The 267,224-nt window shown below is 34.8% G+C and overlaps 2 protein-coding genes across 2 annotated transcripts; both read right to left on the bottom strand.

Moving 5' to 3' along the window:
• Window positions 1–42,581: 42,581 nt before the first annotated feature.
• Window positions 42,582–258,175, bottom strand: LOC129253191 (irregular chiasm C-roughest protein-like). Its single transcript, XM_054891468.1, has 15 exons — window positions 258,046–258,175; window positions 245,646–245,773; window positions 214,397–214,634; window positions 208,874–209,017; window positions 204,135–204,329; window positions 196,276–196,424; window positions 192,585–192,696; window positions 192,319–192,439; window positions 167,480–167,643; window positions 159,317–159,475; window positions 148,605–148,766; window positions 139,360–139,473; window positions 128,068–128,101; window positions 116,419–116,635; window positions 42,582–43,150 (listed from the first exon to the last, which is right to left on the bottom strand). Exons 1-15 carry the CDS (start codon window positions 258,173–258,175, stop codon window positions 42,851–42,853), a joined length of 2,367 nt encoding a protein of 788 aa, XP_054747443.1. The 3' UTR covers window positions 42,582–42,850.
• Window positions 108,668–116,402, bottom strand: LOC129240909 (pneumococcal serine-rich repeat protein-like). The gene is made up of 2 exons (XM_054876985.1): window positions 110,065–116,402; window positions 108,668–109,929 (listed from the first exon to the last, which is right to left on the bottom strand). Exon 1 carries the CDS (start codon window positions 116,347–116,349, stop codon window positions 110,908–110,910), a length of 5,442 nt encoding a protein of 1,813 aa, XP_054732960.1. The 5' UTR covers window positions 116,350–116,402; the 3' UTR covers window positions 108,668–109,929; window positions 110,065–110,907.
• Window positions 258,176–267,224: the final 9,049 nt, after the last annotated feature.

Below are 267,224 nucleotides of genomic sequence, written 5' to 3'. Positions count from 1 at the left end.
TGTTTATTTCCTTGAAAAATTGTTATAAATAATTTTATTACACAACTAAGACAACTTGCAGCTATCGACCCTCGGCCAGCTTTAATTTTATAACTTCGGCCACTAAGAGCAAATGCGACATTCAGCTTGCCGAGATTTTTTTCACACACAATTTTATATCCCAATTTTTTTTACTACTGTTTACAAAAATGTTTTTACTGCACTTTGAACTCAACTATTTTGAAAACTTTGATTTGCTGAAAAAAAACAAAAAAAAAATATATATAATACATCAAAAATCAACACAGTTGTTGAGCCACTTCAAACTTGTATTTTGTTATACCAAATTTCAATGGGAAATGGGACCATGTATACTCCAAACTTCTCTACAAATAAAAATTCGAAACTTATAAATTTTTTTTGAGAAATTGTTAACTTTTTTGTTTTTAATTTGCACAAAGCTTGAAAACTAGATTCATATGTTTTTTATAGAAGAGTGAACTACACTTTCATAGAATAATTATTACAATTAAATTATAAGCAAAAAAATTGTTAGTCCCTGTCTATAGTAAATTACGTCAGTGTATATTTGCAAGGATATAAATATCATCCGAAATTCGCATTTTTCGAATTTTTTAAATAAAGGAATCGAGAATAAAAATTAAAGTAGAGCTTAAGTAGATTAATTTGAAGAAATAAATAACTTTTTACTAAATAAAAAAAATATTTTGGGCGTGCAAACCTTTATTTTGAGCTTTACGCGCTCCATTGCTTATCTGTTGCTGCAGCTGTTAAGGTCACAAATGTCAAATATAATTAACGTAAAACGCCATTTGCAAAATTATTAATCTTCCCATTTGTTGTTGAAATGGTTGAGTAAGTAATATATTTTTACTGAAATAATCTGAATTAGCGACTAGCGCCGTTTTATTACCACTGTTCTCATGTGATGTCTTGGTTTTTTTGTATGAGTCAGATCCATTTCGGGAGATCCAAATATAATAGTAAATTTTGTATCTCTATGTCTGCGATTTCATTAGTTTGCTTTAGAAAAGGTTTACCGAAAGAGCGAAGTCTTGTTCAAAAGATTTTCTTTCACCCCCTCCGCCTGACAGCTTCTGCAGATGGAGTTGAAAGGTAGATTGAGTCTGGCTGCATGATCCCTATCTTCCAGTGACCTGTAAGCGTTGCAGTAATACGTGAAATGTTTGAGCGAGAGCATTCTAACAGGTAATTCGTCCTCTGGATGCTGTACGATAGCCATGTTTTTCTTGTTGTAGTGCATGCCGTTAATTGCACCCACATACTTTCGGCTAAAGCACAGTATGTAGTGTAACGCAATGGATGCTTTTATTGCATTGAATGGGGTAGTAACAGCCACCGCCTCTGCTATGTTTAGTGCCGAACATTTTCTTGCTAGCTCGTCTGCTATCTCATAACCCTCTATATTCCTGTGTCAAGGAATCAGAATAATTTGAAGCCAATGACCAAGCAATTCTAGTTTCTCTGTACACTGTAAAACTAGTTTGGATGAAATGAAATTGGAATCTAACTCCTTGAAAACTGCTTGACTGTCTGAAAATATGACTACCTTTGCACCAATTTCATTGTTGTTTAGTTTTAGTGATTTGCATGCTTCTCTGATGACTAATAGTTCTGCCTGGAACACGTTGACATAGTCAGGAAGGCGAATGATTTGTATAATTTGAGCGACTCCGAATAGAGGCCAGCGCCCACATTACAGTTCATCTTAGAACCGTGAGTGTAGATTTCGATGCCGAATCTACCAATCACCCTTTCCTCCATTCGGCTCCCGGTGGAAAACTGTACTATACTATAAAGCTTTTCTTGAAGCTACGGTCGAGAATTGAGAAGTCTAATTTGTTTTTGAGTAGTGAGCGTCCCGGTAGGAGAATCTTGCTGTGGCCGTACGATTTTGTTGTCCAGCTTCCAATGTCTCTGAGTCTCACCGCGCTGCATATAGCGATTGTTTTTAAGTATAAGTCCAATGGTGCTAGGTGTGCTAATATGTTAAGCGCTTCAGTAGCTTTGGTTGAAGACCCCATCTTTACCTAATATTCTCTTAGACGTGTAAAGTGCAATATTAGATTCCGTCACCCTGTATTCTACATTGGACCTCCAGCTAAGTTTGCGATCTACGATAACATATAAGTATTTTGCTTGTGGGGCTAGCGTTAGACTAACGCCGTTTAATTTTGGGAGATTAAAGTTTCGTATCTTGGTCTTCTTAGTGAGTAGCAAAAATTCAGGTTAATTCGGCTTATACTCAAATCACTGGCAGTGACTCAATTGCTGAGATTTGTAATTTAGTTTGTATGATTTATTTATCATGGACTGAAATAAAGTTCGTGTGGAGCTGACTACAATTTCCTAATGATTTTGAAGGTCGATTTTTACGAGGAGGTTGCTCATGGCAGAACTACACTCCGAGGTTTGCCAATGCCTGCCGAGAGGAGATTGCTATTGGACACATTTTTTTCTACAATTTTATATTTTATATTCACAGTGAACTCAAATTCGGACCGGCGGAATGGTAGTCACACAAAAACCCATACGGCTGCACTTATCACCAAAAATATCTCTATATTCTATTTATTTTTCTAACCATTTTGATTGCTGACAATTCGATTACCTACTACAGTGGAAATATTAAAAAAAATATATTTTTTTTTCATTGAAATATATCATTGTTCTGGCAAAAATCTTTATATATATTAAAAAAATGAATGTTTGTCTGTATGTCCTGGATGAACTCAAAAACTACTGGACCGATGATTATAAAAATTGGTATGTATGGTATATGTATTTTTCTACGGAGAAGGTTTGTAGAATATGCTCATTGCTGCCACTCACCACCAGGTGCCGCTGCAGAGTAGCAACTTCTGCCCCGTTCAACCGATTTTTTCGAAATAAACAAAATGAATAAAATGGTTTAGAATGAATTGAATATTTGTGTACTGATGAAGTTACTTTTCTTAAATTTATTTTAGTTGTTGGCGTAGCAACGCGCGCCTGGTACAGCTAGTTCTTTATAAAACTTCTTGTAAAATAACAGCACCAAAAAAAAAAAATTAAGTAAAAGTCTATGCAGATATTCCTGGCCCTTCCATATAAATATTTGCAAAGCGCTGAATCGCAAACTCACCAACGAACAATGAGCAACATAAGTGAGCCAAAATGGGAGTGGAGAGTGTTGTGCGGAAAAAGCAAACAATACAAAAATTATTAAGCGACCGCAAACTTGACTTCCGTTTCCTTTTTAACGGCGGGTCAGAGCGCGACAGTAAAAGCGGAGAAACAACAAATGTACATAAGGGAGTCGCGGTGTCGTTGCTTCGTCGGTGTGAAAAATCGTGCGAAAGTGTTCGTTAAAATGTGAAAATTATGAAGGTAATCATAACATCGTGGCAAAAGAAGGAGCGGAAGGAAGCGCGTAATGTTGAAATGAATGGTCGCTGTGGTGTGCCTTGTAAAATGATTATACGCATCACTGCGGAAGCTGCTTTCAATGCCGTTCGCTTCTTTACCGTTGCATTGCGGTTATTTCCTTTTTACTGGCTTTATTGTTACTGTTTTGTTCGTTGTGTTGAGCGCGCGTAAATAGCTGGTATAAATGCCTGTTAATAATTTTATTTACGCCAAACTGACCTTTCGCAGCCGCTCGCCGGCGTTCACATTTATTTTCGTCATTTGCATATATGCAGGTTTGTGTGTGTATGCAGAAACGCTCCTTTATATGTTTGTGTATGAATATTTCATATTCCATATTTCGGTTAGACTTAAATTTATTTTATGTAATTTTCCATTTAAGTGCATGGCTAATAGGATCTGTGTACGGTGGGGGCACTCAATTTATGAGACATCAGTTGCACCGCAAAAAAAGGAAAAAAAAATATATTTTTTTAATACTAATTTCGAAGAGTTTTCGAGTTGGGGACTATTTTGCTTGAGTCAGTGATGGGCAATTTTAAATAATTGCATTTGTAAAATACTCATTTGGTTACTGAATACTCATGTACTTCGTGTTACATAAGAAAAAGTCAAGATACTAAACTCGTTACATATTGAGTGCTTTAGGTATACTAAAATCAGTGTCTCTAAGTACAAGTGCAAGCAGATACCTTCTGTTCAAAAAGTATTAAAAATTGCATACTTAGGGTTAGGCGCAAAAAAAATGAAATATTTGGGAATTTTTTCCAGCGCAGAATTAAAATAAAAGCAATTTCCGAAAAATTTTCTTTGGTCGACTGTAAATTAGTAACACCAGTACAAAAGAAAATGGCGAATGCAGAGCTTTCCCTCGAGAAAAGCTTTTCTATGAAGGGCGCGTGACCGAATTACCTCTCACAGCAATTTTTTATTTCCAGTGAATTTTGAAGAACTATAAAAGTACAGAAGAAGTTCTTGATTATCGATTTTTGCAAAATGGCGTGTTAAAAAAATTTTTGAAAATCAACAAAAAAAATTATGTTTTCTTAAACCAAAACAAAAAAACTTTACGTAAATTAACTTTACGTATATTAAACCAAAAAAAAAAACACTATCCAACCGAATTTCCATGCAAAACGTACATGCATCTATATATCTATATATATAAAAATGAAATGATGTTCGTTCGTCCGCATTTTTTTGGGCCGATACGAGGCCAATTTTATTCGTTCTTTTTTCATATTATAGGGATCCACTAGGGGAAGGTTTTTAGCAAAAAAAAATTTCTTTTAAATATTTTCTTCATATAAAAAAAAGAAAAAATCAAAATATTGTCCAAAACAAAACTTGCTCGATTGTTAGATTAAAGTAAGTTTCGAATCGACATTCATTTTATGTGTACAACTTTTTTTGAATTTTTTGTATTTGTATTGTGATACAGAAATGTATTGTATACAGAAATTTCAAATGATTCGAATGAAAATTTTTTTTTTTTTTTTTTATTTCTTCCATAAAATATTACACCTGTCGTTAGACAATAAGTAATTTGATTTACAAAAAGATGGAATGAGAGTGATATTGAAGGGCCAATGCCCCCAAGCTCATTTAGAAGAAATATATACATATTATTTAAAAACAAGTGGTTAACAAACAATGATATATACGATTAGTTGACAATTGATTACAAGGATTTTGCAAGATCTGTTGGTGTTTGACGGTTAAGCCGACTTTGGGTAGATTTTTCTTTATTTGGTAGTCTTCTCATCATAGGATTTGTATGCCTTAATAGTCTATTTATGTGTCTTCTGCTAGCGCTTTGTATTGTTTCATCAATAGTATCGATGTCAAGGTCGCGATGAATATCTGCGTTAGGTATGTACCAAGGTGCATTAGTTAAGGTCCTAAGTATTTATGAAAATAATGTTTCAATTCAATTGAGCAATGCTTTCTTTGACCAATTCTATATGGAAATGAATGCGTTTGCAAACGATGTTTTCGGCTATGAACAAATGTTGGAATCGAATGAAAAAGGAAAGAAACGCGAAATGATAAAAAAAATTCTTGGAAAATTTAAAATGAATGGTGCTTCATTGGAAAAATTCAAAGGTAATAAGAACATACACAAGATAAAGTTAGAATTCGAATTTTTAGATTTATTTTGTTTATTTCTCATTTTTTTCAGAAGTACACCACACAACAACTCATTCCAACTCTGATTTTGAAATCCTGTTGGAATTGGTGATCGATAATTTTGTCACTATAATGGTCAATGGAAATTTGCGTGTATCAGACCCTGCATATTATTTACCATATCAACTTTTTATGGAACATATGGACCAAATGAACACAAAAAAATAATTTAGTTTTGTTTTGATTTTTTGCAACATTTTGGTTTTCAGTTAATACAATAAAAACAATACTGTTTTTTCGTGAACACAAAATTCTAAATTTATTACGTTGTTTGTTTAGAATTTTTTTAGAAAAAAAGTAAATTTTTTGGTTTTGAGGAAATTTGTTTATTGTTGCTATTTGTGAAAGCGTAGATATTTGTAAGTATTTGACTATAGTCCTAGAAGTTAATGGAATACCACTATGACACATAGAAAACATTTTTTCAAAGGGGTGTTTTTCGAAAATTATAAAAAAAATTTTTTCAAAAATTTTGAAGAAATAAAGTAAAATAAAAAAATTTCGAAAGCATGAAATTTTTTCAAAACCAAATTTTCCTCAAAAAGATAAAAGAAATTTCTTCGAAGAGGTGTTTTTCTAAAATTACAAAAAAAAAAAAAATTTAAACAAATAAAATAAAACTTTTTCAAGGGTATGAAATTTTTTCAAAACAAAATTTTCTGAAAACCAAACAAAATTTAAAAAAAATGGTGTTTTCAAAGCATTTCATATTCCACTATTAATAGAGAATACATTTTTTCGAGGGGGTGTTTTTCAAAGCGGAAAAAATTTTTTTTAACAAATCAATTTAAACTTTTACAAAAGTATGAAATTTTTTCAAGCACAAAATTTTCTCAAAAACGTTAAATTAAAAAAAATAGTTTTTTCAAAATATTTAATTTTCAGCAATTAACTGAGAAGAAATTTGTTAGAGCGAAGTGTTTTTCAAAACTTCAAAAAACACTTTTTAACCAAAAAAAATAAACCTTTTTTCAAAAACAACAGGAATGATAACATTGCCTAACAATTTCTGCACTTTTGCACAGTCTAAAGAGGCATTGATACAGAGTGTATTTCCAAACATAGTTCAACATTACAAAAACCATGATTGACTCAGCGAAAGAGCAATTTTAGCTGGGAAAAATAAGGACGTCAATGATATAAATTCAGCTATTTTAGATCAAATACCTATTGACATAGTTGCGTATAAGTCAATAGACACTATTACTGATCAAGATGAGGTCGTAAATTATCCAACTGAATTCTTAAACTCACTCGATTTGCCAGGCTTACCACCTCATAATTTACGATTAAAAATTGGAGCACCGATTATTATGCTGCGCAATAGTAATGTGCCCCGACTTTGCAACGGTACCAGACTCGCTGTGAAGAAGCTAATGGGTAACGTTATCGAAGCAACAATTTTGAAAGGGAAGTACAAAGGAGAAGACATTTTGATACCCTGAATTCCACTGATTCCGGCGGATTTACCATTCGATTTCAAACGTTTGCAGTTCCCTATTCGCCTTGCCTTCGCTATGAGAATTAATAAGGCGCAAGGACAGTATCTACAAATGTGCGGTATTAATTTAGAATACCCAATTTTTTCTCATGGACAATTGTATGTAGCTTGCTCACGAGTTGGCAAACCATCGTCATTATTCACGCGAAAGATGAAAAAACCAAAAACGTTGTCTACCAAAAAGTGTTACAATAAAGTTCGAATGAAATTGTATCAAAGAATTTGCTTTGTTTCGTATTAATTTTATTCTCTTTCAGCAAATCATTGAATTTATCGTCTAGCGAAGTGGGCGAGGGTACGCTAGTATATGTATATATATAATTGGCGCGTACACCCTTTTCGGGTGTTTGGCCTAGCTCCTCCTCCTATTTGTGGTGTGCGTCTTGATGTTGTTTCACAAATGGAGGGACCTACAGTTTCAAGCCGACTCCGAACGGCAGATATTTTTATGGAGGTTTGCAATTGCTTGCCGAGGGGCGACCGCTATCAGAAAAATGTTTTTTTTAAATTTAGTTGCATCTATGAAGTTAAAATGTCGAGTCAGTCGGTTAAGATTTGTTCCAGTTATGAGTTTGGCTTATGTAGCTTCGTGAAAAAAAAGTTTCGATACGGTACGTATCGAATAAATCATTTCAATACGGTTCGTATCGATTTAAGAGAGGCTGCATCAACATTCAATGTTTTCTAGCTTAATTCTTCAAATTTTGATTTTTTTTAAGTATTAAGTAATCTTTCAGAAAAAAATTGATATTTTCATACTTCAAGAGAGATTCGTAGCTTGAGATATAGAAAAACCAAGGTACAAAAATATGACAGAGGGTGCTTTCAAAATTCACATTTCCCCACCTTAATTCTTTAGATATGTCAGTTTTAAGGAATAAAGAAATATTTCAGTCGAAAAAATTTGACCTTTTGAAATTTATACGAATCTCACTCGAGGTACTCTAAAAATATTTTGTTTCCTAGATGCTACGAAATTGACTGAATTTTATTTATCAAAATTTAAAATTTCCCACTTAAATTTTGTTTTCGGAAAAAATCGACTTTTTTAAACTTTTACGAACCTCGGTTGAGATGCTGTAAAAAAATTTTTTTCCAAGGTTGGTACAAAAAATTTGATTGCATTTTATATATAAAAATTCAAATTTTCGCTCCTTAATGCCTTGAGTACATAATTTTTAGGAATTTAAGCTTTTACGAACGTCGCCTGAAATGCTGCAAAATTATTATTTTTTTGTTTTTTAGGTTTGACGGAGAGGGTCAGTCAGATCAAAATTTCCTACCTTAGCTCTTTTAGTTTGTAATTTTTAAGGATTTAAGAAATCTTTTAGCCGAAAAAAATCGACATTCTGAATCTTTTACGAGCTTCGCTGCATAAAGAATTTTTTTCAACATTGAAGGAAAAATTCGAGTGAATTTTACTTTTCAAAATTCAGCTTAATTTTTGAGTATATAATTTTTAAAGAATTAAAAAAATCTTTTAGTCAAAAAAATCTACATATTAGAACTTTTACGAACCGCGCTTGAGTTGCTGTAAAATATTTTTTTTCTAGGTTTGATTGAGAGGGTCACCACTTTAATTTTTTGAATAATTTTTAAGGAGTTGAGTTGGTTTTTTTGAAACTTTTACGTACCTCGCTTGAGATTCTGTAAAACTATTTTTTTTAAGGAAAAAAACTTGACTGACTTTGATTTGATATAACTCGAAATTTCCCATCTTAATTCTTTAGATATTTCATTTTTTGAAATTTCTACGAACTTCAATTCAGGTACAATAAAAATAATTTTCTCCCTAGGTTGGTATAAGAAATTTGACTGCGAGGGGTTGCGTCATAATTTCCAAATTTCTCACTTCAGCCTTTGAATGTTGAATTTGTTAAGTATTATCTTTTGGGGAAAAATAAAAAAAAATTTTATTTTTATTTTTCCATTTCATCGATTCTTGAAATATTGTAAAAATAACTTTTTTTCTAGGGTAGTACAAAAAATATGTTTTTAACAAAATATCATATACGGAGCGGTGAAAATATTTACGATACTACAGTATTTAGAAGAGGCCAGTGTAGCCGCTACTGTGATGATTTGCTTTGTGCCTGTCCATCCATCACTGATAACATCAGTAGAATTATTATCATGTGAGTTTGAGAGATATAGCAGTCCATGTTGGTGTCCCTATAAGTTGCACTATTACTCGTTACAATGATCCTGGAAGTGTCGCGAATGGAGGTGGTCGTAAAAATATTGCAACGTCACGTGAAATGGTTCAAAAAGTGAAGAGCGAATTGAGCGAAATCTCCGACGAAGAGTCCATCAAATGGCGAATAAACTGAAAATATCTGATGGTAGCATCCGTTGCATACTGAAAACTGGTCTCAAAGATCTTACAAGATCGAAAAGGCACATGATCATGAACAAGTCAGATTTGAGAGACCGAAGGAGTTTTTTCGCTTGGCCGAAAGTGGTCAATTACCGAACATTGTGTTTTCTGACGAGAAACATTTTCAAATTGAGCAATTCGTAAACTCTCAAAACGATATGGTTTCTTTAATCGACTGTTCATACGAGAATTTGAGTCATCGTTTGGCCACTAGGAGGCAGCACCCGCCCCAGGTAATGGTTTGGGTCTCTATAACCGCAGACGGGCGGTCTCCTATTGATTTTATCGAGCCTGGCGTCAAGGTAAATGCGAAATATTATCGGGGAAGTATTCTGGAGGTTGCATTTCGGTGGCAGACCATGGACGTTTCAACAGGCCTCGGCATCGCCTTACAAAGCTCGAGTGAACCAAGAATGGCTAAAAAACAAGGTTCCGAACTACATAACGTCACTTAATGGCTCTCAAATTCACCAGACACGAATTCGATAGATTTTTCTCTTTGAGCTATTTTGGAGAGCAAGGTCCGAACTAAAAGATTCACCAGTCTCGAGGCGCTAAAAAAGCCATTGCCCGCGAGGGGGCCAAAATACCTGCAAGTTACATTCGGGCAGTTTGCGATTCGTTTCTGGGCCGTCTCAAGGCTATAGCCCATGTATTATTCACACAATTTTTACTTTGAAAAATATTAAGTTTGTAGCATCGATGGAGTGTTAAAATGTTCATCAAAAATATTTCCCGGAAAATTTCAGTAGGGGTCTTCTCAGACGAAAGTAGTGTTCGGTAATGGATAAACGTGCACGATTAATTTGTTTCTTAACAAACAACGCGTACCAATTATTTTCGTATTTATACAATATGAAAAATATTTTCTAAATAAATTTTTACTCGCCATTGGTTTAAGGAACGCTTTTGGGCGGTATTGACCCCTTTAACCTTAGCATTAGATGGGCTTTTAAGTGATAATTTGTAATAACGACCGACAAAGTGTTTAAAAGGTATGAGAGTGCGTTTTGTATGAAAGATGCTTTTTATGTAGCGTGAGTTGTAAAAACACTTGCACACCTTTAATCAAATATCCTCTAAAATGTGCGAACACAAAAATAGGCACGATTTTGTAGTGCTCAATTACACTTCTGGGTGTAGAAAACAGGACAATAACTAAGCTGATGTTTCATAAAGTAGAAACTGGAAGCGTGCTAAAATACCTTATGACGCTCTCTATCCGCATCAGCAAATGTTAGGTTTAAAAAAAGGTTTGCCTACAAAATATCTGGCCTGGTTATCTATCCGACTAATTTTCAAGATTCATTTATTAGGTGGAAAATCTTGTTGCACTGTATCTTTGCAATACTGAGCTAGCTGGAACGATAAATTTAGTATCAGATAAGGTCTGAGAAAGACTTTAAAGCAACTGTTTCTTAGAGTGCATTAAGGCTGTGACAACTGGAAGTTTTAACCTTTCGGTAATTGGTGCGAAATGGGATTATATCGAAAATTTTAAGAAGTTGGGCATTACAATTTTTCTTATTTAACTTGAACAAGAAAAGCGTAAATAAAATATGGGTTACGTAGGCTCCACGGAAGCATGCCCGTAACCCAAGTATTTGTTACGAGGGACGGAAGGTGGTTATTGAAACAAATGTTATAAAAAATTTAATTTTCAATATTTTCAAAAATTCAATAATCAATTTTTTTCCCTACGTTTATGTACTAAACTTCTGTTAGATTTAGCTTTTTAGTAGACACTTGCAAAGAAATGCAAATGAAAAAAAAAATTGTTTCTTAAATTTTTTTGCAATATGACAATATATCGCTAGCAATTGAACGGTTTACTTCGTACAAATGGTGGGCGCGTCAAAGGTTCGATTTGAATGAATTTAAAATTTTTTTGTAATTATGCTAAAAAAAACGTTTTACTAATATACAATTGTATAACTTTTATTATTTTTGATAGCAGTGGTTATTGAAATGTCACACTGTGTGTGAAATAAAAGCAAAACTTCCGCATATATCTTTGTGAACCTCAAAGAGTCAATTTATTTTAATTGAAAAACGTTTATTATTTTTTATATCAGTTATTATGGATATGACACACTGTGCTTGTAATTGGAACCATAAAATCTGTATATCTATTTAAGAGTCTAAACGGAGCTCTTGCGTTCAACTGAAAAACGTTTATTATTTTTTAGTTTATATAAACATTTTTTTAGTTTATATATAAATTTAATATAAAAATGATACACTGTTCGTTCAATTAAAACCACAAAATCGACATACCTCTTTGTGAGCCTCAATGGCTCTCTTGCTTTTAATTAAACAATGTTTACTATTTTTCATAACGGTTCACAAGAATATTGGTGAAATATTAGCTCTGTTAGGAATTAACACTTTACGAAAACAAAAATAGTTTTTGCCCACTGTATTCAAATACCAAATTTCTAAATAAGGGGACAATAATTGATATTAAAACTATGCGCAATTTCCTTCTAATATAAACTGTAAGCGGCGGCTATAAAATGTTGTTAATTACTTTTCAGTAGTACATGGCGTATACGTAACATACAACTTTGTTTGCTGCAAAAGTTCTGCTAATGCAACAATACTTACCCCTGAAAGCATGCTTTTCTTTTTCAAGTGCTAGAAGATATGTGCATGCATTTTTAACAGTTACATACACATTTTAAACAATCATAATAAATATTCAATATTTTTGAGTAATTTAAATATTTTTTGCGTTGATTGCTAGCATTTGGCGGTCGCTCGTTAACTATGCACTGCGCTTTGCTGCTGCAAAAAATAGCAATAAAAAATAAGCGTTAATACTTTATTATAAACTAACATTTAAAATCATGGCAATAATGATCTCAATAAAATCGAATGACCAAGCGTCATATAAAAATCGTAAAACATTTACACATCTCTTGCATTTTGAGAATGGCGTACACTGAAAGAGAAAATCGTAGGTTGCAGCACTAAATATGCATTGAAAAGTTGATCACACAAAAATCAAAAAAAAAAAAAAAATGGTTGTGGCAAATGCACCGAAGAAATGCACATTGAGATAAGACGAGATAATACGAATATGAAAATAAAGAAAATGCAAACTTGAAACTAATGCGAAGTGCTAAAAGAAACTTAAATTATTGTCGGTGACTTTTGCAAGTAAAATCAGTTTGTGCTTTTTAATTTTTAAACATTTTGTGTAAATAAATGTTCGAGTGCATTCAATTTGTGCAAATTTGTTGCAAGCTTCATATGTGGTTTAGGCTTGAGGTAGAAGAAGAATTTATGCGCACAAATAATTTTCAATGTGGTATTTAGTTACGCATTTTAATTTTTTGATATATCAGTAAAACATATTTTTTGCTGCTTAAACTATGCACTAAGTGAACTAAAAATATTAATGCTTCGTGTCTTTTTTGTGTATAAGTTAATCTAACATTTATAAATTACTAAAATTGGTTGCAGATTGCAGTGGTTACGTTTTAAGTGACATTAAAAATAAGTTTGCTAAAATATAAATAGATCAATTAGCGCATTTATATATGAATTTTTTTCATATTTTCAATAATTTGAGAATTCTAATGAAAATATGTGCATAAATAATTCATATTATTCTATTAACCTATTTTTTGTTGTTGGTGCGCAAAAATGCATACGATAATGAGGCAAAAAATAATCTAACAAAAGCATAATTGGTGAGTGTTTTTCTTTGGTGCATTTTCTCTTACTTATTTGAAAAAAAATTTCACTAAAAATTATTTTAAAAAAGGCATTCATTTATGCATTGTTTGTAAATAATTTCAATTTAATGGGAATAATTTTTAAATTGGTTACATATAGTATATACGCTTCTATTGACATATTTCTTGTTGGGTGTGAACGGAAAACAAAAAGTGAATGAGAGAGCGTGAGAGGAGTAAGGTGTTCAGTGGTGCAGGGTGCAGCGTGCTTGTGAGTAAACTGGATTTTTGATGCGTACGAATGTGCTTAGGCTTCAAGAATTTATGTTAGGTAAAATTGATAAAAATGTTAATACAAAAAGCTATACTTAAAAAACTTACATTTGTGTGGACTTTTAACAAAACCAACCTATTTTGCTATGGCAAACTATTTATTTTTTTAAAAATATGCAAGTTTCTTAAAATGGCGGAATGGTATTTTATAGTACATCAGCATAATTTTAATAAGTAAAATATAAAATAGAATAAATAAGGGAAATATATAATATATAAATGAAAAAAGTTTTTTTATACCTTATAGACTCTTAATTGTTCATACGTTTGCGATATTAGTGGTAAGTTATTTTGAGCACATTTTTGAAATTTTTGAAATTTTTACGAGTTTGCTTAGACTAGACGCTAGACGCTAGAAGGAGCAGGCGTAAAGATATTTATGCAAGGTGGCGGAAAATTAATCATACAACTTCGTCTTTGAATAACTGTTTTACTATGTAAGGGAAAAAATATTTTGAGCGATGGAAATCTTTATTTTGATGGAAACCCTTAATAGGCCTGCTAGGTGTTGCTGTGCTGGATGTAATCTGAAAAATTGTAGTTATGTTGCGAATAGCTTTATACTCGAATATATATCAACTGTCCAAAAGTAAATATTCTATGAAAAAATAGCGCCACTGTTGTCAATATGTTCCGAAAACTATTTTGTATGACCACATTTGGATATATCCTAACTATTTACTTAAAAATAAATATTTCCGGAAAAACTGTTCCCACTAGGAGGAGCTGTAGTCGAAAAATCTTGTTTGTGGTTCGATTTGAGTCATATTCGCAATATGTATTAATTACCAGAGAAAGTAATGTATTTGACAAAAAAATGTATGTGAGTTTGTTTGAACACACAAGACACTGAGGCAGTAGATATATAATATTTGTAGAAACCATATTAATCATCTGAATCACTAAACCTCAAGCTTTTTTGCTTTAAATAAGAAATGCGCCTCGAATGGCTTGAGAATGGCTGGACAAGTAATTCACATGCGATTGAAGCTCAGCAGGCCTTAACTGATGCGCTGTTTGCAAAATGCACTAAGAATTCTATAATCTGGTCATGTCAAATTGCAAGGTCCATCGTTCGGTTGATGATTCTCCTTTCCCAGGAACATCGGCAGCCACAGCCATAGAATTGTCAGCCGAATGATCAGTTCGCTGGGGGTCACACCGTAAATGGTCTCGTATGGTTGCAGTCAGTTCTTCTATACTAGGGCATAAAAACTTCATAATGTGGTACGACTTTTGGTACAGCTTGAAACATAATGCGCAGAAGTACTCGTACAATATTACAAATTCCATTTCGATTTCGATCAAAGTGCCCACTTCAGCTCAAGCGTAAGTGCAATTAATTTTCTTACAAGGCCAAGTTTGATAATTTGGGCTCATAATATATGGAGTTCTTCTTTGTGGGTGTAGCATACATAATATTCTAGAACTTTCATGAGCCTTTAAAACAAATGAGATATCATTTGTGTCAGCAGTCAAGGATAATTCTAATTCTTATTCTGTTCGTAAGTTTTATTCAAAGAGTAATTAAAATTTATTTACTTGTAAAGGAATTGCATTTAAAATTTTTATTTAATAGTTGAATCCTCAAACTGAAACGAAATTTTATTGTAACTGTTTGACTTAAGGGGCTTAGCCAGAAAAAGGTTACATAGAATAGGGAGGATCAACGCGGAAGTTCATTTTGTTTAGTCATAAAGAAAAAAACTTGCATTTGTAATTAGGTTGTAGTTATTTTTTTCAATTAAAAAATTAAAAATGAAATATTTTAAGATCTATATTTATTGAAAATGTATTTTCACACTTTAAACGCATATAAAAATTATGGTTCAAATCAAAACTCAAAATTTTTATGTTTGCATTTATTCATAGATTCTTGTAGTGAAAAGAAAAATAATGGTCATGAAGAGCATTTTTCTATTGTGGTAATACTTAATATACGTAGGAAAGAAATCGAAGCTTTACTGTGCCTACCTATATGTATTTCGAACGGCCTGTGCCCGTTAAAGACTCCCATAATTAATGAGAGTGGTGACTTTGATAGCTCTCTTTTGAAGTGCTCTCGTTGAATCTTGGTGAACCTATTCCAGAACAGATCAGGGGCAGACAAAGGATAGTACCAAAAAGTATTGAAAATACCAACTGCGGAAAAACTTAGTTTCATAAGATATTTCAAATTGGCGCTGGTAGCGTCCGCTGCTGGAAGAAGGTGGTTTTGGTGATGCCGCTTACGATACTTTACGCATCTGAGCTGTAAAGTTTGGCGTAGCTGCTAAGTTTGTCCATGGAATTTGTTAAATGTTTGAAGTTGCAAGTTAAAGCGACTCAATATGCCACGTACAAGGTAAAAGGGTATTTTTTGTTTTCCTCTTTGCCTCTGGTGTGTAGAGTTGAGTGGGGTACGTATTTTTGTGTGTATTTCGTACTGATATGAAATGCTTAGGCTTCACTTTTAGGTTCCACTTTTTACTTCACAAATTGGTTTTCACTTTTCTCATGGATCAAATCCCCTACTGCACCGAGATGAGCTTCACGCAACCCTTGTGGCCATTGTGAAGAGTAGATGGTAGAATAGATACAGCTCTTTAGGCATCAAAATGTTTGAAAATTGCTAATAGCATCTTAACTATTTTTGGATAAACATAAAGCTTTATTTCTTATTCGTAAGAAAACTTTGTAATATTCTTCATTTAAGTAAGCAATGAGGGGCTTCGTGGTCAGCAGTTGCATGAGAACAATAAAAAATGGCATAATATCTAATGATCAGGTTTTTGAAAGTAAAAATGTGTGTAGCGGCGCAGAAAGTCTCATGAAATATCTGAAAAAGGCGTTTTGGAAATTATTAAAATTTTTACAAAGGAATATGAATGCTAAGGCAGAAGAATAAATGCTCCTTTTAGGAGGAAGCTAGCTCAATTTCATGCTTATTCTTCTTCCTTACACTTTGATTATTCTTATGCCAAGTCTACTTTTAAGGGGGTATTTTAGTCTAAAAATTTGAAAAAAATGGAAAATTTTTTTTTTTCAAAATTTGATAGTTTAACTATTCAAAAATATCTCCCTAAAAGGATTTTTCAAAATTCGAATTATTTTCGAAGCTACAACTATTTTAGTGACGCGACAGCTTGACTGGTTTGAGCGGACGCCGAACTTCAAAAGTGTTTTTCTCGAAACTACTTCGTTCGATACGGTCGGCACGATATCTCAAGTTCTAATCAAACGATTTGCTTGAAATTTGTCATGAATATTCCTTAAATATATCTATATCGTATGAAGCTCGAAAAACTGGAAATTTCAATTTTTTAATATGTGTAAACAATTCGAGAAAGCTTAAAAATAAGAGAAAAATCGAGCTCAATTTTTTGAGTAGCCGCCATTTTATGGAACATTTTTTTTCCGTTTTTTCTGGTTCATACGATAATGACATTCATATTAATTAAGAATTTGTATTTTTTTTTTTTCAGATGACCACAGGGGTAGAAATCGTGACGGCGGGGACACTGCCTTTTTCCCCCCCCTTCCACTTCAAGGACGCATAACTCCATGAAAATTCATATTTTTTTTTCAAATTTATTTTGTGTGCTCCTAATATATGAATAAATAAATGATAAAAAAATGTATCATAAAAATATCAATAGCTTTTTTTTTTATTCATCGTCAAAAAATGCTCGAAATTCGGGCCTCTAGACTAGAATACCTCCTTAAGAAGCTACTATAAGACTCTCTCATAAGGTCTCCGTTTGTATCTATTTATTTTATAGTCTGGAAGCATTTTGTTTGTTAATTAATGGATACATAAATAAATCAGGAAATATTGCAGCAGAAGCATCAACAGAATATCTCCTTGGATTTTTTTTCAATTCATGTATTTGCTCTATGAATTGTCAAAGTTCGGCCACATTCAAGGTGACGGAAGATTTATAATTTTTGTAAATGGCGTCAATCTACGTCAATCATATTTGACATTTGTGACCTAAATGACTGCAGTATACAAACGGACAAGCAATAGGACGCCTAAAGGCCAAAATAAAGATTTCCATCTCTCAAAATAATTTATTTAAATTTATTTATTAAAAAAGTTATTTAAAAACAAAATTGGATGATTAATTTTGCGCCACCCGTTTCATATGTGTCATACAACGCCTATACCTCTATATAATGAGCACCAATATACAGTAAAGTTTTTCTTGTTGATTTTTGCAACAACACAATATATGCAGTTGGCGCTACTGCCAGCTCAATGTACTTTAAATAAAGCATAAAAGCTAATGCGAAATGCAATTTTGGACGAGTTTTCAATTTCTGTATAATTTTTTTGACTGCCCCCTTCTTAGAACTCACTCCAACAAAAGGTAAATGAAAATATTTACTAATAACTATTACAAAACTTCTATGAAAAATCATGATTATTTGCCTTGTTACCGGAAATTGCCTCAGGTAAAGCAGGTGATTTTGCCAAAAGCCTACTAGTGTATATATGTGAAAACGTGTAAGGTAATGAAAATTTATTTTTGTGATTTGCAATAAAAGAGACAAAATAATAACAATAAATTCATACTCTCAAAAATACGTTTTATCCTAAAAATATTCACAAATTTGTATTTAGGACATATTCCTCTAAGAATTTATATAATATATGTATATATAGGTACGTATATTTGCATATGATTGTATATTCTTTTGATTGCTCACATATCTGAGGTTTTTAGAATTTGTATTTTTCTATGAATTTTCAATATTTTTTATTACCAATGTGAATGTGTATTTTATTTGTGGCTTTGTATTTCTTTTATTTATTTCTAAAACGAGGGCAAAAAAGCTGTATGTGCAGTATGCTAATGAATTATGAAAATATGTGTATGTATGTATGTACATTTTTTGCTTTGTGTTTTTTCTTTCTAATTTAATTGCTAGTAACTAATGAGTGAATATAAATTATAGATAACATTGGAAAAAATTGGGACTAATATGTGCTGTAGTTCGTTAAGAGCGATGGCTGAATAATTTGTTAAACAGGCAAGTAAGAAATTATGAAAATATGTTAGTAAATAGTTTGCTAATTACGTGTAAGCTTTTCAAATATGCTTTAAAGTAAATAAAAAAATTTAAGAACATACTTTGATAAGTAATCAGTATCAATTCGGGTGCACAACTTTTTCAAATGTTTTTCAGAAACCGTGAAATGTATTTCGCAGAACCCTAAATCTTTTTCAGAATAGTAAACCATATTTCAGAAAAGATCAAATTTATTTCAGAAAGCATTAAATTTGCTTTAGAATGGTAATGTTTGTGAGAAAACGTTGAATTTGAAAATAGTCAATAGTGCTTTGCAATTTCTTAGATCCATCCTACAAAGGGTGCAACGTACTTCAGATTATTTTTAAATGTATTTTAAAGCGTATATATTGGATAGTTTCTGAGGTACATTTAACTCTCTCTAAAGTACAGTCACGGACGCTGTTGGGTTGGTGCGTGCTTACGATTCGCAAGCGCGTTGGTCCGAATCTTCATGCATTAAACACCAAATTATAGAAACAATTTGTTCCAATAGCGGTCGCCTCTCGGCAGGCAAGGCAAACCTCCGAGTGTATTTCTGCCATGGAAAAGCTCCTCATAAAAAATATTTGCCGTGCGGAGTCGTTTTTAAACGGTAGGCACCGCCACTTATGGAACAACATCAAGACGAATGCCACAAATAGGAGGAGGAGCTCGGTCAAACACCCAAAAAGGATGTACACGCCAATTATATTAGTTTGGGGAAAAAGAAATCCATTAGAAGAAGTGCACTAAATAATTTTTTGAAAAAATTTCATCAGCGCGTAAGGATTCTGCACCTTCACATGCAATGGTAAAATAATTACCTAGGCCCGACCAGGTCGACCAGTGCTGGTAGTGAAAAAAGAAGTCGGCCAGAACTTCGAAATATTAGTGCTGGTCCATCGAAGTCTAAAACTATGGAAGTTAGCAAGTGAGCTACAGATTAGTAAAGATTGAATTGGAACGATTTTACATGTAAATTTGTCAAGGAAAAAAAGAGTAGCTATAGCAAATCCTCACACCGCTCAACAAGGAGAGGGAAAAATGTGAAGAATTTTTGTAGTTTTGTTAGAGTGGTTTGGATGAAATTTCCAATCGCATTGTGGCCGCTGATGAGGCCTGTGCTCATCAGTAAGACTTGGAGCCGAAGTACGAGTCGATGCAGGTGCAGAAGAGGGTAAGAAAGTCTGGCCATCAAAGAAACTCAAGTAAAAAAGTTGGCGTCGACGAAAATTATGACCACCGTTTAGTGGGATAAGGAAGGAAGTAAGGAAATTTCATTAACTAAAATTATGGGTCAGTACTACGATAATTGCCGATTAATCGGCCAATTGTGGATCAGCGATGGCCCAATTTACAACACTGGAAAACTGCAAAGTGTTTTGTGACAAGTCCGAATAGAAACCTGTCGAACTTTCTTATAAAAATTCTTAGAAAAGACGTTCGGTATTATTACAGGACATAACCCAAAGGGTTTTCATTGGCATCATTGAGGACGCGATATGCCTGTGTCGCTTAGAGGTTACGGATACCATTGAGTGTTTTCTCTGTGAGTGTCCTGTCCTAGCTAGAGTAAGGTTACAAATTTTGGGTTCCGATGCCATGAGAATGTGTAATATTCGGTATCTCAAACTGGAGTACATTTTCAAGTTTGCCAAAAGATCTGGAAAATTATTACAGTACGTAATTACATAATTAACTGACTATCTCTATTTCTCTATTCCATACTATCATTTTTCTTCTGTTACTTCTCCCTTTCCCCCTCGAACACCCAGCGTTTTACTTTCCCGAGCTTTGAATACAATGGCTTTGTAGCCTGAGTGTTTTAGGAGTTACTAAATTTTTCGGTACTTCTGGGCTCGATTTTTTCCAAATTCAAATTTCACTAGCATAATTTACTATGTCGAATGTATGAGGAAGTTATGAAGTCAAGGAAGTCGTACAGAACAGACGTTGCTGACGAAGTGCTGCTTATGCAAAACAGCGCGCTCATTCACAACGCGAGGAATGCTTTAAGAGCTACGGGACTCAGAGAAGCTGAGCACTCACCTCACATAATCAATTATTATTTCAATTGTGACAGTTAGCAGTAAAAATACAGATAAGCGGAGAATAATCGCTCGATAAGCAGCGGCGATTTACGAGTTGTAAATACCGAGTTGCGTGGGATGCCGTGAAAGCTTCAGGATTCAAAGAAATCAACCTGACTAGACGAGAAGTGACTTCTTCTTGGTATTCAAAATTGAAAAAAGGATAGTTACGAGAATAAAAATTTTCGGATTACAGTGAAATGAAGGTGGCTATAGAAAGTAATTTCGAAGGGAAATCTATAGAATATTTTTTCAGTGGCATAAAGGAATTTCATTCGCGTTGGGAAAGGTGCATTTTAGTTTAAAGAGGTACTACCATGAAAAATGTAAAAAAATACCTTTACTTCACTAGGTGGCGAATTTATCAACCGCATACGTTAATAACTATATATCAATAAGAAACGACCACCTTGGCTCCTGGGCACCACAAGATTTACTCAGATTTCTTTGGAGGTCGGGTAGATTGAAAGAAAATTTAAAAGGGAACCCGTGTGCAGTGCAAAGGACTTAATGTTGCTTGAGTGCTGTACCAGCTAGTTGTACCGACAAGAAAAATCAATAAATTTCAATAAAAGAATTCAATGAAATATTAGAAATCTGCCTCAATATAAGTTTTCGTTATTGCGCGCTGCTTATCTGCAAGTTAATCAATATCCTGAAATATATATTTATAAATTACAATATATATTTATACTACTATATATTTATATATTTAAGGCATATTTATATATTTATACATATTTCTTCTTGAATAAAAACAACAAAAACACTGCAAACAAGAATTTTAAATCTTCATAAAAATAAAAACTAGGGTATTTGTTAACATAAAAAGGGAGTGCGTATTCCGGGTGAGTGCCTTAGAAATCTATAAAAAAATGTATGTATGTGCGTATATGTACTTATGCTCATCAGCGAGTGCAATGTGCGGTGGTTATCTTGCAGCTAGCGATAGTTGGAGAAAATTCTTGTGTATTTTACAAATACATATGCAAAATGCTGTACAAAAAGTGCGTTTTGCAGTAAAATAAAGACAATTTCTTATAATTATTATAATTTTCGTTGTGAATACAAATCATAAATATAAGAAATGTGGCACGTTCTACACGCTTGCGGATGCAAAGGCGATACAGTTTCACATACCAAATTTCAAAAGGAAGTCACTATATTGCAATGTGCGAGTGGAAGTCGTGTTGGTGAGTAACAAAATGTGGACAATATGCAAAATTCAAACGCGCTATTTATTCAGTAAAAAATGAAAATTCCAAGGTAATAGAAATCGGGATTTTTTAAGGTTTTTTTTTTCTATAGAAAAAAAAAACAAAAACATAAATATTATATTATAGTTAGTTCGCAGCACAAAATTAATGAAAGAATTTACAAAACAAGAAAATGTGCAATGAAAAATAGAACTAATTTGATTTTTTTGTACTTTGGTGATTTTGTGAAAGGAAAATATACAATGTCAAAGGTAAATATAGAAGAGATAATAATATATATATGTATATATAATTGGACAGTTATGTAAATAGTTAGAATGCGAGTATGTTAAGGAAAAAAACTCCAAACTTTTAGGATTCCATTTGCCACAAAACAAATTCATTTCATATCATCAATATATCATTGCGTACGTAAATCACACGATCATCATCAGCAGAACGGCAGCATCATCATCAACTTCCGGCGCAAAGACAATATACAATATATATGTATGTATGTATGCATGTATGTACGTATGCATGTATGTATGCATATACATATGTATGCTTGTAACTATATATATATATGTATACTATATGTATATGTGTGGAAAAAGTTTTAATAGTAGGAGTAATAGTAGTGGCTAAAAGTACTAAATTCAGTACAAATACCAAATACAAACATATCTATATATAAATGTGTAGGCATGTAAATGAATATAAATATGTATATTCTTATAGAGGATTGCAATAAATTCATATTCATCTCATATTCAGTATTTTATTGGTATTTTTTTCTCTTCCATTTTTTTTCTTTTGTTTTGTTCCAAGGAAATGACAATAAATGCCAGCCAAATAAATGCAATTTACACAAATGATGAATAAGAAATAAAAATATGTATATAGGTAAAAAAATTGAAAATAAAGTAGAAAGTAAGGTGGAGAGAGAAAAAAAAAATTAATTGAAAATGTGAGTGAAGAACGCAGAATTGAAAGAAAAATACTTCCTGTGGCATGCATCGCTGAGTGCATGGTGATTTGTTTAACATTCAGAATCTTTTTTGAGTAAGAAATTTTTTGTAAATTAAAAAAAAAATTTTAATTTACAAAAAATTTTTATACATTTAAAAATTTGAAATTTTTTCAATTTTTGTTTTGTAAATACAATAAATAAAAAGAAAATATTTGTTTTTACAAAAATTACAATGTTTTTTTGTAATATTGTTCGTGAAATTTCAAAAAAAAAAATCGTGTAAATTAAAAAATTCTGTTTTGTAAATTTATGAAATTTTGTAAATTTAAAAACTTGTTTTTTAATATTGTTCATGATCAAAACCATTAATATAAAACTTTATGCAAAATTTACAAAAATTCAATAAATTGTTTAAACTGAATTTGGTACTTTTTCGTGTGAATCAAAAAAAAAAAAAATTGGATTTACAGTAACATTAGTAAATCAAAAAAAAATTGTGAAAGTTAAAAAAAAATGTCTGTTTTTTAATATTGTTCATGAGCAAAACCATATATATGAAACTTTTAAGCTTTATACAAAAGTTAAAAAAACTCAATAAATTTTTATCCTGAATTCTGTACTGTTTAGTTTGAATTAAAAAAAGGGGTATACACAGGCTCGACGAGAGGGGAGGTAGGGGAATTTTTACCCCAGGTCCGAAGTTCTCAGAGGCTAATTCGAATTATATGAATTAGACATAATTGGAAAGGGCCCGCATTTGCAATCTCCCCCCGGGGCCCGGATATGCTCTCTACGGCCCTGGGTATACAGTAACACGGCTGAAATTTAAGTAAAATAAGTGCAAGTTTTAAACGAAAATTATTTTTTTTTAAGTTTTTTACTCCTCCATTTTCTTTGTTTTTTTGTTCCTAGGAAAAGACAATAAATTTTAAAGAAATGTTTTGTAAATAAAAAAATTTTTTTCTTAATTTAAAAATTTTTGTAAATTAAAAAAAAAATCATGCCATAATCAAAACCATATAAATAAATGAAACCTTCAAACTTTATAGAAAATTTAGTAAAACTCAATAAATTTTTTAATTAAAATTTTGAACTTTTCAATCTGAATGTTTAAAAACATTTTTGATATGCAGTAACATGACGCATGAAAGTTTAGTAATAAGAGCACATTTTAAGCAAGAAATAATATATTTTTTAGTTTGCTTAAATAAAACAATATTTTTTTAAAAAAGGAGCAAACAAAAATCTTAGCTCGATAATCATTGAAAATATAATAAAAAAAAAAAAAATCACCATAGTCTCAGTTACGCTTGCCTGTGTATGTGTTTGTGTATATTGTAGTGTTTTTTGGTATGTGTGTAGAACAATAATTTTTTACACATCGGTTCCATGGGTTAATCGACTCACTTTATTTATCAAAAATCACAGTTGACGAATTTTTGGTTTTCTTTTCATGACAACTAAAATGCTCTCCTTTGTACATACACATATATGTATGCATGTATGTTTGTATGTATATATGCGAATTTTTAGTGTTGTTTGCTCCGATGTTATATTTACTTGCAGAAGCTTTGTTTTTGTAATTCAGCAAAGCGTGAGGAACACATTTTACCATAAATAATAAATTTAAAGCTTTTGTTTAGAAAGTTGAATAAATTTTTTTTAAATTGCTATGAAAACTGATTTTAAAAAATGTTAGATTTTAAGAAATTCAATTTAGCAATATTGTGCAAATATTGTAAAATACGTGATATTGTGTAATTTGATTTTTGGTAATTGAAAATAAAATATTAATAAAGAAAAGGCAAACAAAGTGTCAAAAAAGGTATAACAGTTTGCTCAGATAGCCCAGATAAATTCACATATGTACATACATACTAAGTATATTAAGGCGGTTCAATTTATGTGGAATCTGGAATGAAATCGGGATTCTACATGAAATTCTAAGAAAAATCCATTTAAGTATAGAACTCAATTTCGAGCCCTCCAAAATTGACAAGAGCCTAAGTGCTTTGACATTCTCCTATTAGTTATCTTACACATCAACATTTACGTTTCTACAAAGTTACCATAATTTTTCCACTTTAATCTACTTCCCTATAGGTTTAACATCGCATTTAAGTGTACGAATTCCCTTGAAGTTTTTGTTGTCTCAAAGCACTTCACCTCACTTTCAAAACGCAGTTATCTTACATTTTCTAGACTAAGAGAAAGTGAGAGCTTAGCAGAAAATGTTGTATTAACAGTGATGACCGTTTAATGAATGTAAGAATTTTAAAAATTATATTTTATATTAATATTTCAAAAATCATCGTGTGGAAGAGGCTGTTGTTATATGGCAGCGATTAGATAATAGTTCGGGCTCTTTACTGCTTCGAACCAAAAGGTGAAATTTTCAATAGAACAGACATGCTGAAACGGAAGGCTGATGAGGCGCATTGCTGATGGCATTCGACCCATTGAAGTTCTTGTTCCTATTACATTTTTTCTTAATTACATCTTTTGACCAGTTGGTTTAATCAGATTAGAACTCCATGGGTAAAAAATACTATGACATTTCATTGAGTTAACTGGAATATACTCGTATAACTTTAGCGTTAGCAGTACTGAAAGTTTAAGGAATTGGTGCTCTTATTTGCTTTGACCTCTACTCATGTAATCGAATAAAGTGTAAGGAAAGTCCACAAATGCTATTGTGAGATGCCCGATTGGTAGGCAGTTCCCTTAATACTTCATTTATGACCGTGTCTGGGAAAATGAGGTTAACTATCAAAAAGTCAATTTTGAGTTTTTGACGATTTTTTTCGAGTTTAAGACCCTAAAAATGCAATGCTATCAGTCCCAAGTGAATGTGGCTTTTTGGATGAGGTGGATGAATGAAATGGTCACACATTTCACATCAAAAGGGCCAAGAAATTGGCAATATTTAGTATTTGCAAGAAAGTTAATGGGCTCAGAGAAAGTGATGCTAGAGGAATTTTTTGACGACTTTATCGAACAGAATAGTCCCAGCAAACATCGAAAATCGTATGAATGATTCAGCCTTTTTTTATCAATTCACTACTCGTTTGGCTATGGAATAATTTTTCAACAAACCAATTACTAGCCCGGGGAATATTGTAGTCAACCAACCAACCGTAGTCGATACACTCACAGCAAAGAGAAATTGTCGCCTTTGTCTACAAGGAGGCAAAAAGCTTCGTCGAAAAACTCGTTTCTTTGTATTGTATGTAACTACTTTTTTAAATTTTTTTCTTCAACCTTCTTCGAAAAGAGTTGAAATAAAAATCAAAATAAGAAAAATCGTTTTTCACATACCAAAATATTTTCAGCTATTATTTTTGCTTCTGCAGGTAGCTCAATGAATGCCAATGCCAATGGAAAAGGTAAGAAATTAAAAATATAAAAATGAATTATAAATCTGGCGCATTTGCCACATATTCCCATACAAATGCATGTACATACAAAGGGGTCCAGCCAGACGCGAGGTGCCCAACCGAAAATTTAACTTTTTAAATCCTCTTTTTTTCCTGTTCGATGATCCTTTTTAAAAGGTTATATCCATAAATCGATGTAAAATTAAATTTTAGGATACCACCTGGAAGCTAAAAACCACCAAAGTCGAAAAAGGTCTGACCAGAGAGTTAATCTGCATGGAGTTAAAGTGGCTGTAAGAAAGAAGTCGAAAGACCTGAAGAAAGGATTTCCATGACTGACTGTTCTACGCGACCGGAACGACCCCGATTTGTATCCGGTCAAGAACTGCCACTCCAGCAGCATTCATCGTAAATCTATGGAGAATGAAGCTATTAAAGTGGGCTCATTTTTATGGTAGTATTGAAACGTTGCAACAGAGATCTACAGATAAGCAAATAAATGAAAAGACACTTGAGATATATATATCGTCCTAGAGATTGGTAAAGCTATGGGATTAAAATATGTTGCTTAACTGGGAATATTAAATTTACAGACTGAATTTACAGACAGATATTACTCATATATTTTACTACAACTTGGTACAAATGAAAGTAATAGTCAAATGAGTCATACGAGTTAGTTGAATGAGTTGACTTCTTAAATTGAGTTGGAGTTGAATGAAATTGAAAATTTAGTTGAATTAGCTAACTTCTCAAAGTCAGTTGAAGTTACTGAGTCGACTCCTGTAAATGTACTGAGCTATTTCTGGCTACCGGGCACTTTTCGTACAGGATTCGGATGAGTTGCTGATGAGTTAACTAAGAAAAAGTTGTTCAACTGTTGTTCTCAATAAAAAAATATAAAAAAAAAAATAAATATATTTTTCTCGGTCTAATATAAACTCACCGATTACAGTGATACAGATTAAAAAATCTAAATTTCTCTATCGGGTTCTGGGTTGGAAAGGAGCTCATTTGAAATTAATACTCGGACATTGGCAAATTAGAATCACAGGAAGTGTATAGGGCATACAGTATACAGAAATTAACAGCCTGAATCCAAAACAAAAAAATGAGAGTGGAAGAGTTGTTGAGGTAAGGGTTTCTTATTATACTTAAAATGACTTTTTAATCTCTAATTTCAATATTCCCAATTCATGCATAATTCATATGGCTTATATACATATTTTTTATATTATATTCATATGAAGTGGTACATCTACTAAGGCGTGCAGTAAAAAAAAAGGAGCAAAAATATCTTAAGAAACATGGGTTCGCAAAGTAATGGGTTCAGAGATATGACAAATAAATTAACTGTTTAAAGTAGTAATTAAGTTTAAAGTACAAATGATGCTTTGATCCGAGAGAGAAATCAATGGTTATGTCCAGAGAACCTATTAACGGGATTTGAGCAAACTTGCAAAACCAGTGCTGGTAGCGGATCTGGACTAAGTACTCCTACGCTACAGGATGGATGGCTACGGCATTCTTAACGGAAGTCTATGCTATCTTATCTGCTAATTGAGAATTTGTAGTGACACTCAAGCTGCACTAAAAGCGCTTACTAACTGAACACTGTGGCAAAGCACAACAAACTTTGTCTTAGAGAACGAGCTGGCTATTTGGTGAATAAAAAGCTATCTTTGGTGAATAAAAAACTTGAAGAAGGCTTAAAACTCTTAATGATGATTGGTACAATAGTAATAATTGTTGTTGTGGTAACAGCATAAAACATTCCTTGTACATTTTAAGAGAATGCTGCTGAAGTGACAGTGACGGATTTAAATTCATTTTGTTCCGGTAACGTAGAATCGACCGTCAACGGAACGACGTCTTTTACTCTCGCTGGCTCCTAAGATTTTCTCTGACACGAATTAGCAAACAAACACTTTGCTCTACATTCAAATTTTTATCCAACTATGGTAAGAATATCCAAGCAAGAAAGAAGTAATAAAAACATGTAAACTAATGTTTATTAAGGGAATAGATACCTGTAAAATTTGGAAAAAAATATGTTTTTTTTTTTTTTTTGTAAATGTTAATATAATCCTTTAAGAATATGTCAAACATTTTTAGAACGTAAATTTAAGTATTTCTGATATTTTAGATCGTCAACCGTGACGACCCTATTCTTTGCGTTCGAACGCTGGGAGAGGCATAGTTACGTTGTATTCAAGCTTTAGACGCGTTTTTCTCAAAACTATATTTTTCGAATTGGCATACACGATAACTCGAAAAGTTATTGACCGATCTCCCTTAAATTTTGTACACGTCTTTTTTATAATATTACTTTCTATGTGAGCTTACAAAATTTTTCGAAAAAATAATTTTTTCGAAGCAAAAATAGTAGAAAAATTCGCCCCAAAATTCATTTTCTTAAGCATTTTATTCCGCGAATATTTTTTTCCATTTGTATTTAATTCATAAAATTCATTATTAAACAAAGAAATGTTTGGTTTTTTATATTCAGGTCACTGACGCCGATGCTACAATTTCCGCCGATTGAGAAGCCCCGCTGCGACCTCCCTGGAAGAATTGAGGGTACATCCGCCATTTTAAATGATTAAAATAAAAAAATATATATATATTTTATTTTAATGTATAAATAAACTGTATGCCAATTTTGAAAAAAAATATGTTAACTTCTTCATTTTAAATAATTTTAATAAAAATCAGGGAAAATATGGCCGTTTACAGGTATCTATCCCCTTAAAACTTGTTTGCTTTCTTTGATCCATAGTATTATCTCCTCTTAGAGGATACGCATAGCCGTGAATATTTTCTCTATGAGTGTCTTGCATTTGCAAGATAAAGGCTGCAAATTTTGGACTCCAATGTCATGAGATCATGTAAAATTTGATTTCTCAAATTGGAGGATATTTTCAGATTTACCAGAGTATCTGAGAAATTTTCACAGGTCTGATTACATTTATTTCTCTATCCTATCCTATCTTTCTTCTTCTGTCACTTCTCGCCTTTCCTCTTTGACTATCTACTTTTTGACTTTCTACAGCTTTAAATACAATGGGCTTTTTGGGTGTTACTGACTCTTTCGGTGTTTCTTAGCTCGACTTTTCAAATTTCAATTTTATTATCTTCTTTATAATTTGACCTAATTTTTTTAGCATATATATTTTTATTATATTTTATATATTTTTTTTAATTTCAGTTTTGTTGTTGATTTGTTACATAGCTCCTCGTACTTGTCACCTCCACATATATCACATTTTGCATAACTTGTTTCGAAATTTATGCATAAATGCAACATAAAGTCGCTTGGCACTTGTTATTTATTAAAACGAGAAATAAATATGACCACATACCAAATAAAGGAGTGATATATGCATAGCCTAATAGTAATAAAACATAAAATGAAATAATAAAATTATATTGCAAAAATAAATTGCGAATATACTCAAATATTTGTTGTTGTGGTGTGTATGCACGCACAACCTTACACAAAGAGATATACTGCATACAAATTAAAACACAAATAATTTATATGTTTTTACTTCAAATACTGCTGTAACTCATCTGCGTGTACATACATACATAACTAACAGACAGTACCATGAAACCAATTCGCACTTGTAATAATTTTCATTTGAAACGACAATTCGAGTTAGGTTGAGCTGAAGATTGCTCGGAGGAATAGGGAAGAGAGTAAAACTCAGCTTCCAAATTATACTTGAGAGTATATCGTATTTCAGGCTCTATAGTCTACAATATCTTACAGCTCTTATACGGGGCGTCTATAATTTCGGGGGCTTGTCAAGGTAGCTGAAAAACGAGCCGCTTTAGTTAAGAAGCGTTTTACTTCATTCCTTCTCTTCATTTTCTGTTTAATTAAAAAAATTTTTTTTATGAAAATATAGTTCATTATACTATGTTAAAGGCACAGCGTATGCAGTGGCTAGGTCACGTGCTCCGTATGCCTGCTGAATCCGCTGTAAGGAAAGCCATGACTGGAAAGATAATTGGTGCGAAGGCGAAGGGATCGAAGCGATCTCACAGCAGTGGGAATTCGCAACTACGAAGGAAAAGCAAGCGAAAGAACACTTGGAGGAGTTTTGTGAAGGAAGCTTTTACGCACCCCGCGTTGTAATGCTGTGAATGATGATACTACTATGTTAACTTAGCACTTAGAGATTTTAAATATTTTAGTGAAGATTTTTCTGCCTATGCTTAGCTTAATTTTTCGTGCAAGAGGAAGTCTTTATAACCTAAATGTGAGATCTTTTGAGAACGTGCTTTTTACCGCCTGCACAGTTCGTAATCTGAGTGTCCCTGAAAACATCCACCACGTCATAGGCATCTGCCCAATTTATAAAAATTTTCGCTTAGAGCATTTTGGTGAAAAGATGTTAGATTTGTTTAATCTTATGGCTCTGATCTGATGTCTCAAACATGAATTTTCGTAAGCACTTTTTAGCGAAGTTTTATTTAGTTTTGCATTTTATAGTAAACATTTTGAACCTGTGGCTTTTACCAGATTGCAGTTCGGAACTAAGCTGCTCATGAAGAAATTTCGCCAACCAGAGAATCACCAAGATCACAATATCAAGATCTACAGTTTACGCCTTCATACCTTGCCTTCTGGCAACACAGAGAAACAGTACGGGTTTTGTGAGGTCAGTGTTGATTAGACACCTTAACATAATCTAATAACAGCAAAACATTAATCTGTATTGGAACCAACAGCATTATATTGTGAAAAAGGAGAGAGTAGATGAATGCAGGAGCAAAAATTTAAAACCTAACTTGGGAGTTTCTGAAGTTTATGTGGGCTTTTGTATTAGCCAATGAGGGACCATGGCTAAAATTGCTTTTAAACCTTATCAGAGCCGTGTCCGACGAAAAAAAGAGCAGAAGTTTATGTGGGCTTTTGTATTAGCAAATGAGGGACCATGGCTAAAAGTAGTAGTAGTAGTAGTTGAGTAGTAAAGTCCTCTCTCGACGAACAAAACTAACACTCTACAAGACTCTCATCATGCCCGTCCTAACGTATGGCGCAGAAGCTTGGACGATGACAACATCCGATGAAGCGACGCTTGGAGTGTTCGAGAGAAAGATTCTGCGTAAGATTTTTGGACCTTTGCACGTTGGCGACAGCGAATATCGCAGACGATGGAACGATGAGCTGTATGTGCTTTACGACGACATAGGCATAGCGCAGCGAATAAAGATCCAGCGGCTACGTTGGCTGGGTCATGTCGTCCGAATGGATACAAACGCTCCGGCTTTGAAAGTATTCAATGCGGTACCAGCTGGTGGTAGCAGAGGAAGAGGGCGGCCTCCACTGCTTTGGAAAGATCAGGTGGAGAAGGACTTGCCTTCACTTGGTGTGTCCAACTGGCGCCGGTTAGCACGAGAAAGAAACGACTGGCGCGCTTTGTTAAACTCGGCCAAAATCGCGTAAGCGGTTATAGCGCCAATTAAGAAGAAGAAGGACCATGGCTAAAATTGCTTTTAAACCTTACCAGAGCCGTGTCCGACGAAAAAAAGAGCAGAGAACCTATTGAGCCTTAAATAATATACAACTTCCTTCGATAATACCAGAAAAATGCTAACTATATGATCATATTGTTTGTATAGGCGGCCTACGTCGAGTAGTTCGAGCACCTTTGGGTGGATTACTGAAATTATTTCCCTACGTTGTTAAAGTAAGTATCATCGTTCCGAGGAGTTATTTTGAGAGGGAATATTTTGAGCCGCAAAACTGGTCAAGTTCAGTTTTAAGATAAGGTTTTATTCAAAATAATAATTATATTTAAACCACCCTGTATGCAGAGGGTACTGCCACATGATTATCGATGATTGATCCCAAATTCATGTGGAAGAATGTGGTCTGCGACGATGTGGTCTGATGTGGTCTATAAGGCTTGACCGAAAGCATATAATGAAAGCTTCTAAGCTTGAGAGCTTTGAGCACTTCCCCTGGACTTTGTTCTAATGCATTTAGGGTCACACCGTTTAGGTGAGTGAGACTTTGTCTTGCAAGAGCTGCGCATTTGTTAAGAATGTACCCTGGTGTCTCATCTCCGAACGACAGACGCTTGTCTCTACTAATCCTCGTTTCCTGTAGTGATAACGAAGACTCCAATAAGGGACCACAGCTATCCTTGACGCTCCTCTAGAAGGAAGGATCCCTGGAATTCCGTGGTTTCACGCTCACTGACAATTTCCTTTATCTGGGCTTTAGTGTGCCAGAAGAGGGGTTCTGGTCCATCAAATTTTGATTTAGCGCTCAATTTCGCTAAGAAGTACGCCTGCTCGTTGACGTCATGACTTTTATGTTTTGGTACCCAGCTCAGCAAGAAGGAGTTTCTTACTCCGAGGGACAGTGAAGCATTCCTAAACCAGTGTAGCTGGGCACATAGGGCTGTTTGTTTGTCTAAGGAAATAGAGATTCGCTTAGAAGTAGGAGCTCTTCGTAGGCATTTTCTGCTTCAAATGTCTCAACCATAGCTTGACTGTGGGATAATTACTTATTGGTATCGATTTTAAAACACCAACTTGATGACAAAGATGATATCAAGACTGATGGCAGACATAGGCGGCCCAATCCAAAGGAAACGTTAAATAATGATGGCTATCACGCTCTTCGTTCTGTTATATGGAGCTGAACTTTTATCAAATGCGCTCAAGGTAAAGCACCCATGCAAGCTCTTAACATCGGTACAGCTTTTAACAATGACAGCCCTGAGATTTTCAAGTAATAAGCGGCTCAATACCGATAGACTTACTAACTTTTGAGAGAAAAAAGTTAGGTGCACTAAAGAGAGAGGGAATGGAAGAAAGAGTTAGTAAACCTGAATCGCGCGAAATAAGGGATGAAACGCTAAGGCTATGGCAAGACCGCAGGATTAATGATATACGCGTCAGATGGACGGCTAGGCTAGTAAAAGACGTCGCAACATGGAACAGCAGGGACTTCGGCGAAGCCAATTTTTATACAACACAAAGGCTTTCGGGGCACTGGTATTTCCAGAAATACCAGTTCAAAAGCGAACCGCCGAAGATGACGCTGAACACATATTCTTCCAATGCATACGTTGGGAACAAGAACGTCGACCGCTGGAGAATGCAGTCGGTCACGTAACTACTGAAAATGTAATCGACAAGATGCTAAGCAGCGACGAAACGTGGGAGATGATCAAGGGTTTCGCGGAAAGAATTCTCCGTATGAAAAAGCGGGGCCTGGACGTAGACACATAGGTATAGGATCTTTGTAATGAGGAAGATGGAACGCCGGGCGGCAGTTCCTAACGAGGGAGAATTTTTTAGTTCCCGGGCATACCAATGCTCCGACGGCAGATTTGATGATGAATTAGGCATTTTAAGTCCCCAAATTTTCGGCACCAGTCCTGCTGCAGTCACCCTCACTATTACTACTGTTCATCCAAGTAAGGTTGAGTGTATGGATTATCTGCCTCCCAGAGCGCCCGATCTAAAGTAGATATATCAACATTTCTAGAAATATTTAGCTTAAAAGTCATTACATCTCACCAGCACAACTGTGTGGATTTATTTAGGAATTTCTTTAATGATTTTCGTAAAAGAAGTACTAATACTTGTGTAATGAAGTACTAAGGCACTAATTAGTTTCCTAAATATCTGCCAATGTGCTCGGCAAGATGCTTGAACGCGACGATAACTGAAATGCGGTTAAAAGAAACGTTGAAGACATCTCCGTAACATACAAAAAAAAAAAAAAAAACAAAAAAAGATAGACCTCGACGCAGTACAACAAATCGATGTCGCACAGACAGAGACATAAGAAGACGCCTATAGCATGAAGCTAGTTACAAGCATGGTGGACTCACACGTGGATGAATAAAATTGGTGGACGTCATCACGTAAGTCAATGTGGACCCTCCCGATGTAATATGGAAAGTAGTTCTGATAAGTAAGTCTCCCCAGAAGAGGAGGAGAATTGTTTTAGTGGCCACACCACTCGACGCAGTAGACGACGGCCGCTGTAAGTGCGAAGACATTTTGAAATATACCTCACCCACCAAAAAAAAAGCATTTATAAAAAATAATTGTTTTTGAATAACTGAGGCACACATTTTCACTTCAAAGGATTATGCCGTAAATGTCAAAAAAAATTTTCAAGGTATAAATTTTATATTTAAATTTGGGCATACATTTAGATATTAGGGGAATATAATATTAAAAGTCTATAAAAATCAAGCTATCAAAAATAAAATAATAAAATATATAAAATTTTGGATAGAGTAAAAATTAAATCAAAGTATGCACATACACATAAAATGTAAACAAATAAAATATCGCTTCGCGTGTCGTGTTGTTGACTGACCGAATCATGTATTTGGTTTTCTCGGTATTTACGTGTAGTCCCAGAGCTTTTGCATCTTTATCAATACATTTAAAGACGCGTATAAGAGTGTTTCTATCTTTAGCCATAATAAGAATATCATCTGCGTAGGCACATATCTGAAAATCATTATTAAATAATGTTCCATTCGTGTTTATTTCTTTAACAGTCGTGTGTAGCATTAAATTGAATACTAAACATGACAATGCGTCTCCTTGTTTTACTCCGGATATGATTTCGAATGGGTCTGACAGGCTTCCTTGCACCAGTACTTTACTTGTTGTGTTCGACAATGTACAGAGAATCAAATTAATTAACTTCAGAGGTATTCCAATTTTCTGAAAGCAGTATTTTATCCGTTTTCTATTTATACTGTCAAATGCCTGTTTGAAGTCAACAAAGAGGCAAAATATATCAATTTTATATTCGTAAAACTTTTCGAATATCTGGTGGACAGTAAAACCTTGATCAATCGTTGAGCGGTTGTTTCTAAAACCACATTGGTAATCGTCTAGGATGTTCTCAGCATAAATATTCAGCCTTTCAAATAGAATGTTTGTAAATACTTTATAACCTGTATTAAGTAAGGATATGCCTCTGTAATTTTGGCATTCAGTTTTATGTCCTTTTTTGTGTATAGGTACTATTATGCTTGATACCCATCCAGTGGGTATTTCATTTGAATGCCATATTTGGCTTACTAAGGTAAATATTTGTTTATGTAGTTCATGTCCGCCATATTTCAGAAGTTCTGCGGGTATTCCATCTTCACCACAGCTTTTATGGTTTTTAAGTTTTCTTATAGCCAATAGTACTTCGTCAAAGCTAGGTTCTTCAACATAGATTTCGGCCGTATGTACTACTTGTTCCTCCTTACTTGTATTATCGTAGTTTTCTTTGTTAAGTAGTTCGTTGAAATATTCTTTCCATCTATCTATTACTTGTTGTTTTTCGCTGATTATGGAACCATCCTTTGCTTTGCATATATTTGTTCGAGGTTGAAATGTTTTAGTCTGTTTTTTGATGTTCTGATACATAGCTCTGACATTTTTGTTTCTAAAATCGCTTTCAATTTGTTCAATTTGTCGCTTCATGTAGGTTTTTTTCTTTTTTCGCATTATTTTCTTAGCTTCTTTTCTTTTGTTTACATAATATAATCTATTTGTACGTGTGTTTCTTTCCATATATTTTATTCTAGCTTCCTTTTTCGCATAATTAGCTGCTCTGCATTCCTCATCATACCATTCGTTCATTACTGATCTCTTCTCTCCTATAGTATTCTTTGCGGATTTTATGATTGTAGCTTTCAGTTTATTCCATTGATCTTCAATATCTAATTCAGTTGAGTCATTATTTGTGCTATTTTCATTAAATAAAATGTTTTCAATCGCATATTTGTACTTTGCTTTCATATCTTCATTATTTATAAGTTCATCTGTATTCCACTTTAATTTTTTATAGCCTTTGTTGTCATTTACTATTGAAATTCGTTGTCGTAACTTAGCTACCACGAGATAGTGATCTGTGTCGCAGCAAGCGCCTCTATATGATCTCACATCTATGACTGATGTAGCATGTCTTTTGTCAGCAAGTATATGATCGATCTGATTAGCCATATTGCGGCCCGGCATTTTCCAAGTTTGAAGATGAATTCGTTTGTGCTTGAAGGCTGTACTACTGACAACTAACCCGTGGGCACTCGCAAAGCTACACATTCGCATACCATTGTCATTTGTGTGGTTGTGTATAGAGAATTTTCCCGCAACTTTATCGATGATGCCTTCTTCCTTTCCTACTTTTGCATTATAATCGCCTACAATCAATAAAATGTCGTGTTTGCAAATATTGTTAGTTACGTCACTAAGGTCGTCATAGAATTTATCTTTTATAGCATCAGTGCTATCGTTTGTAGGTGCATATATACTTATAATAGTTATATTTTGAAATTTACCTTGTAGTCTTAAATCTCGTGATTGGCTTGCTTTATTCTGGCCGATTGTTTTGGCATGTAAATAAATAATACAATAGTTAATTTTTATTTATATGTGATAGCCAGTTAATATGTGAGCGTATGTGTGAGTGATTTCGGTGTCACTTTAATGCCGGTGTTTATTTAAACTCGTTTAAAGATTTCTTGCAGTCCTTTCATATTCCGTTTCAGGCTTAAAAGACCAAATGACTGTAAAGGATTCACTAAGTAGCAGTTCCGAAAATGTAAAAAAAAAATTTTTTTCGGAGATTACACAGTAAACTAAGATTTGAAATATTTGTTTTGCATATATTTACAACCAAATTCTGCAAGTGGTCGATGTTGTCGCGCAGTTTTCGATTTTTTTAAGATTAATAAATTAATGCATTATTATTGTATATGTATTGCACTTTTATTTACTTAGTTTTATAAATTTTTTTGGCATATTCGAATTTGCATAAAGCTTTGAAAAAACCCTTTCATCAAAATCCAAATTAGTTTTAAAAGAAGAATCTGCAGTACTAAACACATAATAGAATCTGAAAATTTTGCATTTTTAACACATTTTAAGTACAGTTCAATTATGTTGTTGTTGTTGTACCATGCTTTAACTCACTACGCAGTTATCTCATTTAATATTTTCTAGGCTAACAGAAAATGCTAAGGTAAAAGTGGTAGCCTAACAGACTTGTATTTGCATTAAAGTCTTCTCTGGATTTCCTACTCGAGTATTATAGAGTCAAAATTCATGTATACTAATCAATCTTAATATATATATACTAATAAACTTCGAATGAAAGGATATTGGACACTGAAAACAAATTTTAAATAATACAAACAAATTCTTGTGAAGGGAGTTTATAACTCCTCTCGCTGCGCTTAGATATTTTTGAAATAATTATGAAGCCGGTATTTAACATCGAGATTTTGATACTTCATTAATTAATATTTCTAAGTGTTTTTTTTACACCACCTAAAGGGAAAGTAGCGATTAGAGCAACTATAATTTAAGGTCTGCTTACAGTAGACTGTTAATGCAATTTTTATTATTATTATTATTATTATTAAATTTGTATAATAACAAGTTATACAAATATAAGAAGGCAGCAGCACTAGCAGCATAGGCCATCGGCAATTTTAAGTCCCTATATATCCTATATATACAAATTCTAAGCTATTGTTCGGACATTTTTCATATACTAACTAATAGTTTCCAATGTTAATAAATTCAAGAAAATAATCTAAAATATTGCTTATTGCATTTTGCGTGCGCAACATTTTAAAAACTGCGCACAGAAACTCAGCATCACTTACGACACAACTATTCATTCTAGATTAAATATACAATGACAATGTGTTCAACTGCTAGTCATTTTGAAACGAAAATTGCTGAATATTTGTATACAAAGCTAATTTTAATACATACAAAAAATCAAATATTCGCAACAATATTGCCAATGTCACACAAAATTGTTGCCAATATTATAGAAGATACAGATTTTAATCAAAATTTATATTATATCAGTTTCGTGCATCAGTGATTTGGAAAAACCATTTCCCAATTTTGGAATTGTATACAAATGTAAATCAAACAAAGCTTCTGCGTCTCGGTGTCAGATTCATATCAGACATACCAGCAGCAGTTTTATTGAAATACTATACATGAGTATATGGCTGAGTACGTATTTCTAAGCTCAAATGTATGAAATTCACATTTTTAAATGTATGCGGTTGGGGTATTGGATCAGGTTGAGAGGCAAGTGGTGATTTTTTAAGTGAATTTGTATTGTATTGTTTATTTATTTATATTTTATATTTTATATTTTATATTTTATATTTTATATTTTATATTTTATATTTTATATTTTATATTTTATATTTTATATTTTATATTTTATATTTTATATTTTATATTTTATATTTTATATTTTATATTTTATATTTTATATTTTATATTTTATATTTTATATTTTATATTTTATATTTTATATTTTATATTTTATATTTTATATTTTATATTTTATGTTTACTTCAAACTGATCTTTTCTTATCTTAAAATGTGTGCAAATCGGTGCTTTGTAAAAGAAACTTTAGGCATGCAAACTGTATGTTAGTTTTGTGTCCAGGTGAGTGTAGTGTAAGTCGATGCGCCAAGCAGACGTTTTGTGTTAGCAAAAGTTTAAATTAAAGGAAAAGAAAAAATGAAAATAAATTAACAAAAAATTATACTCTTCGAATAAAATATTAATTTATACGCAAGACTGTATTTTCCTATCGATTTACATATGCTCATCATTCGTCTTCGATTATGGAATTTTATTTTTCGCTTAATTTTGGTTGCTAAACTGAAAATAATTCAGCGACATTTCAGCATAATTACGAAAAAAAGTTCATAAGCAAACATCAAAACGACAAACAATCGAACAAATCCGATCGGCAAACGAACATTTCCACGAACAAACAAACGAACAGACGAACCGACTAATTATCATCAGCGTCATTTTCAGCACCATTATCTTCTTTATTTGCATGAAACCAATGAACAAATGAATTATGGAATGAATTAATGCACGAATGAAAGAAACCCACACACATTCACAATTAAATCGATTTATTCGATATAAATTTTTGTGGCTTTGAAATATTTATAAATTTTTTATTTTAATTATTTCTTATTGTAATATTATTTTTATTTCTGGATTTTTGTATATTTTATCTATTTATAACTTGCATTTGCGCAATAAGTAATTATAATTATTTTTTAACTATTTTTTTAGTTTTAATTCCTCTTCCTCAAACAATTCATAAAAATCTTATATCAATTCAAATATGTATGTGTTTCTATGTGGTATATACATATAAGTATGTAAGTAGGTATACTTATGGCTTGTATATTTATGTATGCATATATGTATATATTTATGTATTGGAACTATTTATATGCAGGAGAAATTTCGAATTTCAAAATACATGTATACATATAAATATAAATTTAAAGTAAAATGTATATGAAGTTAGCGAGAGAGCGAAAGAGAGATAGGTGTAGCAAAATTTAGACTTAGAGCGCAAAATAAATAAATTTAATGATTGGAAAATGTCTCTATAGCAATCTTTTCACTTGCATGACTCAAAACGAAACTCAAAATGCTTAAATGCTTCAAGGACGGGACGGATTTTGGGTGCAATAGTATTGCAGGCCATGGAGGAGTTTGGGTTATGGGAGAGGCGTTACTGGAATTGTGTGCTGCTAGGTACATATATGTATGTAAATATATATATAAATACAATATATAAGTACAAGTAAAAGTTCAAAATTCCACTAAATGCTTATATTTTTTTGATTCAAGGTGTCTGTCTAAAGGAGATACAGTATGACATAAAAGTATTATACAAGTATGTATATAAAAGTGTCTGAATTTATGGCAAAAGTTTGTTTGAAATTTTTAATTTTTTTGTTTTAATAAAATTTTTTTTGAAAATTAATATTTGAAATCTGTTAACTAACTTAGTGAAAAAATTATAAATCAAAATGAATAGTTTTTTAATTAATGTTTTTTTAATAAATATATTTTTAAAAATTTTTGTTTGAAATTTGTTTGATCAATCAAGTGATAAAATTATAAATCTAAATAAAAGTTTTTAATTAATGTTTTTATAATTAGAATTTTTTTTTTCAATATTAACAATATACCTTATAGGTTAATAACTGACAAGAAACAAAGGAATATTTCAGCATACAATTTTTGTTTTAGTAAAAGAGAGAGCAAATTAAAACTATTTATGCATGTAAAGTAAAATTAAATTGAATTAGAATGAACAAATGGGTGTGAATATAAAAAAACAAAATAATAACAAAAAAGTGGTTTTGAATAAAATATTAAATAATATTAATTAAATAATAAAATAAAATATTAAAAAATAAATATACTAATTTAACTAACTTTTTAACAGTTTATGTCAAAATATCCTTTTTTCAATTCTTCTGAGCAATTTCAATACGGCTGCTAACAAATTTGCTAATTCCCTGTGTTAGATTTTGGACTTCACTTACAAGGTTTTTAAAGCTCAATTTTGCATTTTCTAAGGATAATCAAGTCTTCTAACCTTTAAATTGGACCTAATCCTAAAAGTATGTAGCAATAAATGTGGTGTAATTTCTATATGGCCCTCTGGTCCTTCCAGGAAGTTAAATATTATATATATAAATATGAATTTTTTATGGCCCGCAAAAATGTGTCTACAGCTTGCAAAGTTAGGTTGCTCCTTGTAACGAGTACATCGGATTTTTTTACACACAGAAATAACAGGTCAACTGAAAGCGGCCCATGGGGCAATGAGTGCATTAATTGACTGATTTTAGTTGGGAGCAGAAAGGGGGATTGCATAATGGACTGCTCAATTTAGCAAACTTCCAAAAAATTCAGGGTACTCTAAATAAGGCACTAAAGAGCAAAAAAAAACAGGTCTGCCCGGCATAACTTACCGCGCAATATGTTAGAAGCAAATTAGATTATTTATTCTATTAATTATTAGGTTTATTATATTAATTAAAATATTTGAAAAATGCTTAAAGTGAGACTGATAACATGAAGGATTCTTTCAGGCTTTGAAATGTGCGAAAGTCTGATGGATACTTCGATACAAGCGACTTGCAATATTTACTGAAAATACATTCGCGACTAGCGGACTAACATCTAATGCAGATAGAGGAATAGTTGGTGCGACGTCCAGAACCACTTCATTGGGCATCACCGAACGTAATCGAAGAACTAAAGTGCGTTTACTTTAATTTAAGTCATGTGACTCGGGTAATTCCATTGGGAAGATCCTAAAGTGTGAGCGGATAAATTTGTTAGGGTCCTTAATAGAGGGATTCATTTTTATAAATTATATATTAAAATTAAATATTTTTATACTTTCCAGAATAAGTTAAATTTTATAATATAAGACAAAAATTAGAAAATAAAATATGTGGAATTTTAATAAACACTTTGCTGCAAAATACTAGAATCGGTGGGTTGTAAGGTGATATCTTACGCCGATGATGTTGTTATTGCGGTGTCTGGTAAATTTGTATATACTTATACCTTAAGAGACTTAGTACAAAATGCTCTAGCTATACTTTCTAGGGGGCAGAAAAGTGTGGTCTAGGAGTCAACGCAGGCAAAACACAACACAGTTGTTCACTAAGAAACATAGAATCCCTAAGTTAAGTCCAATTATGCTTAAGGGGTGATTTCGGAAGAAAACCAAGTACTTGGGACTAACCATAGATAGGAAGACTAAAATCTTATGGGGAGTTAGGAAAGCTAGCCTAGCTTTTTATGCCTGTAAGCGAGCCTTAGGCAAGACCTGGGGAATTAAATCTAAGGTTGTTCATTGGCTTTATACTGCACTTGTCAGGCCCATTCTTCTATATGGAAATGCTGTCTGGTGACGTGCAGAATAATGACGCAAATGGTAGAAAAAAATAAAATATTTTAAAATATACTTTGATGAAAAAAATTGTTTTAATTTTAATAAAAATATGTAGGCAAAAAATGGCAGAAAAATCAAAAAATTATTTAAATATATTTTGATGCAAAAAAACATATTTTAAGTTTAGTATGAAATTAACAGATAAATACAAAATTTATATGCAAGATTAAAAACGAGTACCTTTTAAATAAATAAATTAAATAAAACAGACTTCGAATTTTTTTAGAGCTACAACATAAAAAAATATTAAAACTTAATAAAAGCGCTCAAAATGACGGAAGAAAAAAAATATTTTAAAATATATTTTGATGCAAAAACAAAAAAACAAAAATATGTAGGTAATATTGATATAATTAAAACAATGAATAATTAAAAATATAATTCGTAAAATATTTTAAGGGTATTAGCAACAATAATTTTCCTTGTTAATCAATTCAAAAACCATGTGAAATATACCAGAGTATGCAACATATGCTTAATGAAAAAACAAAAAATTATCCAAAATATTTTTGGTAGTAAAAACTCCATTTGCATTTATTGAGCTATTCAGCATATTCAACATTCATACAAACTTATATACAAAAACCTTGAATTAAAATTAAATTGTAAAATCTAGTTGCATTAATATAGGTAAACTAATAACATAGTGTGTGATATAATTTCATACGCAAAATGCAAACATTTTTTTGTGTTTCGTTACATTTTTCTATCAATCATACAACTTCAATTAAAACAACTAATGGGTGGAATTTCAAACACTACCAGTAGTAGAATACAAAAAAATTTCAAGTAAAAATCATTGCTGTTAAATTTATAAAATTTAAATTGAATACATTCTCAAACAAAACTCTCATTCAGTGTCTGACAAGACTTAACATTACAGTTGGACGTGGTGAGCGTCACGGTCGACTTCGCTGCGGTGGGAAGTGCATAGACAACAGCTGTAGCGGCAATGCAATTCTCACTGCTACTTCTGTACATGCTGTTAATTGCAGCAGTGGCTGTAGTCATGCTTGTGAGAGAGTGACTACTGCTAATTGTTTCAAGAGCACTTGTTGTGGTTAGGGTGGTGGCAGTAGCGCTAGCACTCAACGCTTCAGGCTCATTTTTGTCATTTGCATTTGGTAAATTCGTTAACTAAATTTATTTACATACATACACAAATAAGTTCAATTAAGTTAAATTAATTTAAATTAACGGTTCATTATGTACTAGATAATTGCATGTGTAAGTTTGTATGCATGTAAGAAGTTTAATCACATAAAATATTGCTCAATTTGGGTTTATTATTTATATGTAGGTAATTTTTTGTTGGTTTGATTATTTATGTTATTTTAAGCAATTATTTGCGCGTATAATTGACTGAAAATGTATTGCGTATATGTGTTGGTGTATATATGAACATAGATTACATGTACGCAGATATAAAATGCGATAGGCAATCCGTTATCTGTTTATGGATATCTATGTATGAGTGTGTGTATGTATGTGCGAAATTATAAGTTAATATAAAATTTTTATGCATTTGTGTGCAACTGCAGTTCGGTCATCGTACACAGTCATATGAAATTCTTCTATATCTGAATAATATTCCATGTATTTGGCATGAGCTCGAGCATAAACGTAAACTGATTATTGTAAATATATGTATGCACACATATATGCACACATTCGTTTCCTTCTTGTGTAGTTGGTGTAAGTGTTAATGGCTATGGCTCACTAGTATAAAAATTTGGAAGAATAATCCAAGATTATTTTATTTACTTTTAGAGAGTTTTTACTTATTTTTACTTTGAATTTACTGGCTTTTTGAATATCTGAAACTTAGCTTTTTTCGTGATTTTTATGAAAATATATATCCTAAAAAATTGCTGTGTATGAGTGCGTCGATTTCAGAAACGTGAGCAATTTTGTCGATAATGTGAAATTTGAGAGTGTGAATTAAAAAAATAAAATAAAAAATATTACAATAAATAAAATAAATTATTATTATTAATTATATTAAAAATTAAATAAAATAAGAAAGCAAAAAATAAAATATAGTAAAATTAAATTAGGCAAATAAGAAATAATAAAAAAATTAGTTTTATTATTATTATGTTAAATTAAATGCAGTATAAAATAAAATAAAATCCAACAAAATAAAATAAAAATATTAATTTTTAATCACCAAAGTCAGATTTACAAGATGATCAAGTCATCATTACCAGTGACAAGGTGAATAGTTGTGAAAATAGCGACCAAAAAAACTACTACAAAGTCGATCCGAAATCTATGTTTCCTTAAGCATTTCATTGTATTGATTGAATTCGTCTGCCACACAGAGTGGTAAACGGGGAGTAAAATTTCAGTCACTCACGCGTTTGAGAATTTTAGAATTACATTTTCTTAATTAGAGTTGAATGGAACGCCCAAAAAGGGTGTAAGCGCCAGTTATATACTAGTATATATACGAGTATACATAATGAGACCTTTAAAAAGTTTGCGGCAAGGAGCGTTAGTTTGTTTACTGTAAGCCAACACTCATGATAACTCTCAAGACAAAGTCCGCTAATCTCTGCTTTCGCAGGTGAATCAAAATATGTAATTTTGAAAAAATCATGATACGATGAGGTTCTACTTTTGATGTCTCGAGTTGTTTCTATATTTGCATTAGAATACGGAGTCTAAGCGCTACTCTACTCTACTTTTGTAGCTTCTTTTTTAAGTCCAGTGTGGAACATAGGTACGGTTTTAATGACCAAAAAAAAAACACTTCGAAATTTTAATAAAAAGTGGCAGCCCTACTCAGTTTATTTTTCAGAATTATGGTATTTTTAAGCAGCTGTCGTTGATGCCCGTATTAAAATATATTACTTATTTGATTAATTACTGACACGTGGCCCCTATACATTTTATAGATTGCCGCTTTCAGAAACTACTTTCGTTTGATTCAGTATTGCAAAATATGATCCATTTTCCAATACTTTGAATCACATAGATAGGTGGCAACCCTTTAAAAAAACTTCTGGGATGAAGTGTTCTCAAAGCCTTCTCTCTTGATACCAGAATTTTTTCGTAGTAATATATTTTTTCGCAACATTTGGTTAATTTTAAACTTCGGAATGGGTGGCAATTATATTTGAAAATACTTCTGATTTAATAGACTCTTAACTACCTTTTGTTAGATATAATATTGGGTATGGGAATAAGTTTCCGCCCTCATAAGAGAAGTGTCGCTCTAGTATTATACTGGTGATTTGAAGGTGCATATGTAAGGTCTCGATCGCAGAAGCTGACATTCGTTTGAAGCGTAAATACCCTTTACGCTAATTATCTGACGTCAAAAATGTCTGCGATCGTCCCGAAAAAACAGCATTTGCGGGAAGTCATGCTTCATTATGACCTTTTAAAAAAAAGCGCACATTGATCAATATTTAAGGTAATCACGCTCCATCAAATACAACTTGTAAAGAGTGGTAATTTCGACGTGAGCGATAATGATCGCAAAGGGGCACCGAAAAAATTCGAAGATACTCTACAACAACAATTAATGGATGAAAACGCATGTCTAGCCCTTGATGATATGTTTAATCAGTTGGATGTTCACAGATTAACCGTCGGTAAACGTTTGCACGCGATGGGAATGGTCCAGAAAGCAGGTAACTGGGTGCCGCATCAGTTGAAGGAGACGTTTGGAGACGTGTGAGATGCTTCTTGAACGGCAGAAAAGAAAAGGTTTTCTGCATCGCATCGTCACTGGCGATGAAAAATGAAGCTATTATGGTAACCCTGAGCGTCGAAAAAGTTGGAGCCTACCAGGTGAACCGGGTCTATCGACTGCGAAAAAAATATTCATGCTTAAAAGGTTCTATTGTGCATCTAGTGGGATCCGAAGGGTGTTATCAATTATGAACTCCTTAAACCATCTGAAACCATCACTGGCGATCGTTACAGACTGGAGCTAATGCGTTTGAATCGAGCTTTCAAAGAAAAGTGGTCGGAATGGGACGATAGGCATGACCAACTGATTTTGCTGCATGACAATGCCAGGCCACAAGTTGTTAAATCGGTCCAGAAATATTTAGAAGGATTGAATTGGGAAATCGTGCCCCATCCGATGTATTCCCCTGACATTGCACCTTCGGATTACTATCTGTTCCTATCAATGCAGTCAGCCCTTATTGGAGAGCGGTTCACTTCTTACGAGAGCATCGCAAACTGGCTCAATGAATGAATTAAGTCAAAAGAACTCGAAAAATTTTTATTAGAAGAGTCCGTATACTGCCTGAAAGATGGAGTAAATTTGTAGATTCCATTGGCACATACTTCACATAACTTAATGTATTATTTAATGGTTTAAATAATTCGTAACTTTGGTTAGGAAAGGATGGAAATTTATTCCCATACCCAATACATTTTTAATTTTAATTAGGTGGCGACCCTATTCAAAAATAAGTATATATAATATTAGCACTATTTAAAAATCTTACATTTGATACCCAAGAAGTGCGCCTGTCAGGTTTTGATAAATTCGATTTTTTTGTGTCAAATTGCAAATCAATCGACCAATTACTTCGCGCTCAAAGCTACTTGTTCTGAATTATTTCACTACATGAATGTCATGCATCAGCATTATACCAGTTAATGAACTGATTCATAATGGACCAAACAGCAGATGGTTGAACGTAGAGTAGCAAGAGTGTCTCGTTAAGCTATGCAACCTTTTTTAATATTGCTTTCATAGGCAGTAACGCTGCGAATGAAGTAAGCTGCGAATTGCCTTGGTAATTGCACATTTTAGTGCCATAGAAAAAGGTTTGCTTCCTCAGAGAAATATGCATCCGGTGGATGCACCTCTATTTGGTCATTCTGCTGACTGGTAAAATTGTAATCACTCTCGACCGAGCATGACTTCTTCCATCAAATATAACTTCATGAACTATACCAAGCGTTCCCCTCTAACACTAAGAAAGGCTTTTGCACTACGTAAGTGTATGTATGAGTGGGGGTTAAAAGCGGGAAAATATCTAGAAATGCCAATGATTTCTCCGGAATTAGAGTTCCTGCTGTTTGCTTACAGATACCAGGACTATCTACAAAGCTATTTGAAGGAAAGAATAGTAAAGCGTCTACGAGTTTATTTGAATTTAGTTGGAAACACTGTGCGATGAAAAATTTTGCGCAGTAAACATTAAAGATGTATAAAAAGCCTTTAAAATTTATTTAAAGAATAAAAATGAATGGTCATTCCGACCATGTAATAGGTACACTTAGTTATGTACGCATATCAATATTGGCATAATTTATTAAAAAGTTGATGAGATGTGTATTTTTGAAATGCGATTGTAAACAAATGTCAGGGTGACAAGGTATAAAAACTAAAACAACCACACACATTTTTTATTGAGGTGAACATATACCAGTACACCCCCACAAAAAGGACAAACAGTTGAGCACAAGAGCTTACACAAAAATGATTGAAGCTGAAGCTTAATAAAATGTAAAGAAACGAAGGCAAATGCAAATGGACATGAACTGCAAAGTAGACATTCATTGGCAGTATTTGATATGGAAAAAATAAATAAACAAATATACAAATACTCAAATGAAAGGAAAAAATTATAATAAAACCATATATTGAAATTCAAATCAACACAAAATTTTAATAATTGCACATTTCATTATACAATCACAGCGAAAAAAAATGTTTTTTGAGCAAAAAATTCAAGCACTCACAGAAATTTACCCATGAAAAAGTGTAAAAATGAAAAGCTGTCAACTGTTGCAATACGATTGCGCATTAATTGAATTGAAAGTATTAAACCGAAAATGTGTCTGCAGTGCAAAATAGCATAAAAATTTATCATTTGCATTTGTATTTGATTTTTATGAATTATCATTCGGTGTTGAAGTCAAATGGCGTGTAATTAAGAAACGAAAAAAAAAATGTCTGCCTGTCAAATTGTCAATCGTTGATTGGTAAAATAGGCAAAAAAAAAAATGTCGGCATAATAATAAAGGAAAAAAATCATGATTGTTTTTATTGAATATTGAATGCCAATATGTATTTAGAAGGTTCTATTTGATTTTGTGCACGGTGGTATGAATGCCATTTATTAAACATTTTTTCCGATACATTGCTTTGCATTGATCATTTAATTTGAAATTTTTCACGTATAATTTTATTTTTATTTAAAGTTTTATATATTTATCGCTATTTTGGCCATTACTTTTTGTTTAATTTTAATTTTGCATTTGTTAGAAAATGCATAGAAACGTGCCGGATCTAAAAGTATTTGATGCGGTACCAGCTGGTAGTAGCAGGGAAAGGCCTCCTCTGCGTTTAATAGATCAGGTGGAGAAGGACTTGGCTGCACTGGCGCCAGTTAGAGCGAGAGACAAAAGGCTGGCGCGCTTTGTTAAACTCGACCAAAAGCGCGTAAGTGGTTATTGTGCCGATCAAGAAGAAGGGAAGTTGTCACTAAATTTTGATTTGTGCTAGAACTGCGGGCAATAAGTTGAATACAGAAACTACGTTTTTTGGTTTTTAATAAAAGAAAACAGAGTCGGGGAAAACCTGAAAATTATCAAGGAAAGTGAAAAGGGTGGGTTATGGACTGATTTAGGTTTGAATTACATGGAACTTTGACAGCTATTGCGCGCACAAAAGCGTAAGTGAAACTCTGAGCGATTCTATACCAAATGATCCAAGTATTTTGAATATTGCTGTAAATTCTGTTGAAAATTAGTTTATTCGCAGGTCTGAGTATAATAAGGAAAAAAATATAAAAAATTGAGAATCTTGGTATACAGTTAAAGGTTTTTGATATTTGGAAGGTTTTATGACTGCTGGCTGGTATTGTTTTTTCTTTACAATTTTTTAGAATAAAGTTAAGATAGGATAAATGGTTGCACACACGAGGAGATCCACTTGGAGAAGTTCATCATTTTCTTCCATTGTGATACCATAGGGGGAAAAACCATACAGTGGACAAAAACCCAAAAACAGAAGGAAGAGAACCAAACAGGGAAAAGGAAGACGAAGCTTTGAATTAGAGGATGACGACCAACAGCGGCTAGATACTCATGAAACTCAACAGGTGTGTGATATTTAAAGTCGCAATATCCGCAGGTATAGCAAACAAATGTGAGCCCAGATGTCACAATATTTGCCCGAAGAGAGCAGGACAGCTGAGAAGAAGGTGCTAAGATGATTCAACTTCATCCGCCATATAAAGCTTTTGCAGAAAGGACTTGAAGAAATCTGATGTCTCACCGCATGGACACTCCACGAACAATGTCCGTTCGTGGCCAAAAATAAACAAAAAAGAGACAAAGGAACTGCTTAGCCTTTAAAGAGAGGATATCTCGAAGGTCGTGGCCAGTTATCATTGCACTATGGGGATTTTGGCGTTTTTTTTGGCATATATTAAAAAAAAAAGTATCCTGTATTTTAAAATAAGCTTTATTTTTGTTTTTACCATACCCTAATTATTTGAGAAATTAGTCGTTAAAATTTTTTACGGTCACACTGATCGAACGGTACGCCTTCAAAGTCAGCTGATTATCGTGTTCGCTTTGTGCACAGTTTGGTGGAATACATTGAAAAAAGTTTGATTGCTCGAGTTATCCAAATAAAACAAAGAATCCAAATTTAAATGATGGAAGGTCATAGTCTAGGTATATAAGATTATAGTTTAGTAACATTTTTTCAATTATATGTGGTTTAGATTTTGTATATCGTGTTTTATTCATATGTATTATTTAAATTAGTCTTAACAAGTATAGGTGCGTTTCGTAGAATAGAACTTCCAAGGCGCACAGAAGTGCTCAGAGTTTTAAATGTAGAGTTACTTACTAAAACGTCCACAATAATATGTAACTAACTTTGTTTGCACAAATTTGCCCCTTTTTGATAAAATCGCCTTTTACAGAGGGATATACATACGTTCGGAAATGTAGAGCTGCTAGATATTTATATCAAAAATAATCGGGCAGAGGTCGCAGTTAAGCTGCATATATTAAAAAAAATTGGTGAAAGTCTGAATGAATCTAAGGTAGATTCGAAATCTGAAATCATATATGTATTGAAATCTGAAATCATATGGGTATAATGGTAAAAAGATATTTGTGGAATATTTAGGACAAATTACCCTAATTGATGGGAAAGTTTTAAATATAATGTCGGGATGCAACTCATGCCAGTCTTGCCCATCTGCGGAGCAAAGCCAACACAATTACTTAATATTAAAGATATTAATTCAGAAGTTTTCAAGGCCAAAACAAGTGCCCTTCAATATGGAGTCAGCCCTTTGCATGCTTGGATCCGCTTTTTCGAGTTTGTGTTGAAACTTTCATATAGAGTCGAGATGAAAACGTGGCACGTTAAAGATTGCGATAAACCTCAATTAATAGCTCGAAAACAATTAATACAAAGGACACGTTTAAAGGAAATGGGCCTCAATGTAGACAAGCCTATTCCAAACGGCAGCGGAAACTTCAATGACGGCAACACAGCAAGGAGGGCATTTTCTGACGTAGCCTTATTAGCCTCAATTTTAAATGTTGAAGAACAATTACTGAAAAACTTCTATATAATTTTAGTGAATATTTCCTATGAGCATAAATTAGCTCAAGCAAGTTTGAAACCTTTTGTGGAAAGGTTTTTGAACTGTACCATTATAATTATCCTTGGTATCCTATGTCTCCTACTGTTCACAAGGTACTAGTACATGGTCATCAAATAATAAAAAACTCCTTGGTTTCTGTTGGCTGTCTTGGGGAACATGCATCCGAATCCCGAAATAAGTTTTATAAGAGCGATAGAAAGAGGCATGCAAGAAAATGCAGTCGGCTGGATAACGTGACAGATGTTTTTAACAGAGCCTTAGATACTTCGGACCCATTTTTGTCCACTATCTTTTTAAAAGAACGACAAAACAAAAATAAAAAGAAGGACATACCAAAAGAAGTTTTTGCGCTGCTTCAATCGCCATCTTTAAATATTTTAACAAATAATGACAAAGATTATCAGGGAGAAGATGAAGAAGATCATGTAGATCAGGACGCAGATGAAGAATATGACAAAGATATTGAACTTGATGTGATTACTTCTGACGAAGAATATATTAAAATAGAAGAAAACTAAGTTCATATTGGTAGTAAGTAGTCTCAATAAGCTGTTTGTAAATTACGTAATATTTTTCTTTCTTCTTAGAACACATAGGTATGTGCAGTTTAAAAATGTACCTAAGCCATTTTGGAAGGGAATTATTCACCCAGACAAATTAATTATAAAAACAAAGAAATAATTTAATTAATTTTAAATAAATACTTATTGTTTAAGAATGCACAAATTCGCGAAATAAATGAAATATATGGAAACACAAATTTACTATAAATTGTCACATTATTTTAAAGACCATGTTCAGGGCGGAGGTGTAGGCGTAATCGTATGAAAAAATAAACAAAAACCGAAATTCTACTTTAATCTACGTGATTCACCTGCAAAAATTTAAGTCATAATCTTTAAATTTGTGATTTATGCCAAAAAAATTAAAAAAAATCCCCATAGTGCATTGGTTATTAGGCAGGCATTCCTTGATACTAAGAGTTTTCTCCCATGAGTATTGTAGAAGTTGTAGAGTAGAAGAAGAGGAAGAAACAGTTGAACACTTCCATTGCAATTGTCCAGCCTTGACTGAAATCAGAGCAGGTTTTCTTGGTAGATATTTTTTCAATTGTCTTACGGAACTGCTCCGCATGGGGATGCGACCGATCCTGTGCTTCATAAGAGCCACAAAATGATTCCACAAAAAAAAAAAAAATGCCTTAACCTAACCTAACTTAAGGATGCCCACCAAATTCCAGATCTGCGGCTTTGTTAGCCTTTGAAATTCCTTCGAGTGGTCCCGATCTACCCGTGGCCAGGTGAATCCCGCAACTTTGCACATTTGCGCATTAGCCCACATGTTCTCAGGGAAAGCGCAATTCACTCATTTTGCGATGAAACCGTCTCGAATGTGCCCCGTCTGGCCAGTTTATCAGCACTGCAGTCTCCCTTTATGCCGCTATGACCGGGAATCCAAATGAGCCTAATACCTCAATATTCGCAAGCAGTTGAGAGAGGACAGTCCTCGACTAATTTCAAACGCACAAGAACAAGCCCTAATTGTCGCTTGGCTGTAAGAGTAGATATTTACATGCTGTACAGTAATTGCAGAAGTAAGCAATCAATCAACTGCTTCCCTATTTACGGCTACCTCCGCTTGCAAAACGCTACAGTGGCCCGGAATCCGAGAATATATGTATTTCAGAAAAATATATATATTTGGCTCTTTTTCTATCTTTTTTGTAGAATAAAATATACTTCAAAAAAATATTTCAGAAAAAATTTAAATTATTTTTTGTATTAGTTTTTGATATTTTGAAACTAAATTTTTAGCATTTTACACCTACAACACGTACGAACGTCTTACGCAAACTGCAAGAAATAAACATCACACGGAGGATGTTAAAGTATTTCGAAAAATCTCCGGGCGAATGTATATCTGAAGCGATTCAAAACTTGCTATGCTAAGGAAAAATAGATAATTTTGAATGACATCTACAAACACTGACAAACATAGCCGACAAAAGTTTTTGTGATAGACTAATGGCTGATGAAACTAGCGGTTTAACTTGACAACAAGAAGAATTTAGGTAAAACTGACACGCGTGATCGCCAGTGTGGCACTCACATAAATAAAATTTTGTAGTGTATAGCTGCTTAAACAAATAAGCTTATGTAGGTACACAGATAGGACCGTAAATACGTGCAAATAGTAGATATAACAGATATGTAAATGTTTTATATGTAAAATTTTATGGCCACTTATTTTTTTGTCTATTATTTTTGTACACACAAATGTAGTGCGCCGTAAAGTATGCTATGTTAGTTAAGCAACTTTTAAAATTAGTTTTACGCGTTTGTGGTCACATAAATAGTAGAATGTTAAAGAGAAATGCTAAAATAGGCACCACAACAAACTAGAAATGCGCAAAGTACTTATGCACATAACGGCTTTCTTTTTTTGTAAAGGGTGATCAGATGGGTCGTACTTTTTCCAATAGGGCTTTTCTGAGAGATCAAGCGTGACTACTGTCAAACTAAATATATAATTTTTTTTACTATTCATTGACATTTCATCATGGAAAGAATTACGCCTCAACAACGTTTACAAATCGTACAAATGCATTACGATAATCGACGCTCTGTGAAAAGTGATCATCGCGCGCTCAAGAACCGAATTTTTTTCAGCGATGAGGCCCATTTTCGGTCTAATGGTTGCGTCAATAAACAAAATTGCGGTATTTGGCCTGCAGAGCAACCCGAAGTCATTCAATAACAGCCATTACATCCATTGGAAACAACTATTTGGTGCGGCCTATGGGTGAGAGCAATCATCGGGCCATATTTCTTCAAAGACGTGGCCGACGTCTGTGTAACAGTGAGTGGTGAACGCTATCGCGCCATGACAAACCATGTTTTGAAGTTGGAAATGGAAGTCTGTAATCTCTACAACAGTTGGTTGCAACAAGACAGCGCTACTTGCAATACAACCCGTGAAACAATGGATTTACTGCGTCGTCGTTTCGGTGAGCAATTCTCCTCTCGTCTCGATTGATATCACTTTTATTTGTGTGAGTATTCAAAGTATATATGATTCGATTGAGACATTGAAAGCTTATATTGTTAAAGTTATTCACGAGATACCGATCGAAGTCCTCCAGCGAGTCATCGAAAATTAGTGTTTACGGATGGTCGAACTACGGCGCAGTTGTGACCAACGATATCTCTGAATTGATCACCCTGTGTATATTTGTATTTCTACAAGTAAATTTGTGTTTATAAGAATTCAATTCCCAATGCCTGCTGTCATAAATAGAAACATTTCGTTTTATGTGGACATGCATGTGTGAGTGTATGTGCGCATAGTTTATTATAGTGAAAACATAAAATTCCCAAGAAAATGCAATTACATACTTATTTGTGTATGTAGTGTTGCAAACAGAAAGGCTGCTGCTGGCTCAATAAGAGTGCCAGCTAAGCAGTAATACATAAAGTACATATAAGCTGACTGAAACTAGACCAAGGAATATGTGTGGAGTGTATGAAGGGCTGCTTTAGTGGGCAAAATCTAATTTAAACAGCGCACTAGCGAATTTTTATGGCTGCGACTCACTGCCACTACTATTTTTCTGTGATTCCTTGCGACTACTTTCCGCTTGCGCTGTATCTCTTGTGTGTCGTCGGCTGGCGGTCGCCAGAGTGCTAGTAAAATGGCTTTTAAATCTCTGCCATAACATAGAGTAATTCGTGCATTTCATATTGCACGCTTTCCCCTGCTTCAACGTATTTTATTTTTATTTTATTACTTGCGCCTTTTTATTTATTTATATATTTTTTTACAACTTTGATATTTGCATTGTGTAAATGAACAAACAGAAGTTCACACGACAGCAATTGCAGTCGTAAAATAAATATCTTTACATCTCTTAAAATAAAGTCTCAAAATATATATGTACAGGGTGCATCCGATAGTGTGGACTTGCATATATGTGGCTATAACTTTCCGAAACCATAATTTTTCTCCTTGTTCTTTTTCAGATAAAACTGGTGGCCTACAACTAAACTCAAGAAATGCAGAGGTATGTAGGTGGTCGCCACCTTATGGGCCGTCACAATGTAACTGTTGCGTCCGTTGTGTCAAAGGCGCTACATAAATGCCGTACGGCAAGTACGGCGAAAATAACAACTGTTTAAAGAAGAGCCATTTTGTATTGCGTAAATTTTTATAGAAGATGTTTTTTTATAATAGAGTTGGGGAGTAAGTTTAAAGCGTTTTTATATCTTCTCGATTCTCAATCACCTTCATTCGGATTTACCGAAAAATTGGAAGCTTGGGTGCCTCACGAGGTCAGCGAAAAAAAAACAAAAAAAGTCGCCTTCAAATTGCTTTTGAGGATATTGCCCGCCATCGAGCAATACGCCGTCATAAACAGCGCTTTTTATACCGAATCGTCACGGGAGATGGGAAATGGTGTCTATACATCAATATGAAGGAAAGAAGCCGATAGCCAAAGCCGGATTTTAATCCAAAGAAGATCATGACATGTATTTGGTGGGACTGGGAGGGCATGGTGCACTGGGAAATACTCAAAAAGAATACCACGTTGAACAAGGCGCTCTACATTCCCCAGCTACACCTCGTAAATGAGGATATTCGACTGAAAATGCATGATCGACTTAATCAAACTATACTTCTTCAGGACAACGCCAGGTCCCATGTTGCACAAATCGTCACAGCCGCACTCCAAGAACTCGAATGGGAGGTCCTTTAGCATCTGCCGTATTCTCCGGATCTTGGTCCGACCGATTGCCATCTTTTCTGCTCCCTGTGAAACCATATGAAGGGCGTAACCTTCGATAACAAAGAAGTTTTTAAGAACTGGCTCAACAACTTCTTTGACCCCAGACCAGATGATTTTTGGCGGAACGGCATCAAAAATGTGGTCTAGAGGTGGGAAGAGGTTGTAAACAGCAACGGGAATATATAATTGATTAACTTGTTGATATAATTATAGCTTTTTGTTTGGATAAAAGTCTTCGGTAAATGCTACGAACTTATTCCCCAACCCAAGATATCAAATTAAATGCAGAAAATAAATGGAATTTAAATTAATTTAGTTAATTCAAATGCACCTTTATCTTTTCAATAAAAGCTTGAAAGAGTATAGAAAAGGCTATCCGAACTGCAGAATTTATTGAACAAGTGCAAGCGATCATTGACGAGGACCATTCAAAATCAATGAGGGTCCTTGCGAGGCCCTCTTCCTTCAAGTGTGGCTAGTGCGCAATTGTTCAGATCTATGCTGTTGGCAAGGTGGAAATGCCGATAAGCAAATCTTTTTACGTTACAGTATACAATTATTCAGTTATGAGTATTAAATAATTACTACATGTAAACTACTTACTAGCGCAAGCGTATTCATGTTATGACTTGAAATTATGGTGACTAAGACTAGTATTTTTTTCCCTTTATTATTAGTCAAAAAAGTTGATCTAAAAAAATTTTGCTTGCTTATTACTTGGACCTTTTAAAATGCTGGGTTCAGTTCGATTCGGCTTTGAAAATCGTTTTTCGGTCCCTATCTACATATTCTTCTTTTTTCACCTAATATCCTGAAAAATAAAGCAGAGAAAATACTGTATTTTTTCTTCATTCTCCTCCAGTATGCCCAGTGCTCTCTTTCATTTTAAAGGCAGTAGTGCTTTTAAATTATCGCAGTATTTTTAACGATGCTTCTACAGCTCTATTATACAAAGTGGCACAAAATTAATCACTCTATCGGAAGATTTCTAATTTTTGCATATAACGTCATACGTCAATCATATTTCACACTTGACACAACTAAGCAGCTGCAGTATACAAACAGACAAGCAATGGAGTGCACAAGGGCCAAAATGAAAATTTCCATCACTTAAAATAATTTTTTTTATTTAGTCAAAATTGGATAAATACGCAATTATGCAGTAATACAGAAGAAAAACAATTCTTAATTTGTGATGCCTCTCTTTTTTTGCGAGTGGTGTTGTTGGCGTAGTGAACTCACGCTTCTTGCTTTCTAATTCTGTTTCTGCTCTTATGTCCCAAAATGGCTACACAGGCATGCGTGTAATAACTTTCGCCAAAAAAGGGTCCAAAAGGATGCAAATTTTTGCTTAGTTATTGAGGTTATTGCGGGTACTGCCAACTCGTGAGAAAATGATTTTCATAGCAGAAAAAATTCCATTAGAACTTTAGGTGACCACTTTTTCATATGGCACCTGCCTATCAACAGGCTTGTTTGGTTTTGTGTTCTGATTACTTATTTGCAGAACATTGCATTTTTAATGGATGGAAGGCGAGACATGTTAACGTGTAGCAAGAGCGCCGTTTTGCTCATTACATTAGTCAATTTTTTTTTTCAAGTTTTTTAAGGTAATTAGTTTTGAAGTTGTGGCTTTTGTTGAGACTTTTGTTAGATTATGCCACGGCTTCGACGTCAAGGCATGCGTTTTTAATATTGTTGAAGTGCAAAAACTGCACTACTGCTCCATTGGAGCTGCTCATAAAGCATAATGGAGGGAATAAATAGGTACATTAGGTACATTAAGGTGTGGTATTTCGGCAAAATTTTTTTGGTTCTAATTTTTTCACTTGTCATACTTCTACATTTTTTATTCCAAGCCACAAAAGAAGTTAAGTACTTTTTTCGCAATGTAAAGTAATATTTAGGAGTTGTTGTCAGCAAATGAAACATTTGCAAACCGATATTTATTAATTAAATTAAAAGGAATGTAACAGAAATTTATAATAAAAATTATTATAAGAAAAGGTAATTACTTTATGCTAATAACATAGATTTCTTTAACAACTTCTTTGTCTGTAATTTTCCGTCACATTTGTCAATATGAGACCGAATGAAGCCCATAGCGCACAATTAAAACTTTTCGATAAATTTCGTTCATAAACCCTAGAGAAGACAAATTTTGACCTATTTTAATTTTTTTTAAATGCTCGTAAAGGATTTTGGAAGAGATTTTCTAGGGCAAATGTACCACGAATTCTGATTCAGCAGCCTCAAAAGCATAGTCATCAATTTTTTTAGTTTTTCTGACGAATATTCTACATTTGGCCTTGAACAGGCTTTCAATTTGACCCAACAAGGTAACTGGATAATGAATTTGGACTCAAGAACCTCAAAAACGTATGCATAATTTTTTTGAAATTTTTCCGGAGAATATTCTAGGTTTGTCCTTGAAAAAGTAAGTTTTAGGGAACGATTTAGCCTCTTAAGAGGGGTTGGACATTTTTGTATATGCCGGTATACATAAATATATTACCATTGATTAGAACTAGAATGAAAAATGCCAAACCGCATAATTTTTTATTTTTAAAGTGTTCCTGAATTTTTCTTAAAAATACCCCTTTTCAATGATGCGGTTGATATGTATATGAAAAAAAAGAAAAATTTAAATTCAGGTCTAGACAATCTCTTCCAAAATTATTTATGAGCATTTAAAAAAATATTAAAATTGGTCAAAAACTGGATCCTATAGCTATTTTTGCACAAAGTGGATCAAAAAATCCCCACTGTGCAGCAGCATGACAATGCTGTAAAGCTATTAGCAATTATATGTGATAACATCATTTAAATGTCCCCCCATATGTAGTCATATGATAATTTTTCACTCATACATTTTCGCATTGAGTTCCGCAATCTCAATCCAAATTTTGTGTTTCAACACTGGAACCGTTCTTGGCTTATTCACAACACTTCACTTTTCCTAAAATCCCCGTCTGGTCTTTCAGCTCTTTTTATATTCTCGAAAAAACCTCATTCTGGTTCTCCCGTAAACCAGTTTGGGACCGACTCGTTTGAACGAATTTTTCGATATGTTGTTCTTACGGACCGCCCATTTTCATAGATTAGGTTAGTCAGGTTGCTTGCCCAAAATAAGACACTCGGTGGCCCTAAGGTCAGTTATGATACCTGCATTTGATTTCCATTCCACTTAGGTCTTTTTAAGAAGGTAACTGGCCCCTCCAATGAGGCATTTTGCAAATTTCCCTCCTGCATTCTTTAACACATCTTGAATCTACTTGACTATCGTTTTGGCAGCTTCGTCTATAGCGTAGATCTCAGCTAAGAAGACGCAACACCATTTTCACAATAAGTTTTTATAACTTTAACGTGTAAAATTCTACTTCGCACTGCCTGAGAAATGTCAAAAATGACTCACAAAAAGGGTAAATTTCTAGGAACTGTGCCCTACTGACACCTAAGCATCACTTTTGAAATACCCTTTATAACCAATTCAAGTATTTTGCATACGTACGCAAGAATGTTAATGTTTGCTCAAACCCCTAAAACTCAATCTAAAAGATCAATAAAAAAAAAAAAAAAAATCGGACATTCATGTTTTAAGTTATAGAAGTGAATGGTGAGTACACGCGGCTAATTTTCGTATATTCAAAAATAAGAAGCTCCCTACTGTACATGCGAGTATATGATTGCACGAGTATATGCACTGATATCAAAGGTACACAAAAGTATGTGCTTTAAATTCTGTTATGCCCTCATGTTGCTTGAGGGAGTCAGTCAAATAATTTGGCTGAGTTTGAATATTCATTTGGTATCTTTTTTTTAACTCGCCTGGCTTCTGGCAGTATTAATGGGTTGCTGAAAACATATGTATTACATACTCTTATAAGTAATAATATATATATTCATACGCAACCGTTCGGCTATGACCCAGACAACTTTTGCCTGTGTTTTTGTGCTCTTTTCAAAGTAAGTAGATGCCTAAAGGCATGTACGCCTAATTAACGGTAAACACATCGAAAAATATGTTTTTATGTTATATGAAAAGGTAGAAAAGAAAACGGAATCAATCTTTGAGCGGCGCTGGTATTCTGTTTCTGATAGGGCAAATTTTATAAATATATTTGCATACTTTGCTTGTAGAGTTTCTTAAATTACATTGAAAGTTATGGTGCTGAGCATTGCAATTTTTATCTTTCGAAAAAATTTGAAATAGTCGCAATTTCGTAAGATGAGTTGTTTTAGTATTCTTAAAATTTTACGCATATTTTTAAATGCAGAGACTTGTGTTTATTTGTTGTAGACAATCAAGGCCGCGTTCAAAGCATTCTAGTCGATTATGTTGAGCTCTAGAAGATTTCCGCGACTTTTTTATTAATATAAGGCACATCTGCATAGAGTGCAAGCGGTAAGTGATACGCAGGAAAACCAGGAAATACTTGGAAAAACTTCAAATTCGAGTTCAAAGATTCAGACTCCTTCAGATTATGAACTTGATTGGTTGAGTGTAAATATTTGGGTTTCTTCAGGTTTTTAATACATCACAAGTTGAGGAAGAGTCTGGGACACCTTCTAGTAGGTGGTTATTTCAGAGGGCACTAAGTTGCACAACGAACGGGTAAAGTAAAGCGTTCACTTTAGCTGAAGCTCAGCGCATATATAATAATAAATTTTATAAGGCTTTCAAATATAATACGACACCTCGCGGAAATTCAAAAATTCTAAAGTAGGAAGCGGGACGAATGTGCCAATAGTAATGGCTTTAAATTTCAGAGAATCACTCAAGCGAAAATCGTTACAACATAAATCACATGTCGTTCGAAATATTAGTTTGATTCAATAATAAAAAACCCGGAATATTTGAGAGATAAAGCATAGAAGTGTAGAGAAAATTGAAAAGAAAGTGGATTTCTGTGACCGTTTTAGAAAGTTTTTAATGACAGCTCGTCTAACCTAACCTCAGTTTATTGAGAGTATTAACAACTTTATGCTTTTAGGGCCGTGCTCTTAACTAACCTTTCTCATTACAGCTAATTTTATCTTGTCCGCAAATACATTTTCTTTTTTCCAGAAGCTGGCAAAATCTCGGCGCAATATATATGTGAGTTTTTACTTCCTTGCCGTAATTTGGAAGTAGCAAACTAATTATTGTTAGGCAGTTGAGAGCGCCAAAATTAAAGGCGAGGAGATACAGATTTTAAGGATAGGAGAAAGTCTTCTTTTTTTGCTGTTATTAGTGTAAATTCGATCAAATATTAATTTAAAAATTAATTATTTTATATATTTTTTTTATTATATGAGTAATGAAATAATTATCGACTTTTTGAAATTTTTTAGCGGGGTAGCCAACGTGAATAGATTTTCGAAAATACTTGGGTTTGAGTTTTCAGAAAAAATATTTTGTAATTGAAGCTGTTAAATGACTTTATTTGAGGAAAATGCATAAGGCCTCCAGCAAGAAATAACTGTGAAAAATTAACACAGTTTTTAAGCTACGTGAAACTTTCCCTTTGCTGTAACAAAATTGGGATGTAATACTGCACATTCGATTTTTTTTGAAATTTCTAATAAGTGCCCATACTTGGTTTTTTACAAAAAAGGCATCGCGTTTTGATATCATGTTTATCTACTTCGATTCTTAAACTAAACCTAAAACTTAATGCCTAAATAAGGTTGCCACATATTCTTATAAAAAAAAAATTAGTTTTTGGAATTATCAGAGTTATTTGAGAATGCTTTTTTAAAAAAATAATTTTGAATAGTGTCGCCATATTATTTTTTTAATAAGCTTAATTTTATCTACATAAATTAACGATAGGATTTTCGGCACTATGCTAATGTGTAAGAAATGCCGAAAAGGGCAGCTATACTGCTTTGATTAAACAAAATATTAGAGAAATCTATAAATTTTCGGCATTTTTTTGGCTTTGATTCTTACAAGAAACTATTTTTAAACTTTCGCATTTAATATATTGATAGGGTTACTAAGCAATCTTATAAAAACAATTGTTTTGGTACCATCAAATACGTTAGTGTTTGCACTAAAACATATTTTTGAGCTGTGTTGCCTTACTAAAGTGTTTTTATAATGCCGCCGTAGTCGAGTGGGTTGGTGCGTGACTACCATTCGGAATTGAGAGAGAACGTAGGATGGAATCGGTGAAACACCAAAATTAAGAAAAAGGTTTTTCTAATAGCGGTCGCCCCTCGGCAGGCAATGGCGGTGAACCTCCGAGTGTATTTCTGCCGTGGAAAAGCTCCTCATAAATATCTGCCGTTCGGAGTCGGCTTGAAACTGTAGGCCCCTCCATTTGTGGAACAACATCAAGACGCACACCACAAATAGGAGGAGGAGCTCGGCTAAACACCCAAAAAGGGTGTACGGGCCAATTATACACACAATTATATAATAACTTAATTAACAATTAATATCAAATTTAAGCAATAAAAAACGGGAAAGTAAGAGAAGTCTGTTTATTTATAGAAAAAAAAAATTCCAAAACAAAAAAAAAAATATTTATAAAACAAAAAAACAAAATATATACAAAACAAAAAAAATATTTATCTTGCATTATATCATTGCATGTTAATGCCGGAATAGGGTTACCACATATTCTTATAAAAAAAATTAGCTTTTAATATTATGCATATCAAATTAATTACATTAAAAAGGACTTTTCCTAAAAATAATTTTGAGCAGGGTTGCCATATGAAAATAATTTAATTTTAAATTTGTTGTAATATCTGAATATCTCTTTCCACTTTTTTTGTATTGCAAGCCTTGCCGAATTTCGTCTGTTAGAAAATGGTTATTATAACGGCTTTAATTTTTTCAAGGCAAAAACTTACTGCGAAGGTTGCTGAGAGAGGACTGCTTTCAGAAGAAATTTTCTGACCATTTCGAATATTTCAAGCTCGCTAAGTTTGAATCAAATCGACAGTTTCGAAGATTGCAGCAGATATATCAGACGCATACAAGTCGGGTGGCAGCTGCATACTGGCGCATTTAAAGTTTATGAATTTTGTCAATTAAATTTTTTGAATTTTTTTGAATTCAAAATTTATGCAATTTTTCACAGAATTTAGATGTTTACTGCAGTGCCTAAAAAGTTCACTCAATCTTTCACTTTTGCGTTTGTCTTTGAAATTTTAGTAAAAATGTAGCGATACTAATTAGAAAAAATAAAGAATCGTCTACGTAGCAAGATCAAATTTGTTTATTTAAATAAAATATTACAATAACATAATAGTTGTTACAGCGAGCGCGTGTGACGGACGTGTCATGTCAGCAGAAAGCTCATTCGTTTGCTATAACATCGCTTGGCCTAGCAACACCAAAATGTCGATACTCGATAGCGATAGATCACCTGAAGGTCTATTTTATACAAAAAATCTAGGTATTGTAAATACTGAAAGATGTTTTGATTCTCTATGTCATAAGATAGAGGCAGGGTTGCCACATGTATGATAAAGGTAGAGGGAAAAATAATAAAAAGAAAGAAAGAAAGGAAAGAAATATTACGACAAATAATTTATAATTTTTTTATCATTTTGCATAATATGAGTGCAAATATGTAATCCATCTTAGTTTAGGTAATAAACCACAAATCAGAAAATATCTTAAAATTTTCACGTAGATGCTGTGAAGAGTACTTACACGAAAGCAAACAAATTGACAATAAAAATAAAAATAATAAAAGGTTTTCAGTTTCACTTTTAATTGAAAATCTCTTTTTGCACTTTTAGCCTGCACATTTCTTGAAATTTTTCTTGTACCTATTTTCGATTTTTATTGTGCTCGTTCCACATTCGAAGACTTGTAGATGTGTACCTTTATGTACGGAGATGTTTACTCAGGAAATATTATTTTTACTTGTTAACAAATAAACCTTAAAGCCAAATTACACATTGCGCACACAAAACAAATGTTAAGTGCAACTTTGATACATGTATGTATGTATATGTGTACGCGTAAGTTGAAACATAAGAACTCCTCTTCATAGTTTTGTAGCAAAAAATAAAAGAAAATTGATTTTGGCAATGTTTACTAAAATAATTTTGGACCCCCTCCTTTTGGCAAAAATCGCATTTGCTCTCACGTTGGGATATTTTGTGTTTTCTTGTGTACATAAACAAGGATATTTTGGGTAGAAAATAAAATCTGCATATCCATGAGTAAATAAATACATATATACTTATATACATGTACATATACATATACTGCCTGTGTATGTGTATGAGGATAATACTCAAAGTTCACAAATGCAGAAGTTCATTTTACTATGGATGCTTTTCGCATACAGAAATTAATATATGCACATATGTACCTATGTATGTGTATTGTTGTGCATGTAGATTTTTATTGAAAAAAGTTTCTATTGCTAGTTTGATTTTTATGACGATAATAAATTGTGAGAAATAGAATAGTGAATTCCTAGAAAGTTCACTATAGTAATAAATGATTGATTGAGCTCATGAAATGATATGGCCATATGGTGAAGTTATTGAAATTTTATCCAAGATCAAGAGTTTAAACTTTTGTTAAATAGTTTATAATTGAAAAAAAAAAATTTACATACAATATATTTTAGTACTGAAATGAAATGGTTAAGTAGGAGCAGTTCAGCCTACCATTACGAAGTTCGACTTGTGCGTCACGAAAAGGAAACTTTCTACTTATAAAATCTAGACTACACAAAATTATCTTTGGGAGCGAAAGACTGCCGAGGAATGTGCGAACAAGTGCTCAGTCGATGCTAGCTGGAGATATATTTTGAGGCATGCACTGTTGCTTCAAAATCTTTTTCGCCCTCCACTCTTCCTAGTATTGCACATGGGCCTACATTCGTTGGAAAATTTAAAAGGCTGAACGGGAATAGCAATTGCAAGTGCTTTAGCTTGAGGCTTGATGAGTCAGGACTCTTCTACTACTACTACTTGATATGGTATTTATTATTATTGATTGGCTGTTTGTGCACTGCGACCGGAATAGATGTATTGTGCAGCCATGTAGCCTACTCAAACAGTTTTAGGCGGCCACTGCTGGGCAGAAGCATAGAATATATTCTGCTGTTTCTTGTGCTTCTTTGCAGAGTCTATAGGAATCGTTTTCTATCGCACCTATCAGTGTAAAGTTTTATGTCCTAACTGCTTCTGCCTTTATTCGTTCTGGATCTATGAATATTTTCTATTGCCACATGCTCACGCAGAAAGGTACTTTTGAAGCTGTTACTTAACTCGCAGAAAGTTACAGGGTCTATTAAAGGAGTGTTTGCCCCCTTTTTCGCTAAAGTTCCCTTCGTGCCCTCATGTCCCGGAACCCACATCAAGGTAACAAAGTTGGGTGTTGAGGATTTTAAAACATTCTCAGACCAACCTTGATTGGAATGAGAAGCTATCCAGCGATTTTAGAGCTGCTTGAATGTCAAAGAGAATGTTAATATTAGCACCGTGCGTGCCTCTCCGTAGACATTCTCTGGCACACAGCTGTAAGGCGTGGACCTCCGCCTGGGAGTCGTTTTTCCCATTGCAATTCCTTTTTTGAAATGTGCTCCGACAATTCCAGCCCCGGCACTACCCTCTTCCATTTTGGACCCATCAGTAAACCACACTTGTGCGCCCTGTTTTAAGAATATTTCATTGTTTCTCCACTTGATATGGTAACTCATTCTCTGCATGAAGGTTACAAAAATTAACTAAATTTTTCGGATAAATATCGATTACTTGCGCAAGTGACTACCATTCGGTATTGCTCCGGATATGAAATCTTAAACGACAGAAAAACCTTTTTCTAAAAGCGGTCGCTCCACGACAGGCATTGGCAAACCTTGCCAATATTGAATTATCGGTGGTTTGAGTTATCGCTGATTTTTAACACAATACTCTTAAGAGGGTTCTTAAAATTGTGATTTTGAATTTTCCGAGTGATATAATTGGCGCTTATAAAATTTATCGTGAGGGATCTTACAGTTTTAAGCCAATTCCGAAAGGGCAAAGGACTTTCTCATTGCCTTGAGAAAATTCTTTGTCTGCCATTCGGCTAAAATCAACAATTCTTCAATTTATTTTCTTCGATGAATGGCTGCAAAAATTCGGTCCTAATGTATTGTGGTTCGAAAATGAATGGCCCGATATTGTTCTTAATGTGACTTTGACATCATACATACATAGGTCGTTTATGCATCATTCGAGAATTTTTAGTATCGACAGAACCAACTATTTTTTTATTTACGTCTATGCTGAAATATGTGCTCGACGAGTTAAGATATTCGAAAAGTAATTTTCAAAATAAAATTTCACGATTTATGCTCATTCTGAGGCTGTGTACCGCTCAAAACTGTATTGCACAGCGGTTCGTAGCGAGTTAAAATGCTAGAGTTATTCAAAGCTCGCATGGGCCTAATATAGATGAGTCACTCAAAGTCTGGCGAAAACAAAGTGAAATGGATTAGTCTAATTAAAAATTGCTTAAACTCGATTATAGGTTTTTAGATTTTGAAAAATGGTTCGGCCAAGAGTGGAAAACGGGTATCTGAATGGCAAGGAATAATGACAGAATTAGTAGAACAATTTTTGTGAATCTCTCTACAGTTATTAAGAAATATTAGAAAATATCCGTATGAATTATCTGTGATTATTTTTTATTGGTTTACGATCATATTTAGCTTCATATTAGCTCTGTTCGAAAATTCGACCAATAACAATTCTCAGTGTAAGTAGTCGGTTTTATCTATAATGTAACTATTTATATATAATAATATAATATTCTGTGGGAGGCGCCCCGTCCCCTTTTTGAATACCTAATGCTATTCGCTTGAAGTGCGAGGTTCATAATTTATGTCATGTATGAAATTTCAGTATCTTATCACAAGCGGTTCCAGAGAAAGGCTATATGAAGGTTTTAGTTTATATAGGAGGTGCTACGAGTACTGCCCCTTTTTCGATACCCACTACTTTTCACAATAAGACAAGTTTTGATAATTTGTGCCACTGTAGTAAATTTCATTAACCTAGCTTTTGTGGTCCCGAAGAAAAACGATTTGGAAATTTCAGTTTATATGGGAGGTGTCGCATCCCCTTTTCCAATACCTAACACTTTTCACCATAAGTACGGTATATACAATTTATCCATTCGTGCTAAGCTTTGGTCTCCATGTGTCAGAAGCCACGCTCCATATTGGGGCTTATACTTCTGCACTAAAGCAAGTTATTTCCGTCAAATAATCTCACATAATCCTCAAGTTCGCTTTAAATATTCTTTCATTCACCCTCTATGTTCTCGCCTTGCATTCGCTAGAACACGCATGAAATGCTTAGCTGCAAGTTCCTATGAGAAGATGGAATGTATCTCGGGGTTAGAGCTTCAGAGTTTACTTAACAAAAGACACAGACTTATTACAAGATGCCTACTATAGAGAATCGTAAAGGTACCATCTGGTAACACTAAGGACAAATAGGTTTGCGTGATGGCTTTCAGCCAGCCAGGTCAACCTAACCTAACATAACTTAAACTTTTCTTAAAAACTCTACTATCTAATGCAATGGGTCAAAAATGTAGAAAGAATAAGAGCGAAGGATCTGCTATGAGCTGGATTATTGCGGAGTCTTTTCAGAAAAGCTATTGTGTATGAAAAGTACAGCTAGCATTCGAAAAGTATATCTAAAAGATAGTAATGGTCGGGCAACTAGTGTTATTGTAGGCTCAGGCCCTTTAAAGAATGCCTCTTTCTATTGAGTACTGAAAAGTGTGAAGTGGTGATTGAGATTATAATTAAGATTCCACTGGCAAAATGAACGATATTTACTAGGCATTTGTGGCAAAATATTCGATAGTTGAATTCTCTACCCATTTACAAGCGGAGGACAGAATGATGCTAATGGATTGAGCAATACTCGCAAAAATTTGAATTGGTACTAAAAAGGCCGAAATTTCGAAAAATAATTAATAATTTTTTATATATTGTAGTATAGAAACAAAAAAAATAGCAGGCAGTGGTAAACATCCGAATGTACAATACAATATTTCTGCCATGAAAAAAATCCTCATAAAAAGCATCTACCGTGCGGAGTAAACTCGGTCTATGGGCTTAAAACTGTAGGACCCTCCATTTGTGGAATAACATCAAGACGCCCGCCACAAATAGGAAGAGGAGGTTGGCAAACACCCAATAAAGGATTTAAGCGCTAAATATATCACTCGGCCAATTCAAAATAACAATTTTAAATTGCTAAATTCTTTGAGTCTAAGTTCTATAACTCCCTCAGATTTCCTTTAATTTTCTTGAAATTTTTACACAAAATTACGGAACCATTAGCCATTAGTGTTGAAAAATAGCGATAATTCATACCACTGCTAAGAGATTATCATAGTTCTAGTAGTTTACTTCACGAATTTCCTACTAGCACACTTAGCCGGCTGCCATTTTATCTTAATACATCTACACACATACATACATCCGAATCATACAAAAGAGAAACTTTTGTTTGCCATTTTCAGTTAAATAGTTTTTAGACAGGTGGCAGGGCGAGTTCATATGTTATACACCTGCTTTTGTATAAATTTGCATAGACAAGTGTTTACAAATGCCAACAAACATGCACACACACACTTGTGCAAAAATAAACCTATACAAATGCAAAACTTTGCTTCAAATGTATTTGTATATTTACAATGAGAAATTTTTGAATGTCTGTACAAAACGATTTTCTATGCAAATTTTAGTATAACAAGAAAAAAAAAACAACAACAAAAAAGAAGAAAAAACTAAAAATTGAGAAATGAAAATGAGAAATCTGTGAGCAACAAAAGCGCAGTCAGACATAGCGGAGTAGGTGGTTAGATTGCACTGCAATGTGTTGGCTGTTGGCGGCAAGTAATGGATGCACAATTTTGAGCTCAACTGCATTTAAAATTCACTTGTTAAGGGTTAAAACAGTGAAAATAATTAAAGTTGCTAGACACCAAGTATTATACATACATACATACGTATGTACACACACATATATATACATCCATACATACTGTTCTGTATACGCAGTGTTGGCGATTGACAGAAAGAAAATGGTGCAAATAGCGGCCAAAGTATGAGTTTCGGCTGACGAGCATATGCAACAACAACAAATCCATTGCACGCTAGTTGTCATTCATGCTCACTCGGGTTTGTCTAACTATATACAAATGCATGTAAATGTGAAGGTGTGCTATGGCAGAGGGTCCGCTTGTGAGTGATGATTTTTGGAAAATGCATAAAATTTCAAAAAAAAAACACAAACAACAACTTAAAAGAGAAACAAGTAAACGACAGCTGTTTGGTATTCGTCCATCATTCTATTTGAATATGCTCGCATGTATGTGTATTTGTGCCTGCTTGTGTAGTATTTAGCATGAAGTGCCATTGTGGCTGCACAACTTTTTGACTTAATGAATTTTTCGTGTTGCATCTACTTAGCTCGTTGTTGATATTTACTGCTTTTTGTATACATTTTTCCAAAGCTTGGGGTGGTGCACCAATGCCTGTACATACTTAAGTATATTACGCACACAGACATAGAGGTGCCATGCACATCCATTATTTATACATACAAAAGCTTTGTAGCTGTAGTAGAAAATTCAAAGATGAAGTTGGCAAGCAGAAGTGCATATTTTTATGAATTAACATACTTTGCCATTCAGTGAAGTAATGAAGCTTCTTTTGCAATCGCATTTCTATTAAAGTTGAGTCCCCCTCAGATGTTTTTTATTTTGTATTCTGTTTTTAATCTATCAAAGAAGTAAATGACCATAAAAGCTAGGCTTTTAAAAGCTTTTGCACTTTGTACAAGTTATTTCTACGAAATACATGACGAAAGTTGCACTTAGAAGCTTTGATTTGTAAACTTCAAAGGCAAAAGGCCTTACCTAGGCAAAAATATTTATAAGTTGAAACCATGCACTGTGGACTATAGAATTTAACTCATTTGATAGGGGAACTTAGGGGAATCAGGTGTTCGAAGTTGGCCGTGTATGAGTGAAAAATCGATTTGTTCATAAATGCTTAATAAAAACACTAATAATTTTAATGAGAAGTGATTTTCTAATATCAACAAAGAAAAATGCCACTTTGATCAAAAAGTTCCAGGAACAGCCGGCAGGTGGTGCTCTAATTTTAATGAGAAATGATTTTCTGATATCAACGAAGAAAAATACCACTTTGATCAAAAAGTTTCAGGAACAACCGCTAGGTGACGCTCTGATGGCTATGCCGAAAATAGAGTTCCAGAAATGCTTCGAGAGCTGGATCAAACGCTAACATAAGTGCGTTGCAGTTGATGGGGAGTACTTTAAAGACGATAATATATTTTTAAGGAATAAATTTGCATTTTGAATTTTCTTAATATTTTCCGGGCATTTATTTATCAAGGCAGCTTTCGCAATAATTTTCACAACAACATATTCAGGTAGTTTCCCTTGAGAAAGGGAATCACACACCTTTCTTAAACTTTGTAGTTTCGTAGCAGCCTAACTACTAAATAACTTTTGGAAAACAATGTTTTTTATTTTGCAAGATGTTCGCAATTGAAATGAAAATTGAAAGGAAATGTCTATTTTTAGGAACTTATGACTCGAAAACTATTTGTCTTAAGAGAAAAAGTTAATTAATTTGAAGTTTGGAAATTGAAATAAATGCGTTTCGGAAGAAATTTTTCTCGAAAGCTATTAACCTTACAAGAAAAAGTCATTTATATAAATCTTAAGGGAAAATACCAATTCTATGCTATTAAAAAAATATATTTTTCACTAGTTTATTTAAACACTAATTTCTTATTGCTAGATTTTACAAAAAAAAATGCTTCAAATTTTAGCTTTCCTTATAAAGTTCAAAATTATCAAAAAAGTTTTTTTTCGTTTCTGAGCAAATAAGAACATTATATAATATAAATTGTATGTGAAATTCTCATTTTGTTACTCACTCGAGTCTTTGGGCCCACAGTGCAATGCATGTGTGGTATTAAAAGCAATTAAAGAATATAAAAAATGTAAATACTTAAATATCTGAATAGGAAACGCTTCAATTCTAAAAAAAAAAATTGTTATATCACTTGAGTTAATCCTTCTAAGAGCTTTGGCTAACTGTGAATAACCTTAGTTAATATTCAAGCATACTTTCCAACTGACTAAGTGCGGATTTTGTGCTATAATTAAGAGCTAAACATTTTCAAAATGACGAACATTAAACATTAAGACATTAAAAACGATAAGTTGAAAGAAATTTAATACTTTTTTGCTTCTTGTGATGACTCCTAATTTCTTTTCCTGCCTCTTCAAAAGCGCTTACAACTGAACTCGAACAAACGTGTCAGTCACTTTTTCTTTTTAGTGAACTAGAAATACTAGGAGTTGCCATTCCTTACACTTTTTTATGCAGAGCAGAACTCAGATTTTCTTTTTCTCCGGCTTACTCCCTTGAGAAGCATAATACCTCTACAAGGCTTCTCCAACGTACGCGATTAGATGCCATTGTCTTTGCAATCGTACGTCCGAAGCTACTTGTATTGGTCACTATAATCGAAGTACGTATTCTAACAAAGTGGGTGATTAGCCTTCCGTTTTAGATCTTAGGTGATGGGCTGCAATCTATAGCGCTCTCCATGAATTGTACGATGTCATACGTACAGTTTTCGGAATGCAAATTAGGAATTGTTTGTTGGGAAGCGAAGTACTTGTATTTTTTTTTCCTTGTTCTCTTCTCTCGGGAGCATAGAGCCTGAACAAGACTAGTCTTGCGCAGGTTTCGTTAATCTATTTTAATTTCTTAGGAGCATAGCCTTCTTACTTCTTGGAGCGCCGCCTTGTTTCACATTTTTTTTTAGAGGTATCAAACAGATGGTTGAATACTTCGCTAAATTTCGCGTGTCTGGCGCCACTGATGCAATGTAAAACTGCGTGTTTTCTTTGTTTTTTGCTTGTTTTAGTCACAATACAAATAATGCGTTGACTTATGTGCGGGAGTAAGGATTGAAAAGATAAGTTTTTGGGGATGAGGTATGAGATTTTTTTTTGTAGCTCCAGAAGTGCAAGTTAAGAATACGATTTGGATTGTTTATTGGGAAGCGTGGTACTTGTAATAGTTAGAAATAATGATTCTCTGAGCAGATAGACGGGAAAAGCGGAAAATGGGAAGAGTGCAGGACCATGCCCGTGGTGGGATTCGAACCCACGATATCTGGGATGTGGCCTATCGAGACGGCACCAGCAGATACCTTCCGGAATACCTTCATGGCTAGATTATATATTAGCGGAGATGATGGATCTTTATCTCCTGCCATATGTCAATGCCGATGTGAGGGGCTCACAGGGGCTTAGTCTAGCCACTGAAAATACGGAGTTAATACTGCTAAAAAAAGCACATATCGTTAGAAATAGACATGAGAGTGTGATCTGAAACCATAAAGGCGAAAACTGTTTTAAAATACTTTGGTGTCAGAATTACCTAGTTTATGTCAGTTAAGTGGGCTCAAATCACACAAAATAATCAGCTTTCTTTGTTAATGAAAACCAAAGGAGGACCAATAGCCAGCAAAAGGAAACTACTTATGACAACTACGCAATCGGTGTTGCTATACGGGAGTGAAATGTGAACTGATGGCCACAAAACAACACGAAGATGAAAGGCTTCGGCGAAGGTTCAAAGAATAGCTGTTCTCCGAATGACATCGGCATACCGCAAAGTATCAGAAGCTGCAGCAGTTGTTATAAGCGGAGAGATTGCGATAGAGTTTCTTGGGTTGGATCGCAAACAGCTTTGGATTCAAAAAAAAAAAAAGAAGCTGCGCGTTTCAACACCATGAAATAAGCATGAAATCAGAGCACAAACCATCCCCCAGTAGTAATACAGATAGCACGCAGAAACCACAGGAAGATGGACACATAGAATAATCGGCAACATTCACCACTGGTTCAGCAGACCTTTCGGAGAAGTAAACTTTTACATCACTTAGTTTCTATGCGGCCGTGGATATTTTAGGCAATACCTTTTCAAAATGGGTAAATTAGACCCGATTATATATATATACGATGACAGTTTAACAAATGACATAAGCCACAAAGCTTTCGAATGCAAAATATGGCAAGAAGAACGCGAATGACTCCAAACTGTAGTAGGAAATGTAACGAGAAAAGGGGGAAAATACAACAAAAATCTGAAAATGTCAAAATAAGCCGTATATATTTTATTTTAAAAGAATCTATACCAAAGCTCTCAATATCAACATTTAATGAAATGTAAAATTTATAATTTTTTTAATTACTACTAATTATACTCAAGTCGGCCGATGATCAACAACGTCGTGTCTTTGCTGATTGGGTCGTTAAAATGCATGGAAATGATACAGAATTCCATCCCAAAATCATCTTGAGTAATGAGGCCCATTTCCACCTCGGTAGCTTCGTCAACAAGCAAAATTGTCAAATTGTGTTGAAAAGCCTCTCAATCCTCTACGTGTGACTGTTTGGTGCGGTTTATGGTCCGGCGGAGTCATTGGATCTTATTATACTTTTTCGAAAATGAAGCTGGAGTAACAGTTACGGTGAATGGATTGCGCTATCGAGAGATGATTAACGATTTTTTATGGCCGGAATTGGATGGTATTGATTTGGACAACGTTTATTTTCAACAAGACGGCGCTACGTGCCACACAAGCACAAAATATCATTCTTTGAATATCAAAATAACACCTCTTATTGGATAACCCTTTATATTTGCTTGTTTTAAAGTTCGCCTAATTTCTTAAGGACCTAAGTTCAAGCGAAATGTTTTATTCATTTTTGTTTATGCTCAGGTGTAGATGGAATTTTGATAAATTTTTTGTTCCGTGTTAATTCTCATTCTGTTTGTTCCTGAAACATAGGTCGAAATTGGAACTGGAAACTATTTTACAAAGGTTGTGCTCAAGCTTAAATGAAAGTTTGTAAAATCAGTGAATACCTTTTTCAGTATGCATTTCTTTTTCCATCAATACCCTTATTTTATTTTTGATATGCGCTTAATGATTTTTTGTTGCAGAACTGCTTTAAATGAGCTTTCACTTTTTAATTACCTAAGTTAAAGTAAAAGTTTAAAGTTCTTATCGTAACTCAAATTAAAGGTTGCTCATGGGTGTGTAATCACAACGGGGCACGGGTCGAAATCTTCGGAATTGGAAAGAATCCTACTGGCCTCTAAGATTTGGTATATATTCCTCATGTATTTATGTAAAAAGCATAGCTGAGTTGCGCACCGTTTCGATCTTCTGATCACATCTTCAACCCTCTTGACTTTCATTTTAGTCTTTGAACTCCAAAATTCATTTTACACCCTATAAGGGTTGTTGTTGTACGCAGACCACATTCCTATAGCTTTCATCTATGTATGTATATGTAGAGTGCACATAAATATATATCTACATTTCGCGGAAGTGATGCATTTAAATGCAACATGTCAGAGTTGTTTGCGTAACGGAAATGCAAATAAATTATGTGCAACCGACACTAGCCCAACCCTCTTTCCTCTTGTAGAGGGCAGTTATTGGGTTTCGTAATGAAAATTTCTGTTTTTCCCCCATTATGGCATTGGCTAAATGTTTTCATGCTCTGGATACAACAGACTATAGCACAACGCTTTGGCGAAATAAATTCATGGCGCAAGTACAATAATTTAAATGCTTCGCTGACAGCTCTCAGAAGTACAGAAAAAACGTGTAAAAACAGCAACAAAATATTGCATGGTGCCAACATGCATTTTCAATACACACGCACGCGCTCTAAAGATGTATAGTATATGTGTGCTAATACTTTGTACTTATGTTGTACATACTTATGCACTGCATGTATGTGTGCAGCCCACATTCCGTTCGGTGTAGTTTCTTCTTGTCGCTTTGTTCGCTTGTTAGTCATTGAGTGTGAGTCCTTTTCAAATTCAAATGAAAATGTGTGGGATTTGATGTGCGCCTGTGTATGTGCTCGGAGTATGTATGTGCTTTGTAATTGTGTAATGACGTAATAAAATAGCCTTTGTTGATTTAAATAAATTACCCTGATAGTCGAGCTCTCGAACAAATTGCAACGGACGCGCGCTTTTATTCGTTCATTAAAGACTAACAATCCAAAACGGGAATGGAACAACAACAATATCGACTCTGCGGCACGCTTACGGTACAGTACAGCAGATTCGTTGAAGTGCAACATTTAACTAACTACTATTTAGGCATGTCTGCGTGCAATGCTTTTATGGGTATTGGTTAACAATTTTTTGTTTTATTCCCTGAGTGAATTATTTAACCTATTTTCCGTACAAATGTGGAGCATTTACATTTACAAAATCGATGGAATTTTAATTGCTTTAGGTAACTCGATGCGCAATTTTGGTGTAATGTGGCTGAGTAAGTAGAAATGTGGAGCGGAAAATTTTTAAAGCTTGTTGTGATTTTAAAAGTAGTGAATTTCCTATGTACTCACATTCGGAAGTCTAATTTTCGTAGTAGAAAGTCCAAAAGAAGATCATTTTATCACGGAGTCAGTTTCAAAAACTCATTATTTGATACATGCAAGTGTAAGCACTTAACTTTCTCGTGAAAGAAATAATTCAACATCACAAAATAAAAAAAAATATGAATGTAAACCACTAAATATGTAAACTGGCTTGAATTCACATCACATAAGTATTCGGAATTTTAAATTGTATAAGGCTTTGCAAAGGTATCGTTATCCTCACAAAAGCGCGCCGCTGTTGGTAGAATTTAACGTTTATTCGTAATAAATTACGAGGTGTTGTTTGAAATATGAAAATAGAAAGTCCAGAGAAACTGAAAAATTGGAGAAAAAACGAAGAAAATACATAAAAAAGAGCCATCAAACTCCACAAAAAGAAGCATTTTAACCATTCATAGCATTTTGCAGAAAAGTTCGTTAAACTTAGGACAGCAATCAGGAAGAGCTAAAACATTAAAGTCCAGCAATAAGGCCATTATTATTCAAAAAATCAAGGAATAGCGAAGACTTTCTCCCCCAGAAATTAGTAGGAATCGCGCTAAGATTAGCAGAATAAACGTTAGTGGTGGCGCTTTGAACGAAACGCTGGGTATAATAGGGGCGAACTCCAGGCATTAAGCTGCTTATGAGTGAAAAAAAAACCGAAAAGAGGCGTTTGGAATTCGCAAAAAGGTACATTGATTCGTAACAACAATTTTCGATCAAAAGTAATATTTAGCGATGAGACTAAATTTAACATTTTTGGGCCAGATTCTGGTAATAAAATGCGGCAAAAAGTGAATTCCGAAATGCACCATAATACAATTTTCCCGGATAAGTTTGGTAGTGGCAATGTATTGTTGTAGGAATACATGAGTGCAAACGGTGTCGGTAACATGCAACCTGTGGTATTAGTGGTAAAATGGACCATCGGCTTTATATTCAAATATTAAAGGAGAAAGGGCTTTCGGGCCATTATAACTTCCAGCAAGATAACGACTCAAGGCATAAAGCTCACAATACGAGGGGTTTGGAAACACCACCTCAGTTGCTGGCATATTTGGAGCGTGCGATTCGAAAACACGCATGGGACAGTCTTAAAGCGGCGATACTCAAAGAATGGGCAGAGAAATCAGCTGTGAGAACGCGAAAGCTGGTTTTCTCAATGCAAAATATATGTATTAAGAGAAGTTATGTATTCAAATGAAAATATATGCTACTAGGTATTAGTTACTGTCTGTGTCAGAAGAAAAGAACCGGGTTTTTTCTTCTACCTTCAAGATATATTTCGTTCTGCTTTTTGCTGCATAATAGCCCCACTCAAGGGCTACGACGCCAGTACTAACTCAGGTTAGTGTCGTTCGAAACTTTCCCGTAAACGCAACCAAACAAAAATGAGTGAGAAGTACGCGAAGCGTTTTGAAGCGTTATTTTTATGCACGTCTTATTTTTACGCCGCGACTGCAAAGGTAATTAAAACATCAAAAAAGTTTGTTGTGATGTGGAATCAGCGGTATGAAAAGTGTTGATGAAGCGAGTGACGACAAAAAAGCAGGATAAAGAGCTCGTCCACTTTTTACGCGGAACCCTTCTTAGTGACTACGCCAAGCATGCACAATTCCTGCTAAAAACGGAATAGTCGTGAGTATCAACACCATCGAACGTCGACTCAAGGAGGCGAACATGTTCTACCTCAATGCATTATTAGTTACGCTTTTACTTGAAAAAAAGTTATTTTTATATTTCAATTAAAGTTTAGACTACAATTAAATGACTAAACTTAGTTTTTGAGCAATAAATAAAAACTGAATGGGGTTTTTGATGTTTCTGAAGTCAGAAGAAATGTTTCCGAATACTTTTGTGAGGCGCTCAGATAAGGAAAAAAACTCTAAATAAATATAAATATATATATGTACAATATATGTAAGTGAATTCTAAGCATCTTAAAATTTTTCGGCTAAGAGCAATCATTTGAATTTTAATGGTATTTTAAAATGTCAATCATTCAACTCAATTGATGAGGAAGCATATAAAATATTTCTGAGAGTTTTGTTCGACATTTTGAAGTGCAAAATTCTATGTAAGCATTGCTTTGTTTCAAGCTATTATATGATATAAAGTTTTGCTTTGATATTTTTTTCAAATCCAAATCCTAATCCTTAATGGTTTAAATTTGGAAAATTAGAGTTAAAACATTTTAGTTTATTTTTAAATTATTTTCAAGTTCTTTATACCCAACTTTCATTTGTTATAAAGTTTTGTTGTGAAGCTTCTATCAAATAAATAAAATAAACAATACAAGTTTTGTATTGTCAAAGTTAAATTAACTTAATTATTCTCGCAGTATTACCCGTAATATAGCTTATTTTCCGCAGTAGCGTCTCGTAGTGCAATAGAAAATTCTTCTTAGGAAATAATGCGGAAATGCCCCCGCGCTCTTATTTTATGCTGTGCAAAAAATTCATGGTATTAGCAATTAACATTAAATGAAAATATGTCTGTACTTTTGTTTAGAGGGGCGGCCCAAATTGAAACTTTGAAACTGTTTTCTTTCTGCCGCATTTTAATTTTTTGGACTTTGACATTCTTGAGGCAAATGTGCGATATTTCTTCAGATGTATGGATTTTGAAATATGGTTGCTCACTGTTTTTTAAGATAATACTATTATAGTAAGCGTGCTTTGCTGAGCTTTTAAAAGCTTTTCTTATTTAAAGGAACTTCTCAATTATGTATTAATGAAGATTTTAAAAGTATTCTGAATTAAAATTTTGACACCTTAATGAATACATTTTTTTCTTTTTCTTAAAGCTGATTTAACGATTTTCTGTAAATAGTGTGAAATATTCACGCTTTGCTGAATTTTCAAAAGATTTTTCGGCCTTCATTTGAAAGAGTAGGTAAATAAGAATTTCGGCGGATTAATATTCTATTGAAAGTCTCGAAGGCCTACCAAGTTATTCTATGAATAATAATTTCTTTAAACACTGAATCTGTGATGAAATTTGTGAGAGAGACGAATGAGGTTTCTTCAAAGCCTTTTTGTCTTCTTCTGAAATAATAATTATATAAGCTTTTTGCTGCATTTATTTTCTATTGAAGTCTCGAAGTTATACTAAGTTTTTCTGCGAACAATAAAAAAGCTTCTTCTTGAAATAGTAGGCAAATAAGATTTTCGGCGCTGTTATTTTCTAGCTGAATGAGGATTCTTGAAAGCTTTCTTGCCTTCTTTTGAAATAGTAGTTATAAGCTTTTCGGCGCTTTTATATTCTATTGAAGTCTCGAAGTTATACTAAGTGTTTCTGCGAATAATAATCTGTGATGAAATATGTGATACAGATGAATGAGGATTCCAAACGCTTCTTTTTGGCTTCATTCTAGTTAAATAAGCTTTTCGGCGCTTTTATATTCTATTCTACTTTTCTGCGAACAATAATTTCTATAGAAACTGAACCTGTGATGAAATTTATGATAGTGCTGAATGTGGATTCTCAAAAACTTATTATTGCTTTCATTCTAGTTAAATAAGCTTTTCGGCACTTTATATATTATTCAAAGTATCGAAGGTATCGAAGGTATAATAAGTTTTCTACAAATACTATTTCCTGAAACAACTAAAACTGTGAAGAAATTTCTGGTAGAGCTTAATACAGATTCTCAAAAGCTTCTTTTTGACTTCATTTAAAATAGTAGGTAAATAAGATTTTCGGTGATCTTAGTTTCTATTGAAAGTCTGTATGTGCTTTTTGAGATCAATAAATACCAAAAAATTGAAGCTGTAAAGAAATTAGTGAGAGAGTTTAATATGGATTCTCAGAAGCTCCTTTTTTGTTTTCATTTGAAATAGTAGCTAAATGAGCTTTTCGCTGCTTTAATATTCTATTGAAAGCCTCCCGGGCATCAAAATGTTTTTTGAGTATAATAATTACCAAAAAAAAATTGAATCTGCCATGAAATTAGTGATAAATCTGAATTGGCCCCTTATATGAAGCTTTCAAAAGCTTTTCGTGACAGAATAAATGTTCAGCTACTAGTTAAGCTTTTACACTGAACAGAGCCGTAAGAGAATTTTGATTTCACTTGAAACTTATTTAAAAACTTATAGATTTTTGTAATACTTGCAGTGCTTTGAACTGAGCTTTTAAAAGTTTCCCAAAATTCGTTCAAAAGTGTAATTACATATGAATATGTTGGTTTAATGCTAAAGTTATAGTAGTGTACTTACATCTTTTTGCTGTAGAAAAAAATTTAGTAATGTTTTGGAATATTCGTTTTTTTGCAGAAAATATTTAAAACTAATGGAAGGCAAAATTTTCCTCTAAAATGTTGAAATATCAGTGTGAGAACATGGATGTTAAGGAAAAAGGCAAAACACAAAATTAGTGTGTCATAAAAATCAAACAACAACAACAAAACTGTGTTAGAATTAACGAACAAAGAAAATCTTCAAAAATATATCGAAATTCATACAGTATAAGCAAACGCACACAGTCACAACATGCGAAGGATATGCTGCCGCCGGAATGAAGCGTACGAGTATATGTCTGCGTGTATTTCACGCGCTTGCAATGCATTTCTTAAATCAAAATTAAATTTGTATTTGTGTCTGTTGCTGTTTTCGTTTTTGTTTTTGTTTTCAAATTAACACACTATGCTAATAAAATGCATTGTTGTGGAACGTACATATATATGTATATATGTATATATACATATAGATATATATTTATATATATATATTTACATATGCACACATACATGGGGAGACAAGAACACAAAAAACGTGGCATAATGCGCCTTAAGTTATGCTTTATGCATGAAACAAACGGAGGGAAAAAGAGGAGGCGAATGCATGAAAAGTTGGAAAAACCAAAATAAAAATTTGAATACCATAAATGCGAGCTTGCCAATAACAAGGATTGATGTCAATAAACAACAACAACAATACATTTTTTTTTTCGTATATAAATTTAATTGAGAATTTCTTAGGGCATGTCTTAATAAACGAGCATATTTGAGTACATTTATATGTATGTAGATATTGTAAATCATAACTTACAATTTTCTGCGCGCACATTTTTTATACACTTATTTTGCTATTTTTTCTGTTTTTGTTTTTTTTTGGTTTTTGCTATACACTGCTTAAATGTTAATATTTTGGTATTTGTTCTCGCTTTTGGAAAAAACAAATATTTTTTGATTATATTTTGAGTAAAAAAATTAAATATTATTTACATTCAACTTTTAAATTTTGCATTCCCTTGCTGCTTGCGCAAAATGCCATTGAAATATATGTAGGTATGTATGTAAGGGAAACACAAAAAATCTTTAGTGGGTAGTAGAGAGTAAATGCTTAGCAAGCACATAACGGTTTACAGGTAAATATGCATGTATATAAAAGTTCACTAAAACTAGGTATATATATAATATATATATATGTAGTATATAATCGGTAGTATTGTATATAGTTAGTAATAGCATTAAATGCGCTAGGGTTGTGGTGTGAGTGAGTGGCTAATGTGAGTGGTGTATTGATGTTGGCTAATACTAAAAAATGTCGGACTAGGATGTGTTTGGAATGCTAGTTAAAAAACGAAAAACTAAATTTATTGCTAAATTTTGGACGGTTGGACTTAAGGTTGATAGGGAGGAGAAGGTAATGGCTTGGGAGGCGTTGCACGAGAAAAAAAATCATAAAAAAGATGCTAAATTGAATTGTTGAATGCTGCAGTAAAATGCACAAAATGCAAGGGCTGGACAAGGAAACTGAAAAACATTTCAAATCGACATGGGATGCGATGGTAAAACCACAATAAAAGTACACAAATAAATCTCACGTTGCACAGCATGAAAAAATAGGTGGGTAAAAGAGGCGATTAGGAAAACGCAGAGAAGGCGTAAAAGAAATGCGCTTTCGAAACCGATAACTATGATTGAAAATCGGCGCACAATGAAATGCGAGTATGAAAGAAACTAAAAAAAAAATTGTTTAATAAAATTAAAAAAATGTTTAAAATTAAAAAAAAAAAATGTTTTTTAAATTAAAAACAAGGTTATACAAAACAAAAAGCGCTATACCGTTAATTAACACTAGAATACGGTAAAACGTAAAAATGTTTAAAAAGTTTAAGTTCTCTTTTTACTTTTTTCTTTCTGAATGCAAAATATTTTTTGGCAATACTTCTATTTTTATGGTAGGTTTGTAGTATATTTTGAAATTCAGTACTTAGTATTGACTCCTCTTAGTTGATACGTGTGCTATGTGTGACAGTTGCAGGAAACTGTTAAATGCCGTTATACATATGTACCTATGCATGTATGTATGTATGGGTACAATTTGTTTTTGGTCAGTAATGTAGCATTGTTCCAAGTAGTGGTGCTTTGGTTTTGGTGTCGCAGTATCAAGTCTTGTCCGGTAAAGCAGCTTATTGACGCATTTTATGCACCAAACTTCTTTAGTCGCAGCATGAAGAACATCACAAATGAGTAACAATCAGCACACAATAAATAATTCTCGACTTTCTAAATCTTCTACCGAAGTGCGATTCGCGCATACAGTGACCATTACTGAGAATCGTACAAAACTGCCTTTTTTGTTAGCTTATAATAAAAATTGGGTTCATATTTGAACAAAAAAGCGGTATAAATTAACCCACCAAGTTTTGAAAAAAAATAAAAAAAATGGAAAAATTCTCTTAAAAACTTTAATCAGGTTTTTTAAATTTTTCTACAAATTAATTTTCTTTTCTTAGCTTATACGAAAAATAGGGTTCATATTTTAGTACAAAGTGGTAGAAATTAACTAGAGTGCTTTTGAATAAAAAAATGAAAAATTTCTGATAATTTTTATCAGATTTTTCAGATTTTTCGCACAAACAGATTTTTTTGTTAGCTTGTAATAAAAATAGGGCCCACATTTTAATAATGGTTAAACTATCAAAAAAAAAAATTCAAAAATTTTTTTAGAGACCAACTGGTTTTGTTTTTAGCTTAATAAAAAGGTGCAGAAATTGAGCTAGTAAGATTTAAAAGAATCAAAAAAAAAAAAGAAAAATTATTAGTTTCATAAAAATTTAATCAAATTTTTTAAAATTTTTTCTACAAATTAATTTTTTTGTTAACTTGTAATAAAAGTAGGGTTCAAAGTTGAATAAAAAGGGGGTGTAAATCAAACTAGTTGGCTTTTTAAAAAATTAAAAACAAACAAAATTTTAAATTTTCGTAAAAATTTTAATTAGATTTTTCGCACAAAATCATTTGTTTGTTAGCTTATGATAAATGCAGGGTTCATATTTTAGTAAAAAGTGGTATAAATACACACAGTAAGATTGTAAAATAAAAGTAATTCTCATAAAACTTTTAAATATATTTTTTAGACTTTTTGATATTTCGTTGCTTCTGTTGATTTTTTCTTCGTTTGTAATAAAATCATGATTCTTTTTTTATAGAAAGGGGCAGAAATCAAACTATAAAGCTTTTAAAAAAATTCAAATATTTTTTTTAAATTTTCATAAAATTTTGAATTCATATTTAAAATTTTTTTTTTTAATTTTCTTAAAAATTTTATTTCAATTTTTTATATTTTGTATATACAATTTTACTACTAACTAAATGATAATTAGTGCAATAAGGCGCAATTTTCGTAGCAGATAATATTAAAAGTCTTGGAGTTACAGGGTGTTTCGTTAAACATTTTTTCATAGAACGGGTTTGCGATCATTTGCTTTTATGAAAAATTGACAATAATAAGTTATAAACAGTTAACAGTAGCTGCTTCCAACATATTGCACATAGAATGGGTTTGCGATCATTTGCTTTTATGAAAAATTGACAATAATAAGTTATAAACAGTTAACAGTAGCTGCTTGGAACTTGCAACATATTGCACTAAAATTTTCGGAGCGCAAAACTGTTTATACCAAAAAGTACTAAAAAATCGAGTTAAATTTTTTTGGAAATGTTAATTGTTTTGAAAATTTGGAGGCATTTTTTGAATTTTTTTGAGAAATTTGGTTCTTGAATTTAAAATTGCAACATATAACTAACATAAATTTTTCGAGAGCGTAATGAAATTTTCTTTTTTTTTTTTGTTTAAGTTGGGTATCGAACTTTTGCTCTGTATTTTTGTCAAAATATAAGCTAAATTTTTACAATAAATTATCTAAAAAAAATGAAAAAATGATTTGTATTACATAGAAATAGTTGTACGAATTTCAGTGACACTGACTGTACACTAGGGCGGGTCGATTTAAAAATCGCTCATTGCTCTGTAAAAATAGTATTCTAGGGATCGAAATAAGAAATTTTGCCGAAGGAACCATACCTCTAAAACGAATTTTGATGTCCCCCAATTTACTACAAAAATTCCAATTCTTGATAAAAGAAGTCTTATTTGCAACATTAGTTGGGCTTAAGCGTTGCTAACCCTTTTTTAAAAAACAGCTGACTTTGTATTTAGCGGAGTATTGTATTTTCAGTCTAAAAGATAAATTGCATAGGGCTCCAACTATCAGTTCACATATGTTGGTGATGAAAGCTATTTCCTGCAAAAAACATTGGAGTTTGCATCAACCATTCAGCCGATATCTGATGAAACGGACTGTGTTTCTTATCTGCTGGCTTTGCAATTAAAAATTTAGTTTATTCTTGAAGAATAATTTTCAAAGGTTTAATTTTTCTAAGGCCAGGTTTTCCTTTTCCTTTATTCTCAAAAAGTAATTCTCTAATATTTTTAAGTACAACAATAAATTCTTCGTCTAATTTCGGGACAGTACAGAAATTTCGGTATTACAAATTACGTTCCCGAAATTTTCGAGATCAGTAAATCCGGAAGATTGACATCCCCAAAAAGTAAATACTTCATCTTATTTCAGGATAGCCCCGAAATTACGGGATTATATATTAGGATTCCGAAAATGTCGGCATCAGTAATTCCGCAAAATTGACAGCCCTAAAAAGTATATAACAATTTTCAGAATGCAATAAAAGGGAGAAATGTTTGTGTTGCATTTTCTCGATCTTGAATAGATTACCGCAAAGCTAAGTAAAGCATGGAGCCAAAATATTGGTTATTAATAAATTTTATTGGAGTATTAAAAAACACGTAACTAATTTTCGTTTAATTTAAATGTATATAAAAGCATACATTTAGGAGGCAACTTTTTTTTTAATTTAATAACTCGGCATTTCTTTTGTCTATCAGTTATGCTAAATTTGAATAGGCCATTCGAAAGATTATATTCTTGCATACTTAGTTTAGAGCTCAAAATATGGCCCTTTTGAAAATTTTCCCGCAAGTATGCAAGCCGTTTAATTTCTTTTGATTTGAAGTTATGCAAATACCAATTTTATTTTAAATAAAATATTTATTTGTGGCGCGCAAAAGGCAAGCACTTCAAATCTTATATTTGTTTTCTTTCGATTGTTTACTGTTTCAGCCTACTGTTATGCAAAAAGTTTCACTTTTAATTTAAATGCAAATGAGTTGTATACTGTCATACGTAAAATTGCGACCAGGTGAATTTTAATGTATTTTTTGATTAACATTTTGTTGCAAATTAGTTACATTTTCCAATGATTCGGCATGCAAGGGCGCTACAGCTAAATCTCTTTTATGTATGTACCTATGTATGTATGCATAGCGCTCGAGCTTAGATCCATGTAACTAATGCGTGTAACTCTGTATAGTTCCAAGTTCTATTCACCCTTAAGGTTTTGAACTTATTTTTACCTTAATTTAACAATCGCTAAGTTGAATTAATAAAGTTTTTAGTGAACTTTTAGCTGCAACCTATACGCTTTCTTTCCTCGCTTCCACATCCATCCTAGGAGTATCCACATTTGCTATAAATTTTAAGTACTTTGAGAATTCAAAAAGTGTAGCTTTCCACACGCAATGTGTAGTTACTTCAATTTAGCAGAGCCAGTAAAATATTTGCCGCAAATTCTTATATAAATATTTAGTCTTTTAGAAAATGCAGCATCAGCAGTGGTTGGTAATTAAGTAGCGGTGGTTTCATTGGCAGTTATGTACGAGTACAAACAATTCTTTTGGTAATAGAAGCAGCTGTGGCAATTGTGGTAGTGACAACAGTAGTAGAAGTGATGAGGATTGGAACTTTATAGACCGATTTGCATAATCCTGACTATTAGGGAATAAATATTTTCGAGTAAAAGTACACAAACAAAAAATTTATATAATTTTTGTATATCTTTGAAACATTTTTAAATTTTACTAATCAACATTTTTAATTGTTGGTAAATTTTTAGGAATATAAAACATTATAAAAATTATCTTGTGCGCAAGGGCAAGACAAGGTGTTAATTATACGGCTGCCACCAAAAATTCGAGGTAATTGATTGTCTAAGCCAAAGGAAAACAGGGAATCTATTAAAAAGTATGTGACCAAAACATCATCTGAATGACCAACACGCAAAAGAATTCGAATATTTGATGCCCATAGATTGACAACTGACCAATAACACAGTGTAGCAACTAAGCGAAGACAAGCATGCGACATACAGTCAGCGTTGAAATAAAGTGTACACTAAATATTGATGAGCTTTGAATATTTGTTTATTTATTTTGTAATTTCAATAATTGTTTAACAAAATGATGCTTTTTTAGTAAAATAATACTTTTATAAAAACCACAACAAGAGCTATATTAAGCTAAGTTTGGAACTTTGTATAAAATTTGGCAAATTTTCATCGATATGTCAAACTTTTTACTCAGAATTTTTGGGTTTTTGGAATGTTGGGTATACAGTTTTATAGATCATTAAATTTTAATATAATAAAGTGGAAGTTTCAAGTAGGTTAAAAGTCACATTGATTTTTGACGATTTTTTCGGCTGACGGTGTTGGGTGTTTTCTTCCTGCAGTTGGTGTTAAATGGAGAAAATGCATAAGACTGCGTTCGAAAAAACTCTCAAAAATCAACGCGATTTTTGAACCACTTTATATACTAAAATTTAATAATCTATAAAATTGCATACCCGAAAATTTTCTAAAAATTCAGAGTAAAAAGTTTGACATTTTGCTGAAAATTTGCCAAAATTTTGCTAATCTTATACAAAGTTCGAAACTTTGTTATACATGGTTTTTTTTTAGTATCAACTATATTTTTCTCAAAAAATATTTCAAATTACAAAATAAATAAAAAAGTAGTCAAAACTTATCAATATCAGGTTTACACTTTTTTTGACACTGGCGGTATGTAGAAACAAATTAATGGAGCACTTTTGCATGCTAATGCACACCCTTTTCGTGTGAGAAGATCCCTGCTAAAATTTTCCGGGAAATATTTTTGTGGAACATCTTAACCCTCTATGGACCCAGCACCCCTAATATTTTTCAGATTAAAAAAATTTAAGATCAAAATGACCGCCACGGGTAAGAAATACTGGTTTGAAATATTCGAACAAAATATGCGCCATTAAATTTTTTATGGAAGCATAACTAAAAAATTTGTAAATATCAAATTAGACTTAATATCAAATTAGAAAAACTTTAACATACTGCAGAAAATATTTCTTGTGACGTTTAGGTACAAATCGGCAGGTGGACTAAAGTTTACAGCTTTTTCTTTTTCTTAAGGTAGTAGTCTGATAACTTATTTTGAAAATTTCGAATTTCGGTTTTTTACATATTTTGAAAGTGCGAATTTTAGACCGAAATTCGAAATATTGACGAAATTATAGCACATACATGAGAGCGGCTCGTACTTGCGCGGCTCAATTGCTAAAACTTTAAACGCGTTTTTCTCAAAACAACGTTTTTCCGGATGGCCGTCGTGAAAACTAATTTTCTATCTAACGGATTGAGCTGAAATTTAGATATGTTTTTCTACACATCAATAGTTCTGGCGGGTAATAGATTTAATTTATTTCGTCCCTAACTTTCCATTTTTTAGTCCGATTTCCACTTTAAAAAAAGGCAATTTTCTTACGAAGTTCGCCATTTTGTTATTTTTTGTCAAAGTCATTTGATCTTACTACCCACCAGAATGACAAGCACACTGATTAATAAGCAATTTTTTTTTCTGTTTCAAATGACCACAAGTGACGAAATCACGCCGTCCAGCCACTGTACCTCTTTTTTTTTGCCGCTTGCTGCAGTGTACAAAAATAGTATCAAAACATAAAAAAAAAAAAAAAAATTTTTTTGTACACCTTCTGATACCTTTAATAACATATCAGAAAATCAAACCGATTGAATTTTATTTTCCCTTCCAAAAAATGTCCCAAACATGGCCTCAAAAAACGCGTAAGTTACCAGACTACTACCTTAAGTGCTATAACGAATTTTTATATATTTTACTCACATAGTTTAATTGGAAGCGTTATTGATTCTGCTGGCATATTTTATGGATAAATTGCACAATCAATCTCTTGGCGGCGCCTTGGAAATTGTTCAGCGATGCATTCTGACTATAAGGCGGTTATGAAACACATTTTATAGCGACACATGGTAAAGAATAGTATTTGGGGCTTATGTGTCATTTGCGTGAATCAATCCACATTTATGGTAAGACAAGTGCTGGTCCTACTCAAAGTTGAAGAGCATTCCTGGCTAAAGTTACCCAGTCTACACTCATGTATGCAGCACCCATATGGGGTAAAGCCTTGATACAGAAAACATACGCGAAGAAGACTTATTTCCCTTAGAGTTGCCTGTGCTTTCAGGACAGTGTCGTTTGAAGCAGTATGTGTCACCAGATATAATGACCTCTGAACTGGGTAGAGTGTACGACAAAGCCAAAAGCCTTAACAGGCGACTAACGGCGGAAGAGCGTAAAGAAGAAAGACGGGGGAGCATAACCGAGTGGCAAAATCGCTGGGATCTAGCGACAAAAGGAAGATGGAGGCAACTTATCAGAAGCGTGCAGACTTAGGTTGAGAGAGGACATGGTGACACAGATTACTACCTCACTCAGTTCCTGACGGGATATGGATGCTATAGAGAGTATCTCCAACGACTCGGCCACGAGGACGCAGCTGACTGCTCGTTCTGCGGCAATGGTAGTGAGAACGTGGAACATGTCTTCTTCTCCTGCCCGAGATACGCATCTGAAAGAATGTGCATTCAAGAAATCATGAAAGAAAGAATAACCCCGGGCAACAGATCACAACATAGATCACATGCTGCAGTCGAAGTTGGTGTGGACCAAGATGAGAGAATGGTCCGCAAATGCGTTACAGGAACTGCGGAAAAAGGAATGGGAACGCAGTAGAGAAAGAAGACAAAGAAGTAATGAAGGGTAAACGGAGACAGAAATATAAATGAAGAGCCATAATGGCTAGCTTGGCCCTGCGATGCAATGCTTAAACGGCGGTACCGCAGGGCAAACTAAAGCTACAGAGGTCGGAGTTAGGGCTTAGTACGTAGGCGTACTGTTTCGCAAGTCCAGTTTAGTAGCAATACTGACTGTGCGTGGTCCCGAATGAGGTGCACCCTTAGCAATCAGTATGAATCGTGCATGCCATCTATATTGACGGTATCTATAATATGTAAGATTCCCCCTTCGGATAAAAAAAAAAGTGCTGATTTCTTTAACACCACAATGCGCTGCATCTCATTGGACTCATTATTTGTGCAATAATTACTCGAAAGTTGAACAATATAAAAGGTATGGTAAAATAAATTAAATGAAAAAAAAGTGAAATTTTATGGCGTCCAACGTGCGGCCTGCATACAGTATGAATGAACGAAATAAGTGAAATAATCATGCTCAGCTGAAAGGATTGCAAAATCTTGCATGATAACCTTTTAAAATCGGCAAATGGAACTTTAATTTACATATAAGATTTACAATTTCATCCAATTCTTTTCTGATTTGCTTAATTTTCCTTTCATATCTACGCTCCCACTGATCAACTGCAGAACCAAGGAAATTGAACTTTGAAAAACTTATGTCTTATGAAAAAAGTTTTAGATATCAGAAAAATTGTCTTTTTTTTACTTTACATACATATGTATTGTGCATACGCATGTGTAAAAATGTATGCGTGCAACTGTAACAATGCGTGCCGCAAGTTTTTAGTACCAGGCTTACATGCAAGCGAAAAAAATGTTGATAAATTTCCAGGCGTTGCACGACGTCATGCATACAACGGTACTTTTGCACATTGTTTCTGTGTGCTTTTTTTTTATTCCACTTTACCATATTTTTCGCATGCCTTGTATACATCTCCACGCTTTTTGCAAGCAAATAAAATGAAAAATAGAGAAGAAAAAAAGCGAGAAATATTACTTTCGCTATTGTTCTTGCTCGGTTTTTGTTGATTTGTTGCACAGTAAGCAAAACACAAAATTCAAAAAATTGAAGATATATGCACACACATGTACAAATCTATGCAGGCATGCAATATACACGCGCAGCAGCTACATTGTTTCTTCTACAACGTCTGCTTCGGTTGTGCATTTCTCTGCATTTCTTTACATTTTGTATTGTCTTATACAATTGTTTTGTTGGTGCAACATCAATTGTTGGCAGCAGCCAGTTTCGTGACTTTTAAGTGCACAACAACATGCGATGCGTTCACAAAAAACAAAGGAAAAAAAAAAACAAATAAAAGACTATACAAAAACAAAAGAACGAACTAAGAATGTAGATGAAAGAAATGTAACTAGTTTTTACTTAGTTGACATGACAAACGAAAAATGTAGCTCATTTCTAGGCGCCGACTATAGAACGCAAAAAAAGTATGTTGTTTGTGATTTTTCTGCATTTTCATTTCTAGGCGTTTATGTTGCACATTTTTTGCTTTTTTCATTTCAATTTTTTTTTCTGCATTCGCTTTTTAATCTTGTTTTTTTTTGTTTTGCGTATATTTTATGTATTTCGAAAAGCAATGCCACTCACTTTATAATGCTTTGCGCAATTGCCAACATAAAATCGGCTCATTAAATACTTTTGAGTTTTTTACTTTTTATGATTGTAGTAAAAAGAAAAGAAGAAAAAAAAAAACAGATGCTAAATTACGTCTATAGTAGTCAGTTCTAAACAAAACAGGGATGAATCGCTTCTGGTTGCAAATTGTTGCTCATACGCCATGACTTGCAGCAACCTCACTTTGAATATACAATGTACTCGCAAGTTATGAGGATCGCATTATGGGACCTGCAAGGATTATTGAACATAATCTCAGCTTACAATTAATTAAAGGAAAAATCGGAGCCGTTTTCTAAATGTGACAAAAACTCATTTTCCTCTAATTTTTTTATAAAATAAATAATTTTTTCAAAAATTTTTTTTCTAAGGTATCCTTTATTCTAAAAAATTAAAATAAAAAGTAATAAAAATGTTGAAAAGAAAAAATAAGATAAAAATCTGAAGCGGTGCTTTTCACAAATAATAAAAAAAATTTTCCCCAAAAATGTTGAACAAATAGAATAACATTTTTTTCTAAAAATAAATGTTTTAAAAATCATATTTTATTCTATGAAATAAAAAAAAGAAACAAATACAAAATTAATAATTTAAAAAAGAATTGTTTCAAAAAGTTTATTTTATTAGAAGAAATTTAAAAAATTTGTTTAACATAAACAATTTTTTTTCAATTTTGTTTTTTTAAGTATTTTTTATTCTAAAAAACTAAAACGCAAAATAATAAAAATGTGCTTTTCACAAATTTTCACAAAAATGTTGAACAAAATAATTAAAGTTTTTTCCAAAAAAATTGTTTTGAAAAGTTTCTTTTATTCTAAGAAATAAAAAAAAAAACGAATTACAAAGTAAATATTTTTTTCCAAATTTTTTTTTAAGAGTATCTTTTATTCTGGTTGGTTTAAGGGTGACCCCGCATCGGAGTGCCACATAGACCGCAAGTTGGGTCCGTTGTGTTGCCCTAGAGCTCATTATTTTATAAGATTTCCCCACCTAACCGAGATTTTTATTGTAGATTTTGGTCAAAGACATTAATTCGTTTCGAGAATTTGATGAGAGATTCGATTTTCAGGTTCGAGAGTACTGAAAGGTTGTCAATTGTTGGAGAGCCTAGAAGAGCGAGTCGACTTCTGGCTAGACCGGGACAACTGCACAGCAAATGTCTGCTCGATACTTCCTCATCTTCGTCCTCGCAGTATCTGCACAGGTCGTTTTGAGGAACCCCGAGCCGACGTGCGTGAGTGCCCAAAAGGCAGTGGCCGGTGGTAAGAGATATTATATGCCTTAGTTCGTGTTTCGAAAGACTTATAAGGGTTTTTATCTGTTTCAGATTGTAGGATGGCCAGATTTGTCTGGTCGTAACGCAAGTAGTTTCCACTCGCCACCTCCGATCAGCAATGCTGTGAAATTCTCGATCAAAAACGCCAAATAATAAAAATGTTGAAAAGAAAATATAAAATTTTCCCGAATATTTTTTCCAAAAAATCCTTTGAAGTATCTTTTATTATAAGAAACAAAAAAAAAAAGAATAACAAGGAAATGCTTTTTTTCCAAAAATTTTTTTTTGTTAAGTATCTTTTATTGTAAATAATTAAAACACAAAATAATGAAAGTGTTAAAAAAAATAATAAAAAAATCTTAAGAAAGAGTTTTCCCAAAAATGTTGAACAAAAAATATCGAGCATTTTTCCAAACGGAATTGTGTTAAAAAGTATATTTTATTCTAAAAAATTAAAAGCAAATAACAAAATAAATAAATTTCTTCTAAAAAATTGTTTAAAGTATCTTTGTTTTAATATATTAATAAAAAAATATTTTAAAAGAAAAAATGAGATAAAAATTTGAAGCAGTGCATTTCATACTATAAATGATCAAAAACACTTTTCAACAAAATGTTGTACAAAAAGAATTACATTTTTTCCAAAAAGAATTGTTTGATTCTAGGAAATAAAAAAAAAAATTATAAAGTTAGAAAAATGTTAAAATTAAACCGAAGATATTTCGCTTTAAAAAGTTCCATTCTAAAACTTTCAACATTGAATAATTGTCAAAATAAATTATTTTTTTAAGTTTTTTAGTTTACTTCTAATTATACCCAAGGCAGCCAATCAAGCTTGCGGATCAAAACAGTATTTCCCAAGCGGAGGTTTTTGCTGCTGGGAAAGCCGCGGAGCTAGCCTACACAAAAAGTGAAAATTGCTCAATAACTAATATTTGCGTGGATAGACAAGCAGCAATAAAAGTAATAATCTCACATGATATTAAGTTCAAAAATGTCCAACAGACCAGGGAAGCCATAGAAAGGCTAGCATATCTTCGGTACCGGGGCACAAAGGCATCGTAGGGAGCGAAATAGTGGATGAGATAGCTAAAAGTGCTGTTAACCTACCTTTTGAACAAGAGAACGACACACAAAAATCGCTAAATATAACTTACAACGAAATGGGCCGTATGAAAAAGCAAGCCGACGCTAGGTGGGCTAATCTGGCCACATGCAAAACTGCAAAAGTTATGTGTAGAACTAACGACAAAAAACTGACTCAATTCGCACTTACGCTCTCGCAAAAAGACTTCAGAACTACCATAAGTATTCTGACAGGTCATAATCTACTCGCTGCACATGCGTACAATATAGGGATTGCTAGCGACGACAAATGCAGGAAGTGCAGCGAGGACATAGATGCAATTTGGAGCATCTTCTGTATTCTTGTTCGGCATTATCAAAAATGCGCTCGAAATGCCTGGGAGCCGCACAGTTTGAAGGTTTAGAGGATATCTCAAAAATTGATACTCCTGCGCTGCTTAGGTTTGCTAAAAGTGTTGACGAAGGTCAGTCTCCATCTGGTATCGCTAGGGACCAAAAGGTCTATGCGTGGCTTCATGCCAGCCGGGTTAACCTAACCTAATTATATCCAAGTATACCAATTTTTAAAAGAATTGACGACAATACCCAAAATGCTTGTATCACTTGGCATAGAATCGCTCACGTTCGTCCACTTATATTCAAATGAGGATTGAACTTATGTGGACGCCGGGATACTGTGGTGTTCAAGGCACGAACTGGTTTATGCTGGCCAACAGCTGTGATTCTTTGTAGATGAACCAATTCTAAGGTAGGGTGGAGCACATCCAGGATTTAATTAACAAATCTCATGAGGGCGAATCGCTGGTGCAGAACTGACACCTGCAAATGTGAAAAATTCCTTCTCAGACGGAGAGAAAGTGCGCCACAACATTTAGGAACGACATATTATCACCATCATTATCATAGGTGATTCACTCTGTAAATTTTTTTAGATCATTAAGAGAGTCTAGAACATTTTCTCTGCCCCTTTTCGGCCTTCGCCAGACTTAGTTGTTACATTTTTGGGCCGGATGTATTGAGAACGAACGGGTTGTGTTCTCTTTCATGTGAGAAACTGTTAATATTCAAAATAGAGAAGTAAGCATTTCCCAGCCCATTTGTCTTTCGCTTCCCTTTAAAACCTTTAGGTTCAATGGGCGATATTGCTTGCGCGTTTGACAAATAATCCAAAATAGTCTATCAAACCATCCATCCATCTGTTCTATTCTACTTCGAAGTCCCTTTGCGGCAATTGTCGGAGCATGAAATGGAATTATCTCAGCACCAACTCTTCAGCTGTCTTGCTTTCGCGAGACTAAGGTGTCATCTTGGTTCACACTGTTGTGCTATTCCGACTGAAATAACAGGTTTGAATACCATTTCTAAATAATTATCATTTGATCATTCATCCAGACTTATTCCTTCCTTCTGCTCTCTTAAGTAAAAATGTAAATCTGCAACATTTCGTTTAACGCAAAAAGCAACCAATATATTTTCTTTAAATTGACTAACTTTTCTATCTTTTACTTTCCATGCCTGAAATTAAAAGTACTCAATTCAAAATATAAGCAAAAAAAAAAAAAACAAAAGATTAAATTAAACAAATAAGTGAGTCGCACTCGAATTGACTTTCAACATCTGAGCTGAACTGAACTTGCGGTGAATTGCCCCTAAAAACAAAAAAGGGAAAAATACGAGTTTTCCCCAAAGTCTGAAGCTGCCGCACCGTCTGTTGACAAACAAATTGCGCGAATAATCTTTAGCAAATAAAGCAGACCAGGCAATACGCTTCGATACGCGCCTCTTCTCTCTCTGAGCGTGGCCCTGCACTAGCTGTCTTTCCATTTGGACTGCAATTGGGTGTTGCCACCCCGAGCGTGTAAGTGTCAGTGAGCGCCAATTAAAAATTTAAAATATGGTGTCGCGACATACAGAACTTAATACAGCGTACCATTGCAAAGGTAGTGATCGAACGCACACATGCAGACATTTGCATATGTTGTACATACATAAAAAAAATAATAATATAACGTGCGCATTTGTACACATATGCACAGTGATGAGCAAAATAGCAGCAGAGTGAGATATTGACAGGTTTTGACTATATTTTAATTTTTGAAAATTTTTTTATAAAAACATAATTCAAGTACAATAAAAAACGCATAACTGAAAGTTTCAAACTTTGTACAAAATTTTAAATAAAATCAGTTAATATAAATTTTTATAAAAAAAAAATATATTACAAATTTTAAACAGTTAAGTCAGATGCAAAGTTTGTTGATGTTTTTAATTAAAAAAATAAATAAATTACGAGTTTCAAAGTGTTTATCAGAGTAAAAAAAAAACAAATATAATAAAATTATGCAAGTTTGATGTGGCTCAAAATCACGTTAACTTTTGGTAATTTTGTTGCTGATGGAGTTGCGTATTTTTTTCAAATAAAAAAATTCAGGAAGAAAATGCGACACTCCTTCTAGAAAAAAAGTATTAAATGAGTGAGAATTTCGAGCCCTTTTATTAATTAATTCCAACTAAAAAGTTTGATATTTCGATGAAAATTTTGTTGAATTTTTTTAAACATAAAATAAATAAATTACGAACAATCAAACTTTTTATCAGAGTTAAAAAAAACAAAATAACAAAATTATGCAAGTTTGATGTGGCTCAAAATTTGCGTTAATTTGTGATAATTTGTTGTTGAAAGTAAAATAAAAATAAATTTGTAAAATAAAAAATAAAAAATACGCAAAACACCACCTAGAAAAAAATTATGAAAAAGTTAGTGCGAATTTTAAGTCACTTTATTAATTTATTTTAACGAAAAAGTTCGAAATTTTGGTGAACATTTTGTTGACTTTTTTCAAAAAAAAAAAAGAAAAAATTAATAAAAAAAATTATCAAAACTTGGCAATATGTCGCGCTGCTATTATTTTGACCGCCACTGTGTATATAATAAAGGTACATTTTGCAAGTATGCAGTTATGCATGCGAACTTTTAATGCAATATGCGCATGTCTATAAGTATAATATGTACATATAAGTATGTGTGTATGTATGCGTGTATATATGTATGCATTAAAAAAACTTTTATGCAATTTTCTCTCCTTCATCATTTATTAATACATTGCTGTTGGTGTTGCAATATGAACTTATTGCTGCCAGCGTAGTAAATTGTGCGGAAAAGTGCCGTACGCAATTTTTTGCAACCGCAAATTATCGTAAAAAGGTTTTGGATTAATAAATAAAAAACATACATTTTTTTGTGGTATAGTGTACTGCAGGCGTGCTACTGATTCCTTTTTCAGTTTTGCATAGTTTAAAGGGGTCGGCAGCAGAGAAACTCCACACTTCATATTCAATAGCTTTGGATTTTATTGTTTAAGTCTCAGAGCTCACCAATCCTTTATAGTCCTTTTACTCGTACCATGCATGTGATCTTATGGTATTAGCACAAATACTTTTCATTTAATACTTCTTTCAGTTTTAGGTAAGACCTTTGTGAGTACTTCTACCATTTGCAATGACTTTAATCAATGTTTTGCTTGCTTTGAAGATGAGAGTACAGAAAATTAGTTTAAGAAGACATTTCGTTAGTGTGCACTGAAAAAATTGTTTTGGTACTGGAGTTTTAGTATAAGTTAGCGTACACGTAATAGTTGAATTTTAAACTTTGATATATTTTGAGATTTTTGTAACAGATTTTTATACCAAATATTTTTGTGGTACATTTTAATGTGTCATGTCCCTCTGTTATGGTTATTTTGTATCCTTTCCCACAAAAGATGCAAAAAGACCCAGGATTTAAGGAGTTAGAGGATTAAAATGTGGCAATAAAATGCTCCCCGTTATTTTTTATATTATATAAAACTGCCAATTATTTATCTAAAATGCAGGGATCGCATAGTTCCCAATGCCGATTTACCATAAAAATGGACAAAAGTGTTGAAAACTTTGACTCCCATTAAAATAAATTGAAACGTAAATTTTCAAGTCATCGCGTCACTCGTAAATTTTTTTCTGCCTCCCACAATCCATTGCAGGTACCCTACATATTGTTTTGGATAAAGTTTGATTTTCTCCTACAGTGTAGTCAAACAGGCCTGTCTTCATTTTCTTAAAGATATAATATATTGAAATTTTTTTTATAATATGAAAAGCTATTTGTAGTACTACTTGAACCGAAGTATTCAGCTCTGCCACTAAGCTCAAGTTATACCACCTTTTGAGAAAATTTTAAGATTATGTAAATCACAGAAAGATATCCAATCCCTTATTTTGTGGAGTTCCAGCAATGAATTATCGCTAAACTTTGGTAAATGTAACATCATATCGTTTTCACTTTCAACCAACTCTCTTTATTATGTGCAATTGCACATTTTTTAACTGGTTAAAGCCATTGTGAGTATAATACGGTTAGAAACTTAGGAGTTTATCTCGACGCAAAGTTAAGTTTTAATTATAACAGGGAATACATCAATTTCCGCTGGCAACTTTAAACTTGGATTTGTCAAACGGTACTCCTAATAATTTATTTTCTCGCTGACACTAAAAAGTATCTTTTCATGCCTAGTAAGACCTATTCTTGAACATGCAAGATACTGGGTTCACCATACAATTCCGTCGATTGGAGGGCACTCAAAAGAACAAATTTTAGATTTGCTCTTCGCCGAAAGTTTTCTCATGATTCCATGTCAGCATTTAAACTCCATTGGGCGATAAAGTAAACGATAACGAGCCTTACAAACAGAAGAAAAATGCAGAGTTTTATTTTTCTAAAATATATTAGGGATAATAGAGAGGAAGCACCTGAACTATTATTTATTTTGTCGTTTAATATTCTTCTCAGACTTTGAAGAGATAAGTTCACATTTTATATAATATTTCATAGAACAACTTAGTGCTTGAATGAAAAGATTAAGAAGTTTACGTGGCTGTTTACAGTACAATTAGATGTTGAAGCAACCAGAGCATATTTAAAAAAATTGCTTTGTGAATATTTCAAACATTAAATTTTTCTATGGAACGTCGTGGTAAATCAGATTCTCATCAAACTTGGAAACAGCGGACCGAAACTGCCGGCATATGATGACGAGTGACATAATCACAAATATGCTTAGAGAGATCTACAAGTGGACGGAATTGGTCGACTGAACTTAGTATTCGGTAAGACTTGGGGCTTATCTCCTCGACTCACATATATATGGTGGTCATTAGAGCAAGAGTGCTCTATGGTTCATTAGTATGGTGAACGGCATGTGATAAAGTGACTAATGTTAAAAGATTGGAAAGAGTGCAAGGGATTGCAGGAATATGTATAACCCGCGCTATGAGCACAGCTCCAATAGCGGCAATAGAACGAATTCTCAACTGGCATACAATCAAACTAGCAATAAAAAACTTAGCCAAAACATCTGCTCTAAGATGTCGGGGCAGTTCTCACAGAAGCCTTCTGGTCACAGAAATACCCAGGATTCAAACGGAAGGTTAGATTACGTAATACTACAAGCTAAATTGGGCAAAAAGCCTTGCGTTTTTATAGAGCAAAATGGATGGCAAAAAGATCTAGAATCGTCAGGCCATTCATACAATTTCTTGAAGGAAGGAAAACCAACAGGACAGTCGTTGTTCGCAATTGGATGTTCAAAAGTCTTTCCGACTCACTAATTACTGCCGTAAGTTTCAAGCGGAGATCAATGCCGCAACAAAAGCAGCTGAATTGGCTCTGGAATTAATCCCTCTTAGTAGTCGGCAATAATCCCTCTTAATACAGGCTAATCACCTACCCTGTCAGAAATCAAATATATTAATGAAACCAACGCAAGATAAGTCTTGTCAAGGCCTTATTCTCCCGAGAGGAGAGAGCAAGGAACAAAATACTCGGTTAACAGTTTCATTGATAAGCAAGCGCCTACTAAGCCAATTATGATTTCTTGGACTAACTCTGAATGTGTTCAACAATGTAGATCCAAAATGGATGGGCTCTGCGGAAGTTGACGGGCCACTATTTACTGGATCCCAATATTTAAAAAAGGAAATGAGAGGGCCGATGAGTTCGCTAAGGCAGGTATTTGCTTGCCAAGATTGAGCACATCAGAAACATACCCATCACTCTTCTTTCTGAAAACGGAGCTAAATGTGAAACTAGTCTGAAAACACAGTCGAATGGGAACATTCAACCTCGTACAAAAGTGGCAGAATTATGCTAAGGTCTTTTGCCATACCAAAACTACAAACTTTGTTGTATCACTGTCTAGGAAAGATTGCAAATTATTGGTAGGAGTACTGGTGCGGCACTGTCTCACCCCACACCAAGCAGCCAAAATGGGATTAGTTCAGAGGGATGCGTGTAACACATGCAACGAAACGATTGCTAGAGGTACTTTGGAACACTTACATTGCCACTGGCCTGCTCTTTGTAGGGCTCGACAAATGTGCCCAGGATCAATATATTTTTCATTATTTGAAGGATATTGCCAACAAAGGTTGAAGGGCTTGTTAATACTCGCGAAGATGTGCATTAAGAATCACATAAAATCGTACCTTCGACTCCAAATACATAGCACTGGTAACACAATGGAACCCAGAAGTCTAAGTGTGATCTTTTACAAATCAGCCAGCACTACTTAACCTAGCCTAAGACTAAACTATTAAGTTCATACGCAGTTTTTAGCTTTAACAGCTTTTATTTGAATCTGTGAGTGTCAAGCTCGATAGATTAACTTAAGTAAACAATTGTCTTCGGGTAAACAATATGTAAAAGATGCATTTGAAATCGAGTAGCGGTTCGTGGAATGCGCAACAATCAGTATTCTTTTGAACGTGGGGCCATAGCATCTTGGCTATGTGATTTCCGTGAGTGATATGAGAGTATGAATCATGAGGCAAGGCAAATGGAAACATTTTTTAATGTGGTGAGCCTTTGGTATTCAAAGCTGACGCAAGTGCTAACAATTCACATTGAAGAAAATAGACGGGAACAAACAAGCCACCCATTACTGCCTACATAAAAAAAGCAAAAAAAAAAAACGTTCTTAAACTCTTAGTATATTTGTGAAATATAGTTTGTTCTGAGAAAATGTTTTACTTTTTTATTCAAGAAAGTGACTCATCTTTAAATAACAAAACAATTTTTAAGGGCCTACATTAAAAACGCCATACGGGAGCTGTTGTTGAGTTTCCCAGTAAATTTGCACTAAATACATAGGACTGTTAAATGCCTTCAAACAATATGTTCGATTGGCACTATCTGTTTTTTTATTGGCCAATTTCCAAATAGTCCTAGTTAGTTTTCCCTCTTCAAACTCTCCTCCCATTTTCAAGTGAAGCGAAAATCAATTTTTTCTTCACAAGCTTAGATATTCATTGTCGAGCCATGCCACTACGAAATGGTGTTAACAAGCAAATAAAAAATATCACCATGTATACACCAACACACATGTAATCGCGGTTAACTACACGCCATCATTTTGTTGTTGTTATTGGTAGTAGTTTTCGTAGTTGATGTTGTTAGTTTTTGGAATGATAACTGGAGGAAAAGACGAAGTAAGAACAAAGTGAAATGCTCATAAAAGTCCAAGGATGTTCGTGGGTGTGTGTGTGCCGATGATGCAGTAATGTATTTGGGTGGTTGGCGGAAATACGACAGAGTAAAGTTTAATGGTGGCAGCGGAAATAATTCAACCGCAAATGAGATAAATTGCACACAAGATAATTGAACAAGATGCGTACATGCGAGCGAACACGAGCACTCGCACACATACGCACGCGTGCGCCCAAATAGCGCATGCTGCACAGGGACAAAATGGAGCGCACACTTACACAGATGCATAAATTAATGCCTTGTTTATGTGCAAATTTTACGTATGCACTCGTATATGTATGCTTATGTGTGTGTATTAAGAGGCGTGTGTGGGCCTGTGCTTGTCACTGCGGCGTGCTGTGGCATTAATTTTAATGCAATTTTATGAGTCGCGAAAAAACTGGAGTTTTTCCCATCACTCCTGTTGCGAATGCCATATGTGCTTTAATTCGTTGCTGCGTACACACAATATTTTTTTTCACATATCTACATACACATATTTCTATATGTACATACGCATATTTCGCGCTGTAGTGTTGTAGTTGTATGCATTTTCCTGCTTTTAAGACGTTAATACTTATTTATACAAAACATGTTCATAGATTGACAAGCAAGTCGACTTTTTGGAGTACATTTTAGCACACATGCATACAATTATATACTTAGCTCACATGTACGTAAATAACACCTAAATGTATGCTAACAAAAAGAGATTTGTATACCTTGCTTTCATTCGCTTTTTTCTTTGCTTCTTAAAAAACTATCAATTAAATGAATAAAAAACGAAAGCAAAAGCCAAATATTTAAGGATTTTTTGCTACCGTTATCACATTGAAAATATCTTTTATAATATTTTTTACTTTTCTTTGGTTTTCATTTAAAATTTACATTTGTTTTTCAATCTAGATACAGAATATTTAATTTTTAGTATTTTTTTGTTTTTCTTTCACTCCTTTTCTAAACATTTTTATACCTTAGGCTTTGTATGTATTTGGGTGATCATGTTTTCGAATAATGCTTACACCTTCTCATAAAGGAGAGGGTAAGACAGGAATAAGAAAAAGTAAGAAAACAATTTTTTTAAAGAAATTAAAAAAATGTGCTTAAAAATATTTTCCAAATAAAAAATAAAAATGTTAAATTTATGTGCTTGTTTAAATTTTCTCTACTTTGCGATATTTTTGAAGTTACCAGATGAATTCACGTGAAGCTCAAAACCTGTGAAAATATGAAACATAAGGAACAACTATTTTAATAAAACAAAATTTAACAAAATATAAAAACAAAATGATAAAATGTTACACAAAAAAATAAAATAAAATAAAGTGACGAAAAAAATGTATGTAACAAAATAAAATGCAATAAAATTAAAGTACATAAAAAAATACAAAGAACTACAATTATAAATAAGGAAATAAAATTAAATAAAAAAGTAAAAATAAAAGAAACTAAAATAAAACAAAATATAATAAGAAATATAAAAAATTAAATAAAATAAAAGAACGAAAATTAAAAAGATGTTAAGAAAAAAGTAACAGAAATAAAAAAAACCAAAATAGATAAATAAATAAAATAAATTAAAATTAAATTAAATGAACTAAAATTAAAAGGTAATTTAAATAAAATCAAATATAAAAATATTTAAAATAATTTATCAAAAATATAACCAAAATAAAATATAAAATATATGAAAATGAAGAAAAGAAAAAATATGAAAAAAATAAATTAAAAAAAAAAAACTAAATGAAATGCAATAAAATTAAAGAATATAAAAAATGTATAAAATAAGGAAAAATAATACCAAAATATTTAATATACATGTTAAATTAAAATCAAATAACCAAAAAAAAAAATATTCAATAAAAAATATAAAAATTTGTAAATTCAAAATAATAGAAAAAATGAAATATAAGAAAATAAAATAAAACTAATCGAAAATAAACAAAGTTAAATAAGATGTAAAAATAAAAATGATAATTAAATTAATAATATATAAGAAATAAAAATAAAGTCAGTATAAAGTAAAAAATGTAAATATATAATAAAAAAATTAATTTAAGGGGTTATATACTTTGTGTTGGACTAAAAAATTGAAATTTTTTTATGGTATATTCTAAAAGTACATCATCTTAAAAATATATACTCAAAAAATCATAAAAATCGGAGCACTAGAACGAAAGTTACAGACCGTGGAAGCGCGCGACCTTATCTATAAATGAAGTGCACGCAAAACTTTAGACGCGACTATCTCAAAGTCGTGTTTTTTGAAAATTACCGTCGCGGTGATCATTATTTATCAAAAACTATTTGACCAATTTGCATAAACTTTTTTTTTAATTATTTATTTATTTCATTTTAATTTTATTTAATTTTTTAATTAATAATACCACCTCGTGAATCTGAACGGTTCACTCCTTATAAATATTTGCATAGTTCGCTGGAATTAATTTTTTGTTTGATTTTTCAGCCTCTCAAAAATCGTTTTTTTTTGGTGCAAAGCGGTTTTCATGTCGAGAAAAATTTTTCTTGGGTAAATAAACCGTTCAGATCCACTAAAAACATTTTTCTACAATAATCAATAAATTTTTTTGATTTCAGTTGAGCTGCTCATGCGCTACCGTGATCACCGCAAGCCTCTTCTAAAAAACGGAGTTTCGGGGGAGCGGCGATATCAACAATAAATAATAACATTTTTTAAAATAAAAACACTAAAATGTATTCTTCGAGAGTTACCCTTCAGTATGATATATGCCTCATTTGAATATACAAAAAAAATTATGACAATCGTCCATTTATTCGGGCTCGAAAGGTATATAACCCCTTAATTAAAAAGTTAATTAACTTAAGTTATATATATATATATATATATATATATATATATAGTTGGCGCGTACACCCTTTTTGGGTGTTTGGCCCAGGTCCTCCTCCTATTTGTGGTGTGCGTCTTGATGTTGTTCCATAAATGGAGGGGCCTACAGCTTCAAGCCGACTCGGCACGGCAAATATTTTTTTTTGAAAAGCTTTTTCATGGCAGACATACACTCGGAGGTTTGCCATTGACTGCCGAAGGGCAGACAAATTAGTTAAATTAATAAAAACTTTATTAAAGAATATATAAAAATAGAATCAAAATAGTTAAAAAAGGTAAAAGTTAAAACATTTAAGAAACTGAAATGAAACGAAATCATTTTATAATAATAAAATAATTAAATTAAAAAAATTAATTAAATAAAAGTATATAAAAAACATAAAAATAAAGAAAAATTAATAATATAAAATTAATTACAAAAGTTATAGGGGAGAAATAATATAAAGAAAAGTAAAATAAAATAAAATTAATTACTTAAAATTAATAAAATAAAGTAAAGCAAAATAAAATAGAGTAAAATTAATAAATAGAAATTCAAATAGTCCGCATACAGGAAAAGTTGGCCACCGTTAAAAAAGCGTTTCAAATAGTTCAGCTCCAAAAGGCGGAACAAAAATTTTAAGTGCGGTAATACTAGTCAATTTCAATATCCCCCAAACTCTTTGTACAATCCTAAAACAAAAGTTTTAAGTGCGGTAATACTAGTCAATTTCAATATCCCCCAAACTCTTTGTACAATCCTAATTTTTATATTTTTGACAATTCGGGGAGAAATGCATAATTTAACTTGTTCTCCAACTTGTTCTCCAGGCGATCTTATTTCCGATTATTGAATTGTAACTAAAAGAGGAAATCAATAAGGATTACTTATTTGTACATCTATCGTTGGCTTTTGAAACTCGTTCTATGGCAATATGGTTTGTGTTTAAATTTTTTGGAACTGTCCGCATCTTAACATTTGCGCTCTTGATGGCTTTCGGAACTCAGCTAAAGTATAACCTAACGTTTTTCAATTAAAATTGCTTGAATTGATTTGTTGTTCAAATTGCCAATACTGCCTTTCTCATTCGTTACGTCAATGAATCATGTGAAGCTACCTTCTATAAATCTTGTTAGACTACATTATACTGGCTTTACTCCTTTTTTGCTTTTCGAAAATTTCGATACTAGAGTCCAATTTGCGACTATGGAGAGGAATCTACAATTTTTGTGTCCATTGCAATATTTTTCCATTAGCTGTACACCATAATGGAAGTTCCATTTTAGATATTGAAAATCTTATTATATAACACCTTTCTTAACACTTGTACAACGTCTCTTGTTCCTTCTCTTCTGCTGAAGTGTTCTTATAGTTGCTTTGCCAGTGAGTGATTTTCCTTATTATAACATTTCTTCTTCTATCGAAACATGTAATATAACTTTGCTGGCAGAGACTTGCATGAGTCTGCAATCGCGTGTAGGAAATTATTCCTAATCCTAATCCAAATCTTAATTCAAAGCCTTAGCTGGGCCGTTTATGGGTCATGCATTATTGGAGTTTATGTTCGTTTTCGACCTGGCGCTGCACATTGTTTCGAAATCCTACCATAGCAGTTTGCCTAATAATTTTTGGATATTTTTATTATTCAATGTTCCCTTTCCTCTTTTAATTTACTAGGCGTTCATAAGTTAGCAGAAGGTAGTCTCAAATGAAAACTATTGCATATCTTTATGACAGTGGCTTAAAATGTAATTTCAAGTATAAAAAATAGCTTCACTAAGAAGCATGAGAAGTAAGACTTTCTGAGTAGTTTTTTGCTTTATTTCGACAAAGACATTCTCAACCTTAGGATTATCTGATTTAGATAAAAATTTTGTTTTGCTAAACCTGGGCGATAGAAAAACCTCTCACTTGCCGATCTTAAATTTTAACTGATCTGTGACAAAAAAAAACAGAAAAATTAATCTGGTTTTCTCAATTCGGCATAAATTTTTGAACATTTGTGAAGAGAAATTAAAAGAGGACGTTAAATAATATCGACCTGTAAAAATTGTATACCAAAATTACGGAAAGTATGTTTTATAGCACTGACGGCATGCACCGGTAATTGTAAATAAAAATATAAAATATAAATATGTTTTTTTGGCTATCAAACAAATGCTACCTCCTAAGCATAAGACAAATTTTTTTAGGTCATCCTAATACTCATGGGCCATCCTAATATTCTCGTATGTATCTCCATATTACTATAAGTAGTTGGAAATGGCCTTGAGCAACCTCAATAAATAATGAGAGTTTTGCGCTTGGAGATTTCTGCAGCTGTGGAGGTTTCGTAAATTATACTGTAGATTTGAATACAGTCGATGCAGTGAACTTTGTATTTATATTTTTATTACACATCACTTACTGCCTTGCCTGCTTTGTCACTATTTGCTTAAATATTGCCTCTACAAAAACATGCTTCAGAACTTTATGGATTGAAACCTTATGTTATTTAAATCAAAAATACTATTATCGAATCGACGCCAGTGAGTATAAAAAATACGATTTAGCGAAGAGAAAAATTCTAAAAATTTTGGTGATGATTCCATGGATCGTAAGAGAATATATAGTATATAATATTCTTTTAACACCGAGAGGAGCGTAGGGTCAAAAAGAGAGCGAATGCCTTGCACATGTTTGGATAAAGTAACCACCACCTTTTTATATGAATTTCAATTAAAAGTGACGACTTCGCAAACTTATTTTCACAAATGGCGAATAATTCTAAGAAATTCGGATGAATATAGGAATGATTTAATACAAAAATGAATAATTGGCGCGTACACTTCTGCTAGGTGGCCGAGCTCCACCTCCTATTTGCGGCGTGCGTTTTCCTTGATGTTGTTCCACAAATGGAGTGACCTACACTTTTGAGTCGACTCCGAACGGCAGATATTTTTTATAAGGAGCTTTTTCATGGCAGAAATACACTCGGCGACCGCTATTAGAAAAATGTTTTTATTAATTTTGCTTTCACCGAGATTCGAACCAACGACCTCTCAGTGAATTCCGAATGGTGATCACGCACCAACCCATTCGGCTACGGCGGCTAATTGGCTTTGCGTTCATGAAAAAATGTCCTATTTGTTCTCTAGTGCAAACTAAATCTTATTGAAAATTTTCACATTGGCCGATAGGGTGGGGAGAGTACTGGCATACTGGAAGCAGATGCGCTTTTATTATCAATACAAGTATTTTGCGTGAACTTTGTAGTATTTACCCGCACATATTTTTTTACTTTAAATCGAGTGTGCATTGCTGTATGTTTGATTAAAAAATAAGAAATTAAAATAAAAAACCAAAAATTAATTAAAATCAAAATTTTATTTTTATTATAAGTATTTTGTGAGTTAGATAAGTGAGCAGCCACGTGCCGAATTACTTAAAAAAACTAATTTTTTTACACAAATTTTATTCTATGTATGTATGTATTTATGAGTAAAGCGTTAGTAAGTTTCTTCCATGTATGTGTGCGAAAAGCTTTGGATTTAAGTTTGCGTGCTGAAGTTTTGTTATTCCTGTTTTAAGCTATTATTGACATACCGACATACATTCAGGTATTTTTTCATAGTGGAAGCTCAAAGAGGGATTTTTTTTTTGGTTTAATAAATTTACGCGTATGTATTTAGGCAGGTATGCAACTGAAAATGTGATTTTACTTGTCATTAGTTAGCGTTATGAGTTTCGTAGTATTATTATTTTTAATTGAATTTTTTTTTGAAATTTTTTCATTATACATACATTTTTTATGATCATTCAATAACTTGTAAGTTTTACGTGATTTTATATTTTTATCCTTTCTAATAACTTACATAAATTCAGGAATATATTAAGTCACGCGCGTTTAAAAGAATAAACTTAACATTGAAAATAAATTTTGAAATTGAATTTTGAAATCATCAGTTTACAAATATTTTTGCTTTTTTACATTTAGTGCGCTAATTTCTTTTAATCATTCATAACTATAAATATTTTTAAGTTTATGTATATTATAAATGGAAACTTAACACAACTCATTTTAACATTTTTCATTTGCATTTTCCAAATAGCTTTAACATTTTGCGTAACAATAAAAGTTTGTTTTGTTATATGTATGTTTTTTTTTGTTAGCTTTGATTGCTCCTCTAATATTTACACAAAAACGTACACACATACACATATAAATGCATTGGATTCGTTTATGTTTAGATATTCACACAAATAATTGTATTTATTTAATTGAAAATTGTTGTTGTTCCAAGTCGTTTATTTTATTATTTTCTTGTTTTGCTATTTAGTTCATAGATGTATTTTAACTTCCATATTGAATTCAATTAATTTTTATTAATTTTTTTTATTTTTCTCTTATAATTTGAAATTTTTGGTTTTTGCTAATGCAGCTTAGTGTTAATTGAATTTGCATTTCCATGCATTTCAATTCATTAATGGAGTTAATATCGCCAATAATAATAATAACACTTCGTTGTAACTTACAAATATGTCACAATTTCTATAATGCTTAGCACATACATACATACATATTACATTACATATTACGTTGCAGTTATTTATTGTAATTATAATTTTATATAGTTTAACTAGCAAATTTACTTAAGATTTTAACTATTCAATAATATTTAAGTACAATATTTATTTTAATTTTAATCGTAATTTTAATTATTTAATTGAATCTCATTATTGTCAATAGTTTTCGATTTATCAAAGTTTTTGGTATAGTTGCCTCGCAGTTATTTTATTGTTTGTCGTTGTTGCGTGCCGGTTTTCGCAATTTTTTATTTACACGTGGCATATTTTATTTGTATTTTGTTGTTTTTTATTTGTTTTGGAAATTTCATAACAGCAAAGAGCATTTTCAATTGTCAACAGCTTTTAAATTTCGTAATTTTTGTTTCAACATTTTATTTTGATTACAAAAACCTTTGGCTTTTTCGTTGCTAAGTGGGCATTAAATAGAAAATAATAATAAAAAACTAGTATGCATAGTTTTTTCTAACATTCTGCAATACTTAGAGGTTACCAATTTTTCGAATTATAAAAATACAATTTTTTAGCATTTTTCACCTACTAATAAAAATTGTTTTTTAGACTATTCAAAAACAGAAAAAAAAAGATAAAAAAAGTTAAGTCAATCCCGAAATTTCGGATCTTATTATTTTTCACCCTTAACGATCGAAAGTCCCCGCTACGGTGACATAGTACTTATGCGATAGAAAACGAAAGATCCGGGGACATGAGAAAAATTCAGTTTTTATTTCATTTATTTATCATCGCTGTAGTTTTATTTAACAAATATTGCAACTTTGTACATCCCTGGTTTGTGGATCATATAAAATTATATATCAAGTAAATATATGGAATTCATAGCTAAATAAATCAGTTTAAATGTTTAGTTTAAGTTTTCATTCTTATAAATGTTTTAGAATTTTTCCTAATTTTCCCTCGGCCGTTAAGGGTTAAACTATGAGGATTAAAATATGAATAGCAAAGCAGTAGCGAGTCCTGAAATTTCCGGATTTCAATATAACTAAACCATCGGGATTACCATGCTTAGACGACGTTTTAACAGATTAGTACAAAAATGAATGAGTAGTAAAAGGGAAGTCAGTCCCGAAATTTCCGAATCTCAATATTTCTAAACTATATATAAAAATTATTTGTATTTTACATTTTCGCATAAAAAAAATTATTTTTTTTTAGAGTATTACAACAAAAAAATTAAAAAAAAATATCAAGAGTTGTCAATCCTGAAATTTTGGGATCTCAATGTAATTAAAATATCGAGACTACCGTGTTTAGATGACTTTTAATCAAAAGAATTAGTAGTAAAAGAGAAGTCAATCCCGAAATTTCGGTATCTCAATGTAATTAAAAAATTGGGACTACCGTTTTTTTTTTTGGATTATAAAAATAACTTTTTTGACGTTTTTCTCTAATTTTTTCTAATATATAAATGTTAGTATTATATTTTTCAGACAGTTACAAAAAAAAAAAAAATTAATACCAAAAGAGAAGTCAACCCCGAAATTCGTGATCTCACACAAAATCGTTACTGAATCTTAGGGATACAAACAGGCCAAAGAGACTGGGATATTGAAGAAGATATTGAAGAAGAGGACAAGATATTGAGGAAGAGGAAACCGTGGAACACATCCTATGTACATACATTGCGCATTGCTACCGAAAGAGGCTTTCCACGCTCGGATTCGCCTTTCTTGACAGCTCTAAAGAGGCCGCACAAAGAGGGTTGCCGAAATTAATAAAATGCCTTCAATACACAGGTTGGTTCAGAGAAGACTCATTAGTGTAAAAGACGAGCTCCAGTGGTACAATGGGACTATTCAGGCTCAAAATGTGTCGGATGACAGCCACTCAACCTCACCTAACCTAAATTCTTCATAATAATAATAAAAATAATAATAATCATAGAATTCAATTACACCAAATTTTTTCGTTCGAAATGATTCTGTAAAAAAAGGTAGCCTCTATATATTTTTATTACACCGTCTATTTCCTCATCATTTTTAACTTAGGGCCATAAGAATTACTTCAAGTCATATTTAAAATATTTATGAAGTTGTTTACTATCGATATGACAACTTACACCAGCTTTAAATATTCAAAATTATTTCATGTTTTAACGATCTATGAAAAGTGGATGTACATTGCATTTGAGTTCAGAAAAAACACTATAAAGACAGTCGGCACTAAAACATTTTTTGGGCGTTTTAATTTTCAAACAGGCCCTAAATCTAATGCTTAAAGCACTAAGTTGGCAACTATGGCTTTACCACTGTCTGCGTTTTTCGAAGAGTGAAACATCCAGCCGTGGCGCTAATCTCGAGTTGTAAAGTTTGAGCTATGCCTTAAGCGTTCATATTTTTATGCAAGAAGGTACACTTTGTTATTCAACCAGGACAATCGCTACCGCCTTAACGAGCAAAATTTGGTGATAGTGTCGCGGTCAGAGAACTCGCTAGACTTAAAGCTGAGGGACAATTTTTGGGTACTTTTTATAAAAGATAGAGGTATATTTTAGCATATAAATCTCGAAAATTCGGGACTGATATTGTTTAACAATATTGACAGGCCTAGTTTATGCATTACAAAAATTTTAAAGTTTGCCAATTTACAATTTCAGATTTAAAAAATTTTCTAGGATTCCCAGCTAGTATTTATGTACATAAACAAAGATAACTAAGTGGTTTGTAAAATATAATTATATTCAATTGCTCGTATAATTTTTATGTGAACTGAAGAATATGTTTTGCTGCTAAAATTTGCATTTTCATTCTTTCAATGTTGTAGTAGTTAACTATTATTAGGCTGCATTGGTTTGTCAATTCTGAAAAGGATATGTTTAACTGGCTTCTTTCATTATTTTCGAAAGAGTTTATATTTTTAGCCTACTATTTTATTACACACATGAAATATTTTTAATACAAAACTAATTTTTAAAATTATTTCTTTTTTTACTCACACTTATTTTCATAGGTTTCTTGAACGGATTACAATTTCACGCACTTCTGCGGCATTACTTTTACACTTCCGAATGGTCATCCTTATTTTTGTAATATTGATATCATTTGTATTTTTTTTAATAATACATTATTTTGAAGATGACTTACATTTGCTGCAGATTTTATTATTTTAATTGATATGGTTTTTCATTAGATTCACGAAAATCGTTAGCCAAATTTGCAGAGGCTTGCGGAGTGCTAAAGAAAGCGGCGGAGAGCATTAGAAAAAACTTATGGAAGCGACGGAGTTAGAGGCAGAAGTAGCAAGCGAGAGAGATAGCAAGAGAGGGCGAGTGTGAGAAAGAAATTAAGAAAGATAAGCTTGACTGGTGGCAAGAAGCTTAGGCTATATAAGTAGTTATGAAAGAATTTTAAGGGACACATTTCCACTGAAAGTCGAGTATCCTATTTCACTGAATTACGGAGTATTCGCTCTTAAGGGGATACCTAAGGGACTGACAAATGTGTTTGATTATGGGAGGTGTCTGCTTGTGAGAAATGTGTAAAAAAAGTTAATGTTTTGGAAACTTATGAAATCCCTAAGGCTTCGATGATTAGGAGACACAGTGCGTATGGAGGTCAGCCCGGGTCGAGGACGTCCAAAGTTTATTCTGCAAACTTGTTTAACTTTCCTCGTCTATAGTATCTACATAATTTTAAGGAATGCGGAAATCGTTCAACTGAAAAGGTAAAAATGGAAATGGCATTCGAAAAAATAGCTCACTACTCTCTCTCTTCCGCAAGTTGCTTGCGTGAAATGTTCATTCACTCTACCTCACCCTCGCTTCCATCCCAATTTGGCGCTAACACTCATATTCAAGTATGAATGGCTTGCGCTCACTGGCGTACGACGGCGATATAGACGGACCCGTCGCGCATGTGCTGCCACCCACGGTTCCTCCGCTGTGCGCACCTGCCCCCTTACTGCCGTAATGCATTTGTGCGAGCAATGCGTAGTTATTACTGGCGATCGCTGAAGCATTCGCGGTCAGCGCATATTTGTGATTGGTCGACGAAGACGACGATGATGAGGAAGCCGATGCTGACGCTGTCGATGAGGCATATGCGGCGTGTGTGCTATCCGATGCACTACCACCACCCCCGCCACCACCACTGCCTGTGCCATAGTAGTTCAGCGCGCTGATGAGCGGCACAGTACTGCTGCTACCGCCACTGGAAGGAGAGGTGGGGTAGTGCGCGGTCGATTGAGCGCGCGTATGTGCGCTAGATAGCATTTGTTGGCGCTGTTGTTGATATGTGCTGGCGCTGTTGCCGGAAAATTTTGTGCTAACCGCATAATCAGGTTGCAATGCAGTGCTAGCGGCTGGGGAAGCCAACTCAATGCCACTTGTAGTTTGTGCGCTACGCACCGCAATGAACGAGTCGAAATTGTCGGATGATGAGGCATTTGAGGCAGTGGAGCTACGGCGCGCATGATAGGTTGTAAGTGGCAGCTGCTTGTGTTGTTGTTGGTGTGTTTGCATATACTTGGCCTGTGTTGGTGCTGTGGTGGCAGATAACAATAATTGTTGTTGTTGGTTGTGTGCCACAGGTTGTGAGACGGACGAATTTGATGAGGAGGAAGTGGACAGCGAAAGCGACGAGCTGACGGAATTCGCAGATTTCTGTTGGTGATGTTGCTGCTGTTGGTGCTGCCGGCGCATGTTGTCCAACATGTAGCGATTACTTGCACCACTGGACAAGGCCGCCTCCATGTTATGTCCGGATTTTCCGCTATGTTTGCTGCCGTCCATAAACAATGCAGCGGCGGCCGCAGTTGGTGCTGGTATCAGCTGCTGATGCTGTTGTTGTTGCAACTTCTGCCTTTCGTGCCGTTGCTGTTGTTGTAAATAAGTGCTTGTTTTTACAAAACCGCTATTTGGCTGTTGCAAATTTGTTGGCGATGTTGCGGCTGTGACAATGGGTAGCGCGGCAAGCGTTGTTGGCGCAGCTGTGGCATTTTTCGCCGCACTTTCAATGTAAACATGCGGTGCAACAATATTATCCTTGCCGCTTGTAGAAACGTAGTGCGTATTTGGCATACTATTGACAGCGCCATGTTCCCCCAACAAAGCTGCTTCGGTTGCTGCGAAATTGTACGCGTCAATATTTTTACCAAGCAAATTAGTTGTAGCGTCTATTGCTGATTTCGTGGAGCCACTAAAGCGTTCGCCGCGTTCGTTGCGTTCTTTAAGCTCCGCCGTTGCCACCGCTTGCACATCCGCTCTAGTATATGCCGCTGTCAACCCATCAAGTTGCCTGCCTTTCATATTTGCTAAATTACCACTCATGTGCGTAACCGCTGTGATTTTATTTGTTGGCGCCAGTGGCAGTTTGGTTTTATCGGCACTTACATCACTTGCGCCTACCTCTTGCGTGGCCGATGCGGCAGCGCCTCCCCCAAAGCCGTAAAATTGGTGCGCATAATAAGCAGCGCGGCTATTGCCTGACATCATATCTACAACGTCTTTATTTCGGTCATTACTGTTGCTTAGATTTTCGCCAAGTAACAGAAATGCGCTATGTCGCAATTCAAATGCGCTACCGCCCGCTTTGCGACCACGCGCGGCGCGTCTGAAGGCGCTACGTGTGATATAACCACTTTCGGTATCGGTGATATCTTCACCTTCAACTCCGCTGCCAGCGCCTACAGCTACGCGTTCATCATCGTAGCCGATTGAGTTCGCTTTACGTGTTTGCCGACCGGATCTCGCGCGATAGAAGTGTTCTAAGTAGCTTTCATAATGGAAGTCTTTGTCACTGCCGTCAACACTCTGCACGTCGTTTGTGATGACAGCGCCAATGTGATTCGCTTCATCATCATCATCATTCACATCAGCGTTGGCATCAAAGCATAGTTCCCTTTGTCGCTGCTTCTGTTGCTGCTGTAAATGCTGATTGAGCGAACGATAGAAATGGCTTTCGGCTAAATTCTCATTATATGCCAGCAGGAAATTGCGCTCATCAGCGGCACCGAGCTGTTGTTGAAACTGCTGTTGATACCAATCAGTGGTGGCGCTCGTCTCCCGACGCTGTTTCGTTGTAGCCAAGTGACGCTCGAGTTCTTGTTGGAAATCTGTGTCTTCCGCTTCGTTGACAAGTATGCGTATGCTGGTATCCAAATTGGCTGCGCGACCGTAATCTACCAACAATGCGGCATCGCCCGCAGCGCCTATAGCGTCGAAATTGCCTTGCTCGTCATCTAAATCATGTTCGCTGCCGACGTTGAAGAAACAAGTGGCCGTCTCACTACTGCCATGGCCTTCGGTCGCTAGCAAAAGATCTGCCGAGCCTTCTAGATCGAGCTTGTTGAAGAAATATTGCGACATCTTTGGGTGTTCGTACCGCAAGCCAGTGCTGCTGCTTGCATCATCTACTAGAGATGGCGTGATCGGCTCAGTAGCACCAGCTGAGCTTGGAGTAACCGGTTCGACCGCCAATGTGGGTCCGCTGAATACCGAAGCATAATCTGAGCTGCTGAGTGAATCAGAGCACCCGCGTCTCACCATCGGCAAAGTGTCAAGATTCTCATAATTATTGGTGGTGGTCGCAGGCGTTGGTCTCTGCTCAGTCGCTGCCATGGATTTTTGCGCCGCCGAGAGACTTCGTTTATGCGCACGTCCAAACAGTGTTTTCGCATCTTGTGGCGATCCACGCTTTTGTTTCGCTTCACTGCTATCCAATTGCTGCTTCTGGCGTTGCAAACGTGCGGCGTTTACGCGCCCTACAGAATTCGCTGATTGTTTGGTGCTGCGCAGTTGCTGATCGAAATTCTCCTCCAAGTATGCATCCAGATAATGCAAATTCTTTGATAAATCGATTTCAGACTTGTAACTCTTATAGATGGTGGCTTGTTGGCGGCCACCACAGCCGCTGCCATTAAGCGCGGCACATTTCGACTCGTAGCTGCTGATGCGCGCGCGATCGCCTATGAAGCGAAAACTGTCATCCTTGGCAAGCGTGCTGAATCCGCTGCCGGTGGCTGCATGCTGATGGTGTCCTGCGGCCTGTTTGAAGTTGCGACACTTATCGCGCAGCTTTTGTAGACCCTGCCGCGTTTTCGCTTGCAGACGTTCAAAATAGGAATGCTTAACCGCACCGCCTCCAGCCCCTGCCGGACTCACAAGCCCGACGCTGAGTTGCGTACCAGAGCTGACATCCAACGCGCTGTGTATACTTTGTGTGCGATTTGGATAGGTGATTTTGAGTTTTTTCATTTGCGGCAGGGCGTTGAGATCGCCCACGGCATCGCAGGCGTTGGATGTGACGATGTGCGTGGTGGCCGGCAAACCGCTTGCTGACTTGTGAATTTTGCGTAGCGAGAGGTTCTTGAAGACGTGTTTTGGTCTGAGTTTGTTAGATTTGGATGCCTCTTTCAATGTCATAGCCGCGGTGGTGCTGACAAAGTCCTGTCGCTCGAAACGGCTTACAGGTATGCCATGCAAGTAGTGCTGACGCGCGCTGATGCTTGTTTGATAGTTGGTTGGTGTGGCGTGTGCGCGTTTAGCACCCGCCGCCGCTTCATTGCTTGCTTCGAAGAGACGTCGTATAGAACGTTCGGAGCGTTGGCGCTTCTTTAGTGGCCGCTGTTGTTGTGAAGCGCTTGAAGCGGCACGTAGACGCGTATTTACGCTTAGCATTAGCACATCGTCGTCATGGAAGATGGAGAAGGGATTCGTGATGACAGTGCTGTTATCCGTTTCGTTGGCGGTGTCGGCGAATGCGCGTTCAGCGGCGACTGCGTCCAGCAAATAACCGCGCGAGCCATGAGTCGCCTCGTCCGTAATACTGCCATCGAGCAACTCTTCGAGACTACTCAACAATATAGGCTTACTTACTACGCTAGCATGCTTATTATCTAATACAACTACAACACTACCATCTGCTGCAGTCAGCTGTACGGCAGTTTCGCCACGTTTTTGTGGCCCATTGGATTGCGCGCTTCTACCCCATAACGCGCGTCCCCCCATACCCGCTAATACAGCACGCGCAAACTGTGCATCAACCCATGCGCCACTACTACCTAAGTCCTCTTCTTCACTCACCAGCTGCCAGTTGAATATGTCTGTGTCGGAGTGCGCTTTGCGTAGGCACCGCTCCGCATACGCCACCGCGCGCATCTCCTTCAAAGAGGTGGACTGTTTGCGAAAACGATAGAAGGGATTATTGATGCTCATCTTTTGCAACAACTCATTACTACCCACCAGCAACTCATCGCCAGCGCTTGAAGCATTGAGAGCTAGCGCGCACGCAAAGTTCGCTTGTATGCTGCCTGCAGGCATTTTCAATCTTGGTGGCAGACTGTCAACCAGCGCTTTGGTGCGCAAGCGGCGCTGACTAAAACGCAGCTTTTGTTGCGTGCGCGTATTGAGTAGCTTATCGTCAGCGCTGGCAAATGAGTGCGGTTCAGTTATATTCAAGAGCAGTTGCTGCTTATCGCTATTGCCGTGCTTAGTGTAGTCTATATTGTTTGTCAGATTATGATCGCGTACGAAATTAGTAGTGGCATTACCGCTAAGTGTACTACCACCACTACTACTATTACCACCTGTGCTGATGCTGGTGCTATTGCTTTTGTTGCCGCTAGTCGACAGATTAGTGTTTTTACTATTCGCTTCATTGTTATCGTTGCTTTGTTCAAATGGCGCACTACTTAGCGCTGCTGCAGTCTGTTGTTGGCATTGCTGCCTTTTAGTGCTCGTTGTATTTGTTTTGGTTTGTCTCTTATTAGCGCTCTCGCTGAAGTCTTTTGCTCTGTCTGCGTCATCACTCTGATAGCTCTGCTGTCTGCTTTGGTTGCAGCCTTTGGCCATAAATTTGTCACACTTGTCATCGTCAGCATCTTCGTCCTTACCATTGTCGTTGTTGTTGTCTGTGTCATTGGCGCTTTCGCTGCCGTCATTCTCATCACCGTCCGCACTAGTTGGCGCGTCTGACTCTGTACACGTTTTTGCGTTCACGTCAGTGGCGTCACGCGCGGCAGTTGTGTTTAATGTATTTGTTGTTGTTGCATTCATATGCAATGTGTTTTGGTTGTTGCTATTGCTATTGCTGTTATTGTTATGGTTGTTATTATGCGAATTGTTGTTGTTGTTACTACTAACGCTAGCTATATTATTTGTCGTGGTAGTTGTTGTGGTTGATGTTATTGTTGTTACTAAAGTAGTTGTTGGTGTAGTGGTGGCATTCGTATTACTACCATTATTTATATTATTATTATGATTCGTATGATTTATATTATTCATTATATTATTATTATTAATTGCCTGCTAGACCCTAGTTGGCGGCTGTAATATCATTGCAGCCATGCGTACCTTCATTGCCTCCGGTGATCCGTGTGCGGATTGCAAATGATGGTGCTGTTGTTGGTGTTGTTGCTGCTGTTGGGCTTGTTGTTGCTGATGTTGTTGTTGCAGTTGTTGTGCTTGTTGTTGCTGTTGATGATGATGAAAGCCAGCTGGCGTGGTATATATAGAGTCACCCTGTGGGCCACTGGTACTGTCCGAACGTGATTTCAAATCAGCTTTTTCACTACGCAGCCACGCCAAACAACACGTGACAGCACAAAGCCAAGCATGAAAGTAGAATAATAAAGAAGAAGAATACAAAAAAATGTTGATTAGTTTTGTTGCGTATTGCGTTTTGTAAGCAAGCCAACCCCTCAAGCCAAATGCGTGCAAATCGCAAAACTTGATGACAAAAACATTTGCGAGAAAATTGGCAACGTATTCAAGAAAAGATGTGAGAAAAAGGAATGTAATAAATAGCTTAGCCAATATAAATGAAAAAACCATGCACGAAAAAAAATATCAACCACAAATATAACACAAACAAAAAAATGGAAACGTAATGAAGGAAAAGAAGGAAAAATGTGGACGGAATACTATTTTTTCGGTAAAATAAATCAAAATAAAGATTTGAACTTAAAAACTGTGATGCAGCTGAACTACTTTAAACCTGCACAAAAAATTATTTTGAAATATAAAAAAGTGCCAAAGAAAGATGGGAGAGTACTCGTTGATGAACTTATGAATAATGGATAGTGTAAAAAGCTGGATGAGGAATTACCACCATACGGCTTTAAACGTGAATATCCTTTGCCAATGCATCTACACTACTTATAACACTGTAATTTTCTACTATTTTTTTCCCAATTATAATAATTTTAATAATTTTTTATGAAAATCTAATTAATTCCAATATAAAACCATATAAATATAAGTGAATCCGAGCTACAAACTTTGTGTAAATTAAAAAAAAAAAAAAACAATTCAGCAAATTTTCATTAAAACTTTCCACATCATCAGAATTTTGGAAAGTTTTCAGGTGTGCAGTTTTATAGCCTATTGAAATTCGAGTTTCAAGTCTCTAAAAATCACGTTAATTTTTGACAATTTTTGGTTACTGATATTTGTTTTCTTCCATATAAAAGAAATATCGCACCTTCGTTATATGGAGGAAATGCACAAGACTATTAGCAAAGTCTAGAGCTTATACGGTTTTTGTTGTAGAATGAATTATGTTTAAAAAAAAAACTACTAAAATTGAGAAATAAATAGTAAAAAACACCTTGTGTTATACGCAGTGTAGATGCTATGGCAAGAGGTACTCAAGTTCAAAGCCGAATGTGCAAAACTTGTACCCAGCATGCCGCAGAGAATTGCTGCTGTTCTCAAAGCAAAGAGTGGACCTACTAAATATTGATGTTTTTAACACTAATTGATTTTATTTGTACAGATTTATTAAAATAATCATGAAGCAATGGATTTACTGCTACATCGTTTCGGTGTGCAATTTATTTCTCGTCTCGGACCAGTAGTTTGGCCACCAAGATCGTGTGAGATCACACCTTTGGACTTTTATTTGTGAGGATGTGTAAAGTCAAAAATCTTTATGGATAAACCAGCTTCGATTGAAGCATTTGAAGCCAACATTGCTAAAGTTATTCACGAGATATCGATCGAAGTCGGCCAGCGAGTCATGTAAAATTGGTGTTTACTGATGGCTGAATTACGGCGCAGTAATGGTCAATATATGAAAGGGATTATATGTAAAAATAAATTTCATGAATGGTTCTACAATATACAAATATAATAAAGATTTCCCAATCAATTTGCTTTTTCGCTGTTTTATTTCAATTTAAAGTCCGATACCTCTAAATTGATCACTCTTTAGTTAGAGGAAAATGATTATCAATGGAATTCGATATGAGACCGAGGCTTTTACGGATTGAGACACTCATATTAGCATTATTTAGACGACGTCAAGAATTCTAGGAAGCTCGTGTTTAAAACTTTTGACTTGAATAGGGTTTAAACTTATAAAATTATTCGCAAAGTATGAATCCATAAATCATAATCTTAATGAATAATTATTATCTACATAGACCCATTCAATGTTTGGTAAATTAGAGTCACCAAGAGTGCAAAATTACAACAAATCACTCTTTGGCATGCTTCGGGGAAGCAAAACACGTTGGCATAAATAAATTGTATCGAAGCGAGATGCCTTGAAGGTGATGAAAATAATTTTGAAGAAAACATATTCATTTCTCATTTTGTAACAAAATTCACCTTACTCTTTGAACACAGTATTGTGATACATTTCTACTTATAAAACTGTTATATATATTTTTTCCTGTGGTTCCTCGGTGGAGCATAGGGCCTCCAGGTAAAAAAAAGGAACAAAACTGATAGATAAATTAGAAAATTTCAAACCACTAATTGCTATATGTTGGAAGATCTTAGCACTGTAGACATGGCCACGGTGAGGCCACAAAATATATTACATGAAATAATAAAAAAAATACATCGTAATAGCTGTATTTCATGTCAACAGATCTTAGACTTTTCAATGCTAATACCCGTAAGCTAAAGCTGGTCATTCAACTCAACCGAAATATTTTCAAGGTATAATTTTAATTAGCAAAGCAACTCAACACAGCAGTTACCCTCCTAAACCTCTTGCAGTCACAAAAACTGTCAAAAAGTGTGGCAACTACAGAAACATGACAACTAACAATGTGTCAGAATAAATTGAATTGAATTGAATTAAATTAAAACGAAACTTTAGCTGTTGCGTAAATGACTAAAAGGTACGACATTGCCGAAATTTATGCTTATGCGGTTTTATGTAAGTGCGTAAGTGTGATTGCTTCACCAAAATATTTCGATTCTCGTAGTGCATGGCCAAGTGAATAAGTGACCCATTGTTATTGTAATAGATAGTCAACGCATGCTTTCGTAATAACAATTTTCGTAATGAATGTGTTGTGGCTGAAATGCCAAAAAGTTTAGCTCAATTCAACACCGTCATGCAGTAGGCACATACACACATACATATAGTATATGTGTGTAGAGAGGTTTAAGTAGTATTTATGAAGCAAATTTGTAAGTCTATAAATAATTCAGAAAGCATAATAATCAGCGTGCTAAATTCATTTGATTTGGTTGCGGGCGAATTGAGACGAAAATAGATTTTGCTTCGAAGGATCGTAGTGAGTGAATCCAGCTCATATCTAATACTAATATCTTCTAATGCATATTTGTAACAGGTTAATGTATATTTGTGCGAAACAAAACATGAGAATATATATTTATATACATATATATTCATAATAGTTTTTAAGTGGTGGGGAAATTGCTATCAATATTGTGAATTTATGCAATTACTTGTACGTATATTCAAGAATAATTGAAAAAAGAAAAAAATAATAATTACTGATATTGCTGATGCTTGCTGTAAGTTATTGTATAGTTTGGTCGCCATATTAACCAACAGCCACAAATGTATTTATATATACAGTGCCTTTCATAACTAAATATATATACTACTGTGGGCAAAAAGTAAGGTGAATTTATTTGTCAAACTTCGCGGGATTAAAATTTAGTTATTTTTTTCATGAGTTGGCAGCACTGTTAATAACATCTGGGCCAACTTTCATGTGAATGTCATTATCAGTAATATATTTACGCTTGTGTTTACCAAACGACCAAGAGTGCATTTTTCGATTTTTACAATGTCTGATTTGATTGAGCAGAGAAGTGCCATCAAATTTTGTTTACGGAATGAAATTTCGGCTGCGGAAACGTTTAGCATGTTACAGAAGGCATTTGGTGATTCGACCATGTCACAGAAAAATGTTTATAAGTGGTACAAAGACTTCAAAGAGGGTCGAGAGCGTGTTGATGACTTGGAGCGCTCCAGACGACCATCGACGTCAACTGATGACCAACACGTGAATAAAGTGAAGTGAGTTAGTGCTCAAAAATCGTCGGTTGACTGTTAAAGACCTTACAGATATGATCGGAATATCAGAAGGATCTGTGAAAACCATTTTGAAAGACCATTTGGGCCTACGAAAAGTCAAATCTCCTTTGGTACCGAAAACACTCAATTTCTTGGAAAAAAGTCGTCGTGTTGATGTGTGTGAAACAATGCTTTCAGTCTATCAAGACAAGCTCAAATGCATCATTACGAGAGATGAGACTTGGATTTATGCTTACGACCCTGAAACAACCGACCAATCAAGCGAATATCGTACTAAAGGCGAGGCTAGACCGAAAAGAGCATGTCAAAGTCGTTCAAAAATAAAGGTCATGATGACAGTTTTTTTCGATTTTCGTGGTGTGGTGCACTATGAATTCCTTCCACCTGGCCAAACTGTTAATAAGGAATGTTATTTGAGCGTTAGGCGTCATTTACGTGAAGCAATTCGTCTAAAAAGACCAGAATTATGGGCCAACAACTCTTGGTTTTTGCATCACGATAATGCACCGTCTCACACTGGACTCGTTCTTCGTGACCATTTCGCCAAAAATTCCATGCATATCGTCCCGCAACCATCGTATTCGCCTGATTTGGCTCCGTGTGACTTCTGACTATTCCCAAAACTCAAGAGACCACTGCGGGGAACGCGTTTCGAGTCGATTGAGGAGATAAAAGCTGAATCGAAGAAGGTGCTGATGGCTATACCGGAAATGGACTATTTGGCATGTTTCGGGGATTGCAAAAATCGTTGGCATAAGTGTATTTCATCGAGGGGTTTATTTTGAAGGGGATGAAATTGATTTATAAGAATAAATAAAGATTTTTCATTTTACAACCAAATTCGCCTTACTTTTTGCCCACATATATATATATAATACACCCGTACACACCCTCTTTGGGTGTTTGGCCGAGCTCCTCCTCCTATATATGGTGTGCGTCTTGATGTTCATCCACAAATGGATGGACCTACAGTTTCAAGCCGACTCCGAACGGCAGATATTTTTTATGAGGAGCTTTTTCATGGCAGAAATACACTCGGAGGTTTGCCATTGCCTGCCGAGGGGCGACCGCTGTTAGAAAAAACTTTTTCTTAATTTTGATATTTCACAGAGATTTGAACCGACGTTCTCTCTCTGAATTCGGAATGGCAGTCACGCGCCAACTCATTGGTCACGGCCGCCGCCGTTTCATAACTAAAGCACGGAGATTTATGGACAAGTTTTCATAATTTATTTGCTTTTTATATATATTAGTTTCAATAATTTTTAAACTAATTAATTTTATTAATTTTGAATATTAATAATAATTTTAAATATTAATATTAATTTTAAAAATTTAAAACATAATTAATTCTCGTACTAAAACTTCAAAAATCAAAGTCTCAAACTATTTAATCAGAATGTTTGGAACAATTTTCGCTATGCCGTTTTAAAGTCCATCGAATTTTAGTATATATAATAAATTTGAATAAATTTATAATTAAATAAGTTTATAATAAATTAAAAAAAATTTTAATAAATTATTTTTATTTTTATATTTAGAAAAATTTATAATAAATTTAAATAAATTCATAAAAAATTTTTGGTGTTATAAAGTTCGAGTTTTGAGAATCGAGCATTGATTTTTGAACTTTTTTATTGCTGACGGTATTGAACGTTTTCTATCATATAAAAAATATGTCGCGCAATTGTTATATAGATAGGCGCGCAATCAGAATTTTCTTGCGCTCAATGATATCAAAAAGTATTAAAAAAAAACATATTTTCAATGAAAACAAATTAAATCAAAATCACAATGGAACAAATGATTAAATTTAGTCTCATGAAAATAAAAACAACTATAATTTGATTACGAATGGCCGCTTGTTTTCAGCAGCTTATTTCTAAAATTAATTCCATCATGGCGATTCGAGTTAGAGAGGTGTGCTGCCCAATTCAACTGCTCTTATGACATCGTACTCCTTAACTTGCACTCTCTCTCACTTGATTAAGGTCAAAAATTTTACATTTGTGTTTAAGTCAAATTTGTTTTCAGACCAAAAAACAAATTCCAATAATTTAATTACCAAACATACACACATTTTTTTTGCTTAACTTTTAGTGTTTTTAATACAAGGTGGTGCAAATTAATCATTCAATTGTGTTGTTGAAAAAAGTTTTTACTAAATAAAAAAATGTCTTTGATAGACGGAAATCTTTATTTTCACTGCAGCTGTCTATTTCACAAATATGATTGACGTACGATGGCATTTTCAACAATTATAAATCGTTCCGACATCAATAGAATGTTCCCAGACTGAAATCCACAAGTATCTCGCTGAAGAGAACGGCGAAAAGAAACATGGAGACGAAGCCTTTACGACGAATTCACAACATCTGACGAATCGCTCACTCGGGCGTAGATAAAGCCAAAAGCTGCAAATCGACCTCAATGGAATTTATTTGTATCGGCACTTTGCGCCCTCAGATGGCGCATAGCAAATAATAATATAGGGCGATTAGTTTTGTGCCACCCTGTAGAAGATATTTACTTTTCTTTTTTAACTTAATACTAATAATTTAATAATAATAAAAAAAAAAAAAAAATACATTAAATAAAATAAAAATTAAGAACCGAAGCCCTTCCATAGAAACATTTTTTTCAGTTATGAATCAAACTAACATCCAGTTTGCTGGTATTTTCTTCCAAATAAAATACATCCGAGCATCTGCTTTACATGCAAATATGGAAGAAAATGTTCAACATCATATGAATTTCTCAGGCAGCTTAGTTTTAAATATCCAACAAAGCTCTTTGTGTTCAAAATTTATTTTATCTCCATGCACTAATCGTTCTCATACTTTTGGAGTATAATCAGACCTAACAAAAAAATAGTTATATTGAGTTTTCATCTCAAAGATCTGCTCAAATCTGCCGTTGATGCTCTGTACTGTTAGTTTCTATTGCCTTTTTATGGGTGATGGTATTAGTCTGTATGTTGTACTGATGCATGAAATTTTATAACTATTTTTAAGTGGTTACTATCATCCAGAATTTTCAAAAAATCGATTTTTTTACAAATTATTATTCTTTAGAGTTTTAGGCTAATTTCTGTGCAAGTCGATTGTAAAAATTCCCCATAGATACAAAGTTGTGGTAGAAAATGTAACTGCCCGACGAGAGTTTGATGCGCACAGGTTGCTGTCCTTCGTTAGAGGCGCGCGACCTCGAGCGAAATGCACTTGAAAGTTTAAACTCGCTTTTCTCGAAACTATTTTCTGCATGATAACTCATACAGTTTTTAATATTTTTTGATGCGGTTTTTTTTAATATTCGAAAGGGTTTTTTTTTAATATTCGAAAGGGGTTTCTTTATAGCTGCGAGCCGGATTTTTGATAATTTTATAAAAAAAATTTATAAACATAATTAAAGTGTGACATTTATGACGTAAAACGCATATCTTTTTTTAAAATGCCTTAAATTGCTAAATTTTTCAAAATTCAAAAATTCGGCTCAACAACTTTATTTTACAAGAATTTTTTTACTTTTTACAGATCCATCAACATTTCAAGGAGAAATGATGCAGACCGTAGAGCAACTTTTTTCATTGTACTTTGGGTCACGTGATTTTTTATGTAGTAATTTTTGTAAAGAAAAATTAAAATAAATTTTTTTATAAAGTGTAACAGTTTTTTATATTTATTTCTATTGTTATTCCCTCTAAAAAAGTTTTTCGCTTAGCGCATTTTTGACGCTGCTGGACGTATGTAACCCTTTAAATTTTATCTTTGTCCCATTATCTTTATCTTTATTTTGTAATTCTAGCCTCCATTGTTCTTCAACCAAATATTCAATAAAATTAAATATAATAAAAATGAAAAGATAAAATAAAATTGAGTGAGTTATTCTCTTATACTAAAATTGAATGGGCTATAAAAGGCTATAAAACTGCATATCCAGAAATTTTCTAGAAAGTCTGTTTAAAAGGTTAAAAATTGATGACAATATTCGGTTTGTAATTTGTTAAATTTTCGTGAATTTTATACAATGACTGGAACTTTGATTTACATAATAAGGTTTTTGCTATATCATGAACTGTATTTTTATAAAAAATTAACGAAAAAAATGTAGCACAAAAAATATTGGGAATACGATGAAGTGACTTAATTATGTGAGAAAAAATGTACCAAAATACGAGTATAAGTGGATATGGTATGCACATACATACATACATATTACTAAAAAAAATCAAAATTTTTTCGTATTGTGTCATTACAGTAATGGCAAAGTGAGGAGTTATTTTATATATAATATATATTTGTATATCGTAGATATTTTTAGAGTGCAAGACACAAAATTTTTGAATGTCTATTTTTTACATTTTTCAGCGTAAGCAAAAGATAAACACGACCGTGTTGTAAATTTCTGACAAAATGGATACACGTTCTCCCCCCTAACATACGAGTAGGGTATTTCTGGCAACCAATTATATAATATTAGAAAATCATAAGCGCATAAGGTTGTGAACATGAAATTAGCAGTGCCCTTTAAAAATTATTTTCAAGTCATTTATTTTTTTTTCCTATAAATTTTACAAAAAAAAAAAAAAAACTTCAATACCAAATATCTATGAACAGTTAAGGGATTTCAGATGTGTAGAGTTTATCTGATTAAATTTGACAATTACGTGAATAACGGTTCTTTATTGGCGCCGTTATGTTTTTAAGTGCAATATTGCAATAGTAGTGCCTTTAGTTTTTCAAGGTTATGCAGGGAATGTGAATAAAATTTTGCACAGTTTGAGACGAAAGCACTTTATTATTTTTTATTTATATTTTTTTTTAATTCTGGTGAGTGTCTTGCAAATATTTCTTATGCTTTGATTTTAGTGGGTCGAACGAAACACTGCACCACAGAACAACAAAAGCAGATTCTGAAATTGAGAGCAGATGTTAATATAATATTATTTCATGTTCAAAAATTTCAAAAAATGATTTCAAATGCAATCAATTTTGTGGAAAAGCCGGAAAAAAGAGGTGGACAACGAAAAACTTCCCTGCAAGACACTCACAGAATTGAAAGGTGGCCCAAAGAGAATCGCCAGAAGTCAGTATGTATAGGTACAAATTCGAAAAGAGGTGAACTTAAATGCTTCTGACATAACTGTAAGTAGAAGACTATGGGACGCTGGATTAGCAGTATGCAGCTATGAAAATTGAAATTAAAAAGGGCTATACACAATACCAAGCCGAGTAACAATCAACAACTTTGGGAAATTGTTAAAGATGCCTGGCTGAAGATTACGAAGCAGCGATGTGAACACTATGAGGATGGAAGGATGCCCCCAAAGCGGTGTTCTTTCTCCGCTATTGTGATGCTTCGTCGAAAGCTCTCTACTAGGGGAGATGCACGGACTCGGTTTTGATATCCAACGGACGATCTGCAAAATCCCTAAGGAGGCTTTGCATGAAGGTGCAGAGGATTTTGGACAAAAGCGATACCTGGTGCCTGAGACAAGGTCTTACCGTCAATCCGAACAAAACCACCATAGTCTTGTTTACGAGAAAACGGAAATTGGATGAACTTAGTTTTCCAACACTAAAAGGTGTGACACTTGGTCTTTCCGATGAAGTTAAATAAATATCTAAGAATAATCTTGGATAAGAAGCTGACTTGGGAGACACACGTTTCATTGAAGGTGAATCACGTGTTAAGGATTTTTCAGCAACGCCGCAAAGCCTTTGGTAAAACCCAGGATCTGAGACCTGCTGTGGTCCTATGGATATACACAGCACTTATCACACCAATCATCACTTACGCCTCTGTGGTTTGGTGGCGACGGAGAATGGTTAAGTACACTCTCCGGGAACTATAGAGGCTACAAAGAAGTGTATGTTTATGCATTACGGGTGCCATGAGTACAACCTCTGGCGATGCCCTAAATGCTATGTTTGATTTGCTCCTCTTGGATCTTAAGATACAACAGGAAGCAATAAAAGCAATGTGAAGACGGAACTTCGGGGCACAGAGAAAGCTTTAAGTTGCTATCTGAGCAGTAAGAACTATTTTTGGCACCTAAAGACGACCTGATACCCACAGTTTCATTTGAAAGGAAATTTGATGTCAATGAGTAATCCAAGGTGCATTCAAAAAAGTTGTACGTATATTTTCTTTACCGATGGTTCGAAGAATGAAAAAAGGTTCTACTTAAATGTTAGTAATAAGTATCACTATGCTATGGGTGAAATGGCAACTGTTTTCCAAAGGGAAATTTTTGCCATCCTGAAAGTACCCGAATGGATAATCGAGTGGAGATGAAGCAGGAAACAGATTGGAGTTTTCAGTGACAGTCAGGCTGCATTGAAGGCCTCGGAGAACGTGAAGTAAACGAAATTGCCGATGAATTGGCCAACAGTGGATCAGCGGTTCCTCCACAAGAGCCAGAGCCAATAATCGGAATTAGTAACGCAGGAATCATGAATTGGATAAGAGATAATGTAGGCAATCTACATAAAGAGCGATGGTCCGGTCTAGAACGCTGCAGAACTGCAAAGTGTTTTGTGACAAGTCCGAACAGAAAAACTGTCAAACTTTCTACTAAAACTTGGAAGGAAAGACGTTCGGTAGATGGTCGGTATTATTACAGGACACAACCCATGGGGTCAGCATATGACCACCAATGGAATCATTGAGAACCCAATGTGCCTGTCTTGCTTGGAGGAAGCGGATATCACTGAGCTACGAGTTTTGGGTTCCGATGTCGTGCGATCGAGTATATTCGTTCTCTAAAACTGGATGATATTTACAGATTTACAAAAGAATCTGGAAAATTCTCACAGGACTAACTACCTCTGTATTTGTCTCTATTCTTTCCTATCTCTTGCTCTGATATTTTTCTCCTTTCCTCCTAGATAGAGAGGGTAGATAGTCACCCTCTTTTCAGAGCTCTAAATACAATGGGTTTTTTAGCCTGAGTGTGTTAGGAGCCATCAAATCTCCTGGTGCTCCTTGGCTCGACCAAATCAAATTTCAATTTCAATGTGAGGTGAATTCAATGTACTCTCGCTGTGCTGCCGTAATAAAAAATTTGGAAAAGTCAACTAAATATTAGTTACAACTTTGTATTTGGACACTTTGTCTATGCAGTTTTTTTTAATTTTTTTTTTATAAACTTGTTCAGAATGCGTTACTTACATTTATGATCACTGCTACTTTAATGCCAACACTGAATTTCTGTCTTTTGTTATAAAAAGTTTTGTTTTTCGTTATAGAACTGATTTAAAAAATGGAATAATATTTCAAAACAATAATAAAAACTTTCCAATCGTTTCGTAGATTAGAATTTTTTTGAAAAAATCTAAGTTTTTTTGGTACTGCTATTTTCGTGTTCGCAACTGTACATTGTCCTATGCTTAGGAATATCTGTAAATATGAATAGCAACGTGTCAAAACATTTTTGCTTTTTTTTGGAGTCTAATCTTGCCATTTTTTTCTACTAGAATATCGGTACTCATAGCTTGCACACACACGCACACGCTCACACATCCCAATTTACACCGATGAGTTGTTGCTATTGTGTAAACACTAAGTAAATTTCAAATTGCAGCTGTTGCACCAAAATGGCATAGCAGCAAAGGATTCGAGTAGCAAAGGATGCGCGTTCATATGTTTGCATGTAATTGTATGTACAAAAGTGTCTACCGTTGCAAGCTTACCTGTCTTTATCTGATGATTTATAGCCGGAACTACCTGTAAGCAGAAATAAAAATGTGAGCGAAAAATGGCAAAAAAATACAAGAAATATAGAAATGAAAAATTAAGAGAGAGGAAGAGAGAAAAAAGAAAGATGTTAAATTGTTTTTAGTAAAATTTGCATAAAAATTCAATGTATTATGACAGTAGAAATATAAGAAAAAACTAATAAATATGCACATATTAATATGTTGTAAAATGTTGTAAAAATTAGCTGTTAGCTATTGCCGGCTGCCTCTCCTATCAGAAGCACACATACATTCATTTACATGTGTATTATATTTATATATATTGTATATATGTATGTAGGTATGTGTGTATTCGCATATCTTTGGTGATGGATGAGTGCAATGCGGAAATGGTTCGCAGCATGGAAAAGTGTGTGTGAATGTATGGAAAAGGGTAGATGGTTGGTAGAATGTTTCTTTTTCATAAAAATTTGCACCAAAATTTAAGTGGAAGAACGTTTCCGAGGCAGATTATTTTTCAACTTGTGTATTAATGCTGGTATATATTATATATTTTTCGGATATCAGTGAAACGCTCTATGTAGCTAAAATAAGCAAATATAATTTTATTTCGATACATACAGTAATGGACAAAAGTTTACATACACCTGGATATAAGTTTGGGGAAAAAGAAATCCATTATATTTGTGTAGAATTCAAAACTTTATTTAAGATGCTTCGCATTGTCCGATTTGGCTCAAATATGCATCGTTTGGTTGTCTAATTTGTTGAACTTTTTAAAGGTCGCTTCATAATGCCTCTCTCACAGAAGTTTTGGTCCTTATTGGCGAGAAACTCTAGTAATCGATTTTTACAATCTTCTCTTAATACAAATTTCTTAGCACTCAGAAAGTTTTGCAATGGGAGAAAAAGGTGGTAATCGCTTGGTACCATGTCCGGACTATATCCGGACGCAATAAAACTTCCCAACTAAGCCCCCCGGAGTTTTTAGCTAGTCCTTATCTAACACAGTACATCTTATCTTGGCCGATTCCGGCCATTTCTGGTCAATCGCAAGCTTCAAATGGTCCAGTTTTAGAGATCTGAATTTAGTGTTTGGCCATACGGAAGCAACTCATAATAAATGATTCCTTTCAAGTCCCACCAAATACACAGTAGAACTTTCCTTGCCGTTAGTTCTGGTTTGTCCACCATTTCAGCTGCTTCCCCACCTCTTGATCACGATCCCTTTCGCTCAATATTGTCGATTGCTCATCCCTAGTTACCATCGGTTTAAGAACTGGGCCGATTTCATTCCGCTTGGCCAAGGTTTCGCAGATGGAAATTCGATCCATCATGTTTCTTGGTGTTAATTGGTGTGGCAACCAAACAACGAGCTTCTTTTTGAGACCAGATTTGCGCAAACGGCTTAAAATTGTTTTATGGTCGATCTTTAGCTTCTGGGTGATGTTACGACTACTGACATACCAGTCAACTTCGATTATGTCTGTGATTTTATCGACATTTTCGGCGACGGGCCAGCCTTTCGAAGGTGCATCTTTAATATAAAAAATTTCCGGAACGGAATCGACGACTCCAAAATTGCACGTAATTAGCTGTTACAGTATTGGCCCCATAACCACTATTCACAATTTTAGCGGCCTGATTGCATTAACGCCTTTACGCATTTATCAAAGAAAAACTGAAAAATATACCTAATTTTCTTTTTGTTGACTTCCAATGTTAACACCCTCAACTAACAACTCACAACGGAATGGAACCAAAAAAACAAAAACAGCAAGATAATTTTTGTAGTATGAAATGCCATCTTGATAACGAGCATAAACTGTAAATTGTTTGATCGATGCTTTATAAAATATCGATCACTACATCCATCTACCGAGAAAATAATAGATTTCTTTTTCCCAAACTAATATATGTATACTTGGACCACCGTTAGCAGCAATAAACGCTTGAAGCCGACGTAGCATCGAGACAACTAAATTGCAGACGTGTCAAGTTTCTATTATGCGCTCTTTGACAGGAACGCTAGAAAGCTTGTTTTTTCAAATTTACAGAGAAAGTGCTCAACAGTCTGCATCTCTGAAGGGCCCTCACAAATTCTTCAATGGGGATTAAATGGTAAACCTAGTATTTCTGCGCATGTGCCTAATCGTCCAATGACCACAGCTACGAGCTTGGAAACTGAATGGCGTGGAGTCCCCATTACTTTAAGAGTCCTGCGCCTATTGGGGTGAGTTGATTAATTTTGGATTTCTTGCAGTTAGGAATTAATTTTATGAGTTTTTAACATTTTCTGGCTTATAGATATGCCCTTTTTGTAAACTTATGCAATTTTTGTCGAAAAGAACCTTCCACAAAAGATCAGCTTTAAAATACAAGAAATTCTGTGCAAATCGGAGTATTCTGTCCATAGTTGTTAGCGAACAAGTGTGCATATTTTTTAACTTTATTTTATAAAATATAGATATATGCACATTTCTACCTAAAAATGCCTTAAACTCACAACTTATAATTTTGATAAATAAATAAAAGTACCAAATTCCGTATACCCCCAATACGCTGAGCCATTTAATAGCGCTTCACTTTCAAAGGTCGAATTGAGTTCATCGATACCTCGCAGTTATATGTACAAAAACGTGCAATGGGTATAAATAAAACTTCGACTGATACCTTTCGTTTTCTCCATTGAATACTCATATTTTTGGAGTTAAATTAAACTTTAACAGCAACGTCAGCATTCAAAAAAAAAAAAAAAACAAATACCTAAACTCGGTGTGTTTGAAATTTGAGCAGCAGCAGCACGCGCTTGCTATGTTTACGCTGAGGCTGTGGATTCTTTGCTATAGTCGCTGTTGTCAAATTCACAGCTTGATTGACAGCTAAGGAATTAGTGTTGGTATTTCGATCGATATGCCTCACGGGAGACGTCAACCTTTCACAACAGCAGAATGCAAAGGACGCTAAATATAGTCAGTTAAGGCCCTAAAAGATAGCGAATACCAATTGAGGGGAACGCAGGGATTGAGGTGCGCTGTTGATGTTATCTGCCAAACTTGACACAAAAGGTTGCACGCCTAAAACTAAAAAAAAAAAAAAAAAAAACAAGAAGCAAATTAACACAAATACCAAAAATAGTACAATACTGCAACAAAAAAAGAACCCGGAAGCTAAATGCGGAAATGGAAAAAGACTAAAATAATTTATCACCGAATCATTCAGAAATTTGGTTAAGCGCGTTTTGAAAATCCCCTAGAGCATGCCAAAGTTCAAGAGCTGGTGTTTGCACATGATGTACAAACAGAATTGTTTGGGGAAATTTATTTTAATTGGTAAATAAAAGTCAGCACTAAAGGATTTTGTGAGAATCAGAAGGCTAAATATTCATCCTGCGCTTCTGACTGCATTCTTTAAGCGATTGGACTACTTAGTTGGCGCTCCACAATCTTCACTTTCTCCTCGTTTATGCAGCTGTGACAGAAGTCATAAGAGAGAAAACCCATACGTTTCCCTTGTGCTCTTATTAGGCAGTGCCCGGGAATGATATCAACCACTGTAGTAATCGAAGGTCGGTTTAGATTGATGAGTGATCTATCTAATTAACTCACGAATAGGCTCCGTTCTCTTTCTCAAAACTTTTCTTGAACAGAGCTTTCTTGAGAATAAAATGATGTTAAGATACTGCGCAGATTTAACCGACTGATTTTCAGATCAGTTCGCCTCCTAGCCAGCTCATGTGCAATTTTATTTCCTGAAATACTTCTGTGTGTAGCTTACTCAGACAATATGCGCGATGCACTGCTTAGCTAACTTATTTAGAATAGCTCAATATTCCACTCTAGTTTGCAATGAAGTATTTTTGCACTGTAGAGATTTTATGGCAGCTCGACTGCCAGATTTCATAGCGATCGGTTGTGCTACCACGGATGAGTCTCTGACCTTCAACGCAGTGTAATTTATAGTAATTAGTTAATTTTGAAAGACACTGCAATAGTCAGGTAGCCTTCAGCTTAGGTGCAGTTGCAGCATTTTTGAATGAATGTCACTTTTTCTTCTTGACTGACGCGATTTAGGCTGAGTTTAGCAAAGCGCGCATGCCGTTTCTTCCTCGTGCTAGCCGTCGTCAGTTAGACATACCACAAGGGATGCTTCGCTTTTCTTCTGTTACCACCAGCAGCTACCACATCGAAAATTTTCAGAGTCAAAGCATTTGTATCCATTCGGACAACATGACCTAGCCAGCCAGTCTTTATTCGCTGCACTATGCCTATGTCATCGTAAAGCCCATACAGCTCACTGTTCCATCGCCTGCGATATTCAACGTGCAAAGATCCAAAAATCTCCCGCGTAATCTCTCTTTCGAACACTCCAACGGACCCGTCATCGAGAGAATTACAAGCGTTAGCTTTGTGTTATCTTTATTCGTTGAGAGTGGACGTTACTACTCAATTGCCTACTTAGCCCATAGTAGAATTTGTTGGTAAGAGAAATTCGCCGATACCATTTCCACGCACTGAGCTTTCAGTGACCCACTGACCACGGCCCAGGGCTCTTAACGTTATCCCATTAATATCTTTTCTAAGCCCCTGTGTGTTCCTGGAAGGGCTCAGATAAGTTTTGAGTGTTCAAATCTGAAATTTCTCCAGGGATGGCAAGCTTTTAGTTTGACTGTCATGCAATTAGCCTGGAGTTTGTCGGGAGAAAGTTCAATAGATCTCAGGTGCTTTGATGGGGTAGAAGGCAGCGCTGCTTGTTAAGTAAGGCAGCTACCTTTTGTATCTTTTCTGGTATGCTTTGAATAGTTAAGTCACACTACATATTTTCAGGTGGAAATAGTTAATTTGTTGAACGTTTTACAAGCCAGTGTACCGAATACTAAAAGTTAACTGCTATTTTCTTATCTGATCACTATGTTTATTTGTATTCCAACTTCAGTGATGTAAGTAGAAGATTTTAAACATATACATATTCTTTTATTATTTTTCTTGACAACATTTTTTTTCTTTTTCTTTATATTTATCATTTATGAGCTGTCTCATGCATCACACAAACCTTACCTAAAGTTTTTACACACATAGCCACATACATTTCACAGAATCACACACACTTTGCTGAACTATTTTGCAATGAAATTTTCGGACTCAACAAAGATGTATTGCCATCAGAAGAAACTAATCAATTATATAAGTGAGAAAAGCTTTTAGAAATTTAAAAACATAAAGTAAAGAGTGAAGAGAAACAGGTGAGAGTGCATAAGCGGGATTTAGAAAGGTGAACATAGCCACAAAATTGATTGATATGAAGTTAATGTAATTTAATTTTAAAGAGTGATTGGATATGGAAAGGAATTTCCAAGTTTTTGAAGTTCAACACACTTCGGTTAAAAATTTCTGAAATTTTCGAGAGAATTCTTGTATATTAGTATTGTACTACATCATATCAGTACTATTGCATAGTTCAGCGGCTCTAAATGCTCTCTGAATGCAACCTTTGGCATGTGTTTAAAGCCGATATCATACAGCTGTGAGTCTTGGGGACTTGGATATCGTAATAAAAATAAATAAATGATAGGCGCGTACTAAGTCGACTCCGAACGGCAAATGATTTCTTATTTTTCTTTTTTATGGCAGAAATAACCTCGGAGGTTTGCCTTTACCGAGGGCGACAACTATCAGAAAAACCTGTTTTTATTATTTTGTGGTTTCATCGCAATATATATTAACTAATTCCACTTATTTTTAGAAAAATTTTACATACTACACTGTACATTGCTTATTTTTATTTGTTTAACCTTCTCACACATACATACTTGCAAGCATGTCTGTATATTTCGCTTTTGCCACAGTTTAGTCAAATAAATTACTATTCCTAACCGCAAATCAATGCAGCACAATTCAATTTAGAACAACTCGCGTTAATTCTACAACTTATATTATCTTAAAAATATAAATAAATTTTAATAAAATTTTCGATTTTGAATTCTACGCTCAAAATGCAGAGGTATGCCCAATATCTGCCCGTTAACCGGCTCGTAGCGATTTTCAAGGAAGCAGCTGATTTGCTGACGTTACTGGGTATATGAGAGCGGTTTGCTTACGAAAAATCTGAGATTGTGCTGGTGATATACGAAAATAATCAACTTAGTTACCATTCATGTTGCTTCGCTGACGTCTGAACAACGACTGATTGGAAGAGCGTAAGAATATGTGCGAAATGAACGTGCAGAATTCTTCAAATGAGCGTTCACAATTTTACGTGGCGGGTTCCAAGCCCAGCTCACAACCAGATGTCCTGCGTTGCTTCATTTCTCACATTAGCTCGCTCTCAAACGGATGTTCAGGAGCTACCCAAAGGATACTGGAGCGAAGCCCGGAAGTTAATAGCTGCTTGGAACGCATGCAGAAGAATCGTACTAGCTTCTATACTCGACCACTCATAAAACACTAAGGCTTGTAAAAGACTCGTAAAAGGAGAATCGATGCATAAATCTTTTTGTCGATTTTAAAGTTGCATTCAACAGTACGAAAAAGAGTTTCCTGTATGCCGCGATGTCTGAATTTGGTATCCCCGCAAAACTAATACGTCTATGCAAGATGACGATGCTCAATACCAGCAGCGCCGTCAGAATTGGGAAGGACCTCTCCGAGCCGTTTGATACCAAACTATGTTTCAGACAGGGTGATATGCTGTCGTGTGACTTCTATAACCTAATGCTGAAAAAGATCGTATGAGCCGCAGAACTTAATTGCTCAGGCACAATTTTTCATAAGAGCGTACAATTGCTGGCGGATGCCGAAGAGATTGACGTTTTCGGGCTTAATAACCGCGCTGTTAATTCTGCCTTTTCAAACTGGATAAAGACGCAAAGAGAATGGGTCTGGTGGTGAACGAGGACAAAACGAAGTATCTCCTGTCATCAAACAAACAGTCGGCGCACTCGCGTATCGGCCCCCACGTCACTGTTGACAGTTATAATTTCAAGTTTGTGCAAAACTTCGTTTATTTAGGAGCCAGCATTAACAGCGATAACAATGTCAGCCTTGAAATCCAACGGAGAATCTCTCTTGTCAACTAGTGCTACTTTGGACTAAGTAGGCAATTGACGAACAAAACTAACACTCTGTAAGAATCTCATCATGCCCGTTCTAACGTATGGCACAGAAGCTTGGACGATGACAATATCCGAATAGGGGTCTCTTGCAGTGTTTGAGCGAAAGATTTTGCGTTAGATTTTTAGACCTTTGCACATAGGCGACGGCGAGTATCGTAGGGGATAGAACATAACGCAGCGAATAAAGATGCAGTGGTTTCCCTTGACTATATCACGTCGTTCGAATGGAAACAAACGCTCCGGCTCTGAAAGTATTCGATGCGGTGTCAGCCGGAGGTAGCAGGGGAAAAGAAAATCTTCCTCTGGGTTGGAAAGATCAGGTGGAGAAGGACTTGGGGCTTCACTTGGTGTGTGAAACAGGCACCGGTTAGCCCGAGAAAGAAACAATTGGTGCCCTTTGTTAAGCTCGAGCAAAATCGCTTAACTGGTTATCGCGTCAACAAAGAAGAAGAGAATGGCCTAAGCCAACGGTAGCTAAAAAAGGCTGAAAATATGCTCCCTGCTTAAAGGCGCAGCATTTTAGTTACAGAGACTGAAGTCGGAATGGCTATAAGTAAAGGAAATGCTGTGAAATAAAGTCTGACGATGGTATATTCTCAAATACGCTGTACGATCTGGTGGTGAACTACAGATCAAGAAGCAGCTTAAATTGAGTTGAGTAATAAAGATGCGAGTCAGAATAAATTATGGAGGAAAGTTGAGGCTGTCGATTTCCGCATTTTATACTAAGGACACGAGATTATTAAATAACAGTTATGAAGGTGAAAATACTTGTGGAACTAGAAAGAAGACAATTTGTGGAAACGCGCTTTAGCCTAAAAAAAGAAATTCCAAAGTAAAATATTGCACCAGAATTGAAACTAATGCTTTAAAAATTTTTGCAACAAGCTGATTTCAAATATTATTTGTATCTTAAATGACCATTAAAGAGCAGCACTAAAGTGCACACATCCACTCAACTCCCTTTACGCTTTCATTATTTCCTTAGAGCAAACACAACACTGCCAAAAGCGGCTGTCAGCTTGTCACTACGATGTGGTTAATGACCCCAGTTCTGAGCCATCAGCAGCTGCAATGACCATCTTGGCGTATGCGATAACAGCAAAGGAATCGACGTTATGACTGGACACTGGCAACGACGATGAACAACGGAAACGGAAACGGAAACGGCGAATGACAGAATGGCGCACGGCTGCAGCCGGCAGCTAGCGGCAAAACGGAAGCGATGATATGACAATACGAAGCAGCAGTAGAGGTGATATAAGCAAGAGCAACACCAAAAAGCGCAAAAACAAGTTAAAGAGCCTGCCTGCCAGTATGAAGATAGTACAACGACACTGGTAGCACTGGTAACACTGGAGCTGATAGCAGCGCCAATGGTGGACAGTGCGAAGGCGAGTATTGTACAAAAAAAAAAATGAAAAATAACGCAAAAATTGTCCGCCTTGTACGCTTATACTATAAAATTTCATTTGTTAGCTGCGGGCGCTTTTCTTTTATTTAATGCGGCTGGAAAAGCATTAATGAAAATTTTATGGCACAATTCATTGTTTTTCCGCTTTTGTTGGTAAATTTTTGGTGTTTTTTTTCGGTTTTGCTGTTTTTTATTTGCTTATTTTGATGCTTAAAAGGAAAATTTGTGTATATGTATGTGTGTGTATGTATACGCGCGCGCTTATATAAAAGTATATGAAAAAAAGATGCCCAAAAAGGATTCACTAAAGCGCCGCTGTCGCCTCTAAGAGCAAAGGTATGGGCAACTTTGATGCTGAACTCTTGTTTTTCCCTTTCCCAATGTTCACATTTTGGTTGCTTTTGCTTTTAAATACCATTATTTTAGCTTTGGTATTGTTTCTGTATGCGTTGTTTTTGTAATTAGCGCGTCCGTAGCCAACGGCAGTGAAAATGGCAGCCAGCAAAGGCGGCGTACCGGAAAAGAAACGGGCAGCGGGTAGCGTATGGCAGCAAAGCAGCGTAACAGGATGCATTTTTTGTTGTTATTTTTTATTTGCAGCAGAAGCAGTGCTTTAACGCTGCTCTGGTTATTGTTGTTGTTGGTCCATCGCACACGTAATTAATAAACATTATTTGTGCTGTTAATTGTTTGTGTTGATGTTAATTTGGTTACTCGCATTTTTTCGCTTTACATCCATTTTTCTCTTTCATACTGTTTTGTTTTTGCTTTTGCATTTGCAAACCTTTCACATTCATTAACATCTCTGCTATTTTGAAATTCCAATTCGAGTGCTATTTTCACTTCCATTTAGATTTGATTTCTCTCTTTCACTAAATTTTATTTGTTTTTTGTTTTTGTTTGCAAACAGGTTGTTAATAAACGAAATATAATTAACGAAATTGGGTAGTGGTGAGTAAAGACTTTTAATGAATTAAATGATTGCTGGCAAACGACCAAACGACGTCTCGTAGACAGGAAGTGGAGGTGGAGTAATCTGTTTGATGGAGATGAAAAATGCTTGAAATGGTGCGATTCTATTTTTTCCCTTTTTTTAAATAAAATTCAAAGATATTTGAAGTTCACGGAGCTCTGGAGAATATTGAAATTTCGATTAGAACGTATGAGGGGGACACTGCTACACTACAACTATTGGATGTCATATTGGAAGGTGTAAATTATCCGAAGTTATTTAAACATTTGCCTAACGAGCGCAGGGCAGTTAAGAAGAAGGTGCTGTGATGATTCCACCTCATCCTCCCATACAGTTGATGCAAAAAGGACTTGAAGCAATCCCAAGTGTCACCGCATGGACACCAGACAATGTGCGATAAGGATTCCTACCAAATTCGAGAGTTGCAGCTTTGTTAGCCTTAGAGTCAGGCATTCCCCGATTAATTTCGAACGTACAAACAACGAACCCAAGGCGCTAATTGCCGCTTACGCAATTTAACATACAGTAATTACATAAGTAAGCAACCAATCCACTGCTTCCAAATGTGGCCACCTCCGCTACATTTCACTGCTCATGAAAGACATTTTTGAAGCATACTTTTAAGCGGCTTTTTCGACGTACTGCTTATAGGTACAAAATACCTCGATACTGATAGCTTTGGTTTGGCAGCTGAGAGAGGCAAAATGTGTTGAAATTTCTGTTCAGTAATGTTTAGCAAGTCATCCTGAATCCTTGAACGCCAGGACGATGCTTCCAAATTGCGGGAATTGACTTTGAATAAATAAATCTGTTCGCGAAGTTTACAGAGTATTGGCGTCATCATCGGCTCTTATTTCTTTCGAAATATGGAAGGAACTACCATTATCGTATATGCCTAGCGCTATCGTGCCATGCTGAGTGAATGTGTGATTTCAAAAGTTAATCAGCGAAACGTCGACGACATTTGGTTCCAACAGGACGTCGCAACTAGCCATAGATTTAAACAAATTCTCATCAAAAGTTCAAGAATTTTAGTCAAAAGTTTTACAACAAGTTTTGTAGCGGAATTTTAAAGAATATGCGCCAAAAATCATTGAAACATTTTAGCCATATCAAGCTTCCAAAAGTTTGTACCAAATACATTATTTTCCACACCTTCATCATTTAATACTTTGACAATTTGGATGAAAGCAGAGTTGAGCGAAGACAGCACAGAACGTAAATGCGCCAAAAAATGAGCAACAACTACAGTTACTTATGCATATGATTAATTATGTGAATGCGTATGAATGTATGCATGCAAGTAAGTGTGCGAAGAAAGCATTTTAATTAAAAATACTTGAAATACTTCAGAGAGGGCACTACACGAAATGAGCAGAGAATGGAGGCGAGAGAGCAGCAGTTAAGATATTCGTCGATAGTTCGAAAAATATTTGCTAGCGACTGTTTACAATGGCATGTGAAGAGTGAAAGTAGCGAAAAATGTTAATTAAATGCGAGGAGCAAAGACAACACATACACATACAAGTATGTATGTACATACACAGATAGCAGCGAATATATGTATGTAGTAAGAAATATGTATTCATGTGGCTGTATGTAATTGAATGCATTATTTGATACAGATTCATATACCCTTACGTGTACCAGATTTGCTTTACATACCTACGTATGTATGCAAATATTTATATAAAAATTTTACACTTACATATACATTTATTTTGATAAAAAATTTTCTCGTTAAAAATACGTAACTATTGGACAGCACTTGCATGCACACAAACTTACCCTTGAAGCAACACTTTTTGCTGCGCACCGCATAAATGCAAAGACAGATTAAAATCAGTATCGCGGCCAAGCAGCCACCGGCGATGCCAAGCAAATAGCTCATCTCCAGGGGTTCTGTGTCGATATGGATGCAACGCACGCGTTCGCGATGCCAATGATAGTGATGATGGATGCGGCAGATGTGGTAGGCATACCAGCGTATGTGGGTGTGCGTGAGTGTGTGTATGTGGCATGTGGCAGTTGTACGTTGATGATGCAGGTTTTATTTTTGACATTTATTATCGGCGAAATTGTGGCGGGCACGTGCACCAGAGGCATCGTCCAACAACACGGCGGTTAAAATGCATTTATTAAATCGTAGGTTGTTGTTGTTGTTTGTTGCAGTTATATATAGCCATTATTGATGGCACACACATTCATTTGTTTATTTTTTTCAGCAATGGAAAACAAATAATTTCCACGCAGCCAATTACGTAGAATGCGGCATGAAAAATGCGAAGGCGAGGAACGTGAAAAAAAGAAATATAAAAATATTTAGATTAAAAATACTTCCAAATGGCAGTAGGCGGGTTAATTTTACTAGACAAGTGAGCAGTGTGATGGGTGTGATTAATTGGTTGTCGTATGATAAATTAGCATTTGTTTCTAATATACTAAACTACATTGATATGTACAAGCAAACAGCTGCTGGCCACTTAATAAAGTCCTTTGTCAGTTTTTCGATATTTTTCTGCTAAAAAGTTACATTTTTGGCTCTAAAAAAATGCATTTGTAAGAACTTAAAAACTAATAACTAAAATACAACAAAAAAAAAAAAATAAGCTTAAACTAACTCATTATTACTAAGAAAAAAATAATAAAAAAAATAATAAAAATAAAAAGAAAACTAAATATAAATTTGTTGATTATCATCTAGAAAATAAATAAAATAAAAATTAATACAAAATTAAAAAGCTTGCAAATATGCAGTTCCAGTAACCGAATCCGGATGATACTATAAAAAGAGTGCAAATGGAAAAAGGAATGAATTTCTGTTTCTATTTAGGCAAGAGAAAAACTTTTTGGAACAATTTTGGAGCTGCCTGTAGGGCATACCATTTTTTTCTAGTTTCGAAATGTATTGTAAATATAAATGTAGTAAAATAACTATCTGCTTTTTACCAGAGATAATACCCATTATGAGTTTCATCAAAATTTATATTGATATTGCTCAGAAAATATAACCACACGTCGAGTTATATTTTTTTGATCAAAAATAGATCTTATTTTCGAGTGCTTTTTTCGCTCGAAAATAATGAATTGTTATTTGTTTGATCAGAATGGGTTTTTTATGAGTTCTATGTATTTTTGCTCAGAAGTAGTCATTATTTTTTCAGTTTAAGGCCTTTCCTTCTCCTCCTCCCATCAATACCGATGAACTTACTAGCTTTTGAAAGGAAAAAGTTAGGGACACTAAAGAGACAATGGCAAGACCGCTGGATTAACGAAACACGCGGCAGATGGATGGCTAGGTTTATAAAAGACTTACAGGGGCTTCGGCGAAGTCAATTTTTTTCAACACAAATGCTTTCGAGGCACGGATATTTCTAGAAATACCTGTTCAAAATAGGGAAAAGCGAACCGCCAAAGATGACGCTGAACACATATTCTTCCAATGCATACGTTGGGAACACGAACGTCGATCGCTGGAATGCAGTCGGTCACGACAATTGACAAGCAGCGAGGAAACGTGATCGTTGGTGTATTCACTTTCGTGATGCGTTGGAATTTTCTTTGGCACGCGGGTTTGTTCATGAACCCCTTCGCCGTAGTGAACACCATCTCTCCAGCCATATATGCGTTTGATATCCCTACGTCTACGCAGCTGAGGCTCGATGATAAGCAGCGAGGAAACCTGGGTGATGATCAGTGGTTTCGCGGAAAGAATTCTACGTGCAAAAAAGTGGGACCTGGACGTAGGCACATAGGTATAGACTTTTGTAATGAGGTGCATTAGGCATTTTCCACCTCATCCGCAAAAACGAAGAAAAAAAGCCAACTCCGAACGGCAAATGGTTTTTTTATGACGAGCTTTTTCATTGCAGAAATAAAGCTTGCTATCGCCTGCCAAAGGGCGACCACTATTAGAAAAAACTTTTTCTTCATTTGGGTGTTTCAGGCACGGAGATTCGCATGCCAACACGAATTATGGCAGTCATAAAAAATAAAGGCGGACAGACAATATATTAATATAGGTATACTAAGAAATTAATATAGTTTTTTCCCATTTTAAAACAATTAATTTCATTTTTTGTCCTCGAAAAAAATTTAAGTCTTTCAGTTTAGCGGCTAGGGTTTTATTAAATTAAGTATGAAAACCTCATAAGTCAAGCAAAATATCACTCATACGCCCCGATGTCACAGATTTTCTCAGAGATATAACAGCCGCATACGTGCGGCGCGATACATTTTGTTAAATGTTATTCCTATTAGAAAATGCCATTTAGATGGACCCATGGCCTATGGTTTTTTCTGACGCCTTATGCATTTGCTTTGACGACATAGATTCACATGAAATTCTAACGTCATATTACATTTTACCATTCGAAATACAAATGAATTCATTCAAATTGAAGTTTGATAGGTGTATAATTTTGAGATTTAGAGGTTCTTCAACTTGAATATTTTAGATGCATTTTGACATTTTTATCTGTATATTCTTTTAGAATAAAAAATACTTTTTTGGACAAAAATTTCGTATCTGATTCTAAAAAATTGGAAAGAAAAAATTTCTAAAAATGGGTTAAAAACTCTATTTCAAAATTTGGAATCGTGAATGAATTTCAAAGTTATTGTATATAATTTGATTCGAAATTTAGTAGCTCCTTAAGTGGAAGGATCTACAATTTTATCGCCTCTTCTACCGACACTTGCCTGCGAGGTGTGATCTCTATTAGAAACAACTTGTGCACTTATTTTATGTTTCGTATACAGATTAATAGAATGTTAGTCACATGCAAATTAAGTCGATTAATGATTAGACTACGCAAAGAGCCGTGAACTGCTGAGCGATGAGTTGCTGAGTGGCGTGCGGCTTATTACTGAGCATCATTTTGGAGCGGAGAGTTGTTAAAATTAGGCAACTTTCCTTGCCACATTAGCAATCGACTTTGTATATATGAAATTAATAGATCTATACTAACGTTCGACAATTGTTTATTTCTTGTTGCTCAGCGACTAAAAAACATTAAAACTGGTTCTATACCTGAGCAGCATCGCTTAACCGCTCGGAAATGCCGCTCGCAGGCAGCCAATGGCGTGAGCACTTCAATTTTGAGCCGCTAATTGCATGGCTTCGGCCTTGGATGGTCTAGTTTTTGCTCTTAGTTGTGAGATAGTATTACTCATACGCTAAGGCCACTGTTTTTTCTCCTGAAGAAATATTAAATTACTCATACGCCCTCGCGCCCTTTAAATTTCAGTAACGCCATTTGTGCATGACATTCTGTATTATTATTGTTATTATTAGCAATAATTCATATTTTTTTTGTGGCTCCAATAACTTAACTTCAACAACGCCTATATTTCTCAACTAATTATCTTGATGCAGATAAATGAAATGTGCGGGCGAACTTCAAAACGTGAACGAAAAAAGTTTATATATACACAACAAAATTTGTGCAATTTTTCTACGAAATTCATAACATAACATGCATAAACACAAACACAAATGAAAGCACGCGAATGCATGTATAAACCAGTCAGTGTGGTTGGCGTTGGGTGGGGTGGCGGTGTGCATGATGGCTCTTATCGCAAATAGAGACAAGCAAATTACAACTTAATGGTCGTTCATATGCATAAATAGTAAGCGGTGGGCATGCATAATTTTATGCATAAAAGTGAGCAAAAAAGATAAGGTAGCAGTTGAGTCGACGTCAAATCGCAAAAATTAATTTATGCAAATTAGATTAAGTTAAATTAAATTACTGTTGTAAAATGTCAATTACTAGATGTTGCTGATAAGATGTAAACAAATTAGCGATAAGCGTTTGAGTGAACGCATAGGAAAATTAAGTGTAAAATTAATTGTAGTTGTACAACAATTTGTGTGCAGGCGACATTAAACTATGCGTGCGAGGACTAATTTTTATTTGTTTAATAATGTTCCATAGTTTACGTATGCGTTGTACGACTACTTATTAATTAAGTAACATAAGGTAGTATAAAAATACAGTGCACTCGCGATAACTCGAACTAATTAAAACAGGCGCTGTTCGATTTATCGAATTTGTTCGACTTATCAATTGAGTGTGCTATGTTAAAAAAACAGTCATCGATATCGATTTTTCGATCGATTGTTGAAAATGGAAGCCAGTAGAAAATTTCTGTAGTATAGTTTCGTTATACGAATTACATTTTGGTCCATTGGCTGGATCAATGGTGTCGCATTCGGCGGCAAAAACATAGTTAAAATTAAACCATCCTCGGACTTTAATTCGATTTCGTTGGGATGTGATTGGGCATTATCAATTAGAAGAAGAGCCTTCTCAGGTAGTCCCCCATCTTTCAAATATTTTCTTACCTAAATATTAAAGTCATTTAACTTGGTTAAAAAAAATGTTTTAATGAATCTGGATTTTACCTGCGGCACGAACGAATTATGAAACCAGTCTTTGAAAATCGCCGAAGTCATCCAGGCTGATTTGGAATTTTTGTACTCCACCGGACAGTTAAAATTTTTGAAAACACGAGGATTTCTTGCTTTGTCAATAACGAGAAGTTTAAGCTTATGGTTGCCGGTAGCGTTAGTGCAAGCCATAAATTGCCTTATCTTTCTTTTTTATAAGACTTATGGTGGACTTGGCTACCCCATATTCCTTCGCTAGAGAAGTAACACTACGTCCACGTTTAATTTTGTTAAGGACTTCAGCCATCTCTTTTAATGTTAAACACTTCAACCTTTTACGATCCATTACTTACGTGCACTGATACACCACAAATGACAAATTTAAAGCAATTTGGTCAATGCAAGATGTTGTTTCCAGAAAACTAACGGGATATTAACGCCGAAATATTCATATGGACAATACACTAGTATACATATAATTTATATACATATACTATTACATATGTATCTATGTACAAAATGTACATGTTTGAAAAGAATGTGTGTACAAATAAATTTGTTTTTTTTGTTCGAGTTATAGCGCTTTAATATTGTTCGAGTTACAAAGAAGTCAATAGGGGAAAAAATGTGTTCGAGTTAGCACGTCGTTCGACTTAGCGGCTATTCGAGTTACCGCGAGTGCACTGTATATCTATACAAGCATGTATTATATAATTGCCTAAGTGTTTGTTAAAGAAAAGAACATTTTTTTTTAATTTAATAGTGCGCTTCTTACGCTCTCGTCGGAAGTATCTTGGTGTAATACGTGACCCCAAGCTCCATTGGAAGCTGCACATCGAAAATAGAGTTAAGAAGGCCAGTATAGCTTTCCACTACTGTAAGTATATGTTTGGCAATTTTGCCATATGGCTGCCAAGATTGGTGGCTAACGCTTCGAAAGGGCATTAAATTAAAGAGTGCAGAGGACTGTGTGTATTGGCATCACTGACTTTTCGTCGATCTTCAAGCTTCATCCATTGCTGTTCAGAGCGCTCTTATGTTGAAGAAGGTTGCCCCTTAGGCGGCAAAATCTTGTAGAACATGGTATCATTTTGAGTCAGATTTCTCTTTCCTTCAATCTACTTCGTACAGATCTCTTCATCCGCAAATCGGGTTTTGTGTGTTGTGTTAGGGCTTTCTGCACAGACATATGTTGGTACCTCTATTTTCACTGACGGAACCAAGATGGAATGTGGAGTTGGAGCGGGGGGTTTCTCTAGATCAGCCAATACTTCAGTGTCTTAACTACCGGAAACTAGTAGTGGTTTTCAAGCAGAGCTCAAAAAAAGCGCAATGGAGATGGAATTCTATTTTATCGTGTGCTATCTAAAAAACACTTTGGCTTCAGTACGACAGAAGCAGGATGCTTAAAGAGCTAGGACTCCGCTATTCCGAGCTATTGTGACAATGTGAATGTGTATACCTTCAGATTTATGATAAAAGGAACTACTGCCAAGTGATGGTCTAAGTCAAGTTGAGTTCTGTATTGTTTTTAAGTTAGGTTGGGTTGCCTCATCTATGATTCAACATTTCTACCGAAATTTTATAGTCATTGCTTGACATTTGTAACAGTTACACCGTCTTGAGCAACCCTACTTCTGCTAGAGTTCTTGATCTTTAACAGTTTTAAAAATGGATTTGAATTTACAAAAACGAGTTTCTATTAAATTTTGCGTTAGAAATGGTGAAAACCTCGGGAAACTGTTTCGGTAATGATGTTCTCAAGAAAACCGACATTGTCGAGTGGTATGAATGCTTCAGAAGAGGTTGTGAGCCCATGGAGGATGACGAAGGATGACGTAGAGGCAGTTCGTCAACAACTGAAATTGATGAAAACATCAATAAAGTGCAAACATTTTATCAGTAACCGGAAATTTACCATCAGAGAGCTGGAAGAAGACTTAAAAATTGCTTATGGGTCCGTTCAAAACATTGTAGCCAAAGAATCTGACCCAAAATTTATCAAAGGTATCCTTAGGTTAGGCTAGCCAGATTGCTTGTCTAAGACAAGACGCTCGGTGGCTCTAAAATCCATTGTGACACCTGCATTTGATTGTTTAAATTAAGTTGTTTAACCCACTTAGATCTTTTTAAGAAGGTAATTAATCCCTCCAGTGAGGAATTTTGCAAATTTTTCAGGCCTTCAAAGAATAATCCCTAAGATTTTTGCCACGGCTTCCTTGAAGTGTAGGACACTCACAGAGCAGGTATTGTACCGATTCAATTTTCTCTTCGTCTCCACAACTCCTACAGAAGTCATCGTGAGGTACACCCATTCTAATGGCTAGGGTGCCAATAGTGCAGTGACCCGTCATGACACCTGTGGGGACTCTGGTAGTTGATCTGTGGAATCCAAGCAGACATTTTGTCCTTCTAAGATTCAGTTTTGGCCAGAGCGCTTTGGAGACCCTGCAGCTAGTAGTCAGATACCACCTTCTTATTGGTTTCCGCGAATACGCTTAAGGTAACCGCAGTGTAAAACTTGTTTAGAGGAATGCTTTAGTCCTGTACCACTCGCTGAATGTACAGCTTAGAGCATTTCCTTGCACACTGATCAGCTCTTTCATTTTCCACACACAATGTGGTGTGGTGGTGCTGGATAAGCGAGAGTAACCTCCTGCATTCTTCTGCATTAACACATCTTGAATTCATGCCCGCTGAGGCCAGTGCCTTAGTCGCTGCTTGACTATCAACAAAAATTGCAAGGTTTTTCCGGAGGTAAGTCTATTAGTCTTATCATTTTTGCTGCTCTGTCTATAGCGTAGATCTCAGCTTGGAAGCCGCAAAACCGGAAATTTATGTTTAATTTTTCTGAGTACCTTCCCGATCCAGTCCCATTGTCCATCTTTGAGCCATCAGTATAATTATGTTGACCATATCATCTCATTTGATACTTTGAGCTGCAATTCCTTCTTTTCGGATATTCGTATTTACAGTCTTTCTTTTACCAGATAGCCTGTTTTCGAAGCATCTTGCATGCATTCCACAGATAGTAGAACTGATGCACGACCGTGCCTTTTTATTTTTAGAATGCACGCTGCTTTAAGCCTTTAACAAATATATCAATGCGTGGAATATGTAGGATCACTTCCAGCACCACCTGAGGCATCGATCGAAGCGCTCCTGTTATTTCTATGCAAGCTTATCATTAGACTTTTATGATATTCTTTAGGTAGTATTGAGTCTGCACCGTCTCTGATCAAACGAAAGCTTCGTAAGCCAAAATGTGTCTAATGATATGTTTTCAGACCCTATGCCAAATGTCCTCTTACAGATAAAGAGGAGATTGTAAGCTTTTTTCATCCATTCCTTAGTGTTCCTTTTCCAAGAAAGCTACGAGTCTGGAATTATGCCAATATACTTGGCTTCGTTCGATATAGTTAGTCTTACTCCATCTACAGACGGTAACTGAAAACTCGATATCTCACGAGTATATCTTTTATTGCACAGAACTAGTTAGGTCTTGGCAGGATCATTAGAGGCGAAACGTGAGTACAACTGAGTGAGTAATCCAGATATCAGGCAAGTGAGGGGAGAGCTTCGAATAAACTCAGACCAAAAAACATCACTTCGTTTTCATACAAAAAAAAAAAGTAATGTTCATGCAAGGATTTGTGGGGAAAGAAACTCTGGATTTTGCACTAAGATAACCCACCGTCGCACAGTGCCATCGTTATCCGTTATTTTTGACCAAAAATGGAACAAATACCATCCAACAACCATCAAATTCCCCTGATATGGTTCCGTGCGATTTTCTTCTGTCTGATCGAGTCAAAAAAACTACTATGAAAACGGCTCTGATGGGTATACCGAAAATAAAATTCCAGAAATATTTCGGAAGCTGGGTTAAACGGTGGCAAAAAACGGACCGCTGGCATAAGTGCGTTGCGGTTGATGGGGAGTTATTTGACGGCGACATTATCACTTTTGAGGAAAAATTTTTTTATTTTGAATTTTCTGAATATATTCCGGGGACTTTTTGATCAAGGTTGATGGGGAGTTCTTTGAAAGCGATAATAGAATTTTTGAGGAATAAACTTTTGTTTTGAATTTTTATCGAATGACTACAGCATGCAAAAAAATATTAAAAATTTACCAGGTTAGTATATACAAGGTGGCGCAAATTAATCATCCAATTTTGTTTTTGAATAACTTTTTTACCAAATAAAAAAAAATGATTTTGAGTTATTGAAATCTTTATTTGGACCTTTCCTACTCCCTCGCTTGCTTGTTTGTGTACTGCAGCTCTGTAGGTCAAAAGTGTCAAATATGATTGATGTGCGATCCCATGTCCAAAAATCTTAAATTTTCCGATGGGGTGATTAATTTTGCGTCAAATTGTATTTGTAGAAACTGCTTTTACCGCTTTTATAAAAGAATATTTCTAGAATTAATCTAATCTAGTCCAGTGATTAATTTTGCGTCACTTTGTATATATGCAACAAACATAAAAATTAAATATTACCAGAAGTAAATAAGGACTAAACAGTAATGCCGTTATTCCATATTTACATTAGTACTACAACAAATACGCAATATTATGAGTACTACTTGTATTTTTGGGGAAAAAATGAAAATCACTCTGCACCTGCAAACGTACCCTCCACATTCAAATGTATGGCATGACGATCGGTGCCGCGCTCATTCTCCACCACCAAATAATAGGGACGCGAATCGTGTTCGTCGGTGCGTAGAATATGCAAAGTGGAGAGATAGCAATCCTCGCGTGAGTCCTGCAACATGTCGTCGGCGCGGAAGCGGTCTGTGTTTAGAGCGTCAAAGCGACAAGCAGTGAGCAGCGTGGCAGCATTGAAATGAAAATGTTTGGATGCAGTTGGTTGACGAGTGTGAGTTTTGACAGTTTTGTTGCACGCGCGCGCGGTATGCGAGTAGCCACCGCGATTGATGTGCGTGCCAATGTCAGGCGCAGCAAAGCGGCATTGCCGTCGTCGTCGTCGTGGTCGTCGGATGAGTCAACATCGCATGACAGCAGCACAAAAGAAGTGAGTAGTGAGTGCAACAAGTGTGGTGTGTGCGTGCGTGTGGCATGTGGCATGTGGCATAATGATTGAGTTAACATGAGAGTGAACGTGTAAGCGTAGGCGCGTATAGTGTTAATTGGCAGGCGTGTATGAATTTGTGACGGTAGTAATGTTGGCATTGTTGTTGGCATCGTATGTTGCATTGGTTGAAAACAAGCGCGTTGCAAGCAAGTGTTTGTTGTTAATTACGATGTTCATTGTCGGCGCGCATTCATTGCACATAGAGTTGTAAATGGAATTTTTTGTTGTTGTTATTGTAATCGTTGGTTGTTGAATTCATATTGCACGGCGAAGCTCGCAGTTCGCATGTGGCATACGTTGGCCACAGCAACAAACCCATTAGCGCATCCAATGCGTGATTAACGCGTAGACGGCAGCAGCGGCAGTGTTCATTCAGTTTTGCATTGAGATTATTGGTGTTGATGTTGTTGTTATCGTTGTCGCAATTTCAGTTACGGCATACCGCCACCCGACAAGTCAAGTCGATTAACGGTTTTGTTTTCGTCAGTTCATTTTTATTTTCACAATTCGATTTAAGGGAGAATGGGTGAGCAGGTGCGTGTGTGCGTGTTGTTTATTATTTTTAACCGGCATAGCATTGTTGTTGGCGTCGCATTAATTTTTTTTTGTTTGTTTATTTTTGCCGATTGTTGCAGCCATATCGAGTTCATCAACGGCATTGTTTTTTTGTTTTTGTAGTGACACAATCACGGCGCAGCATGCATATGAAAAGAGAGAAGAGCAAAGGGGAAAAACATATGAAAGCAGGTGATTAAAAATTTAAAGTTCATATCAACTTATTTGTTCCAGCCCAATTGTTGTGGCTGGAGCTGCATGTTTTTGTACTGTTATGTTCTTTAAGCTCAAATTTTCTTATTTCTTTGGTCTCAATTATTTTATTATGCTGATTTTAGAAATAAATTAAGTATATAACAAAAAAATTAAATATGTAGACACTTTTGCCTGTGCGAGTAAAAGGCTAACCATACAAATAAACATACAGTGGCGTTCACAAAAATGTTAGCACTTAGAAAAGGCACATTTCCTGCTCCTGATAATTTTCTATAACTCTAGAACACAAATTTTCATATGACAGTCATTGTAAATAGAAAGGAATAAAACCTATAGCTATGACTAAAAATGAAGTAAAAAAACTGAAGACTGCCTTTAACAATAAATATGAATTGAAATGCTTACAAGCATGCCACTGAAATCTCTCAGCATCAGGGTGAGAAAGAAGTAGCGGTCGGACATATACACAGAGGAACAAATTCGAGCTGTTAAAACTCAGTATCAGTAGTTGTAAACAAATTACAGAGAATAGTCATTAATTTTATATGACGACAAATATTTTACAATGAATCCTCTCCAAATACTAACGGTATATTTTACACAAACGACATATCTCCATCCTCTCCTGATGACAGAGAAAAATTTTGTATAAAAGGCTGAGGCTCATTTTACTGCATAGAACCGAAGAGCATATCAGCGGAATAGTTATTCAAATTTATTACTCTTTAATAAATAAATAAAAAGGCCACAGTAGCCATAGCTATAAACTTATTGTATTTTATAGTTAACTGTTAACTACAATAGGAAATAAAAAAATAAAGAACTTTACAGTATTTGACAAAGTCGAGTGCACTGGCAATCAATCAGGCTATACAGGGTTACCAAAAATCTTCCTAGATACTTAAGGATATTATTAGGTAATTCTCGATTAATTTGGTTAGATTATATTTAGATTAGTTAGATTAGATTTGTGTGGGGTTGTACAAGTCCAAGCACTCAACAAGAAGACCATTGTACTACACCGAGATAGATTACAGTAGAAAGAATAGATAGGGAGGATAGATATTATATAGGTAGTAAGGCGGAAAAATTGGTTTGAAGACACTCTTCTGCCAATTTTTTTTTTGGATTTTTTGATGAACCTTAAGAGTTTGAAAATGGGAAAATCTTTATCCATAGTCAGTATATCGCAACCCCACAGTCAAGTCTGATTCTAGAAAACACTGAACAGCTACGGAGAAAATGATTTGCAGGATACAGGATAGACGCATTGGGTCGCCAATGATTCCCACGGTAGTCATATGCTGACCCCAGGCGTTGCGCTCTGTGAGCACACCCAGCAGTACTCCCAGATCCTTCCTACTAAGTTTTAAAAGAAAAGTCGCTAATTTCCTGCTTGATTCTCTCAAAAGGCACTTGGCTACTCTGGAGGAGTCCAACTCAAACTAACGCCCTCTATGGGTAGACCTCATAAAGTGCTTAATCCACAGTTGAATCGTTGCAGAATTGATACCTAGAAAGGGTGCAGGGCGAAGTGGTATGCTTGCAGAGCCTTCATTAACTGGTATACTAGCCAACTCTTTCCCTGTAAGAACACAATGTCCAGCCACTCAAATAAGACAAACTTTGTTGTGTTTTGCAACACTGTTCAGTTTTGTCTTACATTCACCTACAAATTTTGAAGAACAGCGTGGATTTGCAAGGGATTTCAGATAGATTACATACTATTCAAAACTTAACCGCTTTCGAAATTTTCGATTTTAAAATTATTTAAAAAAATATATGTTTTTGTTTCCTGCATATCCACTTGGATTTAAAGGCTAGGCCAAAATTATTAAAAAGCAAAAAAAAATGTGTTTCCCCTTCGTGCCTTTTTTGGTAGAAATAATCGTCCGAATGAGCCGACAATTCAAAGGTTGGTGAAGCAGTTTAAAAAAAAACTGCTTCTGTTGACGAAAGAAGGAGAATATTCTTGGTGTAGCGCAAAATGTTATGAGCGACCTTCAACATCGATATCTCAACGTTGTCACAATTAGGTGAAGCAAAAGAAAAAAAAAGATATGTGGCTTTGAGCAGAAACCTAATCTCATAGACTAACTATTCAGAAAAATTTTCGATTGAACTGTATTACCAGAATTGATTCAGAATTTGTGGCAGTACTTGATGAGAATTCATAGCAAATGCGAATACAATTGAAAAAAAAATCATTCCGAGTGACTCTACCATTCATTTTGAAATGCTTGAAGGCCATGATAATGATTTTGGGGGTAGGACAACGGTTGAAAGCTGCTGAATAATTATTCTTGCCGTAATGGTACATCACATTGTAAATGGCAAAGAAAAATTCATACACAGAAAATCAATGGAAAAGCCAGAAAATGTTTGCACTTTAACGGCCAAATCGAATGCTATGTTTGGATTCGGTGGGCCCAACTAGGTGTGATAGTAAAACTGAATCAAACTAGCACAAGTTACCTATATAGAAAGCAATTATTTCGCTTGCGCCGAGCACTGAAGGAGAAGTGGCAAAAGCATAAATGCTTGTCCTCTTAAAGAAAAAAGTTGAAGGCATAATTACAAGCACTAAAAACTGAGGTCGCAACTCACACGCCTTACTCTCTAGACGTTGCGACTTCAGAAGATTATGATCTGGCTGATCAGCATTTGCACTCTTAAGAGGTTAAAAATTGAGTCTATTCTTCGATGACTTTAAAAGACAAGAAATTCTTTCCGTGCGGAATTTAAACACTTCCCGCGTGATGAGAAAATTAATGACCAACTTTTGGCCAAAGTTATGTCTTCAATTTTGAAGAGAAAGGGCGAAAGCATAGTTCAACACTAATGCTTAAGGCATTGAAGGCAACAACAATAAAATGGCAGGTAATATTTTATATGCAGTACGCATCGTAGAGCAAATGATTTAATATATTTATTTCCTACCATCGCCACTCTCTTCACTACCCCAGCGTAGTCATTTTTATTTTCATTTTCACCACAACCAATTTAACTAATTTTTCCAACTCTTCTTCCGTACATTTTTATGAAAGTTTATAATTAGGTAGAGTTTTGTTTAAGTTTTTTTTTCGCTGCTCGTATATTTTCCTTGTTGGCACTGAAGTTTTTCTCCTCAATTATAATAACATAAAAATATTTATTTTACTGGTCAGCAATTTTCTGCTGTTGGCAATGTTCAGCAAATAATTGAAATTCGCGCAAACCGAAAAATGGATTAAATTTATGACTGCAGTGCCGCAGGGTTTTAGTGAAATAAACTATGTATCATAATAGCGCGCTTAAGCCATTGTGTGAAAGGGTGATACAAAATGCAAATACGTGATAGTATTTTATAAAAAAATAACTTTAATTATACCAACTTCCTTCCGGTTACAGGCAAACGAGTGTTAAAGTCCTTCTGAAGGCTTTTCCGCGCTGGTTATTTTTGAATAGGCATATGCGTGTATGTGTGTATGTGATTGCATTAATTCGCATGTGTAGCGTTTCTACGATAATTTTTATACATAACAAAAAGTAACATAACATAACATAACATAAATAACATAACATAACATACCATAACAGAGCATAACATATAACAAATGAAATATTATAAATAAATAGAAAGTACCACAGTTTCAGAAATGTTCCCGAGTTTTAATTCTTTTTATCAAGAGCAAATAAAATTTTCCAATATCCAATAACACGGCAGTACGGCAGTACGGCAGAATTTTCGTTTGGTTGAAATTAAAATATTAATGCTTGAGATTGAAGTGGTGAGAGAAAGATCTTAACAAATGGAAGCATTTTTTTTTACTTTTCCAGGAGAAACAAGTTGCAAAATGAGTTTTACAAATTTATTCTTAATTCTGGAATCATACGATGTTTTTGTAATAAAAATATAAAAAAAGCACTGCCGAACCCATAAGCGCATACCACAGCAGCTGCCAAATAACATTTACATACATACATAATTGGCGCGTACACCCTTTTTTCGGTGTTTGGCCGAGCTCTTCCTCCTATTTGTGGTGTGCGTCTTGATGTTGTTCCACAAATGGAGGGACCTACAGTTTCAAGCCGACTCCGAACGGCAGATATTTTTTTATGAGGATCTTTTTCATGGCAGAAATACACTCGGAGGTTTGCCATTGCCTGCCGATATAAAATTTAGCTCTAAAAATATTCCGTAGAGTTTACTATTTCTTCATGCATCATATCACGCTTGTCGACCTTCTGAAAATTATTGCAAAATTTTATTGAATTCCGGCTCAATTACAATTACACGGAGATCAGGGCTTTGGCCAAAAACTCATTTCAACGTACGAGGCCCTTTTTTGGCTCAGCGGATATGCCAACAAGCAAAATTGCCATTATTGAAGTGAACATATTCCACAACTTGTGGTGCCAACAAGATGGCAGTGCATGCCATAAAAGCGACTCAACACTAGAAGCTGTGAAGTAGAAATTTCACGACTGCTTCATCTCAGGGTGAGGGTTCATCAATTGGCTTCTTCTCTGGAGATACGTTAAGTCCTTATACTGCACTAACAAGCCAACCACTTTGGACGAGCTTGGGATTAACATTCGAGACGCTATTGTTGAGATCCCGCCATAGCTGAATGGGTTGATGCGTGATTATTATTCAGAAGAACACAGGCTAGAACCGCTGGGTACGAAACAGCAATTGATTAAAACATAGCAGTCGCTTTTCAGCAGACAATGGCAAGGCTACGAGTGTAGGCCCTTAAATTTGTGGAAAACATGATGATGCACACCACAAATAAATGGAACGAGAAGGTAGGCCAAATATCAAAAATAGGTTTAAGTGCTAATAATATATGTTTATATGTAGGGATGGATTGATGCCACACTTATTAAACCAATTAAATGAATTTAATTAAATATCTGACAGGCCTTGACTGGATATCAGTTCTGGTCGTTGCGGTTACGTAGAATCGACAGTCGGGGAAACGTTTTAGTTATTAATAGTTGCTAATTTACTTTGGTTGTTCTTTTCTTCTTAAACTCTAATAAGACCCAAAAACGGAAAATGCCCATCATGGTCAGGGGAAAATTTATCAGAAGTAAACGAAAATTTTGACTCACTTTGAATTTGCACTTTGGGCTTAATGGGCTACAAAACTGCGTACCCAAATTGTTTTTTGTTTTTTAATTCTGATAAAAGTGTTTCATGAAGATTTGTAGAATTTTCATAAATCTTAAAAAAAAATTTGCATCTTTGATTTGCAGTATGAATTGTAATTTTGTGCGAAATTAATGAAAATTAAAAAAAAAACCAGAACGCATGTAGTAAAAAATGCCCAAAATGTCATGCACTTATGATTTTGACTATGGGTACATTTAAAATAATGTTTAAAAAATCTGTTTCCACTAGCAGTTGCTCCTTCGCAGATTATGACAAACCGTTTAAGAGAAACTTTTATGATGACAGTTTTGCCATAATAAAAGTTTCTCTTAAACACACCGCAAATTGGAAGAGATGCTTCGCAAAATACCTAAGAAAAGCTAGATTACATGCCGTGTAGTACTCCGTAAAAATTTATGAATCACTGTTCTTGCAACACGTAACTGGTGCATAACAATGACAAGGCAAGACAATCAACAAGCGGATTTAGTGCTCGCTGCAATGACATTTATGTCCGTATTCCGAATTTGGCGCTTCCAAAAAGACCCCTGCACTGTGGTTAAACTGGCGCAAAGCCTGTCAAATAGCTGTTGACAGTGGTGCAAAGACACATGACGGAAGATGAGTTGCGTAAACCAAGAGTGTGTGCGTGTGTATCTAAGTATGTGTGTTTAAGCCAAAACTGTTATTGGTCTATGGGGTTTGCATCTTCTACACTGTGTCAGTAACGCTACTGCTTACCAAAATGCTGTTGGGCTACTGATTTTTCCAATATTATTGACGGTGTGTTTGCTGCTTAGTGTGTTTTCTACTGCTGTGCGCTGCCTGCCGGTATGTGTTAAAGTCTCACGGAAATTCCTAAAATCACTGTCATTTGCTTTCGCTTTCGATTTGTGTGGCAGCAGCAGTAAAGCTCACATGAGGCTACCAATATGGCATTGCCGCAAAAGCGAGCTACGCTGGGTGCTGGAATAAACGGACGTGTTACAAAAAGTTAAATGTGCAATAAAGCCGAAAATCCATGCTTCACACAATCAATGCGCTAAAAAGCGACACCACACAAACGCACCTATACACGTTCACGCTATGCTCGGAAAAGTTTGTTGTTGTAAAGCGGGAAAGACAAAGTATAGAGACAAGGCGCAAAGGTTTTGAAAAGAAAAGCGAAGTACAGCGACGCGCAAAGCATAGAAAATACAATCGAATCAGTGGGGAAAATCTAAAGTAGGGTTGCGTTGTTGTTAAGTTCATAAGAGAAAAGTGCATTCACACACATACAAGAAACGCGTGTATGTCGATGCACGCCAATTTCAAGTCACGAAATTTTCTCGCGTCCATGTATGGATTGGTGTATGTCTGTAAATATCCTCAGGGTCTATGGCGGTTCTGTGCGCAAAGAAATAGCTTTGTATGTGTGTAAGCTGTGAGTGTGCCCAATGATTGCACTTCATCTTCTTGCAATAGCTGCACATAATCGATCGATGACATCGAAAAATGAATGTGTCGGCTGTTAGTGCTACTGGTGCAACAGCTGCCCAAGCATCGTAGCACCCAAGTGAGGCAGGCCGTTGAACCGGCTGAGTTTATAACTCTTTCAGTGGTGGCGGCCAATGGCATATTTGCTTGTTGGTTTGCTACTTAATGGCTGAGTTAAAGCAGCGATTTGTACTTTTCATTTTTCCCTTTACGAAGCTGTGCGCTCAGTCAACCAACATGTTACATCGAACCTATGAAGGTATGGGTGGAATTTTTTTGCGTTACTTGAATTTTTGCACGTAATTCGTATATGGTGAGATTTTCCTTAATCTAGATTGTTTAGAGTAGTTATTGATTGAAGGAGATGGATTTAAGTAGTCTAACTTTTCTGGCTAAACATTTTATTAGGATTGCGAGTACTTTGCATGCCAATAAGAGGCAATTATTTTTTTATTAAATCAATATTTTTATTTGTTTAATTATTGAAATATATATTTTTGGACATTTTTGAAGATATTTCTAAGAAAAATGTCTAAGTAATTAGAAAAGTGATGATTAATTTTAGACAAAGCTGCAGGAGAGAGCAAAGAACTTCTTTATTTGATTTTAGTTTTTTCGCGGCAGCGCATTTTTCAAAACTGAATAGATAAAAAAAAATGTTTTTAAATAATTTGTCCAATAGTTTCCACACGAAAGTTCTTTTCTTAGTAAAAAAAAAACTTTTTTTAAATAACCTTTAAAATCGAATATCGCTAAAACGTTCAAGTTTTAGAAATCATGTAATGTAATCAAATTAACTAGAAATATCTAAATAATACTCGTATTATTCGTAGGTATCTAGGACGATTTTTCCGGTAACCCTGAATACAAAGTGATGTTGAATATTTTCGTTCCGTTTTCATAATTTTTTTATAGTTTTTTTACTTTTTTTTATTTATATATATATATTTTTTAACTTTTTTGTTTTGTTTATTAGTAATTATATTACGAAATTAAAGACATTGATTATTAAGGCTATCGGTCTGTATAAATTTGTATAGCTGCTAGGTTGTTCAATAAGTTTTGCGGTTCGATAAGAGAGGGCCTTGCTACTGCCGACATTTTTTTTGTCAAGTTAGTACACTCTTCATATGAACGTATAAGAAGTTTCATTTCAACCTGTCGAATGAGACTTTATCAGCAAGATTTAGAGTGTTTTCGAAAGAATAAAGTTGATTTTGCGCGTCGATTCATCACTATAGATCAGACTTGGGTCTATCACCATGATCCTAAGTAAAAACGATAGGCTAGAGTGTGGTGCGAACTTGGTTCTTCGGCTCTGAAACGACTTCGTGTACAGCAATCGGCCAAGAAGGTGTTAGCATCCGTTTTTTTGGATGCCAAAGGAATTTTGCTTATGGATTACTTGCAATTATTTTTCATCAGAATAATGCAACGTGTCAAAAGAGCATTTTGACAATGGATAAAATCCATGAACTAAAGTTCCAGTTGTAGGAGCATCCACCGTATTCACCAGATTTTACCCCTAATATTTTCCATCTGCTTCCAGACCAACAAAAACTCATGCGTTTAATTTTTCATCGAATGATGAGGTCGTAACAGCTGTCGAAGCATATTTTGCAGCGCTTCCAGATTCTCACTTCAGGGATGGAATTCTTAAATTGAAATCTCATTAGCACAAGTGTATTGATGTTCAGGGAGAGGATACTGAAAACTAAAGTCTACTTCAAACCATAAAACTGTTTTTCTTATCCACTCGCAAAACTTATTGAACATCCTATTTATTAAAAGTAAAAAGTAAAACAATAAAATAAATAAGAAAAATAACTGTAACATAACTATAAGAGTATAAAATTATATATATACACCTTTTTTCATATGCCAATTTTTTACGGTATGCTGACGACCTTAAAATCTATTCTATTGTAAGAAATTCTTCCGATTTACAGATGCTTCAAAATGAGTTTGATAAAGTCCTTTCTTGGTGTATTAGTAATCAACTATTTGTAAATATTTTGAAATGCCTCCCCTTTTTTCGCAAAGTATTTTTCCCCTTTGAATACATTTTGTTTTGTCTCTAATTGTTGTTTGGGGTCGATCAGTGAAATATTGAACTTAGGAGCCATTTATGATGCAAAGCTCACTTTTACTAGTCGTATTAATAATCAAATTTCAAAATCGATTGCTACATTAGTGCTTGTTAGGTACATAATTTACAAGTCCTTTTAATCTTAAATTATTCTACATATTATTTGTCCGTTCCAAAGTGGAATCTGCATCTTTCATCTGGAAAACTTTTCAGATGAAAACTTTCACATAACTCGAACTGAACGTATCCAAAAAGTTTTCATTGGCTTTGTTCCACGTTCCTTTCGTTTTCGTTTTCTGACCCTGACCCCTACTCTCATACTATTCTAGATTCCTGTAGTCTCGGCGAACTATTTTGTCTTTATATTTCATGTTTTATATTATTGAAGGATTATATTATGAAAACTATTGTGGATTGCCTACCTCTCTTGAGCCAATCTCTCTTAATATCTCATCTCAAGCGTTTCGTAGTTCAGATTTTTTTTTTCATATTGACTTTCTGTACGCAAGAAATGAACCCGTTTTAAGAGCTTTGACCGAATGTTACAGATTCATTCGAATTGGCTTTGCTTCTTTCAACACTGTCTTACTGATCTACTCAATTCTGCCTACAAATAATTTGATGTTGAAAGTTTTGTTATATATTTGTTCTTACGGGTTAAGATTATTATTACGTCATTTGTTAAAACATCTGTAATAGTTTGTAAGACCATAAATAAATAAAGAAATAAATAAATACATGTTTTTTTCTTTAAAAAAATATATTTAACTCACCTATTCCTGAACCAGCTTCCAGCCGCAATGAGCCCCACTCCCAGGAGACTCTATGTGGTCGTGGATCGGCACAGACTACCAATGACATAGTGGCCGGTTCGCCACGCTTCACTGAGATGGTGTGCATGGATGGATGTGGGCGCAGTACTTGGGGAGCACCTGTAATGAAATAAAATAAAATAAAACATGGTATTAATAGAAGTTTCAAAGCAGCAAAATTTGGCGAGAAATATTATTTTACTTAAACTATAAGAAATAGAGACTGGAGTAGTAATCATAAAATCGCACTAGCTTTTGAGATAAGAAGAACTAAAAATGAAACTGTTTTGGTGGTTTTTCAGAAGATTGGTCTAAAAAAATACTATAGGTCCGTTATACCAATACGCTGAAAATATAATATTATACAAAGGAACAGATCAAGAGAATTTTTCAGTTTGTTTTTATATGGCACTCGTTTCTAATGTATTTTTGTGTGCTGTAAACAATTCTGCTCATTGGGCCATATACGCCAGCTCCAAAAAAGGCAACTTTTAATAAAATAGTCGGTTATAACGGGCCAATTACAATTCATAATGAGCTAAGCCAATAAAAATTACAACTCAGGGCCTTAAACCTGATTATTATTACCACAAAACCGCTGTAAATTTAAAAAAACTCAAATTAATTTGTTGCGAAGTTTCAGACCACCGAAATTGTAAAAAAAACAACAAAGCGAAAAAGTTAAAAATTTAAATGTTTGCCTTTGTGGGTTCACTGAACGATGACAAAGCAATGGCACTAACCAAACGAATTGCAGTTCCAAACCAAAAGCTGGATAAGCTGCGTCGCAGAAACACACACAAACAAATTAGGTGAAGCGTGTGACGCTTTATTAAAATTTTTTTCTTTTGTTTTTTTTTATTTATTTTAATAAATTTTGTTTTTAAATTTAAAAACAATTTTGTAAAGCAACAACAAAAAAACATTCTAGAAATTAAAAAAAACATCTCAAAATGGAATGCGTCAAGAAAAACAAAAACAACATTGAACGTGATGCTCTTTGTTAATATAGAAAGAAGCAACAACAATGTTACAATAAGCTACAACACGGTTGTCCATTTACAACTTTGCAACACGAACGAGTGCCGCTACTATTACACAAAATATGTTTTTGGCTGTGGCAATCTACAGAGGCATTACAAATATAATATATTTAACTGTTTGCATAGCTACATACATTTGCATCACATATGTAGGTACATATGTAGAAGCACAGGCTTATATGGCTAAGAAAAAATACCATTTCGTTGTGGCAGCAACATCTCTGAAGTTAAAAGTCAAACCATTTAGTACGCATTCAAGTTTATAAACGTCTATTCGACAGAAGTCATACTAGTACAAAAGGGACTAGTACCTTACCAGTTGCAAATTTACCAATTGCAGATCTATGCGAAAATGCAAGTAAATAAAAATGTTTCTAACGTTATGGTTGTACGAAATGCGATCGTTTAGGTGACCGCCGTACTATTTGAAAGTGCTCAGGTTCGAAAGCCCGATCACGAAGCACAAATTTATAGAATACGTTTTTTTAAGGCGGTCGTGCCTCAGTAGACAATGGCAAAGCTCCTCATAAAAAACCCATCGATCTTTCGGAGTCGGCTTAAAACTGTAGGTCCCTCCGTTCGTGAAAAAACATTAAGACGCAAACAACAAAGAGAAGGAGGAACTCGGCCAAATACTTAATAAAGAATGTAATCGACAATTATAATCGCCTAGAAGTAGCCACTGTGTCTAGAGTATTTACACACTAAGTGTGCACTAATATTCCCACTTATTGGTGTTTCTATTTATTTATTTTTATTTTTAAATATTGACCGAACAGTGACGGAAAATTAAATCAATAGATATTAGAGCAACACATCTTTTCCCACCAGATGCATTAAAAAAAAATATTTTTTTTTTTCGACATTTTGAAAACTACGTTCAATAACTGCGTAATATTATTCCTTTAGTTATATTCTCTCTTAATATGTACGCCCTCTACTTGTAGTGCTTTCAAGCCATTTCCTATAGACATCTATCAAATTATGAAAATCTTTAAGCGATATGGACTGCCAGTAGCATATGCTTCATCAGGAGTATCAACCTAGTGAATGTCGTTAGAACTACATATCGCTTAGGAATAAATTTATAATTATATAATTATATAAAGCCCACCAGTTATACGATGCTTGGAACTTTGACGCTCCGAGCGCCATTCACCTTTTGTTTTCTTTTATGATATTTGCGGTGTTTGAGTCTATTTAGTCAGCGTATATTTTAAATTTTGATTTAATCTGGCCAAGATGTGGGTTTTTAGAAGTATTTTAACGTCGGCGCCACCTCGAGAGTAATATTTTCACTATCTACGAGTATCAGTGAAGGTACCGTAAAACTCGGTCCCGTATGAGAAAAAAACATACAATTATACATATACAATTGTTTCGTAATTTTTAGGGAGCGACCGTAGTTCGGATTTTCAAGTAAACCTCAAATTGGTAAAGCCGCCTTTGATATGCTGTCTTCTGTGTGGCGCAATAACAACATCAACGTTCATACAAAAGTTGGAACTTTCAAGTCCAACGTAGTATCGGTTCCACTTTATGCTTGCTGCACCTGGAAAGTCACCAATTCCAACACTACGAGCCTTCAAATTCTTATAAGAATGTGCAAATGGAGCCAGTCGAAATGCTCGTAAAACGCCAAAAATGGAGATAGATTGGGCACACTCTACGCAAAAACGATGCATTTATTGTCCCATGAGGGATTAAGGTCCTGAAGAAGAAATGCTCTGGATTTGGTTTCATTTTTGGCTTCAGCCATGTTCGCCCACAAAACTTTAGTTCGGTTTCGGTTCGCCCCTTTCTGTAAAACGCTTTCTTTACATTTCATTAATTTTTAGTTCTTGTAAAAGTTTTTTAATAATAATATCAAGGTAAGGTTAGGTTGGGTTATGGTGGAAGCCGGCCAGTATGACTAACTCTCTTAGTGCTTACAGATCCGTTCTGGTTGGTTCCCATGCCGAACACTTCCGTAAGAGAATAGAAAAAGTATGTATCTATCTAGAAAACCTGTTCTGATTTAAGCTAAGGCTGGAATAGTGCAAAAGAAGTACTCAACTGTTTCTTCCTCTTCCTTATCTATACAACTTCAATAATATCTATGAGAGAAAACTCCTAGTCTCAGGGAATGCCTGCCAAATAGCTAATGGCCGGTTATGCAAGTCACGACCCTCGAGCTATCCGCTCTTGAGAGACTAAGCAGTAACTTTGACGTTTTCTTATTTATTTGCGGCCATAGGAATGTAGCTGTGTATTCAACTCTCTATGATCTATAGGCCTCTTGGATAATTTTATTCTGAATTATTAATTTGCTCGTGGCCATAGGTATCCCAATAGCATTTCAATCACTGAGCAGTTGAAGAGTTGTACCGTTCCTGGCTAGCTCATCAGCAACGAGTAATCGCTCAGTGCTGCAAGTTAGCTCTATGCCGATTGATAGTACCATCAGCGAGGTGAAAATGCGGAAAAGCTATTATTTTTGTTATTTTGCTGATACTCTAAGTTATCGTCTGAAAAGTAAATTTGAAACTGACTCATTTATTTATTTGTATTTTTTTAAGTCAGCTAGCTCAATTATTTTGTAGAAAATTCATATACTCCTATTGAGAATCTCTTTAAGTATACCGAGCGAGCTGGGTGCAAAATACTCCATTTGCATTCAAGTCGCCTTTGTTTATCCCCATTCTAATAAATGTTGCATGCAACACCGCGGTGACATAATGCAAGCCAAGTTATTAAAAAATCATAAGCAACAGCAACAAATACAACCAAGAAAACATAAAATGCAAATCCAGTAAGGTCTAACTCGGAAGCATGCATACTTGGGCGTGATTGCTACAAATGCCACCCATACATACGGAAGATATGCAAATGTACGTACATATTTATGTAGTTATATGGATGCCAGGAGGAACCACAAAAACTTGTCAGTGACCACAAAATAGAAGAAAACCCTACATATTCTGGTGTACAGCAAAAACAATAACAAAAAAATCGAAAAAAGTATTAAAAGTGCAAAAGATATTTAAATTTACTGCCTCAATGTGTGTGCCACACGCACATAATTTATGAGCTGGTGTTACAGCAACAACACCAACAACGAGAACTAAATGCCACAAGCAACAAATATTTCGCCTGTAAGAAGGAGCTGCTGGTGCTGCCATTATAGCCAAACCAACAACAACACTAGTAAATGCAACAACAACAACAATAGTAACTGCAACTGCAACTACAACCATAGCGTTGAGAAACTTTTTTCATTTTAATCTCTCTCAGCTTCACTTGATTCTTGTTTTTACTGGCTATGCTGACTTTACATTTCCACATTTGAACTTGCAACCAGATAAATTTTCTGCTCAGTTTGCTTGACTTCGGAGCTGAGTTTGTTAGTTGTTGCGGTTTTACTGATGTTTCTACTGTTGTTGTATTTTTTACTATTTTTTCTTCCTTACCCTGTTATTATTATCCTTGTTGTCATGTTGTTCCCATTATTGTTGTTGTTTTTGGTACTTGCTACTGACCGCAGTTTAGTAATCTATGTATGTACGACATGTGTAGCAGAATAGTAGCAGCAGCAGCAGAAACAGCAGCTGTTGTGGCATTGTCTGTTGTATGCCGCAAATATATAGGGGCACACCAATGCACTGCATACACCCCGCGACAAAATGATGGCACATCAACATTTTCACCATTTTTACTAGTTTTGGTTTTTTCTTTTATTTATTTATTTATTTTTTTTTTGTTACAATATATTTTGTTTTGAAGTATTCATAATTTTTACATAAAAGCACAGCTCATTGTTGAACAAAAATACATACAATTTACTATATAAATCAAATTTACAAATTTTATGGAAAAATTAGAAAAAATTCTACAAACTTTTTCCTCAAATTTTACGATTTTTATTAGAATTTAGAATAATTTTTGGTATGCAGTTTTATAGTTTATTAAATTTTAGGATCACAAAGTAAAAGTTTGAAGTTGCTGAAAAATGCCGTTCATTTTTTATAATTTTACATTTATAATATTCTCCATATAACCAAGTTGTTTTTTTATATGGAGAAAACGCGCAACACCGTCAGGAGAAATAATTATGTAATTATTTTTTTAATATTCTTTATTAGCTACACTTTTATACAAAAATACTTAACAATTAAAAAAAAAAAAAACACAACAAAAAGAAACAGAAAAAATGTAAAAACTGACCAAAATATTGATGTGCTTTTATTTTGTCGCAGGGTTTATGCACGTCATTTAGCTACTGCCACATTTAGTTGCACCCATTCCTACGAGAAGGCATACATACATATTTACATATACATACATATGTAATTCTGCACTATATATTTATGCATCCGCTTAAAGTGCAGAAGAACCTTAAAAGATTCACTTAGTTTAGTTGGCATGAGCAACCTGACTTGAGATGAAACTGGATATTTTTATAATCTTTACGAGTGATGTGTGGCATTTTTTTTTGTAATAAATTATGTAAAGTGAAGTGGGGTATTCCAGTTTTCAAGAGAGAGAGAGAGAGAGATTCTAAAAAACTCCTCATATTTTATTGCAAAATTCTAACGAAGCGACAATGAACGGAGGGCGATGGGCACGAATGCGCCTATGCTTGGGCTGCTAACCAAGGGGTCGCGGCATGCGAGTCATTTTTGTAATACAGAATTCGCGTGATTATTACTTTTCATACTGTACACAGTGCATCAGCCGTTAACAACTTGCTTATTTGGCAATTGTCTAATATTTAACCTATAGGAAGCAAATGAGGCAAAAGTGATATGATACTATATTTAAAAACAAAATTTTCTAAAATAATATAAAAAATAATATATGTTTGAAATAAAACTCACTAGCTTACATATGTAGCAATTTTACAAAGTTTTACTATTTATAGTAATCTTTTCTTTTGTATTGCTTTTGCTTCAAAACTTGTACAAATATTTGATTCGAAAATCAATCCTCCTTTTGGATAATGCATTTTTTGCAGCTATGCCAATTGTAACATTGCTGCTTTTTCCGATAATATATCACATTTTTTTTTACTGCTAATCATGTTACCATTATTATCTAAAAATAAATTTTAAAAATTTTAGGATCATCTAAAAACAGTGATTTGGTTTGATTAAATTTCTCCCGTTTTGGTCTACCTGTGACCATCCAAACTCGTCCGAATTTTGAGATCGCTCAAAACTAAGTTTTCAACACTATACAAAAAAAAAAAAAAACAAAAAGAAAGCACAAATCATCGAGTCAGCTCACTTTGTGCTCACAAATTTCGTTGCATTTGTTTTTTAATTTTATTGTTTTATATTGCACAAAATATTTCTTTTCTAATTTTCCATAGTCATTTCATTCGGGTTAAAACTAATGACACTTAATTAAAATTTTCAACCAATACTCGTACATTCAAACGAGTAGTCAAATAGGCATATTTACATTTTGTGCTTTGGTTCTTTGTTCACTGTATACACTGTGTTCGATTCAAATCATGGAATTTGTGAGTATCAGAAGAAAGAAAATCAGTAATGGATTTCAAACGTGTGATTGCATTATACTTGGCTAGAAAATCACAACCAGCGATCGTTCGTGAGCTCGAGCATTTTAAAGTAAATAAAGTTTTTTTTTATCGCACCATTCCTCGTTACAATGATCCTGGAAGCATCGCGAAACGTCATGGAGGTGGTCATCAAAAGACTGCAATGTCATGTGAAATGGTTCAAAAAGTGAAGAAGCGACTTGAGCGAAATCCCCTACGAAGTGCCAATCAAATGGTGAAAGAACTGAAAATATCTGACCGTAGCATCCGTCGCATACTGAAAAATGATCTCAGATTCAAGCCTTGAAAGATCCAAAAGCGCTTGATCTCACACCAAAGCAACAACAAGTCAGACTTGAAAGAGCGAAGGAGTTGCTTTGCTCGGCCGAAAGCTGTCAATTTCCGAAAATTGTGTTATCTGACGAGAAAATTTTTCAAATTGAGCAATTCTTAAACTCCTAACACGATAGGGTTTATTTGAATGACCGTTCATAAGAGAATTTCAGTAATCAATTAGCCACCAGGAGGCAGCACACGCCACAGGTAATGGTTTGGGCCACTATAACCGCAGATGGGGGCTCTCCAATCGTTTTCATCCAGCCTGGTATTAAGGTAAATGCGAAACCTTATCGGGAAAGTATTCTAAAGGTTGCTTTGAAGCCATGGGCAGACAAATATTTCTTTGGCAGACCATGGTCGTCACAAAGCTCGAGTGAACCAAGAATGGCTAAAAAACAACGTTCCGAACTTCATAACGTCCACCCAACATAATGCGGCACAACGATGTTGATTAGATACCATTTAAAATACAGTGCTTTAAAACTTCATGCCACGAATTCTACAAGCCGCGTCAACATCGTTGAAAAAAATTGGTCGAGACTTAAGTCTCTCAGCCATTTATCGCCCGGATTTGACATTACTGACACTCTTGGGCACAATTTCTTAGCAGGGGGATACTTTAATGCAAAGCACACGTATTGGGGGTTTCGTTTCATCAATCCGACGGGATGCCACCTGTATAATACTATTATAAATAGGAAAAATGAATTAGTTATTTCATCCTCTGGGCAGCCGATAGTAAGGAAATTTCCTACATAATAGATTTCGTTGACATAAAAAATATAGAGAAGAAATCGATCCCATAAAAACAATTAATGATTTATATTCCAATCACTTATCCGTACTTATGAATCTACTTGTGTAGCTCAAACTCATTGAGCCGATTTACGCGGCCTCTGTAGGACAGATCTTTTTTTTCCATAAGAAGCGTTATCAAAGCAGAAATACACTGCGGTTCTTGTCATTGGCTGTCCCCAGCATGAGCACCATTAGAACAAAATCTTTTTGTTTTGTGCCTAGATTTGAAAACTCTTTGAAACCCCTGTGTACTTCTGAATGGTAGTCACGCACCCAAATATGGTCAAAATCGGCTATGACGGCCGTAAACTTCGTACTTCTACTGAATCTAAAACATTAAACTAGAATTTTTAAAATTATATAATAAATATCTTGAACATCTAAAACATCGCGTTTACTCACCCACAACTTGCAACGAAATAGGCTCGGACACAGCAACACGTTCCTGTTCGTTGATATAATTTGTTGCACGGCATTCGTATTCGCCTTGATAGTCGTAGGTTACATTGTCGATGACAAGTCGCGGCTCACTGCCACGTTCCACAAACTTCGAACCGTGGGCGATTCTGTGAATGAAAAGACAAAGGTATTGAAATCAGTAAAGCATTTCCACAGCTTATCGGATGAGAGTCTTGCCAAAAAATATGTGGGCATTAAAAGCTGAAATAATTTCCAACTGAAACTGCCAACTCCCTGGCATTTGCTTCAAATTATTTGCATATTTAATGAAAGTGGCACTTGTTGTTGTGTCGCTTTCTTTTTATAAAATAGTTTGTTTTTAATATATGTCATGTATTTCATATCGTCGTTTTTTTATTGCATGCCACATATTACATTTTGCCCTTACGGCTCCTTATATTCAGTCGCATGTGCAACAAGCAAATGCATGTGGGCTCACTGATTGACTGCAAGCCATGTTGCAAGTATTAAAAAATTCCTCATGGCATTCTTATTGTGATATTTTACAGCGCCAGCAATGCAATATGGAAATATTTTATTGAAGGCAATATGCACGACCTCTTTGTGAGTAATTTTGAAAGAAATAAGAACAACGTAAATATTCACTTTAAAATGGAAATGCATGCGCATTTTGTAAACCGAATATATTTTATGAGCAATGGCAAACCTCCGGGTGTATTTATGTCATGAGAAAACTCCTCATAAAAAATCATCTGACGTTCAGAGTCGGCTTAAAACAGTAGGTCCCTCTACTTGTGCAAAAAATTCAAGACGCACTTCACAAATAGGGGGGAAAACACGGCCAAATACCTAAGAAAGGGTTTAAGTGCCAATTATGAGTATATATCGTCCCCTTAGTATAACAATAGCCTATGTGCTCATAGGCTATTATTTTTTTATTAAATTTTTGGATTCTCCATCGTCGATTTTATATGTGGTCAAAATTTTATCAAATTCTAGTTCCACAAAGTGGGTCAAAACGTCAGTCAAAAAATAATAAATATTTACAGACATAACGAGATTTGAGTGAGAGCTACTTTCGACAAAAAGTTTGAAATTCATTTTCTCAAAACATCAAAAAATTTATAGGCTATTTTAATACTAAGGGGACGATATGATACTTTGCTTTAAAAAGTCCGTAATAAGAAATCGAAAATAAACGTACTATTGTAATTGATAAAAAAAGGATAATAAATCGTAGATAATAATAAATCGATGTCAATGGAATACCGATAATTAAGGGGGTAACAAAAGTAGTAAATGGTGCATAGTATATAATATCGTAAACCGCAGGGAATTTATAAATATTCCAATAGTTAGCAGTAAATAAATAAATTGATTATAACTACAATAATTCCATAGAGTGAATAACTGACAAAAATCGACATTAAAGAAAATGAATCAATATTAAAATAAAATACTACATATGTAAGTGAAAATGGATGATCGACTTAAAATTCCAAAATAAATAAATATTCATTGCTAATAAAAATATTAAATAGATAAGTAAAGATAAACGGCTAAAAGTCTATGGGAGAAACAAAATGTATGGTTTTGGATTCACACGGCTATTCCTTGTGAGCACAGGACTTATTTAGGTGTCAGATCAAACTTTTACATGCAAATCAATGCAAAAAACCAAGTTTATATATATAAAAGGTGAAGTCCAAAATAATCGAGACTGGCATCATAAAAATCTTTTTGATGTCGCCATCTTTTTAACGAGTTAGTGAGTTGGAAGTTCCATCCTTAGCTGAAAGCTTGGTGACATTCGGTTCAGTGGAAGCGAAGTTATTGCGTCTAAAGTGTCAGTATGTTTGTGTCAAATGAGTTTCGAACAAAGAGCTAATATCAAATTTTTTTTTTCAAAATCGGTAAAACGTTTACCGAAACATTTGAATTAAAGACAAAAATGTATGGCGATGATTGTCTATCTCGTGCCAAAGTTCATGACTGGTTTACACATTTCAGAGATGGTTGTGAGGACATCAATGACAATGAACATACGGGCCGCCCAAAATCAGTTTCACTAAACACTCCATCGAAATTGTTCGTAAATTTATCAAAAATTAACCGAACGATGATGAATTTCATGGAATCAGAGTTGAACATCTCCAAAACATCGATTTATCGCTTTTGAACTGATCATTTGGACTTACGAAAGGTCTGTGCAAGTTTCATTCTGCACAAGTTAACTGCGAACCAAAAATTGCTCAGAATTCCACATTCAAAAGACCTCATTAAAGAGGCGAGAAAAAACGATAACTTCCTTTACAATATTGTAACTGGTGATGAAAGGAGGTATTTCCAACATGAACCTGAAACTAAACCTCAAAGTGGCGAATGGAAGGCCCCAGGAGAGCCACAACCCATAAAATAGCGTTTGGAAAAGTCAAAAATCAAGTCGATGCTCATTTGTTCTTACAATTCCAAGGAAATTGTCCACAAGGAGTTCGTACCAATGGGCCAAACCGTCAATGCAATTTATTATCTTGGCGTTGTGAAGCGTTTGTTGCATTGCATTCGTCGAATTCGCCCTGAATACCGCGAAGAGGAAGCTGGCGCTTATTGCTTATTCATCGATCCACCCTTGTGACTGATTTTTTGTCTAGAAATCGCATTTTAACCATCAATAACTCACCGCGTTCGCCTGATATGGCGCCTTGTGATTTCTACCTATTCGGAAAATTGCACTTGGCCATGAAAGGAAAACGTTTTGCGACCGTAGAGGTAATCCAAAAAGCTTGTACCGACATCCTGAAGGACTTTCTGGTCAGTGACCTGACACACTCTTTTGAAAGGCGTTCGCGCAAAACAGTGTATCGAGGCCAGAGGGGACTATTTTGAATAAATAAACTCAAAATTATCAGAACAGAACTAATGCCGTTTCTATTTTAGCTCAGTCTTGTTTATTTTGTACTTCATCTTGTATATAATTGGAGCTTACACTCTTTAGTGCGTGTTTGGTCGAGTTTCTTCTCGTATTTGTGGTAAGCGTCTTGCTGTTTTTCCACAAATGGAGGATAAAAAAAGGTGGTGCTAAATTCGGTCAGGATCAAATTCTATATAGGGTTACTGGGAAAGTCGTCCTAGATACTTAAGGGGGGAGCCTGCTTTAGGGGCTTCAAAAAATCGATTTTATTTTTTTGGATAAATGTCTTCACAAACTATCCAAGAATGTGTCCTCAAAATTTCAGAAGCAAATTCAAAATATTTTCGGAGTTACAGAAAAAATTGTGAGCAAGCGTCGAGCAGGTATACGAGCGTATATATTACCTGGCTGTGGTATATACAAAAACTTTGACGGGAGAGATAGGAAACAAGTTAAACGTCCTATCGAAATGAGATAACATTGATTGTATTCGGAATTAAATTCTCTTCTAGTTGAACCTAAAAAACCTTAAGAAAGTTATGGTTAGCCCACTTTTTAAACAATCCAAAAAAATGATTTTTTTTTATTATAATTAGCGAAAAATTATGGAATTTCTCAATTTTTGTTTAATTTTCTTGGTTTAACTAGAAGCTATACTATACTAAAATAAAAATTTTATGGGTTTTTGGTTTCAGATAAAAATTGCGACCTGCATCTTTCCCGCCGCACGACACATGCACACTCGGGGCGCCTCGGCAAAATGCTTGTACCAGGTACAATATAACATATATGTATTTTAACGAAACAATTTGAGAAGGCTGTTGAAATATATAACAACAGAACCTGAAAGTTTCGTTTCAATCGAATATTTCTCTCCTTCTCAAAAAAATCCACGAAGAAATCGATTTTTTGAAGCCTCTAAAGCAGGGGGGAGACATTATTATAAGGTAATTTTTGATAAATTTGGTTATCTTATGTGATGTTAAAAAATCAACCGTTTTCAAGATATCCGATTTTAAAGATTATTTTAAAAATAATTTTTTGCTAGAACGTTCTTTTAAATGTTAGTTTAAGGTGCCATGGTTTGCCTGTTTTAGTTAAAAGGTATGCCAATCCATAAAACCCATCAATAAAATTTTACCCATGCCCCAAGAGTTAAAAATGACTGCTTTATACAATTGAGTGCACCGAAAGAATATAGAAAATATCGATCTATAGATTGTCCAAATGTTGTAAATGAATACAACTGCCATATGGGTGGTTTGGATTTGATGGACGGGCTTATTGCCGTTAGCACATCCGTATGAAGGCTAAAAAGTGGACAAATCGCATCTTTTATCATATCTTGGATATGTCCATGGTAAATGTGTATATTTTATATCACCACCTACATTAAGGACAGCGCTTGTGTCAACTGCCTAACTTTTGTAGTGAATTCGCTGAAGTGCCAAGCGATCTGTGGAAGAAAACCTATTTTCCACAAATGACGTTTGTTACGACCAGATTGGTCATTGGTGTAAAATGTTAGATCAATCGGGCAAAAAATGAGCTGTTGCAAGTCTGAAATTTAGGCATTTTGTCCCAAATCCAAGTAAAAAAGTTGTTGTTGTGAGTACCACAACCAAAAATTAAGAATAAAATAAGAATTAATATTCAATACGAAAAAAAAGTTAACAAGGTAAAGTAAAATTTAATAAAAAACGCATTGCAAATTCGTTAATTTTGACCAAAAATTAATTAAAACTATTTTTTGAGCACAATAGAAAAATCAGGGAACCTCAATCCTCAAGGCAACCTCCCCTTTGAGAGCAATTGTAAGCACGGTCCTCAAACTTCTCCAAATTTACCTACTTTCCCTGTTTCAAAACAAAAATCCTCCAATTCCATTTCTTAGCCTCAAAAACTTATCCTTTCCAACCTTATTGCCGCATAATAGTCTGCGCATTATTTGCATTGTGGCTCCTAAAACAAGCAAAAACAAACAGTTACACATTGCATCAGTGGAGCCAGCAAGAGGAAGCGGGCCGCGTTAATAGTACAGACACACGAAATTTAGCGAAGTCCTCAACCATCTGTGCGATCCTTCTGGCAGACAAATGTGAGGCACTGATGGCGCTCCAAGCAGTAAGAAGACGTTGTTCATAAGCAACGACAGGTGGGCATTCCCACTACTTAGGACTGGAAGCGGCAGGTTAATCACCTACCCTGTCAGAAATCAAAACAGATTAACGAAATTTTCAAGGCCATATGCTCCCGAGAGGAGTGAACAAGGAGAAGAACAAAAATAAATTGTTCCATAGTACAATACGTTTCTTAAACTTGAAGAAACTTATTATCTTCTGGAGTATCGGAAAACAATTTTTCATTTTCTTTATTTGCATTCATTTCTGAAATTTTATTCTATTATATTTTATTTTCCAACACAATGTATAGATATGTATGTATCGTATAAAAGGGTAGATAAATTTGTACGAAACGATTTTTTTCGACATAGCTCCCAGCATATTCGGATTCGGATTAAATTTTAAGAAAAAATCCATTATACTACAGCTCTAAAGTCCATTTTGAGCCTCCAAAAAGTTTTAAAAGAAGCTATCTTTAATTCTTACGAAAATTGAGAGAGAGTTATGATAATGAAAATAGAAACTAAGAAAAATGCTCCTCATGTTGAAGGTAAAAAGGACCTAAAACTAAAAGAATTATAAATGGATACATAAGTTGAAAAGAAGAATTATAACCAGAAAAAAATTTTAGCTATAAATAATATATAAATAAAAAATAATAAATAAATAAAAAATATTGTTAAATTTAATTTGTGTTTGTTTTTTTTCCACCAGTTTTAGTTTGATTTAGATATAAAAAAAAATTACATACAGTCACTTTTTCTATGAAAATGTTAAGAAGTTACATGTAACTTGTTTTGTACCTTTAAACTGGCGTTCTTTAAAAATAAAATTTTTTATACAAAATAATTTTTTTTTTCCACCAAAAATTGGGGACATAAGTTTGTAGTAAAAAAATAATATTCATAAAACTTTGGTCAATATTAATCTTCATATTACCTTCGTATTAATTAAACATAGCTTCTTTTGAAATTCGAGCGGCTTGAAATTGACTTTAGAGCTATGCGCTATGGACGTTTTTTAAGAAATTGATGTAGTATCCGATACTGCTTGTACCGATTGCGAAAATAAACGAAAATTGACACACCCTAATGTACATGTACTGCCTTAAATAACGATAGCACTGGGACTTATTGGTAAATTTTTACAAGTTTAACAATTTCTTTTATTTATGAAAATAAAGTTCAGTTTGCTACACAAATCAAATTAATAAAAGCATCGAACTTCGTGCAATTTAAACAAAAAATTAAACGAATTTTCATCAAAATTTCACATTTTGTAAGGATAATTTTTAGAAAAATTTCAGGTATGCAGTTTTATAGTCCATTGAGTTTTGGAGCAAAAAGTTTAAGTTTCAGAAGGCTTGGAAATCGCTTTGAAATTTTACAAGTTTTTTCGCTGACGATGTCTGTCGATTCTTCCACGTAAAAAAATACCGTGCATTCATTCTAAGGAGAAATTTCACAAAACTACCATCAAAAAACATGTCAATAAGTTATATTAATATAGGTAGGGGATCATGCAGCTAGACCAACCAACCTTTCAATCACATTTGAATAAGTTGTCAGGCGAAGGGAGTGAAATAAAGTATTTTCTACTATTTATGCGAATGTCCAGATCCAAGAGCAAGACTTTGCTCTTTCGGCAAACCTTTCTTACAGTAAATTAATGAAATCTCAGACAATAGAGATAAAAAGTGTGCAACTATACGTGGATCTCACGAAATGGATTTGACTTAAAAAAAAAAACGACATCACACGGGAGCAGTGGTAATAAAACGGTGCTAGTCGCTAATTATCATTATTTCAATATAAATACTCAACCACTTCACCAACAACATATTTATTTAAGGCAGTGAATAATTTATTTTTATGTATTCATATTTTTTCCATCAAGAGCAATTGAGCTAAATTGTTAGTCTTCGTATTTTATTGTTATCACTAAAACATTGTTAATTCTATTATTTTTCCAAGTGCAGAAGTCACTAGTCACTTGTTTGCTCATAATAAGATCCAGGCACTGTAGTGTAAATACAAAACTAAAGCTGAGCGAAAATCCATCAAGGACTGATCACAACGTACAAACCATCTTAGCAAACAGATGTGCAAATAAGTGATTTAGTTGATTGGAAAAATTAAAGCACATCGTCTCGATTATATTTTCCAACAGTGTATATGCAGTACCAACGCAAGGTAAGGGCCTCCTGTTCAGATAAACAAATTGCTTACAATTTCTAGACACTGATAATCTAATTTGATTTTTTTTTGCAGGATATGGAAAGTGTATAGAAATCATTATTATTCAGTCTAAGTACTTTGCATAATATGACACACACACTAATACATATACATCCACACATACTAATACATACACAAATACAATCTGCAGCTTAACGACACTTATCATTCGAGGCATCTTATTAAAGTGATTGGGATTAAATGGTGATGTACACTTATACACACACACTCAAGCAATCGAATAAGTGAAGATGTGAGTATTGCCTATTGCCTCTGGGTGAAAAAATGTTAATTTAAATTGCGCAAATCAAATTGGACTAGCGCGACTGTGAGAAGCATGAAGTAGTAGATTAGAAATGTGCCTTCTTAGGATCGTGCTTTCTCAGAATCATAGAAAAAAGAGAGAGAGTGATTTGTAGCAGGATTTTTTGAATTGCTTTGCAAAAAAACAAAAAAAAAATAAATAAAAATCTCATATGATTGACTGTAAGTAAATTTATAAACAAGGCAATATGACAATGGCAACAAAAGAGTGGAATAAGAACACAAACAAGTCACATTGACGGCCAACGTGACACACAAACGCCTGGCAGAACATACTGACAAACGCATGCATATAAAGAAAACTAGAAAGAACACTTTTATAAGGCAAAAGATATTAAAGCAAATTAAGAGTGCAAGGGGTGCTCGTTAAGTAAGCAAGTTTGTCGATTTAGATTCATACTCGCCTAGGAAAATGTAATTTGCAATGCTGATTGAAGTGGAAAATTCATATGACTCATACGATATTCAACTGCGGGAGCCACTTGGAAAGAAACAGGGAGTGCTACTTTTTTTGATGCCACGATATATAAAAGCACACAGGAAGTTTGTTTTTTTCCAATTTTTTTCGATGCCAAAGTTCTTAAAGAAATATTTCAGAAATGAATTTAGCGCGGGAAGTTTGTTTTTTCCCAAATTTCTTTGATAATTTTTCGAGCAAGAATATTTAGTGAGAATTCTAAGTACATATAAATTCAATGAATATGAATCTCGATCTCTTGTTTGCAAAAAGTGTTATAAATAAATAAATATCATCTGCAAACCAGTGGTCGTTTTGAGCTACTATGCGATTGTCCCGTATTCGAAACCCACTGTGACACCATCAATCTTCATTTTATAGAAAAAGTTTCTTGCAATAGCTTTCACACTTCGTATCTATACGTGAAAGAAAAATCTATTCATAAAAACCATTTGCCGTTCTTAGTCGACTTAAAACTGTAGGTCACTCCGTTTGTGGAACAACATAAAGACGCACGCCACGAGTAGGAGAAGGAGCTAGGCCAAACACCTAACAGAAGTGTACGGGACAATTATTTATTTTTTACTTACGTTGTAGAAAAGCTTCACATAAAAACCATCTGCCGTTCGGAGTTGGATAACATTCAAGACGCCTACCATAAATCGGCAGAGTAGCTCAGCCAAGCATCCCACGAATTAGATATAGCTGTATATTGTGTGTAATGTTCTCACCCAAAACAAAAAGAGAGAAAGTTAAAAGTTAAAATAAAAAAAAAAAAAAATTCTTCGCCAATTTGTGCCACACTTTCCTATAATTACAAAACTTATTGGATTATTGCTCCAAAAAAATGCGAAACTTTCATTTCGTATTACTTTTTAATGCATTTTTTTTTTTAACTTTTCTTACCATAGGAAAGAGTATAGGTCATAGATGGTTTAAGTGTAATATTCATTTAATATGGCCGTAGGTGTTGCCACCTATTTGTATTAAGAAAAAGTAATTTATTTAAAACGATCACCGTCAGTATTACAGCAAATATGTTCAAGAAAAATATGTTCCGAAAATGATTTTTTAATAGGGTTGCCACCCGATTTTTAATGCAAAAACAACAGCAACACATTTCAGCTGAATATTAACTGAAATGTAATATATTTAAACCAGCTTTAATAAAAAATATTCTTAGATGGCGTTGCCACCTTGTTTTTGGAAATTAAGAAATTGATATAGAAATATTTTAATTATTAAGTAATATATGGTATACATTTGTACTCACATACTTAAGTCACTTAATCTTCTCTTAATATGCTCAATATTTTTCACGCTATATTTTTCAGTAATTTTTTTTTATAAAAATTAGTTCATTGTGTAACATAAATCTTACAAATCAATGCCCCAAACTTTGTACGGAATTTACGAAAATTTAATAAATTTCTAAAAATTCAATATTTATTTTCAACTATTTTTATCTGAATTTTTAGATTCTAGGTATGGAAATTTAGAGTCCTTTGAATTTTAGTGCAATAAAGTGTAAGCGACAATCGCGTTGATTTTTTTTATATTTTTTGCATACCATTTTGATCATATTCTTGAAATTATTTACCTGGAGATGATTGGGCTCATCGATTACGAATCTGACGTTGTAAAAAAGCGAAGATATCGTACATAAACTCTGACCCTCATAAACAAAAAGGACCCCTAAAATGTGGAATTTTAAATCTAGAGCGTATTCTAGCGTCCGTTTTCGGTGAAAATATTTGGTTTTAAGTTATTTTTATTTTTTGCTTAGTAAATGTTTACTATTGATACTCCTCGGCGACAAGCAACTTGGAAAATTCAGAAATTACTTTTCCATTTAAAACCCTGACTTTCAAGAAAACTTGGCTTCACTGAAAATACTCAACTGTGTAATAACTATTTATGTGCAGATTGCTCCGATTTGCCCAAGCTTTTTTGCCTTTGCTTTTATTTCGATAGTAATGAAGAGTGCTAAACAGAAAAAAACGCGAGCGTTTAATTTCCACAAAAATGCGATCGAATGAAACAAAAGTAGGCCGGATGGATGAAGTTGAAGCTGCATAAGGTTTTTGTGGTTATTGAGTTATAAAATGCAGTGTTATATGTATTTGGGGGCCGTTTATAAACCTCGTGTCCCGAATTTCAGAAAATAATTGACCCCCCTCACCCCTTGTGACTCTTTGTGACAAATCTTTACACCCTTCCTGAATGACACGTGATAATTCGTGATATAACCGATACCCGTCCCCCCAGCACATCACGAGGTTTATGAACGGCCCCTTGTATTTAGTGCTTGATTTTTTGAGAAACCATCAAAAGCGCTCTTTTCTTGTTTTCCTTGCTTTTTCAAAGTGATGTCAAGAAAGGGGAAAAGAATTAAAAAAGAAAATCATGGTGGTCAATCATTGAAGAGAATTTATACAAGTTTTTCAAATCATATTTCAATTTTTCATGTATTGATTGATTACTGAGATATCGTTAATCGAAGGCAAAACGATACGTTTAGACTCCAAGCCAGCGATGTCGGCGGGAAGTGGACGTATCGAGGTATACAAAAAAAGTTTGCCACTTGTCGATATTAGAGCACATATATAGATGCTGTTGTTGTTGTAATCACCGGTCGGCTTCGTCTTGCTCATCTAACGATAGGCCCAGGAAACTAGCTATTTCGACAGGTTGGGTATAGATGGAGAAGGGTGTTAGATGAGTGGGTTTGATGGAGCATGTGAAAAGGTGGTTAGTGTCGTGCGGGGTGCCTTCACATGCCGTACATATGCTTAGTATGTCGGGGTCAATTCTAGATAAGTAGGAGTTTAACCTGCTACAGTATCCAGAATTTGGTTGTGCGGGACTCTCGGGGAAGTTGGAGCTCTTCGTCTGCGATGGGTGGTGGTTGGACTCGGATGACGACATTCGGGGGTCGGGAGCTTAAGAAGGTGGTAAGGGTTTCCCGATGAATGTTGATTGTCTGCACACTGTCAAATCCAGTAGCTGTCGGTTTGTTTTGTCCTGGATCTCGGTCGCGTAATTGAGTAAGTGCCTCCTGACATGCCTAGGAGCAGGATCAGGCTCAAGCAGGTTTGGAATCAGTTCAATAGTCCACCTACCTTTCTCGGATTGCTCCCATCGTATCTGCCATTTTTCAATAGGTAGGTGGACCTTTGAACTGATTCCTTGCAGTGAAGAAGCAAGAAAGGCAGGCGAGGTAGTCGTTTACCTTGGAACACAAGTCATCAATGTCATTGTCCGACGCCATTATCGTGCAGTTGTCGGCGTATGAGACCAGGGAGAGTCCCTATGGTGGCGGGGGGAGTTTCGAGATGTAGAAGTTAAAAATAAAGGGTGAAAGGACATCATCCGGCGGAGCTCCTTGCTTTATTTTCCTCTGTTTTGATATTTGGTCTCGAAAGGAAAGGAGAGTTATCGGACGATAAGACTACCCTTGGTTGGCGGGTTTACCACGTTTGAGACCACTCTCCCTGATTTCCACTTGTCAGGAATAATGAGAGTGGCAATAGACATATTGAAGACCCTGGTGAGGTATTCTACTCCCAATGGACCTAGCTTTTTCAACATCAGCATGTTTAGTCCGTCAGGGCCAATGGCTTTGGATGGTTTCATATGGTTGATGGCCCCCTGAACCTCATCGCTGAAGAAAGAAAGTGGCGCACTGTTGTGTGTCAGTCTGTGCAACCGTCTGGTGGCACTACGTTTGGATCTGTCGGCCGGAGGATGCATAATGAATCGCCGGCTAAAATAGCTCGCGCATATCTTCGAATCCGACGAAGTACAACCGTAAAAGGTGATATCCACCTTGTCGTTGTGCTTCGTCGGGTTCGACAGAGACCTTACGGTGGACCAGAGCTTGCTCCCACCAGACGTGAAACTACGGGACTTCAAATGCTTTTCCCATTTGGTCCGCTTGTGTAGGGTTACCAGTTGCCGGATCTCCAATTTGAGATCCTTTATGCGAGGATCCCCGGGATCAGCCTGGCGGTGATCACGCTCGTTCGCCAGAACAGCTGCTTCAGCTCGGAAATTAGGAAGTATGTCCCGGATCCTTCTAGCAGGTATGAAGCGCGCCGCGGTGGTTGTGATCACCTTGCGAAATGCGCACGTATATAGCCGTTTCGGCTGGTATGTACTTTCCATACTAAGCAAAAAGCGATCGGTTTTGTAAATATCTCAATACATACACTGCGAAATCCCAACACACTTTTAAAACAGCTTTCACGCGACGAGCGATATTGACTGCACCGCTGTTGCCAGCGAACTGGGATCAGTTTCTAGAGGAAGGGGAAGGTCCAACGATCATCTTTCCCCACCAGCCGATTCGGTTGATCGCTTGGCAGACGCTCCGCGCGGGAAGGCTCATTACTTTTCAATCAAACCATGTATGTATAAACTAAATTTCTGATATCTCACTTATGTTATTTTAGCTGTAAAAGTCAAGAAAATCAATACATAGTTCGACTTGCAAACGCTAGCGAGACCAACCATTTAGGTTCAAATGTGTGATATGTATAAAATGGAACTTCGCAAGTAGTCGCACGTGCAGTTGTAGTAGAGTTTTGCCTCTTCGGCTGCCTTGCGATTTAACACTTACATTAACGCCGCTCACACTGCTTTATTTGCATGTGACAAGAGATTGACTGTTGCTGAAGTGGAAAAATATTCAACTAACTGTAAATGCTTTGTTTTTGTCTTCATAGAGCATACAAATATCCCCTTTATACCACTTCAACTTATTGTATTCGTATATAACTCTCAAGTACCTTCATACTAATACTTCTATGTTTGCTGATATGTTTTTTATGACTTCTCTTTTCTTATGATTTCTATCTGCATCTATAAATACATACATACATTTGTATGTATGTGTGTAGTACATATCCAACTCATGCATTTTTTGCAATGCAATTATACTCATTGTGATATTTTACTTTATCAGCAATGGAGAAATTAAATGGCAATTGAGCAATGCGCAAATGAGCTTGAAAGAGTGCTGAGTAGGATGGTGAATGACGGTAACGTAGTTTGAAAAAACTTTGAAGCATTGTGGAAGAAAATTGAAAATGCGAGAAAAGTAAAAAGTAAAAAATAAAAAATGAAAATACAAAAATAAGGATATTGAAAAAAGCGCAAAGCAGCAAAAAGTCATTAAGCAGATATGAGAAATGCCAGGGAAACTATTGTTTGTGGCTTGGCAGAGATAAGATATTGCGATTTACTTTAAGCACTCAAAAGAGTAGCTATCACGAAAAACAAATGTACTTAAGAAGCTGCGAATGCTTGCTGATTGGAATGGAATATATTTAGTAAAGAATATTTGTATGTAAATTAGGGAGACTAGGAGTACGAATCATCACTTGGCAGTGCTGGCAATAATACCAAGGCTCAGTACTGGCTATATAAGTCATATCTCTAAGAGACCCGCAATGGCTCTCTCCTTTTTCCATACAAAATATAAAGTTGGCAAAACGTCTTGGCAAACACGTGTTTGATTAATTGTTGTTTGCTTTTATTCGTTCGTGAGTTATAGCGTCGCAAACATGGAGCAAAATAAAGAGAAAATACGGCATATTTTACAGTACTACTACGATAAAGGCAAAAATGCATCTCATGCTGCCAATAAAATTTGTGCAGTTTATGGACCCGATACAGTTTCCATTTCCAACGCACAACGATGGTTTCAACGTTTTCGTTCTGGTGCAGAGGTGATCGAAGATGCGCCACGGTCCGGAAGGCCTGTCGTTAAAAATTGCGATAAAATCGCTTATATTAGGCGAAGTAAAAAGTTCTGAACGTTTTTCGCCACATGTCTTTAGTGGGCCATAACTGATGTATTGTATAGAGTTACAATATTTGCCCATTGGAAGGTGTCTTTATTCTACAAAAACTAATTCCTGGAAAGTTTCGCTTCTAGTGAAGCCAGTTGTATCTTACAGCGATTTACAATAGGTGTAAGAAAACGGAAAATTCGTTAAGTTCTTTGATACTACTACTAAATGAAAAGCGGAAGCACGCGACCAAAAAAAAATAGTGTGTTCTTTATGGATGCAACACCGCATCGAATGCAATAGTGATGCAATAATGGAAGTACTTCAGTTCTAAATGCATGCACTTCAAAGGCCAGACACGTGGTAAGGCAATCTTCAAAATGTCGATAAAATCTTGGAAAACGTGGACATGGACGGTGACAGTTTTTTGAGATGGGCAACATGCCATTTACTTCAATTACTTTGAAAACCCAAATTATCACATAATAGGTAGATCTGTTCAATTGAATTGCCACTGAAGCAATTTTATTTGCATTTGATAAGGAAAAATATTATATTATCTTTCACGAGGGTGACGTACCATCGCACAAGATCGCAGACGTGAGAGCATATTTTGGAATATTTGCTCGTCCAGTATTTTCTTCCGACTTAGCTCCCAGTAACTATTTATTTGCTGTTTTGAGGTAGGTAGGTGGTGAAATGGTGAAATACGACTCCGGCACTTCACTAGTAGCATTAAAGCGCCATTTTGATACCATTATTAGACTTCCAATGGGCAAGATTGGTGGTATTTAGGTTGTAGTCAAAGGCTATCGAAGAAAAGAGCACCCAGTGACCTTAATCTTCTAGTGGCCAAACCCGGACATTTACAGAGAAAGTGCTCAGTGATAACACAACCATCTTTTCTCCGCTTTCCCGAGAAAAAAGTTATGCAACTCCCCTTTAACAATAGTCGGGGGGATCTCAGAGACCAACTAAGTTGATTCCTTTTGGGAAAGCTCATCAGCAAATTTCATTTCCCTCTATGTTCAAGTTATTCATATTCTGTTTTTGTTCAAAAGATTTAGGTCGAATCGAGGTCATGGATGAAACAAATGCCTGTTTTCAAGGTTCTGCATTTATTTTGAGAGCACCAAAAAACTGTAAAAACGTCGAATGAAGTGTACCGGATTAAAAAGGACTATTTTCAAAATTAAAGGTGGTTGTGCTCAATATAGTATTTCTCTTTCAAGCCTTCCCTTATATGTTACGAGATATTCTGAATAGGAATTTAATAAGAATAAATATTATATGTGATTTACTAAAATATTTCCACGCTACTTAAGGCTAAAAACACTTCTAGACTATTGCAGTGTTTCTCAAGTTGAACGGCGGGCAATAATTAAGACCAGGTTACTTGTACAGTGTGATGAGATGCTAGGAAATTATTTATACATTTTCACCAAGGCAGTCATGAAATGACGCACATCTCGGTTCCTGGCCATTGGGAATATTCCTAACGAGAATATTGGAAACGATATTAGTATACCCTCACAAACATGTAAGCTACTTACCTTTGAGGAAATCGTGGGAGAAGTGAATGAAAGATGGCGTAATGAAACCATTGACAGTGGAGAATCGCCATAATCACAGAATCTCTACTAAGCCGAAATAAGCACAGCCTTTGCACACTGATTTCTGTTATACCGGGGTATTGCCTAATAGGCAGACATTCTCAGAGGCTAGGCGTGCAGACACATGATTTATGCAAAAGCTGACTACTCGAAAAAGATGAAGATACGATCTCACACCTTTTGTGCCATCGTCCTACTCTATACAGACGAAGATTCACGTCTTTAGGTAGACAAATTTTTAATGATTTTCTTAGATGAGGTAAATGATTGCCTAAACCTTCTAAACACGTTAGGAAACCTCAACATAGTAACACTATGCTGGATTCCGGGACATGAAGGACATGAGGGAAATGAAATGGCTGATGACCTTGCAAAACAAGGAGCAAATATGAAACTTACTGGTCCTGAGCCTTTCTGTGGACTGACAAAAGGCCACATTAATGAATTCCTTAGGAAATGGGAAGAAAGAAAACTTGCCGCACACTGGCTAAACTGTGCCGGTCAGCGTCAAGCCAAACTATTCCTAAGTCCCAACAAAGGAATATCTGACAAACTTCTTTCACTAAACAGAGTAGATCTGCGTCTTTTAATAGGTCACTGCAGCCTGAGGTACCATCTAAATAATATTGGTCTATCCGAGACCAATGTCTACCGCTTTTGCGAAACGGACATAGAAAGCTCAGAACATGTGCTTTGTGAATGTCCTGCGTTGGGCAGACAAAGACTTCACCACCTTGGTGGTATCGTAGTATCTCTATGCAATCTTTGGAACAACAAACCCAAAACTGTGCTAAAATTTTTAAAAAGCCTAAAACTCTAGGGTTACAAAATAGGCCTTTTACAATAGATCAGCTCTGGTCGCAGTGCGTAATGGCCTTCTAATAATAATAATAATAGATGAGGGAACATCCACAATTTTCACAAGGGTTTTAAGAAGATCAGGACAGGTTTCCTATGCAGTATCATAATGTGTGTATGTCATAGTGGACAGCCGCTACGACCAACGCAATCTGCATTTCCCCTCCTATGAATATTTCGATAAAAAAAGCCTACAATCAGCTCGAAAGCCCAAGAACAACCAGATCTTTTATTGACTCAGACAATTGAAATAAATAAAGCCCATGAGTAATCCTTTTATATGGTTGAATTAAAATTGGAAAATCGAGTTTAAAAAATAAAATTGAAATAATTTTTTTGTTTGTACATACATTCATATACTCGTATAGGTTTTTAATTAAGATGCGGTAAATTTTACAAATCTTATTTGCTCTGAAAAGTGAAGTTATTTTTTCATTACAAGCTGAGACTAGTCGCCTTCAAGTGATCCGAGTATGGATTTCGGGTTTTGCAGGTATCTTGTAGCCGTCGAAATATCAACTGTAACTACACAACAGCAAATGCTCATGAAAAATTTGTCGAAATTAAAACTTTGGTTAGCCACTGTTGGTAGTAGACTTTATTAAGTCAACACGTCGATTCGACGCCGCATTCACAAACAATTTATTTTAGTAGCTACAAACAAATATTTCTTTCCGCCCGCAATGAAGTAGAGTGAATACTTCAGGGAGGCGAAAGAGCATTCCCAACAAACTGTGGGGATATTTAACGGTGGTTTTGTTAAGTAAGCAAACACACATGTACGCACATAGCTACAGACGTCAAAGATATAGCAACAGTACCACAGTTTGGCGGCTCATGCAACCGCAAGATATATTCATGATATGAGGAAAGGCAAATAAAAACAAAAGCAATGGCAAGTAAAGCAAAAGCGAGACTATGGTGGGACTTCCCTAGTAACATATGTGTGCATGTAAATATGTATGTATGTATTTGTTCGTGTCACCATAGTCATATTTACACGTACGTGGGAGTTCATAAAAAAGATAACTCAAATACACAAAAAAGCTCATTATTACATAACATATTTGCACGCTCGATTGTGTGCCATGTAACGAGGAGGTGTCGCATGATGTGTGTGTTTGAGTTTGTACTACTTTTGGAATGAGATTGTTATTGTTGCGGTTGATGTTTGCCGTTCTTCGTGGCTAAGATTGCCGTACTGCTTGCTTTCAGACTTCCTTTTCGCTTTCCTTATGCCACTCTATGCTTTGCATACTAATTAGCATTGCGGATGTGTTATTTATGAGTTCGTCTGTATTTGTGTACTTTTTTCACCCACACATTGCTTGTTGTCATTATTAAAGTCGTTGCTTACTTGCAAACATGCTGCGCGTGCTCATTACGATTTCTACTATTTTTTTACATTCTTTTTTGTTTTTTTTTTTATGGTTCATTTTGCTAAGAGACTGTTGCACATACATACATACATACGTAGTGGTAATTTAAGCCGAGAAGCAGGCATCTTTTATCAGAGTACATATTTCATCGGAGAGTTAAAAATTGTATTTGCCATCAAAAAAAAAAAAAAATTAAAAGACAAAATAGCAATGATAGTAAAATTCTTATCTTTGTACTGTAAAATATTAGAGATGCAAAGCTGGCTATTTTAGACAAGAAGGCGTCAATTCTGAGTTTTAAATTATATCTCTATTATATGTAAATATGTATGTGTATAATATACATATATGTATATGTATAGATATGTATAAAAACTGCTGCCCGATTTTAACATTTTTCATACCGTTGCAAAGCCTGTGAGTCGTAGATAGTTTGTATGCAACACCCATTTGAGTAGGGTGCTGCCACTTTGTTGCTTAAAGAAAATATTTATTAAAGAGTAGATATTAGAGCGTATTGCAGCAATCTTTCCCGAAAACAATTTTTTCATAGCGTTGCCCCCCTGAATTTTATGGCAAAAATAGCAGTTTATCTCATAAAGGGTTCTTTCTTCAAAAATGGGCATAAGTAGTATAATATTATTGCAATCTAGTCCAAAGACAATTTTTTCGATAGCGTTGCCATCTAAATCTCAAATTGCTACTTTTGCTACTCTAAAAAAAGTGTTTTAATAAAATAATAAAAAATAGATTTAAGTAGTAGATTTTAGTATTAGTACAAAGCAATTTTTTGATAGCGTTGCTACCTGCATTTTATCCCAGAAATAGCAATTTATCTAAACAAAATTGTTTATTAAGGTATTACAGAAACCTATTCCAGAAGCACGTTTTTCGGTGGTGTTGCCACCTGAATTTTATTTGAAAAATAACTGTTTATCTCAAAAACAGGTTACTTATTAAAAGAAACAGTAGGCATAAGTATTACGTAATCAATTATAAATTTTTCCTTTTGATAGCGTTGCAACCTCAATTTTATATGAATAAAAAAGTTCATCTAAAAAAAATATTTAATAAAATAAAAAAAATTGGCGTTAGTATTACAACAAAATTTTTTTGATGGGGTTGCCAGATGAATTTTATTGCAAGAATAGTCATTTATCTAAAAAATAATTATTTACCTATAGTAAAAAATGGGCAAAAGTATACATCAATATATTCCAGAAACAATTTTTGCAGTGGCGCTGCCACTTGAATTTTATGGCAAAAATAACAGTTTATCTAAGAAAAAAGTTATTTATTAAACTAAAAAATCGGCATAAGTGTTATAGCAATCTTCTCCAAAAATATTTTTTTTTAATAGCGTTGTCTCCTGAAGTTTATGGCAAAAACATCAGTTTATCTCAACAAGGGGGTTTTCTTTAAAACTGGGAATAAGTATAATATTATTGCAACCTCCTCCAAAGGAAATGTTTTTAATAGCGTTGCCAGCTAAATTTTTTTTTTAAATAGTGATTTATTATAGATGATATATTTAATAGTGATAAAGTAATAAAAAAATAGATTTAAGTAATATGTTTTAGTATTACAAAACAACTTTTTTGATAGCGTTGCCACCTGCATTTTATGACAAAAATAGCAGTTTAACCCCAAAACCTATTATTTATTAAAATTAGGCAAAGTATTACGTAATCTATTCGTAATTTTATTGCAAGTATAGCAATTTACCTAAACACATTGTTGATTAAAAAAAGGGTGTAAGTATTACAGCAATCTACTCCACAAACACGTTTTTCGGTGGTGTTGCCACCTGGATTTTATTGGGGAAAAATGCAGTTTATTTAAAAAAAGGTTATTTATTCAAAAATGAGCAATCTACTCCAAAAACATGTTTTAATAGCGTTGCCACATGAATTTTGGTGAAAGAATAACAATTTGTTTAAACAAATTGTTTATTAAAATAAAAAATAGACACAAGTTTTACAGCAATCTATTATAAAAACAAATGTTTGATAGCGTTGCCATCCGACTTTTATGAGAAAATAGCAGTTTATCTCAAAAACCAGTCATTCTTAAAAATGAAGAAATAAGCATAATATTGCAGCAATCTTCTTTAAAAACTAGTTTGCCACCTGAATTTCATAGCAAGAATAGGAATATATCACACATTCCAGGTGAATATTAAAAAGAGATAGGAACAAAGGTGTTCAAACAAGCTAAAGAAATACTTTCATCTGGAGTTCCCAACTATTTTTCTAAGAATTTAAAAATGTATATTTATTGTATAATATAATAAACAAATATATACGCATATATCAATTTAAGATAAAAATAGCTTTAATCCAATAAAATTTTTGAAAGGCGTCGCCATTTAATTTTAGAGAAAAATTTTAATTAATAACAAAATTTAATTACAGGCTTAGGATATCGGCATACAAAAAAATTTTTTACAGTGAATAGACTAATCTTTAACTAAAATTATTTGTGACAATTCGCAGAAGTAACTTAAAATGACTCCGCGATTAGTCAATGATCACACTTTTATTCGAGGATTCTTGCCCTGAGGATTTTTCGACGGAGCTCATTATGAGTTGAAATACTTAATCTTTTGGCCCAAGTGTTTTGGTAGAAAAGCAAATGAGATAAAAAAATTTATTATATATGTTTTGGAAGTTGTCAGCCTTTTCCACTGCCTTATTTCCTTCCAATTTGGTGTATAATTTTCTTGCTTGCTGATGATGTTTACATCTCATCTGCTTCTTCATTTAATTTTTAATTGTAGGTACTTCTGGAACTTTTACTTGTAAGATTACTTGCCGTGTGCGTGAGGATAGCAACAATAATTTGCTTATATCCACCTTTGTTTGTGCTACGTCGATGCGCAGCATCCTTACGTTACTAATTAAAAATTGTGCGAGAACAGTAAAAGACATGCCACTACACAAAAACCAAGAAAAAAATAATAATACAAAAATTAAACAGAGCAGCATAATTTTCCTCAAAAAAAAAAAGAAAGACAATCTGGCTGAATAATAATGTATCTTTACAAACATGCATACATATTTATCTTATACCGCAGAAAGAAGTCGAATCCGTCTGAAGCGGAATTGCTGCGTGCAAAATCGCTAACAGGAAACGGAAACACGTTGCGGAAATGTGGTTGGCGAGTGCATAAAAGATTCATTTGTATACGTATATGTCTGTGTGTGGATGCTGACTTTATTTTTCTTAAACCGCAAACGTTTTTAATGCCACTCATTTTCGTGCAAATATTTAAGTAGACATTTGCATGCGTAAAAATGTCATTTTGTATGTTAATATAAATACATACATACATACATTGTCATACAAACACTCATACATTTATGTAATATATAATCACTATGAACACACACATTTTTGTGTATACATTTTTAATTACATCCGCAAATGCCAGTTACAGTTAAACGGCCGAAAGGAGAAGCTTTAATTGTCGAGTTAATCTGACAGCCCTCAGCAATAAGATATGCGATAAGCTGGATATTAAAGATAAATGAGCAGAAAATACGAGTGGAATGTCGAAGAAAAATTACAATTTATTTGAGTTGAGGAAGAATTTAAAGGAAATATTCATAGAGTAGCAGCAAATTATGTGAGTATTAAAGTATATTTTGGGCACACGGCGTATACGCAATAAAAAGCAAATTGGCTGCATTAGAGGAATTGTATTTGCTTATTTTGAACCAAAATCAGGAATAGGAAAACGTGTAGGAATATGGAAAATAATACGAATAGGAATTGGAAGAAGAGGAAGAAAAGAAATAATAATAGGAAGAAGGATTTTGAGTGGTAATAAGAAAAGGAATTAAAATGGGAAAAGGAGTAGGAAAACGTAAATTAATAGGAGTACGAATAGGAGTAGCAACTGGAACAGGAGTAAGAAAAGGAATAAAAATAATACTATATAGGAATTGGAATGCTTAAGGTACTTGACCACCTTATAAGTTTCAAAAAATTAAACTTTTTTTTTTACATTTTTTCAATCCTTATACTTTTAAAAATCATCACCTGAAACTGTTTTTTTAAATTCGAATTCTAACAAAGTGAAATCAGTGAAAATGTGCAGGCGCATCCTGCACTCATTACTTGCTGACTCAGCGGAAAGAAAATAGCAAGTTTTAACTTTAAACGCGTTTTTCCAGAAATTACTTTTTTTCGAATATGCGGACACTTTATCTCCGAAACTGCTTAGCCGATTTTAATGATTTTGGTCTTGTTTTATTTGTTAAGATGTTTTGTATGCCAATTTACCACATTTTGCAAAAAAAAAGTTAATAAAGTATTGCTTTTTAAGCATAACATTGTGAAAAACAGGGGTGTTTTTTTAACTTTTTTTCAAACATCCGCCATTTTATTATTATTATTTTTTTTTGTCAGTTTGTGGTAAATTCTCACGCAAGGAACCTTCCTTTTGAAAATTTTGTTTCTCTCTTTTGTTTTAGAATTACCATTTCTAAGATTAACTGTCCGCCGCAAGACATGATTTTCTTCAGGCCTCGACTTTGGCGCCTCCTGGATATATGTTAAAAAAAGAAATTTTAATAAATCAATTTTTTTTTGTATTATATAAGCTCTAAATAAAAATTAAAAAAAAAATTATTTTAATATATTATACAGAACATGAAAAAAAAATTATTGAATATGTTGTACTTTTTAGCTTTCCAAGGTGGTCAAGTACCTTAAAGAAATTGGAAAAGAAGACTGGAAATAGGAGGTTTGGAAAAGGAATATGAATAGGAGTAAGAAAAGGAATAGGAATGGGAGTAGAAATATGAATGAAAATAGGTGTGGAAGTAGGAATAGGAATAAGAATAAGAATAAGAATAAGAATAAGAATAAGAATAAGAATAAGAATAAGAATAAGAATAAGAATAAGAATAAGAATAAGAATAAGAATAAGAATAAGAATAAGAATAAGAATAAGAATAAGAATAAGAATAAGAATAAGAATAAGAATAAGAATAAGAATAAGAATAAGAATAAGAATAAGAATAAGAATAAGAATAAGAATAAGAATAAGAATAAGAATAAGAATAAGAATAAGAATAAGAATAAGAATAAGAATAAGAATAAGAATAAGAATAAGAATAAGAATAAGAATAAGAATAAGAATAAGAATAAGAATAAGAATAAGAATAAGAATAAGAATAAGAATAAGAATAAGAATAAGAATAAGAATAAGAATAAGAATAAGAATAAGAATAAGAATAAGAATAAGAATAAGAATAAGAATAAGAATAAGAATAAGAATAAGAATAAGAATAAGAATAAGAATAAGAATAAGAATAAGAAAGAATAAGAATAAAAAAAGAAGCAAAAAGGGAGTAGGAATAAAAATACGGATGTGAATGTGAGAATATGCAGCGAAATAACAATAGGAATTCAATAAAAAAAAATGGTTACTATGAATGTGTCTGGAATACAAGCAGCGAGAAAAAGTCAACAAAGGGAAACTCGCGTGCTTATCAGAATATTTAAACCGATTCAACTGTTTTACATAATAACACTTATCTGATGAAAAAACTCGCAGCAGCTGATTGATTAACAGTAACCGTAACTAGAGCTCTGTTTTGCTGCTTTTCACTGATTTATTTATTGCAAAGGACATTCGCAGACAACGGAAAATATCAAGAAAACTAACAAGAAATATCAATGAGAAAATGGGGAAATACAAATTTTCCTATCCAAAAATATATGAACACTAGGGTGGCCCAAAAAAGTTTAAAATTATTGAACACTTATTGAGAAACTCATCAGAATTGTTCTATTTTACAAAAACCAAAAAATTAATTTTTGCAACAGACAAAGTTTTCCAGAAAAATTTCTTATGTTTTTCATTTCTCATTCCTTTTTACATTTTTCCACCAGTTAAATATATTGAAGACAAACAAATAAAAGTTTCAAAGGTCTAAAAACGTTTTTTTAATATTCTATGATCTTAATATGGAAACCAAAGCTGGATGTCTAATAACTGAAATTAAAAAAAAAAAAAAATTAAGCTCTTGGATCCTTTTTGGGTATTTGGCCGAGCTCATCCTCCTATTTGTGGTGTGCGTCTTGACGTTGTTCCACAAATAGAAATACTTACAGTTTTATTTTGCTAAGCAAAAAACTGTTTGCCCTTTGGTAGGTGAAATGGTGATCAAGCACGATTACAACTCACTACAAGTCGTAAGCAAGTCAACAAAATTAAACAAATTTTTTTTTTTTTTCAATTTTAAATATTAAATTATTAAATTCTTTGATGTACCATTCACTAAATTATTGTACGGTAACTCCGTTCTTAATATGTTGATAGCCGTTAATTCTCACATACATACACCCCTAATACAGGGATCCTTGCATCTGCAGAAAACTCACAATCCCACACACATAAATCGCAGCGCAAATTGGCAAGCGGTTGTGCCTGCAGTCAAATGTACTGAGACTAACGAAGCGAGTAGTGTTACTGCAACGAGCGCAGACAGACAGCTTGAGGGTGCCGTAGACAGCACGAGAAATTACAGGTAAAAATATATTATAAAAAAGTGATGAAATATTTGTCACAACCCGTAATCGAAAACGATGTTAGGAAAGGCGCAACGGTAGAGGCCAAATTTAAATTGAAAATTGGCAGGGCACTGCAACGCGTGAGCAGTCAGAAGAGCGTCTGTATGCTGCAGTGAGTCAGCCGTAGGCTTGCATTCAGCACAACTTGTGGTCGCTTGTAGCGTTGAAGTGGTTGTTGTCGCTTTGCTGTGGTTTGCAAGTCAGACGCGTCGAAATTGAATGATGCCCATGGCATCATGCAAATATGAAATTGGCCTCAACTGCATGAACGGACGAACGCTGATGCTGTTAAAAGTTGACGCAGCGGAAAGTGAAAATTGAAAAATACCTTTGAAAAGTTAAAGGAAAGGATTACCAAGTGGTGAGGTGTGTGGTGGGTAGATTACATTAACATGTTCACAGCAGCACTGATAGAAAGCGGAATTAAGTCGTGGGTTTCAGTTTGAAACTTTGCTTTACAAACTCAATTACCCCGGCATGTGTTGTGTGTACGTAGCGAATGTGTTGTTGATGCAATTCATTTTCTTTGGCTCACTTACCTCTGTACCCATTTATAGCTGGGCATTGGGTTGCCCTCGGCGACACATTCAAATGCCGCTGGACTGAAAAGTGGTGCTGTAGTAAGTCGATCTGGACCGGCCGAGACAATTTTCGGCGGATCTGCAATTGGGAAAGAAGAGTAGATGTAAAAATATTCATTAGTGAGTGATTGGTGGTATGAAATTTATTTAAAGTATGGCGATAAAAGGCTGATAAAAAGGGGCGGAGAGATTTTAAGAGGAAAAGATAAATGAAAACAACTTACATTTAACGTCCAGTTGCACGGAGAGCTGCTCTGAGGTGCCTACAGAGTTTTGCGCCTGGCAGGTATAGAGTCCTGCATCACGGCGGCCAACAGGCCGTAGCTGCAGCGTTTCCTGAAAGGGAAGGAAGGTGAAGAGATAAATAATTTCGGTAGTTACGGAAGATTGTTAAATAAAAGAGGAGTCCAAGTTAAATCATAATAGGCCACAAACTGCGTTCCGCGTCCACTTGCTGGTACGTTTGTCTGAGTTAATGTACTCATGAGCGGAGTTTTTTCTTTGACTGAACTAATGAAATGCAATTTCAGAGTTGTGTGGAGTACTCACTCGAGGTCATTTAAGAAAAGAGTTTATTTCACAGCATAAAAAAATTTGTAAAAAAATATTTAAAAAAAGTAAAGAAGTAAAAAATGTGTTGCTTGTCTGAGGCTGATTATATTAAAGGCAAAGAAATCTGTTTAGATAAGATAAATAAAAAATTTTAAATTTGTAATTGCTAAACCCAATACAGGGTCGTGCAAGTTAGACTTTGCTTTTGGTAGTGCTTTGTTTTGACATAATTTTTTACATCGGCGAAAAAACAAATAGTGCTGTAAAAAAACTCAATACCATTCGATAGAAAAACACGTGTTTATTTTAGAAGCTTCTATCGAATCTTACGATCAATAAGTTGTTCTTAGACCTAGAGGAGAGAAGAATTCAGGTTGGGGCCTACGCGGACGATATAGTTTTAATACTAAGGGGGAAGTTTCCAGACACTCTCTGTAGTTTAATGCAAAGAACCTTAAAATATATAGATACTTTATGGCCCAAAAGTTTAATCTTAAATGTGGCGAAGACTGAAGAAGATGGAACTAGTGTTGTTTATAATGAAATATAAAATTTTCTACCTTCGGCTTTCGACACTCAACGGCACTCGTTGTCAAGGTAACAGTTCACACTAAATTGTTCTGCGGGTCGGTGACAAGACAAGCTACCTGAGTTTAACCGTTGACAGGAAACTTTCACGGAAGCTGAATGTTCAGGATAGAGCAATTAAGCCTGCTACGTCACTCTACTCATGTAAAAAACTGTAAGCTTAAAATGGGTTTAGCCCCCAAGTAGTTCAGACCAATTATGGCCTACGAAGTTCTGGTCTAGTGGGCAACCCTTGATAGGAAAACGTCAATCAACCTGTAGGCCACTTCACCTATATTGTAGACAACTAGCCGCCAAAGTGTCGCTAAGACTAGGGAATTATCGATGCTCAAGATAAACAACCAGAAACCCTCGAGCATATTTGGGATGTTTCATGGCATTTCCAACACCACTGACTTTTGCGACTCGGTGAATACATACCTAAAGAGGGCTTAAACCATCCATTTTTCATCCACAGAGGACTGGGAAAATGGTGTAATAAATAATGAAAACAAGGTAAGTATTTATAGTAATGTCTCAAAACTCAATGATCAAGCGGGAGGTGGTTTATATTCCGAAACTATAGGCATCAATATATCATTTTGCTTGCCTGATCATTGCAGCGTATTCCAAGCCGAAAGGCAATCTCAGGAGTCCCTTTAGTGCTACGTGAAAGTGTAGTTGCAGTTAGGGAGGTCTTCATTTACTCCGATAGTCAGGCAGTTCTGAAATCGCTCCTATTATGTAAATACGCGTCTAAGACAGTAAAAGAGTGTTACAAATTATTAGGAATACTTGCACAGTATTTTTATATTAATCTACTTTGGGTGTCAGCAGATATTAACATTAAAGGTACAGGCAGATGATTTGGCTATATCGGCCTCCTTGCTTCAAATTACGTAGGACCTATGCCATTGGCAACATGTAAACTTTTAATATACAGACACACACCATTACTGTTGCAAATTCCAACTGGAAACTGTTAAGAACCTGTGCTATCAGTAGCCAAACGCGGCCTGAATGGAACATGGGTCGCACTAAGACTCTACTTAAATTAAGTAGGAACAATCCAACAATGCCATCTAAGATCAGACTATAGAAGAAGAAGAGGCAGTCCAATACCTTCTTTGTGGGTGCATAGGTGTAGAACAAGGTTGAGGTTGCTCGGTCTCTTTTTGCTGTTTTGTGTGCTTCAAAAAAACAAACAAAAAAAGAGTTCACGATGCTTTATAACCTGAAATATAGCCAAAATTGCGATTTGTGCACTTTTAGATTAAAATTTCTTGGTATCATAAGTCTCCAAAGCAACTATGACCTCGCATTTGATTTAGCATATCAAAAACTATACCCTTGTTTGTGGTAAAATATTTTTGCACATTTTTTTTGGATCTATAATTCAAATACACAACGAAAATGTCAACGTTACTTTTTGATTTTTTCCGTCGTTATAATCCAGTGCATTAAATAGCTATAGAGCTTGGACTTATTGACAAGTTTTGGCAGTTTACAAGTATTTATTTCCTATTTAATTTCGCTAAATTTTTTGTACAAATGTAGATAATTTTTCTACAAAAACCATATAAATACAAGCTTGAAACTTTGTGCAAATTAAAAAAAAATATGAAGGTAATAATAAATCTGCACTTCTGAAACAGAATTTTTAAATAAATTCAGGTAAACAACTTGATATTGGATTTACAATACTCGCGACATTTTCATAAAAATGTTCTACTTTTAGTCAGAATTTTTAAAGAATTTTCATGAATGAAGTTTTATGACTCACTGAATTTAAGTTCAATAAAATGCGAGGCTTAGTAACTCAAAAGTTTGCGTTTTCTTCCTATAACGAATGCTCGACAGTTTTTTATATGAATAGCTCTATCGGTATCTATAACTTTTTTTTTGACAGCTCAGAATGCCAAACTGTGTTGAGATTTCTGTTCAGTGAGGTTTGGCAAGTCATCATGAATTATTTTGCGACAGAGCAATACCGCCAAATTGCGAAAATTTTCTTTGAAAAAGAAAAGTGGTGATAGTCTTTTCTCTATTCGAATCAGGCTTTAGAACTATCTGCTTACTGGAACTCTGTCAAGTATAAAAAGTTTTGACTCTTTACTTATTCATTTTTTAATTTGAATTAATCTGTTATAAAAACACAGTTCAATCTATAATAAAATCCACAATAATACAAGTTTCATTTTTTATACAAGGTTTATAAAAATAATCAAATAGATTCTAATCAAAATTTTTAAATTTCGGATCAGAATTTTTTTAACCAATTTTATTCTACAACAAAGTATAACAAAGTTCAAGTTTGAAGTGATTCAAACATTTTCGTTAAGTTTTGATAATATTTTTTCCGTGACTTGCATCTAACTTTATGATATTAAAATTGAACGGGCTTTATAACTGCGTATCCAAATTTGTTTTTTAAATTCTGTAAAAAAAATCTAAAATTTTGATAAAATTGTTTTGAATTTATTGTTTTGGGAGCCGCTCTTATAATCCATTAAATATTTCTCAAAAAAATATCTCCAAAATATATCTCAAAAAAAAAAAATATTTTCAACAAATTCTCATTCACGTTGAAATTTTGTTACTAGACTCATCTCTCCTCGCTTCTTTAATGGATTCCCTTTTCCTGCCAAATTAAATTTACAACTTTTGTTTCTGTTAACGTCTTCAATTTAAGCTGCCTGCTAGATTTTCTCTAAAAACATATTCACATACACTTTGTGCTCTGACGCAACTGCCATTGCTATTTAGTGCTTTTTGTTTTTTGAAACTTGTACTCACCTGTAAACTGGCAATTTCCGAACGTCCGGCGCGTCGCCAAACGATGCTTGCCGGTGGATTGGCATCGGCGACGCAGCGCAGGATAAGCGCATCCTTATCCTCCTCCAAGTCGATTTCCGGTGAGCCAATTAGACGGATGGTTGGAGCATCTGTAGAAAACACAGAAGTTAAGAAAATGCCAACAACAATAAACAACTCTGGAATAATAAAACAAAACATAGCAAAACTAACGACTCAGCTTGGCGGAAGCATTAAAATTGTAGCAATAACGGTAAAAGCTGCACTTGCTGCCGGTCAACGACGTCACCTGAGAGCTGCTATTGACAACAATAATAAAACTATAAAATCGTTAAGAAAGCAATAAAAATTTTATGGTTAAAGGATTTGTGTGCCAATCCATTTTCGACGTAAAATGAATAAAAACAAAAGAGTATAGCACAACAACAATAGCAATAAACCATAAATGGAATATTAAAAAGAAAAGCCAACAAATATAAAGCCAGAATTACGGCATAGCTACGAAAATGCACAGAGATCGAAAATAAATGTTAACCATGCCAAGTGCCAAGGGTGGCGGCAAAGTTGTTGAGCAGAAGCGCGGAAATGTGAAAATTCGCAGTTAATTTAATTGATTTTCACTGTGGCCGCGGTGGTGGCGGCGGTGTTGGCTGTGTTGGTGTTGGCGAGTGAAATCAAAACAAGGTAACGCAGCCGCACAAGTCCTTCAAGGGAGCGAAAGGACGAGTTGGAGGGACTGGCGCACCGAACATAAGGCAACTGATGGCATTTGGCTTTTTTGGCGGAATGCCAAATTGAAATATTGGCAGCCAAGCGAAGTCAGACAGCCGGCTAGCCGACAAATAATTTTGCTTATAGCAAACAAATAGATTTTCGGCTTTTGGTCGAAAAAGGTGCGGCACAATACGGACATACATACACACGGATGCGCCATAAACTACACTAACGCACGAAATAAAGTGCAAATGAATGTCAGAAATAGTACCTGGGGTAAGTTTCACTTGCTAATACAAAAAAGAAATGTAAGCAAAAATACAAGTATTCAACAAAATAACACAAAAAAGAAAAATTACAGTCGATTACAGTCGACTACAAATATGAATCGTCGAATGATAATCAAAATTTTTCTCTCATAGTAGACATCCCTCAGCAAGCACGTGCAAGTTGTTTTGCCTCTAAATGTAATTTACATCATGAAAGAGTTTCTCATATAAAACCTTTGGCCAAATATGTATTTTAACCCCCCCTCTTACGACTGGAGTTACTGTGCCAATAAAGCAAAGTTTTCTCAAGAAGTAGCCAACAAATACGCACTATTTTATCTGTAAGTATAAATATCCGCCGTAGCCAGTTGGGTTGATGCGTGACTATCTTTCGGCAGTGCGTGGGATCAAATCTCCTTGCATGAAACACCAATTGATAAAGAAAGTTTTTCTAATAGCCGTCCCATCGGCGGGCAATGGCAAACCTCCGAGTGTATATCTGCCGTGAAAAAGATCCTCATAAAAACCATTTGCCATTCGGAGTCGGCTTAAAACTGTAGGTCCCTCCATTTGTGGAACAACATCAAGACGTACACCATAAATAGGAGGAGGAACTCGGCCAAACACCCAAGGAGGGTATAAGGAAGGAATAATAGGAATTCGCTTAGTCCATTTTTTTGAGCATTTATTGAGTTTTGCCGGGCATATTTTCCTTAGCAAGACCAGCTCAATTACAAATATTATCGAGCTCGAGTGATGGCTTATGCGTTGGAGTTCCTGGTAAGTGCAATTAATTGAAAGCCGTGCGTACGAGGGGCGTCTGATAGCAACGAACTACAGAAAGCAAAAAATGTCTGGGCACCAAACATAAAAAAACAGGGTTTTTAGTTTTTCTCTCTGACGTCAATATTTTGTTTTAAAAGATTTTCAAATTTCAAGGATGTAATTAATTCGGAAAATTATTGAAAAAAATGAGTACCATATAATATAATCACGATCATCGATCACGATTCGTTCCTATGCATCTCGATCCTCGGTAACAGTTCTCCCGTTTCTAACAGCCAGTATTATAGGGTCTATTAGAACTTGGGTGGGGTATCAAATAAAGGAGAAAATTCTTTGGAGTGTTTAGTGCATAAGGATGAAAAGCTATAAAAAATTTACTCCTAAAGCTGATTGGTCAAACAAGGGAAGATGAAGAAGCTGGCATTTCGAAGCTTCTCAGACTGGCGGACTATGCATTCCCGCTTACAATTGCGATTACAATGTTCGCTACCCTTCTATCATCAAAAGCAGAGTGGGAATGGGAGGATGTACCATAAGATAAGGCGAGTCCATTCAGACGGCCCACAGCTCGAGGGCAGGGTGGGCGGAGGTGTATTTTCCGAACGTTTGAGGACTTTCTTTAATATTGGGCTTCCTGACTACTACAATGTCTTTTAGGCGTACCTGATGGCCATAATAAAATAATAAAAGCCGTGCCACACGTATAGAGTGATGCGATGCCTGAAGAAGATATTTACATTTTCACTGATATCCAGAGAGCCATAAAATTCTTAACAAAGCAGTCGACCATCTCCAAAGTAGTCAGGAAATGCAACGCACTTCTTAGCAATATAGCTGAGACATTTCACGTTAAGGTAGCATGGGTTCCTGGCCATTGCGACACTGAAGGAAAATGCAGGGTCGACGAACTAGTGACACTTGCCACAAATCTGAATGATGAGTACACAAGCAATAGCAAGGCATACCCCTTACAGACTTGTAAGCTTCTTATTTTTAAGAAAATTCTAACGAAATCATCTGCAGAATCTTCAGAAAATTGTCGCAGACTCTAAATGTTAAACGCACAGCAACTTTGCTAAGCCAAAATATGTATTGCCTAAGCACACTGATTTCTGTTATACCGGGGCACTACTTTCTAGGCTGACGCGCTGAGCGTGCAGATATATACTTCTGCAGAAGCTGCCATTATTTACTCAAGGTGTATCTACGCAAAGATTTTAAGCGATATTTTACGAAAAAATTGTTAATATTATTTATTCACTTCCTCTTGTAATTTTTTTAATCTACTTTCTTTCTAACTGAAGATGACTTCTGCAGAAGGTGTCTAAATGAGGAAGAGGAAGAGACGATCTCGCATCTTCTGTGCCATTGTCCTGATCTATCCAGTCGAAGATTCACCATTTTAGGTAGTCACTTTTTAATGAGTTGAAAGTTCTCAGCATTGTGGAAATCAGAGATATTCTAAAACTTTTGTAATATTCTCACTGGTTTTACGAGAGATAGGGACAAGTTCTCACGCGACATCACAGTGGGCTATGAGCCTGAGTGTGGAGCTATGAACCATAGTGGACAACCGCTGTAAGCTAACCTAAACCAACCTAACCTATATCCTTAAACATTTCCGAACTCATATTTTAATGCTTTTATTTCCACTACCACATCTTCGACTTTCATCTTGCTGACTTCATTAATTTAGGATAAGAAAATTCGTCTCTAGCTAAAATAAACTGATAATAATAAGAATCTGTTTCCTTAAATGGTTTTTGACTCATTAATTTTGATTGAACAGCTTTCATCAGAACAAGCAAAAATACCATACCAACAGAAGGAGGGAAATATTCCTAATTCGGAGCACCGTGCTGTGAACAAAGTTCTTGCGTAAGAAAGAAAATATGAGGAAGTAAATTTTTTGTACAAATTCCATCTGTTCTTGAGGATTCCACATTTTCATATACACACAATGATAGAAGAAAATTTGTTTTTCTCTTGTAAGGTTAAACATATTTTTTATGTTGTATACTACAACGAGGTTGGTTAATTTTTGAAAGTATGACCTTATACTTTTAAACTAATTCGGGCATTCAAAGCATTTGCTACTGTGTCTGCTGCTATACAAATCTTTCCAAAAGTTTTGACAAAGAATTTAACTATTGGAATGGGTATTAGCAGACAGCGACTGCAGCAAATTCTAAATTGTTTTCCTTTGCACAAAGATCTAAGTTGGTTTCCTTTAAGACTCAAATTACTTGCTGATTTACTGGTAGGCTTGAATTCCGTCAGAGGATTCCTTCAATCGTTGATGATGGTAAAAAGATGTTCGCAGATATCCAACTCCATTTTAAACTGCATATGGAAAGCCTCTAATATTTACATTTTTCCTTAGCTGAAATTACACTCAATTTGAGTCGTAGTGTGGCAAGCAGTATTATGGATTAGGGGTTCCGGTGGTCTAGAGCTCGAAAATTTAGGGTATTTTAGAAAGGGTATTTTATATTATAATAAAAAAAATGTAAAACGACATTTAAATTTTTAGGCTTTTCATTTAACTTCTTTTACATACAAAAATGAAAAGAATTTTTTTTTCATTTTTAATTATTTTTAAAATTTTATTTTAAATATTAATCAGTATGGCTGTAGCTATGTCCCACTACAAGAATGAAAAAAAAAAACAAAAAATGGCACAATTTGAATTTGGCACTCTAAAAATCGTTTTTTTCAGTTTTTTAGTCAAAACAATACGAAGTAATTGAAATAATAATACGGCTCTAGTACTGGCAATAGCCAACATATAAAAATTTCCGACGATTCGGTTGAATAGTTTTTCTTTTTTTTTTTGACAACACCAGGCCGAAAAAAGTCGTTTCGAGATAAATGATTTTAAAGTTTGATAATATTGAGAATATCCGCATGAAAATTTTCCAGAATATTTTTAAGATACTATAATTTCGAAATATTGAAAAAAGAAAAAATCCATTTTTTGAAATTTCTAGACACCGGGTCCCCTTAATTATCCATAGTTATTAATCTAATTCAATTAATCATGATTTATTATAGGATAAGTACTCAGGTAACTCGTGGCATGCTGCCTATCCTGATCTTACTTGACTCGAAACGTAGTTAAGCACAGTTTTTCAATGAATATTTTTTTTTGTTTTACTTTGTTTTTTAATTTACTATTTCACACATCAACCTTTCCGCCACAAGAAAAAAAACCATGAACAAAATTCGCACTATAAAACTACCGAGGGAGATAAGCTATTTTTATTTTTGTGTCCATATTCTTATGTTCTTCACTGTAGGTTATGATAGTGATGCAAGGGTGTGTGGTAAGCTTTTGCTGATTTGTGGCTTATTGCGTGGCTTAGTTTGACTGATGTGGTTGGCAGTCAGCGCTGCGAAAACGAACTGGGTAGGCCACCAACTTTATTTAAGACACACGAATTTTAGATGGAGTGAATAGACCAGCGCCCAGTGAAACGAAAAATTAATTGAATTGAGTTTCTGCGACAACAAAATGTCACACAAAAATAATGAATGTTTGTTGTATTTAAGTTGTAGAATTAACGCGAGTTGTTCTAAATTGAATTGTGCTGCATTGATTTGCGGTTAGGAATAGTAATTTATTTGACTAAACTGTGGCAAAAGCGAAATATAGAGACATGCTTGCAAGTATGTATGTGTGAGAAGATTAAAAAAATAAAAATAAGCAATGTACAGTGTTGTATGTAAAATTTTTCTAAAAATAAGTGGAATTAGTTAAAAAACTTCGGAAAAATAGTTCATAAATTTAAGTGCTCAAATTTTTGTGAATATATCGAGAAAGAGGAGAATTTTTCAAATTAGTAAAATAAAAATTTTTTAAGTGGCATTTAGAGTGTTTAAAAGCTTGGCCAAACACCTAGAAAGGGGAAAAGCGGCAATTATTTATTTATTTTTTTTTTAGGAAAAAAGGAGTGTTGCTTGATCGACCAGCATAGTGAGATTTTGAAAATTTTTTTAGAAATAATCTCAAAGACGAGTCAAATCGAATGAAGGAATTTGAATCACTTCTTCGTCAAGCTAAATAAACCAAAAATTTTTGACACTAATTTTCGACGTATAGCTGAAGAACTCCAAATGTTAGTGCGAAAATATTAATATGCACATTGCCAATGCAATGATCAGCCTGCATCAATCAAGGATCCATACTAAAAGTCGATAAGATCTGGATATTACAACGACGCTAGCAAGTAATGGCGATGGTGTTTATTGAAATTGAAAACGCTAAAAATCAATTAAGTTTTTTCTTCAAGAGGCGTACGAAGAGGTAAGAGGCACATATGAGGCTTATGGTAATTTTTGACCACTAAAAATGTATGATAAATGTTTCAATCAGCAAGCAGGAGAAAATGATCAAACAGCCGGGTGATAGGTAAGCTCCGTTTTGGTACCATATATCACGTATGATTGTGTTGAAAACAAAATCCTTCAGTGGTATTGAACTTAAACACAATTTACTTTGTTGCTATAAAGTCTTTATAATCAAACGACACACACTCGTAGGTAGCCAATTAATTAATAATTTCCCTTTGCAAAGCACAAAAAACATGGTATAGGTTGCTGGTCACAGGAATAACGAAAAAGGGGCTGGAAGGAATTAGGCAAGCCTAAGCTAACTCGCTTTATAAAACGCTCCTAGTGTAGTTATCCGTTTACTCTGAAGCTGAATGCCTACGCAGAAAGTGCGAAGCTATCTTCTGTTCATTTTCGTTCCTACAGTTTCTTTGCGATCCTGTAAAATGCTTAGGGAATGCGGAAGCGAGGGAGATATTAACGTTTTATCCGATAGTCAAGCCGCGATTAAGGCTCTGACGAAGCTATGCTGCAGATCCAGAATAGTCAACTTCTGTAAGGAGGAGATCAAATCTCTTGGGAGTCCAGGTAACATTTCTCTGATCTGGGCTCCAGGACATAGAGGGAAATGAAATTGCTGATGAGTTTCCAGTAAGGGGACTGAATTGGTCTCAGAGACCTCCCACTCGATAATCGGCACCCCCTGACTGTTGTTAAAGAGGAACTGCACAATTTGAATTGAAAAAGATGGAGCTCTATATTTTCATGTGCCATTTCGAAACGCGTTGGCCTCAGTACAATAGACGCATGACTCAGAAAGTCCTGGCGACTCCACGCCATTCAATTTCCAAACTCGAAGCTGTTTATACCGGTCATTGGACAATCGGTACATATGCGAAAAAGCTAAGTTTACTATTTAATCCCCATTGCAGAATCTGTGGGACCTTTCTGAAAACAAATTTGTTTAGCACTTGCTTGACAGCTGGACGACTAAAGTTACTGGCACTCCTTTTTTTAAAAACCTGGGGCAGTGCACCAACCTACATAAATAACATTAATCTTCTCGATTGCATCAACACGTCTGGCTGGCTGTAGCTATCTGCATATTGGAGATTTCATAATGGTATCAAAACGGCGCTTTATTGCTACTTGGGAAGTGCCAGAGCGGTAGTTCAACCATTTCTTCTACCTATCTACCAAAACCATCAAGCTTTTAAATTAGATTTTTCATATTTAGTTGATCAAAAATAAGTTTTGAAAAATGTTTAGTTTGGTTGAGTTAAGCAGATTTTTGAACCCTCTGGAAACTGGGATATTTCTACTAAGCCGCTAATAAATAATAAGCCCAGTTCTATCGGTTTTGGAAATTGAATTACAAAAACTGTTAAACGCGTTTGCTCATGTATGAAAGCTCATCAGGCACCCTGTATAAACGCACATCAACAGGTACATTTAAGACTTGGCACGAATAAATATATGTAAATGTGAAAGTAAATATTTGTATAATCGTTGTGGAAATATTTAATTAAATAACCTAACCTTGCAACTTTTCTACCTAACAAAGATTTTTTAATCCCTCTTTTGATTTAATTTTTTTTTTTTGGCAAATATGCAACTAAATCCTTTTGAACATTTACATTTTTGTGCTCGGGTGCTTTATTTGTGTTTGCATTACATATGTACATACACACTACATACATACATACACACATACATATTATATCTATAGCATTTACTTACATTTCACATCCAGACGCGCCTCCACCGGCACCGATTTCGCCGTATAGGACTCATGAAAGGCGAGGCAACGCAATATATCGCCATGTCGTTCTCGCATTGCTGTCACCTGGACTACAGATGTAGCTGACCAAGTGCGAGGATTATCCGGTTCAGTGTTGTTGGTTTGCGGATGAATGGGTTGAATCTCTTGGTCACCTAAAATACAGGAATACGAAAATGAAGAAAAAGATGAGTTAGAATGTGAATGAATTATGGGAAGTTATAAAAGGTGAGCTAAAGAAGTGTGTGTGGCGCGACTAGTTGAGGACGCAAATAAATAATTAATCTTAGTAAAAAGTTAATTATGCGGATGTGAATGAGAAATTGAGTGGGAAAAGAGAAAAGGGTATTAAGAGTGCACACAAAATAATTCAAATAAGTAAAGTAAATGAAAATGTGCGATGAAAGCATAATTGTGTGAATGTAGTAAAATATTCGTGAGAGCTCAGTAACAGCAGCAGAGCGAGTACTGGAGTAGTAGAAGTAAAAGTGTGTGTGTAGAGTAGTAAAAGTGTGGCAGTACCACTAAAAAGAGCTGGATAGTGAATGGCTGCTGAGTAGTATTTAGTGTAGGATTATTGTGAGAAAAGGTAAATAAAATTATAGCTCAACATGGGACTTAGTGGTGGGATGGTGAAAAGTTAGTGTGTGTTGGAGCATGTGCGAGTTGCTTATCGAATGGTTACAGAAGTGAAAGTAGCAAAAATTAAAATAATATTCAAAAAAAAGTGACTGCTTTATAAAGGGTGATTTTTTAAAACACACGTAAAATTCAGAAAAATGCATGATATTTTTATTTAAATCGATAGTACAGTCCATATAATTTAATGTTTGAAGATTATTTCATGCAAATGTTGACCGCGACTGCGCTTCAAATGGTTCATCCGCTTAGTCCAATTTTGGCATAATCTTTCACATATTTCAGCCGGTATCTCACATATAAATGCTTTAATGTTGTCTTCCAATGCGTTAATTAAAGCAGTCTTGTCTGAATAGACATGATCTTTAACATAGCCCCACAAAAAATAATCTAAAGGCATTATATGGCACGATCTGGGTGGCCAATCGACAGGTTTCGAACGTGAAATATAATGTTCATCGAACTCGCCTCTCAACAAGTCTATTGTTACGCGTGCTGTGTGGCATGTGGAACCGTCTTGCTGAAACCACATGTAATGCAAGTCAAGCTCGTGCATTTTGGGCAAAAAAAAGTTGGATATCATTTCACGGTAGCGCTCACCATTCACAGTTACGTTACGATTCGCAGCATCTTTGAATAAGTACGGTCAAATGATAGGTCCAGTCCATAACCCGCACCAAACGGTGACATTTTCTGAATACATTGGTAGCTCTTGCAATTCTGCTGGCTGAGCTTCACTCCAAAATCGACAATTCTGCTTATTTACGTCCAAAAATGAGCTTCGTCGCTGAACACAATATTTCGATAAAAAAGTGGATCTTCGGCCAACTTTCCTAGAGCCCATTCACCAAAAATTCTGGGTTGCGGTAGGTCGTTTGGCTTCAATTCTTACATCAGCTGTATTTTGAAAGGCTTCACACCTAAATCCTTTGGCAAAATTTTCCACGTCGTTGAGTAACAGCAACGAATCCATAATTGCTGGTCATCATTAACACTGGCCGATACAGCTGCGATATTTTCTTCAGTTCGCACTCTATGTAAGCGTGTTGGTGGTTTGATGTCCAATAATGTAAATTTGGTCTAAATTTAGTCCCAATAGCTCGAATAGCCGCTTCAATGGGTCGGTTAAACTGACAATAAAGTGGAAGAAGCGCGCGATAAACTTTCTTAACAGAACATGCATTTTTATAATAAAATTCTATGATTTGCAAGCGTTGTTCGTTTGTAAGACGATTCATGGTTAAATTATAGACCAAACTGAAGATGTTTGACAGTGAAACAAAACACGAAACGTGCGACAGCTATTTAAACCAACTGTTTGAAAAGATAATAGCTAAAAAATCACCCGTTACAATAAGGGAAAGTATTGCAAAGCGACACCTAATAACCACCAACCAGTGTCAATATCGACACGAGATTAAATTTATTTGAAAACAAATTTTGTATTAAAAACTAAAACCGAATGAGGATATAGGTTGGCTGAATAGTATTGAAAAGTGGCACAAATCAACCCGCAGGGGAATCAAAATTTATTATTTATTATTAAATCTTTATTTTCCCTCTATTTGAAAAAAAAAAAACACAAAAAAAAACGATTTGCAAATGTTTTATTTTTGATCATTATCTGCCTACCAGCCACTTAGGTTGCCTTTCCCATTTTGCAAATGGCTTTATTCTTTTCCAAAATATTCTCCTTGATAGTCAATATACTTCCGCTTTCACTTGAACCAATTTTCAAAGCACTTTTGTCACTCAGAAATTGATACATATATGCAAGACAAGTTGTTTAAAGGCTTCAACAGCTTCTTCGGGCCTTGAAAAACGTTGACCTCGCATTTGGCCCCAAAAAAGAAAAAGAAATCACTAAGTGCCAAATCAAGATTTTAAAGCGCATGATCCATTAACCCAGTGAGTGCTCAGAAGCTCTCTTCTGTAAGTCGATACGTAAGGGATGTTTTGGTGAAGGATGATTGCGGTTTGTTTAAGTCTTCGAAAACTTCTAGCAAAAAAAAAAAAACAAAAAAAATGGTTGGATTCTAACTACTCAGGTTTAAGTATTTTAAATATCTCTGGTAGTGATGTGACCATATTTTCCGAACACTTCCGAAAAAACAGGCGACCACTTGTTTTGAGATGCCTCTTCCGCGAATAACTTTTGTTGGGCTAAGATCGTTGGGTGTTCCAACCCATACCGTCAATTGTTGTTTTGTTTCCAGTTCATACGTATAGATCCAAGATTCATCACCTCTTGTGACGTCATAAACGAGCTTTCAACTACAGCAGCCGAATTTCTTCAACATTTCTTTAGACCAATCGACGCGAGTCCTTTTTTGAGACATTGTCAAATTATGCGGTAACCTAGACTTGTTCTCATTGTCTTCTGGACGACCGAATATTCATGCAGTATTTAATATATACTGGCGCTGCTTCTACCTTGCGATATGTCACATTATGGGGTGAGTTATCAATTGACACACAGCAAGATATTTTCTGGTACAACAACCTTTTTTGGACGGCCTTCACAAAATTCATCCTGTAAGGATCGACGGCCATGTTGGAAATCTTTATACCAGCGCTTCATAGTGGCTAAGTGTGGTACGTCAACGTCATTGTGCACTCCTTTTTCGATAATCCACATCGAAAATGGTAACAAATCAAGCCATACAAGTTTTCACGGGTTAATTTCATTTGTTGACGAGATGCATTTTTCTCCTCAGTGAAAAAGAACATATAAAGGACGTATGTGAAAACCTTATATGTATGGTAAGTTAATGCTAAAAAATACCAAACTTTTCGATAAAAATGTCGAATAACATTTCATCATACGTAGTTTAGCAAAAGCGACTCTTTTAAAAGGCAACGGTATTTGAAGTTGACATGCCAGAGTAGTTTCTTTTTAAACGGAAGGAATCGGAATTCTCTGTTTTGGAAAGTTTATCAATCACAGAAATTTATAAGACAAATGACGGAAGTGTTACAAAAATTCCAACTCTTTCATTTCCAAGTGTGCGTCGATGATGTGTACGATATTGTTTGAGCAGTTACCATAGGCCTCTCAGCTAAACCAGTATTCTATACTGTACATGCAGTAGCCACCATGGTCTAATGGTTTGGTGCGTGACTACTATTCGAATGAGCACGGGCTCGAATCCCTAGGCACGAAACACCAAATGATGGAGAAAGTTTTTTTTAATACCGGTCGCTCATAGGCAGATAATGTAAAAGCTTCTCATAAAAAAACATCAGTCGTTCGGAGGAGGCATAAAACTGTAGGTTCCTCCACTTGTGGAAAAATATTAAAACGAACACCACAAATAGGTCAAAGATCTCGGCTAAACCTCGGTAGCCGAATGAATTGGTACGTGACTACCATCCGGCACTGCCCAAGTTTGAAACTTTGGGCGTGAAATACGAAATGATAGAAAACGGCCGACAATGGCAACCTGTAAGTGCATTTCTTCCATGAAAAAACTCCCAATAAAAAATTAGCTGCCATTTGGAGGCGGCGTAAAACTGTAAGCCCCTTCTTTTGTTCAAAAAATATTAAGACACCACCATTTGGATATATACATTTTTAGAACCCTGCTTCAGCATTATCCTGTCTAAGATTCATTGATCCGTTGCGTTCCGAAACTCTAGTCTTAGTAATGGGTCCTTGCGAAATCATATATTTTTTACTGCATTTCTTTACTCTGTCATTTAAGTGTATCTATGAGTTTTTAAGCAACAAATCCACTTGCTATTTGACAAGATATGGAGACGATTTCCCAGAGATTTCAAAGTTGTAGCAGCTCTAAGTCAAGTGCAGTACAATGAAATCACGCTGTTTTTATTTAAATATCTAATTTAATTTAAGGCCCCATAAGCAGCACAATTAAATTTGGAAGGTGCAAGACATCCGTCTACTTTTATATTCAAAACCATCAAACTCTAAATTGTAGTTGCCTGATTAAAAGTTTCAACTGTACAAATGTAATGATTGCTCAAATATGAATGACGACTTTCGTACAAAAATAAATTTTGCAAATTTTGTAGCAAAAAATACTCTCTGGATACTTACCAAGATACCACTTAAGCGTCGCCGGTGGATTGCCATAGTGCGATACGCATTTAACGGTTGCCAGTGCGCCAGAGTCGATGGTGATATTATGCCCAGGTGGCACATGTGCGCCCTCATACTCCAGACGTGGACGTTGTGGCACAACTGTGAAATTAATGAAAAAACGAGATAAGTGAGAAAATGATATATGGAATTAGAATGGAATGGAACAAGAATTTAACGAGAGGATAGTGGAGAGAGAGAGAGAGAGGGACTTAATTGAATTGCGGCACAAAGCCAACGCAAATAAAACGCAAATTATTATAAATAGCTACAAAGTGAAGTGTTTTGTACGGGACGTATGAGCGATGATACCCCGACGATGGTGGCTTTGTTCTGTGCCGTTGGATTGTTGTTAAGCGGTCACATTAATGTCATATCCATTTTCCGGAAGTGTAAATGAAGTTTGCTTGTATGCTGCATGTGGCTATGTGTGCCAGCTCACAGTTCATATAATCAGCACAAACAAATGTGGATGTATGTATTTTAATTAAATTCAACATACACACACAGTTATAAATGCAACATCGCACCTTGAGAGAAAGTTGGTAATCGGATAGGAGTTAATGTCAGGAGGTATGTGAAGTAGAAAGTTGGTTTTCGAAGGTAGAATTGCATTGTTTATACTAAACACACATAAATACACTAGGGTGCAACGCTTTTCATACTAAAAAAGTGGTACTGATTTTCCAGCGGAAATGTAAAATCTCTTATATTTAAATGTTCCATTCCGATTTCTGATTTGTACATTATATTAATTTTAAGACTCCTACCAATATATTTCGGAAAAATAAACAGTTTTACATGATCTGGACCGATTGAAAAAAAAAAATCGAGTTTTTTATAAAAAAAAAAATAGTTTATAAAAAGATATATATTTTTTTAGTCATCTCAGATGATAAACGAGTGTAAGTTTAAAGGGACTTCATGAAAGGATTTACAAATTTTATCAACAGTATAAAAACTGTGATACCAAAATAAATATAAAAAGGGGCGTGAATGGGTTAATTTTCCTAGAATTAAAAAATGTAAGAAAATACCTTTAAAATAATACCTTAGAAGTATAAAGCGGTCAAGATTGGCTGAGTTATTTAAGTTTTTCTTAAACCTGTCTAAAAAAAAAAATAGTTTATAAAAATATATATATTTTTTTAGTCATCTCAGATGATAAACGAGTGTAAGTTTAAAGGGACTTCATGAAAGGATTTACAAATTTTATCAACAGTATAAAAACTGTGATACCAAAATAAATATAAAAAGGGGCGTGAATGGGTTAATTTTCCTAGAATTAAAAAATGTAAGAAAATACCTTTAAAATAATACCTTAGAAGTATAAAGCGGTCAAGATTGGCTGAGTTATTTAAGTTTTTCCTAAACCTGTCTTCCAAAAAAGGTGAAAACCTCATCATTTAGATTCCGTTGCTAAAATTTTAAAAAAATTTTATGCAGATCTTTTTCAAGCTACTCTCGAAGGAAATTAAGAAAATAAAAATTTTTCAAGATGAATTTTACAAAAAAAAAAACATTTTTCAAGATGAATTTTATAAAAAAAAGCTTTCATATCGAAGAATTTTATTAAAAAAAAAAATTTTGGAATATGAACTTTATTAAACAAATTTGTTCACAAAAAAAAACACGTTTTTCAAAATTAATTTTTTTGAAAAAATGGATATTTCGAGGTATTTTCAATTCAAGAAAATTTTAAAGTTGGAGGAAAAATTTTGATAGAGGTCTTTGAATTTTTTGAGGTGCTTATAGTGCTTATAGGTTAAAAAAAAGAATAAAAATCAACTTTTTTCTACATGTTTTTGATATAATATATTCTAAAGAGCAAATATTTCCATTCCCATTCCCATTTCTACTAGCCGTCGCCCCTGAGCAGGCAATGGCAAACCTCCGAGTATATTTCTGCCATGAAAAAGCTCCTCATAAAAATATCTGCCGCTGTCTCTCCATTTGTGGAACAACATCAAGACGCACACCATAAATAGGAGGAGCTCGGATAACACCCAAAAAGGGTGTACGCGCCAATTATATATACATGTATATATAAACATTCCCATTATTTATGGAACACGATTTCACTCATATGAGTACGTCAGCTGGTTTCGAAATAGTTTATTCTGTTAGTTCAGTTTTCCAAGTCCTTGGCGACGGTTACCGACTCTATCTTCTGATATTCGCTGTAAGGACCTAAGTAGTTAATGAATTGATCGCATAATATCGACACTTGACGAAACCCTACAAAAAAAATCTAACGGCGCCAAATCACAGCTTCGAAGTGGTCAAAAGACATAGCCGAAACAACTGATCACATAACTTTCGAACAAGGCGCGCAGATGAGCAATTGTGGTATGAGCTGTGTGGCATGGCACATCATCCAGCTCAAATCAAAGATTGCCGAAGTCCATACTTTCAATTTCTGGGAAAATAATATTAATTTATGTATCCTCTGTATTGCTCGCCGTTGGTGGGAATGACGTCTCCATCAGCATTTTCAAAGAAAAATAAGTCAATGATGCCACCCGTCCGAAATCATCAGCAAACCGGCAGAATAGTTTGGCACTTTTGCTTGATATCTTAGCCTCCGTTGTGAAAATCAGAAACTGGATGTGATCAGAAAAGATAAATTTTGCTTCTTTTCAATAAATCCATCTACAAAACATTGACTTGCAATAGGCTTGCAATATTTTCTAACGTTGTTCAAATGTAAAGCGACTCATTTCGTTCTGGGGAGGTATGCTATTGATTTACTGTTAAGAACTCCAGCTTGAAAGAATGCTGCTCGAATAATTTATTATCTAAAAAAAAATTTCATGCGGACCACCCTCTTAATACTTACATACTACATAAGAATTAGTGTAAATGCGTTTAATGCCAGCACCTTGCACTATCTTTAGCACCAGAAGAGCATCACAGTTAGGTTGAGGCCAACTTACTTATTTTATTTTAGTTGTCCCTGGATCTAGCTGAGGCTAATGACACACAAACTTAAGCACAGTTAAGCAGACCACTAATTTGCTTAGCAGCTGCAAAGGAAATGGATGCATTTTGTACACACGCACATATACACGCGCACTAACAAATACATAGAGCCATTGTGTTGGAAAATTAGATAAGATTTGAAATTAATTAAGTTTTAAGAGGCCAACCACAGCTTGAGCTAAAGCAACAGGGTAACAAATTATGTAGATTGGCCTCAGCTGTAACAACTTTAAATTTACTTTTTTCATTTCATTTTTGAATACTCTTATATCCCCTTACGTTGGTAAGTCTTTGGTTAGTTTGGTCAACAACCTAGGGCTACATAATTTAATTAACCTGTTCGGTGTCGCTTTAACTAAGAGACAAGTGCATACACGCACGCAGGTATGTGTGTGTGTGAAAGAGGTAGAGAAAATTGCAAGAGCCTGTGATGAGGTCAATTGTGAGGCGTTAAGTTTGTGACATTCGAACAGGAAGTGAAATTGATTGACTTAAACGAGTTGTAGTACCAAAGCAAGCAGGTTTCAAAGAAAAGCAAAAAAACAAAAAACTGAAAGTGCGAGAATGGCTAAGTAAGATTTTGAAAATTAGAAAAAATAACAACTAATAATATGAAACTTATATACGAAATGCTTCTCTTCAAAAGGCAATTTCAAAACAAAAAAAAAAACGTTAAAAAAAAAATTAATAATATAATATCAACAATAAAAAAAAATATATATTATAAATAAAACGACCCCAGAAACCTCCGACTGGCAAGCTCAAAAAAATATTGAAAAAAATTTTCGTCGGCGGGGGGGCATCCACTGTTCTGATTTTTTAAAATCCGATGATTGCAGAGATTAAAAATAATTCTCACTCAATAACATAATTTGGTTTTTCGCAGAATAAATAAAAAAATATAAATAAAAATTCGAACAAAAATACTTGTCTTAATTAAAAACTTCTAGCAGGGGGTTTTTGTCCTTAAGCGAGAGAAATATTTTATTTTTCAACAGAAATCACATCACATTGAATAATTTGAAAAACAGATAATTGAGGAGGCTTTCTTTGAAACTATTTAATATGGGTTTGGGGAAAAAGAAATCCATTCTTTTAATTTTTTTATTTTGCACAAATGACTTACAACTTTTTTATAGTTGATCTTTAGCTCCTGAGCGATGCTTCCACTAACTTTAATTAACGGTTAACTCTGATTATTTCTGCGATTTTTTCGACATTTTCTTTAACACCAAATATGCCTGAAGGGAATTGAGGAAACCAAAATTGCACGTAACTAGCTGTTACAGTATCAGCACCATAAACACTTTTCATAATCTCAGCTGCCTGACTTGCATTTTGGCTTTCATCAAAGAAATACCTTAAAGTGTACCGAATGTGCTCTTTGTTGACTTCCATTGTCAACACCCTGTAACTCACAACTGAATGGAACAAACAGAAAACAGCAAAATAATTTTTTTAGTGTGAAATGCCGCCTTGACAAAGAGCATAAACTTTAAAGTGTTAGATCGATGCTTTACGAGATATCGGTTATTACAGCCATCCGCCGAGAAAATAATGGCTTCCAAACTATTATTTTATTTTTCAACAGAAATCACGTAATTTTTAATAATTTGAAAAACAGATATTTGAGGAGACTTGTAATAAAAGTTATCAATTTTTGTTTTTAAGTGAGTTCGAAAATATCACTTAAAGTTTTCGTTATTTACAAAAACTTTTGAAAATATTGAAACATATTTTTAAACTTTGGTATTTAGCAAATCCAAAAATTCCTGAGTAACAAACTTAACGCAGTGTGAAAAATTATTTGTAAACCTTTTTTTTTGTAATAGGCGATCAAATTGTAGCCGCCATCTTAGAAGTAGCTAAGTATGAAAAGTATATAATTTAAACTATTTTTATACGGATGCTGAAAAAACTCAAAATTAAAAAAAAATTATTACAATTAAAAAAGGTGGCACAAAACTAGTCATCCAATTTTGTTTTCGAATAACTTTTTTATTAAACAAAAAAAAAGTAGTGTGAGTGATATAAATTTTTATAGTACGATTATAATATCTGGACTTGTGAACGAGACAGCTGCAGTATACAAACAGACAAGAAATGGGACGCGTAAAGGTTCACAAAAATATTTGCTTCACTCAAGATCCTTTCTTTTAATTTAGTAAAAAAATATTCAGAAATAAAACTGGACGATTAATTTTGCGCCACTTTATAATATATATTCAATATAATGAAATGGATGTATTCTGTAGCAATTAAAGTTTTCGCATAACTTTTCTGTTGAATTTGTGTACAAAGCTAAATTTTCTATATTAGGCAAAAACATTAATATTCTTAACGTTTAGATTTTAGTTTGTTTCAAAACTTCTAAATATATCTGCATTTTTACTTCAGCTTGATTCTAAACCTACACCAGTTTTTGTCACAATCTCTTTCTCCGTCTCATTCGCTATCTCGTGTCATAGACACCCAACAGATTTTCTTTTCATTTCTTACCTCTGACAACCAGTCGCACTGGCTGGCTGGTGAGTGCATCTTGTGTCGTAAAATCACTCGCCGTCACCTGGCACTCCCACAAGCCATCATCGAAGTCCAGCGTCGCCGAGCGTATCCACAGCGAACAGTCGCCGCCAATTTGCATAGGCGGCGGATGTAAATCCAGATGCAGGCCGCCGCCGCTGCTGCTAGAGGGGCGTGCAGCCCATTCGTATTTTTTCGCATAGATGCCGACAGGCTGTAAGAGAGAAAAGTGAAATAAAAACAGGCGAAGTAGTAACTTATTTCATGGAAACATGTGCGAGTAGTAAAATAAGTTGTGGCAGGATACATAAAGATGAAGACAAAATTAAAAAATAATAAATCTAAAACAAAATAACAAAAAAAAAATAACCACGTGTTGACAAGTGTTGTCATTATTCATTTATTTATTTTTTTTAATTTCAGTTAATCTTTTATAAAAATATATAGAGTTGAATTTACAAAGAAATACCATTTTATCCAATTTTTATATAAGATTTTTACAAGTCCGACCAAAATTCATCAAAATTTCAAACCTTTTAGCGAAAAAGTAAAAAAAGTTTCGTACGCAGTTATATTAAATTTTCTTTTGCCACTTGCTACACGAGGAGATAAGGCCAGCAGTTAGCAAGCAAGTAAATTTTCACATAATAAAATTTATGTTTGAAGAAGCTCAAAATTAGAATAAATTTGTTCTAATTTAAAAAAAAAAAAAAAAAAATTGTGTATTCATTAAATCTAAAATAATTATAAAAACGCTGAATGAAAAGTGTGAAATATTGATGGAAATTGGATGAATGTTTAAATATTTTGGTAAAATTCTGACACTTGGACTTATGTAGTTATAATAGCTTTTATTACATAGAAAGAAATAGATATTTTACAAAAAAATAAAAAATAAAAATAAGTAAAATTATGGTATACTAGTGCCATGTTGAGCAAGCGTGTTTACCCCATGCCTGACACTTATTCAGGCATCAATATTTGTGTGTGAGATATCTTTAGAAAACATACGCATATTTTTGTGATTGCCTGTTGCAACAGTGGCAGCCGTCTACAGCGAAAAGCTACTCTACCTGCAACGACTGCCACTCTGCCACACTGCTCTTACTTCGCTGTCGGCTACATGGCTTTTGAAGTGGGCTCACATATATTGAAATAAATATGAACTTGTACTCGTGTGCTTGTATATTTGTATATGTATGTGTGTGTAATTAAGTTTCGCATATTTGTGCAATGCAACATGCATTGTGTGGAGCGTGTATGTGGCAGGAAGGAAGGATTTTCGAATTAGTTGCTTGTTTGCTAATTGGAAATTAAATTACAATTACTTGCCGCAGGATAAAAGTTCAAATACGAAGACATGAGCTGAATACTTTTGCGGCAAATTATTCCTGCTTTGTTGTTTTTGCTGTCACTGCTTTCAATCGGCAATGCTGTTGCACCTGTCAACGTTGTTATTGGTAGGGCGTAATTTTATTAGCTGCTACAATGGTCGGGTATTGCAAGTTGCATGTTAAGTTGTTACCTAGTCAGTGAATGTCATGTTGGGTGCGCGTAGTTGTATTTGTACTCGTATAAAAGTATGTTAAGAATGTAGTATACCTTCAGGTGACTAATTGAAGTGATACTCCTTTACTTACATGCATACGCATATATGTATGTACTAAAGACGTAAATATGCGCGGTAATTAGTGATACCGGGATTTTGTGACACTTTTGACACATTTCCGAAATATAATATAATTGAATGCGACTTTTTATACAATAAAAATTTTAATTAAATTCCCGACTGTCGGGATTGGTTCTGGGATTGGTTATGGGATGTAATTTTCCTAAATACAGTAAAAATTCCAAGGAGTGTTTTTTTTTAAATACTTTTAATACATTGCAAAATACTAGAATTGGATTCGGGATTGGTTCACGGGATACGACTTTTTAAAATATTTTTTTCATTGAAAATTGAAGATTGAAGATTGATCTATAACTTTTTTAAACACACTTGAAATTCAATACGAATTTTTTGTAAAATTTTTTATTCAGATTTTCAAATATCGGAATTGGTTCCTTGATATAACTTTCTTAAATACACTTAACATTCAATGAGCCTTTTTTGTACAATTTTTTATTCCAACCCCGAAATATAGCCATTGGATTCGGGATTTATTTTGGCACAAAACTTTCATAAATGCAGTTAAAGTTCAATACGAGATTTTTTATAGACCCTCTTAGTGTAATCCCGAAATAACGGGAACTTTTTTATAAACTTTTTCATTGATGTCCCGAAACATGGGGATAGGTTTCGGGATTAGTCCGGTTATATAACTTTCTTAAATACAGTAAAAATTCAATATGACTCCCAAAAAACTGAAATTTAGAAAAAATAGGTACAGACACTAAAATGTGTGAAAAATGCGACGAGCGCGGTCGTAGAAAACAGTTTTGAAGAGAAATTTAAAAAATATTTTTCGTTGGGATACAGTTATTGGCCCATAGTAATAAACGAATTAAACGTAGATTTTAATAATTTTTGATTTTAAAAATATTAAATAAAACAGTTGTAAATTATGTATACTGAAAAAATATATTTTGTTATCAATATTTTGCTACCTCAGATGATGTAAATACCACCAGAAACTTAAAAGGAGCTTTACGAGGCTTGAGGCCGAGACTTGGTATGCCCGATAAAGCTTTGACAAAGAAGAAGATGAAGAATTTATGAAACATACTTTTCATTCATTTAGTACTTTATAGCGCCAACTTATCAGCTGCCCCTCGTATGCATTCACAATACTTCTTGCTTGAAATCTGCAGCTTGTGGTTGAACTTCCACCTAAGTTTATTCTGAGTGTATCTGCTGTTTGTTGTTGTTGTTACCTTCAACACAACTTCTTGTTACGTTAATTTCCCGTGTTGTTGTCGGCAATATTCTTCTTGCTTGCCTTCGGATTAGCTTTTCATGTCTTGATTTTTGCTGTCAGCGATAATAGCGCAAATTAATGAAATTGTGTACTTGTACTATGTGGCATGCCACTGGCGCTGAAAAAAGGTTGGGAAGAGTCGCTACGTTACACAAACAAACATCTAGAACAAAATGCTTTAAGCCGTAATTAATTTATTTGAGCTAACTGTGCGACAAGACTAAATGAGGAGCAGAGTATCAAAAACAGGTAGGTTGATACATTGAGAGGCCATTTGTTTGGTAGTATTTCGATTTATTTGTATTAATTTCTAAAATTATTTTTTATTTGTTTATTAGTGTAATTTAGTCTATGAATGCCAACAATGTTCTTACAGACTACTAAAGGAGTTAAAAAAGTAAGTCCAGGATAAAAAACCAATTAATCAAAAGGTTAATTTTTGTGATTGAAAGATCTATAACTTCAGAGCTTTTGCGATATGAGCATTTAAAGCATATACCGCAAATCTTCGACCTATCTACCAGACAGTTTAATTAATTCTACTTAAAAAAAAATTAACAAAAATAAATAACTGCTCCCTTTTCAAGGAGTCTGTTAAGCTGTATTTATTTATGCGTCATTTATTTTTGCGTCATTTCTAATTAGTTTGCTTGAACATAAATTTCTCAATATTCGTATAGCTTACCAAGAAGAATCTGCTTTGTATTAACTGGTGATCGCATTGTGAACCCATTTGCTATGTAGGGGTCCAAGTAACCATCACACTTTTGTTTCATCTTTTGCAAAGCTCAGTGACAGTGCCGCACAAATTAAGAACTAAGAGTGATAGACTCCTGAGCTTTAATTGACACCTGGCTGCCCCTACATAAGAAAGTACGTTTTCCTAGTTCCTTAGTGTCTATTCCATAGCTTGCGTGATCGCTCAGATTTCAGCCTGAATAACCATTGAAGGGGAAAATTTAGGGAGAAGCTTCGTGAGAAGGCACCAACGTCTACTCTGTTGACAAGCCACGAGCTATCCATGCAGATGGCTGCATTATCAAGTAGTCCTTCAAATTTGTGTATTGAAATGCTCTCAGGAGCAGGGACCATGGCAGAATGGTGTTGCTCAAAGGAGTGTTAAATATTTTATCTATTTATGCACATACTGAGTGTAATATGTTGCAACTATTTATGTGCCTGTGCTGTACTAAAAGCTATGTATTGATAGCAGATCGGTTCCATTTTTTCTATTTGTTTCGGCTCAAGTAAGAATTGTGAGTATATATGGGAAAAGGAAGTTCTACCTTTTCATTGGATGCAGGGTATATTGGTGAAGGTCCTGAAAAAGGGCTCCTCTCTAGGGTGGGAACTGTAGAGGACCATGTAGCTGTGTATAACTAGCAAAGCCCTCTGTAAATTCATTCTTAACAGAATAAGCTTAAAAATCGACGTCACGTTACGCCGACAGTAGGCTGAACTTAGACCGAGAAATTGTACGTATATCAAATAGCCACTCTCCAGATCATAACAGAGTCCAAATGCAGGAAACTCTCTACCTCGCCTTTATTGGCTTTGAGAAGGCCTTTGATCGTCTTCAACATCATTGTATCTAGAACCCACTCCATCAGTAATGATTAATATAATCCAATCTGTAGAAGTTTCAACCACAAAAAGAGTTCAAACTTTTATAAATCGCTGCCTTAGAGCCATTCTGCGTAACTGGTGGGCTGGATATCAAATGACGAGCTCCTTACTCGAAGTGGTCAATTCAAATTGAGATTCGCTAACGAAAATAGGAAATAGGTCGGTCACATAATCCATAAACCCGCAAGGCGTTCGTCATAAAAGACGGCCAAAAGCAACATAGAGGCGAAGACAATTTAATAAAATCCGTACTGTTGATGAGTTGCTCACGTGGCCACAGGTAAAGTTAAAAGCTGCAGATCGACTCCGATGGAACTTTCTTGTTTCGGCACTTTGCGCCCCCGGCCAGCGCTCCAGCAAATAATAATAATAATTGACAGCAGATGCATACGAAGATTAAAATTATGCAAGTAAATATAGGAGTACGTTAATGCAAATGTGAAGTACATGCGTTTCATTGAACCTATAGTTGTATTGACTCTACCAATATTATGGCACGTGAGTTGGCATGGTCACAACTAAACACACATTCTCTGCAAGCACACTCGCACGTAGAGCTGTTTACAACAATAAAATACAAAATATATTATTACGATCTGTGTGAATGTGCGCTTGGGACTGAATACTCGAAATAAATAATTTTCGCAAAAATCATTTGCAGCACTGAATTTACTTGCCACAAATTCGTTTACCATCGATTTTCTGGCACTAAATACAACGCTCAATAGTTGCCATGCGCGTCGTTTAATTGTATGTTTGTGACAGCTATATTCACACCTGAGAGCAGCATCTCTTTATCCCCGTTTCATCGCATGCCTTCACTATCTGTTGAAATTCGCATCTATTCGTACAAAATGCGATTGCGAAATGTCATAAAAATGCCGGTTTTAGTTCAAGCACGCAGAGACTGCTAGCATTGGACTGTTTATTGTTGTTGTTTTTTGAGCTACTAATTGGGTTAGTTTAGGTGTTTTGTGTGGAATGGAATTAAAATTAAATTTGTGCCATATCGCATTAAATGCAGCTCTCGTATATCGAACATAGTTGCGAAGTGTACGTGCCACAAATATATAGCAGCTGCAGCTATTTGTTCTATAAACTTTCGCATTTGCAAATTTGGTAAGCAAATTTGCGGAAAATTGTGCAAAAACAAAAAAAATCATTAGAATGTTTCCTATGCTATTAGCGCTGATGTTTAATGGAATTCTTCGAAACCGAATTATTAAATTTCTGTTCGGCAGAAATTTTGAAAACAATTATTTAAATGAACAATTTCTCTTTTTGAATAAATTTAAATTACATTTCAGAGGTGGGGTAGTGCAATAGGTTTCCGTGAATTGCATTCTTAACTATAACCAGCACCAATTGTAGCGCAGCTAGTTCACATTATTAGTTACTTAGTTAGTGAAGCAAAATGGTGCTACATCGGGGATCACTTATTGGTGAAGTGAAAAGTTCGGAGCCTATTTAACTCAGGACATTACTAAAACACAGTTGATTTTGTGTAGCAAAGCTATTTAAAATCTTCAAAACAGTTGGAAAAAAATTATTATTTTACTTATTGAGAAACCTTATAAAACTGTTGAATGCCACCGTTGGGACGATGTAATTAGACCTCTCCGAGGTTAACTGAGCTTGTCGTAATAATAGATTGGCACTACCAAAAGTTTTTTTACTCCAACGATCCGCTTCATTTAACCGAAATTCGCTCACGGTAGCCATCTTTTTGATATGGAGGCAACATGTGTCAGTATATTAAGAGCCTCCCTAGAACATGATCTAGATGTACCGACTGTAATTGTACAAGCTGATCTTTGTATTCTTGTATTTTCCATTGTAATCTCCTCCAAGGCTTTCCATAAACTTAGACAGCCAAAACCTAAGTATACTAGGTTGAAGACCACATCTTGAATATGATTGCATGCATACATATTTTACTCTTGCTAGACTAGAAACTTATCAGTTAGAAGGGGCTAAAATTAGTAAATAGGGCTCGGTGACCGTGTTGATGGATGGCTCTTTGAAGTTGAGCGGTAAAATTGGTGGATGAGTATTCTGTAATGAGCATTCCATTAAGTTCACGTTTAAGCTACCGAACCACTGTAGCTTTTTCTAAGCTGAAATAGCTGCTATAGAAGAAGTACAGCGTTTTTCAATAGGTGCGCTTCAACTTTTTTCCGATAGGGAGGGCGAACGACGCAATATTTTTTATTTTTCGCTTGTCATTTGTAAACTTCATTAGTATACATTTCATCATGGAACGCTACACACTTGAGCAACGATTGCAAATCATTGAATTTTATTATAAAAATGCTTGTTCTGTTAAGAAAGTTTAAGTCGAAAAATCATCTTCAGTGATGAAGCTCACTTTTGGCTCAATGGCTTTGTCAACAAGCAAAATATGCGTTACCGTTGCATCCCGAAAAAATCACTGTTTGGTGCGGTTTACATGCCGGCGGCGTAATTGGCCCATATTTTTTCGTTGACGAGAACGATCGCCACGTTACTGTGAATGGAAATCGATACCGCGACATGATAAACGATTATTTTTGGCCACAATTGAATGGTATGGACTTAGACGACATGTGGTTTCAACAGGACGAGGCCACAAGCCACACAGCACACGCTACAATTGATTTGTTGAAGAGTAAGTTCGATGAGAGCATTATTTCCAGAAATGGACCGGTCGAATGGCCGCCGTGCTCGTGTGATTTGACGCCTCTAGACTATTTTCTTTGGGGTTATGTGAAGTCAGTGGTCTACAGTAACAAGCCGGCGACGATTTGTGAGCTCAGAGCCAATATTGAACGCGAAATTGCTGGAATTTCGGCCGATTTATGCAAAAGAGTGGTCGAAAATTGGGTTCAACGATTGGACTTCGTAAAACGTGCACGCGGTGGTCATGCAAAAGAAATCGAATTTCATACTTAAATGTATATGTTCAAACTCGATAATAAAAAAAAAATTAGTTAAAAAAGTCAAACCGTTGGTGTTATATTCAAAAAAGTTCAAAAGTTGAATCGCTCTTACTGAAAAACGCTTTAGTTGACTTTCGACTGCATGCGAATACTATGATATAACCTTCATATACTTGGTCACCGGGACGTTGCAGAAAATTGCTGAACAAATAAGTTAGCTATACAGGAGATCTGCGAGGTAGTTTGCTTACAAATTGGGGGTATTGTGTGGAGTGATCTGTTCCTGAAAAGGTGGGATTCGTGTCAACTCAGCGAGAGCGAGGCAAGCACATCAACTTGTACAGTCACGATAACTTTCTGGCTATGCGTGAATCTGTAGGTGTTGGCGGGATCTTCTAAGACTAATAAAGACATAATTTTCGATTGTTGTGGGTGCTCTATCCGAAGACTGTCCACTTGGCATTCATTAGGTAAGACCTGACATTACTTTGAGTCCATTTTACCTGGAAGATGATGCGAATCATATTAACAGCTTTGGCAGAGCTCTCCTGCTTTCACGTAGCTAATATTGAGATTTCTTGGTTCTCACTCGTGTGCTGGTTGGTGCGAATATTTTTTTTGTTTTTCTATACCTGTGGATATATAGATAACAGGCCTGAATTTCCTAAACAGCAGGAAGTAGTTTACAAATTAGTAAATAGTTAGTAGAATAGTCTTTTGACCCCCTTTTTATTATTGCCATGTTAACACCATGTACGAATTAAAGTATCGTCCAAGTAAGCCCTCTAAGGGTTAACCTAGCCTAACTTACATAGGATACCGCCATAGTTAGGTAGGCGTGTGGGCGATTATCATAAGGTGGCCCCGGATTTGATATTCGCAATTAAATCTGGGGGAGGTAAGAAGAAACGAGTGTTCAAAGCATTAGAAGGTGTGGTTCTAAGAGCGCTGCTGATACCTTGAACCTTCTGACGCCTGTTTCTAATCGTAGCCTTGTGGAGAGCCGTCCACCACACTGTAAGCCCGTAAAGAAGGAAAGATCTGATAACGGTCCTATACAGCTAGTGAGTGTTCTGCGGAAAAAGACCCCACGTCCTATAGCGTTTTTGTATGAGAATAGAGCTACAGAATCTTCTTTACTCATCCCTCTATTGTTCCTCTATGGCAAATTAAGTTTCTTGTCCAGAATTACATTTAAATATTTGGCGCTGTTTCCTGTTTCTAGCTTTACACCATTTAATATTGGCTTCACAAATTGTGGAGTTTTTTACTTATATTTCCTCGGAAACAGCACTACGGTGGCAAGCTGATTGGTCTAAAACTTCTCGCAAAGACATGCAAAATCTTCCCTACTTTGGGAATAAAAACCGCATTGGTTGCTCTCCCCTAATCGGGGATATATGACAGCGCCAGGCAACGGATTTGGCCCCGGTGTTGAATTATCTGAATTCCAACAGATGTCTTGTGTTTAATTCCCGTTATCTTTAAATACATGTCTGTATAAACATCAATGCTGGGAGCAAAAGTGCAAGGAAAAAGAGAGTAAGTAAAGAATGCATTGATCGAATAGCTTATAGTCTAAGTGCACTAACAATAAGTGAACTGATAAATTTGTTCACTGTAACTAAAAAAAATTTAAGATAGATTCTAGTAATCTGAATTAAATTAAAATTTTATTAACAGAGAATTTTAATGTGCAAAGGTAAGAGTTTAAAGAAAATAAATTTGCTATCAAAAATCGTTTATCACTGCAGCATTCAACGCTTAAAGTTGCGGAAGTCAGTAATCAACAACCACAAAAACATGACATTTTAATAGAAAAAGCACAAATTGCCATAGTTACAGCAACAGTTGCAAAAACAATACGGATAGTGGAAAGCATATAGCTCAGTGAAGCAAATTAAAATGGAGAATATAGGAATGAATGGAATGGCTTTGTAGGGAAAGTAGAGGGGTTAGCGTGTATGTGAGTCTGAACGGAATGAAAATGTATGCGTGGAGATGTATACACATATATGTAAATATATATGTAAAGATATGTGTACCATAAGCAAGCATACTGAGGTCAAACTGCTAAAAAGAACAGGAGCTTTTACAGTTTGAATCAACCTATAAAGATTCTCTTGCAACTAGTTAAATAGTGGTGAGTAGGTAGCCACTTCGATCTGACGAAAGTTTATGCTTGTAAAGCAGTTCTTCAATATACTGTAGATCAGAAATAAAAATAATTTTTCCAGCTCTACAAAGACCATAATCTATACATATTACCACATTTGCAAGTCAAATTTGCGCCCCAGTGGGAAAAATTATTCGTTCAAGTCATCAAACACTGCTACCTATTTTTTAGGTAGAGAGTTCAGGTATATTCTAACATTCGAGCATAGTCGAAAAAATTACTCATTAAAGCCAATAAATACTGCTACGTAACTACCTAAATTTATTTATTTCATAAAATTAATTGGCATTTATTTGTAATTCTCCCAACTCGGTACAGAAGCTATAAAAGTTTATTTATTTTATAAATGGCGCGTAAACTCTCTTTGGGTATTTGGCCCAGCTCCTCCTCCTGTGGTGTGCGTCTTGATGTTGTTCCACAAATGGAGGGACCTACAGTTTCAAGCCGACTCCGAATGGCAGATATTTTTTATGAGGAGCTTTTTCATGGCAGAAATATATTACACTCGGAGGTTTGCCATTGCCTGCCGAGAGGCGACCGTTATTAGAAAAATGTTTTTATTAATTTTGGTTTCACCGAGATTCGAACCAACGTTCTGTCTGTGAATTCCGAATGGTAATCACGCACCAACCCATTCGGCTACGGCGGCCGCTATAAAAGTTACTTTCCATATAAATCGATCCACCAGAAAGGTCATAAGTGTAACATAAATGTTCTATATGTACCAAATGTGTAAGCCTTAAACAAAGCTTCCTTACGCAATTGCCTTAACCCGTACAAGTTTTTCATCTTCGGTGTCCGCTTGAAATTTTCATAGAACATTTTAACCCGTTAATTGCATTTTTTAACGACTTTCCCTTATAGCCGCTTTGTGTTTGGGTCAAAAATGTTCATTTGACTAGCAGTTAGAGTGTTAAAATAAAATTAAAAAAATATTTCATTAAATTTTACTGAAGAAGTCTGAGTACAGAATTTTTTTTGAAGTTGTTTTATGCAAACTTTTTAAGTAAATTAATTTTACTTTCTGCCAAAATGCTAAAACTTTAGCCCCCTGACTCTCTGGACTAGTACTGTCTTCGGCAAATTTGGTGTGGGATATTCCCTCTTTCGTCTTTATTAGCGCTAGTTCTTACTGAGTACAATTTTTGTAAAAATCTTTCAGCTGCATCTAACGGTATATCTACAAATGAATGCAAAGTATCGGTTACAAATATCGCTCACAAATCAGTCGTCAGTCTGTTGTTTTCTTTGCTTTCTTGGCACCATGGAAGAAGACTAGAAACATGTATGTACACATATGCAAGTATAGTTACCAGGAGAAACAAACATAAAAATAAACAGAAATGGAAACAAATGCAACTACGAGAGTATTTTAGGGAAGAAGCACACATAACAACAAAAACTAAGTTGAGTTGATTAGACGCTTGCAATGGAAGCTGAAGTATCTTTTGGTCATGTGCTGGATAACTGAAGCTGGTGTACAGGAAAGAGATTTTAAAAACACACTCACGCACACATACACATATATGTAAGCGTTGCTTCGTTAGTATTTAATACCAATTTGCTGCTCATTAGATTTTAATACCAATTTGAAGTTGATCAAGGAGTAGAGAAGCACATTTTTGCAGGTAGTTAAGCTTTATTGAAAATTTATGAAATATTTTGGCTAAAACTACTCAATGAAATGCAAAAGAACGAATGAATTAAATTTTTTCGACAATCAACACTTTCATCAGCGTATTCAAGTTTGTAAAAATTCTAGTTGCACTCTCTATAAATTGGCGCTTGAATCTCATACTATATTTACCTGCATGTGGGGCATTATTCTCCAAGCCGTATACGGTTTTGATCGATATATCATTCAATGAAAGTGGTGTCTCTTTCAAAAATAGTGACACTCCCTAACTTTTAGAAGCAGGAAAAAAATCGAATAAGTATGTTTTTTATGGATAAAAAATATTGATCTTTGATTTTTCAAAATGAATTCAATAAATAAAATACATAAATTAAAAAAGTAAAATAAATTAAATTATTGTAAAATAAAAAAACATGAAATGAAATTCAGTAAAATAATATACAATATATTTTAACAACATAAAATATAACTAAATAAAACAATCAGGCGGCCGTCGTGGCTGAATGGATTGGTGCGTGACTACCCTTCGGCATTCAGAAAGAGAACGTCGGTTCGAATCTCGTTGAAAGATCAAAAATTAAGAAAAAGTTTTTTCTAATAGCGGTCGCTCCTCGGCAGGCAATGGCAAACCTCCGAGTGTATCTCTGCCATGGAAAAGCTCCTCATAAAAAGTATCTGCCGTTCGGAGTCACCTGGAAACTGTAGGACCCTCCACAAATGGAACAACATCAAGACGCACACCATAAATAGGAGGAGGAGCTCGGCCAAACACCCAAAAAGGGTGTACGCGCAAATTATATATATCTATATCTATACTAATATTATAAAGAGGAAAACTTTGTTTGTTTGTTTGTTACGAATAGGCTCAAAAACTACTGGACCGATTTTAAAAATTCTTTCACCATTCGAAAGCTACATCATCCACGAGTAACATGGATTATATTTTATTTTGGAAATAGGGCTCGAGATATAGGTCAAAACGTGGACCCGGGTAACCTTCGGATGTGTATGTACAATATGGGTATCAAATGGAAGCTGTTGGTGAATGCTTTAGTCCAGAGTATTTTTCATGCCGCTCTGTGACTGGGGTCTCGAGATATAGGTCAAAACGTGGACGCGGGTAACCTTTGGTTGTATATGTACAATATGGGTATCAAATGAAAGCTGTTGATAAGTGCTTTAATACGGGGTAATTTTTATACCTATTGATGACTAGGGTCTCGAAATATATGCCAAAACGTGGACTCGCCGTGTCTTTGAACCGAATTAAACCAAACTTACACACATTGTTAAGAAGGTATTGAAGATGATTTCCGTATAGTTTGAATACCTATTGGTAGATAGGGTCCCGAGATATAGGTCAAAACGTGGACCCGGGTAACCTTCGGACGTGTATGTACAATATGGGTATCAAATGAAAGCTGTTGGTGACTACTTTAGTACAAAGTATTTTTCATGCCGCTACGTGACTGGGGTCTCGGGATATAGGTCAAAACGTGGACCCGGGTAACCTTTCGTTGTGTATGTACAATATGGGTATCAAATGAAAGCTGTTGATAAGTGCTTTAATACGGGGTAATTTTCATACCTATTGATGACTAGGGTCTCGAAATATATGCCAAAACGTGGACCCGCCGTGTCTTTGCACCGAATTAAACCAAACTTACGCACATTGTTAAGTAAGTATTGAAAATGGGTTTCGTAAAATGTGGTTGTAATTCGGAGCACTGGCAACGGGTACATCGTTCTTTTGAACCAGCCATAATGTCGCTTACTTTTTTAACGCTTGGGGCGGAACTGAACTGTCAAATTGACAGTGTGAGTTACAATGTGTCAATATTTCTTTCTGATTTGGATGCCATAAGGAAAAAGTAAGTGCAACATGTAAAAATTGTTTGTGAATTTTTTTGGAGTGGATTTTGGAACAGTGAATAATTTCTTACGAAATTTGAGAATTTAATGTGAAATCCGAATGAAATTATGTGTTCGTGGAAAAAAAATTTTTTTCGTTTTTTTTTTTTTGAAAAATATAAATGGATAATGGTTAAAAAAGCTCCAATGCTTAATAAAACATATAAATTGAAACGAAAAATTCATGGATGATCATATGCGTTGATTTGAAATTTAAAAACAATCTTCTTTTTTCCTGATTTTCAATTTATATTTTATATTCACTCAAAAACAAATAGAAAAACAAAAAATATTGTTAATGCCAAAGCGCTTGAATAAAGAATAAAGAAATAAATAATATGAAAAGCATATATTTTCTGTTCTAAACCATATCTATTCTATTTTAGTGTGCCCAGCGAAGGGGGCCGGGTTTGCTAGTATGTAATATGTAAGAACTTATGCATATAACATTTTTAAAATGTTTTTGAGTTAAATCAGTAATTTTTTTTTTAAATTACTTCATTATAAACTACATTCAACGTCAAGTTTTCGTTATTGCCCATTTGAACTCGTATATTTTCCCAGGATCTAACCCGGCTTAGCGCAACATAAAGTTGGCCGTGAGCAAAGCAATCCTCCTTTAAATGAAGCCCCACCCTTGATAATGTTTGCCCCTGAGCCTTATTTATTGTTATGGCGAACGCTCTTATAATGGGAACTTGGCGGCGCTTCAACGTAAAAGGAAGTGTGGTTTCGCTCGGCTGCAAATTTATACGAGGCAATAGAAATCGCCTTCCCTGAGCCTCTCCGCATAATACTTCCGCGTGCAAACAATTCGGATGCATTTGTTTTATGATAAGTCGTGTGCCATTCACCAACACAATTATACATTTTTGAAGTGAAAACTTCTTTAGAATCGTTGGGAGTGATTTGAGACTCGATGAAACGAAAAAGCGACACTACGAAGCGTTATATGTTGATATACGTATATGTGTGTGGCTGCGTACTGCTGAGCCACGCTAGTATAGTGAGTATTGTAGTATGTATACTATTCGCAAAAGTAAAAATTTTGTTTTCACAGATCCTTACGTTTTAAAAATTTTTAAAAAGAATGGTAAACAAAATTTCAAAGCTCATCTTATATATAAAATAAAGTCAACTTTTTGTGTGTGTTCGCTAAGCGGTCGTGTCTTTGCACCGAATTAAACCAAACTTACACACATTGTTAGGAAGGTATTGAAGATGGTTTCCGTATAGTTTGGATACCTATTGGTGGATAGGGTTCGAGATATAGGTCAAAACGTTGACCAGAGTAACCGTCGGATGTGTATGTACAATATGAGTATCAAATGGAAGCTGTTGGTGAATGCTTTAGTACAGAGTATTTTTCATGCCGCTCCGTGACTGGGGTCTCGAGATATAGGTCAAAACGTGGACGCGGGTAACCTTTGGTTGTGTATGTACAATATGGGTATCAAATGAAAGCTGTTGATAAGTGCTTTAATACCTATTGATGACTAGGGTCTCGAAATATATGCCAAAACGTGGACCCGCCGTGTCTTTGCACCGAATTAAACCAAACTTACACACATTGTTAAGTAAGTATTGAAAATGGGTTTCGTAAAGTTTGGTAGTAATTCGGAACACTGGCAACGCGTACAGCGTTCTTTTGAACCAGCCATAATGTCGTTTACTCTTTTAACGCTTGGGGCGGAACTGAACTGTCAAATTGACAGTGTGAGTTACAATGTGTCAATATTTCTTTCTGATTTGGATGCCATAAGGAGAAGACGTAAGTGCAAAGTGTAAACATTTTTTGTGAATTTTTTTGGAGTGGATTTTGGAATAGTGAATAATTTCTTACGAAATTTGAGAATTTAATGTGAAATCCGAATGTTCAAATGAAATTATGTGTTCGTGGAAAAAAAATTTTTTTTCGTTTTTTTTTTTTTGAAAAATATAAATGGATAATGGTTAAAAAAAGCTCCAATGCCTAATAAAACATATAAATTGAATCGAAAAATTCATAGATGATCGGAAAAAAAACGATTGTTTCTTAGTTATTCATTTGCGTTGATTTGAAATTTAAAAACAATCTTCTTTTTTCCTGATTTTCAATTTATATTTTATATTTACTCAAAAACAAATAAAAAAACAAAAAATATTGTTTATGCCAAAGCGCTTGAATAAAGAATAAAGAAATAAATAATATGAGAACCATATCTTTTCTGTTCTAAACCATATTTATTCTATTTTAGTGTGCCCAGCGAAGCGGGCCGGGCTTGCTGGTATTCATATATGATTTGATAATGGCTGCATACATAAAAATATACATGTACACACATAGAATACACTACAAAGAAAAAAAAAACACTTAAAAATGTATATCTGTGTCAAAAAGTTCGTTGATTTGATGGGTAATAGTGTTCTTTTAAATGGCGTTGGGCATCGTCTATTACTATAAAATTTGTCTGAGAATAGCCCAAATACAGTTTACCTTTGAAATAGTATCAAATAAATAACTAATTTGTCTCTCTCTCCTCATTTTTTAAACTATTTAAAATTTTGAGTTTTGCAAAAAGGATCAAACCCACACAAAATTTTTAAGTACATATTATACATTCGTTTATATATTGTAGTTCAATTGTACCATGTATGAACGAAAACAAAAGAGGATGCTTCTACCAATCATATCCAATACGTGACGTTTCAAACATTTATCACTTACTTACCTGCACTATTCCTCCACTTAAAGTATGAACTCTTCTACGAACTCTTCTTGGTTGCCCTCTAGGCATATTTTAAAATTAAATATGGATGTACTTTTTTCTTAAAATAAATTCTATTTTGCGTCTGTCCAAAACTTTTTCTAATTTGCACTGTTACCGTTGTTTTAAGTGAATTGACAAATTTCAAGTCAATTGTCAATTCATACCAATTATTGCCACCACAACAAAATTAAAAAAAAAAATCGGCAGCACCCGTTGGGACTATGTTCATGAATACATATTTATTAGTAAAGAGAGCAACACAAAACAATTATTGAAAATCAAAATGTACCTATACAATGTTGTGCTCATTAGAAAGAGAGCTAAACAAAGCAAACGTACTCATATACATATATGCGTATATTTGTGTGCCATCCCGCTTTGCATAGACATCGCTGTTATCAATATGAAAATTTTGATAACTTTACACGCAAATATTTCATGAACAAATTAACCAATTTTAATTTTTATAATTTTCCGGAAATATACTCATCAAAACCTTTCTTTTGATATATATTTCATATCTGTACATATTGTAGTTTAGTCAGAATAAGCGCCATGTTTTAAAATAACAGTAATAAAAAATAATTAAACAAATAAAATAAAAAAAAGCTTAAATAAAATAATATAATGTCTGGTTGATGTCCCCATGAGTGCAAAGGCTAACAGCTCTGCCATTCAAGAGATGTGGTGGACGGCGGAAGTCAAGAAGAGCATTGAACCATGTGCTGTCTACTACAGCTGCCATATAAAGGAGTGTAAATTCGGTGTTGGATTTGTAGAGGTAGGAAGACTTTGTCGCCAAGTACTGTCGTTCACGCCGGTGGGCGACCGTTTCGCAACAATCCGCAACAAAACGACGCCCCGACGGAAAGACGAGTCGACCAAAAATTGCTTCTATGAGCGGCTGAAATGTTCCTATGAAGCTCCGACATAAAAATAGTGCTTGCTGACTTGAATACCAAGGTGGAGAAAGCCTACAAAAGAAACATCCGGTAAAGGACGGAGTCTGATCGACTTCGTCGGGGCGCGAAACATAGCACCAGATTCCGATCGAAAAACGGGAAACCAGATCGATCATTTTGCATTAGATGGAATACACGCTTCTGGTATTTTAGATGTACGTACGAGTAGACTCAACATCGACTCGGATCATTATCTTTTTGCAGCCAAAATACGCGCACGCCTCTTTTAGAAAGTTCGGCGTCTTACAGAAGGTTCCAAGACCAGGAGGACCAGTAAGATCAAAGACTCTGATCTGGTGACTGACCTTCAGAGCGAAAGGCTGAAGCCCACTATCAACCAACTTATTGGACCTTATTAGTGTGGTTTTAGAGCTAGAAAGTCATCGACCAAATATTTACAATACGCCAAGTCTTGAAAAAGACCCATGAAAGAGAATCGATACTCCCCATCTTTTCGTCGATTTTAATGCTGCATTCGACAGTACGAAAAGGAGTTGCCTATATCCCGCTATATTTGAATTTGGCATCCCCGCAAAACTAATACGGCTATGCAAGATGACGTTGCTCACTATGAACAGCGCCGTCAGAATTGGGACGGACCTCTCCGAGCCGTTTGATACCAAACGATGTTTCAGACAGGGTGACTCGCTGTCGTGTGACTTCTTTAACCTGATGTTGGAGAGCGCCGTACGAGCCGCAGAACTTAATCGCTCAGTCACAATATTTTATAAGAGCGTACAATTGTTGGCGTAGGCAGATGATATTGACATCAACGGCCTTAACAACCGCGCTGTTAGATCTGCCATCTCCAAACTGGATAAAGAGGCAAAGCGAATGGGTCTGGTGGTGAACGAGGACAAAACGAAGTACCTTCTGTCTTCAAACAAACAGTCGGCGCACTCGCGTATCGGTTATAATTTCGAGGTTGTATAAGACTGCGTATATTTAGGAACAAGCATTAACACCGATAACAATGTCAGCCCTGAAATACAACGGATAATCTTTCTTGCCAACAAGAGCTACTTTGGACTTGAGTGGTGGCAGGAGAACAGGAAGATTCCTTTACGTTGGAGAAGGACTTGGTTTCACTTGGTGTACCCAATGATGTAGGTTGGCACGAGAAAGAAGCAACTAGCGCGCATTGCTGAAATCGGCCAAAATCGCTTAAGCGGTTATTGCGCCAATCAAGAAGAAGAGAAGTTCTCCCTGTTGTTTTTATTCTTTGCTTCTTATTATACTATAATTATTTGTTGTGCATGTCGACGATAGAGAAAAAAGGAATTTAAAACAAAGTTTTTTTCTTAATTTATTCTTTCCATTTCCTAGCCGGCTAAAGAGCCCTAATAGGGCGAGAAGTTGAATGAGTTGCGTGGCTGCTAGAAAAATAGGCACAGGTACCAATAGTAGGGAATTTAAAGAAACTGAAATACAAATTGGTTTGAGGTGCTTTGTTTTAATAAAATAAAATTAAAAAAAATAATTAAAATTTTTCTTTCCACGATTTGATGGTAGTTCGAAAAATAATTAAGATTGAGTTACTCGCAAATGAGATAGCTCCTTTGATAATTGGGAAGTGAATGGTTAATGAAAGATCGAACTAAGACTAAAGGCGCAAATTACTTGACGTGCAAACATAGCTTTAACCCTTTATTATACATTAAAACTCTAATTTTATTTTAGTAGCCTTTATACTCTAGCATAACAGTATATCGTGGATGCGTGGTATTCATTTTTAAGGCAGAGGCCAAGTTGGAACAAAGATACTGAACTCATAATCATGGGCTTTCAGTTCGAATTCAGTCACATCGTTATGGCGTTCTCCGCAACTATTTACTTCTCTTAGACTTATTGCCCACAGCTCAGAGGCTATTACTCCCTTGAAGGCAAAATATGTATGACTATATGCAACGATTCCATCTATCCTTGTAGAATTGTAAAATTTATGAATCCAAATCATATCTAATTTCTTTTTACAAAAAGTTTATTTGTAGCAAATTTTAAATGTTTCTGCTTTTGATAAAAAAAAGTGAAGCAAAAAGTATATGTATGCAGTATTTCGGCAACTAAGTTTCTTAAACGACTGTAGTAAAATGTGTGTCGTAGAAAATCTATCTCTTTTCATCCAAAAATAACAATTCAAAGCACAAAAGAACTGAGTTGCACTTGCACCAAAGAAAAGTGTCTGAAAACCTTTTAAATTTCATTCGTTGTCACTTGTACATGGCAACAAAGTGGCAGTTGAGGTGACAGTTATTGCATTCAAAGGCACTTGGAGAGAATACTTGAAACGCACTAACACAATCACGAGCGCCTGCCTGTGTACGTGCGTATGTGGAAATTGCGCTTACATGGGAATTTTTAGAAAGCATACAGATCAATGTGTGCATGAATGGGTTTGTGTATGCGTATGTGTGTATGTGTGTTTTCGTGTGTTGTGTGGCTGGTGCACCATTACAACACATGTTGCAGTTGCAGCTGGAAGAGTGTCACTTGAATGTTAGAACAGTAAGAGCTACAATAAAAACATGCATAAAACAACAAATACTTTGTTGCTGTGCTAACGAAATAAAACAATAACAAAAGACATGTGAACAATAAGCGATATGCCATCAAAAAATGGTAACAACATTTAGAATAACAATAACAAGGCGACAACTGCACTTGAAGGCAATTCGGTTTTGGGTGTGTGTGAGTGAGAGTGTGTGTGAGCTGAGTGAGTATGTGTGAATTGGTGCATAGAAATGCAGCTTAAAATGCAAGCATACATTTCTGTACGCATACATACACACACGTATATACACACATACAAAGTTCTGTCGCTGCTGCTGGCGCTCCTTAAAAATTGTGGCTACAACATATGCTTCAAAGCGCATGTGGCAAACACAATGCTTGGGCAGCCGCACAAAATAAGCAATGGCAGGCTACAGCCAACAGGAAGGGTGCCCAGTGACAAGCATTGCTGACATGCTGTTGACTGGAGTACACATTCCATGCACATTACCAGTTGTTGTAGCATTTTTATCGCTAGTTTGTTGTTTTCTTTCTGAGTCTATTGTTTTCCCTTTGTTGTTGGCGTGTGCCCCCTTTCGCTTGCTATTCTGCAGCTACGTCAGTTATCCCTCTGGGTTGCACATTGCCCATTTGTGTGCTTATAATTTTGTGGTTATCTGTATGCAGAACAATGCACTCGAAATTTGAAACTCGTTTTTCGAGAGTGGAAAAAAGTTTGTGGTCAAAACCAGTTTGCATTGACGTTGTTGTAATTGGCCTTGTATTTCGCACTCTTTGGTTTTGTTTCATTCTATTATTGAAATTTTGAAAATTATTTTGTTCTTTTACCAGCTACGTATTTTGCAACAACAGCATGAAAGTAAACGAGAAATCTCAATTTCTGTTTAAATTTCTGGGAACTTTACTTAGTTTGCTGTTCGTCTTCAGGGCTAAAGATGTAATGAATCCATGTACACTATGAGACAAAATTATACGCGAAAAATTACTTCAAATGATTTGAAACAAAACTGACTGTTTAAAACAAAATCAAATATGAAAAAACACACACCCCACGGCTGAATGATACGCCTTCAATGTTTTGATAACCAAGTTTGAATAATTTTGTGTTTTTTGTCGTTTGGAATTTTCAGTGGTTTTGTATAAAATCACAGCTCATTGTCTAACAAAAACCAGATAAATCCACTTTTCAAATATTAGGCAAAAAGAGAAAAAATCTCACAAAATTTTTCTAACAATCAAATGGTTTTTAATTAATATTTTTGGAAAGATTTTTGGCATGCAGTTTTATAGCTGATTAAATTTTAATACAATAAAATGCAATTTTCAGGTCACTAAAAAATTTGTTCAGTTTTTTATAATTTTTTTGTTTAGCGATAAGCTTTTCTATATAGAAGTATATTAAATTTGGTGCATTTGTTATATGAAGAAAATCTCAAATACTGTTAGACAAACAAATGATAAAAAAGCAACAGAATTAATTAAAAACTTTAAACTTGCACTTCATTGCACTAAAATTTAATAAGCTGTGAAGCTGCATACCGAAAAGTTTTCTAAAAATTCTAGTGAAACTTTGAAAGTGTTGTGAAAAGTTTGTAGGATTTTTTCAATTGTTGTGTATACTTTAAAGCTTGGATTTGTATAGTTTTTGTTAGACAATAAACTATTATTACAGAAGATTTAGCACCGCGACTTGAAAGATCTATACTACACTTTCCTGAAAGTATATTTTAATAAAAAATAATGAACATTCAAAACAAAAAACAAAAAGGTCAAAACTGGTCAACTGTCGTGTCTTGTATATATAACCGGCGCGACATGATACGCCTCATTATTTTGTTGCCCAATGAGCCGTATTTGTAAAAGTGATGGATATCTTTCGTAATATAAAGTAGAAATATAAGTATTTTCCTCTTTTCGCATTCAAATTGATTACCTTGGTGGTTTGGTTGGTTTCAGTGGTGATTCACCAAGAATCCAATTAGCGCTTTGGCACCATTTTGTTGCCACATCTTTGATACCAACTTGTTGTACGAGTTATTCCTACACGACTATATCCAGTATGTGCGATTTAGACACCTTATAAGGTTGTTTATGTCTATACCAGCAAGCTCTTCAAGGTTTTCAAAAAGCGGTTTCCCAAGGGTGAACACCCTCGTCTTCCATAGGATAGAGCATTCATAGAGGAAGTGGAAGATAGTTTTCTTTTTTTTTCTCCGGTTGATTCCAGCTATGACAGTATGAATTGTAAGGGATACCCATTTTGGCTGCTTGCGCACCTAACCAGTTATCGTTGCCGTGAGTGTGAAGGCATCCCTTCGTTTCATATTTCTCAATATTGACATTTGTTTGTGGTTGTAGTTGAGCTAAAATGTTCTGCTAATTTTGCTTGTTGTCTAATCTCTTCATCTACAAGCCGCGATTCGGAGATGTGATGAGGAAATTGCATTCTTGATTACACCCAGTAGTGTGGATACCGATTCAACAAAATTGTTACACATGGCAGATCCACTATTCCATCTCTTCCCAAATTGTTTGTTTCGTCCTTCGCTGCTCTGATGCCCGAGACTCAGATTAATGTAACTTTATGGTTTGCGCTCAAGGTGGTAAGGCTATTTCTGCTTTCATCCACCAGATTAGAGGTTCTTGTGGCCAAATCCAGTGCCTAGAAGGCAGCTTGGCTATCGTAAAAAATATCGATATTGCTCTTAAAAGAGAAGTACGCGATTAGTAGCTTACAAGCTTCTACTGTCGCCAGTCCTTCCGCCTGGAAGAACCAGCAAGTATTGGGAAGGCGCACAGATTTTTCAATACTAAGTCTATGAGTACAATTTATACAGCTTCAAGACTACAATTTATATTTCAACATTTTTTTATATGGTGAAAAATCGTCAGGAAAAAATTAAGAAAAAAAAATTATCAAAAATCTAGGAAAATTTTGACCGACTTCAACTTTACCCTACAAACTCAATGGGCTATAAAATTGCTTACCCAATTTTTTTTTTTCAAGGGGTTCCGGTAGTCTATAGCCAGAAAATTCTATTTTCTGGAATTGTTTTTACAATAAAAAAAAATTGAAAAACGATATTTTAATTTTTCAGGCTTTTTATTTAACTTCTTTTACATACAAAAATGAAAAAAAAAAAGTTTTTTATTTTAATAATTTTAAAAATGGCACTGAAGTTGACCCTCCGAAAAAATTGGCTCTTCTATTCATCTGAAATACAAGAACACTACTAGAGTAAAAAAAAAATTGCCAAAATGGCGTGATTTTGAATTGTACACTCTAAAAATCGGGTTTTTTTCAGTTTTTAATAAAAAATAAACGAAATAATAATATGATTCTAGTACGGCCGATAGCCATTGATGTTGTGAACAACATACTAAAATTTCAGATGATTTGGTTCAATAGTTTTTTTTTGACAACACCAGGCCGAAAAAAGTCATTAGAGAAAAACGAGTTTAAAGTTTGAGGTACCGGAACGGACCGCTCTCTACCTAGTTAATGGGATGTATAAGCTATAATATTGGGAGTTGAAAATTTCGCAGTATATTCTTAAGATATTATAATTTCGAAATATCGAAATATCGAAAAATCTAAAAATAGATTTTTTTTAAATTTCTTTTGGTTAAAAAGCTTATAAGTTTTATACAATTTTTTAAGATTTTTATGAATCTTGTGCAAAGCTTCCAAGTTGGGTTCAGAATATATGCCTCAGAAAACTCAAATATACCTCAGAAAACTTAATTATATTTAAAATTATTTTAAACAAACCTTGGAATGGTCAGCTGTAATTCATACGCTATAAATTGTATTTAAGGAAGCATTACATGTTTTCAGAAAGCGTTAAGCATACTTCAGAATACTCTATTTTATTTTAGAATGGGTTAAAAATACCCCAATAGACCACCGGGTCCCCTTGAGTTTTGATTCAACAGCTTGAAAGTTTTATACAATTTTTTAAGATTTTTATAAATCTCGTGCAAAGCTTGCAACTTTGATTTATGCGGTATTTGTTGTAGAATAAACCAAGTATAATTTTGTGGAAATTTAATAAAATTTTAGAAACAAGAGAGAATTAGTCAAAAATGGGCATAATATCGGTTTCCTAATTAGCTGGAAGTATTTCAATGTATTAAAGAGGATAACCAATTTTCAATTTTCAGCTATACTGGGTCTTTATTTTGTTCAAATTTCCAAATGGGCGCCGCTAGAGGGCAGAGGCACATCGCCTTGCACAGGCATTTCTTGTCACTAAAAACCCAAAACCATGATTTCGTGCCGAAACTACTCATACGTGACATTGCACATTCAATTTTAGAAAAAAATGAAGACATATAATAAATGTAGAGCTGGCTAACAAATTTTCAAATTCCTGCCCTGATGAAAGGTGTTATGACCAATAATAGTGGCGAAAAATTGAAGAACAAAAATTGTGTAAGAACAGGACCATAAACTAAGCAATATGACAGCAGAGGCAAGCAAACAAATATAATAGAAAAAATATTTTATTTTCTGCAAAACATGAAAGTGATTGACGGCGAAAGGGAAGTAAGAAAAATGTTGATAATTTGCAATACAAAAAGTGAAGAAATATATATCCATGTTCAGCAAAGCTTACGCAGAGTCTGAACCAAGGTGGATTTAATAAGGTGACAGCATTCACCCAGCTGAATTTTTCGCCGTAGTGATGGCTTACGTCAAAATGATATGCTTTGTTTGTATGTATTGGTATGTTTACATTCGTATGTTTACATTTGCTTGCTGATTTTGACATGATGCTTGCACCAAACGCAACAACAAATACATGTAGGGTTTTACTTATATGTGTTTGCTGTCACCTGTAATAAATTCGCCTTGGTCTGAACTCAGCTCAACATCTACAAACACATATGAATTTGTCGCTTGTTTATTAGTATGGCACATAACTTGTGAAAATGAACACGAGTGCACACATAGGCGAATTAATGTTTCCTGGAACCCTAGAAGACAAGCGGTGCGGCATTCAAAATAAAGCTACCAAATTCTACAGGTACATTTGCGTGAGATATCATCAGCAGAAATAGCAACGAAAACTACACAAATATCAACATGAATATTTCAATGTGTGCGCATTGCTTCCAAAACACGAACACATACACATACATGCGCGTGGACACGTATCTGCTATTTGCTACTTTTTGCCACGTATGCAAATGCAAACGCTGCCCAAATGAAATATTCACATACCTGTATATACATACACATATATGTATATGCATTTATGTATCTATGTGTATGTACTAAATATTAGCGTACATGCAAGTATGTTTCGAGTAGAGCAACACCCTGGAAGCATTGGGTATCACATCAGTGACCGTTCACCATTTGTATCTGCAACAACAACAGCCACAAATAAAACAAAACAGCGGCAAGAAGGTACAAATATTTGATAACATTTTGCATGGAACGAGAAATTCAGTGAAATGAAAGCAAAATGTGTGTGGACTACTTCAGTATAAGGTATTTACTCATACATACATAAAAATGAACGATAGACGGCATTACTAGCGTCACACCTCGGTGTTCTCAATGGAAATCAAGAGCAGAGCGCATCAGGTTGACTGCAGCTCTGCATTTAGTTAAAAAGTTTGTTTCCTTTTGCGTTTGCAGAGACTATTTTCATACATATAAACAGTGGATACTACTTTGCATTCTGCCCCCAGCAAAGTAAATGTGAAAGTATTGGGTGCATCAAAATGACGAAATTTAAAATTTACGAGGCTCAGAAAAATAGAGAATTTTTTATTATTCTTGCAGGTGGATCAAAAATATGGGAACGGTCATCTTTTATGACATAAAATCATAAAGGGGACAGATACATCATGTCTAATATACCTTCTGCTCAAATATTAACGAGACTGATTTAATAAAACATAAACGGTTAATTATTGTTCAATTTTTATTTTATCTCCTTCAAAGTAATCACCATTGGAGGCGATACACATACGCCAACGTTTTTTCCAATCATCATAGCATTTCTGGAAGGCCGATTTCGGTATGGATTTCAGTTCCTTCTTCGAATTCTCTTTTATGACTTCAAATGTCTCAAAATGTTTTCCACGGAGCGGCAACTTGAGCTTGGGAAACAGGAAAAAGTCACATGGAGCCATATATGGCGAATACGGTGCTTGCGAAATGATATTAACATTATTTTTGTTCAAATAATCGCGAACAAGACGTGATGTGTGAGCTGGTGCATTATCGTGATGCAAGAACCATGACTTGTTGCCCCACAATTCCTTCCTTTTAAGACGAATGTTCTCGCGCAAACGCTTTAAAACGCCTAAATAATATTCAGCGTTAACTGATCGGCCGTGCGGAAGGAACTCCGAGTGCACCACACCTTCGTAATCGAAAAAAACAGTCAGCATAACCTTAATTTTTGAGCGACTTTGGCGTGGTTTTTTGGGTTTCGGCGCCTCCGGGGAGCGCCATTCCGATGATTGTTGGTCTGTTTCGACGTCATACTCTTAAACCCAAGTCTTGTCACCAGTTATGATGTGCCGGATGACCGTATCAGTCATGGCGAGCATTTCCTTAGCGACAGTTTTGCGTTGTTCTTTTTGAAGAAAATTCAACAATTTTGGAACAAGACGCGCGGACACTCGTCTCATGCCCAAGACTCGTCTCATGCTCAGCTCACTAGCTATCTCTCTTTTGGTCACACGGCGATTTTCAAGCACAATTTCCTTTACTTTTCCGATGTTTTCGTCGTTTACTGATGTTGCTGGACGACGTTCATGAGGCAAGTTTTCAACCGATGTACGGCCCTCTTTGAACGAATTGTACCACTGGAAAACACGTGCACGCGATAGAGCAGAGTCCCCATAGGTTGTCTGCAACATTTTTAAGGTGTCTGAAGCCGAAATTTTGTTGGAATAACAAAATTTCAAACAAATTCTTTGTTCAATTTGAATTTCCATCGTTAAATTCGAAAAACACACTAGAGCTTGACTTGTTTACAGTAGCACAGAAAACAAACTATGTGACATATCACGCTGAAATTTGCCATGTAAGCTTATAACAGTCCTACCAAAAAACAAAAAATTTATTTTTGCCATATGTCATCCGCGGACCGTTTTATTGACAAAGTCTCGTTCATATTTGAGCAGATTGGCGATTTGGCATGAACCCTTTAAGATCCACGGCTACATTACTTGTAAACATTTTCAAATTTTTAGTTAACACAATGTTTTTGCAGACTAAAGCATAATTAAACTCTTAATCTGCCACATTTCCAATTTGTCATTTATAATTTTCGAGGTTTAGTAAAATTGAAAAATTTTCTCAAAACTTCACATTTTTTAAAGACTAATTGGTTCTCTCCAAAATTGAAGCGTAATATTAATGCAATACTTCACCTCTACAACCATCTTAACTTATTTGCATGCCTCATTTAATGAAAATGTGAAGTTAGGGGTTTTTTCTTCTTCTTGATTGGTGCGAAAACCGCTTCCGCGATGATGAGCCTGACGAAGACGACCGGTGATATACCCTACACTGACGGAGCTTCTATTACTGTTAAAAGAACAACAAGCAATTAATAATAATAAAATATGTTTAACGCTTCTCGATACACATTTTACGCTTTCTAAAGTACTCTTGAAAGAAGTGCAGAGGGGAGCCAAAATAAGAAAAATGGGATATCGTTGAATTTATAAATAATTATATGCTATGTACTAATAACTACACTATTGCATTCTAGCTCTTCGCCTTAAACTTTTTTAATTTAGGATTAAAAATTTTAAACTAAATTTTCAAAGGATATTCAATACCTATGCGCCCTTGTGCCAAATATAATTTAATATTTTTTTTTCAATTCCAGATAATATTTTCTTTTAATTGATCTACATGGCACTGCAGTTTTTCAATCATTTATTTAATTATTCCAATCTTTCAGACCTCAAAGTCTTCTAAAAAAATCTTATAGTAGTAAGAACAACTAAAATGGAGTATTTGATTTTTTCTTGCGTTCAGAATTTGGCTTTGGTTTTCGTCTCACAGTGCTCAGATAAATACAGAAATGTAATATTTTGTACTACCACTCTAGTAATGTCGCATAGTGTATATGACCGGATGTTCGTTCTGTTGGCTACCTGGTGCTAAGATTCATATTAAATATATTGCATAAAATGCTCATACGCCCCGGTGTACCTTGTGAATTGCTGTGCCTTGTGGAGCTGAATAGAGTGGTGCACAGTTGAACTGAGCCGTTTAAGCTGCGCTATATTCATGCGCTTCCAGTTAAAGGCATTGTATATTTTGGCATAAATGACTTATATAAATACAAATATGTATATCTGCGACCTCCATACACATATACATATGTAAGCACATATACTATTGCACCTGAATACGTACAACAGTTTCATGCACATCTTTTTTGTTTGCTTGCAAAAACAAAATATCGTGTCAAAATGAATAATCAAAGCAAACAAATACACGCCAGCTGCTTTGTTGTTGTTGTTTTCCTAGTGTTTTCTTGGTTGGTAATTTTTGCTGTTGCCGCAGCTGAGCATAATTTGGACAAGTCTTTATTATGATTATTGTTATGGCTTGTGACTATCATTGATGTTGTGTGTAGTTGTGCGTATTCAGTTGGTGCTATGTATTATTGTTGTCATGTTTTTTTGTTCTCTGTTGTTTGTTGTAAAAATTCTTGTGTAATAAAAAGTCTGCTGAAAGTAATTACTTTTACAACTATGATATGCACCTGTACATCCATATATACTTTGTAATAAATTTACTACTACTAACAAATACAGATGTAACCAAGCATAGTGTATGGGCATTGAGAGGTATTTTATAGCAGCTTTAGTATACCTAGGCTCATTCTAAAAAATAAAAATAATTTATTTTATTCGCTTTATTTGACTGCTATTGACGACCACCGTGGATGAGTGGGTTTGCGCATGTCTACCCTTCAGAAGACTGGGATTCGAAATCTACTGCAGAAACGAAAACATCAACCTGCTAAAAACGCGTTTTTTCAATAGCGGTTGTCCAGCTTATTATAAAACCATCTGCTTAAAGCTGTAGCTTCCACTATTTATGGGACAACATTAAGGCGCCCCTCACAAATTGGAGCAGAAACTTACCAAAAAAAAAATTTTATTCGCAACAAATAGGTGCTCAAAAAAAAGAGAAACCAAAAACTAAAAACAAAAAAATATCTCGGAAACAAAAAAACAATCCGAAAATTTTTGCGAAAAAGATAAAAACGTTTAGAAACACCATACATAACTCGGTCTATTTACACCATCGTGGCGCATGGTAACCACCCTAACCTAACAACTACTTTGGCGAGCTATAGTTAACACCTCTGCAAGGTGTTCTTGAGTTCGTCTTTCGTCTTTGTTCAGTTACGCTTGTAGGTCGGCGTTCTCTAATATTTGTGGACTTCCAGAGCGTTCCAGAGCTATCATCGACATTGTATCAGCATCAGAAAATACAGGTTATCGTAGTGGAAAATCATCGAGTGACTGAAAGAGATTTAGTAGAAACCCTATTTCACTGGGCTGTATAAGCAATATTTTGACTGAACTATTGGGTTTCAGAAAACGGTGTGCACAATGGGTACCGCATTCGCTTACAATGGGACAAAAGCACATTCGAATGCAACTTACTCAACAACATTTAGAGCGTTTCCGAAGGCATAAAGTGGATTTTTTGAATCACTTCTCACTAAGGGTGAGATTTGGGTCTATCACCATGATCCTAAATCAAAGCAAGAGGCTAAAGTGTGTTGTGAACCTGGTTCTTCCGCTACGAAACGAGTTCGTGTCCAGAAATTGGGCAAGAATATGTTAGCATCAGCGTTTTGGGATGCGAAAGGAATTTTGATTGTGGATTACTTGCAAACTGTAAATCAATTCTTAATATTAATGTAAGCTGTTAGGCCCAGTTGAAGCAAAAAATTTGTGTTTGCAGTTTGCAAAAGAAAAAAATCTTTGTCATCAGGATAATGCACCGGTTCAAAAGAGCATTTCGACAATGGTTAAAATCGATGAATTAAAGTTCGAGTTGTTGCAGCATCTGACAGATTTAGCCCTTAGCGACTTCCATCTGTTTTCAGACCTAAAAAAATTCATGCGTGGAGAAAGTTTTTCGTTAAATGATGATGTCGCAACAGCTGTAGAAGCGTATTTTGCAGTTCTTCCAGATTTTCTTTGCAGTCTTATCGAACCGCATAATTTACTGAACAACCTAGTAAATAGTAAATATAGTTTAATACTATTTTTTTTTTAATATTTTGGTTCTACTTAAGACCAAATTGGTAAAATATTAATACACTGTAAAAAATTGAGCATTTAGGTACAGAACGGTATGTGGTTCAATATTCTACAGCTTTTTCACTTGCATAAGTGCTATACCGCTTTTTTGTCTTTTTTTCGATCTGTCAAATTCTGTTCAAATTTATCATAGCGACTATACCATACAAAAATTCCTTCATCGAAATAAGCAGATTTCAGTATTTGTTCAACACATTATCCGTAATATACTTCAGTTCTCGTCACGAATTCCGTTTTATGTCATCGGCTTAAAACGTCTGCCCCGCTAACTGATTGGCAGTAGTTTGAGTTTTAGAAAAAGAAAACAATCTGCTGGAGCCTTATGAGGTACTCAATAAGATGGTTGTTTGGTTATATTTGTTGAGCTTTTGGTCAGAAATGATTCAAAATTATGGCCTTGAGCAATGTTGCATTACTGCAACGCAAAATACTTCTGGAATTTTTTTATAAATTTGTTCTTTTCCGAATTGTGTTTTTTTTTTGCTTTATGTAGGTTCCTTGAATCCCTATTTGAAGCATAGGGCATCAACGACATCTCCAACGAGATTATTATTCTCTCTTTAATATTTGATAATTTACTTAAAATTTTCATAAACACTTTTCACCCATTCCTGAAGCATTTTTGGACAAGTGTGATATATTTTTTATTTAAAAATTCTGAATACTGCCGGATCGTGTTCAACTACTTTCCGCAAAGCCAAACAATGTAAGAAAAAAAATTCCTATTATTTTCTGAACTTTGCTTTTCATTAAGTTAATTCGGTCTGCTTTAGTATAGATGGATACTTATTTAGGGAATGCTGCCAACCATTTCGTCGTCAGAAAGCAAAATCTATGCATAACATTTCCTTTTCACATTTCGATGCTACAGAATTTTTCGTCAAATTTTCCATTGTAGCTATTAATTTACTTTCCACTTTTACAGTGGGACGTGCCATCATTCATACACACATACCTACTTTCATACGTACGCACATGCATGCCCTGCATTTATTTGTCATGTTTTGCTTTCACCCGGTAGCACAGCGAACAAACAATTATTTTGTTGTGGTCGAGGCACGTTCTCATGTGCATGGTGGTATGTGTGTATGTACGTATGTATATGCATACAAGTAATTGACTTCCAGGAAATAGGCAACAAAACTAGGTAAATGTTTAAGGTAACTACTCACACATATATAGATAGAACACACACAAAGTTGGTCACTTAGCTTACGTGAGCAACTGACAGTCAGTCGACACGACTTGAACGGAGGGAAAGGCGGCGAGTTCTCCTTGTAAGAGAGCTGGTTGGGTATTGTCAATGTCGAATTAGTCTTCATATGCCCCTTTTCCGGTAATTTTGATTTAGTTAGCAATTTTGCATATAAAGCAAATTTAATATAAATATGCGTACGCACGTGTGTGTGTGGGTTGGTGTATTTGAATAGATATAAATTGTTTTATGTTATTGTGTTTTGTGTTTGTGCGCTAGCAAATAATTACCTTGTTATCCTTTTGCCATGAGCATGTACCACGCTTATCGATTACTTTGCATGTTAGTAGGGCGTCCTGACCTGGATTCACTTCGGTGTACTTTGGTTGTTCCGAGAATCTTTGAAAGCCATTTATTCCTGGAATTGAGCAAATATACACAAATATTTATAAATTAGCAAAAGGTAAATTGAGGAAGGCTGCGTTGTGATTTCACCGGCAAATGTATGTAGATACAAATTAATTACTATGTTTGTCCAAATATCTGTACGAGATTACACTAGAGGAGTGGGAAGGAGAAGAGGAAAAGCAAAATTTAATGATAATAATAATTATTATAGCCTAACGCAAGATTAAATTGTAGATGGAGTTTCTCGTTCAATGTGCATTGTGCTTCTTTGTATGTTCTCCATAAATAGAAAGTTATGTACACCTCCGATCAAAATAATATATGCGCGATATTTTCAGCTGTTTTGAGAAATTTCTTTTATTTAATTTTTATTTTTTTACACTTTTTTTATTCTATTTTCTTGTTTTTTATTAATACACTTTTTCTTATTTGTTTTTATTTATTTATTTTTTTTTTTTATATTAAATTTTTGTATTTATTTTTTATTTTATATTATACTAGCTTGACCCCGCGGCCCCGCTCGCGTAGGAGTAGTTTTTGAGGTATTTAGGATATGTATATAAAAGAATTACAAACAATAATTTCATAGAAAATAATTGTTTATTAATAACCATAATATTACAATACCCGGCATCCGTTGCTATGCCTCGTTGAATAAAATCAAAACAACCAATCAGAAAAATATCAAGCAAAATAATTTTTATTAATTTTCTATCTCAAACCGTTTTTGAACTTTGCATTTGGGTCATAGTTGAACAGCTTATGCGGATTATGAAGTCTAGAATGTGCTATAAATAGTGGGAAATAGGAAAAACTAAGATATTTTAGATTAAATTTAAGCAAATATTCGATTATTAATGACGAATGAGAATGGTGGCGCGGCCTGGGGGCTGTGGGAAGGGAGTTCCATCATAAAAACATGTCTATAACCTTCATTGGGTGACAATATGAATGTATAAAAATTTGTACGTCATTTGGTGTTGTCGTTTCGTAGTGATGCGCGGACAACGTATAGACATTCATCTTTATAGTATAGATATAATTTTCTATTCCACAACAAATATCATACAAATTAAAGTTGGAAGCCTTGCACGAAATTTATAAAAATCTACAAAGTTTCATCTACATCTCTAATTTTTTAATCGGAATTTATAGAGAAAATTCGACTACGTAGTTTTCTGGCCCATTCAATTTTCGTGCACAAAATGTTAGTTTCAAGAGCCGGGAAATACTAGTTGATTTTTGATTATCGCTGACTAGCACCGTCAACTCCACAGTCCAGATAGTGCGCTACACCGTCTAGGAACAAAATTATAAGAAATCAACAAAAACGAAAATATTGGATCTCTTTAAACTTGAACTTTTAATATATGTATTAGAATGTAATTTTAAATTCTGATTAATAATTTTGGAAACATGTCGAATTTTTATAAGTCTTATAGAACATAAGTGATTTATATAATATTTGTTGTACAATGAAAATAAAATAGTAAAACATGAAAAAAAAAACAACAGAAGAAGTCACATTATTTTGTTCATAGATGTTTTATCTTTCCGTCTCCAAGTGACAAAAAGTGTTTATGAGATGGTTTTCGTGACACAAATGGACTCGCTGCATATTCAGGCACCAGCGTTATTATTAGACTACTTAATTAGTATTAAAAGTTTTTGTTCTACATGGCAATGACCTCGAAATAACGAAAATTTCGTCGGTATAAGTGATGATCTACGAAGAGTAAAAATAAAACATTCTCCTCTTTGCCAACGGTTGCTTAGACACAAATAATCATGATGGCCATGTTGAAGGTAATTATAACTTAACTCTTCAATTCTCAAGCTAAGTTGAGAACAAAAGACTGAGCAAAAAAACAGTTTTTTGTAGATAAATTGTTTGCTATGCCCATTTGATGTAAAAAATCAAGAAAATAGGGTATTGGACAAATTCACAAACTAATTTTTTTTTGAGAAATGTTTTTATAAAATACCATTTATTGAGCAATAAGAAATATTTCAAATACTAAAATAAACAAGCAAGGATTAATAATAACGATAAAAAATTAATGATAACGCTAAAGAAGTTGGCGCCGAGTCGGTGGCTAAATTTTCTGATGATTGAAGGTAAAGTATAGGGTTGGTAGTGGCATTCACTCAGAAGTGTAACAGCTGAATCTAAGTCTACGGCTACCTGAACAGTGCAGTGCTTTTAAAGCTAAATTAACTACCATAAATTAAACTGTGTTGTGAGTCAGGGACTCACCCGGGGTAGTATAACCGATCACGCTATACTCTTAGAATAAAGTTGTCATTAAATTTCGACAGGGTCAAAATAGTACTTCATCAAAAGTAGCAATCAAATGTGTAACCATTTTAAATGAGCTGGTTAAGCGGCGTACAACGAATAGTACCTGGATGCCTAAACGTAAAGGCGTTACGGAAAACCGCATCGTGTATGAGAGGGCTAGGAGGTGAACTGGTCTTAAATCAGTCAACTGTGCCTCAATAAAGCCCGCATCAAGTCGGCCCATATCGCAAGCCAATAACAAGACATGGACAACGGAGCCCATCTGTGAAATCTGGCTTAGAATGAATTGACTTAATGAAAATAAAAGATTTTTTATTATTACATAAGTTGGTATCACCACCGCGTACTAACGCCTAAAAATACACGAGATGCACATAAGGCCTCTTATGGCTTCTGGCAAAGCTGCAAGAACAAAGAGGAAGTGGCTATTGTGGAACACCTTTGGTTTAGCCTAAGAACTGGAATCTTACACCCCCTCTAGCCGATACAGTGAGCTCATATCGTAACTTACTTCTTAGAATTTCTTACATCCGTGTTGGCTTTTTCTCTCAAGAGCTTCTTAGCCCTAGCACTTTTTACTTAGGGGAGGTTTTTAATCCCATCACTGGAAATATACATACTACATCCATTTAGTTTGCACTAGTCTTTGCTAACATAATCTAATATCCATACCGTCTATGCTAAGAGGGATTGCTATCACTGGCGGATACGGAGGGCGATATATAGGTTATTGTTGGGGTATTGCTTGTGGTCACACCTTTGATAGTGGAATTGCAGGTTGTGGTGCGGAAATGGAATAAACTGTCTTTTTCTAGAAGAGAGACCAGGAGAGGGCACTGTTAGACACCAACCCGGACGGCATGAACAGTTTGGGAAATCGGAAGACAGTATGTGAGAAAGGACGGACTATTTACCGCCTGTGGAGCAGAAGTATCTGAAATGGTCAATTAAGGCTTTTACCTAAAAAGGTAGGAATGACGCGCTGGTCCACAGAGTCAGAGAGCCGTTCTGAGACTAAGAAATAAGAATCAGCGCTTCACAGAATAATAAAAATCCACGTAAGATGAAGACGACCAGGAAGGCTATTGCAAGCAAGTGATGAATACTGACTGATCAACTGAATCCCCAAAATGACGAACACGCGCTTTCGTATGATGCGGTGGATAGACGAGTTAAAATCCTCCATCGTTATGAAAATGGGTCACAGCAGCTGATCTAAAGCTTGAATTATTGTGGCATGACGGTAGATTGGAGATAGAAGTTAAGGCCAATTTTTCGTATTCACAGCAAACAAAGCTTAAAGTAACCTAGTGACATTTCATAACCGGGTGAAGAATCTTGTAATTTCGATATGGAACAAGTTTCTTATAAAATGCAGCACTTTCCAGAAAATACAGGCGTTGAACTCTTTTTTTTGTCACAAAGCTGTCGAGCTTATATGAGTACCAGGTCACGAAGACGTCGCTGGGAGTCCGATGGCTAATGAGTAGATTAGGTAAAGTATCGGTGAAAAGGTTTATCCATGCAAGGAAAGTCCACTTTTGGAGCGCTTATCTATTTAATGACGAAGCTCGACGAGTACTGGGAGAGAATTTAAGCATGAATAGTCGAGCGCAATACGAGCCATGTTGGATCGCTACCGGGATCTGAAAAAAAGAGACGTTTTATCAGATGGAAGAAACGAGAGACCGAATTACTGATGCTCTATTAGGTTCTCATGATGCCCGTCCTAATGTATGGTGCAGAAGCTTGAACGATCACACTATCCGATGAAGCGTTCTTTGGTGTGTTTGAGAGAAAAATTCTGTGGAAAATTTTTGGACCTTTGGACGTTGTTGATGGCGAGTATCGCAGACGGTGGAATACTGAGTTGTATAAGCTTTACAACAACATAGAAATAGCGCAGCGAATAAAGATACAGCGACTACGTTGGCTGAGTTATGCCGTCCGAATGGATACGATGTGAAAAAAGTAGAAGGCCTCCTCTGCGTTGGAAAGATCAGGTGGAGAAAGACTTGGATTCACTTCGTGGGTCCAACTGGCACCGGTTAGCACTAGAAAGAAATGACTGGCATGCTTTGTGAACCTCGGCCAAAATTGCGTAAGAGATTATCGCGCCAATCAAGAGGAAGAGAAGTGGTGAAGTCTTTCTGGCTATATGTGAATTGGGGAAACTCAAAGTGCTGCAAAGGTTAACAAAGTCACAATTATCGGTAGTGATGTGTGTCTTAGTAGGAAATAGTCCGATGGTTGCCCATGGGGTGAGGCTCAATATAACTTAAAGCCTCTTTCGTAGTAGCAGTCTAAAGGTCAATAAACTGGAGTCAGCTCAACTGCACAGCTTTCACGGCGGTACGGTTCGAACATTTAAGCTTTCACTTTTTCATTAAGTCTGAGGAGTCTTGTCTGTCTGATTTGGAACTTAGCCGTTTCTCGCATAGTCGATTGGTCTTGTGCGTGACTTCCATTCGGAAACCCACTTTGAGCAAGAAACAGCAAATGGTAGAAACGGTTTTTTCTAATAAACGTCGCCCCTCTGCAGACAATGGCAAAGTTCCTAATGTATTTGTGGCATGAAGAAATTTCACATAAAAATTAATGCCCCGTTCGGAGGCTTAATAAAACTATAGATCTCTCCATTTGTAGAACAACTACACGAGGCATACCACAATTTCAAGGAGGTAATCGCGCAAACACATAACAAAGGTTGGTTGATGAAATATCATCCCTTAACTATTTACTACTTTACTTTTAGTTTTACTACTTTACTTTTACTGCTTAACATTTACTTTTACTACTTTATTTTAATACTTCTTTTGTTTCGTCGTTATTTATTTGCTTAATGACACCACAGTTAATGGATTTAAGTCACCATCTCCCCTGTATATCCCAATCAGCTAACCCAGCCTAGCCTAACTGGAGAAATATTGAAAAAATCATGCCATACAAAATTAATTACACGCTTGATTTTTCCCTATTTAATGCCTGTAATTATAGTTTTTTATTCTTTTGAAGTACAGGCGACATGAAAAGAAAATAAAAAAAGCTGTAATAATAACTTAAATTTTTTCCACCATTCATAACTGCAAATGCTCATTCTATTTTAGTTTGTGATTTTTCTTGTGAATGGTGTCACTCTTTTGTTGTTTTTGTTAAACAGTTTGTTTTTGTTGTTTTCGTTTTTTTTGTTTTGCTATTCATTGCTCAGCATATGCCATGAAATGTGTATCAGAAGAGCAAGCGAGCACCTTTTGTTTTGCATACTTCATGGCGCTTTATATTACCAAATATTTGTCATTCATTCATATGCCACTCACTCACACACACGTATGTTATTTACACTCGTATTTCATGCGTTCACGGCTATTCATTATTTATTATGCACTGATGATGATTTTTATTGCATATAAAAGAAATTTGCAGCTTTACTGAACACAAAAGCACAATATGTGTACAACAACAACAAGAACGAAAACAATACAACATGACACTGTTCGTACGTAGGCATGAATAACAGAATAAGCAGGGAAGAAAAAATATTAACATGCTTTTATGCATATTCATTGGAGAAAAAACAAAAAAGTAAAAAAAAAAAATAACGAGTGAAAAAAATGTATCGATTGCTAGTGTCAGATACTCCCGAGTTGAGATGAGCAGTGAACCAATGTCTTCATTTGCATATGCGTACGTGCATATAAACTCATAAAAAGTGCTTATACATATGAGCTCGCAATCATACTAACCGGTAGGTGTTGAAGTAGGATATGCAATAAATTGACGATACAAAATATTTTTATTACTTTATCAAACAGCGATTTTTAGTACGTGGGGATTGGATTTATTATTGCGCTTTGTATGCCATCAGAAATGAGTTTTTGCTATTCTGAAAATTTTATTTCACAAAAATATATTTTAATACACAAAATTCTTCTACTGTGCATAAATGTATTTATTTATTCCTTTCACTCCGTAATTAAGCATGCCAAAGGGAATGGGACTGTGACTAGTTAGCAGTCAAATATGATGGAAAATATTTAAGGAGTGCATTAAATATGGTTTAAAAATTATGTTTCGGAAATTATCGCAGGAGTGGAATTTTAGAATAAAATAGTTGCTCGACAAACCTCATATGAAAAGTCAGTTTGGGAACAACTACCGGAAATATTTTACGAAGTGGTTCTTCATGGCAGAAATAGAGTTGGAGTTTGCCGGTATTTTTCGAGTGGAGATGGCTATAAGAAAAAAAATTCTATTATTCGATGTTTCATTCCCGAAGATTGGAAAGTGGGTACTTCGGAATATTAGGCGCGCACCAACCCATCCAGTTATGGCGTCCCGGTTAATATGCTTTTCATTGTTTTGTATCCTGACAGCGGAGTCAGTTCTAAGCGTTATCGCTTCATCTGTCACTCGGAGTCGGCTTAAAACTGTAGGCCTCACCATTTGTGGAACAACATCAAGATGCACACCACAAATACGAGCAGGACCTCAGCCAAACACCCAGCAAAGTGTGTAAGCGCCAATTATATGGAAAGAATGATCAATTTGGAGGCATCGTATTTTAAATTCAAATAAAAACAACGAAAATTCAAATTGATTGGACCACTTTTATTACTTTTGTGTAGATAGGTTCACGAAATTTATTTTTTAGTGATTGCTGGAGGACTTCGGTCGATATATCGTGAATAACTTTAGTAATGTAAGCTTCAAAAACCTCAATCGAAGCTGATTTATCCACAAAGCATTTCAATTTTATAATACATGCGCCCACAAATAAATGCCCAAAAGAGTGATATCAGACGATCTTGGTGGCCAATTCACTGATCCGAGAAGAGAGATAATTGCTCATCGAAACGACGACGCAGTAAATCCATTGTTTTCTCGGGTTTTATGACAAGTAGTGTCGGCTTATTGAAAGTAAATGTTGTGGTGATCAGAAGCTTGAATTTCCCACCTCAAAACGTCGGTTATCAGGGCACGATAGTATTGGCCCTTCACTGTTATATTGACGCCACCCTCGTCTTTGAAGAAATTATGGCCCGATCGTTCATCCATGAAATATGAAAATTTTGCTTATTGACGTAGCCATTGAGTCGAAAATGGGCCTCATCGCTGATCACCATACGTTGGGCTGAGCGCGCGAAGAACACGTTTCACAGAGCCTCGATTTTTGTAATACAATTCCTAGATTTGTAAACGTTGTTGATGTGTAGGTCTTTCCATGATGAAATGCCAATAAATACTGAAATAAAATGTATTTAGTTTGACTGTAGTCACGCGTGATGTGTCAAAAGAGTCCTATAGGAAAATGTACTTCCAATCTGATCATCCTTTTCCAAGTATTTCCTATTGATATTTTTGATGACTTTAGTAATGATTGGCACACAAAATTGGAAATTTCATCCCGAATATTTTTCAGAGCTTCAATTGTTTCCACTTTATTTATCAAAAAAGTGTGCTGAAGATGATGGGAAGGCAGGCAAAAAAAGGGCGTGTTGGCGACTAAATTGCGGCCAAAATAAAATGAAATTATTCATGTGAATATTGAAAAAAAAAAAACAAATTGGTAGCACATCTCGATATCGCAATCTGTTGATGATAAGCATATTTCCAGCTATATTTTCAATGAAAAATTACTCAAAGACCCCATCGGATCAAAATGTCACACCACAAAGTAACACAAGGGGAACATAAAAAGCTTCTGACACTGGCGTGGATTTTGCATTGATAAAATGCAAATTTAATTTTCTAGCAAAAGCACTCCTACTGAATTGGAATTATTTGTACATAATGCTCAAGCGATATTAAACTCATTTTGTTAAATTGTAGGCTTTTCACTTAGCAGTTGTCGAAAGGGACGCCATCGAGTAGCAATAGCCGTGTAAGCAAATGACTCTAAAACTAGACTCGAAAGACCCTGTGCGTAAATTGGTTCCAACTGAGGCCTAAAGCGATTCTAAAGATATAAAAAACTTGAATGATAAAATAAACAATAGCGACAATAGCGATGGTAAAAAAAGAAGAGAAAAAACAAACTACCACGCTGATGGTGTCACCAGCGATTGCTTTTATTTCTATATCCAGCGTGGCAGTAAAACAAATGGCAAATGCCAATCATGCATCATAAATGATTTGTCAACGCTTTGTTGCATGCAACACATGCATGCGACATGCAATATTCTATATGAATGTGTAGGTATGTAAATACAAGCCAGTTTCCATGCATTTCGAGAGGAAGCGATCTCTGGGGTCGTCCGCCTCCAAATGATTGTTCGCTATAAGAATTTTTAAGCAATGAAGGAATTTGGAAATGCTTCGAAACAAGAGTAAAAAGTTTAAAACTTGATTGCAGATCGTAAATTTTATAGAAGACATTTTGTTTTTATTTAAGCAGTCAAGAAGAAGATGGAAGTACTTTTTGCAGTATTAAAAACGCTGACTCTCTCTATATTAGATGTTGTGTGCTTAAAAAAGTATACCGAAATTTCTGTGAGATGAAAATTGCAACAAAAATCAGCGGAATTTTGAAAACATTTTATGGTACTGGAACTAACATATGCCATGAATTTATTGGAGAAGCAAAATTTTATAAAAAAAAAAAAAAAGAATTCATTTGCTAGTCGATAATGCATCATCTTATCCGTTCTATTCACTTCGAAACACTCCTAATAGCTAAGCGCATTTTACAATTATACAAGGGAGCTTTACAGCTAAAAGCCTGCCATTTAGCCACACTTTGATTGACAAGCAGGGGCCAAAGCTCAATAGATGTTTTCTGATATTGACAGAATACCATCTATGTATATACTGAATCATGTAGGGTTTTCGTACTCTGCCAGCAATTTTTGGTGGTTACTAACGCAAGAATAACTTCAAAAGCCCTGCTAAAAGCCAGGACATCTACTAGATTGTTCAACAACTTTTGCGGTTTGATAAGAGAACCAAAATTTTATGGTTTGAAATAAATTTTTTATTAGTATTCTCCCTAAATATCAATACATTTTATTCTATGAGATTCCAATTTATGAATTCCACCCATGGAGCGAAAATCTGGAAGCGCTGTAAAATACGCTTCTACAGCTGTAACCTCATCATTTGATCGAAAAATGCTTTCCACGCATGTATTTTTTAGGTCTGGAAACAGATGGAAGTCATTAGGGATAACATTTGGTGAATACGGTGGATGCTCCAACAATTCGAACTTTAATTCATGGATTTTAGCCACAGTCAAAATGCACGTGTGACACAGTGCATTTTCCTGTTGAAAAATATTTTTTTCTTTTGCAAACTGGGTATTTTTCCACGAATTTTTTTCTGCAGCTGGCTACAATAATATTCGGAATTTATTATTTTACCAGTTTGTAAGTAATTCACAAACGAAATTCCTTTCGCATCCCAAAAAACTGATGCTAATATCTGCTCGGCCGATTTCTGGACACGAACCAGATTTACACTACTCTTTAGTCTCTTGTTTTGACTTAGGAGCATGGTGATAGAGATGCTCAGATCTTCTATTTACTAGATTTCTTTCTGCTATTCGAAGATTTTCCTATACGATGTCCTCCATTTTTTGTACTGTCTCTGGGGTTCTTGCTGGTTTTAAACGTCCTTGGCGTGGATCAGCCACCCATCTTTCTACTGCACTAATTGATGGCAAGAGGTCCTTATACACTTTCAAAATTCGTTCAAAAATTTTCTTCAAAAAATTTCCTTTGCTTTTGAACCTTCTGGTTTCGTGTGGTGACTGTTCGCTCACCGACGAATTACGCGAAGGACGTTCGAAATCAGTTGTTATACTAGAAAATATGGATACCGTGCGCGACATAATTTAACAACATCATCAGGACGCATACTCTGGGGGATTGGGACATCCTTGGTATTTAATAAGAATAGCATCAAAAAGAATTTGCATGATCACTTCATGGTGAGAAAAACGGCGTTCGCGTTGAATCCCACAAAACTTAAAAAAAGGTCTGAACAAATTGGTTCGAAAATTGAATGAAATCAATGCAATAGTACATTGATTATTATGGAGAACATTTTGAAAAACAGTCAAACCGCTTTTAGTCACTATTATTACATTTTCCATAATAAGGTATATCCTATGATCAGAAAGTACTGGGAATGTTTAAATAAAACAAAACAGAGTTAAATTTTAGGCCAATTTATTTTATGTCCTTCAAAATATGACCCGTCTGAAACGACACACCTATACCAACTTTTAACCCAGTCTTCCATGCACCCCTAGTACGCCGACGAAGGGATAGCCTTCAGTTCCTTCGTTGAATTCTCTTTGATCTTCTGTATCGACTGAAATCTCCTTCCACAAAGTCGTAACTTCAACTTGGGAAACAAAAAGAAGTCCCACGGGGCCATATCAGGTGAAGACGGTGCTTACACGATGCTATTTACTTAGTGTTTGGTCAAATAATCCAGCACAATTTGGGCTCGGTGCGATGACGCGTTATCATCATGCAAAATCCAAAAAGTGTTTGTCCACATTTCCGGCCGTTTGCTACGTACAGCATCACTCAAATGCTTCAAAATTTATAAATAATATTCTTTATAGTCTTACAATCCTACCAACATAAGAAAAAAAGTATGGACGGGTTCCCACGTGCGCGGTTCGTTAAAATAAACAGTCCCGGTAGTTTTTGATCATAAAACAGCCACTGCTGCTGACGGAACATAAACAGGTCTTAAACGATATTCTCAGAAAGGTTATTACCACCTTCATGAACGCTTATCTCCTGTATGACATTATCGAAAGCGAATCACTATCCATTGCAGGCGAAGTGCTTCAGCTGTCTCGTGGGAATGGCAATACCCCGGTATTTCTGTTTTATGATTACTGTAAAAGCTTTCTTCTTCTTCTTCTTCTCCTTAGCTTCACAGTCTGTGATGAACTATAGCTTCATAAGCAATCTACCCGAGTTCACTCTCTCTCTGAAGAATTTAATAGTTGCTTAATACGCCTCGTTGATGAGTCTTTATTCGCTGATAGAAATAATCCCAAGTATTTGAATTATTATCTGAAGCGTAGATGAAGCTTTCCGAAACAAATTATCAATACTATCTATAACTATTGTAGATTTCTGTCATCCACAATACGTGCTGAGTGAAGCATAGTTTTTCAGCATTGACATTCAGTCCTATATCTTTTGCTTTTGTTTTCAGTACTAGTTTTAAGTCCGAACTATGCAGATTTGATTCCGACATTCTAAGCGTACACATATCCGGTTTTGATTGCACCCCGAATGACACTAACCACCTCCTAATATGCCCGCTTAGACCTCTTCATCCAATATCCTTGTTCTTCTATTCCAACTCCGTCGAGGCAGTCCGTTTTTTAAGCATAGCCTTAGATGATATTAAAGATGACTATTGATAAAAGTAATAAATTCAAAAGTAATAAAAAATATTGACAACCAGGGACTACCAGGCTAGTTGTACCTTGAAGGCAAAGGGAGACAATATTTTGCTTGGAATTAAAATAGCAGTACTCATTTGTTAAGCCTTTAAAAGTTTGTTTCGGAAAATGTTTCTGACTGCTAAATCATTTTTCAACGAATACAGGTATACTCGACATGAACAGAATAAATGTTTCTGTCTGTAAAAGTAGGTAATTTTGACTAAAAAGTTTTTAGCAAATGTATATTTTTATTCCTTGCTAAGAAATAACATTTATTTCATTGATAAAAAATATAATAAATATATCACATAAAGAAAAAAGTATAAGAATGACCACCAAAGGAATAAAAGACCAAATGAATTTCAAGAAATCTGAGTAACAAAACTAAAAATTTAAATTAAGGGCAATGATAGTTTTTACAGCAAAGTGCAGCTCATAATGCTACCTTTTATATTGGGCACCGATATCTGGCTTCTACAAAATTATAATATTACTTTTTGAGCAGTATGAACATTTGTGTGTAGGATTTTATTTTGCTTTTGTACTTGGTACTAAGTCAGGGAAATACTTTCCAAGTAACCGTAAAGATGTAGTTGAAGCTGGAAAACCAAGTTGAGTCGTATCGTAATTTCAGTTGATTCGTTGAGTAGTAATACGAATGCGACTTCTTTTATCTTCACGACGAGCATAGTCGTCATTATGCGAAAGCTTTTCTTTTCGCTCTATCGAGCATACTTGACATAAACAGTTAAAGGGTTAAAGTACCATAAACTGGTGAGAAATGAATTGGAGAACTGAAAGAGTCTCCAGGTATCAGAAAGGTTTCAACCATAACTGAACGCTTAAAAACGTATAGGAGAAATAAAATCAAAAATTAAAAAAATGCTATTTAAATAAAAAAATGCTATTTAAATAAAAAAATAAGGATGAAATCCCCCTTCAAATACCAAAATCTATACACGCCAGTGTCTAGTACACGCCGACGAGTACTTGCATAAATTCAAACAGCTCACATAAATAAAATTCAAGTCAGTGGACTTACTTTGGTATTTGATATGTACTTACACGTATATGTATGTATGCGTCATACTTGTTGTTGTAACCATTTTTATTTAAATTTTATTGCTATTGTTATTACGATTATAGTTGTTCACCAGCAGGCGATGACACGTGACACGTAAATGAATGCGAATGGCACAAACAACAATGATGAAAATGAGAAAAAGTGGCGCCAAGCGTGGTTTATTATATAAGGCTTCGATTAGATGACACACAATAGGCGGGATATACGAACATGCATGCGCGCTTACATACAAACATACATATGGATGTTAGTATACTTCATACAAATATGTATGTATACATATATGTATGTGCAAATGCATGAGTATATGTGCGCTACATATACACCCAGCTCTAAGCAAATTGCCACACATTTTATTACATACCAGGGCGTATGCGTGTGTCCTGCGCTTTGCTTTGTATTCCACAATAAATTGCACAGTGGGATGCCTTTATGCAAAATGGATTTTTGATATAGAAAATAAGTAACTAAAAGCACTACCAAGAGTTCTTCTGGCGCATCCTCCACACTCACAAAGGAGTTGTCTTATAGTTTCCTAGTCTTCTGTATTATAGCAGCTTCTGAGCTTGCCAGGAAGAGGACTGAATTGGTTTCAGCGACCTCCAACCCGAGCATCGGCATCCCCTAACAGTTGCTAAAGGCAAACTGCACAAATTAGTTCTCAGAAAAGCGCAAAAAAGATGGAGCTCCATTTCTTCATGTGCTATTTCGAAAACCCTTTGGCCCCAGTACAATATACGGAGGACTCGGAAAGTCCTTTGGACACCTCGCCATTCAATTTCCAAACTCGTAGCTGTGTTAACCGGTCACTGGACGTTCGGCACACACCAGCTTCTGCAATGATCGTTGTATGCAACTCCCAGCCTTCTAACGTAGGTAATAGGGGTGTCCTTATTTTGGGAAAGTTACTAGATCATCGTTCACCGGGTCTAATTTTTTTCCTTTTGGTATAAAAAAAATAACTGCAAAGTTTGAAGCCGATCGGGCTTCATTTGATGGACCCGGAAATCGCTTATATCTGAAAGATCCACTAATAGGTGTAAAAAAGACGATTTTTTCACTATTTTACTTTATTCTGTATTTTTTTGCTCATGGTTGTTGCTTTTTTTTATTAAATTACATTGAATAAATATTATTACATTTCATTTCAAATATATTTTACAAAAAAACCACCTAACAGGAACATTTTTCATTTAAATTTACAGCATGTCAAATGAAAATATAGTCGATTTCGTATCGTTTTTTGTTGGGGTTTTTTTAAATATATGTAATTATATTTTTTTTTCAATCCTACATTTTTTCAAATATATACGTATAGGCAACCTATTAGACAATGACCGATTAATATACCTATCAAAGTTTTTGTACACTCTCTGTTTGGTTTTAGCAGACATTTTGAGCGACCACTGTTGAGTTTAGGCCATGTTCACATGTTGTTATGTTTTGCCATTTTGAATGTACTAATTTAATAGTTTCTCTGTGTAAGGATTCCGAGTAGTTTTTGGTGAAATATGCCAAGATTGGCTATGATGTTCATTTTTATTGATTTGGTTTTGTCGATGTTGATTTTAAGGCCAAATTTACCCTACTCCGCACACAGAGCGTCGAGTTTTGTTTGCATATCAGAGTGCTTTACGATCAATAAACAAATGTGAGGTCTTCTAGATGTTCGGTGAAGTTCCAGCAGAAGTCGCTTCTCTTATCATCTGCGCAATTGTGCAGGATGCCCTCAGCGACAATAAGAAGGAGGATCGCCGAAAGTGAACATCCTTGTCGAACACCTGCGCTGATTGTAATGCTGTCTGACAGCTCGACGTTGTGGAGTATTCTGCCCTTGAAATCCGCATATTGCGTTCTGATTAAAGCTATCAGCTTCTCGGAAACATCAGTTTAAGTATCTAAACAAAGATTAATACTTAAATAAAAGAAGTAACCCAAGGTCGGATTGCGGAAATGATCTAAACAAAGGTCTTTCCAATAAGAGGAGTTATTTTGATATTTAAAGAAAAATGATATTTTTAAATATAACTGATCGGATGTTTATTTCATTATAAAGAGGAAGGTATGTCGTTAATAGTGGAAAATAACATCAGGCAAATTACCACCACGACCACGCTTACAGGACAATATCCTTTTCATGAAATTTTCCATAACCGAATTGCAAAGTGGCTGCCCTATGTCCTCGATAGCCTCACGAATTTCATCTTTGAGGTGTTGGTACGACCCTGGGCTGTTGGCGTAGACCTTCTCTTTCACGTAGCCCCAAAGAAAAAAGTCACAAGGTGTTAAATCACAAGATCTCGATGGCCAATTGTGATCACCTCTTCGAGAGATAACACGGTCCGGAAACTTTTCCCATAAAAGATCAATGGTTTCGTTGCTTGTTGAAAATATACGTTGTCCAGATCAATACCATCCAATTACGGCCATTAAAACTCGTTAATCATCTCTCGATAGCGCAATCCATTCATTCATAACACCTGTTATTGGAAAACCCTTTATAAAGGTATGCCTCTTAATTATAAAATTTGTTCTCTAGGTAATAAGTTCACTATGAGTTCTAAGACCCGTATAAACACAAATCAGAGTCTTTTCTCCAGCTATTTAGTGTTATTTGTCCACTGTACTTTGTTGCGCATTACAGGCTATAAATTAGAATCAAATAAATAAATAAAATAAAACTGGCAGATATACTCGTACATTTTTTGACCTAATATGGCTTGTGTGCTTATGTCATGCGACACATGGCCTGTGGCAAGCTAGCACAATGTGGCACAAGCGACGCGAGCGACAAGAGCGGCAAGTGAGTGGTTGTAAATTGAAAATTGCAAAATTTTAAGTGACAGTAAATGGCTGTGAATGAGTAAAAATAGGGTAAAGGAGCTGGAGAAATACGGGCATGTGCAAATTTTGTAGAACATACATCCCTCCTCCGCCCACCATTTTGTGGCATGTAAAATCAATCAAGCGCATATGTTGCCACCGTATAAACGTAGTCGTCGATGCAAAAACATTCAAGCGCAATTGTCAACAACACACACAGCGCGCGAGCATAGCGAAGCACATAATCACGAACATATGTATGTATGTATGTATGCGCTCACGAGGCTGGAAAACGTGAGCAAAAAGAGAATGGGAGTAATATGGAAATGTAGCAAGACAAATCAGTAAGTAAATGACTGTATATGTGCAAAGTGGAGGCATAAATAAAGGAAGAAAGAGTAGCTGTAAGTAATAAGTTGCATATTTGCATGCAGACAAATGCATGGATGTGTGTGTGCTAAAAGCGAAAATGCGCGCAGTTGATATTTCATATATCGCAAGCCTAATTATGCTGGCTGTAAATCGACTTGAAGCAAATGCAATTTCTTCATAACATATTTTAAAATTTATTTTCTTACATATATACAAGTTCAAATCCATTAGCTTTGACCTGTTGGGATTCATGTGAATTTACGACCTTCTTTGTCAAATAAACAAATACGGAATTTTTCACGGCGAATAGATAGGAGATTTCAATTGCCCCACTCTCTAGTTAAAGCTGCCGGCTTTCGACTTTTAGCTTTTGGCTTTCAGCCTTGACATTGCCACAGAGCAACAAGAAATAATGCCACTCACTGCTTGCCAAATGTCGCTAAGTCAATTCGGCAAATGCCATGCAATAGTTGTTGGTAGGTTCTGCATCATTTCGATATATTCCATCTACTAATAATATAATAACAACAAGTAGCTGCTGGTGTTTTTTTTTTTTTTTTTTTAAGAGTCGCATTAGATTGCTTTAAATTTTTTTACGATGTTCAAGAACATTTTAGTAAAGAGTTCTTAAAGTGAAATATTTTTATTTTTTTAACATTTTTATAAATTACTGTCATTATAAAAATGGATATAAGTACTGTCATATAAGAAAATCTTGTTTGGATTTTTATACAACTGAGTAAATTTTACAAAAACTATTAAATAATATTGAGATTTGATTAATGTCAAACTTTCTGGTATAGAATTTTTCAAAGTAAAATACCTTTGCTTCTTTTTATCAAAAAAAATATTTTTTTCTTAAACATTTTCGGGAAACAAATTTTTGTGTGTAATTTTTAATAAACTTACAGGGATTTCTGAGCAGTTTCAGCTATTTTTGAAAAACAAAATTAGAAAAAAATCTGATAAAATTAGATTTTGTAAATTTTGAAATTTAATACCAGGGATAATTTTGAATAAAATTTAGTAATTTATAGGTTTGTTTAATGTTGAACATTTTCACAAAAAAGTGAAATATTATTGGGGGTTTTTTTTAATTTTTATAATTTTTTTTTTAATTTTCAGGCTAAAATACTGTCATTAAACAAAGTTTGTGTTGCATTTTTTTTAATTTTTTTGTTAACCACTTTTGAGAAAAATATTTTTGTACATCATTTCTGAAAAACTTTTAACGATTGCTGAGCACAGCTTTAGCTATTAAAGAAAAACAAAATGAAAGAGCTTTTGGGCGAGTGTTTTTATAAAAAGGTCACAAAACATTTTTATACAACCAAGAAAATTAAAAAAAAAAAATTAAATAATTTTGAAATGTGTTTTAATATTGAGTATTTTAGATATAGAACTTTTTAATGTGAAATATCTTCGGTTCTTTTTATCATTTTTAAAATTTTTTATTGTACTTTTTTGCTAAAAGTTTTTGGGGAAAAAGTATTTTTTATTTATTATTTTTGCGAATACAATTTTTCTGTGTAATCTATACTATAAAGGTGAATGTCTGTACGTTGTCCGTGCATCACTACGAAACGACAACACCAAATGACGTACAAATTTTTATGCATTCATATTTTCTCCCAATGAAGGTTATAGGCATGTTTTTATGATGGAACTCCCTTCCCACAGCCCCCAGGCCGCGCCACCACTCTCATTAATCACTAATAATCGAATATTTGCTTAAATTTAATCTAAAAAATCTTAGTTTTTCCTATTTCCCACTATTTGTAGCACACTCTCGACTTCATAATCCGCATAAGCTGTTCAACTATGACCCAAATGCAAAGTTAAAAAACGGTTTGAGATAGAAAATTATTAAAAATAATTTTGCTTGACATTTTTCTGATTGGTCGTTTTAATTTTATTCAACGAGGCATAGCAACGGATGCCGGGTACTGTAATATTATGGTTATTAATAAAAAATTATTTTCTGTGGAATTTATGTTTGTAATTCTTTTATATACATATCCTAAATCCCTCAAAACTACTCCTACGCGAGCTATTGATAAACCTTCAGAGATTTCTCAGCATAGCTTCAGCTGTTAATGAAAAAAAAAATAAGAAAAGAGATCTGAGGATGAGTGTTTTTAAAAAAGAACAGAAAAAATTGCTTATGCGACTTAAAAAATTTTATCATTTTCAGATTTGTTTAATGTTAAAAATTTTAGTATAAAATTTGTAACGTAAATATCTTTTGTTCGTTTCAATATTTTTATAAATTTTTTATTTTCTGCTAAACAATTTTCGTGAAACAATTTGTGTGTGTCATTTGTAATGAACTTTAATGAACTTTCAGAGATTTCTGACCATAGTTGCAGCTATTAATGGAAATGATAAGAAAAAATCGGAATGCCAGAGTGTTTTTAAAAAATGGTACCAACAAAATGTGTATGCAACTGAAAAAATTTAATAATTTGGCAAGTAATAAATTTGGAATATTATAGTTTTGTTTAAAGTGAAATATCTCAACCTTTTTTTATGATTCTTATAATTTTTTTTTTTTTAATTTTTAGTATAAAATATACCCTTTAACAAGAATTTGTTTGAAACTTGTTTTTTTTCTTTCGTTAAAAATTTTTGGGGGAAAAAATTGTTTATGATATTTGTAATAAGCTTTCAACAATTGTTGAACATAGTTTCAGCTAGTAACGAAAAATTAGGAACAAGTGGGAGGAAAAGTGTTTTTAGAAAATTAATCAAAAATATCTTTTCCCAAAAATGGTTAAAAATTATTATATATATATTGTATATATTGTTGTACTTACATATAAAATAAAATAAAAACAACAATTTAAGCTGCTCTCTGTCTAACTTAAACGAATTAGAAAACATAGCACACTTAATAGGAAGATGGATTATTCTGAAACAAATCATATATCAGTACTTTGGGCAATTCTATTTAGATCAAGATTAAGTTAATCTGCAATTTCTTTCATGGAGGGGCAATGCAGATGCAGATGCAATAACAACATTAAAAGCCAATAAGGCGCCTGGCATTGATAACGTCGCACCAGAACTATTAAAGGCAGACCCAATTACTAGCGCTAAGCTCGTTCAACCTATCATCGAACGCTTCTGGTCAGACGGGCACCTTCCAGGCGAGCTTAAGGAAGGAGTTATAATAAAAATTCCAAAAAAAGGCGATCTCTCGCAATGTACTAATTGGAGAGGAATTACACTTATATGCAGCGTTAATAAAATCATTGCCCATATTATAAATAAACGAATCCACGAAGCTTACTCGACATCAATATTCCGTGAAGAACAAGCGGGCTTCAGGCCACGCCGATCATGTGTTGACCACGTAAACAGCCTTCGGGTAATAGTGGAGCAAAGCGTGGAATATCGGTCACCGCTTTATTTAATATTTATCGACTTTGCTAAGGCATTCGATACTCTTCGTCACGACGCTATTTGGGCCGCGCTCCGATGTAAAGGCATTCCCGAAAGAATGATTAATCTCATTATAAACTTATATACGGACGCACGCTGCCGAATCCTACATGAAGGACAGCTAAGCGAGCCAATAATTGTTAAAGCTGGAGTAAAACAAGGTTGCCCGCTCTCTCCAACTCTCTTTAACATTGTCCTTGACGCCATTTTAGGTCAGGCTCTTGCTAATCAGAGAGGCATCACATGGGGTCTTCGTGGATCCTTAAACGACCTCGATTACGCCGACGATATTTGCATCCTTGCGCACAACTACGACGACATGGCACGAAAACTCAAATCGATATCGACACTGGCATCGAAAGTGGGACTCAACATCAATGTTTCTAAAACCAAGGCCATGCGCATAAATGCAAACAACACGCGCCCATTCCTACTAAACTCAACACCTTTAGAGGAAGTTCAAAGTTTCTGCTACCTAGGATGCATTATCTCAACCTCTGGCGGCTGTGCGGAAGACATCGAAAACAGAATAAATAAGTCGCTGCAAGCATTCGGTCAATTGAAAAACATCTGGAGCTCCTCATTCTTGTCGCGTGGCACCAAACTAAAAATATTTAATTCCAACGTCATATCCGTTTTACTATACGGATGTGAAACATGGAATGCTGCGCCACGGCTAATACAACGCATGCAATCTTTTACAAATCGCTGCCTTAGGCGTATACTAAAGATAAGGTGGCCAGAAACTATAACCAACGACAGACTGTGGGAGCTGACGAACCATACGCTCATCAAAACAAATATTCTGAAAAGAAAGTGGAACTGGATCGGCCATACGCTCAGAAAACCCGCACAAGATATCACGAGGCAAGCCATTGAATGGAACCCACAGGGATCACGCAGAAGGGGACGCCCAGCGCATACTTGGAGAAGACAGCTAGAGAAGGAGATAACATTAAGTGAAATGAACTGGAATGAAATTAAAAGAATGTCATTGGACAGGGACAGATTTAAGAGTTTTGTTGTAGCCCTATGCTTCACTATGGAGTAAAAGGAATAAATATATATATAAGTTAATCAGAGATTGAATGGAATTGTTTCGGGCGGATGGAATAGTTCAAACTGCTTTACAATATGGTTAGTTAATTATAAACGAATATAATTAAGCTTTGAGCAAATTATTTTGGAACGAATTTGGTATTCAATGTCTATTTAATTGTGCGTTTCAGATAGATGACTATTCTTTAATAAATAGTTTTTAAGATACAGGGTGGCTAATGAAAGCCGCTGCCAAAAAAAAATTGAATAACTTTTTTTCTTTTTAAGTTATCTGCTCCATTTTTGTTGATCTTTAAAATTTATGGATAACTGGGACACGCAAACAAGAATTTGGATAGTCCGCCGCTATCACGCACTGGAGTCCGTAGTTTTGGTACAGAGAGAGTACAGGCGGATGTTTGGCGGCGATCCCCCGAGCAGATGGACCATAATGAGACTGGTGAATAATTTTACTGAGCAAAGAACAGTCGCAAGAAGGCCTTATCATCGAAACCCACCAGTTCGGACGGAGGAAACGATCGCTGCTGTAGCTGCAGCTATACAAAGCAATCCAAGGGTTTCAACAAGAAGCTTATCTGCTCAACTTGGTGTTAGCCGACAGTCTTTGCAAACAATAATGGACAAAGATTTAGACTTATTTCCCTACAAAATTCAAATGGTTAACAAACTGAATGCAGCAGACTTGCCAATTCGCTTGGAATTTTGCCAGAAGATCCTGCAAATGGTGGAAGAAGACCAAAACATGTTAAACTGCCTTTTCATGTCTGATGAGGCCCATTTCGATTTAAACGGCAATGTGAACAAACAAAATTGTCGAATATGGAGTACTTCTAACCCACAGATACTCCACGAGACGGAATTGCATCCTCTTCGCGTGACAGTGTGGTGTGCGGTTTCTTCACGCTGTATTGTCGGGCCTTATTTTTTTGAAGAAAATGGTCACACCGTTACGGTTACTGGAGACC

This window comes from Anastrepha obliqua, chromosome 1, assembly GCF_027943255.1.
Source record: "Anastrepha obliqua isolate idAnaObli1 chromosome 1, idAnaObli1_1.0, whole genome shotgun sequence".
NCBI classification, from domain to species: Eukaryota; Metazoa; Arthropoda; class Insecta; order Diptera; family Tephritidae; genus Anastrepha; species Anastrepha obliqua.
Note: the sequence above shows the minus strand (reverse complement) of the source record. Positions and strands in the feature narration are given on the sequence as shown.

Bases quoted from the DNA above. Each gene is read 5' to 3' on its own strand.
- LOC129240909 (XM_054876985.1), bottom strand. From the start codon at position 116,349: ATGAATAATATAAATCATACGAATCATAATAATAATATAAATAATGGT.
- LOC129253191 (XM_054891468.1), bottom strand. From the start codon at position 258,175: ATGACGACTATGCTCGTCGTGAAGATAAAAGAAGTCGCATTCGTATTA. The intron at 128,102-139,359 runs GTAAGTTTGTGT...TTCTGCTTACAG, and splicing joins CAAAAAGTGTTGCTTCAAGG to GTAGTTCCGGCTATAAATCA. The intron at 43,151-116,418 runs GTACGCATGGCT...AAATAAATTTAG, and splicing joins GATCACCGGAGGCAATGAAG to TTAACGAATTTACCAAATGC.